Source organism: Camelus ferus, chromosome X, assembly GCF_009834535.1.
Source record: "Camelus ferus isolate YT-003-E chromosome X, BCGSAC_Cfer_1.0, whole genome shotgun sequence".
Classification (NCBI taxonomy): Eukaryota; Metazoa; Chordata; class Mammalia; order Artiodactyla; family Camelidae; genus Camelus; species Camelus ferus.
The window spans coordinates 23,994,067-24,282,424 of NC_045732.1; the positions used below are offsets into that span (position 1 = coordinate 23,994,067).

A 288,358-nucleotide genomic window follows, 5' to 3' on the forward strand; every position below is an offset into this window, starting at 1 on the left:
TCTTATCAAGGAAGAATCATGTAAGAAGTAGTGAACATGGTAATTTCACAGTGCTAGACATTTGCTGCTCTTGCTTAAAAAATGATTATGGGTATTTAAGCCAAATTTCCCAGGTCTCACCTTCCTGCAAGTAGAAACTGGACCACAAAAACAACAACAAACCATACATACTTGGCTTTACCCCACCCATAATTGTCACTCCTCTACACCTTAGGGGTCTCTCCTGAATGTGTAGACATTCACCCTTTTGGCTATGTCAACTGTCAAGTCTCTCCAAAAAACACTAGGGAAAAAAACAATGATCAAGGAAAGCAAAGTTTTCTAGACTTGCTGCAGCATAGGAGAACACTAATACAGTCTAAAGAGTATCTCAGAAGGGGGATATTAGGGACTGGTCTGGGTGATTTTAGGGCAAGAGAAATGGGTAGATCTTAGAGCATGACAGCTAAAGATCAGCAGGCACAGAGAGTTGAGAATACTGAAGCAAGTATTAATGGGGAATATGTTATTCTTGTTAAGTAAACTCTTTTAGTTGGCTCACAATTTTATCTTTCAGGAAAAAGTACTTCCTGGAACAAGTAGCTAAGTTTGCTTATTCTCAGGAGTTTTTAACATAGGAACAGAAAATTATCCCCTGTCCAATTACTGTTTTACATGGTGACAGGGAATTATGTTGGTTTCTTCTAGTCTGGTCTGTCTTGTTTGGGCGTTGATTCTTGGATACGCCAATGGTGAAAACACAACAATGCCCACAGAGCCACCAACGGCACCAGTGCCCACTAATGCCAAAGTCCCTGCTGCCCCAATAAAGAAACAATACTCACTGAAGGTGCTGCAAAGTCCAAGATGATAAATGGATTTCCCATTTCCTTCTCCTCTTTTCAGTCCCTCTATTACATGGCTACAAAGCACTTCAGATTAACACTCACCAGTGTGTTAAACAGATTTTTCTGAAACTGCCCTTTAAGTTTTTACTTGCTCATTATTGCCTTGTGAGGCAGTGCTAGCTCATGGCAGCTGGTTTAAACTTGAATATAAATTGGGAGTTTGATTCCACATATGAGCAATCTCATATGGTATTTCTCTTTCTCTTTCTGGCTTACTTCACTTAGAATGACATTCTCCAGGGACATCCATGTTGCTGCAAATGGCGTTATGTTGTCAGTTTTTATGGCTGAGTAGTATTCCCTTGTATAAATATACGACCACTTCTTTATCCAGTCATCTGTTGATGGACATTTAGGCTGTTTTCATGTCTTGGCTATTGTAGATAGTGCTGCTATGAACATTGGGGTGCAGGTGTGTTTTTGAAGTAGGGTTCCTTCTGGACATATGCCCAGGAGCAGGATTCCTGGGTCATATGGTAAGTCTACTCCTAGTCTTTTGAGGAATCTCCATACTGTTTTCCACAGTGGCGGCACCAAACTGCATTCCCACCAGCAGAGTAGGAGGGTTCCCCATTCTCCACAGCCTCTCCAGCATTTGTCATTTGTGGACTTTTGAATGATGGCCATTCTGACTGGTGAGGTGACTGGTATCATCTCATTGTAGTTTTGAAAAAAAATGAACATAAATACAAAACAGAAACAGACTCATAGACATAGAATACAAACTTGTGGTTGCCAAGGGGGCGGGGGGTGAGAAGGGACAGACTGGGATTTCAAAATGTAGAACAGATAAACAAGATTATACTGTATAGCACAGGGAAATATATACAAGATCTTGTGGTAGCTCACAGAGAAAAAAAAATTGTGACAATGAATATATGTATGTTCATGTGTAACTGAAAAATTGTGCTCTACACTGGAATTTGACACAACATTGTAAAATGACTATAACTTAAAAATGTTTTTAAAAAAGAGAAGAAAAAAATAAATTGGGAGTTTGAGATTTGCAGATACTAACTATGATATATAAAATAGATAAACAAGTTTCTTCTATAGAGCAGAGGGAACTATATTCAATACCTTGTAGTAACCTATAATGAAAAAGAATACAAAAACAAAATTGACACAACATTGTAAACTGACTTCAATTAAAAAAATAAAATAAACTTAAATATACAGTGCTACTCACTTGACACCCTCCCCTAGTTCAACCTTTTCAGTATTCCAGCAATGCTATCTTCTCTTAGGATTCATTCACTCCCAGGAGGCAATTTTATTCCTCAAGCAAAAGAAATTCCTTATGGGTCCATCTCCTGGAGTCTCCAAATATACCTAACTTGCCTGAACACTAAGGCCAGTACACTTTATTCTCTCAAACCAACTCTCTCAAATTAAATCTTGTTGATTTAAATTTTAGATAATTTGAAACTTCATTGGCTTTTTTTTTTTAAAGTACTTTTTAATAAGCCAAAGTGGTTCTTACAAAGCCATGAATGTTCTGCCCCTATTATAAACAGAATTCTAAGTAAAACCTAAAACTTACAGCTTTAAAGCCTGTGCAAATGTTCCTGTTTTACAATTACAGTTACTTGTTTCTAGGCTCTTTATGAAGGTTCAGGTTTTTTTTTTTTAGTGATATGCTTATAATTCAAAAACAATGAATACAAAGGGGGGAAAAGTCTGTCAAATAAAATGTCCATGACTTATTTTCTCTTTTTTCCTGGAACCAGTGTTTTTCTGTCTAAACTGAGACATTTCTCATATGACAGAACGTTGTCCTTACACATGACCCTGAGTGAAAAAAAGCCAGCTCTCTTTCTTAGTTGGCTAAATTTGCTTATGTTGCTCATTGGGTCTTCTTCAAATTATTTTAGAAATAAATTCTGAGTTTAGCTTTTGAGTCATGAAAGCATGCTTTACTATAGACAAGGCATGCTAACTTCGAGACACCCCCCACCCAGGAGCTGTTCTGGTTCAGCCGTACCAACAGCTCTGCTTGGAGTGTTTGCTGGTTTTTAGCTGAGAAGCCTGACCTGAAAGGCCTTAATAAATTTTCTTTTGGTGAAATTGTTGATAAGATAAAGCGTATTGGCCTTCCATTTATCCCCATCAGATTTAAGAAGCTATCTTGCCTCACTAGAAAAGCTGCCTTTACAAACTTATCATTATTTAGTACCTTTAAACAAAACATTAAATGGGCTTCCATTCAGCCACCTCCTTCAGGGCAAGGAGACTCTGTCCTACAAACTAATTTCTCTTACAAGTTGCTAGACTTACATTCCACTGACGAAAGAGAGATTTGGTGTCTGTCCACCTGTAACAACGACTGGATATAAAAAGGTTTGGGTTTGGAGACAAAAAAGAAAATTGGATCTTTTGAAATTGCTTTGATTCATGTAGGCCCGTTAGAATTCAGTTGCCTCCAAAGAAATCTCAATAGCACTGATGATGAAGAATTATGGACTGCACAATGAAGGAGGATCAATGTGCACAATTAATGCTAGGAAGCAGGTTGAGACATCTCGGTCTAAGCCACATGCCATCTGGCCCATGAGCAGTCATTCTACCAGAGTGACACCAAAGGTCGGCAGGAGTGAGAGCCGTATGTCCCGCTGCCAGGCTCCTGGATTTTATTTCTCATTTAAGGGAATCTGATCTGTCATTCCTCTGGCTCCCGAGGGCTTTAAATTCACATAATCAACATATCACTGCTAGAGACTTTGGAATAGCTGAGGCAGTTTAAAGGTGAGTGGAGAATAATCATGTTCCCAAGCTGGATGCCTTCAGTTCTGCAAAGAAATAAAAATTTCATCTTGGGTTCCAAAAAGTAAGGCAAATTGCCCAGTGTGAAAAAGACCTCAGCTCTCCTTCAACATATCTATTTTTTAACATCCTGGGAGGGCTGGCCATTTGCAAAAGCTTAGAGCAGTGCTTCTCAAAATGTGGTCCACAGATCCCTAGGGATTCTCCAGGCCCTTTCTGAGGGTTCTGGGGGTCAAAACCATTTCCATAATAGTTCTAAGAAGTTACTTGCCTTTTCCACCATTTGACATTTGTGATGATGGTGCAAAATCAATGGTGGATAAAACTGCTGGCTGCTTAGCACCAATCAAGGCAGTGGTACCAAACTATTCTAGTAGTCACTGGATCTTTTTACTGCCACGCAGTAAAGAGAAAATGTGTTTCACTTAAGAATGTACCTGATGAAGTTCTTAAAAATACTAATTTTATTAAATCTCAACCCTTGAGTACACATTTTTTTCATATTTTTTGTGACAAAATGGAAAAAAGTATATATAAAGCACTTTGGGGGCATACCGGTGTGATGCTGTCTCAAGGAAAAGTATGTATACCATCATTTGAGTTGGAAGGTGAACTCTGCTTTTTTTTGTGGAACATTATTTTCACTTGAAAGAACAACTGACAAGCTATGGGTATTCAAACTTGGGTATCTGGCAGACATTTTCTCAAAAATGAACAAAGTTAGCCAGTCACCTCAAGAAAAACAACTGACAGTATCTGTTTCCAATTACAAAATTTAAGCTTTTGAATGAAAATTATTATTTTGAAAATCTTGTATCTGCCACCATGACCCTGGCAGCTTCCCAGTACTAAAAGCTTATCTGATGAGATCAGTGGTAATTAATAATGAATGTAGTTTTTGAAACTGTATAATGAAATATGTCAACACTTGGAAATTCTGCATAACTCAGTGAATCAATATTTTCCAAATGACCAATGGTTGATGTTACACAATTATGCATGATTAAAAGGCCCATTTAAAATCAAGACAGCAGTGGATTTGAGTGTAACAGAGTATGAAAGCCTCACTGATATGTTTCAGATTCCATATTGCAACTAACCTTTAAGAAACTAATACTTGCTGAGTTTGGTTTAGTTTCCAAGAAGAATATCCACAATTACCTGAAAGGCTATCCTAATACTCCTCTCTTTTCCAACAATATATCTGTATGAACCTGGATTTTCTTCCTAAGTTTCACCAAAACCAAACATCCCAGAAGACTGAACTCAGAAGAAGATATGAGAACACAGTTGTCTTCTGTTAACCTAGACATTAAAAAGATTTGCAAAAATTTAAAATAGTGCCACTCTTTTTTCTTTTGTAAAATATATTTCTCATAAAAATGTGTAATTTATGTTAATATGTAATGGCTTGTTATTTTTTTAATGAAATAATAAATATTTTAAAGTTTCTTGATCTACTTCACATAAACAAAAGCTCTTTTGAGTCCTCACAACAGAGGTAGAAGAGTCATGCAAGTGAAATGTCTAAGAGCTGCTACAGCTGATCTTTAATGCTCTGTCACCTTCCCTCTCAGAGACACTGCCTTCCCCACATTCATTGCCCCAAACTCTGTTTCATCCAAATCAAATTGCCCAGAAGGTCCCAGACCGTCCCTATTTTCAAAATTAGCTGATGGTGGCATGGAGAAGGGAAAGAAAGATCAAGGTCACTTATACACTAAGCAGTGTGCCATGCACCTAATGTATGGTCTCTCATTTAATCCTCACAACAGCCCTATCAGATAACAATAATAATAATGATATATCCAAATAATGAGGCAGCAGGACCCATGGGGAGCCAACGCTACTGCAAAGGTCAGCAAAGCCCATGCCCCTAAGAATTACTTAGAGCACAAATAAAGACAAACGTTTTACAAATACCACACCACTTGTTTTCAAATACATGTGCATGTTGCTATACTTAAATAAAAGTTCACTGTAAAGCATTATCAAATTCACAAAAGTTCTATTATCACTATATTTTTTTTTAATTTCAATCAATGAATCACAACAAATAAATCCCACAAATGTGGGAGATGAAAAGTTTTTGACAATGAAAAGGGAACAAAGGGATCTTTATCTTTGAAAAAAACTGAGAAACACTGCAATGTAGTAGCGTAACTACACTGAATCCACAGCAAAATCAGAACCTTTGGGACAATGCTAAGCTGTTTAGAGTAATATCCTTCCCAAGAAAAGCCCACTTTTGCCATCAAAGTATTTAAAACTCAAGACAGGGGAGTCAATACACACATATGAAAGCCAACCAACGGCCCAGGATAGTACAGAGTTGGGTTAGGGACACAGACATGAAGTGCTATAAGAATTCGAGGGATGTAGAGAATTTCTGGTCAAGATGGTACTGGATGAACTAAGACTAGATCTGCATCTTTAAAGACAGAATTTAAATAGGCAGAGAAGATAGTGACTAGCCTTCCAAGTCAAGGGAATCATGTGGACAAAGATGTGGAAAGTAGATGTGTTCAAGGGCATTATGCTTCTCTCATATAAGGAAGTAATGAGAGATACAGTTGGGAAAGGCAGTTCAGGGACAAATGTTGAAGGATTTGGATGGACTAATGAGGAGTATAAACTTACCCCTCCAGGCAAGTCAAAATCATTGAAGAAAGATATAAAAGAAAGCGAGCAGAGCGTACTACAGACTGGCAAACTGGGACAGGAATCAGAACGTCCTATGAGGAAGCAATTTATAGCTCAGGACTGAGATTGTGCAGGTCTGGGTGAGAAATAGAAGCCAAAAGAAATGAGCATGTGGGAGACACCAAGAGGCCACGGTTGGTGACTAACTTAATGGGAGCAGGCAACCAAGGAGGGAAAGGGAGATGACTCCCAAGTTATTAAGCCCAAAAGACTATCACATGATCCAATCAGGAAGGAATCCTTCGGCCTGGGGCACATTTGCTTACTCAATACCCTGTAAGTTTGGCCCTGGTCCACCAGAGGCTATGAGACCTATATTTAAGTGACATGGAGGAATTTTGTCTGGGCCTAAAAAGGTTATTGGAGCAGTATCCTGAACTCACTACTCATCAATGGTTCAGCTGTTTGGGGGCTGCCTGCCTTCCTCTACTCCATGGCAGTTAGCCTTGAATTTTAAGGCTGCAGGTGTCCACTCACTACCCCAGCCCACGTCCAGGCTGCTCCAATTCTGCTGGATTCTCCCTGGGCTTTTGGACCAGCAATCCCTTTGGAGTTGGCTTTGTTTCTTTAAGGATACTACCTTGGATTGAGAGCCTTGATTCTGTACTGACATCTGGGCTCACTGACCCATGACTCAATTTTACTTGGCTTTACTCCATAGCTGTGGCTACCAGGCACCTGCCTTGACTCTCTGTTGCTCTCCCAGATCCTGTTAAACCCTCCCTTTTCCCCATCAATTGGAGAGAAGAACAACTGGGCTTTTCGTATAGTACTAGGTCCAGTTCTGAAAAGTGCCTGGCAACAGTTAAAAGGAAAGGGATCATAGACATGAAAAGGAGAAGGACAAGGGAAAAGCTAAAGATGAACATTTTCCATATGGCGAAGGGGAAGGAGGGTGACATGATGATGAGATCATCGTCCTCAGGTACAGAAAGGGCTCTGTTGGAGAAAGTCCTCCCATCCGGCCAAGGGCAGACCAAGGGCTTAGTTACAGCTCAGGGGATTTACGGAAGATAAAAGAATTCCCTGGACAAATGTGAAAATGGGTTTCAGAGGGGTTTTATGTAATTACCTTCATAGGGGATGGCTAAGAATAGCACAGCTTCTCTGGCAGCCGGGAGGTGAAGAGGTGTTATGTGGACAAGCAGAAGGTGAACTTAGGTCTTTTCCTGCCGCCCCTTCCATAACTTCTGCTCTTCTTAAGAGCTCTGAACCCTTCTCCGGAGCAAATGCTCTTGGCCAATTCTTGATATTTTTAGAATAAAATCAGCTAGTAAAGCTGTTGCCCCAGTGGTCACCAGAGCACTGCAGTGGGGATAATTCCAAAAGTCACAGAAGCAGTTTCTGACTAAATGATACTGTAGGCAGACTAAGAATTATTTCTTTAACTGAAAGGTTGCATGGCTGGTTTTTAATTAGAATGGATTAATACAGTGTTCCCATTTATAAAAACTTAAATTGAAAGGAAGGAGATGCAATGAGGTAATTAAAGTAAGGAAAATATCCTCCAGATCCTCTCCCACCCAAACATAGCCCTCAAAAAGAGAAGGAAAATTAAATAAAATTTTATGTTATTCTTTATATACTTAGGTAACTTCATGTACTTAGATAACCTCTGTATCTAACATCCCCAGGATATTACATAGCTGTAAGTTTCTAGTGTGTATATATGTGCACATGAATATATACACATGTGCATGGTTATTCGTACGTGCAGATACATACTTTTGTACCTATATCATCATATAAACACATGTGTGCATATTTTTGTTTACAATAGTATATGACAATGTATATAAATACCACTTCTATTTCCAGAACAGCATTAACACAGCGCTTCTCAGATTAATTACCATTTCCCTCTCAACTAACTGGTTTGGCAAAATCAAAAACTTTACGTGCTAGTGCACAAGATGACCTACCTGACTCTCCACTGAAAAACTGTGAAATGTGCCATTACATTTCCATTCTCAGAAGCAATGGTAAGTAGTTGGTAAGCTTCCTCTTGTTTGTCACAGCAACATCCTTTGAATGTAACTGTAGAAAGGTATCAAAGGGGGAAAGAAAGACATGAAGGCTATATATGTGCATATCAACTCCAAACCCACCAATGACAAAGTCCCATCAGAACAAGTCTGTCCCCTCAATAGCTCTCACATCTGTCCCCACCACTCCATCCCATGCCACCAGCATGTCCTATCTCCACAACGGCCTCTTAACTGGCCCCCTCAGGCTTCTGTCTTATCCCTCTCCAAGTGCGCTCCACACCATCACCAGCTTACTCTCCATTAAACAGAAATCTGATTGTGTCACTGGTTTGATTTCAGTTGTTCAGTGGCTCCCAGATGCCTACAGGATCAAGTCCAGACGCAGCAGCATAATTCTTCAAGGCTCTTCTCCCTCTGGCCTCTGCTAAATTAACTTGCTTAACACTAACCCCTCCTCAGCCACTCTTCAAGCTCCAGCTCTAGCGAGCCATTTCCAGCCCCTCCCAGCAGGTTTCCCCCACCACATCTGCATGCTTTCCAGCAGCCTGGCCTTTCTGCCTGGAACTCTCTGCTCTCTGCTTGCCCCTCCACAGCTGTCCCTGATGGATACTGCAAGACTCATGTCTGGCTTCATCTCTTCCAAGAGACCACACATCCAGTCCTGTCTCTTACATACATTCCTCTAACAGCTGCAGGATTAACCAAGAGCACCAGCAAAGCAACAGCTCAAAAAACAAGCACAGAAAAAACTTCCGAAAGACTCTGATATTTATTTCCCTCAAAAAGCATCAAAGTAGTTATCACGGCGGAAAAAAATCAGAACTTACGTGGACTTTGCTGTATTTATTTTACTGTTACTAAAAATTTTTATAGTGAAATAAATATATATACATATATATATATGTGTGTATATATATATACATACATATATATATATACACACACACAAATTGTTAATGTAAATACCTCCCAGATCAAAAAACCTAATATCACCAGTAGCTCAAAAGCCCCCTTGTGGGACCTTCCAGTCACCGACCCTCCAAGGGCAACCATTCTCCAGACTTCTGATAGTAGAGTTTAGTTTTGCATACTTTTATGTTTCATATAAATCCAGTCATAAAATGTGTTCTCTTTTGTGTTTGGTTTCTTTCATTTAATATCATGTTTGTGGTAAACATTCATATGTATGCAGCTGTGGTCTCTTCGTTGTTATTGTAGACTAATAGTCAAGTATTTACTTACTCTACTGTTGATGTGCATTTGGGTAGTTTCTAGTTTTGGACTATTACAAATAGTGCTTCCAAGAACATCTTCTACATGTCTTCTGGCAAGCATATGTGTGCATTTCTGCTGGGTAAACATTAGGTTGAAAAATATGAAACTGCCAATATTCAACTATTTTCGACTTACTAAGATGGCAACTGATACCTAGAGGTGGAATTGCTGGGTCATAGGTTACACGTAGATTTAGCTTTAGAAAATACTGGCCTACTAGTTTTCTAAAGTGGCCATAACAATTTATAATCACACCAGCAGTATATGAGAGTTCTGCTGTTCTAAGTCCTTTTGTATTTTAGCCATTCTGCAGGGAGGGATGTATAAATAAATCACGCTACGGTTTTCATGATTAGCGAAGTTAAGCACCTTTTCACATATTTGTTGGCAATTCACATATCCTCCTTGGTGAACAAGTTCAAGTCATCTGCCCAATTTCCTACTGAGTTGTCTGTCTGATTAATTTATTATTATTATTTTGACTTCATGGCTGAGGGCATTGTAATTCTTCCACTGCTTAGCTCTATAAACATTTTTATTCTCAAACAACTCTGTATTCACCTCTGTCCTATGATATATTACACTGTTGGAACTGTTATTTACAAATCTACTTTTCCTTATGAACCGACAAGTAATTTTAAAGTTATGAAATAATTGGGAGCTAGAACTCTTATTCATCATTGTATTCCCAGCCCTACAACAATATCTAGCAGGTGTTTCAAGAAATATTTGTTAAGTGATATGCATTTAACATACTATTCTTCCTAAATTGGAATTAAACTATTATTATATCCCATTGTATAAAGTTTATGTCAGAGCAAGGCAAACAAACTGTGAAGTAGAGCATTCTGCTTCTGTCTCCACTACTTTACAAAAGAACTCTAGTTGCAAAAGTACAAGAGACAATAATCAGAGCATAGCAACAGTATTTTTCTATTTAAATTATAATGACTACAAATAATTAGCAACAACAACCTCATATAATTAAAAAGAAAAAATCAAGATCTTAATAGCTTTATGGGCAAAAGGCACTGCTGTGTAGGTAATCTGCATCAAGAGAAGTAAAAACCAAAAAGCTAATTAGTAAAATTAAACAACCAGTCACACTTTTATATATTTAATAGGTGCAAAATATTAGCAAAGTTGGAATTAATAATACCTAGGACTGTTCAGGTTTTACTAAATGTGACACCTTCTTATATTGTTCTTCATGATGCTTGATATTATAGTTGTTGGCTTAGACACTGACTTCCCCCAGTATACTGTAACTTTCCTATGGGCAGGACCCTTTCCTGATCTAGTTCTATTGTAAAACGATGTATATGCCCTCATACATACAATCTTGTTAAAAAGCAGTTTGTCAGTAAGTATATTTCAAAAGCTTATACATGCCCCCTTTGATCAAGTGGATTCATTCTTAAATATTTATTCTAAAGAAAACAATCAAGAGGAAAGGAAAAAGTTCTACACATTAAGGTATTTAACTCTGTATTATTTACAACACTTTAAAAATGAAATCTGTAGTAAATTTCTAACAATAAAGAAATGATTGAATAAAATGTCACAGAAACACTAAAGAATATTATGTTGCCATTAAAATGGAAGATTATTTAACACCATGGATGCACGCCAATACTATTAAATGAAAAAAAATCATACAAATCATACTATGCTCTGACTAAAATTATACCATATAATTATGCAAGATCCAGGGAGCAACATGGGAGAAGACAAATAAAAAAGAAATAATTAGAAAATTTAAGGTTCTGGATTATAACAGAGTTTCCTTATTAAATGTTGCTCCTATGCATTCCTTCACTATGCCGCCCCCCGCCACTCCCCTAGACACAGCCACGATGATCTCTCACCTGGATGGCTGCCGCAGCCTCCTAAATGGTCTTCCTACATCTTCCCTGGTTCATCCACAATCTAGTCTCAGCATAGCCAGAATCATACTGGAAATCATCAGTCAGATCTTGGCACTTTTCTGCTCAAAAGTCTCCAATGTGCTTCCCATGAGAAGATAGGGGAAAGCTTAGTAAATCTGAGAAACAAAAAGAAGACCAGTGTAACTGGGGAAAAAGCAATGGAGACATGCCAATGGAAAAGGGAGCGCCAAGTCACATACAGCCTTTAGGTCTGGGTACAGTGTTGAGATATTACTGTAAATGCAATGGAAAGATCATTGAAGGATTTAAAACAGGAATGACAGTGCTGTTATCATAATATTGCATGTGAACTTTGGGGCTAAAGTCACTGAAGCCCTGGGCTAATCAAAATGCAGTATGACAGCTAGCACTCTGCCTCATGTGCTGGAGACGGATCTCAAATGATAGTCAATTTACTGTTCTTATTCTACAATAAGTATTACTTCATACATATTACCGACGGCCCTGGGTGAGGGAGTAGCTTCATTATTACTAGTGTTTGTAGAGTAGTTTTAATATGCTGAATGCTTTAGAGTGGTTTTTATTCGATGCTTACAATAAAATTGAGGCACTGAGGTTTCAGTTCCTAAAGAACCATTTATGCTTAAAAAGGCTTTTGATTGATTTCTTCCCAACAAGCTATGTGCATTAACTCAAACTCAATCTGCACCGGAGCCTATGTGTATGCAAGTGAGAGGTGAAATGTGAATCTCCAAGGACCCTTGTTGATAGGTAAAAATTTCCTCTGGAGCATTCATGACAAATCCACCCTAGCATTCTCCTAGATGCATTCCCAGGTAACTCTGAAAGGTGGGCAGAGAAGATTCTTTCACCTCAGATGAATTCTCCAAAGACTAAGTTATATGTCTTGAGGAGAAATGGAAAATACCAAATGCTTATGCATGCTTGTTGTATTAAAATAACTAAGAAAAAATAGGACTGGCTTCTATGTAAAATAAACTCTTCCAATAGTCAGCAGTTTAAAGGAAGCTTTAGACTCTTTAGTTACAGATATTGCTGGGTAAAGGCAATAATTCAGTAGAACTTTATCTAGAGCAGTATTTCTATCAAAATAAATTTTTGTTGTATTTTCCCATTAGAAAGCAAAACGTAGACCTCCGGTTCCTCAGATATGGATCTACTCTCCCGCTCACCAAAGGGATACTAAAAATACTAAAAAGGCCATGTGGGCAAAATAAGAGACCCCCTACTAGAAGCAAGCTGCGGTGGCCTGCGGATACCAAAAGGCCTTAGGCCTTGGAAGCTGTAGGAACAGTGGTCAGGATGCATGACTCGGTTACCAACAGGGTGATGGCTGGAGAGTCTCCAATTTTCTTAGGCCCTCAGCTACCCACAGGCAGGGTCACAAAGGTTTTGTTCTCTGGGGAAAATGACGTGGAGACATTTTGGTTTCAGAAGACTCAAAAGAGAGGGCGTGAGCAATCACAGGGCTGAACACAGGTAAACTTAGGGGGAGTCTACCAACTCAACTGGGCTATCCCAGCCCAGAGATCCAGGACTTGGGGTCACCACAGCTATACGTTTGCCTAAGGGAGTACATAGATAAAACCAGATTCAAATCTGGCCCTGTTGCTTCCTAGCTAAATAATGATAGGCAAGTTATTCACCCCTCCAAGCCTTGGTTCCCACCTATTAAATGGGGTAAGGTTCTGGAGAGCTTTCTGAAGGACTCAAGATGGAACTATCTTCAAGTACAAATACCTGTCAACTGACTCTTTCCTTCACATTTTTTTCCAACAGATGACTGTGGAGTATAGCCTGAAATCTTCAGTAAGTCATAAGTCAAAAGCTGGTTTGGAATGTTGCTCCAATTGCTCAGTAGAGCATTAGAGAATGGGCTTTGAAATCAAACAAAACTGACTTTATGCCTAGCTCCTCCAATTACTAATGTGGTCTTGGCAAGTCACACAACTATTCCTCAGCTGTTAAGTAGAAATTATAACAACCATTTGCAAGACTGTTGTGAGGACTGGCTATAATGCAGGGCAAGAACCTAGCAGAGTGGCTAGAACACGGTAGGTGTCAAGAAATGTTTGCTGTTTTCATCATGATTATTAAGCAAAAAAAAAAAAATCATTTACAAATGCCTGGCCAATCTCAGAATAAATTTGCTCTGGGCTAATTTCTTCATTCATCAAATGTCACTGGGGTGGAAGGGTTATGTGACTGTTACCAAGGTATGGATTCCACTGACTTCTCTTCAAAATCAGTTTGCAAATTGACAGAGTGCACTTCTAAAGGGTAAACTATACTGTTCTTTTCGCTCAGGACACCTGCAGATATTTCAGCCTAAGTGGCAGCATAAATGATACCCAATATTTTATCTAGCTTTTACAGTGGGAATTTTAACTGAATCACTTAGTTCTTCTTTCTCTGTAAAGTGGCATCTCAAGCCAGAATTAGTTCAAACAGTACTTTTGTGGCTTGTACATAGACAATTATCTTTGTTTCTTGGGCTCTGAGCCTCAATTCCTCTTTCAAGTGGAGAAAACATAAAACAAGAATATGATGAATAGCATTTCTCAGCTCTAATCAATGGAGAAAATAATTTTCATATAAATTCTCTAAAAATCCTAGAAGATCTAGCACTACATGTTATTTCATAGGATATTTTATTTACTGTTTCAATGGGATATATTTTAAAAGCTTAGAATGTATTATAAATCCATGGCATAGCCACAGAATCTTATATTCTGTTATCTTCCTAATTGAGACAGTAACAAAACAAAATACACATTCAAATGAAACATGTAGCTAAACCATTTAGAAATAATTAGAATTATAGATCAGGTTTTCTTTCACTGATCACAAATTATGGTAATGCTTTTGTGGTGCTCATTTCCGGGCTCACTTTGGTATGTTTATTAAAGCACAGTATTGTCAGATCACATGGAATATCTCATTTTCATTTTCCTATCTCCAATTCTAAAGGGGATTAAATTATCCAATTAAGCTGTTAATTAAAAAGATTCCTACAGAATAAACTGCAGGCTACCAATGGCATTTAACATTTTCATTATGCTGTGCTCAAAAGCAATTTCCTAAATTCAGAGGAGCTCAAAGTTACTGCCTGGTATTTCACTTTAGAAGGTGTCGTTGGTATTGCTAGCTGATAGCAAACCCATTTCCTCCTCTTTCTGGGCACACAGCTATACTATATATCCCAGACTCCCCTGCAGCTAGGCTAGGCCATATGGTTGAGCTCCAGCCAATGGAATATGAGCAGAAGTGACATAGATAAATTCTTGGACTAGACCAAACCTTCCATTCAATATCTTCCATGGTCTCTTCTCCTCCATCAGCTTCTTGAAGATGAACACGTATTCAATAGTGTTGAAAACAGGAGAATCACAATATGGAAGGGAACCCGGGTCCCTAAATCACCAATTGTAGGAGAGAAGCTCACTGATCATTAATACTCATTTTCTATGTAATGAAAACAAGAAATTACCTTAAATTGGGTTAAACCATTGAGGTGATCTGTTTCAACATCTAGGGTGATCTTACTTATAAAAGAAAGCAACTGAACTTGAGGGACATGCAAATATCTTAAACCTAATTGGAAACATCAGCCTCCTTCAAATTTTAATCAGGTCCACTTAGATAAGTATCTAAAAATTGAAGCAGACTCAATACCTCAAAACCTATGAAATAGACCACAGCAAGAGAGATTCTAGATTTCTTGCCTCCATTTCCCCAAAGCCCTTCCTTCCTGTCCATGCCCCAGAGATCACTCAGGAACTGTCATTTCTATGCATCTTCCTTCTGCCACTAGCCTACATACAACTCGTATTTCAAGGATCAGCTCAGAAGCCAGAGTAAACTCTCTACAAGGGGCACTAATAGGCCATACTCAGACATTTATTCCCCACCAGCTCTGCAGTCTGATCTCCATGTCCTGTACGTGGATGCAATGGCACCCCTACTATATAAACCAGGACTTTTCCAGATCTTAGAACATTTCAGTGTAAGAAAGATGCCTGAAATAGTCAAGCGGGGGCTCTAGCTGCACTGCAGCCTAATCCCAAAATGCCCAAGGGAAGAGTGAGTATGAATACCACAGTATGCCTCTGGATTTGTCTGGACTCAAGCAAGGCAGCCAGATGCTCATCGTCATCCTGCACCACTCAGTCTTCGTCCGAAGGTCGCCAGGGGATACGGGCTCCCGGGTACTTCCAGTTCTCCCAAAGTACTTGAGGCACAGAAGCTCCAGCAGCATGAAGACAGCCGTCCTCGAGAGCCAGAGCCAATGAGAAATAAAAGCACACAGAAGGTGAGGTTGGTGTGCCCCATCAAAGGGATGTGCTGGGGTCTGGGCAGAGGGAACACGGACCGCATCCACCGGAGAACTGAATAAGCCCTTCTCTGCGCACCAAACCTGATGTCCTTGTAGATCATCACCCTTGTCAAGAGACAGGGTGACTGTAACAGTTTACATATCTGTTTCCCATGTTAGACCAGACTGTTCATTGAGGCCCAGAGACTGCATGTGATCTGCTTAAATACAGCTAGTTAAGTGATTTAAATATAATGGCAGTCAGTTACTGTGAACTGAATGAGTGACTGTAAGTTGACTAGATTGTTAAATAAAGCTGATAGCATATAGAGAAATGTTCATTGTCACTTTTGCAAGACCAGTCTTACCATGGTTGATAATTTCCTCAGAAGCCTCTCTTTTCTTCAATAGGAGTATTATTGCAGAAGCAATAAACCACATCTGCTTATATTCTGGAAGAAAATACAATGACCACCTTGTAAAGGTCTCTCGTTGTCTACAGAGAAAATTAGTGCATTCAAATTTCACTTCCCTAAATCAAGAAACCTAGTCTACCGCAGTGCTTTGTGTACTTTGTAGGCAAATAATGTCTAAAACAGAACTGCATATGTTATAGATGTAATAAATGTTAATACATTTTTAAAAAGAGAGGAAACAGAAAGTCTTCAACTTTTTATTGTCCTTAAAATGATTACTCACACGGTTTCACAAGTAGGGGGAAAAAATACAACAACTATTTAAATGTAAAATGCAGAATTCAAGCACATCTTTCCTAAACCAGTGGGGCACTGCCACTGACAATGATAATGGTGTTACTTGAAATAATCATATATTCTTCCATAATTTAATATGCAACTGACACATTATGCTAAAAATATGAAGGAAGAAGCCTATCAAATGCTCGGTGATTAGAGAAACACTGATGGAATAAAAGTCCTCAGAAATGGGGTAACCTGAGGGATGAAGGTTAATGCAAATGTCAGCGGCCCAAGAAACAAAGCCTGCCTTTCCTGACTCTGGGATACTTGATAAGCAATTTCAAACCTCTCCACTGGTCTGGCACAAGCATAACCTGTGTGGCAAGGCATAGTTCCTGGTTGTTTCTTAGTGATGCTCCAGGGCTAAATAAGATAAAATTTATGTGCTGTGCTTTAAGCTCCATTGAGGAAAGGCACTGAATAAACTTCAAGATAATTTATGGATCCTGAGCTTGCATTAGTCATTTCCAAGTCCATCTCATAAAAGGAAAAAATGGAAATAGGAGGCCAACGCTGTGTGTTGGTGAAAAGCTCAACAAACTTTGGGCAATGATGAAAAGCCCAAACAAGACCATTTCATATACATCAGATCGTGGACTAATCCAGGAGAATTTCACACACACACACACACACACACACACACACAAACCCTAACTCCTTCCACTGCCCAGACAATCATTAACTGGCAAGACATCTGAGATATGAACAAGAGAAGTGTGTTACAGCAATCCTGGTCTGAGTTCCAATATCTAATTTCCTTTTAATTTACCGTAATTATTTTTGTAAAACTTCATGGCTCTACTCCAGTGGATGTGCTAGTAAGGAGTGCCAAAATCCTGTGTTCACTTCAGAGTCACATTCTTGGGCCAGCTTCTCCCTTCCAGCTGCATTTTACCTTCCTCCCTCTACCACTGAATCAGAGTCTGCTGCTTTTAGTAATCTGTACCGAAGAGAAGGGGCAAAAAGAATGTACTCTGAAAATTTAAATGTGAGCATGTATTTGGAAAGCTGATCTACTAGAAAACTGTTCCAGCTAGCAGTAGTGATGATTTTGGGCTGCTTTGGGTTTGTTTTAAAATGGCCATCCTATCTACAACTTTCAGTATAAATGAGTTACATCAAATGAAGTTAATCAGGATAAGGTAGCCACATCATTTAGAAACTGTGAGGGCCCCAACTGTTTACCAACCAATTTTTCTAAACCAGTAAGTGACTGAATGAGCCCCATTTCCAAAGTCATAATTCTATGCTTTTATCAAACACTTTCTCTGACCTGCAGGAATGTGTTTATTTGGAGTTTACAAAGCGAAATCTAGAAGGGAAATGCTATTCACATAAGCCTTAAAAAACCTCAGCTGATTTTAAATGTTCAAGTACTGGAATAAAACCGGGAGACTCTTATATGTCCAAACCAAATCAGAATGATTCCACCAGAGAAAAGGCACATAAGTTTCCAGCACCCCTAACTGCTTGCTTTTAAAATACAAACTAAGGTCACATGAAGCCATGGTTAAGAGGAGGAAAAGGCAGCTGCCCTTCAGGAGTTGATCCATTCGGAGAGGAAGAAGTCAAGGGGAAAATCACTCTCCTCTAAGGCAGAGTAACTGTTTTCCTCCTGATGGCGCCACTGCATGTTTATCCCTTTACAAGTTCCCATGGTTACAAGAGGACGTTGCATACAGTTATACTTCAAAAAAAAAAAAAAAAAGATGCCAAATCCCAAGGATGCAAAATGGCTTCCTATGGTCAGACTGAATTTGTCATTTTCTTTTCGAGACCTTCCCATTTGTCCACTTAACCCAGAACTCCATGTACCAGGAATAATGTGAAGAGGAGATGGCTCCTTTAAGAAATCAAAAATGCCAGGGAACCACTTTAAGGCTGTTACAATTTTATCCTACACACATTCTCCTAAAGATGGAGGAGTTCACTTGAAAGGATAAAGCTCTGAGGATCAAAAACATACTACTGTTCTGACAGACTCTTGAGAGGAAGACTTGAAGAATAAAAATTATGTTTGTTTGGACAACGCAGGGAATTTTAAATTCAATCAATAGTTTCTAAAATGTCTTCAATCAAGAAACTTTTTCAAAAAAGGTTTTTTTAAAGAGAGGTCACTTTAACAGAGCCAAAACAAAAGGGCACCTTCCTCAGTGTGGGGTTTGTCCCTCTGCGCTAAAGGGGAAGGAAAGCCACACGCTCCTAATGGGGAATCTGAAAATCATTTTCTCAGTAACAGGAGAATGCACATATATGAGGATAAGAAGACAAACAGAGAAGTGTCTGTCACTCGGACATCACCACCCAGGTTTGGATTTTGGAGGTTTCACCTCCTTCTCATGTCCCTGCTGTTGCGAGGCTAAGAGTTCTGGCTTCTTCTGGCACTTAACGATATACCCTCTTCTTTCTATTTGATAAACTCAAACCTTGGCCTTCTGCCCACTTTCTTCATGCAGATTTGAACAGGGTGATGGGCTACATCAGATACAAGCTGTGAGGCACGTATTCATCCCCCATAGACTCCAAAGCTGAAGGCAAGAACTTCATCAAAAATTGTAAAATGAAGATTCAACATATTTCCAACTTAACTACCTTACAGTTAATCAATGCTATGCTACAACGATCTATGAAATCTAGCACTGCATTCCACAGACCTCCCAGGTATCCATGCCCATGTCTACTTAACTGAGGGTTACAAGTTTAATAGACTGAATTTTTTTCTGGATACATTCTACTTAGGGCCCCTGCAAAGCAATAGATTAAAATGGTCCATACCACTTAGCTGTGGCTTACATACTAAAATGGACAATAGCTACAATTCAGCAGATAGTGTTTTAACAAAGTAGCCTAGGGATTTATTTGTGTTGGTTTGGTTTTCTAAAGAAACATACTTGGTTCACTTTTCATATTCCATTTTTTAAGCCTTACAACGTTGAATAGATATTATTTAGATCTAAGCAATACCCAAATAATAAAGATGCATGAAAAATAAACATCCTCGGGGGGACATAGGCCTAAAGCAGTAGGTGATGAGTGCTCGGAGCTGCCTCTGCTGGCACTGTACAGCTCTCTCAGGATGGCATAAACCAGCAGTCCAGCTACCAGAGTCGGCAGGAGTCTGTGCCTCTGTTCATCGTGGAATTGGATGGACAGTTAAAAGCTTTCTGGAATTCTTCAAAGTTGCTAACTGCACCATTGACCCTGAAAAAGATATGTCAATGTCCATGTCATTTAATTCTTACGTATCAGTAGGTTCTGGATAAAATTGCAGGAGCATATTCCTTGATGCGATGTGGCATTCATTTAATCTGTTTACAGGGAAATAACTGAAGCCCAAAATGGTTAAGTAAATTTCCAAAGAAATTAAGAGCTGAGACTAGAATCAGGCAAATGCTATTCATCTTCCAAATATCTTCAAATTCCTGGAAACTGTAGGATTTACATTTCCTATAAATTATATTTAGGGTTGTACATGCCTATAAATTTCAAATTTCTACAAACAATAAGATTTACCAATACTTAGCTTTTCTATTTTTTAATTCAACTTTTAATGGAAGATATAAGTGATATAGAGCACACACATTTTAAATATAAAGCTCACTGGTTTTTCCATATACATACATGTACATCCATGTTACTATCACCCAGACCAAGACATGTACTATTTCCACAACCAGAAGGCTCCCTTGTGCACCCTAACAGTTGCGCCCCCAAGGATAACTACCAGCCTGACTGCTATCGTCACAGATTAGCTTTGCCTGTTTTTGAACTTCATGAGTGGATCACACAGCATGCACTTTTTTGTCTCTGACTTCTTTCACTCAATATTATGTCTGTAAGATTCATCCATGTTGTTGCTGTCTTTAAATTATCTTTAAAGAACTCAATCTACAAAAACACTTTCTATAAATTCCTATTACATTTGAAGGCTCATATTTACCTAGAGTTTGGTTCATGCAACAATAAACTCATGAATGGTGCCTAGTTGTTACAGATGAGTAATGCTTTACTGGAGTTAGCTCCAAAGTCTGGTGTTCTTGCAAGTTTCCCGACTGCAGTAAAGACTGCGGATTCCTACTCAGCACTTTGATTGTAACTGCCTTTTGGAAGTGGTATTTCCATTGTGTGATTTCTGCTGCACTCAAAATCTGCAGTTACTGCAGACATCACTAACAGGCCAGCAAAAAACCTCCTCCCTCATCTATTTCTTACTCAACTGCATGTTCAAAAGGTTGACTGGAGACAGCATCCTCGGTCACTGACTGTTCTTTTCCCTAATGATTTTGTTCCCTATGGGCATTTGAATGAATATAATGGCCTGTATCCAAAAATCTCCACAACCTCTTGTGTTTTAGCTGGGATGTATGGGGAGAGATGTGTATTTCATAGTGTGATTCACCCTGGGCAAGTGTTAAGGATAGAATTTAGCTGACAATTTACAAGCATAGTCTGCAAATTATCAGCTAAAATCCAACATTACACGCAACTAGTTAGTAAAAGGAAATTAGTTTCTAAAAACTCATCTGTTGAGTAATTAATCTACTGTGTGGTTTCATCTGCACCATTTGTCAGTGGGATCACATTTTAGTCCATTAGAGACTGTCAGCATTCTTGACAGTTTAGCCCAGTGGGGGAGAATTTCCAACACAGTGATTAGATTTTTATGCTATCAGGTAATTTATAGTCAATTTCTGAAACATTTCTAAGGCAAGGTTTTAGGAATATGATTTTAAAATATAGGAGAAATTTTAGATGACTTTCTGGCAATATGCTAATGGATTCATTTAAATATTAAACATAAAGCTATCCAGATATAATAGGTTCTAAGCAAAGAACAAATAAATATAAATTATCATGATTTCTTGGACTTCCTATTATAATTCTCTGTCCCCTACTATAGAAAACTTCCCTCAAACTAAGCTAGAAACCTAGCAAGGGGCAAGTAATATTAACCTTAATTTTATTTTTACTTAATATTTTATACATTCTAACAATTAAATAAGACTAATTCATAATCCTTTCACCTTCATATATAAGCAACTATTTCAAAATATGACTTAAACTAAAAGCCAAAATGTAGAGCTTTTGCCTCTAGATATGAATTACAATAGCTAAATATCACCATATATCCTCCTTTGTGTTCAGAGCTATTCAAAAAGTGGGTAGTCCTTCATGTCTGTTGGTTGGCTGCATGAAAGAACAAGAGGCATTAAATAGGATATTCTACAACATAAAGTAAACCAGAGCTCTAGGTGTTTTGAGGCACAGTACATAAGATCTCATCCTTGTCTAAGAAAAGAGAACTTTTTGGCCCAGATTTAAAAAAAAAAAGAAGGTGGTTGGAGATATCAAATATGCCTGTTTACTGAGCACCCATGGTGCATCCATAGCACATGGATAGCTGCCTTTCAAAAGTTGTAAGATAATAAATGGGAATCAATACTCAAGCTATGTTCTGGACTCTAAACTACCTGTAAATTACCTGTGGCAATCTTCTACAATCTCATAGATCACTTGATACTAGAGATGTGTGCAAAAGCCTACTACAGATATGTAGGGGAGAGAATGCTGACTAAACCAGCTTCCTGCTAATTAGAGAAGATGCTTCATTTCTGTTTGGCCAGATTTTTTTTTTAATCTGTGAAATGGAGCTATCACTGTTCACAATGCAGGCTTTTGTTGAGATCACCTATTTGTAGAGCTCTGGGATGGCTGGGTAGTGGAGTCGTGGAGAGATGTACAGTTAAAAACTAGTGTCACCCATTTGCCTATTTACCTAAACTGAGGAGGGCTGTGAGCACCAACTTGGATTTGTTCTCGGGCAGCTTCTGGTCTGTAGGAATTGCACCTCACCTAGAAGAGAAAAGCATCCCAATAATTGTTTCCATTTCAATTACACATTTTCTACTGCCTTAACAGTTCCAAATTATACTGAAGAGTAATTTTAGACTCAGTGGATGACAGTTTTAGTAGATCAGATAAAACCTTCATCAGTAGTAACATCTATTACTCCAATCCCCAAAGTAGAAGGTTTTACCGATCGTGAATACTTCCACAATTTGAGTAAGTAGGAAGGTTTCCAGACAAATGCTTTAAATCAAGAGAATAGTGTATATGCCCAAGAATCAACCAATGTATTGATTCAATTAATATAATGTGTAGAATAACCCTTATCAAATTGAACCATACTTATTTGAGTTAATAAAATAAATCAGCACCCATTATTGAGCATGGTCACAAGAAGTTAGTATTTTGCATCCTGGGTGCCTTGCTTGCCTCATTGCAGTTCAGGCCCTGGATAGGAGGACATTGCTCCTGCTCCTGTGAAGTTAGGCAGGCTATGTGACTTGCTCTGACCAACAAAATGTGAGCAGAAGTGATAGGTGTCACTTCTTGGTGCAAGCTTTAAAAACCTGGCAAAAGTTTTAAGAATCTTAAGAACAGTTTAAGATGCCACATTAAGAGCCAGTGCACATTTCCTCATATTTCTTTCCTACTCCTGTGGTGACCATGGAAGCACATGTTGAGATAAAGACTCCACAACCCAGGTCCTTGAGTAGTGACTGTGAGCAGAGCCCCACTGCTGCCCCATGTTGGACATGGAGCATGAACAAGAAAAAAAGAAACTTTCCTTGTGCTGTTTGTTCAGTACCATAACCTACTTAATTCTAATTTGAACTGTGTCTTGAAATAAGATATAGCTTGAAGTAGGAAAAGAAGTAGGAAACAGGAATATGATGGGAGGAATTCCAAATGGAGGAGAAAATGGAAACAAAGACATATCTGAGAGGGGAAAAAAAAAAAGCAAGCCATTCAGCTTAGCTGGACAGGCAGCAATGGGAGAGCAGGGGAGGGCGAGGCCGGGGCTGGAGGTCTCAAGTCCTCAGCAAAAGGCTGAAGTCTTCAAACTATATTTAAACATTGTTTTTGAGCACAGATTTGATTTAAAAATCTACTTTTAAAAGATTTATTGGACATGGGTATAGTAGTAGGAGGAAATCAGTGACTAGTTAGAAGAACATTTATGGGCCCCAGGAAGATTCCCAATAAATGTCCACTAAGTAAGTAGCAGTGAGAACAGAGAGAAGTAGGAGGGGAAGAAGACTATATGAGGGGAGGATGGACAGGTCACTGAACCACAGGAAGCAGGGAAGGTGACACGATGCTATTGCTTTTGATGAAGATAAACCATCAGTCACTGTGGCTCTGAATTTGACTTTGAAGTTTTTGTAATGAGTCCTTCACTTCCTCCGAACTTGGCTAACATGAAGCCGTTTCTCACAATCAATTTGACCTCACTTTTTCTTATGTTATTTCTTCTTATATTCTTACATTATTATACAGCATTGTCTTTGCTTCATATATCATTTAAGAGATTTCTAAAACACACATTTTGGTTCTTACTGTTTTCCTAGTAACTTCTCAGGAGAGAAAATCATTTTACTCCTTTTATAAGTAGACTTATTCCAAAGTACAAAAGGTTGAAAATCTCCTCAATCTGTCAGTATGAAAAGCTCCAAGACAAATTTCTCATAAGTAATACTAAATAGCCTGCCATTTTTCCTTAATCTCTTTAGTTTAAAGTAAATTATATATAGTTTGAAATTTTATTTGGAGACATTTCAAAAGTATGACTGTAATGGTGACAGCAGTTAGTTTACTTCACATACTAAGATGGACCTTAGGTAAGTAAGAATCTAAATAAGAACTGATGGGCCTTGTACTTTGGCCTCTAGAGTAGGGGACAGCAAACGGTTTCTGTAAAAGGACAGACAATAAATATTTTAGGCTTTTCAGTCTTAAAGTTTCTGTTTAACTACTCAACTCTGCCACTGTAGCACAAAAACAGCCACAGACAATATGTAAAGAGCATGGCTGTTTTCCAATAAAACATTATTTACAAAAAAAAGATAGCAGGCCATATTTGGCCCAAGGGTTCTAGTTTGCCAACCCCTGCTGTGACTATATTTGTGTGCTTATTTTAGATACCTGATCCAGTACTGACCCAAAAGGAAGTCTCCTTAATTGAACTGTGTTAATCTTATCCTTTTCAAGAAATTCATCTAAAAACGTCAAGTGTCTTCAATACACCCACCAACTTTTCTGGATGCTACGGAGATAAATAAGAAGTGTAAGAATTCAGAAGATTAGCTACAGAGATAAAACTAAAAGTCTTCACCATTTTGGTAACAATTAAATATTCAACTGCATGGTAATGAAGGTAAGGGCAAAGGAGTTGGAGGTTTTTTGCTTTTTATTTTATTTTTTTAATGAGAAATGGAATCTTTGAGGAAGTTTGTGGAAGATGTGGAGGAGGTAGAATCAGGCATGGATCCTGAACGGTAAAGATGGAAGTGAATAGTCTGAGGAGGAGAAGTAGGAAGGGGACCACTTTATAGGAGGAAAATCAAAAGCAAAACCACAGAGACAACAGTGAGCATGACACTGTGGTGGGGAAGTGAGAACACCTGCCAGGCTCAGGGTGAGTCCAGTGGAGCAATGGGAATTTAGAGCTGGTTAGGAAGAGTTGGATAAGATGGAGGAGAACTTTGAAAAGTGTTTGGCCTTGATGTGGTAGACACGTGGGAGCCACTGCAGTTCCTTCAGCAGGTCAGTAATGAAATAAAAGAGGTATTTCAGTAGCATGTAAGACAGACACTGGTGGAAAGATGCCGAAGGCAGGAAAACATGCCATAAGGCTGTTGGGATAATCCAAAGGAGATGAGATGGAGGCCTAGTCAACAGATGACAAGACAGGGTAACGGGAAGAAAGAGGGGTCAAATCTGAAGAGCATTTAAAAGGATGAAACATCTAGCTGTGGGGACACATGCCAGAAAAATGAGGAGAGATAAATCATATAAGACCTAAGAATCCAGGTTTTATAAGCAAGAAGACCCAAAGACTGAGGGTGGGGGTGTGTTGACAGAAGTGAGATAATTAAAAAGGAAAGTCATTTGTTGCTGACTCTAGCTCTGCTGATATCAGGGTGATACATGATCATTTATTTACTGTTGTCACATCAGCCTTAAGAAATAAAAGACCCCATACAGGTGAGAATCCTTAAACCAGAGTCAACCAAAGAAGACATGGAAAGGAATGAGCTTACTGAGAAATGAATGAAAAGACTTAGGAACAAAAGGTTGTACTGGTGAAAACTTTTGTCTAGTTTTGAGCATATACAAACAGATATGCCCGTTGTGAGGTCACGCATCAGAACTTTCGTCGACCCATCCCAGACTTGTCTGAAAAGAAGGCCTACATATTTGTGACATAAACCAGTGCAATAACCGAATAACAAAGAACAACTGGGGAGAGGGTATAGCTCAATGGTAGAGCACATACTTAGCATGTACAAGGTCCTCGGTTCAATCCCCATTACCTCCATTAAAAAATAAATAAATAAAAAAACCTAATTGCCTCCCTCCCATCCCCCCATAAAAAAGCCAAAAAAAAAAAAAAAAAAACCCTTCAAAAACAAACAAACAACAACAACAAAAAGAACAACTGGCACTTGCTTCATTGGCCAGATACTCAGAACTGTGCCTTATTGAGGGCACGTCTTCTTTGAATTTCTGCTCAGAGAGCCCATTAAACTCACAAGCAAGTGACATGACTCTCCTGGCCTTTGTTGTTGTTTTTAGCTCTAGTCGTCTTCACATGTGCGTCTGGCAGTTGGGAACATAGCCTTGAGGGTCCCCCACAGGTTGAGAGTGGTGGGATAGGTCAGCAAATGAGGCGAAGGAGGAGAAATGCAGGAAAGGGCAGGGCCAATAAAGCCAAGTCACTAGAAATGGTTATAAACAGTATCAAATACATTAAGAAGTCAGGATATATTAAAGAAATAACAAGTGAGTTACCACAGGGTTGGTAACACACTTGATTAAAAAATACCAATAAACCTTGATTCAATCAGTTAACCGATTATGTTCCAAAGAACATTAAGAAGGTGACATTTATCCTGAAAATAAGCAGCAAGGTAAAAATTTCCACTGAAATCAAAGTTGTGCCATTAAACTCTGGTTCTAAACCTTTGATCTAGGGAGCAAGCCAAAGTCTCACATTTCATCTTTGACATTCCTTCCTTGGTCTTACTCACTTGAGCGTAACTCAGGAAGAAGAGCTGGTTGTTGGTGAATTCGATGCCGGGTAGGAGAGGCTCTTCAACTCCTTGCCTCTTGTCATTTATCCATTTCCTATAAGCCTGGTAAGAGAAGAATAGACGATCCTCTGGCAATAATAATGGCTTTTCTCTTTTCTCATCCATTGCAGAGATATTAAATATATCCTCCCCCATGTGCAAAATGCATACTGTCACATTTTCCTTTAAGAAAACAAACACCTGGAAATGCAAGTCAACGCTGTATTGCTTAACATGGAGGCAGGTTCACTTGCAAAAAGACCTTTCAGTCAACAGATAGCAAAGCAGCTGGCCAAAGTGGTCACATGTTAAATAACTCCCCCTCCCCTCAAAAAGTTGTTCTTTCTATGCCTGCCAGGGAACAGACAAATTTAACACAATGGCAAGCCCTATGGAAATAAATTCGGGGGCCAATCTGTTGACAACTTTTTATTTTGCCAAGTAAGAGGGAAAACTGTGATGTTCGATCATAATCATTTTATAAAATAAAGTGTATTTTAGGTAGAATAGAGGAAGATAACCTGAGGATAACAGCTTAGTCTTCATATTGAATGCACCTAGCTTTATGAAAATCTTTCTCAATCATCCTTATACGTCTTGCTTAAGCATGGACCACTGGATGATGAAAACATTATTATGGACTCTTACCTGGCCCACTGTATGAGAACTACTTGCCTCTGGCCATAATTAAGAAGTTTGATATTTTAAGAGAAAATTATACAGAGGGCTATAGAGAGTGTACTCAAAGAAACTCCTATAAACCTAGCCCCAAGGGGATTCTGTAGCATGTTTTAATGTTATTGTGAATGTATCTTCTGAAAACTATCTTTTAAATACATGATTCCTAATAACAAATATTATTCCTTCGGGTGACTTTACACCCCAAAAAGAAAAAAGGGAGAAATGCAGCCGTATTCATATAATAGACTATAATAGAGTCAATGGGGAAGTATAAATCAATTTACAGAAATTCACAGTTTACAGAAATCTAACTCCTCAAGAAAATGTCTGTGGTGTAAACTGAGGAGCACTCATATGGTATTTTATAGTTTAATTTTTAAAATCACAGCAAATGTTGCAGCGCATACCCTAAAAGCTTGCCGCAGACCTCCATTATCGGCAATATTTTCTCCCAGAGTCCTCTTCCCCTTCACCTAACAAAAAGAAAAAGATAAAAAAAAGTGTTTCACAGCCAACTATCATTCAGCAAGAGGCATAAATATGATAGCAAGAAAAAAAGCCATATTTTAAAGAGGAAATTGCATTCAATAAATCAGAGGTAATCATAGAATATACTGTGAGATGGCAAACTAACCCCAGAAAGGTGCTCCTGAATATCATTTCTATTTTATTATGCTACACATTTCCTTCTCACCCACTTCTCTATTCTCACCAATTTAGCCAACTCTAACAAAATGTTAACAGTATTCTGAGTGACTCTGGTTTAATGAGGAAAACATAGAAATGTCAACATACAGATTACTTTCTCTAATTAACTCACATAATTTGAGTATTCTTTTCAGTAGGCTTGTGTTTCCCAAAATCTACCACCCACACTGGACCAAAGTTTTAAGACCAACTATTACCATTTTACCTTCAGCAATTTCCATGAAATATTAAAGAGAGGTCCTCATGGGGAATCAAAATCAAATAGAAGTAGTGCAGACCACAAGGTCAAGGTCTGCAGTATGTGTGACAAAGAGCCAAGTATGAAGAAATTCTTCCAAACATCTGAAGATTGTTTCTTAAACCCTTAAATAGGCGAGGACAAAAATATTCTAAACCAAAATGGCCCAGAAGCCAAAATCCAACCTGCTGCTTGTTTTTGTACAGGCTGCAAGGTAAGACTAGATTTTATATTTTTCAATGGTTGCGGATAAAACATAAAGAAGTGTTAACATCTTGTGGCATGTGAAAATTATATGAAGTTCAAATTTCAGTGTCCATAATTCAAGATTTATTGGAACACAGGCACGTTAATTCAAGTGCATGTTGTCAGCGGCTGTTTTCCCACTACGGTGGCAGGGCTGAGCAGCTGGAACAGAGACTTTACAGCCCACAAAACCTAAATTATTTACTATCTGGCCCTTTACAGAAAAAGTCTGCCAACCCCTGCACTGGAGACAATATAATGTTCTATAATAATAAAGATGTCTATGTCCCAATCCCTGGAACCTGTGGAAATATCACCATACGTGGCAAAAGGGACTTTTAAACTATGATTAAATTAAGAATCTTGAAATGCAGACATTAGCCAACATTATCCAAGTGAGTCTAATGTAATTACAAGGGTCTGTATAAATAGAGGGAAAGAAAGCCAGGAGAGTGAATGTGTCAGTGATGCAATGTGAGGCAACCCAACTGGTCATGGCTGGCTTTGAAGAAAGAAGGGGCCAGGAGTCAAGGAATGTGGGTAGCCTCTAAAAGCTGTAAAAATAAAAGACAAGGAAACAGAGTCCCCCCTCTAGAGTAGCTAGGAAGGGAAACAGTCCTGCTGACACCTTGATTTTAGCCCACTGATACCTGAAATATAGAACTGTAAAATAATAAATTTGTATTGTTTCAAGTTTGTAGTGATTTGTTATAGCAGCAAAAGCAAACCAATACACACTGTTCTAAACTTTCAACCCATGGATCCTACCAATCCTTCATTCTCAAGCTAGCCCAAACACCCCAGGTACCAAGCAATACCAATGAATAAAAACAGTCTTCAAAAACATTAACCTCCGTAATCACCCAGGATCCTCCCAGCTTTGGTCCCTAAAAGTTACCACTCTGGCTTTACACACATTCTTTCTTCTACTACAATCCTAGAGGTAAGTACTATTATCACCATCCTTACTTAACAAATGAGGAATCTAAAACACAGAGTATGTGTTGCAGATGTCACTGGTGCTGTACCAGATCCCGTTTTCTACCAGGACTGTGCACCCATTCCTGCACCTCTCCTGCTTCCAGAAGATTAGGCTTAGCTTAGGGGACTCCTCTCACCTGGAGACTACTGGGAGGTGATACGCCACCTCTCAGTAACTGGCTGATGTGCAGTCAGAATAGCTCAGCCCCTTATTTCAGGCTGAATAATTTCTGTGGTGCAATTGATGCTCCAGAATCCTCTGTGGGATCAGACTGAGGCTAAACTTCTGAAACCAATTATGTTTTCCTCACCACCTTACAGGTTTCTCCTGAAACTACTTGTGCAATAAATCATTTATCTAAGAAACCCTTTTTGAGCTCTGCTTCTAATGGACTTGACCTAAGAGTAATTAAGTGAATTGCCCACATTTCACAGGGATTCAAACCCAAGCAGTCTCTCTTCAGAGCCTCTGCTTCATAATACGCTACCTTCTCAAGTCTTACCTCCTCTTGACTCGAGTACTTCTGTTTATAAACACTCATGCCCATATGTAATCTTCTTTGTTCCTCTAAGTCTTATCTAAATTAGAAGTTCAGGGAATAGCCTCACCCCTGTGAGGCTCCTCCCACTGTGGACCACCTCAGTAGACTATACAGCCCTAGTTCTGCCTCTCAGGACTCAACAGCTGCTAACAGTTTGCTCCTGGAGTGCTCCATCAGAGCTCCCCCTAGTTCAGAGCAGAGGATTCAGGCACAGAGGACTGGCCTCCACGAATGGAGCCATAAAAATAAAGCATGGCCCTTCATATCCACAATGGAAGCCACCCCTTCTCCTCAGAGAATGAGACTGAAGCTGTTTTCTGGCGGCTGAGTGGATTTATGCTGAGACAGGCATGTCCTTTCTATCGTCCTTGTTGCAAAGGTACACATTTGTCAGAATTCAGTTTCAGTCTCTGACACTTTGACCAAAATGGATGTTGTAGAATAGTCCCCTCAACACATCACCCAGGTATAAAATGAACTGAATATATGAGAACAAGAGCATGATATGGGGGGAAGAGTAGGGATTTTGGAGTCATATCAATCTAAACTCTAATGTAGATTCTACCATGGGTTTTAATCTCTTTGAGCCTCAGTTTCCTCATGTGTGAAACAGGCTGGTAATATGTACACCTCTCAGAACCAGTATGAGAATTGTTTGTTTCAATTAAGTGTAAAGTGCAACTCCCATGGCTGCATATAATAATCACCAGGAAAAATGCATTCCCTTCCTCCAAGAAAACTGCTCTTCTACTGTTTTTTTCTTTTTTTCACCCCCTACTGTTTTGTTCTCCCCTGGGATGGCATGCCTATGAGTATGTGATGAAGTATTAGGAATATTAACTACAATTTATGGAGCACTTACTGCATATAAAGCATCATGCTGGTGATTTACATTATCTCAGTCATTTAATTCTTACAAGTTAGTGAGCTCAGAAATAGTTACCCATTTCATAGATGAAGACTCTGAGATGCAGGAATGTTAAGGAACTTGTCCAAGTTCAAAAAAACTTGCCACCTGCAATTGGCCGAACCGAATTTTGGACCTGTGTCTGACTCTACAACCCCTCCCCATGCTTTTCTTGAAGCAACATATATTCTAGATGGATTTTCACAATGTGATAACCCCTGAAATGAAAACAGATACACAGAAGGGCCCATTTTAGCTCTTCCCATGACACAGTAGTAGATATTTTTAAAAATATGGGCAGAGAAATATGGGCTTTCCAGGACACTGATGAAGGAGCCAGAAGTACCCTTCAAGGATACAGACTTTGGTTTCTCCTCCTGGATAAGGAGTGGTCTCCCTTGTGCTGTGTATGATTTAAGAACCAGGAGAACCGACTCAGTGTTTATAAACATTCTCTTTAAAAGCACATGGATTTTTACCTGAATTCTGGAATGCTGAAATAAACCCTACTATGATAGACTTGAGGCAGGTGAATGTATAGCTCAGTGGTGGACTGCATGCTTAGCATGCACGAAGTCCTGGGTTCAATCCCCAGTACCTCCATCTAAATAAATAAATAAGTAAGTAAAAAACCTACTTACCTCCCCTACCCCACCCCACCAAAAATGGACTTGAGGCACAGCAACGTTTCGGGTGCCTTCCCAGCACCAGTAAGTTATCAGGATGGAGTACATGCCTGGCTAAAGGACCAAGAGGCTCTGGGAAAACCACATGAAGGTATACTGGTCTACTCCAGTTCTTTGTGGTGCCCTGCTTCTCTTACGTGCTGTGCCCTGAAATTTATCCCAGTTTATATGAGATTCTACCATTTGACAAACATCTAATTCAGTAAGGAAAAAATGCCTTGTAATCATGACTAAAGTGATGCTGGATCAACTGACTATCCTCTTGGAAGAAAATAAAAGTGAACTCTCATATTAAACTCCACAGCCAAATAAGTTTCACATGCATGAATATTTAAATGCAAAATAACCAAACAACAAAAACCTTCCCAGAAAAGCTAGGAGACTACATATATGATAGAGAATGGAAATGCAGAAACTTTTTTTTTAAAGAGATAGGTATCTTTGACCACATGGAAATATTTAAATTTTGTATGTCAAAAGATACCATATACAAAGTCTAAAGGATGAGAAATATATTGGGGGGAAAATACTATAATGTGAATAACAGACAAAATTATAACATCTATAGTATTTTTTAAAGTTCTCATAAATTGACAAGAAAATAACTCAATACATAAATGCTCTTTCATACATCACTGGTGGGAATATGAAATATTACAACTTGTTAGTGACAGTAGGAATCTATCGTACAGGGGAAAAAAAGAATATGTACATAATAAGAGTGTTCGGTCCAGCAGCATTTATTGTGAAGAAATAATTGGAGACAGAGCATAGCCCCTCAACAAGAGGGTAGATGAATATGTTACAGGACACTCACACTTTTTTTCAGTGGACTTTTAGGCAGCCACTGAAGACAATGAAACAAGGTGTGGGGGTGTGTGTGTATCTCTATGTGAGCATGGGGAAAAGTGTATCAGGGTTACTGAGAGGGATTATAGGTAGGGACGTTAATAGCGATGAGAGGGAAAGGGGAAGGAGATGAAGGTAAAGACAAAAAAGAAAGGAACAACATTTCACACAACAAGCAAGTATATAATTGTATTTGTGCCTTTATAAAAATGTATATATGTATATATACTAGAAAAGCAACATTTTAAAAGTCATTACTTTTGTTCAAACTTCTCTAAGAACTCTTAACCAATTCAGAGTCATTAGTTCAAATTAGTGAGTTTTTATTTCAATTAATTAAACCTAAGCAGCAGTCTGGAAGGAAATCTTTTTAATGATATGGAGATTTGTAAGAATTTTACTGCTTATCTTTGCTACAGAATTTTCTACATTAGTCTAAATCTAGGAGAACAGACTAAAGTTTAGGCCTGTGATTCCCAAACTTCAGCTTATATCAGAATCATCTGAGGGCTCATGGAACGACAGACTGCCAGACTACCTGGCCCCACCCCCTGAGATTCTGAGTCAGTAGGTCTGGAGTAAGTAAGACTAAAGAATCTGCATTTCTAACAAGTCCCCTAGGGAGGCTGATGCTGTTGGCCTGGGAACCACATGTTGAGAACCAATGGTCTAAAGCAAGCTCAGGTCCACATGAAGAAAGATGACTCACAAGATGCCCCCTTTACCATACTTGTACTCACATTTAAGCCAGCTTTCTTCCAATAATAGTTGCTATACTGGGTAATCATGCACTTTGTTTTTTCCTTAAACTTTTCTTCTGAGTCAACAGACCACCAAGGATCCAGGTTTCCATTTTTATCATATTTTCTACCTGGTAACAAGGAAAGTTAAAAGATAATTCGTATTAGTTGTGGAAACAAATTAATTGCTTCCTCTTTCCTTTGACAAGCTCTCTTCGACAAGCCTTGCAAAAGCAGTCCCAGCAGCAGGGACCAGGCCTGGAAGGAGCTCAGCCTTCTCTCCCGTGTCACAGGTTAACTGCAAAAAGTGAGGAAAGAAGAAAGAGGTCTGAGGAAGTTCTTTCCTTCTAAGCACCAAAGAAGATTTTAGAAATAAGATTTATCAATTTATGGCATGTACCATTCTTAACCAATCTTGGATCCTTTTTTCTCACCTGCCCTGATCCAAAATGTTCTCTAACTATGAATGAAATGGCCTCATTCAGAAAGTCCATGGAGCAAGTCAGAGCGCCACTACCACTGAAATTCCAAACACCCAGAGGAACAGCCCCGGTGAGTCACTCGCACCCTGTGACCACAGCCCCTGACTCAGCCCTAAAGGAACGTGTTTCCTCCAAGTTGCCAGGAGCCAAGAGACACATAAAACCTCTCTTATGAATCACTCCACAGCCACTAGTGTAGATGGAAGGCCCAGATGTCCTGCTTTGACAAGGAAGGTTGCTTTAAAAAGAGAACTTGGAACACGAATGGAAATCTCCAAAACACAATGGGAAAAAAGACTAGTCACACATGCTTTTTGCTATGGGCTCTCTCTTCATTTCCTCTACATCCTTCCAAAAAAAGGTTTGGGTGTATCTGGTGTATAGACCATCTTCTATACTCAAGGTCACTATAGGTTTAAATTTAATTATGCAGAGAGCTATTCATTGGGCTTAGAAAAAAGTCCCCGAAGCAAAGGTGTTAAGTGAAACAATCCAACACTCTTCAGAAAAGCTGGATGCCACCCACCCTCCCCGAGAGCGCACAGAGTCACTGTTCTCTACCCACTAACCAATCATTGAACAGTTACTACTGGCCATGTACTTATATGTGTAATGCAGTGTTCTAAGTATTGGTTACAGAATGAAATGCCATCTTCAGATTCTGTCCTTCAAGAGAGAATCCAGAAGCCTTCCAAAAGATTCTGAGGGAAAACTAAACTTAAATTTCCCAGGAAAAAAGCCCCAGAACCAAGAGACCACTACCGGCTTTTGTTTTGTAGCTAAGACTCTCCTCTCAGATAATACAAACATGCAAAGACAGAAAGTATAGCTCTGGGGATTCAGGTGACTACAAGGCAGCTACATTTCAAGCTGGGACAGGAGACCAGGGGAGCAAAAATCCTAGATGATTAAGGAAAGGCTTGTGTGAGTACAGGAAGAATCACTCAGAAGGAGAGGAACCAAAAGAGTCTCTGGTCGTGTTGTAGGCATCCAGGAAAGGATGCTGGAGACATCACAGACATGAAAGAAAAAGGTCCCTCTAGACAACGTTGCCTTGGGCCAAGGGGTTCATTGAGTCTGCCTGTAAGTCACTTTGTGGATGTGGATGTGATTGTAATTTGCTGCTAATTCATAAGTCTCAGAGATTTCATGTAGCTTTCCAATGATACTCAAGAGTTAAAGGAAAAAGGAGTGTTGATTAAAAATGATGACTCTACCATATGATCCAACAATTCCACTCCTGCGCATACAACCGGAGAAAATTTTAACTGGAAAAGACACATGCACCCCAATCTTCATAGCAGCACTGTTTACAATAGCCAAGACATGGAAGCAACCTAAATGTCCATCGACAGATGACTGATAAAGAAGATGGGGTATGGGGGGAGGGTATAGCTAAGTGGTAGAGGACATGCCTAACATGCACAAGGTCCTGGGTTCAATCCCTCCATTAAAATAACTAAATCAATGAATAAACCTAATTACCTGCCCCCACAAAAACGAAGCCATAATAAGAAGATGGGGTATATATACACAATGGAATACTACTCAGTCATAAAAAAGAATGACATAATGCCATTTCCAGCAACAGGATGGACTTAGGGATTATCATACTAAGTGAAGGAAGTCAGCCAGAGAAAGACAAATATCCTATGACATCATTTATATGTGGAATCCAAACAAACAATGCAAATGAATTTATTTACAAACCAGAAAGAGACTCACAGGCATAGAAAACAAATTTATGGTTACCAAAGGGGAAAGGCAGGGGGAGGGATAAATTAGGGGTTTGGGATTATCAGTTATTTACCACCATATATAAAATAGATAAACAACAAGGTCTTAATGTATAGCACAGGGAACTACATTCAATATCCTGTAATAACCTATGATGAAAAAGAATTTTAAAAGAATATATATATGTATAACTGAATCACTATACTGTACACCAGTGTTGTAACACAACGTTGTAAATCAACTAAACTCCATCAACAACAACAAAAAATGATGATTCTCAAAGGGCAATCATTTCTTTAGTTTATGCCATATTCTGCTCTTTCCTTTTGCTTAAATGTCATCAGGATACATAGCATATTCTATATTATACATCACTAGGAAAGCATAGCATTTCTTAAAAAATTCTGAATATATGCCAGCATAGAGAAAAACAGAGATTAAGCATTGCATAATTCTTGAAATGGTATAAAGGAACCAGTCAGCCAAGTCACAGACTCCTAACTCGCTGAGTCCTAACTTGGCAGCATGTATAATCATCTTCAGAGAAGAGCTCACACCTCCAGGCAGAGCATCTCAAAGTGGTGAATAAATAAGTGAAAGGAAGGGAAGCTATAAAGCAAATCCTATAACTACTGGTGAAGCTAGAGCAATCCGGATCTAAACGCGAAGCTAATTTCATTGAAATTACAAGGTCTTTTTTTCATTCTGCCCCATCACCGACGGGAGCAACTATTTATTTATTGCAAGCTATCACAGCAAGACATGGAGGAAAGCTTTCAATCAGCAATTATATGGCTTTGGATAATCTTCAATCTATGATGTTGCCACTATGCAAAGATAATAGCAACAATTAACATCCATATCGTCAACATGACCATAAAAGCATCAGCTTATACAATGAACCAATACTTACCATTATTATCAAATCCATGTGTAAATTCATGTCCAACAATTACTCCTATAGCGCCATAACTCAGAGATCTATGGCATAAATATATAATTGGGAGAAAATTACAAGCATGAACCTCAGAGCATAATCCTTTAATTTTTTGCAATGAAAAGTCAAGATATTGTTTTCTAGTAACCACGGTAATTAATAATCTACTAACCACAACCATGAAATTGTAAAGAAGTAAACAAATCTTTCTCACTGAAATAGACAAAGAAAATATAACTTCTAACATTGTCGTTGTGACCATGTATGAACCGTAGTTCCAACCCTCTGAAATTAGGGATGTGAAAGAGATGGTTTCTAAAGTCCCTTCCAGCCCTAAGGCTTCTATGGTTCTACATCCACCCTAGCTGCAGTTTATAAACACCCCGAGCAGCAGTGGGGTTTGAAAAGATCCTGTCAGCAAACATACCATTTATTTTTTATCTGAGAACCTGCTGAAAAATCACTATAGACTTAGACGTTAAATTGTTTTCCAAATGTAGTCATAAAACAGGAATAGAGCAGAGATTAAAAGGGATCACTCTGCTTTCAAAGGCAGTCACGTTCCTCTGCTTCTATGACAAATTCACAACTGAACAGCCAAGACTGTGAAGCCTTAACTAGGTTTGGAAAAATCATTATCTTATTTCTCTTCACCTCTGAAGAAGCATGTGGTCGATTACCTACAAAGGTGACCAACGACAACTCCACCCACCCTGAACACATGTGCCCCTCCTCCCACCAAGGGGCAATCTATTTCCTTCTCCTTGAATCTGGACAAGCCTTGGGGCTTGCTGTGACCAACAGAATGCAGTGGAAGGGCCAGGTGTGACTTCTGGGCTAAGGCCTTGTAGCTTCCTTTTTTTTTTTTTTCACCCCTGTGGAAGGCAGCTGCAATGCAAAAAAGTGGGAGTAATGAGCTAGAGAGAGAAGCCAAGTGAAGCAAGTGACAGATGCCAAAAGTTGAAAGACTCTAAAGGAAGAGAGGTCCAGCTAGGCCCCAGCCATTCAAGCCAGCCCAACTAGGGCACCAGACAGGTGCGTGAAGTCATCTTAGGTCCTATGGCCTTAGTTGAGCTGCCCCAACCAATGCCACATGGAGCAGACAGAGATAAGCTATCTCGACTGAGTCCTGCCCAAACTGCAGAATCATGAGCCAACAGTGGTGGTGCTTTGTTACACAGCAATAGATAACCGAAACAGAACACGTGAGTCACGTATGAGGAAATCAATAAGGGGGCTTCCATACATGTGTGTCTGGGATCTTCTCTCTCAACTAAAAGTTCCCTGAAGGCCAAACCCCTACCTACTTGATTGCAGCTAAATTCTCTGTACCTGGTACACAGTAAAAAAGTAACAATGATTTAACTAATTGATTAATTAACTTTATCATTTCATGCAAGTGATAGATCAATATGTAACTGATTTTAGTCATTTAACGTGTGCATGAGGATTGCAAACAACTTAAAATCCTCGTTACAAGGATTCTTCCTTGTATTTGTAATTATGCTAAAAATATTTCGCAGTTGGTTCCTGACATACAATGTCAAAGTCACCCAGGAAACAGACAGGACCTGTAAGTGGAAGGAATGAAAATTTTTACAGCAGTATGTTATTACAGGACATAATGATCCTTAACATGCTAATTGTTTGTCTCAACTATACCCAAGGAAGTGCTGTAAGATTTAATTTTTCCCCTTGGTGGCAATTCTTTCCTTTGTTATTTCTTTCCTGCAAGGTAATTTACATTTGAAAAAATGCTTTCCTACTGTTTTTCCATCATTGCAAACCTTCATTAAAGAAGTAAGAGTAAAATTATGCATTTCAATCATAGAGCTATCATAGCAGTGTGGGACAAACTTGTAATTTTACATAGTGCTAATTTTTGCAGCAGTAGCTATCACTATGCAGCCTGTAACATTTCGTTTTTCCAGGACTCTCAGCTCTGAGAACAGTACATGGTCCTCTGAAAGCCTTGGTCAATGCTGTTGACTGGATGAATTGAAGGGATGAATAACAGAAGCTTATAGGAACTGCTCTGCAATAAATGTCCCTTCAGAGGGACTGCTCCAATGGGCTTCCTATCTGCAAATGGTAACAGAGAATTCAGAAAATGATTGAATCACTGCAAGTTCCAATTCTCAGTTACATAATCACAATCCTTTGGACAAGAGACAAAGAAAAAGTAATTTTAGATGACTAAGCCTGACAGTGATAATGTTTCATAATACTAAATTCACATCTTCCATTTTATCAATGGGCATGATTTAAATTAGCATGGCATAAAAATAAGTAAATAAACTCAATTGCCTTTTAAAACGTGACTGGCTGGCCGGAAACAAGAAGACTCCTGCAGAGAAAATCTAGCTTTCCAAAAATAAAATGGGGAAGATGACAATTCTTCCACCTACTCAGTTTCTCTTTTGTTCTTACTACTCGATGAGTTTAACACATGCACAGGATCTGCTGTCAACAGGGAAACAATGGTACTGCTGTCTGGAGTGACCATGATCTCACGCTGTCATCAAGTAAAGGCTACTCTATGCCTGAAATGGAAATTCACAAAAGTCTCAGAGCTGCAAGCAGCTTTAAGGTCATCTAGCTCAAGCCCATGCCTCTGCTACAAAAGCCCATTCAAATGGTCGTAAGATTCTCCTTGGGCATTTCCAGTACCCCGTCTGAGGTGGCCCATTCCCTCTTCTCAGTTCTAAATAAAACAGCACTCGCTAATGTTGATCTAGAATTTCTTTCTTATTGATTCCTCAAGTGTAGTGGTCTAAAGTGTTCTAGCTGGACACCCGCTGAACCACTTTCCAAATACAGTAAATCATACCACCACCTTAACTTTCCTTCAAAAATGTTAAAAGACAGTTATGAGGTTCTCCCTCAAGTGTTCTCGAGTTCTTTCAACTCTTTTTCTTCAGTCATGAATTCCAGACCAGCATTTCCCAAAACATAGAGAAAGGGGGAGTTTAGGAATCTCTGGGTTAAACACATTTTAGATAGGTTTTTCTTGCAGAAATTCTTGGGAATTTTTATGCTGCTAAGTATTGTGGTTCTCCAGAACAAAGGGAAGGGGAGGATGACACTTTGGGATATGCTGTCTTAGGCCACTTACAATCCTGAGTCTTTACTCAGGAAACAATTCAGCTTGTTGATGTCCCCACAATTAGACCCAACACTCACGGGAGGGCTAAGCGGACCAGTGTGAGCAGAAAGGATACCCACTTGTTGGTTCTGGAGGATATCCATCCAGAATAGATGGATGTATGGGAACCTATCTCACTAGACTGTGATTCCCATCTCTCCAGCATCTCCATATTTCCAATGCAGAATGCCCAAAAGATGCTTAATAACTATTCAGTGAATGGGTATCTTAAGAGGATGAATGGCTTCAATACAAACACAGAACTCTTAGGGGAAAAAAAAACAAGTTTCTCTTCCACTCAGCATAAAGTTGAACTAACAGACACTAATATTGGCTAAGTGTCTATGATTTTGACTTCTGTATCAGGAAATCATCTCATGGACCCAATAAACAAATTCACTGAACCAATAACTTCAAAATCTAACCAGAATATGTCCAAGTCTCCAGATATATAACCACAGTAATAGAAGCTCAGTTAAATTGCTAATGATAATTAGAATCAAAGAATTCTAGGACTTTTTAGTGTGAAGCAAGCTTAGAGAATATTTAGCCTCAACCTTTAATTTTATGGAAATATATATATAAATTTCTAATCTTAACAATAGAGAAAATTGACTACAAATATCTGAACACTAATGAAAACTATGCAGCTGAAACCTAGTATGATATTAATGGATTTGGTGACTATAAACTGAGAATTTTCATTTAAGCTAATGATGGTGCTCCCCTATCTTAGGCTCTATCAGTGCCTGCTCCTGTCCCTCGGCACTCATCATTTTCAAGCACATCAATGCCAGCAACTGAAACTAGTTGCCTGAGGGCTTTTTTGGGCCACCAAAGCCCACTCAGCCTAGGTTGGTCAATGCCAGGGAGTTAATACACCTGGTGGCAGCCCTCAATGATGTAAAGTGAGTTGGAAGATAAATGTCCCAGCTCCATTGCCCCTGAGGCAGCATCACGCTGAAGCACGTTCTACAATCCCCCAGCAGGACTAAGCACCAGTGGCCAACAGTGATAACTGACTTTTAAAAGAAAATGTGGAGAAGAAGGCAGAAGACAAGAGTCAGAAGGAGATGTGACTAAGGATGAATGGTCAGAAAAACATAACTGCAAGTTTCGAAGATGAAGGAAGAGGGCCTTGAGCCATGGAATGTGGGTCACTTCTAGAAGCCAGAAAAGGCAAGGATGCTTCCCTACAGCTTCCAGAAAGAAAGGTATCCCTGCCAACACCCTGTGTTTAGCCCAGTGAGACCTAGGTTGGACTTCTGGCCTACAGAACTATAAGCTAATAAACTGACGTTGTTTTAAGCCACTAACTTTGTGCTAATTCATTATGGCAGTCACAGAAAATGTATACGACACAATTTAAGAGACGGTTTCCTCCTCTCCCCGTCTCACTTCCCAACTCCCCTACTGGCGTTTTCTGGTGTCTCCTCCCAAAAGAACTACTTGCATTTGAATCCTTGTTACAGTATCTACTTCTGGGGAAGCCCAAATCAAAACCCTGCCACCGTATCTCTCTTATTTATATATGTATGTGATCCTCTGTCTTTTTAACCCTCATAATCATACCGAAATTGTCATTTATACAAACCAAAACACAAGAGACTACTAAAATCAAGATTAAATTTTCTGTGCATTAAAGCACCAGAGCAAGCAAAGGCACATAATAAAAGTAATGATATTACTGAAAATGAACATTATCAGAATTCTCATTATATATAAATTCTGAACTACATAAGTCTATAATCTCTTGCTATTAATGGCCTTTAAACTGATATTCCTAAGTCCAGACACTGCCACTTTTTGACCTACTGTTACCCAGGTTATACTTCTACAGACAAATTTAACTATCTCCACTTACTCAAAAACTTCAGTGCTTTCTCCTGTCTGATGTCCAGGCTTCTTACCTGGCATCCAGAGCCCTCCAATATCAAACATCGACATTCTTTTCCAGACTTCTTTTCTACTACTTCCCTTCATATACTGCCTGGATCAGTCAAACTAGCTTCTTTGCTATTCTAAAAGCAATTTTCTTTCCTTTTCTCACATTGTTTCTTCCATCTGGACTGGCTTTAGACCCATCACCATCAACTCAAATCCCAATGATCCTTCAGGGTCCAAGTATTTGCAGTATGAGTCAATGCATAAATGAATAAATGCATAAAAAATGAAAGCTACCTGTGTATAAGTTGGCTCTCCTGTCTAGTCATACAGCCTGGTAACAAGACTCAGAAAATCGATACCTAAAACAGTCAGAGTGGGGCCAACCCCACTCCAGGTTCCATGCCCTCTTTCTGCTAAATAACCACTGGCTTTTTTTTTTTTTTTGACTTTATATTCTATATTCTACCGAAGTAGCATGTTCTTCCTTACTTGTTTCTTTATTAACTGGTTTCTTTATTAGTTTACTTACCGAGGATACTCTGTTCCCCAAAAGAAAGGCTTCTGGAGCTCTCCTGCTGGAAATCCTGGGAGAAAGACAAACAAAATTAGAAGGGATACAGAGATTTATTTGATGATAAGGGTCGGGTTCCAGCTTTAGCCTTGAAGTTTCAAAGGTCAATTTGAAAGGTAGTTCTCATGAAGCTGGGAGCCCTGTAAGAGATCCAACAGTCTCTAAGATGATATTAATTCAACTGAGTTTGAAATAAGTGCATTACATCAGTTTCAAGGATACCATTTTGCATGGATACACTATGGGCAGTGTCCAGCCTGCTGTGAACTGGGTTCCTTCATACACAGCACATGCAAGAGGCTTACAGCTGTCTAGCAGCTTCTCTGATGCAGAAAGGGCCAGCTTTATGGGCGTACAACCTGTGCAGTCACACAGGGCCCCCCAAGCAGAAGGACCCTGCACTTGATTTAATGGTCTGCTGTCACTGTCTCGAAACTCTTAATGATTTTATCTTTGAATGTGATTTTGGGAGTGGAGAACAAGGGGACAGGGAAGTACGAATGTGAGCAAAGGAGCCATGCACCACATTCCTGCCCTTGGTTCCTATTATACCCCATTCGCACACAGTGTCCACGATGCTCCCAGGAACACAAAACCCCAGTAGACCCCCAGTGTGCGTGAGTTCAGCAAGACTCAAGGAGAGTACGAGGTAAGCACGCTTCATCTAGGACTGAACAGATGACAGCCCCATGAGGACTCTTTCTGTCAGAGCCAGAATTTACTGTGATCACCAAAAGGCAGTAGTGGCATTCTAAGAAACATGAGTGACCAAGAAACTCTGTCATAGTCTTTCTTATTCCTATTATGTCCTTGTACTAGTCAACCACATATACTGAAAAGTATGACAAAGAAAGAAAGGGAAAGGTAGGGCTACCCAGAGTTTCTTCCCCTTTCTGTCCTTCCTTACTCATTATAGTAAGCCAAAAGTAGAGTGTTGGTAGAATGTACACATAGTAAGAAGTAGAATAAAAACAGCTGAATTCGTTTTATGCAGTGTTTCCCCTGTTATGGTTAGAACAAAGTACATATGCACATACAAGCCAGAAAATACAAACTATAATTTTGATGATTCCACATATAAGTTAAAAGTTCTTACGTTCATATTTAAAACTGGCATTGTACAATATCAAGATGAATGGTATAGCAGCACTACATACAACAGCCAAGACATGGAAGCAACCTAAATGTTCATCAACAGATAACTGGATAAAGAAGTTGCGGTATATTTCTACAATGGAATACCATTCAGCCATAAAAAAGAATAAAATAATGCCATTTGCAGCAACATGGACAGAACTGGAGAATGTCATTCTAAGTGAAGTAAGCCAAAAAGAGAAAGAAAAATACCATATGATATCATTCATATGTAGAATCCAAAAAAAGAAAGAAAGAGGACACTAATGAACTAATCTACAAAACAGAAAGACTCACAGAAATAATAAACAATCTTACGGTTACCGGGAAAAGGAGGGTGGGAAGGGATAAATTGGGAGTTTGAGATTTGCAAATGTTAACCACTATATATAAAAATAGATTAAAAAACAAATTTCTTATGTATAGCACAGGGAACTATATTCAATATCTTGAAAAAGAATATGAAAATGAATATATGTATGTATATGCATGACTAGGACATTATGCAGTACACCAGAGATTTACACGTTGTAACTGACTATACTTTAATTTAAAAAAAGATGAGTGGTAATATTGTGTCGATGATTCAAAATTGCAATTTTTCTTACAACTTAAAATAGTAGTGAATAGCAAATTAAAAATCCCATGACAAGTCTAGAGAAAGAGAGGTCATGGAACACAGAACAAAGCTTTATATTTTAGCCCCTTTACAGCACTTTTTCCTGCTTTCTGAATAAGGGGGTCCCCATATTTTCATTTTGCTCCTGGCCCTGCGAATTACATAGCTGGCCCTGAATACAGACAAGTGGAGAAATCCCTCGCTTTGCTTCATCACTGAATTCACCACTAAATTTTGTACCCTGGCATTGATCCAAGGATCAATACAAGAGATCACAACTGAGAATGCAAAGAATACTAAGAATACTACCCTCCAGGACAGGATACCACGAGAAGTGCAGGTAGAAAAGCATGTTCTTAATTCAGAAATGAAATATTAATTCTATGTAATTCATATATACATTCTTTACATTTTCTTAATAAAATCATAGTTTGAGATTTCAAGGTGCAAAAACCTAACTGCAAAACAGAGACAGGTCCAGCTAGCAGTGCTCTGTTCCTTCACACAAAGGAAGATGCATCTGCCTCTGAAGGGGCAATGTCATACTAATCTTCATAATTTCCACATTTTCTTAAATATCTTTGGCATCTTTATATCAATATTCCATCCTCTTTTTGGTAATTACTCTTAGTAAGTCATTCTGAATTGGATATATATGCAAATATATCTTACACATATATGCAAATCAGTGTTTATATGAAAACTCTCTCACACAATATTTTATCAAAAGCCATGATATTTCCTAATAAGAACAATGATCATAAACCAATGTGATTTAATTATTAAATCACTACGGCTTTCCTGCTTGGTTGTGCCCAGCTGGAAGCATTTATGCCCACTGCCAAGCCCTTTACAGGAAAACATCTGACACCTGCACGAGTCTCCATTTCTGCCGCTGCTGCTGTTGGAGACCCAGACTCGCTGGGCGCAGCCATCACACTCCCCGATCAGCTGTATCTTCACAGCTTGTCAGGGCCATGGAACCCAATACTGATCAACAGAAGAATCTGATGCCCTTAGGGCCGTTTTGCTGAAGTGAATGGATTAACAGTTTAAGCTGCATTTTTGGAGATGTCAACTGGCGAGAGTGATAGATCAAGTCCCAACAGGGCCAACTCAGTATCTTATCTCATAAAGCGGGTGAATTCTATTTGGCAAAGGCAGAAGAGCAAAATAATTAAATAAATGGAAAGGGGATTCTTTTTCTTTTTCTCTCCCTTTTTCATAGGCTTTTAAAAATCTTTTCTTGCATATCCATTTTATTTCCTTTTCTCTCCATTTCAGCACTGCCTCACTACCTGTTTCACACTTTTCAAGCCCCCTTTTCTTAGAATATTTATGGCAGGCATTCCTTACAGTGTAAATGTGTGTGTGTACATACACAGACACATCTGTAAGAATATGAGAGACAGGCAGGGAGAGGGAGGATAGAGAAATTTAACTATTGGATTGACCAAAATTAATAAATTTAATAATAGGTAATATTGACCAGGGTGTAGGAAGCCTGTTAGTGGGAGTGTAAACATTGCAGGCACTTTGGAGAGCCATTTAGTCATCTCTTAATGCTTTAAATGCCATTTAAAAAAATGAGTAAGTATGTGCTGATAATGAAAAGGCTCTAAGAGATTCTATTAAGCAAAAAAAAAAAGTTAAGTGAAAAAACAGCATTCAGTCGTGAATGGGTCCTTTTATGTGTACTAGATGTGTAAATGTATGTATAGGTACATAGAGCCAGTCTGCTATAACACTTGTACTGAAAAGGCAAATTTGTTCCAACGTGATTGATATATTAGAGAAAAGGATGGGACATAATGCCAATTTCACATTTGCATGTGCGCAATTTTGTCCATGAGAAATTCTAGATGAAAGCAAAAAACTGCACCCAAATAAACTGAGCCCCATAGGAATACACAAAACGCATACATTCCAACATGGACCGGCTACCTCTGTCCAAGTGTTAGAAGCCATACCCCGCAGCTTCTGGTGTTAAAATTTTCCTTCCAATTTCAGATAAACATACTTTCACCGCTGCAAAATAACTCACAAGCTATAAGACCTCAGACATCAACCTCCCCAAGCAAATTACAGGTCTTCTCAAGGGAAAGCACCATATTTACCGTAGCATTTATGTATTTACCAATTTAACATGGGTAAAACCATGCTATCGTTTTTATTAGGCTCCTAGCTTTTGTCTTCATAAAGTTTTTGATTGCTGTGTCCCTAACCCCATTTCTCCCATAAGCCTTGTGGCTTTTATTGCACAGTTTGGCATAGTGCTGTGATGTTTAGGAACACATATGTTATGTTATAGCAAAACTGACTATATATGTACACGTATGCATCTATGAGTACATAGACACACATACATTCCTGCCAGTGGTTCTCAAATTTTGTCATGCATCAGAATCACCTGGAGGACTTATTGAAATATAGATTGCTGGGTCTCACTGTCAGAATTTCTAAGTCAGTAGGTCCAGAGAGGTGGCTAAAAATTTGCACCTCTAGCAAGTTCCCTTGTGATGCTAATGCTGCTGGTCTGGGAACCACACTTTAAGAACCACTGTCCAATCACAGTCTCACACACACTGTGGACTCATGGTGAAATGTGTTTATTGCTGCATTGTTGTAACTGAGAAAAGTGTGCAACAATCTAGATGTCCAACAAGAGGAGAATGACTTAATGATGGTATAACCATATTATGGACTGCAGTGTAGCAAATGGAAAGAAAGAGGTAGGTCTTCATATTCTATCATGGGAAAACCTCCAAGAGATGCTGTTGGAATAAAGCAAGGTACAGACATAGATATATAAATACTATTTATATTTTTAAAATAAGTACCCTATCAGTGTGAGTATATGTATGAAAATTTACAGAAAAGGTCTGTAAAATATATATCAAAGTGATCATAGTGGTTACTTACCTCTTAGAGATTACTGGGATTTGGGGTGGTGGATGATTAAAGGGGTTTTGGACATTAATGTTTTAGATTTTGACTAATCAAAGGTAATCAACTCGTGTAATTAAAATGAACTCTTTTAGAAATAAACATGTGTATTGCAGAAAATTCTTCTAAAGGCTATCCAAAAATGGTTTACAGTTAACTAAGCTTTGATAGTAGTATTCTGCTTTTGCATCTGTCAACACCAGCAAACTTCATTCCTATTTTGAGCTAAAATACAGATTGTGGCTATGTAACCCTAAAGGCTAAAATTCTGACAAAAAAATAAATATTGGTATCTATATGTTATAAGAACCTCGTTATTTGTTAGTTAAGAATTCTCTTTCAAATCTGCACGTAGGAAAATCACAAGGCCTGCCTTTGGTTTTTTACTGGGGTCAGCCTTTAACTTTTATTGGAGTTTCTCTTAACTCTCGTATCAACGGCCATTGACTAACCTACTTGGATTCTCAGCAAAATGCTGACCATAAAAGACAGAGTGCTTTTATTAGGTGACAACTGTCAAAGAACTGATCACATTCAGTGGGTCAGGTTCAACTATTTGACCTTTAAAATCATAAAGTTATATCCTAACTGTAGCTACAACTTTTCAGAAAAAGTTGAATGCCTCAATGTACCTGAATTTCAGTATCCATTTTATTAGTGTAAAATCACACTAATTAGGCTTTTTGGTATAGTCAACTATAGAGAAATAAACAAAATTAGCCCATTATCCCACAGCTCAGACCTAATAAAGCAAACATAACCCTCAGGGATAGCAAATTCAAACTATGTAGAGACATGAACAAAAAGTAGTAATTTCCCCTTCTTCCTACCCCTCTCCCCCGAACTTGGAACTTTCCACTACAAGTTGCATAGCTAGCTTCAGAAATGTACCCAAATGTCGCCTTCCCTAGTGTTTTTTAAAGGAAAGAGGTGTTAGTCTACCCCCCCTTTCTTGCTTTATATCTCACCATAACACCACCATCTATGATATTCTACATTTTACTTATTCTTTATAAATTATTGCCTGTCTTTCCCTAACTGGAATGCAAGCTCCATGACAAAAGAACTTTTATTTATTTTTACTGTTCTTTCACTGCAGTATCTCCAGAGCTAGAACAATGCCTGGCATGTGGTAAGCACTCAATAAATATTTGTTGAGTGAATGGAATCTGCACTTTGTGAAACTCTAAGGGGTGACTGGGGTTAAGCATTACCTATAAATTATGAGTGTGTGCTGTTAGCCAAAGTCTAAAATATTACACGATACTATTAGTGCCACCAATGTGCTACTTCTTGAAGTTCCCACATTCAATACCAGAATGGAAATACATTCCATTACTCAAGTTCTGGTTTTCATTTTCCTTCTAGAGTAGGGACTCTGTTGGTTTCATTCCCTTGCATTCACGCAGAACTAGTACAGTTTTGAGGTTGGCACATTTTTTTTTCCAGTAAATTTTCAATCACAATGCAGGTATTAAGAAGATTAACAGCCCTGCCCAGCTCCCTGCAAGTTCCATCACCCCATGTCCTCTTAGCTCTGCTTACCATCAAGGAATAAAAGTAGGATGTTGCCCTTTTTATGGTTATGGCATATGCTAAAAAGAGAAAATCAGGCAAAGTACTGATTTAGATCAGAGTCCTTTGGTCCTAACAATATTAAACAAACATAATCTCTTTTCCCTACATTCTCTGTATGCTTCCATGTAATTGCCACATTAATTTTAAGTTCCATACACGTAAGTGTATGGTTCAGCAAAGTTATCACATGGCAAATATTCAGAAAGCATTACTTTCCAAAGTTTTGTTATTAGGAAGTTGGGTTGGGGGAGGGCTATACCGATGCTTACAAATGGTGATTATTTTAAGACAACTATAGTCAGCCTGGCACATCATTTTCTGTTGTTCCCACGCTTGGTCAGATTTAACAAAATGGGAGGCCTTCAACTTTCACTACAGGTCTTCCAAACCCAGACCACCTGCTTCTTCCCATTCTCCACATCAAACTTTTATAAATTTACTAATATCCTCCAGTTCAAACTTGGTTGGGTGAACTAGATACAAAGGGCTAACTGTAAAGTACAAGGCATCTTAAATTCCATCTAAATTTGGGAGCAGTTCATTCTTAAATTCAATCACTCTCTTGACTCCTTTGAATAAATTAGCATGATTGAATTTGTTCAGTTAGTATCCCTCCAGCAGCCTTGGGGGCAGAAGTGGCACAGCCAGAAGCAAATGACAAAGTAAACTCAGTCCAAAAGAGGGGAAATTCTAAAGGAGAATCCAATGGGCTTGAGAACGTAAAGACCAAAGTGCACACTCAACTGTTTAATTAAATCTGCTTCCATATCTGCTGTAGGTGCTTTCTCCAGAGATGCTTGAGTTTTCCACTGAGTATGTATCTGTGTTTTCTTTCACGGTGGGTATTTGTGATATTTTAATTCATGGGCTGACTATATCAATACACTGTATTGTATTATCAGCTTTGTCAGATAATACGACGTTCAGTCTTTCGCATGGATTTATTTATGTGGATTTATTTATTTATAAATGTGACTTTATTCTAGTAAATGTCATGACAGTTATTTTCAAGTCATAAGTGTATGCTTATATTACTGAACTAATCCATTTATCAAACCACATCCCAGGACTTAATGGTGATGCATCATCTTAGCATTATTACACTTCTTGTTGAGATTCACTTGTAGTTACTTCTGCTGACTTACTTGACTATCTTACTTGTCCTGTGCAATAGCTCCAAGTTCTGTAGTTCACTAAGTGAACATATTTTATGACCTTAATTTGGGAGATGTTAATATATTTAAATACCATTATAAAAACTACCGGAAATAGTTTGGTTTGGTTATGATGATGCAATTTCCATACATAACCACTGCCCAGTAACATTTACTGAGCACCCTGGTGTTCCAAGCCACACAGGTAAGCTTTGAACATACAAATGTCCTCAAAGAAACTACAATCCAGTGAGGGGAAAAGGATGTGACCAGAAAAATAAATTTGATTTTGCAAAATCTAAAGAGGAAGGTGAACTGATACCAAAGCTCTCTAAAATGTGTTTTTAATTGAAGTATGTCTTAAACTCAGTAAAGAAATACTAGATACATGGGAGTAGATGCATAGGCATGTTTTAGGAAAGGGGTTATCTACACACATGTCTATGCTAATGGGCAAAACATTTGTAAGGTCAGGGGGAGTCTAGAGTTTTCAACAAGCCTCCAGGTTATTCTGGTACATTCTAGTTGAGACCCACTGACTTAGATCAGGATAAGGAGTCTCAACCCCAACTGTACATTAGAATCCCTTGGGGAGCTTTTCTAAATTTTCCCATGTCCAAGCCCCTGCCTCAGACTTATCAAGCCACAATGCCCAGGATGGAGCCCTGAGCATCAGTATGTTTTAAAAGCTCCCCAGGTTACTCTAACATGCAAACAAGTTCAGTTGGTTTAGGAGAGATAAGAAACTGCTTATATTTAACTTAGCTGATGTATATAAATCAGCCCTCCTGTCTCATTCTCCTCTTTTTACTGCTCCTCAGCACTGTGCTTGTAACATATGATTAGATATTTTATTATAATTTTGTAGACAATTCTTTCAAAAGTGAAACTTCACATGGCTTATAAATTATGATTGTATAAAAAGACAAAAATAGTTTTAATTGCAACTGCTTTGGAAAATCCAAGATGAATGCTCACTCTAAGAGAGAATGAGTGTTACATCTTACTCAGGATTAGTTCTTATAATCAGATAAGCCGGATACCATTCTTCTAGAATCTAGGAGGCCATCAGTTGGGACATGGCAATTGCTGCAATTACAAAGCACTTTTGGTTATGTTTTTTGCTGTAAAGGGATTTCATTGTCAAAACTGCTAAGATTAATAGTGGCTTTTTTTTTCAATTTGGCATCTTGCAGTAGTTTGGTGAATGCCAACCCTCCCCTTTCCAGAAAATATCAAGTTCTAACAGCTGTGACTCATGTCAAGGGATTCAGCAAGATGCCTTAGCCATCTGCTGGTTTCCTGCAGGTAACCTCCTGCCACCGTATCTATCAGCCTAGAACTGACAAGCAGAAAGCAGCTTCTAAATTCTCCCCTCCGTTTTGAAACCTTCTCTTCTGGTCCTTCTATTTTTTTTTCCTGCCATAATTACCTCCAGGCTGCAACAAAGAAAGCCTCCTCTTCTTTACCATGGTGACCAACCACTCCTGCTCACCCGGGCCTGAGGGGGCTCCTGGGATATGAAGCTTTCAGTGCTAAAATCAGAACAGTCCCAGGCAAACCAGGAAGAGTTAGTCTCCTTACCTTTATCCAACCAAGCTTGACCTCTTTTGCATTTGCTGCATTTTCATAGCTCAGCAGTTCTCAAACTTCAGCATCAAGCAGAGGTTTGATGGTTAAAATCTTTCTAAAACATAAATTGTTGGGCTGACCCCCAGAGTTTCTGATTCCATAGATGAGGGGTGGGACCAGGTAATGCCCATTTATCACAAGTGATGCTGATGCTGCTGACCCAGGAGCCACACTTCGAGAACTACTGCTAAAGTTCAACATCTGACAAAGGAAACACGAACTTCCTCTAACTATGAAGCTCAGTATCTCATATTCTACTCATGTGCCAACAGGTCCTTTCATACATAAAACTGCTCTGCTAGGTATTTAAAACTGATACTAGAGGTAGTGATGTTCAGACCAGGCCTGGGAGAACAGCAGATGCTCAACCAATGCTTGCATGGGGTCACTGATTCAAATCTGGCTGTGAGATAATGGTTTCAAGAATGAAAATGTGACTCACGTGTTGCCCTTATCAACTAGACAAAAAAAAACAAAAACAAAAACAAAACACCTGAAGTCTCATATTCACCTCCTCCAAGAGTATCTTTATATTGCATAACTCAATAAAAGAAAACCATCTCATCTACTGTTACCAGAAATATAAACTGGATGATCACCTCAATAGATGCAGAAAAAACATTTGATAAAATTCAAGGTTCATCATGATAAAAACTGTTACCAAAGTGGGCATAGAGGGAACACAGCTCAACATTAAAAAAGCTACTTACAGCAAAGCCAAAGCCATCATAATACTCAATGGTGAAAAGTTTAAAGCCTTCCCATTAAAATCTGAAACAAGACAAGGATACTTACTCTCACCACTTCTATTCAACAAAGTACTAGAAGTCCTAGCCATAACTATCAGACATGAAAAAGAAAAGGGATCAAAACTGGAAGAGAAGTGGTAAAATTGTCATTATATGCACTATGTTACTATATATAGTATAGGATATATATTCTATATATAGTATCATTTATTATATATACATATACTATATATATATACATGATATATGTGTGTGTGTATATATATCTATATATATCTTTATCTATATCTATATATATATATCTCCTCCATAGTGGCTGCACCAATTTACATTCCCACCAGCAGTGTAGGAAGGGTCCTTTTTCTATATATATTCTACATATAGTATCATGTATGATACTATATATAGAAAACCCTAAAGACTCCACACAGAAACTACTAGGGTTGATAAACGAATTCCGCAGGGTAGCAGGATACAAGATTAACATACAGAAATCTTTTGCATTTCTTTATACTAACAAGGAAATATCAGAAAAGTAAAGTAAAAAAAAAATCCCTTTTAAAATTACAGCAAAAAAATAAAATACTCAGGAATAAATCTGACCAAGGAGGTGGAAGACTTATATACAGTGAACTACAAAACACTGATTAGGAAATTAAAGATGATTTAAAGAAATGGAAAGCTATTCCATGCTCTTGGATTGGAAAAATTAATATTGTTAAAACGGCCATGAGACCCAAACCAATGTACAGATTTAATGTGATCCCGATCAAATTACCCAGGACATTTTTCACAGAACTATAACAAATAATCCTAAAATTTAGATGGAATCACAAAAGCAATACTGAAGAAAAAGAACAAAGTTGGAGGAATAACCCTCCCAGACTTCAGACAATATTGCAGAGCTACAGTAATCAAAACAGCATGGTATTGGCATAAAAACAGATGTATGGATCAATGGAACAGAGAGTCCAGAAATAAACCCACAGACTTACGGTCAATAATCTTCAACAAAGGAGGCAAGAATATACAACGGAGAAAAAATAGTCTCTTCAATAGGTGGTGTTGGGAAAGCTGGACAGTCACATGTAAATCAATGAAGTTAGAACCCTCCCTCACACCATACACAAAAATAAACTCCAAACGGCTTAAAGACTTAAACATAAGACACCATAAACCTCCTATAATAGAACATAGGCAAAACACTCTCTGATATAAATTGCAGCAATGTTCCCTGAGGGCAGTCTACCAAGGCAATAGAAATAAAAGAAAAAATAAACACATGGAAACTAATTAAACTTACAAGCTTTTGCACAGCAAAGGAAACTATAAACAAAATGAAAAGACAACCTACGGACTGGGAGAAAGTCTTTGCAAATGATGAGACTGACAAGGGCTTAATTTCTAGAATACACAAACAGCTCATGCAACCTAATATGAAAAAACAAACAACCTAATCCAAAAATGGACAGAAGACCTAAACAAACATTTATCCAATGAAGACACAGATAAAATACTTAATATCACTAATTATCAGAGAAATGAAAATCAAAACTACAATAAGGCATCATCTCACACCAGTCAGAATGGTCATCATTAAAATGTCCACAAATGATAAATGCTGGAAAGGGTGTAGAGAAAAAGGAACCCTCCTAAACTGTTGGTAGGAATGTAAATTGGTGCAGCCACTATGGAGGACAGTACGGAGATTCCTCAAAAAACTAAAACAGACTTATCATATGACCCAGCAATCCCAATCCTCGACAGATATTTGGGGGAAAATATAATTTGAAAAGACATGCACCCCAGTGTTCACAGCAGGGCTATTTACAATAGCCAAGACATGGAAACAACCCAAATGGTCATTGACAGATGAGTGGATAAAGAAGATGTTACCTACATATATATACACACACACACACACTGGGATACTATTCAGCCATAAAAAATAATAAAATAATGCCATTTGCAGCAACATGGATTTACCTGGAGATTGTCATTCTAAGTGAAGCCAGAAAGAGAAAGGAAAATATCATATGATATTGCTTATATGTGGAATCTTAAAAAAAAAAAAAAAGGACACAAATGAACTTATCTACAAAACAGACATAGAAAACAAACTTATGGTTACCAGGAGGTAAAGGGGGTGGGAAGGGATAAATCGGGAATATGAAATTTGCACCTCTTGGGGAGTGATGGAAATGTTAGCTATCTTGATTGTGGTGGTGATTTTATTGGCATATACATCTATCAAAATTCATCAAATTGTACATCTCAAATATGTGTATTTCACTGTATAGGAATCATACCACAATAAAGGTGTTAAAAATAAATAAAATTTTAAAAAGAAAAAAAAGTCCTCAAATGACAAATGTTGGACAGGGTGCGGAGAAAAGGGAACCCTCCTATACTGCTGGTGGGAATGTAGTTTGGTGCAGCCATTATGGAAAACAGTGTGGAGATTCCTTTAAAAACTAAAAACAGACTTACCATATGATCCAGCAATCCCACTCCTGGCCATATATCCGAAGAAAACTCTAATTTGAAAAGATACGTGCACCCCAATGTTCAAAGTAACACTATTTACAAAAGCCAAGATGTGAAAGCAACCTAAATGTCCATCGACAGATGACTGGATAAAGAAGATGTGGTATATATACACACAGTGGAATACTAATCAGTCATAAAAAAAGAATGAAATAATGCCATTTGCAGCAAAATGGATGGACCTGGAGATCATCATACTAAGTGAAGTAAGCCAGAAAGAGAAAGAAAAATATCATATAGTATCACTTATATGTGGAATCTTAAAAAAAGACACAAATCAACTTATTTACAAAACAGATAGAGACTCACAAACATAGAAAAGAAACTTACAGTTATTGGGGTTGGGGGGAGAGGGGCAGAGGGATAAACTGGGTGTTCAGTGTTCAGGATTTGCAGATAATAAATACTATATTTAAAATACATAAACAACAAAGTTCTTCTGATTAGTACAGGGAGCTATATTCAATATCTTGTAATGGCCTGTAATGAAAAGGAATATGTATGTATAAATGAATCACTTTGCTATACACCAGAAATTAACACAACATTGTAAACCGACTATACTTCAATTTTAAAAATCACATTTATTAAAAAAAAAAAAAGACTAAGATCAAGGAAGCGAAACTGAAGTTTTTTGCCTCCCCAAAAAAACTATACTAGTTCCCTACAGCCTGTCCCTCCACGTGGCTAACAAGGCCCTCATCTACTACTTCTCCATCTCATCTCCCATCATGCCTTCTTCCCCTGCTCCACATGTGGTCTGTGCCCCAGCAACTGTGACCATCTCACTATCTGATCCTGCTCTATGCTCTGCTGTGTCTGTTGCCTTTGCACCAGGCAGTACTTCTGCATGTCTCAACCTATGTTCTTTGCCTACAGAATTTTTCCCTTTCCAAACCCACTCAAATGCCACTTTCACTGTGAAGCCAATGTTGACTCCCCCAGGTAATGACCCCTGCCCTGTGTCTTCCAGGATGCACTGCACACCCTTCTGTTGCACACTCACCATGATGTCTTAGAAATGACTGGTAACAAGTCTGTCTCTCCCCATTCCTCAAAAGCAAGACTCTTTACAGCAAAGATTTACTGACTACCTACTGCAAACCAGTCTCTCTTCCAGGCACTTTATATACATTATCACCTTTAATCTTCATGACAACCCTATAGGATAGCCATTACTATTATCTCTATTTTGTAGATAACTGAACTGAGGCTTAAATATGCTAAGTAACCCGCCCACGGTTGCAAGTCACTAGTCAGGATTCAAAATCAAAGTCCATACCCTAAACAACTACACCTTACCATATTATAAACCCTAGCACTGAACTCAGTACCTGGTAAGCTGCAATGTCTGCGTAACTCATCTCCTGCTATATGACAAAGTAGCCCAAAACATAGTGACTCAAAACAATAAACAATTACTATATCAGAGTTTCTCTGGGTCAGGAATTTGGAAACAGCTTATTCGGGTGGTCTGTCTCAGGGTCTGTTGTGAGGCTGCTGTCAAGCTATCAGCCTGCGCTGCAATCATCTGAAGGCTTGGCCGGACTGGAGGATCTCCTTCCAAGATGCCATGCTTGTATGGCGCTAGTCACGGGCAGGAGGCTCAGTTCCTCACATGTGGACCCCTCCACCAGCTTCCTGAGTGCCCTCCTGACACCGTTGCTGGCTTCCGCCAGAGTACACAACCCAAGAGAGCAAGGTTCTTCAGAAGCCACTATGTCTTTTATGACCTAGCCTCAGAAGTCATATTCCATCATGTCCACTGAATCCTACTAGTTACAGAAGTCAGCCTGATCCAGTGTTGGAGGGGGCTATACAGGGTGTAAACACCAGGAGGTGAGAATCACTGGGAACTCTATAAATATTAACTGAATAAGTAGAAAAAATAAGAATTGCTCTGAGTGTCAGGGTCTCTTCTAGATAATGAGAAGTTTGCAATTGGTGGCCACTGAAGTTTCCTTCCTTCCAGCTCCAAAACTATAGGAGACTTTTCAAACTGTCCCCAAAAGAGAATGTCAAGTGGATTCAGGGATTTAATTTCATTAAATTCCAGTAGAGGCCCCAGGCAAGTGAGTATTTGCCAACTCGGCTCCCACTTTATGGTTTTAGGCAGAGTCAGCAAACTATGAGAAATTCTCCTAGCCTGAAACACAGTTATTTCCTTAACAGCAAAACAAGTCTATGTTTGATTTCAGGATTAATTCTCTAGTTTCATGCCAGCATAAGCCCAGCCTCCGGACAAAGGCTTAACTTCTGTGGCAGAGTGTCTGTGATTAAACTGAGGCAACTAAATCCCTTGCATATAAGAGCAAAGACAATAAAATCATTGGTTTTAGCCCTTAGGCCTTGCTTGTTTTCAAGCCAAGGGTTTATTTGTTTAAAGTAATTCCTTAATATAATTTGAGACGTATGAAGATCAAAAAACTAATATGGAAATGAGGCATGAGGCAGCTACACTGCAACACTAAATACATGAAATCAATTTTATTCTAAAGACTAGTCCGTGTTAGTAGAAATGAAAACCAAACACGAGCCATGGCCGTCTTGCCCCCATGCCACCACCTGATTACATCCAAAGCAGTCTGGGAGCTGGGTCAGAACACATCCTCTCGGTGCTCTACACCAGGGACTGACAGACTACAGCCACGGAAACAGTTTTACTGGAGCACAGCCACGGTCATTTGTTTATGAACTGTCTATGGCCGCAATGACAAAGTTGAGAATTTGCAACAGAGACCGTACAGCTTGCAAAGCCAAAAACATTTACTATCTGGCTCTCTACAGAAAAGGTTTGCCAGTTCCTGGTCCACACCTCTGGCGGCTTCACCTGCGGCAACCTGCTGTAAGCCCAACCATCTATGCATGCTACATGCTATCCTAAAAATGTTACAGGGGGGAAAGGGGTGTTACTGTTTATGATGAGGTATTATATACATACAGTAAGGCACAATTTTTAATGCTAGAACACAATTAGTTTTTACACATGCATCACCAGCACGACCACCTCCCAGATCCAGACCATGTTTCCTGTGCCCCTTCCCAGTCAATATCCCCCAGCAAAGGTAGCCATGAGTTTAACCTCTATCACTGAGGTGACAGGTTAGCCTGCCTATTCCTGAACCGTCTATAAAAGGAACACGCGGTGCTCCACTGAGTACGGAGTCAGTGGCATTCTTACATACCGCGGCGTGGACCCGCATGCCCCTTTTCATTGCTGGGCAATATTTAGTTGTATGAATACACCACAATTCATCTACTGATTCTTCTGTTGATGGAAATGAGGTTCCTTGCAGATTTTTATGATCGTGAACAGAGCTGCTATGAAAATTTATGCCTGTGTCTTTTCTTGGGCATGAGGATCCATGAATCTTATCAAGAGTGGAATTTCTGGGTAACGGGAGACATCAACAAACTGCCAAATACTTTTCCAAATTAGTTGTTTCTTAATGTACAAAAATATTGTTTTAATGTACAAAATCTTTTGAGAGCAAAAGTTCAAAACACATCCCCTCCCCAATCTTCAGATTCTGCCATGCATTCTACGATGGACTGGCTCTCCAGGGACTATCGGTGGGCCAGTTTGAGATACACAAAACCCTGATCTTGGCAATGTGCCTGCAGTTTTCAAATTGATCTTGTTTAATATGACCAAAAACCCTATGGACTAAGTAACCTCAACATGTAGCAGATGAGGACAAGAGGGGTCAGGAAGGGGAAACGCCTTGATCAAGGTCATACAACTACATCACTGGCACTTAAGGTTTCCCATCAAGGTTCTCGTCATTTCCCTACTAAAAGCAGGAAGACCAGTTGTGCATTTATCACAGAGTTAGGGAAGCACACAAGCTTAGGCACCAGTTACCTCAGCTCCTTGTTTTCCTGTTTAACCACCTTATCAGTTCAAATATAATTAAATTCTGCAATCGCTTCTGAGTGTAACTCCCCATACAGCAGACTTACATCATTATTCTTTCACACTGTGTGTCTGAGGACAATGCAACCCAGCTTGACAAGGGTAGAAAAATAAAAAGCTATAACCACCCTGCAAAAATCTACCATTGAAAGATGGCCACAAATCATAGGCATGGATCTGCAAAAACAAAACAAAAAAACAAAAAAACCTACAGGTTTTTCTATTTTCTTTTCAAACCTCTACTGCATGCTAGCTTAAATGACATAAATCAGAAAATGATAATGGGAACTGAATGAAATTCTCATAAATCACGTTACTAAGTATAGTTACATCTTAGATGTGAAACCCAATTAAACAGATGGCCACATGCTGTCAGAATCCACCCTTAATCAATAAAGACGTTCATTTTAGAAAATCACCTCAATTTTTCACTTCTTCAGTGAAGCAGAAAAGAAGGCAGTTGGGGGCTGGGGGAAGCCCCAGGAAAGTCAGTCGGGAAATGTATAAGAAGGAACTCCACCTGTCTTAATTTGTAGTCCAGAAAATCAGAAAGAGGAGAGAGAAAAAGAAGTCACCCACAGGATTCCTTGTCATCTTGCCTGGGAATGTAATTTACAATGAGAGCAAGCACTGGTCATTATGAAAACAGAAACAGCTTGAATCTCTTAATTAAAATACTGCTTCAAATTGTTCATTCCAAACCCTCTCTGCTCATGAGATTTTGGGAAACAAGTGGATTACCCTGAAATGGCTGCTTCTTCAGTAAACCTCTGAGAGGATCAGCTCTTCCCAGATAAGAAAAAGGCTGACCCAGGGTAAATCCTGGAGGCAGAAATATTATTGGGCACACTTAAACCCCAAAAAAAACCAGTAAGTGTTCACTGACACGGGAAAGTGAGTGTGGAAACACTGGTCAAGAGTCTATCTCAATGCTTTTTCTTGCACAAAAAGTGATCTATTATATTCACTAGATTGGTGAAAATTGTCTACCAATGCCTGAAAATGATGAAAGTGAGAATTGATGAAAATATTTCCGTACCTTGGAACACTCATCCTGGAAAACATTTGGTGTTACCTGGTAAAGGTGAGTAGTTGCATACCCTACAAGCCAGTAATTCACTCCTAGTGTATACTCCAAACACTTGTTTCAAGGGACATGTACGAGAATATTCAGAGCAACATTGTTCATAACAGCAAAAATCTCAGGGGGAACACACAGGTCTGTAGAACAGGTAAGTAATCTGGGGTGCGGTCACACAGTGGAATACTACACAGCAGTGAAAATGAAAAACCTACTGCCCCATGCTACATGGATGAATCTTAAAAACATGTTGGTTGAAAAAACACAGCTGCTTAAGATTACATGCAATATAATACCATTTTTTATGCTAAAAATGAGTAAATAATAAACAATATACTGTTTAGGAATAAGTGGTTTAAAATTAATTTTTTTAAAAAACAAGAAAATGATAAACACAAAAATCAGAAGAGTGGTTACTGCTATGGTGAGCAAGAAGAAAGGGATGGGGAGTAGCACAGGCAGATGGAATGACATCAGGAATGTTCCAGTTCTTGGATGGGTGGTGGGTTGATAAACATATATTTTATTGTATGTCTTCTTATACACTTTATAACTTTATGGGTTCTAGCATGTTATATATATTCTTTTGCATGTACATAGTAAAATTTTAAAACAGAAAATCTAAAGAACTTTCTATCATCCAGTAAGTTACTCCAGGTGATATTATTCTAATTCATATTATATAAATAACTTATAGTATTATAAACAGCAGTTCTAATTAATATCTAGAATATCAGAAATTCCCATGTAGCACAGCTTAGTTCTCAACTTGGAGCTATAGCAAAACATCATGTTGTGCATTTTAAATATATAAAATGTTTACTTCTAAATAAAGATTAAATAATAAATATTATACCTCAATAAAGCTGGGGGGGAGAAAGCAATGGTATTTTCATGATAATAATATACCACCATCTGCTTGCTTTCCTTCAATTCACTACTCTCCCAGACTAGTCTTGCAGAGTCTGCCAGTCCTAAAAATGGCCACACGAGGGCGACTCTAAGGAGATGTGCCTGCTGGGAGTGGGCTGTCCTCTATGGCCAGGGAGTCCTGTCAGGATGAGGGCCAGCACAGAGGACCCATAGCAGGTGGGCAGACAGGAACCCTCACTGAGAAGGTGACATTCAAGCAAAGATTGGAAGGAAGTGGGAACACAAACCCTGCAAATCACTTGGGGAAGTTTTCCAAGGTAAAGAGAACCCCTAGTACAAATGCCCAGAGGGAAGAGTGTGTCATGCTCTGGGACAGAGAGGAGACAAAGGCAGCATGGTAAGAGGCCTCCAGGACATTTCAAGTAATTTGGCTTTTATTTTGTGGGGGGGGATGCTGATAACTGGTTGATTCTGAGCAAAGGAAGGACATGAGATGACTGTAAAACATCTCAAAATGGTTGCAGTACTATATTTAGAATAGGCTGCAGTACCTCCTCCAAATAGAAATAAATTAATAAACCTAATTACTTCCCCCTCATAAAGAATAGACTGAAGGGGGAACAAGTTCGAAAGCAGGGAGGCAAGTGAGAAGGCTGTGATCAGCATCCAGTGAGGAGACGGCAGGGGCGTGGTCAAGGGTACCAAGTCTTTATAAATTCCATGCCCCACATTCAACAAAGAGCACAGAGATATGCTTAAAACCACGAGGTTAGATGTGCTCCCCACGCACAGGAGGGAAGGTGGAGACCAGCAGGGGTGCAGGGGGATGGAAAGCCTGCAAGGGCCTGCACAAGGGAAGCCTGGCCTCCACCACACGTCGCTGCGACCTGAACTTGGTGTGTGTCATCCTCCTGACCGTCTTCATACTTTTCACTACATATGAATGGACCACCAGACAATACAAACTGTTCTGCTGGCTTTTCAACTTTATATGGTATCACACTCTATATATTTTCCCAAGTTGTTTTTCCCACACACACAACTTATTATTTGTGAACTTCACCCAAGTTAATACGTGTCACTCTGGCCACTCACTGTCCACTGCAGTATGGCATGCCCTTGTGTGAAAATGACACATGCGACTCATTTTGCTGCAGAGAGGCATGCTGGTTACGTTCCCTTTTCTGCTATTATAAGAAACACTGCAATGAGCATCCTCACATGGGCCTCCTCCTGAGACACTTCTCTAAGGCAGCAGGTCTCAAACTATGTTAGAGTCACCTAGAGGGCTTAATAAAACAGATTTCTGAGCCCCCCATTCAGGGTTTGTGAACAACTGCTCTAAGGTGGGGCCCGAGAATCTGCACTTCTAACAAGTCCCCTTGGGATGCTGTCACAGGACCACACTTTGAGAAACGGCATTTGGGCACATACCAAGAGGGCAAATGATATTCACAGATACGCATGCCCATCTTGGGCATTTCTAGGTGTTGCCAAATTGCTCTGCAAAGTGAGTGAATCAATTTACATTTCCACCAGGCACTATGTGTACGTGTTGCCAACACTCAGCGCTGTCAGAGTTTTAATTTGTGCCAGTCTGATCTTTAATAATTTTTCTACTTTATCAGGGTACTTGTAATTATATACCCAGTACATGTATATAAAAGAATTAAAGGCTTTAGATCCAAGAATTAATTAGAGTATTTCAAAGCTTCTCTTACAGATGGTTCCCTCAGCTTCTAAAATCTGCCCAGTTACCTGCTTGTTTTCCCTGTCAATCTTAAAAATAAATAAAACAGTATAGACAAAAATCAGTAAGACCATTAAGAAAGGAAAGTGGAAGCTTGTTCCTTTTCATGGCCAACATCACTTAGTGTTTATTGTAGCTATTTTTTTTAACTTAATGGTGATATAAAGCTTTTTTAAAAACTTACAATGTAAAGAGAATGAGGAAAATTGGGTATATGGCTAGGGAAGCAAACTTCCTTTGCCAACACACCTGGTCATTTTGGGGGGAAAATATAGTATGCCCTGCTCTTAAATCACAGTCATGGAAAAGGTCCTTCCATTCTGCACCACATTAACAAGGAGACAATGAGACGGTACTCACGGATCTGGTTGGTGGATGCACTGTAGAAGGCATTGACGGTTGTTGGATTTGTAAACCACCTGTAGAAAGAGGAACAAGTATCACCAAGCGATCATCATTACCCAGGCAGGAGAGCAGCAAGAACAAACATGGCAGGACTTATCAGCAAATCACCAGTGAACGAACAATGGGGAAGTGGGGCGCACAGGGAAATTACCACTTCAGTTTGGGGCTATTGGTCTGCCAGTGAACAATCTCATCCTAAATTGAACATGGTTTGATGAGACTATATTAACATGCCTGGTTATTCACTGTTATTAACCTAACGGGAAAAGCACCAGTGCTTCTGAAACGCTTTAATGAAAAATTCTAGGATCTAATGGACTCTCCTCCCCACAGATGGGAACGCAGCAAGAGGCTGATGTTTGGCAGGCTCTGTTCAATGGGTCCATGGGACAGCTGAGTTCTCCATGCTGCATCACCTCTGACCTGTCCATTAAAGGTTTGAGATTGGTGACAATCTCACGTAAAGAGAAATGAAGAAAGGTCTGCCTGCTCCCATAGAAAGCTGACTGGTTTAAGCACCAAAAGACCTAACAGCTCGCCCTGCCTCTATCCCTAAATTGCTGAGTTGTGGTGGAAAAGTCGCCTACCTTCCCGGGGTTCATTTTTAGCTCTAAAACTAGTACACTGCATTAAGAGACCTTGGGAGTACCTTCTAACTATGAAGAGTCTACACTCCATTTTAAACACACAGTAGGTTACTTAGATCAGGCTCAGCAAATTTTTTTCTGTAAACAGTCAGATCGTAAACATTTAGTCAGGCATTTCGTGGGCCAAGATGTAAAATCAAGGATGTTATATAGGTACTTTTATAGTGAAAGAAACTTTTCCACAGAATTTTATTGATGAAATTCAAAATATGATAATAACCGAGTACAATTTTTGGTGGCACAGGCCTATTCATGAGAAGAATGAAATTCTTTGGGGGCAGGAGAACATTTCACTTTGGTGTTCAAAGTTAGTGTGTCCTGCCATCAACTGCAAACATTTATCTTTAAAAATCATTCTGAGCTCATGGGCTGTACAAAACCAGGCAGAAGGCAAGACTCAGCCCTCAAGCCATAGTTTGCTGACCCATTGACTTAGATGCCTGTGAGTGAGGGGCACCGCCCTTTATGGTTAAACCCAAGCATTTGTCTTAAACTAAACTTCCCAAAAGAAACGTGTATAAATTCCTTTTCAGAATAATCATTTTACTAAATTATGTCTAATAGAATAATTATGTCAGACTAACAGGAAACTGGTAGAAAAAGCACGTGTTGGTTCTAGTTGGGCCACCTGTTCTCCTCATCACTGCAGATAAGGACAATGAGACTTACAAGCATTATATACTTGCACAAGGTCTAGTCTGACTTCAAACCAGTTCTTGTAAGCATTATATTATACTGGAGACATCACTGGAAATGAAGAAAGAGTGCTTCTTTCTGTCAGAGACGAAACCTATACTCACTTCCATAAAATGTATATTCTTTTCCTTGAAATTTAGGATTAGCATGTCAATAAACCCTAATGTTTAACACAAATTTACTGGCTGGCTTACTTCCCTGAGAAAACAAGTACAGGGGAAAGCACCTTTACTGACCTAATGGCACTACCCATGGTGGGTAGAATTATGGCCCCCACAAAAGATGTCCATGTCCTAATCCCTGGATCCAGTGAACACGTTATGTTACATAGCAGAAAGGACTTTGCAGATATAATTAAGGTCAAGGAGCTTAAAATAGGGAGATTATTCTGGATTATCCCAGATGGGCCCAATCTAATCACGAGTCCTTAAAAGCAGAGAACCTGCTCTTGCTGGAATCCCAGAGATGCAACGGAGGACAAAGTCAAAAGAGATGCTGCAGGATGTGAAGTCAGAGATTCAGGGGAGAGAAGGATTCAACATGCTGTTGCTGGCTCTGAGATGTAGGGGCCATGTGCAAGGACCAGAAAGAGTCCCCGAGGACCCAAGGAAGGAAATAGGGACCTCCGTTCTACAACCATAAGGAACTGGGCCAACATTTGAATGAGACTGGAAGAGGATTCTTCCCAGAGGCTACTGCTAAGAGTCCAGCCAGCTGACACCTGACACCTTGATCTCAGCCTTACGAAATCTGGAGCTCAGAAAACAGCCAAGCCATCCCATATTTGTGACCTACAGAATTGTGACAGAATACAATTGTGTTGTTTTGAGTTGCTAATAATGTTGTCGTAATTCATTACAGCAGCAACATAAAATTAATACACAATGAACCCAGAATTGGTTGTCTGCTCTTTGGGTCAAGAGGAGAGAATCCAGGTGCCTCTCAACTTGGCTTCTTAATGGCATTGGACTGAGCTACAATATGTACATAAGATGATGTGTATTCCTGGAGCTCATCCCATCTCTCCCAACTCCCCTCCCTTTAGCAAAGAATAAACTTTCATCTTTTTATTTTTTAATGGAGGCACTGGGGATTGAACCCAGGACCTCCTGCATGCTAAGCATGCACTATACCATTGAGCTCTATCCTCTTACAAAGAATAAACTTTCAAAACATTAGAGTAAGAGTCATGTAGGAACAATGTTTCTAACTGCTGATGGACAAAGACAGACAAAGAAATCAAAAAACCAGATGGGGCCTGATGGGGCCTCTGAAGCTTCAGCAAGAATTCCTAAAACATCTCCTATCAGACTCAGGATCTCACCTTTCCTGACTTCCCGGAGCTCCTGCTGACTCCAGGACATGCTTGGAGCCCTGATTACACCCTGATATTAAGTAATTGCACTAATGGAGCCTACCAGTTGTGGATGCTATTATTTCTTCTGATTGGTCAGTATCCACACCAAGCCAGCTGTTAAATATTTTGCATATCTCCCTGATTATATCCAAGTTTATTATATATTTAGTTTTACTATTCTCTAATGTAAGGCCACATGTACTGGTTTAGTAAGTGTTTGCAATTTCTTTTTTTTGCACTTGTTCCATTAAGAAGTAGACTCTAAATTCCTCCCTTCTCGATTATGGGCTAGCCTTGGTGACTCACTTCTAAAGCATGAAATGCAGTGGAAATGACACCACATGACTGCCAATGCTACGCAATGAAAGGCAATACAACCTCCCCCTGGTGCATACACACGTGCCTCCTTCCTTCTCTCTCTTTCAGGAAACTTGCCCTTTAAAGTTTCGTGCTCAATCAGCATGCCACAAAGAAGCCCAGTACACACGGGGAAGGGCCACAGGAGGCGCTCCAGCCAACAGGTAGCAATCGACCACTAGACGTAAGAGAGGAACCTTCCCACATGACTCCAGCCCCAGCCACTACCTGACCACAACATACACACACGGCCCATGAGCAAGAACCACCCAGCTGAGCCTAGTGACAAGCAGTCATGAGAGAGAAAAATGAATAATTATTGTCACTTTAACCCTCTAAATTTTGGGATGGTTCATTATATAGCAATAGTTAACTGCAGCTGGCTGTCCACAGACTAAGTCCTACCAATGGCTTGAATTTTCTCAGAAAAACGTTTTGTTTGTCCAACACAATGTTTTTTTAAAAGTACTGAAATGGAATTCCTTTAAATGAGGTGTGCAATCACTAGTTCTCCATGGTCTTCACCACGCCCTCTCATTTATACCTGTCCAGCTCATCATCTGTTAACTGATGGGCCCTGAAGGCCTTTGAGTTTGCACAACTGACCTCCCAACAAGATTTTAAGTTCCTTATGGGCTAAGAGAATTGCCCAAGTGGTATGTGCTGGGCACAGTCACTGAATCTATTTATTGCTATGTATACATGTACTTGAATAAATAAAGAGTGTCATTCAAGGGCTTTAAATTCTTTTTACTGTGTCTTCAGGGTGTTCCTGCAGTTTGTGTTTGGGGAAGTATTCAGTAGGAAGAGGTCTCATATAAATTTCAAATCCAAAAATATATGGAGATGTACTGGACAATGCGATACATAAAAGAACCGTATAAAATAGATATACATCAGGCTGAAGTTTTACATATTACTTATCAACTCAAAGATAGCCTAGGGATGGAATGGAAAAATCACAAGAGTATTTATTGCTTTATTTTGCATATTCTGTAAAGTATATCCATCCTATTCCATGCAGTAGATAATGCTTTTGCAAACAAAACTTCTGGGCAGGACCATAATTTGTACATTTGATGTATTTTTACATATTTTTCAAAAGATGGAGAAAAAATTCAGACATGTTTGTTCACAGCAGAATGATAGTGAGTTAATAGGGAGGCTGGCTTAAAATCATTTCTGTCAAAGAAAGAGGATCCTGAGGGAAAGAAATTAGTTTTGACTCAAGCTGAGCAGTGAAGTAAATACTCTATTTTTAAGCAAGCTGATGAAGTGACAATTCTGAGAACTAACCCCTAAATATGTACCTTCAGGGATGACCACCCAATTAATTTCATTCTTGCTGACATTTCCCATCATGTTAGAAACATCTTAATGCACATTAGTGCAGCTAAAATGGATTCCATGAGAATGAAAGATAAAGGGTGTTTATCTCCTATACCCACAAAGAAGCAAAATGTTATTTCAGGGCTTTGTGGAAATATAATCATGATGTGCTGTTCAAAGTAAACCAGTGTAGTGGAGCTACTCCAGGATCATCCTCACTTGATTAACTCATGAATTTTCAGACTTGAAAGATGTCAATTAAAGTTGATGTATATCATGAAGCTAAAATTCCCAACAATGTCTTAAAAGGGCCAGACAAAAATTTCTTCTAAAACAAATGACTATCATAATCACTTTATCTTGCAAAGAGGACCTTCAATTTCTTAATGCTGCTTTTCCTGAAATAGACACAGTCTGAGGAATTACTAGCATTGCACTGATTTTCATTCCTAGAGAACTTTTCCAGAAACATTATCCAATTTCATGTCCTTGTGAAAGAAGTATTTGTGTTCACTGACAGAAGAAAGCAACACAAATCACACAGTTTGCTTAAGCCCATAAAGTCAGCCAGCACTTTTCCAAGGCACAAATACTAGAAATAGTCAAGGCCATTAGACTTGTACAGCCCACGAGTATGTTAGGATGATAAAAATGACACATTCAGGAGTTTCTCAATTAGCAACCCAGGCCTTGCTACAAGCCCAAATGAGTAATGACAGGTTGAAGTTAAAGAATATCAACTTAGAAGCATCTCCAATATGGAAGGGTCCCTGAGAACACCCTGAAAATTCACAAAAATACTGGTGAGAACCTTGAATTTTTCACAAGTTGCTACAACAGAGTTTGAACTTACCTGACGTGGACCTGAAAGGGCAGGAGGATTTATGTACTACATGCAGATGCTCACCAAGAAACTGAAAACCACCTGAAGTCGTGTGATTTGAGAAGCTGGTTTTAGAACCCTAAATCCAAAATTTCTATTGAATAATTCTGGTTGAGAGTGAAACAGGAGAGATGGACTGAGAGATACTACTGTGGTAAGAGGAGAAAGTCAAGGACAGTGGAGCAGATGGGTTTATACAAGCTCTCTGTCATTTCCAAACAAGTTCTACAGTCTTCTGCTTTCTTCCTTTGTATTTTTGAGTGGAGTCAGGGATAGGTAAGAGGAGTGGTTCAGCTTTAGGCCTACTCCTTAGAGTCAAACACTTTTAACTAACTTTGGAGGTGCATACTGTAAGACAGTTTGAAGGGGAGAGGGCAGTATGGCTGGATGGGAGCCACGGCTCAAAGAGAGGCCATCATCATAGCTTAAGCCAAGGGAGGATACAGGGGCTAGAGTTTTTCCAGAGGCCAGAACAGAGCAGGGAGTTGGAAGACAGAGTAACAAGAGACCCAGGGACCATAAAAAGAGGCAGCTAAAGATCTGGAGACCAGAATATCAGCCAAGGTCAAAATGTGGATCGTAAAAAAAAAAAAAAAAAGCAGGCCGTGGAAGTCAGGCTTCCAGCTATGACGCTATGAAAAGGTCAACAAATCCTTTCCACAAAAACCAAGTATAAAAATGGACAAAACTGTCAACAAAAAACCACTTTAAGGCTCTGGGAACTGATCAAAGGCAAACAACAAATTGAAAAATGTTAATTTTGAAAAACTGCAATAACCTACAAGTAAGTGGAACAGGAGTCTGTGGCCTTCTTGCCCGGGACTGTTCCCATCCCTCCCAGCTCAGTAAGTGAGAACTTATTTTGTTAGGATAGGGCTGGCTAGAGAATCTGCCACTTTGCTGCCACAGGGGTGGACTCAGTTAGGTGTGGGGTGAAAACCTGCAACCCTGCCAGCTAAAAGTGATACACTTGGTAGAAAACAAATGAGGAAAACCCACAGCTTTCCTAGCGTGAAGTTACAGTTATCACTGAGGAGAGTGACAGACCAGCCAGAAATTTAAAAGAGAGCTCCTAGAGCTAAGAGAGTCACAGAAGAGTGAGATAAGTTCTCCATACCCCTCTGGCTGACTAGGAAACTAGGTATGTGCGCAGGGAGACCCAAGAGAGCCCAGTGGCAAGTAAACTCCAAGGGTGACTGAAAACTGCTTGTGACTTTGAATGCACTCCCAAGCCCCATGCAGATCAACTGGCAGAGGGCAAAAACCCTACAGGTCTGAGACGTTTGAGCACAAGCTCTGCCATGACCCCTGGCTGAGGACCCAGCTATGTAGACACAGGGACAATCTCTATGAAGAGAGGCTAAAAAATAAGAATTTAAAAAATAAGCAGAGACATCCATGGCCACATAGTGTAGGGGAGACAGATTCCACAGTGTAAGTCCAGGAAAGTTACTTTTTAAAAAGCCTCAGAAAAATAAATCAGAATCCACAGTTGCTGTATTATCTAAAATGCCATTTTCAAGAATGACAAAAAATGATGTTAGAAGAAAAAAATGTAAAAAAAAAAAAGCAACTGATAAAAACTGACTGAGTGACTGGATTTTCAGACAAAGACTTGAAAGCAGCTATTATAAATTAGTTTAAAGAATTAAAATAGACTATATTCAAACAATTAATGGAAAATATGATGACAATGACAACAAATAAAGAATTCTAACAGAGAAATAGAAACTATAAGAAAAATAAATGAAACTTCTAAAGCTGAAGAATACAGTAAGGTGAGGGTGGGTATAGCTCAGTGGTAGAGTGCATGCTTAGCATGCACGAGGTCCCAGGTTCAATTCCCAGTATCCCCACTGAAAAAATTAAAATAAAAATTTTTAAAAAGAAAAAGAAAAATACAATAAATCAAAATGAAAAATGTGTTAGACAGGTCAACTGTAAATCTGAGAATGCAGAAGAAAGAATCAGTGAATTTGAACACAGATCAATAGAAATTATGCACTCTGGAGAACAAAGAGAAAAAAACATGGAAAATTGGACCATAGCAGAACATAAAGTAATCTAAATCTGAGCTGAAGAATTTCTCAGTTGTAAGCCTCTTACTCATTTGTAAATGGGGCTAATAAATAGTACCTACACCTCACAGAATTGATGAGGATAAAATGAATTAAAAAATGTAAGGCACTTCCTGGCACACTGTAAATATGTAATAAATTTTAGTTGCCATCATCATCATCATCATTATCATACATGTTTTGCTATGGAAGAAAATCATGGCTGGCCCTAACTCCAAAAGTTCCTGAGGAAACTTCTCTAACCTGTAGAAAAAGTTACTACCAGCATGTGGGAAGAAGGCAATACATCATAACTGCTATTGAAGGAAAATAAAAGAGCTATCAATTCTCTGACACTCATTACCTCAACAAACATCCTCTAATTACTTCATAATCAAAGGCATACCTTAGAGATTGTGGGTTCAGTTCCAGACCACCATAATAATGTCAATACCACAATAAAGTGAGTCATAGGAATTTTTTTGGCTTCCTAGCACATATAAAAGTTACATTTACAGTATACTGTAATCTATTAAGTTTGCAATAGCATTATGTCTAAAAAACAATGTATATACCTTAATTGAAAAATATTTTATCACTAAAAAATGCTAACCATCATCTACAACACAGGGTTGCCACAAACCTTCATTTTGTAAAAAACACATCTGTGAAGTGCATTAAAACTGAGTGCAATAAAATGAGATGCACCTGTATGCAATTACTTCTACACTTGTAATCATACTTTATTTTTTAAATATTTGCTTTTTTTAAAAAAAATCTATCAGTTTCTGCCTGAGTGTGAAATTCTAAAGAAATTTGTTTCATATATATATAAATAACAAGATCTAGAAATGATTTGAACATTTGCATCTTAATAACCCTTGTTTTGCTATCTATTGATGCTAGGAGTGAGGGAGCCACAACTGGATTGAACAACTGATCCATTTAATATCAAAAATAAGAGTTGCCAAAACATAACAGATTTTGCCAAGCCAAGATAACTGGCAAGCCAGCTACTCTGACCTGAGGGGAATTGAAAAGTTTGATCTAAAGAGACTCTACTTCCCACCAAAATATTTATCTATTTCACCTATTTCACTTTTTCATTATTTCTTTCTTGATTTCTTTTTCTTTTCTACTCACTCTGTTTTTGGAACAGGTTTTCTCAGCCAGAAGAAATCAGTCTGTGCTAAATACTTGCGGGTTTGGAGGACGTTGCCAAAGTAGTCAGATTCTGAAAACTTGATCTGAATAAAACAAACCACAACCATCATTGTTCTAAGTGCAGATAAGAGATGGCTCTGAAAAAAGACTTAAGCACCCAAACGAGTGACCAGCGGAGAAGCTAGCACTCCTCACATCATCTCTCAGCCATCACCCGTTAACACAGTATTCACAAAGCCATGAAATTTAATCTCAGTGATTTTCTTTTAAAACAAAAAGCTCAAAAATCAATATGGTCATTTTTGGATCACAGTAAAAACAAAAAACCAAAAGAAGCTCCAGCAATTTGCAATATGCTTTATTTGCTTTGTAATTGAAAAAAAACCTACTTTAACCTTTTATAGAACATATTATCTTAAGTTTGAAATTAATTTGCCCACATGAGTCCTTGATCTTTTCTAAAAATGTATACTTTATTTGTCACATAGGTCCTTCTAATAACATTCAGCTTAGTTAGCTGAAACCTTGTTTAGTTTATAGATGATGATTTAGTCGAATGTTGAAATCCAATTTACTATAATCAGCATTTGTTCATGAAGGAAAAAATAAAAGTGATTCAGACTTATCTTCTACCCTAAGCACAATGGAGTCACTAGAATAATTTAATTATTAGTAGAAACTATCTGTTAACACTCAAAAAATGCTCTGGTCATTAAAATTAATGAAATTACAGAGGTAAATCAGATTATAGCTTGCATGGAAAAACAGGAAGTTGATGGCTCATGACAATGTTGTCTATTAAAATAGGGAAAAAGACAACTGATCCTTGAGTTTGCCTTTTTTTTTTTTTTTGGAGGGAGAATGGCAGACAGTTTTAACTCTATATGCACTCCGTGTACAAAACTAGCAGTACTTAACCTAAATATTGTAAATAATATCTGTGTAACAGTAAAAGCAATGGTTTGCAGTCATCCCTAATGCTTTGGTTTTAAAATATATTACTGTGGCAAATGAAATAAGAAAAATACACATTTGAATAAGCAAATAATGAAGAGTAATCAAATTCTTATTATCTACCATATTTTTATGAATTTAAGCCATGATCCTCTTTTAAAAGCAAAAATTACAGTGTGGCAAATGAGTGTATATGAAACCCACAGGCATCACATTATAGATATGAATGAATACATACAACATAACGATTACAGACTGGACGGTGGACTACGTGTTGGCCAATGTCTGGCTCAGACTGATCTCTTCCCTAACATATCACAGGTACTCACTTTGTCTGCAGAGTAACTTTTGTTAATGATTCATCTTAGCAATCTCTGGCCTGGGAGCCAAGCCAAAATATAAAGAAAGGAGTAAAATAAAGGCACAGGGAGAAAGGCAGGAATAAAAGTATCAATTCCGGACATCCTTGGTATTCTACTTAGCCAACAAGTTACAAAGATATGATTTATTGTTCCTCCCTCAGTCCTCTTGGGGCAGGGGGGATGGCTGATAAATAAATCGTGGTATAGTCACATAATGGAAAACCATACAGAAGTCTAAACAAATAGTCTGTATGTGTGAACATGAAATAATCTCAAAACCAAAGCTGAGTAAATAAGGCAAGTTGTATGTACGAGAGAATGTAAAGTTCTATAACATGTAAAACAATACTACATGTTGTTTATGGATACATAGCTCTGTAGCAGAAGCATAAAGAAATGCATAGGAATGAGAAACACTGAATTCAATAGAGTGTTCGTACCTAGGGAAGGACATAGGCAGGGAGGAAGGATGTTAGGTCAAGGAGGATTACACAAAGAATTTCCAATCTATCTGTTTATTCATCAAAAATGTATGTGTGCATGTACACAGCTAAGATGACAATATGTTTAATATTTCTTAAAGGCAGAGGTGTTCAAAATATAATTTTATATACTCTTCCAGTGTTTCAGATGGTTCATAATAAAAAGAAATACAGTCAATCGTATTTTGATAGATGTTTATACTCAGCCTCAGAAGAAACAGAGTAAGCTCCTTGTTTTAAGAGGCAATCGTAACTAGCAATCCTAAGGCATTCCCAGATCACATAGTTTAAAGAGGTGTCCACTGTTCAACCCTTTTTAGCTTTTGTTCCCAAGACAGCTCTGCCAGAACCTTCAGAATGTGACTGTAACTGAAAGAAAATTCAGATACGTTCTTGGGTTCAGAGCACTTTCCAGGAAACTCTCCCAAAGGAATTTCCTTCAAAAATACTAACTTTTTTTTGGTAATATCAATGGGGTCAAGCTGTTACTTTTAGAAGAGATTGCTAATGGTGATACTTTCCTGTTCCATTTGAAAAAAAAAAAAAAGAAGAATCTTGATATTCAGGTTGTTCTACAGGCACTAAATGGAAAACCATTCAAAAATTTCAAAGAAGAAGAGTTCCAATTTAAATAAATTTGGTTCCACCACAGCCACGGAAATAATCATGGGCAGTAAAACTCAGGGGCAAGTAATTTGACAACAGGTTATCTATGTTTAGAAGGATTAAGCTTTTAATTGTTTTAATTATTAAACTGAGAATATTTTGTATTTCTTAGCCTGGTAGAGCTGATGTAGTCCATTTATCTAATGTAAATCACAGGGACCAATTTTGACTTTCTCCTGTAAGACAGGAAGGGCCTGCCGCTGTTATTCTCGCATGACAGATGGGAAACAGAGACAGAGAGATTATGGAACATTGCAAAGTCGTACAGTCCAAATCATTAGGCTGCTACTTCAGTGTTATTTTCATTTGTCCCAATAAAAAAAAAGTAACAATTCAACAGAAAGAGTACAAGGAAGGAGCAGGAGAAGGTAAGAATTATGGGTGGGAAGAACTGCAGTGATTAAATAAGTCAGAGTACAGTTTACTTAATATCAGACAGCTGTTAAAATCCTAATGATGGCTGTGGAAGACAAGGCAAAACAATACATCACCTGTAGAGGTCAGTATGCAAAATTATACATAAGCATCAATTATAGCTTCCCCCAAATGGAAAATAATACACTAAAACAGAAGTATGTATTACTATGTTCAAGTACCAAACATTAAGGGTGCTTTTTCATTCCTTTTCTCTACTGCCCAAATTTTCCACCATGCAATAATACTTTGATAATTTCAAAAATTTCAACAGGGCCTTGAGTGAGAAAAAATGATGAAATGCAGCAATCACCGGGAAAGTTTTACTTGTTGTAGAGACAACAAGAATGAATGCACATGAATATTTTAGAACCACTTGTAATCTTCAAAAAAAAAAAAAGTTTAAGCTCTGAAAGGGACAATAATTGGCCCAAAAGTCTCTTGTCCTTTCAGTTACTGGTGAAAATCTAGGTCAAGTTGATAATGACTTTCAATCATTTCCATTGCCTGACTTTTCAATTGAGTGACTTTGGGGAATTAATTGGGGCTCTCATATCATTTCCTAAGAACAGCTGTCCAGATCATAAAATTTAGGGAATCGTTCTCTTCTTGGAAATCCTATCCTGGATGCCAAGCACCAAATGCCACAGACTAAATGGAAGAATAAAGCTATTATCCTCCCCACGGTGAGGAACACCATTATAATAAGGGCATAAGAAGGAAATGTGTTCAGCTTCTCTGTAGGATCAGTAAATACAAGTTGATAAGAATCTACATAAGCCAATAGGAAGTACAGATCTAGAACTCTTTTTAAGCTGAATCCACTTAAAGATACTCAGCTATATATCCAAATATCTCTAAGAACGATTTTATGTTAGGCACCCAGAGAATTCTCTGAATACTTAATGGAATCTGGATTTTAGATTCATGTTTTGCTTTATTTAAATAATGAAGTAATATGCAACACTGCCACGTTTAGGTGGCTATGCCTGTAAGTAGTATGTATGTATACATATATGCATGCCTACATACAGGTGTGATGTTCAAAATGTTTACCAACCTACATAGACAGTACACCATGGAAGATACACCTCACATAAGCAGACACAGAAAGGTCACTCTGAGGGAGCACCAGCTAGCACACCAACTCAGGAACCAGATGAAACCAGGTGCCCTGTCGCCAGCACCAGGAGTAAGGGGAGATCTTGGTCTGCTCTGGCCAGTGGAACACTCGAGATGGAGGCCGGTGTGAGAGGTAGGGAGACTGGCTAGAAGGTTGGTGGGCACCAGTGCACCTCCCTCCAGTGCCCACTCTTGTCTCTCCAGGGCTGTGGTGGCCAGAGATCACTAGAGAGAGCTGGGGGCAAAATTTCATTTTGGTAAAAAAAACCCAAAAAACCCACAGAATTATTTCAATATTTTAACAACCTGTTTTTCTGGAGCATTCCACCTAAATATCACCTTACTCTTGCACAGTGGCAGCAGCACTCCCTGTCAATTTATACACACACAAAACATACACACAGAAACACCCAAGTGTTCCACTGGCCAGAGCAGATCAAGACCCACCCCTGAGAATATTACATGGCTTCACATATTACCTATGTATCTCTATATGCATATTTATGTCTATATGTGTATGTGTATATCACTCACCAGAAACACTGATCTTCTCTGAAAAATTATCCATGTCTAATTCTCCTAAGTAAATGGAGGCCAGCTGTGATTCTGATTTCAGCTTCTACTGCAATTTTCCATTGGCCTTCACAAGAATGAGTGCCTAATGGTGTTGATTATTTACTGTTGTCTCTCAGACACATGGCCACCCTTATACTCTGCTCTATAATGCTGGGGCTGAGAATCTGAAAACCATTTCTTGGGCTCCATTGCCAGTTGGCTTCCTGTCAATAGGAGGCTCTGGGGGAAATCAGCAGGTGGCAGGAGGGGAAAGGATGCTGTGGTTGTCCCCTTTTATTTGCTCTCTCTCTCCTCTTTCTTCTGACAATGGCTCTCGAAGAATCTTCAGTCCCAGCTCTCCTCCAGAGTGGCAGTTCCTCCTCTGCTCTTCTAAGCAATGGTACCATGACCTCCTCCCTTCTGAGTCCCTATACACAGGAGTGGTAACTGCTTCCTAAAAAATTGATTAATCTCTGGTTTACCTCACCTTCATGATTTTCACCTTCCAATCTATTTCCTGTATTAAATCTCTCCTTGAAACATCTAGTGTGGTTTGGCTTTCCTGGCTGATACAGAAATCTTCCCACAATTGGTATCAACTTACTTGAGTCAATTTCCATCAAGGATCAGTAAAGGTACACTTTATACAGTTTATTTGAAAGTGATGTCTATCTTTTTAGGCTAACTAGTAGGCTTTCCTGCATGCTACCCGGGGGTCCACACAAAAGGCATTTCCTTTTTTCTTGTTCTTTTCAAAGACTACAGAAAGACTGCTGTTCAGAAACACTTCGCTGGGTATCGCAGTTTACCTTATCATCCTCAGAAGAGAAAAAAAAAATTCTAATTCTTTACATTTGCCTCTAAATTCTTTTCCATCTGCCCTTACGTACACATGAGCCCAATTTCAGTTTTCAGTCTTTCTCCTTGATCTTCTTCCAGCTCATTTCCCAACCTCTATCCTCTTTCCTTCTGCATCTGCGCCTGATGAATCACATCTTCACTTGCATCAAATAACGTAAGCTGTTTTTCATTTGTAGCAGCCTCTCATGCTCAGAGCTTGTATTACCAGAAATTTCTCATAGGCCCTACAGTAGTCCTTATCTACATGTTTCCCAAAACTGAAAACACAGTCCCATTGTGTATCAGCAATACTTCAGTCCTTCTGCTATTAACGTCAGTGACACTATTACTATCTATCGCATCAAGCATCCTTTACCTATTTTCAGGTTGGGTTTTATTAGTTTTCTCTATCAGTTTCTAAATAGAAATGTATCTTTCTTTCAAGTATTTGGATTTTTTTCACTGTCTTTTTTAAACTGTTAGAAACTCTTAGGGGTAATTGTGTCTGCTTTGGCAGTGAGTCAGAAGGAAGCCATTTCTTCACAAAAGTGCTTAAAAAGCTTGTTATCTAACAGCTTCAAGTTCAGGCCCTGGAGAAACTAGGAAATATACCCAACACTGCATTCTGTTGGGCACCTACTTTCTTTTCACAAAATACACTACAGTCATTGAATTCCTAAATTTCAGGCATTCACTTTTTTTTTTAATTTTTTTATTGAAGTATAGTTGATATATAATATTGCATTAGTTTCTGGTCTACAGCATAGTGACTCTGTTATACAGATACATATTCTTTTTCATTATAGGTTACTACAAGATACTGAATATAGTTTCCTGTGTTATACAGTAGAACCTTGTTGTTTATATTTTTTACATATAGTAGTTTGTATCTGTTAATCCCAAACTCCTAATTTTTCCCGCCCTCCCCTTTGATAACCATAAGTTTGTTTCCTATGTCTGTGAATATTTTGTTTTAGAAATAAGTTCATTTGTATCATTTTTTTTAGATTCCACATATAAGCGATATCATAGGATATTTCTCTCTTTCTGTCTGACTTATTTCACTTAGTATGATAATCTCTATGCCTATCCATGTTGCTGCTGCAGATGGCACGATTTCATTCTTTTTTATGGCTCAGTAGTACTCCATTTTGTGTGTGTGTGTGTGTGTGTGTGTGTGTGTGTGTGTGTGTGTGTGTATATATATATATATATATGTATATGTATATATATATATATATATATATATATATATATATATATATATATATATATATATATACACCCCCATCTTCTTTATCCAATCATCTGTTGATGGATATTTAGGTTGCTTCCATGTCTTGGCTACTGTAAATAGTGCTGCTATGAACACTGGGGTGCATGTACAAAGATCTGGCTTTCAGATGACAAACTCTAATTCAAAAAGATACATGCATCCCAATGTTCACAGCAGAGCTATTAAAAACAGCCAAGACATGGAAGAAACCTAAATGTCCATCAACAGATGATTGGATATACAATGGAATACTGCTCAGCCATAAAAATGAAATAATGCCATTTGCAGCAACATGGATGGACCTAGAAATTATCATACTAAGTGAAGTGAGCCGGAAAGAGAAAGAAAAATACCATGATATCACTTATATGTGGAATCTAAAAAAAAGTGACACAAATGAACTTATTTACAAACAGAAACAGACTCAAAGACATAGAAAACAAACTTACGGTTACCAGAGGGGAAAGCAGGTGGAGAGGGATAAATTGGGAGTTCAAGATTTACAGATACTAACTACTATATATAAAATAAACAAGGTCCTACTGTATAGCACAGGGAACTACATTCAATATCTTGTAACAATCTATATTGAAAAAGAATATGAAAAGGAATATATATAACTGAAACACTATCCTGTACATCAAAAACTCAGACAAAATTGTAAATCAACTATACTTCAATTTAAAAAAAAAGATAACGTGCATGAATATGGCAAGTGTGTCAGTATTTTTAATTATCATTGCAATAGTTAGATTTTTCAGTATGGAAACAATGTATACTAAGTTGGGCTGCATGAGCACTGGAATACTGTGAAGCGTAATTATTTTCCTCCATGGCAACTGGATCGATGCTTTGGAAGGCCATATCTTGGAGCCCAATGGAGAAACTGTCTAATTAAAGTTTTCACTCACTTTTGAATAATCTTGTAAAATTCCGATGTGCATGTACAAAGCTAGGATTGCTTTCAGATATGCAACTTGTTAAACCACAATTTCAGGAAAGAACTACACCTCAGAACCATAGTTATTTAATAAATTCCAAAAAAACTACTTTTTCAAGAAAATCTAGTGAATGGTAAAAACAGAGGTTTTTGTAAGGAAAAATAGTTCTTTATCAGAACTATTTGTAGGAAAGAAAATAACAGTGGTGATTAGAAAGACCTGTAATGAACGTATCTACTGGAAAATATATGCCCCAAAATATTGGAATAAAAAAGAATTACTATTCCTCCATCAGTAACTCACTGCAAATATACAGACCAACTCACAATAAATTATCATCATATGTATATGCATTTAATTTGCCAAAACACTCATAAAGTTTAATGCAGTTAACTTCCGACAGGCAGATTTATTACTGGTCATTTAACATGAACGAAGCACATAAAGATGGTTTAACAACAAACATCATTCAGTCAACATTAGATCATGCTCACTAACTGTAAAATACTCAGTTTGCTTAATTCTTTCCTTTATGATCAAATTAGACCAAATCCAAGTCCATTTGCTTTATAGCACCCACTCAGCTATACATTCTTTCTGACACTTCCTTTGTTTTGAATCTGCTCTAAACCTTGTGATTTGCCTGGCATAACGAGGCTCATACCTAGCCAAGGAATGAATCAAAAGTTGGTGCTTTTTGGCACCACCAGATTTAATTGCTGGACTTGAGTTAGGTGAAAGGCATGAGGCCAGTAAAACTTGCCAGAAAAAAACAATAGAGTAAATTTAGCACTTACTGCCTTGAGGTCTTCATTAATATGAGTATCATTCATTATAAACTCAGGATAACCAACTTTTGCCAAAACAGCTCTTGCCTACAAGGAGGAAAAAGAAAAATGAAGTCAGAGTTTCGGCACTTAAATCATTAATAATCACAGGATGTAGAAATGCAACCTTCATCTGAAAACTCAGTTTACTGAATATCTACTATATGGAGCCCACTGCGAAGGAAAAAAAAAATCTAAGTTAGTCCCTGCCCCCAGTATACTAAAAATATAGTGAATGTAGCAAATAACTATATAATACAAGATAAAATTTCATTTTTAGACAATATTATTTATAAGTAGACAATTTTTTATTTGTAGACAACAGTGTTATCAAAGTTGAGAGCAGAGACTACTTCCTCTTGGGGAAAAAAGCTTATTGGAGAAGCTGACCAAACTGAGTCTTTGAGAAGGGTTGGGATTTCAAAATGCAGAGCTAGGAAGGACATTCCCAGGAGAGCAAACGGCAGGGGCAAAGACAAGGAGATGGAAACAAAGAGCACGGCAGAGACAAGGTGAGTAGATTCCTGTAGCTGGACTAGAAAGCACGAGGGGTGGAGAACGGAAAACCAGCTTGGGCCAGATCACAGGGATTCCTGAACACCATGCTGTGAGTCTGTATTTTACTTTACAGACCAGAGAAAACAAAATATTTTTAGCAAGAGTAACATAAGATGAGTCACCTTCAGCAAGATTTACTGTACAACTCAATGAATGATGGCCAGGATGCCAGAAAAACTGGAGGTAAGGGGTCCAGACTAATTTAAGATGCGTCATTACCATCCTTGTGATAGACATACTAGTTATTCCCCATTTCACAGTATATAGGGAATGGATGAAGGAAAAATCACCTTAGGCACATACATGGAGCCTCCACATGAGGGACTGGCAAACTCCCGCCACTGGGCCAAATCCGGTCTCTGCCCCCTCCCCCCTCCATCTGTTTCTATAAAGTTTCACTGGCACTCAGCCATGCCCACTTATTTACATGGAATCCATGGCTGCTTCTGCGCTACAACAGCAGAACTGAGGAGTTGGGACAGAAACCCTGAGGCCCACGAAGCTCAAATATTTACTCTCTGGCCCTTTACAGAAAGGGTCTGCCGACCCTTGCTCTTGAGAAATGTTACAGTTTCAGGTGAAAATTTGTCTCTCTCCTCTCCGCAGATGCTGGGTTTCACAAAAACAAAAGAATAGCCTACTCAAAGGGTACAGGGACGGAGCTCTGCCCAGATCCCTGTTATCCCTCCCCAGCATCCCTGTTCTTTTTCTTTTCTAATGGCCAGCACTTGAGACTCTGAAGGCCTCCCCAGGGCTATAAGGATACCTTGCTGGCACTCCAAACAGTTACTTCCTGCGAGTCTATCCACCTTGGGCTCCCTCCCCACTGCCAACCCAGCATCCCTCAGCCAATGACTGACTGTAGCAGGAATATGAAAGTCCAGCTCCTTTGCTTCAATTCAGGACAAACTATGAGGTATAATTTGCACTCCAGACTTCCCCATGGGATCAGGCTAACTGAGACTTCCCCTGAAATGGCACCCTGGCCTGTCTCTCACCCTTCCCTCCCTGGCTTCCTCTATTCCTCCTTTGCTAGCTTCTCTTGGGAGCACTTGCTGAATAAATCACAAATCACTTGCACATGAATACTCATCTCTAGCTTTGCCTCCAGAAGACCAAACATAAGACACCAGGCAACCTCAAACACATTGCTTTCATTCTACCAAAGCAAAACCAGTGACCTTCGCACACTGCTCTTAATAATGGGGTTTTTTTCCCCTTTAGTCTCTTTCAACTTTCCTCACTCAAGAAACAAATAGAATAAGATGGTATGCTTTCCTTATCTTCCTTAAGATAATTCAAATATTAAATATCAGCAGACAGTTGAAACTCAAGACTCAGAGAGGATTTTACAAGTGCCGTATGACACAGTCATAATGGGTTTTGCTGTTCCACAGACTCAAATATAGAACAGATCAAATTCTGCCTTCCAACCCTGTGGATTACACTGAAAGCCTGATGTGACCCAGATAGCAGGTAACTAGAGGTTACAACTCTCCCCCAACAGCAAACAATACACCATGTGTCTATAGGTTACCTTGTTCTGAGACTGTTCTATTACTTCCCTCATAGTATTTAATTCCTCACTATACTTCCTCAGCTCAACACAAGTCATACACATAACTATAACAAGTAAAGAGATCCAGATAGTTTTAAAAAATGAAGAAATATGTAAGCTGAGTCATCCATAACTGTTTTCCGAACACTGTTCTTTCCAGGGCATGGTGGTAAATTATGCAATGTTTTTCAAACCTCACGCTCTGGGACCCCCACTGCACTGTGGAGCTTCACAGAATATATTACCTTCTGCACTATAGATGCAGGTCATTGAATCCTGTTTTATTATTGATTTAGCAACAACATGACTTGAAGAGAGCCAGAACAGAGGTACAAAGAATCTCTACTCACCTCCTAAAAACACACAGACAGAATAAGGTAATAATGCTAGTAGCAACATTGCCAACATCTGAAAAGAATGCTCTTCTTCCCCAAAAGTGTGCTGTGTACATACGTACACATGCCTGTGTTCCAACTCAAATGTTCCTTCTGCCAGACAGTCTGTTGTCACTTCACATCTCCCCACCCACCTCATTCTACATTCTTCCCTGAGAAGCTTCCGAACTACATCTCCCAAAACCCCACGGGACATAGCTCCAGGCTAGATTCTGCCCAGGAGAAGCGCCGCCAGGAGACTGGAAAGGTGGAAGAGGAGGAGACACCATGGACTCACTCGCTGTTGGAAGCTGTGGGCAGGCACCGAGGCGTCTGCTGAGCAGAGTGCTTTGGCAGCAGCTTCTCAGGTTCTCCTGAGAAGACTCCTTTTCTGTGGGAGCATTAGAGATCACTGGCAGGCTCTGCCCTTCACTCCCCAGCCCTCCTAATGATGCACAAGCCTCCACATCCCCACGTTAAACATCCATCTGCTTGACACACTGAGAAGGGTGACCATTTTCCTGAATGAACTCTGATATACCCTTTAAAGCACATAACGATCACACCACTTTTTAATTTTTTTCAGAATGGAAGAAATGAAGCACCAATAGTACGATGGCTTATGAAGGGCAGGCCTGAAATCAATTACTCCTTGGGTTACGTGACAAGAAGGCAAGGCACGTCCCACTGCAAATACTGAGAGAACAGTGGAATAAACGGATAAAAGACTGCACGTTATCTCCTGAAATATTTCCTAGGCTGCTTGTAGGTGATCAGTTTTCCATAACCAGTGTATGCATTTCTATCCCTTATTCACAAAGACCTCTAGAAAGGGCTGCACATGACAACTGGACATCCCTCCTCAACAGAGGAAGCTCAAATGATCTCAACTACTCGCGAGACCCTGAGCAAAATACTTAACCCCTCTGAAGTAAATACTGCCTATTATCTACCCAATATCCACCCTCCTTTCCCTCCCTTACTCTCAGACCCCAATCCTGCTCAGGATGACAACGGATCCAACAAAAAACAGCTGCATCCCCCAGCTTCCTTTACAGTTCGAGTTAGCTATGGGATGAGATTTCGGACAATGACATGTAACTCGAAGTCCTTGATGCACTCTCAGGAATCCATTTTAAAAGACGAAGACTCAGCAGGCACATGCTCTCTGCCTTCAGTCCAGGGTTTCTCAGCCTTAGTACTACTGACATTTTGGCCCAGATAATAATTGTTGTGGGAGCTGTCCTGTAGACTGTAGGATGTTTAGCAGCATCTTTGGCTTCTACACACTAAATGTCAGTAGCAATACCTCCCAGCAAGTCGTGACAACCAAAAATGTCTTCAGACATTGCCAAATGTCTCCTAGGGGCAAAATTGCCCACTGGGTAGGAACACTGCTTTAGCCTTTCCTCTTCCTTCCTGCAATGCTGATGCAATGCCAGAGGTAGGGAAGTCGTCCTGCAACCACAAGGCAACTAACAGGAAGAAGCAATCTACATGCTAAAGATGGTGGAATGAAGAGTCAGTGACATCTGGAGCCCACCGTATCAGGCATGAACTGCCTTCCCTCCCACTCCACGACATGAGGAAAATAAACCCCTATTTGTTTGAGGCCTTATATGTCATGTTTTCCACTAGCTGCAGCAGAATGTAATCCTAACATGCTCTTCTTTTCATCAGAAGTAGCTTGAGAAAAAAAAAAACAAAACAGTACCTACACTTCACTGAGTTGTCTGCAAGGATTCAGGATGACACTGCACACAAAGCACTTTTGTATGCCTTGGTCCAGAGTACATGATGAATGAATGTTGGCCATAGATTACCCAGAGAAAGTAGGAACATGACTTCTTCTAAGGATCTAGAATAACACTGTTGTGTACAAGTTTGGAGGGTCTTTCAGGGGAGCCGAGGCCAGGTTATATCCTTAACCAAATACTTGAACTCTCTTGGGGAATAATGTCACTCTCTTTAGTCACAGGTGCAGTTTCAGGGGGCCACACCGTGTGGTGAGGGAGAAAGGTGTTGAAGTAACCCTGTGATCAATGAAGAGACAGATATACCCATGAGATTCCTGAAGCATGGTGGAAGATTTCCCAAGTGAAGCCAGACTCTAAGCATGAGCGAGGAGAATTCAGGTTCTTCACATCTCCCTAAAAGTCTGAGGATTCTTTTGAGGGCCACTACTTGCACACCTCAGAAAATAAACACAAGAAACACTACGAAAGCTAATTCTAGAAAAGATCAAAGAAAAGGTTTCCTTCAGCACTCACCATCTTGGATTCTGTGTTTCCCTCCTTTCTCTTTCCTATATCCATTCCTCCCAACACCTAGCAGGCCTTGTGCGTTCACACCACTTGCTCTCTGATCATACTCAAACTGGCTTTCCTTGGTAATACACTGTGCTCCAAACTTATCTCCCTCTTCCCTCCTCACCCCATTAAAACTGTTATTCCCTCAAAGCAGCTAACCCATTAGCTGTCACTGGGACCTCAAACTAATTTATAATGAAATGTGAGTGACTAATAGCAATCTAATGTATTAACCTGGAGAGATATCTATATTTAAAAGAGTAGTTCATTAACCAAAGGGATAAATCACATTATAAAGGAGGTTTCTGTAGCTGAGAGAACCTTCTTTCTGATACTACTCAAATGAAGCTAATGATCTATTCCACTTAATCATCATTGTGTTCCCCACATGGAACACCCATGGTAAACCCATTCTGATCAATGTCAACAATACTAACAGAAAATATAAAAGGTTATAGTCTAACATACGACCAAGAACATCATTCAATTCTGCTCCCATCAAGGCACACATCCATATAAACCAATCTTACCAGAGGAGAAAAAAATGGGGGAGAAAAGAGATTTTGTGAGAACCTAGGGAACTTTTTGGAAAATGGAGCAATGTTTAAAATCCATTAGAACTGATTCTTGATGGCAACTAAAAAAAAAAAAAATACACACACACACACACATATATATATATATAATTTGTCTTCTGCTGTTGGATGGAATGCTCTATATACATCTATTAGGTCCATTTGGTCTAAAGTATGGTTCAAGTCCAATGTTTCCTCATTGATCTTCTGTCTAGATGATCTCTTTGTTGAAAGTGTTGCAGTCCCTACAATTATTGTATTGTTGCCTATTTTCCCCCTCAAACTATATTTTTAACATAAGTTATTTCAGTTAATGAATACTTATTGAGAATGCCCTCTAGGCTCAGAACTCCCCTCAGTGCAAAAGGAATATAAAAATATATAAGACAATCCATAGCCTCATTGTATCTGTACTAAAAAACTGAGGAAAAACATTCTACGACAACTTGCCATGATCGCTACTACAAAGTATCAGTGATACCTTAATTATCTGAACCTCTCTGTTCCTCAGTTTCCTCATCTGTAAAACGTGAATAAAATTGCTTCTAATACTAATTTAGTGAAATAGAGAGTTGAAAAAAGTATTTGGATAACAAAGGAATTGGGAAAACATAACTCGGATTACCTAGATCAGAGGTTAATAAACTTTTTCTGTAAAGGGCCAGATGGTAAATATTTCCAGCTTTGCAGGCCATATGGTCTCTGTCAAAAGTATTCAACTCTGCCTTGTACCTGGGAAAGCAGCCGTGGACAATGCATAAATGAATGGCTGTGTGCCAATAAAACTTTATTTATAGACACTACTGAAATTTGAATCTCCTGTCATTTTTATGTAACATGATATATTCTTCTTTTTTTTTTTTGACTTTTTAAAACCATTTAAAAATGTAAAATTCATTCTTACCTTTGTGGGCTGTACAAAAACAGGTGGCATGTTGAATATGGCCCAAGAGCCATAGTCTGCTGGGCTGAGGCAGATAATTCAATGAGGGTAGATTGTTCATTGAGTTGCCTCAATTAATGGCACAAGGCCTAGTACACAGTAAGTGCTCAACAATGCTTGTCAAATTGACCCACCCTGAATGGGATGGGGTGTGTGCGTGTGTGTGCATGGCTTAGCTATTAAGTTTTTTGTTTTTGTTTTGTTCTTTGCTATTACTAACATGTATATGTATACACAACAAATCTTAGTTGCTTGGGAGTTTATTCCTTGCCTTAAAGTCTTAGGGCTAGAACTTAAAAAAATCACAATTAATTTCTGTAGAGACAACAGACAGTTCATAAGGCAAAGATTATTACCAAGAGAGAGAAAGAGAGAGAGAAAGTGAGAGAGAGAAAGAGAGAAAAGCTATCACAAATGAAATCAGAAAAACAAAGAACACTGAAAACACAACGTGATTTAAACTCCCAAGTCACCCCTCCTTCCCAGAATTTTCCATAAGGTATACTACAACCTGATAGTTCTGGTGGGAAGAACAGAACCAACTATAGTTCTGCTTGATTTGGCTATGAGCACTTAAACAATGTATAATTTTTACACAGATGACCAAACTGATTTAAAGTTTGGTTAGGTTGACTGCTTTACTCCAGAATTTTCAAAGCCACTTTGTATTAAGCTGATCAGCAGAAATCGAGACAGAAAGCTCAGTTGTTTTAATCCCCACTGACTTGGCCACTTAGGAGAGTCAGGTAAATTCTCTAATGTTTTGCATTTATTACATCAAAGGGATCGCTTTAATCACTTAATTAAACTGCTTTGTGTTTCCTCTACATAGGTAAGTCACTTAGCATATTTTTTTCTTTTTTACCAGTTTAACATAAAAAAAATAGAACAATTGATGATCAACTGCTCTTTTACAAGAAATTTATAGCACAACTTTCTTACACTTGCAATGGCTTTGAAAGCTTCAGTCAGGCTTAACCACGCCAAGGTCTCATTTTCTCTGATGAGTTCTATAATAACTATTAAACATCAATCAAAATTTTGAGGTTTAAGCACCTGAAAGTTCAGGAGACTGTGCATGAATTACACTATCCTTCAAAACAATAGCAATTCCCATAATGCCAAATAAATGACTGACTAGTATAGATGCCCTGGCTGAAGATATTACCCTAAGCAGAGCTAATGGTATTGATGAAAATTAGCCTGGGGAACAGGCTTTAATATCTTTGGGGGCTTTCTGGATTCCACAAATAATAACAACACAGTTATCTGACAAATCACATTTTATCTGCTTGATAAGAATGGCAGTGATTTATTATGCGTCTTCAAAAACTTCAATTCTGTAAATTGCTTTTGGGTGTGGTTTGCAGGCTCATGCATCATGCTGGGGTGGAAAAGAGATAAGCGCCCCCATGAATCAGAGGGCTTTATACATGCAAGTCACAGTTCTGATTTTTCAAGAGCTGGAAGACAGGAATGCTCAGATTTCAGGTCTTCCATCCTTAACCCTGCATGAATAATGTCCCAGTATAGCAGACGATCCCCATTTCTCTCCCACACAGAGATATGAACAACATTCTAAAAAGGTACGTTCTGAATTATAAAGAAGCTCCATCCATCTATCCTCTTTCTTGAAAACACCTACTCCACGTATCTTGAAGGTAGGCAGTTTTTCCAGTCTGAAAAAGGAAACTCCTCCAGCACAGGTAAATCATAATTTAGCCATACCAGCACTAATTATTTCCCTGGTATCTTTGTGATAAGCCTCTCATTTGGGTGAACGCTCCACTCAACAAAGTTAAAAAAAAAAAAAAAAGCCAACATATGCGTCTTCTTTGTAGATAGATGGAGCAGGGAGTAGCAGACTTAAGAACCCAAAACCATCCTATGACTAATCCATAAAACAACACGTCTCTCTGAGGGTTACGGGCAGTATTATCTTAAAAATAATGGCAACTCTCATGTATTCCCTTTAAAGCTGAATAGGAGAGTAGCCAGATCATATAATTTTTTAAAAATCAATGTCTTTTTATTACTTTCAATTACATGTAGTAAACTGCTCACAAAATTTGCCCAAACAGAACAGCTGCTAGACCTGCTCAAATAAATATCCTAAGCCTCAATTAACCAAATCCATTTGTCCAGACACAGTCAAGATAATAAAAGCCCAAGAGCTGGAACAATCTTGTATTATAGTTAGGCTTTGATATGGGCCAAAGTAAATGGTATTTTCCTCTGTTCCACACAAGGGCTCTATATCAGGGGTCAGCAAGCAACAGCCCAGCCCACAGGCCAAAATCAGACTATCACCTGTTTTTGTAAAAAAAAAAAAAAAAAAACCAAAAAACAAAAAAACACTTTTTGGAACATGATAAAGGGATCCAGAATATCCCACTGCACCATGAGAATTACTTTGAGCTGAAGGCATTGGAAACTCAACAGATATACTCTGCACTCCCCTTATCTGCCTAAAAGCAGATTTTCTAAAAGAATTCCAGTCATAAATCCCTGTTAAGGGAGGCTTCCCATACCAGGGGAACATAGTGACTCCTATCACCAGAGATGAGAAGTCAGCGCCAGGATGAGAAATTGCATAAACAGACCTTACTAAAACAAATCTTACCTTCTGTTGGTTTCCCCCATATATTTCTCAGTCATTTCCCACCATGTACTGTCCCTGGAAATCCTAATTCCCTCCCCTTTTTAAGATGGTATATAAGTACTATGTATAAAATAAATAAGCTACAAGGATATACTGTACAGGGACTATAGCCAATATTTTATAATAACTATAGAGTATAATCTTTAAAAATTGTGAACCATTGTGTTGTACACCTGATATACAATATTGTGAATCAACTATTCTTCAATAAAGAAGAAAAATGTTTTTTAAAAAAACGATAGTATATGAGGCCCAAATTCTCAGTGCTTCTTTGAGCGGCATTTTCTTTGAGCTCCCACCTATCTAAGGGAATAAACTTTGTCTTTTCTCTTGCTAATCCATCTTCTGTCAGTCTCATTTGCAGACTCCCCGAACACTGAACCTCAAAGAGTAGTAGAGGAGAACTTTTTCCTCTCCAACAACAACCACATTCGTTCACCTATGTATTGTCTAGAGCCACTTCCACACTATAGCTGCAGAGTGGAGGAGCTGCAACAGACACCACAAGGCGCCCAAAGCCTCAAATATTTACCATTTGGCTCTTTGCAGAAAAAGTCTGCCAACATCTCTTCTACCTAACAAGTTTCCAAATTTTTCAAAACTAATAGTAAAGATGGCAAGGGAAAAATAAGGGACAAAGGCTAATCTTTTAGGGCAGTTTCATCAAAATATAAATGTGATTAAACGTGTAATCATGCTTCATGTTTTGTTGAGGTAAATACCTGAATTTTAAAGCAGAATCAGCATACAAATATTAACCAGAATGGGGAATTAATACCATGGAAAAATCAATGCACCTTTGGGGGAAAAAGAAAAAAAGCACACAAATTATTAAAAATCATTTTCAAATGTCAAGATTCAAAGGGTTTAGAAATGCACATTTTACACACAGTCCCCAGGGGGGTGGGTATATATAGCTCTGTGGTAGAGTGCATGCGTGCATGCACAAGGTCCTGTGTTCAATCATTTGGAGTTCAATCAACCCCCCCCCATCCCGACCAAAAATGAGGCTGCCTTTTTAACACCTACTCCCTAACACCTAACATTTCTCAGATGAATTTAATCAGCTATTTAATCCTCCTCTAATTGTTAAATTACTTACTTAAGCAGGAGGCAAGTTCGAGATTAACTTAAATAACATATCCCTTCTCTCATCAACAGTCCAACTGAACAAGAACTGTCCTCATTCTTTCCACTGAGGTCTACCTCTGACATGAACAATTCTTTACTAGACTAAAAAAACTTCAAACTACTTCCCTCATAACGTAGGAGAGAGATGAAACAATATAACTTCACTGAATTATTAAATTAGGTAAATGTAAAATGTCATAGTTTTCCTAAAAGGGGGATGCTGTAGAGCCAATTCCCACACATACTACTTGTTCCTTTGACACTGGAGTCTTCTAGTTCAAGACTTCTCAAAGCTCTGTCCTTGAACCAACAGCATCAGCATCACTTGGGAGCTCATTAAAAATGCAAATTCATGGACCCTCCGCACACCTACCAAATCAGAATGACTGCATTGCAATTGAGGAATGTGCACTGTAATAAACCTTACCATAAGGCAGGGTTTCTCAATCTCGGCACTACTGACATTTAGGCGGAATTCCTCTCATTTGTGAGGGATCTGTTCTGTGCAGCTCTAGGATGCACAGCAGCATCTTTGGCCTCTACCCACTAGATGCCAGTCTACTCTTCCCTCTTGCCAGTTGTGACCAAAAATGTCTCTAGACCCTGCCAAATATCCCCCTGGGGGTACAATATCACCCTGGGTTAAGAACCACTGCTGTAAGGATTCTCATGCATGCTCAAGTTTGAGACATTCTCTGATGTCGATTGTGGTACTTGTCAAGGTATCTGTACCCACTTCGGAGAACTCCTGACATTGTATTATCCATTCATAAGAAGAGGGCTCATCCACTGCTTCCATATTCCTTTGGCATTTCATTAATAGTCACCACTATTATGCCATTAGGGATACTTTATGGAGAAAACCCCATGATCTGCTCTCCCACCAATTGTTTAATGTGTCTCAGGTACTTGCAGTTCAACCTAATTTCTGGCTAATGCCACCTAAATCCCAGGAAGATAGAGACACAGAATTAACCAACAACAGCAAAGTGCTCTGGAACTATAAGCCATGATGCAAATATATCCCCGTATCTCAGAGATGTTTAGATTAAAAGTTCTAGTAACTTTTCTCTGAGTAATTTGGTAAAATCTATTTTTAAGTACTCTGAGGCATCTAAAAAGCCACGTTAATACAATTACAGTTCACTGAAAAATTAGCATGCAATCTAGTTTGAAAGCAAAAATCAGTCATCACAGGGTAATATTCCATTTAATTATAAAGATTAATTCAACCTTCATTTATTTGTTCATGTGTTTGGTCTTTTCATTTTTCACAGAACACCCGAGATTCAAATACCATCTGCTAGAATTGCCACACGAGTGTCGGCAGCATCTATGAGACTTGCAGATTTCATCCCAAAGCAAAATTCATAAAAGACAAAGGGAGGAGGGGAAAAGAGGAAGGTAGAAGCAATAGAGACTCAGTTAAAAATGACATTTTCCACCAATCTGATGGAACTGTATCCTTCTCTCTCCTTCGTTCCCTGCCATACCACCCGCATAAACAGTTCTAAACAACAAGTCCTGCCATCCCCATTTACTGAATTTTCTGAAACAGCCAGGTGAAGATTCCAGCAGTGTTGTGAATAACAGTGTGAACTCTAATTATGAACTATGTCCACCATGTTTTTCAAAATGTTTGTTACCTGTTCCTTAAAATTTGGCCTTAGTCACAGGGTGATCAAGATTGATCAGTTCCTTCACTGTAATATCTGCTCAATAGCCCATCTTAGTTTACTGAGTGATTACTAACTGCCAAAGAAGCACCACAGGCTGGAAAATCTCTTTAAAAATTTTTTTGAGTTACACACAAAGTACACAAATATTAAATGTACAAATCAAAGACTTGTTTTTAAACATACACAAACCTGTGCTAGTGGCTCTGAGATAAGATTTCAAACATTTCTAGTATACAGAAGGCTAGCTCGGGTGCCTTTCCAGTTAATAAGCCATCTTCCCGCAAGATAACCACTATTCTGACCTCTGAACCACAGATGAGTTTTGCCTGTTTTTGAACTTCAAAAAAAAGTGTGTACTTTTGGGTCTGGCTTCTCTCAGCATTACATCTATGAAATCCATCTGTGTCCTGTGTGTAGTAGGAGTTGAGATACACAGTTTAACAAACTGTATTCCTGTCATCAAGGAGTTCACAGTCAGTCACAGGTGGAGAATGGGATGCAAAAACAAAAACAGAAGAATGTAGAAGAAAAGATGGGATGGAAGGGAAGGGAAAGGACCTGGGAGAAAAGGTCGTCTTCAAAGAGGAGCACTCTGAGCTAAACAGAATCAGTAACAGTAGAAATAACAGCTTTAGCAGTAACAAAAGTACTGTTCTTCGTTAAACCTCTACTGTGGATCAGGTACTGGTCGTGAGGTTAGAAATGCAGGAATATACCGTAAGCAGCAGACCAGGAACCTTGGACCTTACTCAAAGCCCATGAGATGGAATATGGGCCTTCTGAGAGATGAGCTCTCAGTTTCAAATCCGGGTCCCCCCAAATTTTGGCAACTTGATCCTGCATTATCTGCTTGTAAGAATGTATTATTAGCAACATGTAACTTTCTGCTGCCATAGCAGACACACATATGGGTAGGACATACATCAGCGTGACCCACGTGGGTCCATGTACCTTGCTGCTGTCTACCTCTCAGACAGAGGACCAGCCTCCATCCCTTCAGACTAAACTCCAGAAGTGAGTGGTAGGAGACAGATAAGCCCTCATAATTCAGACCTGGTTATTTATTCTGGGATGCTCATGGGCCATATTTTGGAACAAATTTTAGCTCTATTTTGCTCTACCTCTGAAAAGGCAGTCTAGGGAAGCAAAACTGAAAGGCCACCTATACTCAAGTCAAAGCAATGAGAAACAGCTAAGGGACAATGTAGGCTGTTTGTCAACAGCAGCCTAAACGTCATCATCAATTATTCATCATTCAACAAGCCATCGAGTAACCTCTTACAAACCCACTCAATTCTTACTCAAGGTTTAGCCCAACAAGAGAAGAAAGCAGCTAGGTGTTGGTCAAAAACTTGAGACTAGAAAAGCTCTAGATCAGGTTGGCCAGCTATGGCCTGAAAGCCAAATTCCAGCTGCTGCCTGATTTTGTAAATAAAGTTTTATTGACACACACCCATGCCCATTTGTTCACATAATGTCTATGGTTGTGTTTGTGCTACAGCAGTAGGTTTGAATAGCTGCGGTAGAGACCACATGGCCTGCAAAGCCCCCAAATCTTTACTATCGGGTCCTTTAAGTGAGAAGTTTGCCAAGTCCTGCCCTACACTATCACTGCTCGAAGTGTGGTCCATGGTCCAGGGACACCAGCCTCACCTGGGAGCTTGCTAGAAATGCAAAATTACCAAGAATCTGCATTTTAACAAGGTCCCTGGGAGAGTGGTGTGCACATCCAAGTTTGAGCAGCAATACTCTAACAGGGCTCTGCTTCTCAAGCTAGGCTGCTTTTTGGAATCGCCTGAGGAGTTGTTTTGTTTGTTTTGATTTAATACTGATGGCCTGTGTCTGAGCTAACTCCAGGCTGGGAAGTCTGCAAGAGCTTCCAGCTCTTCCTCACAAGGTCATGTGGCAACCCCACATAGCTCTCACTTTCATTAGATGCTGATAGAGGACACTCAAATATAAGCATCCCTTGATCAGGGAGGGTTTGGGAAGTAGGGAGAGGAGAGAAGGGGAATGGACTTTCTCTTCTACTCTCTCAGGTTTCCTCATTTCCAAATCGCTCTCTCTGACAAGCTCTTTTTTTGTGAGTAATTTTTAATGGAAATCAGAAATGACTTAGGACAACTCATAGGACCTCATTAGAACACATCTTTTTACAGATCTATACAAGCCACTTTGCCAAAACTCAACTTTGATTTTCAAAAGCCTGGCAGAATAAGCCGAATTATTCCATATACTCATAAATGCATTTTATGACTTAACATCAGAATTAAGCAAAGGCTCTGTTCTGCAGCCCTAAAGGACACAACCTTGACTCTGCTCTGCTTTGGGACAGGTCCATTCGGCTCATTAGTTTAATCCTTACAAACCCCTGCAAAGAGGCTCTCGTTAGTCTGCACAGTGACTTCAGTGCTGGCAACACTGAAATATACCTAAGGCAGCAGATTTGTCCCCTTTACCTTAGGCCAGCAAGGACACAGAGTGAGGCATGGCCCTTTGCAATGCTGAGTCTTTGGCTATAAAGTTCAGGAAGCTGGTGTCAGGAGTATCTATACTGAAATTACGTTTATTTTCTAAGGAACTCAAATGTAAAATGGGGGAAAAATGAAGTGTCGACTGGGAGTGGGTTGGGACCCTTATGACTTAGTCTGGTGCTGGGGCCCTAACATCTAGTAGGTATTTCTTACACCTATGCAAAATTCAATTCAATTCAATAATTCAAACAGTTTTGTAAGTCAATATATTGACTTATTATTACTGGTGGTTTTACTTATTACTGGTTTTGAGCTAAGTAAAAAAAAATCCATCAACAATAGGAAATAATCTATCCAATCAAACAGAAAACAGGGGGGAAAGTTTAATGACACTCAGTGGTCAGGTGTTAAAGAGAGTGAGCAAAGGTAGTTCAAAGTTCTCTACTGTAAACAATGAAAAACTGAACACAGATGAGAGAGGCAAAGGACACAGATTGTAAGTAGGTAATTTGCAAAGATGGCTGCCAATAACATCTTCCCTGCCCATGTGCTCACACTGTTCCTCATAGAATATGGACTGGCCTTGTCCCTGGCTCTGACCAAAAGAATGCAGCATAAGAAACATTCTGGGACCTCTAAGCCCAGGCCTTAAGAACACTAGCGGCTTCTGCTTCCTCCCTCTTGGAGCCCTTAGCTCCCCCATAAGAGCACCATGCTGCCCTGCTGGAGAAAGAGGCCACATAAGGAACACTGAGGTGAAAAAGAGTGAAGAAGCCACCTCGGATGTCCAGCCATAGCCGCCATCTGATGGCAACTGCCTGACAGACTCCAGGTGAGACCAGTAGAAGAGCCACCCAGCTGAGCCCCAGGCAATCCTCAGAATGATGGGAAATAACAGAATACTTGCTGCTTTAAGCTCCCGCAGAAGATGAGTCATTCTACCCGCATGAAGAAAATTAAAATCTGCTCTCTTCCCTGTGGCAATGGATGGATTCAGAACCAAAACAGCACAAAACCCCCAAATCCTCTAAGAGGAGGAATCAATCCTTCCACAAAATCTTTTTCAGAAATGCATTTTGTTCATGTGAAATGCCAAGAATTATAATATTTTAAATCAAAATGAAATTTATTTTATAAAGCTGTCAGCACCTCTATCAGAACACTCTGATCATGCCATTTCTTCCTAGCACTGCTTCCTCCAGCGTTTCCAATCCCAAATCTTTACCTTTTCCCCAGTTTCTTTTATTCTTTCTTCTCTTGGTGTCACGGTGTTTCTCTGGCTCCTAAGTGAGATTCTGTCAGAAGTGGATTTGCTACCACGCCCTCTAGCCTGCCTTTACCCAGCTATGCTAGGGTCTAGAAAATGACAACTCTGAACACCAGGTTAAATGCAATTTCTCTCTCTTCGCCCATTTTCCACTATCTGCCTGTCCGGCCCCTGGGTTATTAATGGAACTGACATTCCCGTACAACTGACTGCGCAGGCCCAGCAGCCAGATAAGAAGGGAGCCACTGACAGCGGCAGGCGCAGGCCCGGAGATAGCAGATAAGCAGACACATCATGGCTATTAGTTTCATCTTGGGCCGAAAAAGAAAAGCAGCATCACAAAATATACACAGAGATCTCAAATATTCCTAATGGGCTCTTTTCCCATGAAATTAAAAATCAATATATCAAAACTGATTCTTCTTATCAAACCAAATATGTATTTGTAAGTGAATTCCTAACATATTCAATTTGGACTTGGACCAAAAAGGAATAAAGACAGGCCTTAAACCTCCCCTACCCATCCCTGAATAAAGGTAATAAATATTCTCCATAATTTTTTAAAAATCAGCTCTCTGCTCTGGGTCTCTGCAGTTTCACTCTGAGGCTATCATAGCATTTCCCAATTGCTTTCCAAGTCCTACAACCAACAAATCCCATAATCCAAAATAACCCCTAATATACACTTGAACACTAAACACTTTTACAGTACCACGTTTAAACTATTGCTGCTTGCTGATAGTAACATTTTTGAATATTCACTATTCTCAGTTTCATCTGTTAACATAGTTCTGTTACACATTGCTCAAATTAGTTCTACTCGACATTAGCATTAATTTTTAATGCATGGCATGGTCATACACCAGTTATATACTTATTTATATTCTTGATGATCAATGTTGAGAATGCAACACTGCAGAAACTTTCAAAAACCATCGAGTATATATTACATGTATACCCACTGACATGAGCTAGTGCCGCCTATAAATGAAAATTCACATAAATCTCTCACTCAAATTTCTGCAAATCTGCTTATTACTGAAACTCTGTATTTCAAGTTGGTAAGGAGTCTCTCTCCTCCCCCATAAGGACAACAAAAGATCAATATATTGCTCATAGGTAGAAAAACTAATTAAGGCACTGATTTATAAATTATTCCAAACAGTTTGTGACTAAATAGAAGTCAAACATTAAAGGATATCTTCTTTGCCAGGAAGCAAAGACACTGTCAGGAACAAATGGAGTCATGTCAGAAGTCCCTAAAGGAAGAGCCTCATGTTGGCCAAAATGGGACAATTTGTACTAAAAGAGAATAATGATTGCAATGAATCTAAACAAATCAACTATACAGAATTCCCTGAGTTGATCATGATATTAAAAAAAACAAACTGCTTTGGTAGCTTTGGAAGTACCAGGACACCAAGTCACTGTGAAAATTAATAAATTAAGACAAAGACACTTACACTGCCTTTCAGCAGTTTGTATCAGTATAAACTGTATGTCAGCATAATCAAGTGGTAGATGAGAGAAAATCCTTTTTTATAGAAAAATTCCAGCTAATAAATGCAGAAAGAATAATAGAACTGGAAAATCACCAGCTTCAATCCCTAATGAATTCATGTATCTATGCATTATATCAATAACCGCTTAAACGATTAAAACAGTGGTTTTCAAACCTGGCTACATATCTGCATCTCCTGGGAAACTTTGAATACTGATGCCTGGGTCCCACTCCCAGAGAATCTGATGTCATTAGTCTGGGGTGTGGCCTGAGCATTTGGATGTTTTAAGCTCCCCGGGGGTAATGTGAAAGCACAGTCAAAAAAAAAAAAAGACCACCGCCTGAGGGGAAAGGCTGATGTGGAAGTTAAAGAGGAAGGAGCAGTCCGACAACACCTGAACGCACTGATCAACCTATTCCGTGGAAGCCGGACAACACAGCATCCTGTGCCTCTTGGAGGTCACACAGGGAGCGCACAGCACTGCCCATCAAGACTTCTCGCCAAAAGAAAACTGATGAATCTAATCAAACCTCTAGATTTAAGTACCAATTTACAGGAAAAGCGAGGGACAGAAGAACATGATAAAAACAACAACAGGATATTAATCGGCCAAATCAACAGTGCTGAAAATTCTACCAATGACACCATTTGTCCAACAAATAAATTTCAGGGATAAAAGGGGAGGGGAGCTCTTAAAAATTTTAAAGCCTTAAAAGATGGACCTATTAACTGCAATATGTATACGTTGTTTAAATACAGATTTGAACCATTTAAAAAACAAAAACATCTGTAATTTGAGATAATTACAGAAAATTGTACACAGACAAGATACTAATTAATGAGGTATTGTTGTTAATATTGTTGGGTGTGTTTAGGGTACTGCAGTTAGTTTTTCTAAATCCTCATCTGTTGAAGATACATAATGAAATGTTTATAGTAAAGTGATACCTGAGATGAGCTTTAGAATTCTCAAGCACAAAAACAGATGGGGTGGGGAGAATATGAAGTCAAATAGCAAATACTGCTCACTGGTGAGGCTGGATGATGAGAACCTGGGGGTTTGTTATGTACAGCTTTGCGCACATTTAAAATTTCCATTAACAAAATGTTTAAAAATATTGAACAGAGCCAAAGTTAATAAAAGTCCATTCTGTACCTCCACCTCAAAGAAACCAATGTAACTGGCATCAGCTTTTCTTTCCCGATTTTAGGAGACTTTCATGGAGCATTACATTCTTTGGTGAGGAAGAAATAAAAGGAAACTTAGGAAAAAATGAACACGTCATCTTACTGAGTATTTCATCTTTGCTAGTCACTGTACATACATTATTTGTTTAAGTCTTCCCAAACACTCTGTGAATACAGTTCATTTATTCTCATTTCATGGGTGAGGAAACTGAGCCCCCAACCCCAATTGTGCATGTTGCCTATGTGTTTGGTGAAGCCGTGATTCTTACAAAGCTCTGCCCAGTGGCCAACAAAGGGAAGCCATGTTAGGTTCCGAGCATACAAGAATAAACCAGCCGGCCACAGTTCCTCCCCTTACAGGGGTCACTTCAATCCAGTAATCTATACTTTGAGGGGAGAGTTTTTCAGTTAAAAACACTCTGATGCTATTTTAAAAGTTCAGAGAAGACAGGTAAGATCTCACTATTAGAAATGCTAAAATGGTTTGTTATTCTCCTTCCAAGACCATACATGGGGAAGTGGACTAAAAAGGATGAGAGGATGTATGTTACAATTTGGGTGAATCTAGAAGACATTATGCTGAGCAAAAGAAGCCAGACACAAAAGGTCACATACTGTATGATTCTATTCATATGAAATATTTAGAAGAGGTGAATTCACAGACAGAAGGCAGATTAGTGGTAGCCTGGGACTGGTGGAAAGAAAGAATGAGGAGTGACTGACTGCTTAATGGGTATGAAGTTTCCTTTGAGGGTTATGACAATGATTTGGAACTAGATAGAGGTGGTAGTTTCACAACACTGTGATGGTACCAAATGCCACTGAACTGTACATTTTAAAATGCTTAATTTTATGTTACCTGAATTTTTACCTCAATAAAAAAGGAAAAATGGATGAGCCGCTAGGGAAGGAAAGAACTATGAAACAGAAATGGTAAAGATCAGAAAGCTGTTTGGAAGACTCAACAGGATTTGAGTGCTTCCACTTGGTTGGGAAGGGAAATTGAGATTTCTGGTTTGGGAGTCCCGTGGAATGATGTAATCTCCACCAAGGATAACAAAGGACCTTAAAAAGAATGGGAGCCCAATGAATGTTCAATTTCACCAAGCTCCCACTTTTTTAACAGAACAGTAAATTAGAAAATCAAGGAATACCCTAAATACAGTGTAACTGGATTCTATCAAGGCATTGCTAAATATCTCAAGATCTCTGCAGGCAAAATGGAGAAATCAGACAGTAGTTCCATGAAGTTGTTCAAAGTAGAACAACTGGACTAAAAAATCCACGGTTAATGAATTGATAGGCACCTAATAAAAGACCTGCCATTGAGTGGGTTTTCCATGAATCTGCTCAATAGATGAATCTGGAAGGAGTCTCCAGTGGATGAGCAAATAGGTAGGTTCCGGTTTCATTTTGTGAGCACACTTATTAGTAACCCAGAAAAAGAATCAACCCAGAAAAAGAATCAAACCAAAAAGTGGATTTATCAAATTATGAACAAGGTGGAGACAATAGCTGATATACTGAATGACAGATGAGATTTTTAAAGGTCTTTTGAGATGTGATTCTATGGAATTAGTCCTAAATTTGGGAGGAAAGCATTATACACAAGATGTTTATCACAGTAGTATCAATAATAATACAACCTAGATACCCAACTATGGAGAAATGTTTAAGTAATCTGCATAACCACTGGAAGAATATGCAATAACTGAAAATTCTTTTATAAAGACTATGTAGTAATAAGAGAAATATTTAAACTATAAAAAAGAAAAAACAAAGGAATCAAATTTATATATACAGCATTGTCCAAGTTTACACATAGGGAAAAAATAAAGTAAAACATCAAAATGTTAGCAGTGGTTATGCTTGGGTGCTAGGACTAGCAATGATTTTTTTTCTTTCTACTTTATCCTTTACCCTCCAGATTTTCTATAACGAGCAAAGATTTTTGTAGTAAAAATATTAAAACATATAGAAGATGCAGAAACACATACTTTTTAAAAATAAGAGCCATGACCAAAGCTAAATAGATTTTTAATAAGAATAAATGTGAAATTCTGGGATGAGGGTTTAAACAAAATGCCAAGTTTACGACTGGAGCAACAGGGCTTAACAACAGTTCCTGTGAGATTAAAAAAAAGATGTAGAAATTAACTGACTGTAAATTCGTTACGAGCCAACAGTGACACGGCTGAGGGGAAAAGATAGCCATGATATAAACTTCGGATTTCTAATATAATTTGTATGCAAAACAAAGGCAGTAATCATATTCCCATTGTGCTGTGTGAGTTGGACTATATCTAGAATATTGTGTTCAGCTCTGAACTTGAGCTTTAAAAAAAGATGTTGAAAATCTGGAGAGCAGCCAGCAGGATGAGGCATCAGAACCACAGCAGAGAACAGTGATTCCCACACTTTGGCTGCATCAGAATCACCCAGAGGGTTTATTAAAACACAGATTCTTGGGTACCCTCCTAGAGTTTCTGATTCTATAGCTCTGGAGTGGGGCCAGGAATCTGCATTTCTAGCTAATTCCTAGGTGATGCCAATGTGGCTGGTCTGAGGACCACACTTACAGACTGACTTGCACTATGGATAAAAGTACAGATTCTGAAACCAGACTGCCAGGGACTGAGTCCCAGCTCTTCTACCTACTGGCTGTGTGACCTTGAGCAAGCTTGCTTGCCCTCTCTGTGCTTCAGTTTTCTCATCTGTGAAATGAAATCATTTGACTGACCTCTGAAAGATATGGCATTGAGGTAGTTAATATTTCTAAGGCATTAGAACATCTAGCCTGGCATATAATGTTTGTTAATTTAATGAGGAACACTGGAGACATTTCATCTGAAATAGAAAAACATTTAAACATCTTCATCTACTGGAAAGGCTTTTCTGTGAAAGATATATTCCTCACAGTTCCTGGGGACAGACACGGAGTCAGGGGGTGGAATTGACCAAGATGGAGCCTTTGGATCTGTATCAAGAGGGCTTTGTAGCTCCTGGAGCAACAATGGAGTGGGTGGCCTGGTGGGGTTCTGAGTGTCTCAGGACTCACTAAGGGCACTCCCCAGGAGAGATGGTGAATGGGGCTTCCTGTAAGGAGCAAGACAAAGTAGTCACTTAATAAACATTACCTAGTTCTAGCAATACAGCCTTGGCGTAAGGGAACTTTCACCTGAAATCACCCGGAGCTCTCCAAGCGCTGGCCTCAGACCAATAGCATCACCAAGAACTTGTCAGATACGCAAATTCCCAGGCCCCACTTCAGAGCTACTGACTCAGAAACTCCGGGGGTAAGGCCTGGCAATCTCTGTTTTAACAAGCCCTCCAGATGGTGCCAGTGCACCTCAAGTGTGAGAACCAGTGACCTGTAATATTGCCCAAAACAGTATTTCCATGAGGCTCTACCTAGAACACTGAAACTTGATTAAGGTAAACTCACTCCAATAAGGTATCAGGTATAATAACATGCCTTTGATAAGTATACACAGCAAACTCCTCCTTATACCAAATATTTGCTTTCGTGTTTAAAATGTATATCACAAAGATAATACTGAATTTGTTCAAAACAAGAAAATCCAAAATCCACAGAGAAAAGCAATGTACCCCCCCCATCACCCTCTCAGCAGGCACTGCTCACTATGCAGTACCCTGCAGGGAGGCGGGGGGGGATGCGGTACCGAGAAGGACAGGGTTCCGACACGAAGCACCAAAGCACCTGAGGGGTGAGAAGAACCTCAGAGACTGGGGTCTTATGTCACCTACCTTCCCAACCCAGAGGAAAACACAATGACCCGGACACACGGAATCTCACTTCCCATCTCCCTCCCCTCCTGCACAGGACAGGGCTGGAAGAAACAGCTGAGCACACTTGGAAAGCCTTTCTCATGCTCCAGGCACTCTTATAAAGACTTTTGGTGTATTAACTCCTTGTAACAAATCTCTTAGGTAGGTACTAATCTTGTCATTTTACAGATGTGAAAACTGAGGGTCAGAAAGGCTAAGTAATTTCCAAAATGTAATACAGCTAATAAACGGGCAGTCATAGACTCTGAGTCTAGGCAGTCTTTCTCCAGGGTCTGGAAGCTTCTTTACTGTTTGGGTCAGGAAGGGAGGGGAGACACAAGTGTGAAGGCCACTACTCCAGCCTGTATGTATGTGTGAGAGAGACAGAGAGACATGGCAGGCCAGTGCCAGCCAGCCCAAAATGGCAGCAAGTGTGAACCAGAAATCCAGAGGGAGTGGGGCGAGCCCAAAGACGGTTTACATGCTGTTTTGTCATTCCCTGTGCCCATGGGTGAGCACTAGAGAGGATGCAGGAACTGGGGTGACTGCATTCTCAAACAGTGACGCCAACAGGCTTGAATCTGTCACAGGCAAGGGCATGAGACAGTTTGACAGAAGCCCTTCCCTTCCTTTCTTCTACAAAGCAATTTAAAAGGAATATGTGAGACGAAGCAGGAGTGAAGGTACCCAGGGAAAGTGACAGCTCGATGCAGAGTTGTTGGGATTACTAAGTAAGGAAGAGCCAGAAGCAGCCATGCCCACAGGCTGCATGGACAAGGGCAGTGACAAGGAAGAGAGAGGAGGCAGAAGGGGCACTCCCCAAGTCAGCTGTCCCCACACGGGGTGTGTGTGCTCCTTAGAGGCTTCCTCTAGACCCCCGTGACTACTTTGTGTCTCCACTGCATTAATTAACACTTCTCCCCATCTTCTTGGCATCCGTGTCACTGCTGTGCTCTCTGAGGAGTGTGAAAACCCCTGCAGAGAAAGGACCACAACTATCATCTCTGAACCTGCAGCTCCTAGTCCGGCACCTGGCATGCTGTAGGTTCTGGGAATGTTTGTGGAACTGAATTTGCTGAAATAGTGCTAGCATCCAGATGCAGTGAAATGTGTTGTCACCTTAAGGTGAGGAAGGATGGGAAAAGCGCACACCCCAAAGGCTGCATCCTAGTTAGGGAGCCCCCGGGGGTAGATCTTGGAACAAGGATTCAAGAGCAAGCAGTTCACTTAGGACAGGAAAGAAACACCAAACACCAACAGGGGACTGGGAATTGAGTGGAAAAAGACAGGTAGTCAACAAAGGGTATGTGATAAAGCCAACTGTCCATGTAAGTGGCTGGAGTTTACCCCACTGAGGACACCCCGGGAGCCTGTGGAGAAACACACTCAAGGGAGGAGGGGGCTGGGGCACATACACAGCAACTCCCATCAATCACTGGGTTGTACTCATTCCGCAGACCTTTGTGCCCTCTGTGTGGGCAGCGTAGTGGGCTCCAGTGGGAAGAGAAAGCTCTTGCGGAAAACACAGGTGCTGGCAGCTGAAGTCAGACAGGTGTGCAGTGAAATGGCAATGGCAAGGAAGTGGGTCCCCCACCCACACACCCCCAGCAGATCTGGGGTGGTCCTGAAAAATCTTCTTCTCTAAGAAGTCCCCAGGTGAGGCTGCTGCTGCTGCTGGTCTAGAAGCACACCCTGAAAACTACTGGGCTCGGATGTGGGCAGGACACCAACGTGGCTGGTACAGACTAGATACCAGGGCAAATCCAATGCCTATGGCTGGGCGGAGCATAAAGATAAAGGAAACTGGAATGACACCCCAAAATACACCTCTTTGATATAAAAATTATTTTGAGCTAAAGGCAATTGAGAAGAGGCAGATCCAAAAAAAAGCTCCTGCCCTCCTCCAACTTTCCTAAAAGCAGGACATAAATTTTCAAAGTTGTCCTTCCTCTGCTCTCTACCAGGAAGGACAAAAATGGAGTCACTGAGACAACTGTAAACCCTACAGGCCTGGAGACACTCACAGAGGAACCTACATAATGAACTCTGCTAATGAGCCTGCATCTACCATTAGTTTCCCACATACTTACATCCCCACCATCTGCCACCCTTGGAAGTCTAAAACCACTCTCCCTTTGCCTTGCCACTTCTCTACAAACTTATTGTTCTCTGTTGAAGATGGCATATAAGCCAGAGTTCTAAGCCACTTCTCTCAGTTACTCATTTCTCTGTGTTTCTCTCACATATGCATGAGATATGCATGTTAATGAACTTCTGATTTTCTTTTATTAATCTACCTTTTGTTACATGGACTCCAGTCAAAAACTTAGAAGGACAGAAGGTTTTATTTCCTCTCCAACAGAGACAAAGCCAAAGAGGTGAGCTAAACTTCTGTTTGGCCCTCTGAAGGAAAACTCTTCCCCACCTCACCTAAAGCCTGTGCCTGGGAGTCATATGCCAGTGGAGTTGGGACCATTAGGCTGACTTCCTAGGAACTCTCTGTATCTGCTGTGGCCAAGGTTAAGGCCACTCACAGCATCCTGAGGATGCTGCCTCCTTTAGAGTTCCATCAGGGTATTTTCCTCTGGGGCAACAAAGGTCCCAGGGGCAGAGAGCACAAATACTTTAGAAAAAATCCACCTTTTGGCTACAGAATCCAATCCAGCTGGGGACCAGCCGAGTTCAGGAAGCTGCTCCTCCGGATCTGACACAGCTCACCAGCACAAGCCCAGCTCCTGCCACAGGGCAGCCAAAGGCATTGCTGCATCCCTTCCTGCCAGGCCTCAGAATCATTACTAGTGTAGTGACCTTGAGATCCTTCTCCTCTGTTCTGGAAAAGGCAAATCTTCCAGAAGACATTCCCCGAAAATAATCTGTATCATCTGACACTCATTCAATAACCATGATAACCAGAAAAAATAACAGGCCTCCTGTCCTTTGCTGTTTGTTTACAATAAAAGCACATACTTGTAGGGAACACAGAATTCTAAACAAAAATTGGTGCTTATTTGACCATACTAAATTTCCAGTCGAAATCTATACTGTTGGTTTCACAACACAAAACCACTCATGACTTCCTGAGAAATGAGAGGGGAAAGACAGGGAGACAGAGATAACAAATTTATACTTTATTCACGGGAGCAGAGGCATCCTTGTTTATCTTTTACAGCGATCCCCCTTAGCAAAGAGCACGACAAAGCCACATCTCCACACTTCCATTCTGAGACCAGAGTAACCACCACAAAAGCCGAAGTGTTAGGACTTAGCCCACTTCAGGTATCTGGACCCTCTCCCCAGCCAGGAAGCAGGTCACTAGGAAATGCTGAGGTCAACACCCCTTAGAAGACACTGTAATTAACTGCAGTCCAGAGCTTGACGGTGAGGGAAAGGAAAGCTTCTCCCCCCCACAAATCGGAACATTTTTCCAGCTTTCCCAATGGGTTGCCAAGTGACTCAGCACTGGCCCGGTGTGGGCACTATTATTGATGAGAAATCTTCCGCCTGGGTGATATACTGCATACAACACATGCCCAAAGAACAGTGCCAAGTCATACCAGGAAGAGCAGGCGAATTATTCACCTCCACTTCGGATGCAGGCAAATCCTGTCTTAATGCAGGGGCTACTCAGCATCAGAAAGACAAAGCCTTCAGATTGTCAGAGATTTCCACCTAAGATTCAAGGAATTAATAGGCAGAACCTCTCCTTTTTTGTTGACTATTAAAAGGCAATCAAATAGAGAACAGCACAGAAAAAGGGTAAGAAAAAAATAATTTTTCAAAAACAACCCCATAGCAGAAAGCTGCATAACAGCCTTAAGCACCTTCAGTGTTGTCTTTATGAGTGCTACGAGCTCCACCCAGAGGTCATTTCCAGATCTGCATGTTCATTTAATTTGGAAAAAGAAAATCTGCATCTTCTGGGGTCCAGAGCACAACCAGCCTTGGAGAACTGCTGGAAATTCTTGGACATTCCCTCTTTCTTGCCTTTCACTAAAAGAACTGCTCTGAACTCTGAAATGCAAGATATACTCAGGGAACCTGGTGAAATCCAGCAGGACAACCACCTCTCATATTTGCACCTGTCGAGGAACTAGTTTGAGTTCCTGGCAGGTTGAACTCAGCTCAAAGACAGCAGAGTGTTCAAAGAGTACTTTTAGAAGAAAAAGCAAGGGCTCTCACTGAAATAAAATCTAAGACTGGAGAGAAACTCAGAGGGCAAATGAGAATGTGCCTAGTATTAGAAGGACAGAACAATCCTCCTTCAAGGACGCATGGCCACTTCCCTAGAAGGCCACATTTTAAGGCACCCATTCCCTTACGCAATGCAGAAGATCGCCCACTAAAGCAATCACCAGCCATACTCTCCAAAGAACTGATTGCAGTCCCCAGAACATTCCCCTTGTATCCATCCATTCATAACATGCTCACGGTCCTCACCACCCCACCCCCACATCAGTGGGCCCCAGTCAACAAGGCATCAGGCTCAGATCAAGCTCCCAGTGTGTTAGGCTCTCAACTGCCCAGTGCAAGACATGCTCTGTTCCAGATATCACAAGCTACCCCAACAAAGAAATGAAGCCTTCAAAAAACAAAAACAAAAACAAAAACAAAACCCCAATAATATGTTGGTGCAGAAAGTTTCATCTACCATCTGCAAAACTTCTCATCACAGTTCGCGTGCCCCTGCCTTCATCAGCTTGTGCCTTACATGACTTAAGACAGCTTTGACAGATTCTCAAGGAGGGAAAAAAATCAAACATACCCTTTGTCTTCCTCCAACACCCCCACCTCCCTACCACCCAAGTTCTTTCTTCACTATAAACACTGAACGGCCTTTTCGTGTCTATTGACAAAAATATCTATGACAATGTTTATCCACCTCGGGAGTATTAAAGCTCCAGAAAATATTTGTGCTAAACTTCTGCACATTCTTATTTCAACAAGACTAAGCATTCCCAGAATGTTACCCTCTTTTTTTTTTAATAGACTTTATTATTTAGAGTAGTTTTAGGTTCACAGCAAAGCTGAACAGAAAGTACAGTTCCTATATACCTCTGCTCCCACACATGCCAGCCTCCCCCATTATCAACATCCTCCCCCCGCCCAGAGTGGGACACTGGTTACAATCAAAGAAACTGCACTGACATATCATCACTATCCAGCGTCCATAGTTTACATCAGGGCTCACTCTTGGTGCTGCACATTCTATAGGTTTGGACAAATGTATAACGACATGTATCCACTATCATACAGAGAAGCCTCCCTGCTCTAAAACTCCTCTCCTTCTTCATTTCTTGACTATAACGCAAAAATTTCTGTGCTCAGCATGACTCAGTATGGTGGCTCTAAGCAGTGTTCCCAAGGCCTGTGTAGCGGTAAGAATCACTAAGGAGACTGGTTAAAATCACAGATGTTCAGACTGCACCCTCAATCCACTAAATCAGACCTTGCTAGGGAGGGGCCCAGAAAGCTATAGATCATCCAGGCACCCCAGGTGATTGCTATCATGAGAAAACGTTTCAAAAATACCTCTCTAAAGAAGAAATACTCCGAAGTTCAGTCTCCCAGCGGCAAAGCAGCATCCGTTAAGAATACAGGAGGTGTTTCCTACCCAAGTGAGCTCCAGCTCCATCAGAATACCTAGGCTTCAAGATGGGTCCCACTCTTTATTTTTAAACAGCAAGGCTCCTGATACTTTTCTTACTTTCTTCCCTTATCCTGTTGCAGAGCACCAGAAAGTTTTACAGGGCCTAGTAAGTGTCCATTTCTATTAGGAAATATTTTTGGATTCCTACACAATGGTCTACTATTGGTCTACAGTTTAAAAGCATGCCGTTTGGATCATTTGTGCAAAGTGATGGTTTAGAAAGTAGATCTGCTTGGTTACAGGAAAGGATTTGCCCGAGGACATCAGCACACATCATGCAAGGAGCAGAAGGACACACAGCCAATATGGGTTTTTCTTCTGTGTGCCTTGAGGGCTCCTCTGCCAGCTGCTCCCCCTGGCTCCCCACCGCTCTGCATTCTGCCACAGCCAATGAAGGTTTATGGCAAAATTCGCTGGGCCACAAGCCATGTGGCTCTTACAGACGGCAATTAGGAGAGAAGGAAAGGCCCAATTACAAGGTGTTTGAAAATACAGTTTGAAAAAGTCAGATCTTGTTTTCTTTTACCTCCTGGTAATAAAATCTATGTATTCATCTCAAAACAGACACGGAACTCTGGGGTCATTCAGAGTCAACAGCTCAGTCAATATAAAAATCCACTACATGGTCAATGTGGAACATGAAAACCCATTATGTCAGAAGTCATACTATTTTCATCAAAAGGAATCCTTACCTTTTCTTTGGCTTTCCATTTTGTCCCTGCATCCATCCACTCATTTTCTTTCTCCAGCATGTCAACAAAGGCCCATCGAACACCCTCAATCAATTCCTCCATCTACAAGGAAATATGCAAAGAAGCAGGTCAAAACCAAAAAGCTCCAGACAGGTTTTCTAGGCCATAAGAAACAGTTCAGTGCTAAACACGGTGGGGAAAAGGCTCCTTTCAGCTTGATTCCATGCTCTGGCCACATTTCTTTTCCTGAGAAAATGCCTTTTTTCCCCCCATTGCTAGAAGGAAACTAACCATTTCTTTCCTTGAGAACAATTTGATGGCTCAGTTTTAAAAAGATTATATGGGGAAAAGAATTTGCCATAGGTTATGACTAATAACTTAACTGCAGATACTATATTAGCCCAGTCTCATCAAGGTTGCAACTAATTTTAATAGTTTACTAAGGGTTTGAGAAAAACAAGCCAAGGCATGGGCTGTGTACTTCAGACAAGTACTGCAGAAGAAAGTGAACAGTTGAAAAAGACACTGTTAACAGAGAAACAGGCAGGGAGAGCCAGCACCCTAAAGGACACTTTTCTGACACAAATCAGACTTAGCACAGGACCCCAGTTCTCTCCAAATTAGAGCCAGTGCTTAAATCAAATGCTTGGCTGTTCTCTGTCATCTTCCTCCTCTCATCTCTCCTCCCTGACAGCTCAGAAAAGTCTTCAGTTATTTCCAATCTAAAATGGTAGGTCGAAAGGGGCTGCAACAGAAAGGCTATCTTCTGAAAGACCTGTTTCAAAGTCTTCCAACAGTGAGACCACACCCACACTGATGACCTGTTTGCCCTGGCTTTTCTTCGAGCATACATGGGTCAGCAGAGAGGACTGGGGGAGTGGAGCTGTGTAGAGATGCTCACATTTAACTTCACAGGTCCACACGGAGCAGTCTGGGGAGGACCTGCCTGTCTAGGGGTGCGAATCCCTGGAAATGCCATTCTCCTGCACAGATGCTTCAGTTTTCCTAATAGGACACTAAAGAAAGAATAAAATATTAGGTTTGGCACCAAAATTAAGTTTTCCATTTGAGTTTATGGGATTGTAAATCCTTTTTTGGCATTAATTCTGGAAGGAAAGAAGTTTAGATGTTTCCTTGGTTCTAGAATGAACTGTCGGCAGAAGTTTTTTTTTGTTTAATAAGTTTTCAGCTCTGTTTTCAGTTCAATAACAGTTGTAAGAGAGCTGTAAATCAGTGGGCTGGGTTCCATCATATGTAAATAAGAACAAACAGCAGATGGAAGGGGGAGGACTTCACAGTTATTTCTTCCCAACTTGGTAAAAATATTAAAAGAAAAGAAATCTGAACTTGGGATTGGGGCATGATAAAAACATGAGATGACAGAAGGGAAATCATTAAGTCACTGGCTCTTAACCCTGTCTGTACACTGGAGTCTTTGGGAGGAGCTTTAAACAAACCTGAGGCCTGAGCCTCAGGGTGCTGAATGACGTCACTGTTGCAATGTGAGGCCGGAGCACTAGGATTTTAAAGCCCCCCGGGTACTCTACTGCGCAGCCAGGATGAAGACTCACTGGGCTAAGGGAAGCCCTTATTTTACAGACAAGGAAATTAACAGCCAAGAGAGTCCACAATCTGTCCTAGCTCTTACAGGTATGGAGGGTCAGAGCCAGGACCTTATCACAAAGCTAAATGACAGTTGTGAGCTCAGAACTTCCAGGAGCAACAGAGGTGTTCCTCATAAATCAGAGGAAAATACTAAGAAAGTAGAAGAAAACCAAGAGATGCAGCAGTGACAATTTCAAACAGAAACCCCACAGAAGGAGGGTGCTAAACCAACCAGGAAATCTTCAGGGACTACATTTTTTGCCTGTGCAGCCACCAGCACCCGTTAAGTCTTTATGACATCACTGTAGGGGAGCAAAATTTGCCACTCTAAAATGTTTCTTTGGTATATCGTTTTAAGCTGATTATTTCCTGAGAAACAGCAGATATGGGAAGAGATCTGGGAACCAAGTAGGAGTCACTCTTTTATGAGAAACATCTATATCCGTGTCTCCCTCTCTGTACCCAGAAGAGGAAGATGACCAAATCTGGGGAAATTTATCAATGGGGAAGGCAGTGACCTGAATCTGCATCACAATCACCTTGCTTATTGTGCTTTTCCTGATAATCTCCCGTAGCTGATTCTCCTCACCCCCAACATCCTCTGTTTTTAGCTGAAGATGGTATATAAGGTGAGGGCTCGGGTCATTTTGATGAGTTACTCAGTTTTCCCAGGTCTCTCCCACATACACATGTTATTAAACTTTGTATGGTTTTCTCCTGTTAATATGTTTCATGTCAATGTAACTCTGAGGCCAGACAGAAGAACTCACAGAAGGGCAGAGGGAAATTTCTTCCTCCCTGACATCATCATGCAGCAACACACATCAGCCAGCCCATCACCTTCACATAAAAAGAGAAACAGTATCTTCCCAAACAAGGGAGGAGCAATAGGAATGGAAACAAATGGGTGTGTTCATTAATTCACCAACCAAATCAACAGAACCAGGTGATTGATTTTATGTGGGGAGGTGAGGAATAGGAGGGAACAGTCAGATTCATTTTCAGGCTTCAGGCATAGGCAACTAGGTGGATACTGCCACCATTTTCTTTTTCTTTCCTTTGTTTTTATTTTGTTTTGTTTTTGTGTGGTTTTTTTTTTTTTTTGCATTTAAAAAAATTGAGGTATAACTGACATACATTATATTAGTTTCAGATGTACAACATGATTCGCTATTTGTATATATTATGAAATGATCGCAACAATATATCTAGTTAACATTCATCACCACATATAGTTACAGAAATCTTTTTCCCTTGTGATAACTTTTTAGATCTACTCTCTTAGCAACTTTCAAACATGCAATTCAGCATTATAAACCACAGTCACTGGGAGAGAAAGAGGGCTGAGGACAGAGGCCAGACCTCAGGGGGAAGTGGAGACATCAAGTCTAGATGACCCAGTCGAGGAGGGCTGTCTAGGAAAGAGAGAAAGCAAAGACAGGGCACAAGGGGATATAGGGTTAAGAGAGGGTTCTGAGGGTGTTGTGTTTGGGTTGTGTGCATCTGTTTGTTGCTGCTGCAGTTGTGGTTGTTGATCATGTGAGAGATTTTACCATATTTAAATATTGATGGACATTCAACAAGAAGACAACTTGCTTTAAAAAACATGAGCCAAAAACCTTACCAGACATATCACTGAAGAAGACCTACAGATGGCAAATAAACATGAAAAGATGCTCCATATCACATGTTATCAGGGAAATGCAAACTAAAACAATGAGATATCACTACACACCGATTAGAATGGCCAAAGTCCACAACACTGACAATACCAAGTGCTGACGAGGATGTGGGCCACTCACTGCTGGTGGGAATGCTAAACAGTAGAGCCATTTTAGAAGACAGTTTGGTAGCTTTGTTACAAAACTAAACATACTTTTACCATACAATCCAGCCATCACATTCTTTGGTGTAAGGATTATCTCAAGCTTTGGTGTAAGGATTATCTCAAGCTGATTATTTTCAAGAAACAGCACACAGGAAAAGCTCTGAAAACCAAGAGGTTACCCTCTTGGAAGAGATAACTGCATTTATAAGGGAAATTTGCACCCGTAAGGGTGTCTCCCTCTCTGTACCAGGAAGAGGAAGTTGACTAAATCTCTAGAAACTTATCAGTGGAGAAGTCAAAACTTAAATCTGTGTACAACCAGAACCCTTGTTTATTGTGCTTTTCCTGATAACCTCCCTTAACTGCTCCCCCACCCCCAAACATCTTCTTTGTCTTTAGCTGGAGATGGTATTTAAGGTGTTTGGGCCATTTTAGGAAGCTACTCAGTTTTCCTGGGTCTCTCTCATGTATACAGGAGATACACATGTTATTAAACTTGTTTTTCTCCTCTTATTTGTCTTTTTATTACAGGAAGGTCTCAGCTAAGAACCTAGAAGGGGAGAGGGAATTTTTTTTCCTCCTCCTACATTGCAAACCTAAAACTGCTCTAAAAAAAATTAAGTCTTTAAAAAAAAAATAAAGTCTTTTGCAGGAAAGAAAAATTTTAAAAAAGGAAGAAAAACAATGGAAATGATCCAGTAAAGAGGAGGTGGTGAAAACACAGGAGAAAAAACAAAAGACACGTATGGTCCCTGAGAGGGCAAAGGGGGATGGGATTCAGGGAATATATGGAAGGATTCACCTGAGACATGAGACAGGATTATGAGAGGTGAGGATTATGAGAGGCGAGGAGCATAAAATGATGGACAGGAACGTAGAAGAATCTACAGATAAGACGGTGGAAAGGTGAGAGTCCTAGCAGAATGGCATGTCTTTTCTCTATGAAATAGGAGCAAGATCATCTGCTAAAAGGAAGGTCTCTCTAAAAAGTTCCATCTCCTCACACACAGCTATCTGCATCCTGGCAGCATGAACATGTGAAGGAAAAACGGGGCTGGTCTAACAAGATAACTCACAAATCTAAGTATTGGAATACTGATCTGAGTTCTGCTAGACTAACTTGTAAATCTAGGTTAATTAGTGTTGGTTTGCTGTTTATGTTTTTTGCTACCAGCTGGGTTTTCAAAGATACATATCTGGCTTTGGAATGTTGGTTTGCTGCCTCCCCGCCTCCACTTTTGTGATGACAATGCTGCTAAAGCTGTTCCATGCCTATTGGCCGAATACCCCAAGCTTGTACTTTACCCATAAAACCTCATGTGCACATCTTGAAGGTGCTCAGAGCTTCGGAGCAGAAGCCCCTCTGAGCCCACTGGCGTAATACATCTGAGTACTCCAACCCTCCGAGTGGTGCTTGTTTCTTGACTGCCCTGTCGTTTCTGTAACAAACATACTGGTAGGAAGAGGGGTATTCACAGATGAGGACAAAGAGGGCAATGAAAGGTTTCCTCTCAACACCCTATCCAAAATGTCACCATAATAGAAAGCCCCTAAAGAATATGTAAAAAGCTGAATATATCCAAGGAAAATATTTATATGAAGGAGTACAAAAGCTAATCTGCTTTCACAATGGTTGAAAATAAATTAGTTAATCAAATAAAACAAGCACTCTCCAAGCCAAAGAGATCTTGGCAAATGTGTATTTTGGAATTTGGGGATTTTCACAGTGAATCTTAAGGTCATTTTGCCTCTATTCTCTTTGGAGCATTTTTATGAAGTATGGATGATTATTAAAATAGGCTGACTGCTTCCAGATACCTCTCCCTAAGCACCTTGGTTTCTTAGGACTCTCCTTGGCCATTCCTGGGTGATAACAATGGCTTTTTAATTCATTAACATTTTAATCATTTTGCATAGTTTTCAAAGCTCTCTGTCTGTACCTTGCTGATTGGCATTCCAAATGGAAATATAGTGACAAAAACATTTCAGCCTATTGCTGGGATGAAGAATGACTAACAGTTGATTCATATGCAGCTCCCTTCCTCCTCTTCCTTTCCTTCTTGCACCCTTCCCTCCCCTTACTGAGACAGGAGGAAAGGGGACAGGGCACAACCACTGAAGGAATGACACAGCCATTGAGGACAGGACAACTGTTTAGAACCAAGATGGTGGAGGATTCTACTTCCAGTAGACTTTGAGCCTCATGGCACACCCACAGGCGCCATGACAATTTCCAGACCAAAGGTCAAAAACTGGGCGGGGGCCTGATTCCTGGAACTCTCCACCCCTTCCCCCAAAATAGGTGGAATAATCCTCCTACTTGTTAGCAATATGAAATTACTGAGCCCATGAAAACTAACAACCCCACTCACGGTCGCTCTCGCTCTCTCTTGCCATCTGAGACTCTGTCTATGGAGTACATATCTCCCAGAATAAACTTGCTTTTACTTTACTATGCCTCGCTCTTGAATTCTTTCCTGTGCGACAAAACAAGAACTTATATTCTCCAACATCATTACCACCTCTAACTTCCCTAAACCTGCACTTTGATAACTCAATCTTTTTGTGACCCTCTTACAGATGTAAAAATCGAAGCACAGTCAGCCCTCTGTATCTGCAGGTTCCACATCCATGGATTCAAACAAACACAAATTGAAAATATTTAGGGAAAAAAATTTCAGAAAGCTCCAAAAACCAGAACTCGAATTTGCAGCCTGCCAGCAACTATTGTTATAGCATTTGTATTGTACTAGATACTATAAGTAACACAGAGAGACGATTTAAAGTATATGGGAGGATATGTGTAGGTTATACACAAATATTACACCATTTTATATTAGGGACTTGAGCATCCACAGATTTTGGTATCCGCAGGGGGTCCTGGAATCAATCACCCACGAATGCAGAGGGATGGCTGTAATCGCTCTCCTTTTTTCTTTCCCTGTGAGCCTCGGCTGGTCTCTGCCCTAGTCCTCTGAGGCACCACCACTCCCCATCCCAGGCCCCATCACAGATTTTCAGTTTTTTCTTTTTGCACATGTTACAGATTTATTGTATAACATTTTCTGTGAAATGGTACTGAACTACCTCAGGAGACTTTAAGAACAAGGGAAATCTCTGAAGGTGATTAATGTCATTACTTGGCATGTCAATGCAAATAAGAGAAATAATGATTTTAGTATGCTGGATCTAGAAGATAAATTACCGAACACTTCTGATTTTTATCTTCAGAGTACTTTACACCATCACATAATAACATCACCTTCAGTCAAGTCATGTTCCCTGAGGCAGAAAAAGCCTGATATAATTTTTAAATAAGAAAAAAAGACAGAAATACTATTTCTTCACCAAAACTTGACCTAATGCCCCAACCAGCCAGCCTATAACATTAATAGAAATCACCTAAATTGGAAGTCATAAGGTGAAGTTATCCATAGAAAATATTTATTTAGAGTCAAAAATCAAAACATAACATATAAAAATTAACCCAAGTGTTATGGTAAAATTTGCCACATTCAGGATAAGAGTCCTCCAGGTAAAGCAGCATTTTGTTAAGCATCTACTTCTTTCAGATTTTACGAATCCACACTGAAAACAGAGCTCATTTGGTCAGCCTATGGGCAGTTGGTAATTGTTTTTCTCAATGTTATTTAAAAGTGGTTTTCCCTTTTCACTCTTTGCATCCAGGGTTTTGCCCATAGCATCCTACATCAGACACCAGACCCTGGTGAGTCCCAAATGCATATGCATACATCTGTTACCTTTCCAGCAAAGGTTTTTTTTTAAAAGAGATTCTTCTGAGTTAGTACATTAAAACTGTCTCAACTATTCCTCTTTTGACCCCTCTTTACCCCTTCTCCCCTCACTTAGACATCGGAACTTTGTGTTCTATACAAATGGATCAAGATGGGTTTATTAATGCATTTGAAGGGACATATGCCAATATTGCTTTGAGAATAAGTGAAACCAAGCTGGGCCTTGAAGGGCCTTCCTGGTGACAGACCCCTCTGTGTTCCTTGCTTCTTGTTTGAAGAAAAAGCTTTAGTCTCCCAGACCTTCCTCAAGTTCCAAACAGCAGACTCAAGCAGTTAATGATGAGAGAAATGAGGGAATGCATAAACAAAGGAAAATCAATCAAGCAAAAAGTAATGATAGTTTATGTAATAGTTCAGAAACAGAGTCACAGGACTCTTAGTTCCTGCTCAAGAGATATAAATAACAATCTGCCACATAACCTTGAGGTGGTTTATAGAAACCAAGACCCCACCAGATGGAAACCACTGACCACAAGCATGTAGACCCCAGACTATCTGGAACCAGAACACTGATGACTGAGATTCTTATAACATCACTGTTATCTCACCACCAACCAATCAGAAGAATGTCAATGAGCTGATCACACACTCTGCGACCCTCACTCCTAATGTTTCCTTTAAAACCTTTGTCCAAAATCCATCAAGGAGTATGGGTCTTGTGAGAATTACCTGCCTACTCTCTTTGCTTGGCACCCTGCAAATAAATGCTGTACTTTCATTCACCACAATCCAGCATCAGTAGACTGACTTTGCTGCACATCGGGGGAGCAAATTCAAGTTCAGTTCGATAACAGAAGAGGTCAGTTCACCTCACTGTCAGTTGTAGTTTCCTCCAAAGCTTTGTCTCTGGCAATAAAGAAATCCTACACGGCCAACTAAGATCCTACCTCATACCTATGAATCCAAAACACTTAAATCCACGCTTTCAGTCCCTTCTCTGAGTTCCTGTTAGTCTTATAATCAGAACAATATAGATGTGTGTTTAATTGCCATTATATTTATTTGGTCTCCCCAACAAATCCACAACCTGTGAGAACAGGAATCATGATTTAGATCAAATGAGATCATGGACATGTAAGCAAACTAAAAACTGTTGAAGGAGAGCAGAATTTGCCACCCCAAAACACACATTCTTGGCATGAGGATTATTTTACATTTTAGGCTGATTATTTTTAGGAAACAGCAGTCTAAGAGAAGCTCAGAAAATGAAAAAGTTGCCCTTTTATAAGGAGGATTTACATTTATAAGGGAAATCATCATTTGAAAGAGTATCTTCCTCTGTACTCTGAAGATGTCATGATTAAATCTCTAGATGCTCTTATCAACAGAGAAGGCAAGACTTAAATCTGTATAACAACCATACCCTTGTTTACTATTCTTTGCCCAGTAATCTCCCATAACTGGCTTCCCTCCTCCACAACATCTTTTGACTCTTGAGATGGTATTTCAGAAGATGGCGTGGGCCATTTGGGGGAGTTAGGTAGTCCTCCCAGGTCTCACCCACGTATACAGGAAGTATACATGCTATAAAACGTCTGTTTCCTGATAATCCGTCTTTTTTTTTTTTTCATTACAGAGGGGTCTCAGACAAGAACGTAGAAGGGTAAAGAGAAAAATGTTTCTTCCCCTACAGTGTTCTGCAAATTTTATGTTGTTAATTTTATGATTTCATATTTTTTTGTTATGATTTCATATCTTATACTGTTAGTTTTATGATTTCATATCTCACATGATACGACATTGCACATGATATGATTTCGTATCTCACATAATACATATATAGATGTGGGTATCTAGCAAAGAAGTAAAATTTAATCAAATATCATGTTAGTATACAACAGTTATTCCAGCAGTTATTCCAAATATAAACTTTAATGGAAATCAAATGACTCCGTAAGTTAGTCCAGTCCATCTGAGACTGATGATGACAATGTAGTACAGGACAGATAGTTAAGAATGGATTAAAAAACATATACACACACACACACACACGTGAGTGTGTGTATATCTGATAGAAATAGCTGTTGGCTGATAGAGTTCATAAAGAAAAAGAAAAAAATCTTCAAGTTTAATTATGTGTATTAATCTTAAAATAATGTAATTTTAATGAAATTCTTAAAAGGCCTAATGTTGAAGAGATTTTTCTCTTTAATATATTCAGAAATTATAAATAGTATCTTAATAAAACATAATATTAAAAAGTCTCCAATCTCCCCATTGGTCTAGAGCAGGACATGGCTCTTTAAGTTGTAACCACTTGATTAGTGAATGTGAGAAATGAAAATTATTATCAACAATTCATGTGACTAACTGAAGGAATAGGCTCTAATCTAGGGGAAGTTCCTAAAACTTTTCTTTGTGGCAACTGTCACTTTACTAGAAATACAGACATTAAATATATCAATGTACTAATAAATATTAACTGTCCACTGACTCATAATTTATACTGTAACTATTTATAAAAATGAGTTTGAATTGGTTCCTGATAAAAATATAATAAAGGCATTGACTTAACAAGTAAAGAAGAGATCCATATTAAGGTTGGGAAAGTAGTAGAGTCAGAAAAACTAAGAATAGTTAGAAAATGCTGAGGTTTCTGGCAGCCACGCGAGCTATAAAACAAATCATATCAATTTGTCAGGATTAACAAACTTGCAAAGCTATTAAAAATGCTGGCAAAAGGGAAAAAAAAGAATATCAGGTTATTTTGGCCCCAGATATGCTATAAAGCTATGTGCTAGTCTGGTGGTGCAGGAGTTTAGCATGTCCTTTTACCAAAAAGCATAAGGCTAGGGTTGAGGTAATAAAAGTAAATCATATTTACTGGGTATGAACAGATAGACTGTGTTCTAATTTTATAACTCATATTTTTCTATTTCCTACTTTCCCACTCTGAGATGAAATGGATCAGAGAGTAGAATAATATTTCGAAATCAACCAGTCTCAAAAAAAAAAAAAAAAAAAAAGAAGTCAACCAGTCTCACAATGGTCTAGTCCTTTGGCTATGGATAAACTCGCTCCAGCAAGGAATTCTGCTTGGTCACTTCCAAAACTCAGCTCTGTTGCAGGGTCCAAGTGCTTTCTTTCAGTTAATGAATTTCCAGTACAAGGTCTTCATGGCCCACAGGTCTGATCAGATCTGCTTGAAAAGACTGTGGCTGATAATATGTGACAAAGGCAACAGTGTCCAGCGTTACCCAGAGATGGAGATGACAAACAAGAACATTGGGCCAAATGTGTCATCACCGTGACAGCACAGTTGAGGACAAGGGTACAAGCAGTGTCCACACTTATTTCGAAAGAATTCCCAATGAGCTTTCTAAATTACTTGTTTTGCTGGATGTCATTTTACCAAAAGATGCTTAAAAAGAGCTGTCAGGATTGGGGTCTGATGACATCTGCTATAATAAGATTTAAGCCCACATAGAGTTGTGAAACCTGGATCTGTTATAGAAATTATATTTGGCTCCTTGTGTAGTTTCATGAGACTCTCCTATGAGACAGATTTAGCATTAAATGATAGGGCAGGTTCTGGAACGTGGCCAGGGCACTAGCATTAAAAGGACCTTTATCCCAACCGGAAGCTACTGCACTGGGCAGTATGGAGGAGTAGACCAGCCAACCCCTCAGGCAGCTCCCTCACCCTCACTCTGTTGAAGATAAATTAGAAAGAAGAGATTGCAGTGCAGGAGAGCTGCCACAGTTCTTTGACGGTGTGAATTCTCCCCTCAGGATTAGCCTTGGGCACGGAACACAGCACTAACAGTAGCTGACATCCCCAGGCACACATGGTGCTATGCCTTCTACATGGATTATCTCACGCAGGCCTCATCACAAACTAGCCAGGTAGGCACTGTTTGTATCCCTATCTACAACTCACTGCAGCAGCGGCTTTAACTCTATACCCCCTTGCCTCTAGCCACGGCCTCTGCTGTGAGATCTTTAGCTAAATACGCAGAGTCTGTTTCCCCCTCTGTCGATCTGGACTGGCCGCGTGGCTTGGTTTGGACAACAGAATGCAGAAATGACATTATGCCAGTTCTGAGCCTGGGCCTCAGGAAGCCTCATGTGCCTCAGCAGGCTCACCTGCACATCTGCCATGGCAGGGAGAACGTGCCCAGGCTAGCCGGCTAATGGAGGTAAAGCACATGGAGCAGAGCCGAGTCATCCTGATCCCCTCTGCCGAAGCCAGCTAAAACCAGCCAACCCCCAGACATTCAAGAAGTCTAGCCAAGATAAGCAGAGCTGCCCAGGGGACAACCAAGTGACTCCAGATGCATCAGCCATAACTGCTGATTGGTGAAGGCCACTGAAGCTTTGAGAGTGGTACCCAGCATTACTACTGTAGCAGCAGAAACTCATGTATCATCAGACAGAGACACAAAGAGGGTAATTTGCCCAAATTGAGAAGAGTATAGCTGGGCTATGAGACGCTAACTCAAGCTTTCAGAAAATCAGATGTAACTTCTCCATGAGGTCAATATTAAAGCCCTTTAAAACTCAAATCATTTGGTTTGCCTTAATTCAGACAGGTCTTCCGTAAAGACCCAGAGAAACTGATCCTGACATTATAGCTGATACCATTAACTAGGCAAACAGAAACAGGGACACTTGATAGCCGGGTAGAATACCCTTTCTTTGTAGGAGCTGTGTTGAAGGAAGCTTTATCTTTATCAGTACAATGGCTGGACTGAGAGCAACCCTTGAGAAGCAGCATCCTCAAGGAGTGAAGAACCCCTCAGTATAAGGGCATTGCTGTAATGCATGACACTGACTTTCATGTGACTTCTGCCACTAACGTTAGAGTTACATCTCATTTACTCAACCACTGAGAGAAACGGTGAGCAGGGGAATTGAAGAACTTGAATATTAATGGCAGTAAATCAATTCAATTATCTCAGCTAACTAATGAGGTGAACTCCTAGTGTAGGGAGGTTGCAAGTTCAAACTCCACCACTGCTATTGGACCCATGTGGGTACTTAAGTCTTTGGCACCAGCTGCAGCAGTATGGGGTGGGAGGAGAAAACTGTTCTTAGGGTAAGAATTACTACCAGAATTGCTCATGCAGAGCACTCAGAGAATTGGAAGATACTGCAGGTCATCTATGGCATTACTTGGGGACATGAACAATGTCCTTACCACAAAGGGAAAAAGGAATAAGACGCTAGAGTGCAGGAGAAATCAGTGAATTGTTTTACACACTAAGTAAAGTTTTAATTTTTCATTTAATAAAGTCTAAATCTGAAGGATAATGAAAGATTCATTCCTCTTTAACTAAATTAACCTTCTGCATACAGAATGTTTTAATGTATAATAAGAGACAGGTGACTTTACCTTTGATTTGAGGGTTGAGAAAGAGTCTCTCTTTAACCAAACTTCAGTCCAGTTCCTTTGAGCCCTTCTCGACCAGGCCTCAACCTTGGCCCCATCCTGTCCTCGCCAGGTTTGCATGGCCCAGTTTTAGCAAGAATTCTGGTAAGTCAATTCAGAGAGAATTCCCTCCACCCTTGATATGTGAGCACCCTCCATGCCTGGTCAAATTCTTTATATCCCACCCGTGACATCTCAGCACCCTGGCCTGCCTTCAGCAAAAGTCGCCTGACCCCTGAAGGTTTCCTCGTAGTAATTTCCCACCCACTGGCCCTCTCACTCTGCTCATTGGCCATAAATCCCCAGCTGTCCTTGTCATATTCAGAGTTGAGCCCAATCTCTCTCCCCTACTTTGAAAGTCTTAACACCCTTTGCAATAGTTGTGAATAAAGTCTTCCTTATCATTTTAACAGGTATCAGAATAATGTTTTCTTTAACAGGAGCCTATAACAAAAACAGAAAATATGAGGGATTAGCAACAAAATGCCTATTGGCAGAGTTGAGATATATGAATAAAGATAAGTAATTTGGGGACAGGTCTAAAGTGAAATGAAATCATGTGGTTTAATAACTTAGCTCAGCCAAAATGTTCAAATGGGAACTCCAATTTCCTTAAATTTTCTAGAACTACAATTAAAGCACAAAGCATAAAGATCTTTTTTTTCCCTTTTCATCATCAATACAAAAGAAAATCTTTCTTTGACACAGATGTTTACATCTGTGTCTGCCTTAGTAATTGAAAAAGGGTAAACATTTTTAAAAGATTGTTTTGATGAGAAATCCTACAGAGCCTTGGGTCACCATTCCAAACATCAGGGATCACTCCTCAGAATGATACATGTAGAAGATACTGGAAATTGAGCTCAGTGTATGGACTGAGTCAAAGATACACCTCAAATGTTGCTCTTAGATGCAATCTCTGATAATCAGCTTGCTTCTTATTGTTTCCCTCTTTCTTCTAAAAATTAAATGAACACAAAAAATGCAATGTCAGCTGGTTAAATGAATTAAGCTTTCACTCTATTTGTCTTTAAAATACTGACATACTAGAGGAAAAATCTATTCCAACTGTTCCTTACCTCTAAAATGCTAAGAAATAAGAAATATGTGCCTTTTATAAGATTGTAATACATGAATAAACAATTTCCTAATAAGAGCGAACTAACTGTAGGACAAGCACTAAGAAGTATCCTCATTATGACTGTTCTCATTCCAGTCATAAAAAATGGTGAAGACTCGAGTGTTTTTCTGAGAGAAGCAACGTAACAGAATACTGGCTTAAAGACAAATTATTTGGGTTTGAACTCCCACCTAAACCATTTTCAAGCTGTATGATGTTGCAGAATTAAACTCTGAGCCTCAGTGTCCTTATCTGGAAAATGGGGGCAATAATAGCAATTGTATGGCCATTGTGAGGATTAAATGAGTTAATACACCAGAAGCACTTAGAATGAGTATTAGACAGTCATCTAAATCTCAATGAAAATTAGCTACTTTATTATCATCACCAGATTTCATGAACATAATATATCCATCATTGCGATCTTCACATGGACATGGATACCTATCTGGGGCATTTACTCATACACTACAGATATAAACTATCATTAACAATAAAAAGGAAATGGAAGAGAAAAATAATAAGTAACAACTTTAGGCATCCCTGCCCACACACACATACCTCTAAATCCCCTCTCCTGTCATTTAGGTCATGAGCCTACAGATCAGGATTTGTCACAGTAGAACGAGAGCATCATCTCTGTTTATAGTGACAATCCAGTGTGAATTCTGAGAGTTCCACTTTCATATCTTGTATATAACTTTCCACAAAAGCAACTTGTTAAATGTTCAGTTAATATGCTGTGTTTTTTAAATATGTATTATCTTTTCTAAATAAGATTTTAAAATCAAAGAAGTTCTCTGACAGACAAGGTCCTGATTTTTGGTTCTGAGAACTGCGAGAAAATGCTAGTATAAAAGGCACAAAATGGTATCCCAAGGACATATTTAGTTTGGCTTCCAAAGTACTGACCAAGATTTAAAATGTGGGAGATTTCACATAAAAATCCGTATTTCTGACTTCTCTCAAAAAACAAAAAACAAACCCAGAAACCTAGCAAACCTCGATAGAGACCTTGCATAAATACAGCCTGCCGACTGCTGAACAGCACACTCATTCCTATTCACCACTACTGTGTCCCAGACACCGACGACCAGGGGCAACTGTCACTTATCACTGCTCTTGCCCTGGCTTCTGCTGACACCCAGCCAGCTTTACTACTGTACATTATTTGAAGTTCCTCATGGGCTGTGAGGGTATTTGAGCTTGGAACCCCTGGCTTTTGACTTGACCAAGTTCTCTGCACCTTTCAGGCACTAAACACCTTTAATTTGCCAAATCCATACCACCCAGTCCCTGAGCCAGTGAGAACCAAGCCTCCAAGGTGTTTAGGTCAGAGGAGAGTCTGGAATTTGCTTCTTCCTCTAAGCTGGTATCTCAGAGAACCTGAAACATCTTCACCAAGTAGCGGCTTGACTCCAATTCCCAACCCTGTTCCCAGATCATGAATCTCGTGTGATGCTGCTTGAGTCCTTCCCCTCTCATATTTGAGCCCTCCAAGAAACCCAGTTGGTCAGATACCAGCAACTCCACCTTCCCAGTCCTGGTTACTAGCACTCACTCACCCAGGGACTAAGCTCTGCCATGCTGAACTCAAGGGGTCCCTCTTCAATTCTTTAGACAGGCACTGTCCAATATGGTAACCACATGTCCAAAATGGTAGCCACACATGGGAACTGAACACCTGAGATGTGCTAGAAATATGAAATACACATGGGGAATAATGTTTTAGATATATTTGGTTAAACAAAATATATTATTAAACTTAATTTCACCTGCTTCCTTTTACATCTTAAATAAGGCTAGTAGAAGATGTAAAATTACGTAAGTGGCTTATACCAAGTTCTGTTGGATAGTGCTACTTTAGGCAACAAAGGTAACCACTGTCCGAAGAGTTCTGCGACTCCCTACTCTCACTCCAGGGACCTGTCCCTCTAAGACAGGTCAAGTCTGCGGGCAGTCCCACGTGGATTAAGGCCCTGTCTCACTATCTGAAATGTAGGAGATTTTTCCACATGGCCTCTTTACACAGTTTTCTGTGGAAAGATTCTCCTTTCTCTACATGTATTGATACTGAGCAGGACCCTGTGCAGTCCGCCCTGGTACAAATCTTTCCGTATCCCCCCCGCCCCCCCCCCCCCCCCCCCCCCCCCGTTTCTTGTTTGTAGGAAATAGGCTTCCTTGACTATCCCTGAGTTCCAAAGGGCAGATTCAAACAGTTGCTAATCTGGGAAGGGAGGGGATGCAGAAGGAAGGGCCAGGAAACAACAGCGCAGCCTTGGGGCAGAGTCCTGGTTCCTCCTCAGTATCTTCAGCTTCTGTAGGAACTATGGCCCCCCAACCCCTGCCTCTTGTTTATAGCTGATGAGAACCTTCAGAGACAGTTTTTTTCTGGGGGACACTGGGTCCACCAGGTTGCAGGCATTCTGATTAAAAGCAACTTTCCTTTTGTTACTAAGGCTGTGGCTCCTAGGATCATACCCCTGCCCCTCCCTCAAATAGAAACCAATTACTCTTATCTAAGTCTCAGGAGGCAGCTGCAAAGAGAAACAGTAAGAATTGCTTAGAACCTTCAAAGCCCAAGATGGTGGAAGATTTGACTTCCAGTGGACCTTGAGCCTCATTATATTAACATGCTAAATGACACACCCACCAGGGCCATGACAGCTCAAAACTGCATGACAGCAACCAGAAAAGCCCATACAAGGAGGGAAGACAAGGCGATTGGCCCGGAAGGAAGACATGATGGCAGAAATCTCCCATAAATGTCCGGAGGGCAGCTGACTGCTTGAGTGCCTTGCCTCCCCTCTCCCCCACCCCAACCCCAGCTCTGCCTCCCACTGCTCAAGCACTTTCTTTTGTTTTCCTCTTTTGAGAAATAAAGCGGCTTTTTTTCACTTTGTCCCTCTGCCTCTTCTGAGAATTCTTTCACAGCCAGCGGCAAGGATCCACACTTTGGTGGGCTTCCTAATTTAGGGGTCTTACTATCCACTAACACTATTCTTACCGTTTCTAATTAAATTTGTAAAACTCCCATAGTCATGAGTGAATGAATGAATATGAGTGTATATGTGTGCATGTGCAGACTTGCATACGGGAAGTCATAAGGAAACACTAATGTGAAATTGTGTGTTTTCCCCAATGAAAAGGAAGAGAACCCTGGTAAGTTGGGAGAGTGGGGGCGGATGCTTTCTCCTCTAGAAAGGAAACAAAGTGAACCGCCCTCCCTATAAGGGTGCCAACCAGAGGCAGTTGGGCCAACCCACCATTAAGAGGCTATGGAAACAGGTACCTAGGTACCAGTTTTTAAAGGAAAACTAAATAGCTCAGTGAAAACAACAGCAACAACAAGCCTGGAGGCCCTCACAGGGTTTGGCCCAGTCCATTTAAACCAATCTAAATCAGGGAAATTCTCAAAGATCTGAAAATCAGAGCGGTCACTTGCACTAATGCAATAGGTTTTAGTAAACCAAGTACTGCTGTCCCGAGTCAAATGCCTGCCCTACTCACATGACGTAAATGCAAGGCTGCATTTAGTATCGGCTTGCAAACCAATGAAAGATGCAAAGACCCTGCTACTCCAAGTGTGATCCCTGGACCTGCAGCATCAGCATCATCTGGGAGTTAGTTATGCAAATTTTTGGGTCCTAACCCAGACCCAGTTAAAAGATCCTTATTAAAATAAAACGAGATTTTGCATTTTAACGGGAAGATCCTCCTGTGATTCCTGAACACATTAAAGTTTGAGAAGTACCTGAAGTTTAACCTTCTAACTGTATTCATTTGCCTAACAACTGTTTTTGAAAATAAAACAATGGCAGCCCTCCATCTGAGTTAGTATCTCTGAAATCTGTCCCACTGGGGATCTTTCTGTTTTTCTCTTTGGATTGTAGCTAATAATACGGAATGTTTTTCAAGTAAATCAGTGGTTCCAGGTGGTTCTTGGATGGGAGCCCTGTAACATGGCTATAAAAAGCCAGATATTTCTCTTATAAGTTTCCAACTTAAGTATTCCCTCAGGCAAATAGCTTCTGCTTAAAGGAGCAAAATACTTTGTGTAAAACAGATGAGTATCTGCGTAACTATCATACTACCTCCGTGTCCCATGTACCTCAAAATAAGGGGGGAACTGCCAAAATCAACTTAATTTTAGAGTGTCACACCCTGACACATGATAAAGGGTCTTTCACACCAAAACTGAGAAAAACAAATCAATCCACATACCTTTCATATTACTTAAAATTCTTCTACCGCCAAAAAAAATCCTGCTATATAAAAAAAAAAAACACCTCCATTATCCCTTAATTGTTTTTATATCCTTCCCAGAGCTTATAATGTAACCACTGTGATTATCTGATAAATTCTCAATCCCTTTACTCTGACCAAAGAGTGAAAAAAAAAAAAACACACAAAGGGAATACTGAGTATTTTGAAATAAGACATTAATTCTTCAGTGGAATTATTTGCAAGAAGAGGACTTTCAGGTTCAAATATAAAGTATCAAACTTGGCAGAAAATTCTCCGAAGTACAAAAATCAGAAAGATCCAAATAAATGCACTTAGATGTATGGTGTTCCAAAGCAAACTTTAGTACATAGTTATGTAATACATAGCAACACATGATACCAACCAGTTGAATTACTGTGACTTAACAGATTTTTTGTGTCTCTGCCTTTAAATTCAGTGTTTAATGACCACCTGTATCCTAGCTGCTTACATATTTGTCTCTGACTGACCACAGTGGATTGCTATGGGTGAATGGGTGCAAAATACATCACCCCAAAATATCCCCCTTTGGCATACTGATTATTTGGGGCTGATTATTTTTGAGAGGCTGCAGACACAGGACAATCTTTGGAAACAGAGTTGAAGTTACCCTTTTGTGAGAGAAATTAACATTTATAAGGGAAATCTCCATTGTAAGGGTATGTCCCTCTCTGTACCAAGAAGAGGAAGAGAGCTAAATCTCCAGAAATTCTTACCAATGGAGAAGGCCAGGACTTAAATCTGTATAACACTCGTACCCTTATTTACTGTGGTTTGTCTGGTAAAACCCATAACTGGCTTCCCCCACCCCTCAACATCTTCTTTCATCTTTAGCTAGACTTGGAATTTAAGGTGGTGGCTTGGGCTATTTCTGGAATTTACTCAGTTTTCCTGGGTCTCTCCCAGGTATACAGGAAGTATGCATGTTATTGTACTTGTTTTTTTATCTCCTACTAATCTTTTATTACAAGGGGGTGTCAGCCAAGAACCTAGAACAACATGGGAAAAATTATTTTTCCTCCCGTATATTAGTTAATCATGCCTGAATATTTTGTTTCATGTCATTTGTAAAATATAATTCTTCACAAAGAAAATGCATACCAAAAAAAAAACCTTACTAAATTCAAACGTCTAATTCAAAATAGACCATCTCCTCCAACACAGCTGAAACAGACAGAAAAGAACACACAGCCAAGATGAGAAATTCTTCCCTCTCCTCCACCTTCGAACTCAACCTCTGTCCTCAAGACTCACACCCTAATGTCTCCTCGACATCTCCACTTGGGTAACATCTCAAATTCATCATGGCCAAAACTGAACTCGATCTTTCTTTCCAAGCCTGATCCTCCCCACAGTACTCACCTTCTCAGTTAACAGGCCTCTCATCAAATCTGTCAGCAAATGTGCTGGTTCTACTCTCCAGAATGTATCCAGAATACCACCCTGTCTCACAACGTCCACTGCTACCACCTGGTCCAAGACACCATCCTCTCTTGCCTGGTCCCTCCCATAGTCTCCTAATTGGCCTCCCTGCTTCTATTCTTTTTTTTAAATTGAAGTTCAGTTGATTTACAATGCTGTGTTCGTTTCTGGTATGCAGCACAGGGATTCTATTCTTGACCTGCTACAATCTCTTCTCAACACAGCAGCCAGGATGATTCTCTCAACGTAATCAAGTTGCATCAGGCGTCTACTCGAAAACCTGCATTATTTCCCCACTTCACTAAAGGTAAAAGCCAACATTCTTACAATGTCCTGCAGGTCTTATAAAATGCCACCATCCCTGTTACTGCTCTGACCTCAGTGCCTATTTCTCTCGCCCTCACTCACCCTGCTCCAGCCACGTGGAACTCCTTGCTCTTCCTTGAGGCCTCCAGGCACACCCCTGCCTTAGAGCTGTTTCATGGACTTAGAACACTCTTTCCCCAGATGGCTGCCATATCTAATTCTTTCACCTCCTTCAAATCTTTGCCAAATGTCATCTTCACAGTGGGGCTCTCCTTGACCATCCTATTCAGTCCTACAACCCACTCCACACAACCATACCCTCCAGCACTCCTTACTTGTCTTTATCCTGATCTTCTCTTTTCCAGAGTCCTTATCATCTTCTAATACACTTGTTAACATATGCATTATGTTGATTTTTAGTCTTTCCCCCACAATAGAATGTCAGCTCAGGGATCTTTGTTCTCTGCTGCATCCCAAATGCCAAGAACAGTGCCTGGTCTATAACAGGTGTTCAATAAATATTAGTTGAATAAATGAATGGCATTAAAGCTCAGCTTTTATTAGTAGGTGTATCTGGTTGGGCCATTAATGCCACTATAGCAACTACAAATAGCCACGGATAGTGGGTACCTGGAAGTGTATTACAATGCTCTTTCCATTTTCATATAAGTTTAGAAATTTACAAAATAAAAGGATTTACAAAATAAAAGGATTTCTTACTTTTATGAAGGTCTGACAGTGTTTTCTGTGAGATGAATGTCACACTTCTATACTTTTGAGAAGACAATGTCAGGAAAGGGGAAAAAAACCCTGCATTTTATTTCTATTTCTAAATCACTTAAGAGGTGTTAAATATATTACAAATCAGTTCATCACTGGGTCTCCAGTTTCCTCAACTCTAAAACATGGAAGTCTGACTGGAAAAATCTCTATTTTTTGTAATTACAACAGTTCAAATATCCAATCATAAAATTATCTAGGCCCTCTCTTTTCCTAAGTATTGACCTAACACGTTTAATTTCTACAGGAAAGGGGGGAGGGTAGAGCTCAAGGGGTAGAGCGCATGCTTAGCATGCACGAGGTCTTGGATTTGGCACTGGGGGTACCTCCTCTAAAAAGTAAATAAATAAATAAACCTAATTACCTTCTCCCACAAAAAAGTAAAATAATTTCTACAGGAGAAATTCTGGCTCTATGTGGCATGATTTCACCCTACTGACTCACTTCTAAATTTTCTTAATTTTCGTAACATTCTACATTTGAATCTGAGTTTTTAGATAATATGGTACTGCAGGAATTCCTCTTTGAAGGAAAACTGTTAACAAGATTCATCACTCTAAGAGCTTGAAAGCTGACACTGGCCTGTTGACCTTATTCATGCCAGATCTGGTTGACCAGCATTGCTTTTATCAGCTACAGAATAGCACTTACCATCTCCTTCTTGTCTTCCTGGAAGTGTACATCCACAAACATTTTTCCAACAACATAAGGGAGGGTACTTTCAATAAAGTTTACACATTTGTCCCACTGAGGCAACAAAGTTGTGGTCCCCTGGATTACCTGTGGGAGATAATTTATCCAGATTGAGCTTCACTTAGATAAAACCCATGGCTGAAAAAATGCAAACAATCTGAAGAAAACAGTGTACAAAACACTGCATACTCCAACCAATAAACATGTGTCCGAGAGTAAAGTGAAAGATAAAATCAATCAAAGAAAACTACTGTTTGTCCCAGTTATATTTAAAACTAAATGAAAATATTTTGAGAATGGAAATTAATACAGTCCTTCTTTCCTTCCAATTTTCCCCATTAAACAAAGGATTTGGACAACAGCATAGCTTGTCTGCAGTTAGCAGGGACATGAGGGATGCTGTCCAAGTGCCCAGATAGTATTTATTATCTATTGAGAACTGAAGTTCCACCACAAAAGGTCTAAAATCAATACATGATCAAAGTTCCTGCCCAGCTCTGGGAAGTACACTCACAAGGCAGACCAGGAGAACACGCCCACCATCAACCACCCAGGAAGTGTATTTACATTGTGTCGTAATAGAACATACTGATGACCAAGTAAAAAACACATGTAAATGCTTTTCCCATCTGTCCCAATCAAATAGCTTTAAGAAAACATTTACAAACAAATAAAGAGGTTCCAAAGCAGGACTTGGAAGGCTCAAAGGTTTACTCTTGGGGATGATAGCAAAGAAAAAAATCTCATTTAAACTGCCCTTGTAGGTCGGGAGTTTGGCGCACTCAAAATGCAAAAGTGAAGGCAGACAGCAAGGAAGCGAGGCCCTGAGAATGGTGGCTGGAGGTGTCCCTTGAACGCTGTTAGACACAGGCTGTTGGTACAGGGCAGATGGGGTTAACACTGAAGTACATATATACTTCCTCTATTTTCTGATAACACAACCCCTCTCAGAGGTAAGAAATGAATCTATTTTTAAAACCTCTAGAGAAAGAGATCCTACAATCTTCTCTGGCAATTCAGTATTATATTTAGCACTTTACACTCAAGAAACATCCCCTCATACCAAACCTCAAATTTTCACACACTACTTCTGACACCTCTCCCTCTTATTCTCTTCCCAGTGGGGGTGGAAAGCAGCTGGGTACCATCTTTTATGTGATCCATGGGAGTTAAAAAGACAGACACACACATATATATAATCTACTTGTTTTGTAGCTTAACCCTTTGATGTGACCTCAGTATATATAGTTGTTTTATGATGTGCTCTATAAAGCTCAATATTCTAGTGACTTGAAGGGCCACAATATATCCAAAATAATTGCTATTCCTCAAGAGTAATGACCCATTAAGAAGTTCTCTACCTATCACTTTCTCTAATAACTAAAATGTCTGTTAAATGAAATTACAGCTTATAAACTTTGTCATTACTTAATTCCAGAATGGGAGAAAAATGAACTTAAAGTATTTTTTAAGTCACAAAATTTTTTAAACGTAAAAAAACCCCACAAAATTCTTAAGTCTTGAATTAGAAGAATTACATACACAAAAGCCTCCGAAACAAAGAGTAACACGTATATAAGTTCAGAGGAGACCAAGAGTGGGAGAGAAGGTCTCAGAGCCTGGAGAAGAAGAGGAGAAAAAAAGTGTTTTGGGCAGCTGAGTCACATCTCACAGGAGACTAAATTTAGGCCTCTTGGGCCTAGCAGAATTAGAATGAATGAAAAACTGAAGATCAGGGTAAGGTTCAAGACAAAACTCTATCCTGAAGATGAAACTTTATCATCTAATACATGTATCATGCATATTTTGAATGTTCAGAATACTGGAAATGAAAGATAGTTACAAATATATCACTAAGAAATATTACAATTATAATTACAGTGACCCAGTTAAAAACACTGGGGCAAAAAGGTAATAAATTGGTAAGAATAGTAAAGTCAAAACAATGTGGTGGTCCTAAGTATTGCCCTAAATATCCTTATATAGCCTCATCAACATAGAGCTTGAGTATACTTTACTGTATGTAAGGTTTACCTCAACAAAAAGAAATAAAGAAAAAAAAAAGTAGAGCTTGAGCTGCAAAACTCCCTCTGCCCAATCCCTAAAGATGATTTTTACTGGATTAGTTAATATATAGACTGTTCCGGCATGTAAAGTTATCCAGTGATGTAACACTGCAATGTTCTCAAAACTTACCCGTGAGAATTCCAGCCACCTATACTGAAAGCGCCTGCTAAGGTTTGGAATTCTGGAATAAACCATCCTCCACACCAAATAGTTGGCAATGGTCCTGTTAACAGAGATAGATGCACATTTACTGTCTTGAGGTTGATAGCTGATGCTCTGCAGAACACCTTGGGAAATGTGTTGGAAAAACTCCATGGAGGGACCTCTTACTCATACAAAACTACAGAACTTTTTTCACTTGAGAAATGACATAAAATGATACAATGTCAATAAACTCAAACCAAAATTGGCTTGCTTTTCACCACCTAATACAGATAGAGGATATGAGGATTCCAGGCCCAGGCCTGAGCACAAACATCCTGGTTTCCCTCTCAGGATACGGAGTCCACTGTTGCCCTACCTTTCACATCTAGAAATTGTCAATACCTTTGAATTATTAGATGACTTGATAAAATGCAGACGAATTCTTACCTTTGGAAACAAACAGCAATATACTGGCTAATACCAATTATCTAGATATGCGCCCTGGTTCCATATGCACTAGATGTGTGAGCTTCGGCAAGTCACTTAAGCTCATTGATTTTATCTTCCTTTGTCATACAAAGAGGATGACCCCTCCCATATAGGGTTATTATGAAGTTAAAATAAATAACAAAGTGCTTAAGAGTAAATTTCGGATTTTTTTTTATCATTGTTCACTTCCAAACATATGAACAACCCCATACACTATGCAATGTCCATAACACGTATTTTTTAAAATCTATTATTTTGTTAAGTGTTGCCTTTTTTCTAAGCAAAAAATGCCCTGACCTCAGAAGGATGTGTGATCTGAGTTAATTTCTATCTCAATAGTGATGATGAATTTTTAATGACCTATCCCCTCCCAGCTGTGCCATTTCCATGGTGACTAATAACACATATTCCTGAGATGGCTCTCGGGTCAGCCAGCCGTGTGGGAGCAGTGTGACATGATGATGGTAACTGGCCCATCTAGAACAACCCACACTCTCATTTGCATAGTATGTTTTATATGAACGTCAAACTGAAGACAGGAAAGATCACAGAGACTTGTTTTAGCCCAGATAGCTAAAAGAAAGTTCTGTTGCAGATGACCACCACTAGGCCAGACCTTGCCGGGAAGAACATCCCAAGTCAAATCTCTCTAACCCATCCTTCCTCAGACTCTCCCCACTGCCATTCGTGCTCCTCAGACCAAATTAATGGTGAGTATGTGAGGCAGCCTCAAGAACTGGGGGGAGAGCTGAGGGAGGCAGAGAGGGAGGGGAGTCTGCAGCGCCCCTCAAGCAACAACGTGCTGGCACACGGTTCACAGCCGACTTGCCAAGGGGAAAAACATGATTCATAGCATGTGTCAATTTCCCTGGTGTGAATATTCCCACCAGAGGTGATTTCAAACTACGCACATGAGATCATTCAACATGAAGTTGGAAAGAGATGCTCGTCACTCAAGGGACCCATCACATCACCCTCTTTCCACCCTGAACACCAACTTCTTTTCCCCACTGGCAGCCTCCAGCTCGTGCCTCCAAATGGCCCTGCCTGGTCACGTACTCCCTTGAACCACAAGGGCCAACAGTCTCTGGCACCACGTCTGGGGGAATGTCATTACACAATTTCTGTGCCACACACTACCTGCCAGAGCCAGTGCCACCACCCCCATAGCCAGTCAGTCAGAAGGCGGGGGGCCTAATCCCACCAGCTGGCAGGGGCATGATAAAGGAGGGGGGCAGCAGTTAAGAAATGCAGCTGACACCACCGCAGGACAGCTCGGTAACCCTGAAAGTGGCAGGAGTGTTGTCTATCTTCAAAACTAGCAGTTAAGTATCTGAAAAGCATCTCTTTTCTACCCAGGGACATGTATGGAAAAGAGAAAGGATGCAGAAATGGGAAGGTTTAGAATTTCAATTCTGCCTCCTCTTAGAGATGTGTCCTTGGGCACATTGCTTAACCTCAGCTTCTTCATCTGTAAAATGGGAACACAGAATTATTTTAAGGGTCAAAGATAACTGTTAACCATAATGGTGGTTAACATCATCATAACCCACATGTGATTTTCATAGGCAGATTCTCAGGACAGAGGCATGGAAGACACACCCAACTTGAGGAAGATAGGTTGACTCTCTCTTCAATGGTGCCTCCAGGGGAAAGGCAGAAGGATGCTGGAAACCAGAAGCTGATGCCTTTCCTCTACACATCCTGAGCCTGAACCAGCCCCTTGAAGCTTCCCCCAGCTTTCCAGACTCCTGCTTCAAAGGCAACATCTAGGTTAACGCCAGTTGCATCACCCAACATGCTCAACATCCTCTTTTCCCACTCTCCCCTACCTGGCCCCTAGTTTTCCCCTAAGAAAAACCCCTCCTTATCCTTTCAGCTTCTGCTCCTGTCACCTCCTGTATAGTGGTGTTTGAGGTATCTGGTTTACTTCTAGAAATTTTTAGGAAGTATCTTCTATATGAAAAGTACCATGCTAGGCCTTGAAGTTACAAAGGCAAATACAAGAGTGCCCACCATCAGGTGCTCACTGTGTCATGGGGGTGGGGATGGGGGGGACTAAATAATAAAACTGGATAACTTTTTTGATATTTTGCCAGACTCTATTTCCCAGCTTCTCTTGCAGTTAAATGGGTTATGTGGCTGAGTTCTGGCCAAAGCAGTATGGGTAGAAGTGACACACACCACTCCTAGGCCTTCCCACAAAACCTCCTGTGCAATCCTCCACTCTCTTTCCCCATCCACCAGCTGAATGGGGAGGATTCCAAAATTCCTGAGGAAGGCAAAGACACAAGATGAAAGGAGCCTGGGTTCCCGAGTCCCTACCTGGAGGAAAGCTGCCTTACAGGGACACCCACGTTGTACTTTCCATGAGCACAGAGTACATTTTTTATTGTACGAGCCAACAAGAGTTTAGAGGGGCTTATTACAGTGTCTGGCTTGTCCTGACTAACATGCTAACAACAGGAAGGAAGCCTAGGGGACATCTCCTTCATCACTCTCGTGATGCAACACTAGTGAGACTCCAAGATGATTAGCAGTCTAAAACACTTACTGTGCTATGCAAATGAAGTGTTATCAAACTTCTCATACAGCGTTTTGAAATCACATAAAAAATACACAGAACATAAGTTGTTTTTGATGAACTGGTTGCTGAAGAGTAAACTATGTGAAAGAGACTTGGTTTTTATCTTTAATTAAAAATGAAGTTTCTTAACATCTGAGGGTTTTTTGTTACGTATATAATGTTCTGCAGGTAATTTTTCTATTTACATTTTCTTCTATTGTAGTTCATTATGTTTACACCTGTCCAAGTTATGATTTTGACAAGAAGCAGATTAAAATCCCCCTCCAATCATGGTCTTTCTTGGTCCTTTTTGTCATGACAGGTCCTGCAGTTCTAAAGTATCATTGTCACCATAAGATTATTTTTCTAATACAGTAAACCAGGGCCTATCTAACCCCTAGTTATAAATTAGGCTTTTGTGGGAATAAAACTAATTATAAGATTCCTGAGGTGCCTGTTAAAATACAGACTCCTAGGCCTCACCCCAGATCTACTGTGTTGGTCTCTCTGGAGGGAAGGCCTTGGAATCTGTATTTTTACCAAAGGCCCAAGGTGATGCTGCTGGTATTACTGGTCCATGGAGCACACTTTGAAGAGTAAGGCTCTAGTCCACACGTATACTTACCTACCTCTAGATTCGATTGTCACTTAGAAATTTTTTTAAAGAATCACTATTTATCTCTAGGTGGTAGAATCTAAATATTGTTTCTAATCTCCCTTTTCTGTATGTTTACTTTTCTATATGCTTTCCTCAATGAACACATATTGCTTTCATCATAAAAAAAAATCATCTTAAAACAAACAGCTCTTCAAAGGTGTCTAAGTGTTTTCATAGGTGGGGTGGATGCTAAATTTTATTCTGAGGACTTCTGCAGGTGCCTTTTTTAATATAATTCCTGGCAATGATGATTCCCAGCAACACAGCCTTGTCTAAGTCCAAATAAGAAAGTATAATTTTTAATCATGGCCAGGCAATTAGCCTAGTAAACTGTCTTTGTAAACTAGTTGACCTTCCTGTGCTTCATTTTCTGTAGTCAAATCTGAATGGCTCCATGAAGATATAAAATTCTCTTTCCTGGATATTTTCAGAATTTCCTTGTTTCATAGTGCTAAAAAGAAGAAAGCAACAAATTCTAAAACATTCTTTAAAATAAGAAAAACCTGACAGTTCTGACATTGTTTCATCAGTTTAACTTTTCTACGGTTCTCAGAGTGGTCTTACATCTTTTCAGTATAGGTACTTTGGTTTATTGCCACAAAGTGACTTACTGGCTAAACAGAAATAAGGGGAAAAAAAAAAAAACCAGCAGCAAAAGACCAAGAATGAACCAGGGGGGAGAAAAGATTTTCATATAGAAATCTCAGAAAATAACATCATTACATAACTAGTTCCCCAAACTAATAAACAATTTAGTCTTTCAGAGAGAAAAGTATGAAGAACAGAAATAAGGGGCAAAAACATTATGTATTTGTTGTCATCAGAGCAAGTAAATCACACCGGACGATGGTTTTGGCCAATTTGTCACAAAGGGCACCACTATTTTTCCTAAGACTCTTGTGAGGTAACTTTCTTTAAAAACAGTTTTCAAAGGACATGAGAGGGAAGGCCTTATAATTTAAAAGGAAAAATAAAAGTCATGGTAAAATGCACAAGAAAGCTCTTACTTCTTCCTCTCAGAGCTTAATATCCTAAACAAATCCTTAAAGTACTGAGGGACACGGACCACCACGTTCTCTGAGGGGCCAATGTCCTTTAGCTCAGGGTAGAGTCTGGTATCGATGACCTTCTTGATGTAGCCCAGCCAGTCAAACTGAGGAGAGAAAAAAAAAAAAAAAACCAAGTGAGTGAACTTCTGCGGGGCAACAAGCCATAAGAAAGGAAAATAGAGTCCAGCGAACATAATCCACAGTTTGTGATGTCAGACCAAATAATTAAAGATGCAACTGCTCAAATCTAAAACATGAATGCCTGATCACTGCCACCCAGACAAGACCTATCGCTGGAATCATAAATGGAGCACGTGTTCAGAACCACCTGCAATATGGACCCCACGAGCGCACATCACCCACTCCCCTGACCCCTCCAGCGCTCTCCTCCCTGCTCTTCCACCCCCTCCACTCTCCCTCCTCGTCTTCCCTCTCCCCCTTCCTCCCCTCCTCTCCTGTGTGCTCCCTCCTTCCTTCTGGCACTCTCCCTCCCCTCCCTCCCCCTGTACTTCCCCCCCCCACCATACTTATTCCACAGACACAGATGCCTCAGCACACCTCTGGTCTTCTCTCTGGCATGGTCTTTCTTACACACGGGGACACAAACAGCAACAAAAAGGTGTCCCCTCTCACAGCACCACTATCTTGGTGTTTTTACCTGGCTAATCCAAAAGTCATTTCCACTCTTTTTCTCTTCTTTTCCTCCCTTGTCTGCCTCTACTTTGAAATGGAAAACCAATTACTCACTCGCCTAGCCTACCTTGTAGGTAGGGATGGCCACTTGCCCCAATCCTACTCAGTGAGAAATAAAGGGAAGACATCTGGGAATATTCTAGAAGGCTCTGGTTTTTTCTGGTATAAGAGATAGACATGGCCCTCACTGGCCCTTCCTCCTTCTTCCTGCCCTGATGGCAGATGTGACATATGCAGCTGTGGCAGCCACCTTACAACTGTGAGTTATCTAACACAACATCAAAAAGCCAACACACTAAGAAGAGTAGAGTGGAAAGAAAGAAGCTGGCTCTTTGACAACACTGGGCAACAGCAAAACCAGTACAGCCACCTGTGTCTAGACTTTTGTCAAATAAGAAAATGGGCTTTAAGTTTTTAAGCCACTCTTGGAAAGGTTTTCTGAAACCTTTAAAAGAAGGCATTCTGATGCACAGATAAGAGGTATTTTACGTGATGACTGACAAAGAGGATGATGACCCAAGAGACCAATGGTAGGTTTTACGAGTCAAAAATTTACAAAGAGGTGAAAAAGAATTGCTTGTCAAATGACCAGTTAAGATAAAATCTCCTCGATCATTTTCACCAACCTGGGGGATCATAGCGCTCAGCTGGGAAATGTTCATTTTGTTGTACATGGCCTCACTGGTTCGGTTTTCATGTGGAATCATTATCTGTTGGAAAGAGACTTTGGTTATTTTTTCAAATGAACCATTTCTTACTGCATGACTACTTTCTACATGTGCCAAAACATCTGCATAGTATCATAAACTTTTTTAAGATTTTGGTGTGCTGCCAAATCTGAGAGATAGAAAAAAAGATACCACTTTAGGCAAGATTAAGAAAATAAAAAGAAATTTTCCAGTCCTGTTCAGTGTGAAACACTGTCCTTGGTACAAAAATAACTACTCAAAGCCCTCCCTAACCTATAATGTGGATGGACAAAATCTATTACTGGCTCAGGTTTGACAGCCAAACTAAGGTTGGGCAATTGAGACAAACATCCCGCCGTCACCTGTGGTGTCCCGGTAATGACCTCAGTAGTTCATGGACTACAGACCACCCCTTCATCCCTAGAGGAACAGTGTCACTGAAGAGCACTACACTGTTTGAACAGCACTGCCACCCGTGACCATTCTGTCAACAGCTCGTTTCCTCACGTCTCCTATTCCCTCTGGTTTCTCTGGCCTTAAGACTCCCCTGGCCCCACTGCTAGGGGTGTGGGTTCAGCCACCAGTCAGACACACTTCCAAGTCTCCATCTCCAGCCCTGGCTCTTTCCATTCCCAGTACTTATGCTCTTGGCCAACTTGCCAATGCCAAATCTAAGCTTCTGGCCTCTGCCATGTTTAATCTAAGAAGAGCAGCAATGATGACCTTCCTCAAGGGCCATCTTAATCACTTCCATGGACAGGTAGCAGCTCCCCATGCCCCTGAGCCACACTATGATTTTGCCTTAAGGCCCTCCATCACCTGAGTCCCTTACATTAAACTTGCCACCTTCCAACTCACACAGGACTCTCCTTACCCTTGCATCCCTATCCACCATCACCACCTTCATGGTTTGAACTATAATTCAAGACTGCCTGTGATTCATTTTCTCTTTCAAGTCTTTCCAATTAGCCTCCACTTGGCTCTAATCTCAAGGGACACGCCATCAACAAGACCTCCCTTTATATACACCTCTCTAGCTGGGATCAGTTAAATGCAAACTTCCATGGCTGTATTTACATTTTTTGTGTTTAGCTAGGTTTTCCTGTCTCCCCAGCTTCAGAAGTTTCCCTAGGACTACGTGCCCCACTAATTTTCAATGTCCCTAGTGACCTGGGACTTAAGAGACAAAGGTGAGCATTACTGGCGGGCCAAAAATCCTCAAATCACAAATTTTTCAAGACAAAATCACAGAGGGCTGAGTGGCAGACATCTGCCCCTCTTTTCTAAATGCTTCAGTGCCCTCAGCTTCTCCCTCCTCGCCCTCAACTGGAGAGACTTCATGTAACTCATAAACAGCTTCCTGGCTCTAGGTGAGGCACTGCCTCCGAGAACATCCACACTCCCCCTCCCTCTACTCAGGCTCACAGGCCCAGGTTGGAGCCCTCTGGCCTCAGAGCTGTTTTCAGCTATCTGCCAGCTACATTGTCCCACCCCATGGATCTGTCACTTCATTTAGCCTCTTGACAATTCCCAGTCTTGCCTCAGCCCAGCTGTTTTTAGTTCCCTTTTTGGTCCAAATCCCTGGCTCATGGCAAGGCCTTTCCCGCTGTTCAGAGCTTCAGTCCAAATTGGATCTCTGGGTCTCCAATTAGCCTGGGAAGGGAACCCAGATGGCCTCTAGACATGGCTTAGAGGCAGTGTGTGACTCCAGGACATCTGCAGCGGTCCTTGCACAGTCTTCAAAGGTGACTTGCAGGAATGAACTTTTTGCGCTGCAAGGAGTCATCTGGAGAAAGATCCACACACACCGCTGCCGCCGAGAGAACAATTCCTCCTGACCCTGCCCATCACCCCACTCTTCACCGTGGCGCCCCCCCCCCACCACCTCGCCAAACACAAACCCAGCAACTCTCAGACTCACATGCACTTCAGGGTTTTGGCCAACTTCTGTTATAAAACACTACCAACCAATATGCAACAGTTTCTTGACAAAAGGATCATTTTTTTTTTCACTACCAGGTATCTCCACAAGCAGATTTCACCATATTTGTTCCCTCTGGTCCTGGGAATGTATACAGACTTTATACTTTGCTTCTTCTAGAAAAAGTTATTCTTTTAGGATTTCTCATGATTCTCCCATAAGTTTTTTCTTATATCTTTTTGTCTCCACCATGAGCCTGAACGAATTTAAAAGGTGACCTATACAGAACACGGCATATGACACAATGACATTCGTTAAACTGGGGCAAGAAAAGAATGAAAAACAGGCCTGGGGACAAAGCAGCAATAGAAAGGCAGCTAAAAAATGCTTACCAACATGCTTGAATACACTTTCTATATCAAATTATGTATCCACTATGGGTGCATATAGACTTTCCAAAGTTCCAATCTTAGATCAGACTGACTCTGAGTAGGAATGGTGTATAGAGTGAACTAGACTAAAAATAACCTTCTACTCAAGCCAAATCACTAAGGATGTATTAAATATATATTCTTCAGTTGAAGCCAAATAGGAGTTTCTCTAGGGAAATAAGCGTCTCTCCCTGCTGCTGTCCTTTGGCCACAGCTGAGCAGCATGTGGTCACTGAATGGGCTTCAAACAGGAGGAATGAAGAGCTCTTCTTTCTGTCATGGTTTTTCTTCCTGTTACTTCCCGGGGAGGAGGGGTGGGGATGATATTAGTTCTACCTTAGACCCAAAGGACAATGTCACAGAACACTTTTTTATTCATATTTTCATTCAGGGTATACTGCCTTTAAAATAAGGAAAAGGAAAAAAAAAGATTTTAGATTAAGACTTACCTCAGCTATCTTAATTTCCAATCTAAGCACCGACTTCATGTCATGCTCTGCTCGGGAACTATTAGCTCCCAAAAGCACGGCAGTATCCACCATGAACTTGTAAAGGGCATCCCGATACTGTAAGAGATAAAAAAGCAAGTGACCATGACAACAGCTTATTAGGAAGTATGTTTCAGGGACACGGAAGAGCAGAAACAGCGGGTGGAAATAAATGCCCTTTATTTTCACTCTGTTCTCAAAGTGTGGTATAGGCATTATGCACTACCAACTACCCACCTGCCACCTTGGGACAAAGAAGAGTGATGGCTCCTTGAGTACTGCTTCCAAGAGAGACAGAGATGTCCAGCCACCAGAGAACTGGTTTTCTGGCAACCAGAGATATTATGGATACATGAAACATCTCCAAATGAGCCCAGAATAGTTAAAAATCAGACTCCTCTTTCCAGGCAAGTAAGGCTCTAAAAAATTAATGGGGAAGAACTATTGCTAAAAGCAGGAGGCATGATCCATGAAGACTGGTGAGAACTATGATTCATTCTCTTCCAGCTCAATTTACCCACCTTCACACTAAGAAACAAAGGACAAGCGATCACAGCCCTATGTCTTTTCAGTTTTGTATGGTTTGTACAAAGTCCTCCTCACTAACTCAGGGTAAAAAGGGAGAGAAGAGAGGAATGATGAAGAGAAACCTAGCAAATATAGAATTTCTTCCCTGCATGTTCATAAACCCATTTTTAAGCTATTCATATGTTATTGGAGTGGGGGACCTTACTTTATGGGAAATGAGGAATCTTGTTGGAGGTCACCTCCCCTTTCAGATATATTTGTGAGAACTCAATACACCAGGTGTTAAACTGTTTCATACTTATGCTATGAGAATAAGATTTCCTAACAAACACCTTGATTCTGTAGAGCTGTTCTTACAATGTTTATGACTTTGAGACCTATACAGTGCTTGGCATATAGCAGGCCCTTAATAAATATTTGTTGAATCAGTAAGCAAGCTTTGCAAATAATTATAATTAGAAATGTTTTGCAATTCCCAGTTCAATTCCAAAAATATTTATTCAGTCAGTACACATGCAAGATGTATTGCTAGTCCTTCTGTGCGCATGAGGTGTACAGATGAAAAATTAAATAATACTCGAGTCTGGTCCTCAGTGTGGGATCCTGTGAGGGAGATAAACAGGTCATTATTAACTGTAACACTAGCAAGACCAAAATAAGTTTCTTAATAAAGTTGCTAAGTGCTTGGAAACTCAAGAACAGGACAATTTCAGCCTTGGGAAACCACGGACATAGTATTTAAAGGAGACAAGTTCAGGAGCAGTGAGGAGTCCTGTAAGGTGGGTGAGCTGCCTTTGTTGGGGGGAAGAATAAAAATAGATGAGACAGCAAAGGTGGTTTAGGACCAGGTCTTGAAGAGGCCTTGAACTCCCCCTCAGGAACTGAGAGCCTAGCTTATGAGCAGAAGCATGCTGGGAGCTATGCTTTGAGAAGAGAACTTGTCAAGTGGGGCTAAGAAGGCAAAGAAATGAAAGGGAGGAGGAAAGAGTTAAAAACGCTACTGGCTATCGTCAAGTCAGGGTTAACAAGGCTCTAACCTAAGGTAGTAAGTACGGAAAGCAGGGACCAGGTGGAAGAGATATTTTGAAGGCAGAATCTACAAGACCTGACTGACTGATTATAGGGTGGGGAGAATATATCAAGCCTGGTTGTTTAAAAGGTGGTGACCCCAGCAGAAACAGAGATGCCAAAAGTTCAAACAGATTGGCAAAAGTTCACTCTGTCCACTATCGAGAAGAAAAACTTGCCAACTTTCTCGGGTGAGTGCCCTCAGCCAGAAAGTTGCCTAGGATCTTGGCTAGCTTTCTGCCTGCCAGACCCTTCTAGATACAGGGTTTCCTATCAGCAAAGAAACAGGGAATTCCACTGCAAGCCTGCACTTCCCAGTCTAAGTTCCTGCATTCTTAGGCTGAGCCAGAAACCTGAGAGCTCCCTGGTTAAGGGTCTCCTGGGTCTAAGGCTCCTTTGGAAGTTTAATAAAGTTTCCAAAATGAATTCAAAGTGTCAGGAATAAACCAGCTCTAATCCAATCTCCAGGAAACTACTAGGTTTCCAAGCCAACCCAAGAAGTCGAACCAGATTGATCCCATCTGTTTCTGATTAACCTTACATTAACCTGGAGCACCAGTTAAGAAAACAGATTCCTGAGCCCCACTTCAAGTCTACTAAATCGGACTCTCCATGGCTGAGGCCGAAAAACCAACATTGAATAGAAATTTCTCAGGTGATGAATTTGGGAACCACTGTCGACTGGGTATCCATCCCCACACTTCTACAATACATTGTGAGCTCTCTGCACTTCTGAGGAATGGCTGCAAGCTCATTCCTTCATTACTCCATTTTTGGGTGTCTTCCCAGCTCAACCATGAGGGCACTGAGCACAGTGACTTGTACAGCCTTCATTCCCAGACTTTGAGGAAACAGGGAGTGTCATTTATCGGCCTGAATAAAAGGCCTTTGCTTCCTACATTGGGAAGATGGTCATCAAACACCCACAATGCTCAATTCCCTCAATTCTAGTAAAGAGTCAGGGATCTGAGAACAACTTACAAACCCAACAATGCCCAACAAGGTGCAGTCAAACTTACAGACTTGGCTTCTGTGCTATTATCAAGGTAGTCTTCCCTCACGGCTAGAGAGAGAGCTGCTTGGTCCAGCTGTTGAAACAAAATACAAAGCATTTTGCTTGCAGCATAAATTCTCAAGTACCATGGTAACAAAAGTCAAGAGATCTACACCCCAGCCATATTTTGAGCATGTGTCACCATTAGAAAAACAATTAACTACGCTCAGAGCTACTTGCAAACAGGCACTTCAGCAATGAAAGATACTATATCAGAGACCTGCCCCTGCTTCATGATTTCTAACCCTTTTGAGGTTCTATCAATATTGAATAGCATCAAAGCTATCTGAGTTGGAATAGGTCTTAGAGATTATCTGATTCTCCCCCTTATTTGATGGGTGGAGAAACAAAATCCAGGGCAGTGATGTGACTTCCCCAAGTTAACAGTAACACACCTAGGCAGAGCTCAGAGAATCATTGTCTCTTGTCACCAGACCCACCCTTCTTCTCTACAGATTATCATACTCAGTGAAGTCAGACACAGATAGACAAATACCATATGGTATCTCTTATATGTGGAATCTTAAAAAAAAAGATACAAAAGAACTTATTTATAAAACAGAAATAGACTCACAAACATAGAAAACTTATGGTTACCAAAAGGGGGGGGGGAGATAAATTAGGAGTTTGGGATTAACACATACACACTACTGTATATAAAACAGATAAGCAACAAGGACCTACTGTATAGCACAGGGAACTATATTCAGTATCTTGTAATAACCTATAACGGAAAAGAATCTGAAAAACAATATACATATATAACTGATTCAGTCTGCTGTATACCTGAAACTAACACAACACTGTAAGTCAACTATACTTCAATTTTTCAAAATGTGCTACAATTGGACATCCATTTGCCAAAAAAATTAATCTCAACCCATACCTCAAAACTTGTACAAAAATTAATTCAAGATGAATCACAGACCCACATGTAAAACCTAACACTATAAAACTTCTATAAGAAAACATAGAGGAAAATCTTTTTCCCATAAGGTGACTTTTCTTTACTCCCAGTGCCCCAAACTCTTTCTAGACAGAGTTCTTAGAAACAACACAAAAATCAGAGCCATAAGAGAAAAAATAAATTGGACTTCATCATCATTAAAATTTTTTGTTCTGTAAAAGACATTGTTAAGAGAATGAAAAAGACAAGCTACAGACAGGGAGAAAATATTTGAAAATCACATGACAAAGGACTTGTATCCAGAGTATACAAAGAGCCCTCACAACTCAGTAAGAAAACAAACCCAATTTAAAACTGGACAAAAGATCTGAACAGACACTTCACCACAAAAAATATTCAGATGGAAAATAAATTCATGAAAAGATGCTGAACATCACTAGTTATTAGCAAAAAGTAAATTAAACCCACATAAAACACCACTACACAGCTACTAGATTGGCGAAAAAAAAACCCCAAAAAAACCCAAAACCTGGTAATACCAACTGCTGACAAGGATGTGGAAAAATTGGATCACTCATACACTGCTAGTGGGAATGAAACATGGCAGAGCCACTTTGGAAACCAGTTTGACAGTTTTTTATGAAATTAAACATACACCTATGTATGACCTCTCACTTCCTAGCTATTTACCCAAGATAAATAAAAAGTATGCTCACAAAAAACCTACATGTAACATTATTCATTATCACCAAAAAATGGAAACAACCCAAATGTTCCTTAACTTGCAAATGGATAAACTCTGATACACGATGGACTGCTACTCAGTCCTAAAAAGGAATGAACTACTGATACATGCAACAACATGGGCAAATTTTAATCACATTCCAAAAAAAGGCAAAACTACAGGGACAGAAAATAGGGTTTGGGGATGGGGAAAGTGGATGACTACAAAAGGGCAACATGAGGTAAATCTGGGGCAAGTGATGGAACTATTCTCTTCCCTGGTTATGGTGGTGATTACATGACTCCATGCATTTGTAAAAACTTAAAAGGCTTGTGCATCACAAAAAGTGAATTTAACTGTATGTAAATTCTAAAATAAGTAAAATTTTTTAAAGGTCCAGAAACTTCTCTAAATCTATGGCTGTTCTTTCTTGAATATTAGTAACTGCCCAAGGACTGAGTAAAACTGATCCCAACAGCAGATTTTCTAACTTAAATCTTACTCACATATAAAAAAAAGTTAAGCCACATTAATAAAATACAAAATCTAAATGATAAATCTAAAGTTAGTGGCACCTGAATAAAAACTGGATCCTACATGCATGCCCCTATCATAAGTTTATATGTCTTTACGTTGTTTTGATCTATCTCCTCTAATTTCATCTTTCTCTTACTGTAATCTCAAAAAATTTTTAATACATAAACTCTGTATAGGATCATCATTTTTTATGAAAATCCCCTTCATACACAAGAAATTCCACAAAGGCCAAGTTAAGAGTTAGTTACGAAAAATTCAAGGAAACATATTGCTCTTGTTTCAAGGAGGAAGAAGATGTTTTCATAACATCCATCATGCCTGTATGTATTGTTAAAAACCTCAAATTATTGTGTTCGATCTTCTCTAATTGACCTCAAACAATCAAGTCACAAGCCGGCCTGGCTTCACTGTATTCCAATTCCCAGTATACCACCATTTCTTCCAAAAATTTAGTAAGCCAGGAAGATGAAACACAATATTATGATTAAGATGCTTTGGCTTTCAATTAGATTTGGACCACTTGGAGAATTTTTTGAGCTTTAGTCTCAAAGGAAAGGAAACTGTGTAGACAATATCAAGAAAGCCAAAGCTTCCCTCTGATGAAATGAAGTTAAATTCCCTTATTATAAAAGTTTAGACGATCCAAGTGAAGTTACCAGACATTTTTTAAACCTTCAGATTGCTATGGTTTCTAGGGAACATCTTAAATATACCAAACAGATTGAATAAAGTCAGTTAACCAAATCTCATTAGACACATACAAACTCTTGAGGCAAAAGGCTTTCTCAAGAGGCCAGTATTAGGACACTATGCTACCTGAGGTTTTTTAATCCCTGCATTTATAACTAATATGAATATTGCAAGTAGGAAATACGTGCTTAGGAAATACAATATTTTGAACTCAAATATGAATTTTTTTTTTTGCCAACTGCAATAAACCACAGATTAGGAAACAAAGTAGTAATACAAAAAGAAACATCACACAAATTGTGATGTAGGAAAAAGGACAAAGAAGTTAGAAAAAGTTCGTTTCCAAGGAAATCTCTCCTTGTCATCCTTATGGATTTTGCAGGCCACTGGGTGATGATGACTTTAAGTCACTGTTTCAGTAACAAATACTGAGACAACTCTGTATCCTTCCAAACACTCCTTCAGGATCACATATATTCAAGCCTTTTATTGTTCCTTAAATCCTTATTCTTGCTATCTCCTTACACAAAATAAACCCAAACATATGTAGCAAAATATGTTTTGAGGCATTAACTTCTGTTGTTTCCTGCATTTTTATACTTCCTTTCTCCCATTTAAGCCTGCGGCCAATTCTGCGCCATCTTGCCACAGGGGGAACTTCACAGAGGACCACTGTGTGCATCTGAGCAACCCTTGTTGCCAAACTGCATGTCCTGGGTGTGAGAGTACATCTGCCCATTGGAAAGGTGCCTTTTTTCTTTACCCAAAGGCGCCACCTGCTCACCCAATAGTATGCCCACAGTGCTGTGTCTTCCCGAAGGAGTCCTTTTTCTTATTTCCATGGGTTTGTAGGATTAGAAAAGCTAGGAACATTGAGTAAAGTAGAACATGACAGAAAAGGAAGTCTAAGTACAATGAGGGAGGAGAGTCTGGGGTAAGAGAGAGTTCTCCCAGAGCAAAAAGAGGATCTCCTTGACAACCAAAGAAGTCAGAGTTTCTCGTGAGCAGAGAGACCAGTCAGTGCCCCTAGAAAATGGCAGGATTCGAGAGGGGGTGGGAGGTCCAGGGCCCCAGCAGCAGAGAGGCACACTTGAAGGGGCCACGTGGGCTGGGATGGCAGGTTTCTTTTCAGAAACAGGTAACTGATGATCGGAGGGTACTCCTCCCAGTGCCCTTGGAGAAACCTGAGAAATGGGGTAGATGGGAGGTGCGGAAGGGCCGAGACTGGTTCTGTTTCCAACTAAAAGGTGAGGTGGAAGCTCAGAGTCAGAGATGAGATTGACTAAAGAAAATGCCTATTTCTCACACATCTGAACTTGAGATCTGAGAGGTGGGTTTGGCACAAAAAATGAAGAGAAACATTCCCCAAATGGTTCTGACCAGTTGCCTGGTCATGCTTTAAGGGAAAGGTACCTTTGTCATGTGCCACTGTATACTAGTATCTCTCCTGTAAACTGTCACCAAATTCAGCTCATTTAAATCTCACAGCAACAGTGAAAAGTAAATTCTAATTCTCTCTTCATTACACACAGGGAAAAAGACTGGGAGACGTAAAACAATTTGCACAAAGACATTCCATGAATAAATCACAAAGCCAAACCATGAACCTAATCTCTTTAACTCCAAAGCCTACTCTTTTTTACATTACAGCAGTGGTTTTCAAACTATGTTCCACAAAACCTAAAAGGTGCTTCAAAGGCTCCAAATATGCTGTTAGCTTTTTTAAAGTCTTAACTATTTCTAATAAAAGCAACTACATGGGCAGCCATCAATACACTAGTTTTTTTTTTTTGTCAGGTTCACTGGGTTTTATGCCGTTCTCAGAAGAAAGCTTTTCCTACCAGTTTATCTAGAAACATGCTTGAACTTCTTGCAGCTGTGTCATCATTAGGATGACTGCAGTTTTATTTTGTTAATGCAGGTGTCTGAATATTCACACATATAAAACAGTACCCACACGGAAGAACAGGAATATAACTAAAGCAAATGTGCCCTGCACTCAAATGCCAGGCCACACTCAAACATCAGTTTGGAAGAAGCTGCCATCTTGGCAGAGGAGAGCAGCAGTAAGCACATGAGTGCCTCTTTACGTTTTGAGAGTGTTCCACCATTGACAGTTCAGTGTTTCTAGGATCAGTTTAATTGAATATTAAGCGTGCAAGGCAAGCTGTTAAAAACTGATTACCATGTTCCTCTATTTCCCACGCTTCCTATAAGCTGATAGTAAAACTAGAGGCTTGATTAGATCCGAGTTCATTTTTTTCTTTTCTTTTGGCATCACTGGTGATAGTGTATGCTTCCCACCACGTGGTATCAGGAGGCATACAAAATCTGGTTGCCCCACTTTTAGCAATGCTACCATTTGATACATGAGTTCTTCTGATGTCAGTCTGATCTCCTTGTCCTGAATTTCCCCATCAACCATTCATCTAATAGTTTCAGCAGCTATTGGTGATAGCGGCTTTGATCCTTTATTTCATTAGGGATCTTTAAAAATGGTAACTTTTTATTCCTATTATTACTCCTGCATTTTTAAAACTGATTCTCCTACAAAAAAAGAATTTTCCCTCATTAGCTATTAGGTTACCCTGAAATCAGTCAAATCCAGTATGTTGTAAATTAAAATAGACATATCAACCAAATACACAACGTGATTCTTTTTTGAAACCTGAATCAAGGACCAACAGTTTAATTTTTTTTTAAAGGATATATTTGAGACAATTAGGAAAACTGAGAATTAACTGAGTATTAGATGCTAATTATGGAATTATAATTACTTTTTTGGTTGTGATAATAGTCCTTTCCATCAGATAAACACTGATGCATTTACTAGTGTAATAATCTCATACCTTGGATTTGCTATAACATGCTCCAGCCTCCCCTCCAAAAGGAGGAGTTTAGACAAAACAGGAAGAGCCAAAAGTTGCTGGCTGTTGAAGTTGGGTTGATGAGTACATGGGAGTTTGTTGTACTATTCTTTTTACTTTTATTTGTATTATTTTCAATAAATAAATTCAATCGTTAGACTAGGTCCAGAAATCGGCAAAAAATGAAATGGTTATCATTTGCCTGTGTGTGAATCAAGATCTTCCATCATGCAACAGAGTGCATAAACTTAGGTTTGAAAGAGTCTCCAGCTTACTTCAAAACACCACTTAAGGAGTTTAGAAAGGATATCATACTAGTTCTGGAATTAAGCATGACAGTCTTAAAACCTGGTGTTTGTTTAAGTGAGCAATCTATCAACATGGGACAGCGGTCGCCTGGACCATCACCATCATGTAGACCACTGAAGAGCAGGTCTCATCTGGATAGTATTAGAATATGTCTCAGTGCCATGCAGTTGTTCCATCACCCAACGTGGAAATACAGCTGTCTCTGTAACTAAGAAATTTGCTCTTGAGTAGATGGGAATTCGTTCAGTGACTAAAGATTTTTTTTATTGAGACTCCTACTGCCTAAACTAGAGATGACAAACCGCAGCCCGCAGGCTAGCCCGCCGTACACCACACGCACTTATGTTCACGCTGCCTACAGCTGCTTCACCGGGGACAACAGCAGAGTCGTCGCATGGCCCACACAGCCTAAAATATTTACTATCTGGTCCTTTACAGAAAAACATTTGAATGCCCCTTGGTATAAATCAAAAAATAAACTCCAGGGTGTCAATTTTTAAAAGTTGACTTGTAGCCAGAGAGGATAATACAGTCTAAAGGTTTTATACTTCAATGATTTAAATATCAATATATCATTATTTTCTGGTTCAACAAAGAACAGAATTGGGAGGGAAAATCACTGACTTGACAAAATTTTCATTACCAAAGTAACTGTGGAGCCAAAAAAAAAAAAAAAAAAAAAAAAAACAAGATCAAAACACAAAGCAATTTGAGAAGTGTTATTTGTATTCCTGCCAAGCTCTTTCATTGATGAATTTCATTGTTGGCAGTTTTCCGACAGTCTCCTGATTTGACCAATGTAATACTCCACCTCGCAGTATGTCCTCATGGCCAATTCCTTTATGGAAGAGATGTTTACTCTCCCAACCAAAAATGCACCCAACCACTTAGACCAGAGCAAGCTCTCTTATCTTTTGAAAGGAAGGACAAGAGACTCAAGACTAAACTTGACAATGAAATCTTAGGCATGTACACAAGATGTTAGCGAAAGGAAAACAAGGACTCATAGCACGGGTTCACTCCTCCATCAGGGGAGGGAGGAGATCAGAGGAAGAGTAGTTCAGAAAGTCTCTGCAGGTCTGTCCCCCCTGGAATTTAGGGGCCCCACACATACTCAGGGTAGATATTTGAGGGCCAGATCACAGATCACTTGAAATTCACTCACTGGCTTCCTGAAAGACTGACAAAACCAGTTTGTTCCTGATTTACATTCTGTAAATGTGGGGGAGGGAGAGGGGATAGTCTAGATCCTAGCGGTTAACAGAATTTTTAACCCTATCATTTCACTAAGGTGGTAAGAGTCTCTTTCCCTGGGAAGGCAACCCAAAAGGTCAACCTTGGACTGAACAGAGAACATGAACAAGTCCTCACTATACCTTCAAGATGTGTTTGCTGGACACCTTGTCATCAGAAGACACATACAAACGGATGAACACAGAATTACTGTACTGGCCACGAAACGTTGCAAGCGTCTGCAGGAGGCTGAACTTTCTCTCTGACCAAACCCCTTCAGGACCAATATTAGATTCAAGCACAGGCCAGCGGAAAGGTGAGTGCCGCAGGATATGTAGCAGTGGCTTGGCATCTGCTTTTTCAATCGCTTCTGAAAGGGAGCAAATATGAAGGGAGAGTTAGAATTGCAAAGAACTGGATCACCAAACTAGAAAACAAGTATATCTTCTCAAGAGAAAATTCCAGTAAGGCCCCAACCTAACTTTTTGGGAGAGGTGCAGTGGATTGAGCATGACCACAGAGACAGAACTACCCATGACTCACACTTCAACATGACTGTCTAAACCTAGTGTTCTTGTCAGGAGAACTGACTAGGGAACCTGCCCAACATTTCCAATAAAAGGCAGGCTCACTATATTGACCCAAGCCAATAAGCATTGTGAAGCTGATAACACTCTGCAAGACTACAGAATAGTCCTAACTAAAGGAAACTGCTCGATAAAACTAATCATTCCCCAATAAAAATGAATCACTGCCTCAGACTCTTTCATCATCTTTGACTGCCCTCTTCTAGCTCACCAAATAATGCCCCAAAACCTAAACAAGTTAACATGCTTCCCAGAGGTACTGGCTTCTTCCTGCAATGGTCTTGACAAAACAAACCAGGTAAAACGTCAAGTGTCTCCTTTAACTCTAATCAGACCCAGGATGCTGAGACCAGCCTACAGCACCCAACAAAGATGCCTGTTAGGCTGATAGAGAAGCAGAAGGAGCCTGGCCCACCTGGGAATCTGGGTTTCTCTAGGCCCCAGGAGGTTCCATGGGACATAGCAACACTCCCAAGTGCCCTCCCTCCCAGGCTCCTCCTCAAATCAGACGTAGCCTCCAGATTCCGGTTTCTGTACCACATGCAGTAGGGTTTGCCCTTCTGACCCTGCCCAAGTTTCTCATGGACCAACTAACCCAAAGAATTCAAACCACCCACAGAAATAAAATTTTCTTATTTTCGCCATCAAGCCAGGAACAGGACATTAAGACCAGGCTAGTCAAAATTCAGTCTCGGAGAATTGCTCCTTCCTTAAACAACATTTTAATAGAAATCTTAGTAGTTATCTTTTTACTTAAACAATATCTATAACCATTAATAGAAGTCTGAAGAATAAGGGTGGTAAATATTTTATTTATTTTCTTTATTACTCACTCTCATTCATGCAAGATGAATAAAGGATTTTGGCTTTCTGTATGGCTTCAGTGTCCCTCCTTCTACTGACTGATTTCTCCAAAAGCACTAGAAAGGGTAAAAAGGGATTCATTAGTATCCACCTACACATGGTGCTGAGTTGGAGGTCATCTGATAATCACAGTCATAGTCTCCAGAAAGTTAAATGTAAAGACAGACAACTCTGCAAAAGACACATCTATAAAAGACACTCAGACAGAAGAACCTATTCCATGTTGCTTGAGGTTCAAATAAAAAATATTTAACATTCTCTTCTCCAAGGTTCTCCTAATTCAAAGAAACCAAAAGTTCAATTTCCAACTGAGACTGGACCTTCCACAGGGGTTAATGTTTTCTCCCACCTACACAAAAAGAAACAGAATTCATTTATTTAAGAACCAAAAACAACTGAACTCCATTTCTTGTTTCTGCACCGAGTAATATTCTCAACGGAGGCAATTTCATCAGGGTCGAGTTTCTTAAGATTTTTTGACAGCCCGGCCCCTCAGGGAGGTCACCTGGAAGAAATTTCCTATTAGAAGTTTTATTCAATGTTGCATAAACACACTGAGGACACGAAAGACGTTGTTTAGACAGGAAATGGAGAAGCAAGAATGGAAAGCCTACCCAGATTGCCTGAAAACTTGCCCATTTACACATTCAAAGTCCTGGCCATTTAAAATGAGGCCATGTATATAAAATGGTTGCCAGTATGGACATAAGCCCACCTGAAGAATGACTTTCTATTTATAAAATCACTGATGCTATTGTTTGAAGGTAGAAAATGATACCTGTCACTATTTCATGAAATAAGGAACTAGGAAAGCCAAGACTCAATAAAAACTACCCTCCGCCCCAAAAATACCATCTTAGATGTATAAGAGAGTATCAATTTACTGACATGAAGCCAAGACAAAGAATCCCCACACAGCACCACGGCAATCCCTTCATCGAGCTATGTCAAACTGCAATTGTCAAGGCATTTACCTCTGAAACACCCTAGCAGCTTCCAAATGATGGTACAACAGATGCTCCTACAATACTTGGAATAGCTTTCAAGATACAACGTACAGTGGTAATCAAGTTAAATAATTACATATTCCCTAAAGAGGGATCTACTTCTAAACTAGAAGTTCTACATTTCAAAAACAATGCAACCCAGAGCTTCTGTCCAGTTTTCTGTAAGCACCTGTACATCAAACAAGTTCATATAACTAGATAGATTCAATTAAAGTTGAACTGGATATGGGCCTATCAATTATTTCAACTTGTTCATTTCTTATGTATTATCATAGCAATAAAAGTGGGATAACTAGCCCCAAGGATAAAGGAAGGAGACTTTTTTTAATAAACAGAAATCTCTAAAACCATAGCCACATATATTTCTATTCAAATTAGATCATGTGCCTTTCCACCATATTGCTTCCACAGTCACTGGATTGCTGGGGGGAGACATTTGAAAGTAATCCAAATTTCATTTCATTTAGGGATGTAACATTATTCTGATACTATAAACACTCCACAGGCTGCAAGCATGAATACCTTGAGGACCAAAAACAAGCCATAGAACAAAAGAACTTAAAGTATTAAGTACGTACCTGAGTGTGCACCCAAGGCACTGTGTCTCACGAGAAGAGGGAAGACATGTATATACAAAATAGGGCAATCCCCAAACCCTGGCCATGCACAACCATCAATAATTTGTATGCATCAGAATTCTGGTTTCTGTGCCAGAATTTGGCTTTTAAAACAAATTTAGCTATCACAGGTTTCTTGTTATACCCTTCCCCTTCTCCTCACCTCCTCTTCATACCCAAGCAGGCAGGAGAGCACTGATATGCACATAGTGTTGTGACAATCAGTTGGCAGCATCCATTTTATCTATCTCTGTATTTGAATTAGTGGCAAGAAGAATTCAATCTAGCCTGGAGAGTCATTAATGAGCAGAAAATAAAGCCTCTCAAAGGCAATTACTCAGGTTATTAAAATGTCCCTAAAGCACTGAGACGGGCTCATGGGTCACCCATATAAGGGCTTTCCCATCATAATCTGTATTGTTTCTTGGAAGATTTCTCAGTCTCCCCTCACCCCCATGCAGGTATTCTAACCAAGTGACAAAGAAAAGGGAAACTCCAGTTCATAATAACCTATAGTGCAACAAACCTCAGATTCTAAAATCAGTTTCAAGTGTCTCTGATCATCAAAATTTGATATATATATATGTATGTATGTGTATGCGTGTATATGTATATATCTGTGTATACATAATGTAAGTATGTTTTTTCTCACTATGCTCAAATAAAATTTTTTTACCAAAAAAAAAAAAAGGCAAAATAATAGACATAGTCAAGGGGGTGAGCTCTCACTCACAAAGACCCGGGTTCCAGATGCAGCTTGCTGCTATTGTCTACCTGGAACTTCAGCAAGTTACTTAATCTCTCTAAGCCTCAGTTTCTTCATCTGTAAATCTGGATAAATACTGGTGCCTACCTCCCAGGGCTGTGGTGAGGAGTGAACACTTTGATGCACAGAAAGTCCCTATCTCAATGCCATAACACATGGCAAGTGATCAGTCAATCAATGGGGGCTTAAACCAGCTTCCAGGCTGAGTCAGCCATACACAAAATTGTCATCAAGCTTGTTTCTAGTGCTTCCTCCGTAAATGTTTTCTCCTCCCTTCTCAGGATACTGGTCTCCAAAGGCCTTCTGCTAACCTAAGACATTGGTACTCCTTGTGCAGGACTCTTTCATCAACTGGACCTGCCCTAAGAGCCAAGCAAAACCCCATGCTCTCAGCATCTCTGCTGCTTCCATAGTAGTGGTAATGCTCCGGCAAGAGAGAAACTCTGAAAATATCTGGCTCCATTCCTCAACCCAGACAACAAAGTCTTTTCCTTCTGTAAACTTTTTTCAGTGCAATTATAACATACACAGAGAAAAGTGCACCTGTCATAAATCTGAAGGACTTTCACAAAGTTAACGTATGCATGTAATCAACATTATGACCAGAACCCCAGGAGCTCCTGTGCTTCCCTCCAGTCACTATCTCCAATCAAGAAAACCAACATTCTCTTTTGTGAAGTGCTTCCTCAACTATTTCCCACATTTTTATTGGGAATCTACCTTTTTCGTATTGATTTATAGAAGTTCTTTATATATTCTACACACAAGTCCTGTATTGAATATTTGTATTACAAAATCTTCTTCCATTCCACAGACTTCATTTTTTCTTAGCGGTATCACGTGATGAACTGAACTTAGTTTAATGTAGTCCAGTGTGACCATTTGTTCCATCTATGGCAAGCATATTTTGTGTCCTATTTAAGAAATCTTTGCCTACCCTGAGGTCATGAAGATCCTGCCTAATGTCTTCCTCTAGAATCTTTACTGTTTCACATTTAGATCCACAGTCCATATAGAAATTGGTTTTGCACACCCACTGTGGACAGCCATGCCATTGTAACATAAACCTGGCCTCAAAGGGGACGAATCATGTGAAAATTTTAGTAAAGAAGGTGTTTTTGGTCACTGGGTCTCACATTCATCTGTGAACATCCAGGGCTTAGTGCTTGGCATGGCTGGTGTTCAATGTTTGTGCAGCTGAATTCCTGGCAAACAAAGTCTGAGAGTTTTTCACCCAAATGAAAAGGAAATGTGAGAAGTTGGACTAACTTCTTTTATTATTTCTTTTTATAATCAGCAGTGTCCTGATAGCATAAACATCCATGATCTCCTTTTCTCACATTCCAGTCCCTGTAGCAACCATACAATGACATCCAAGATCGTGTCTGTTTCTGAAAATACCAGTTTTTATGCTACCCAAGTCTTATTTCACCAGTGGTCTCAGGTTAATCAGCCACTTCCACTTTCCTGCTCTTCTGTGGAGGGGGGTGCCGAATACTTAGTTGGCATTCAACCTCCTTTAAGCTCAGAAGCCAGGTGAGATTACTAATTCTACTCACTCATCCCATTTCTCCTGCTCAGACAGGGCCTTTACTGAGAGCTCTGGAACAGGAAGAAGAAATTCCAAAGGAAGAAGGACAATACTCCCGAGGACTGAGAAGTCCCCTGGTAAGGCAAGAGCTCACAACAGTCACGAGCAGCTCAGGCCAGTCAAGTGGAGTTTGGGAAATATTCAGGACTTTCCTAACTAACACTGTTTTCAAAAACTCCACACGCACAAACTTTCAGGCCCGTGAGCAAACACCTACCAAGAACCTCAGCACTGAGCTGATGCCATCTGAAGGAGAGAGCTCCCAGAGCACAGGAACTCTTTCAAAACACCCTCCTTTCTGTTCTTTCTCCAGACCCTGTAATCTCTCTATGTGCCTATTCTAAAGGGGATCCTCTGGCTACGTGCTAAGAGATCAATGAATGCTGGAGCTGTTTGCCTGATTTGCTTAATAGAAACAACAACTGCATTCTAGAACCTCCAGTCAAACATCATCCAGGTGCATTCTCAATTTCATGTAGATTATGCCAACGTTTCCCTTAGAAATCAGGGGGAGCGTCCTTTTAATTCTAGTGAGAGAAAGAACATGAAAAATCAACTCTGGAAAACCAAATCTACATTTTAAGGGAAGGTGTGTCCTTCCACACCTACATAAGAAACAGAATGCTCTCTAGACATATATTTTTTTAAAAATCTATCATATCATAGCCTGCCTGGTTTCTCCTTTGGTGGTACTTTAAAGCTACTTTCAGATGGTCCATGGCTCTAATGTCACCTCTAATCTTACTATTTTTAGTCTCTGTTGATTTTCCAGGCTGCAGACTTCAATCTGGTTTCCAGGCTCCTCAGTTTATTTACCGTACTGAGAAATTTCATTTTTCTAACTCACACTGCATGGATATTAAATTCTTATGCAGTTAGACCTGGAGACTCTAAATCAGCTTGCAAAGGCCGTTGTTATTCTCATTAAAAAATAAAATTCCAGTTAACTAAGTCATGGTCTGTGGATCCCGTAACCCTCATGTTTTCACACGGATTGTGTGACACTCGACTTTGCAGTTCTTCAGCCACATAGCCGGTCAAGCATGGGATTAACTGAGTCTGTTTGACATACTGAAAAGACAATAAGAGCTGATATTTCTCATTCTTCTGGAAAACTCCCATCTAAATATAGGGAGAGAAGCTGTCAGAATGCTTTTCTCTGTTCATTTTTTATGATCACCTCATAAATGATCATTGTTGGCTGGCATTAGCTTAAGAAAAAGGGACAGAGATTACTTTAAAGGCATTAAAAACCTCTAAGTCATCGATCTAAATCACGGGTTACCAAATAACATAAAAATATCCCCCTTTTAACACAAAAGACCTCTTTGTCCATAATGAAATCAATTTTATACAACTGCCAGACACTACAAAAGTCTAACAGAAGGCAACTCTTTTATTATGTTGACTTATAAGTGAATTTTTAAGGATTACACTTACCAAGGTCACACTTCAAAATAATTTAACTTAAATTTTAAGATTACTCTTTGATAGTATATCATTACAATGATTCTGCCAACATGATATTTTAACTCATAAAAACAGTTTCTCTGTTTAGATAATTTGTATCATAACAGATAATTTAATGTAAGGAAGGCCTGTGCTGAACTCAATGTCATTAAAATTCATCTTCAGTTTTTTTCCTATAATAAGAACCTTAATATCACCTGCTTATTTCTACCATCTTAACATTACAAGGAAAAGTCCGTGTATGGCTATATGGTCCCTGCAGTGGTCCTTCCTGAGCAGTCCCAAGACATCCAAGGATCCTAGTGACAGTGTTCATTTATTAAGCACCTGCTCTGAACAAGGTGTACTATATTAATGACCCCAATTAATCCCCCACCAACCCTAAACAGCATGAACCGTTAACCCTATTCTACAAGCAAGATAACTGTAAAAACTTGTCCAACGAAACTCAGCTAGTAAAGGTTAGAGCTTGGATCTGGACCCAAGTCTCTGATTCCTGCTCGGATGACCATTAGGTACCCACCAGTAAAATTCTGCAGGGCACTTTCCTGCACGAGAACAAGGCCCCCAGGTGGCTAAATCAGAGGCAGCAACGTGCTCAGGGACTTTCTTGACAGATCTCTCCATTGTAACTGGAAGAAAGGCCTTCCCTGGTTTTACCAAGACTTGTTTTTCACTGCAGTGGAGTGACTCTGTGCTAAGCCATCTTCACCCTTTGCCCTGTCACCCTATTTGTGACCAGGGACACACACTCCTGAGGCACCTACCCAGAGGCAGGAGCCCTGGTGAGGTTAGATCAAAACAAAATGAGCTGGTCCCTAAGGCATGACTTTACATAATGTCCTAGACTAAACCAGGGGTTTCTAAACTTGAGCATGCATCAGTATCATCAGAGGGGCTTGTTAAAACACAGAGTATTGGGTCCTTCTGCCAGAGCATCTGATTCAGCAGGTCTGGGGTGGGGCCCAGACATTTGCATTTCAAACAAATGCTGATGATACAGGAAGAGGATCATACTTTGAGAACCAGTACTTTCAACCAACAGCACTCACCAGCCATCCCTTTCCCCCAAACTTTACTGAAGTATAGTTGACAGTTATTAGCAGTCCTTTGATGTCTGTGAGCCCAGGACATCACTAGCCCAGATTCCTTCCTCCCCCATTCCCTAGTGGCCCAGTCAAATCAGGAGTTTTAGCCTTTCTTTGCTGATTTCCTCACTCTGCAGCTCCATTTTAATTCAGTGTCAACATTCTTTACAGAGAGCATTACTTTCTCTTGTCCTGGAAACACTCTCCTTGCATTGGCCCATTTAGGTCTAAGTTAGTCCTCAGTTCTGCAAAACTCAGCTTTAAAAAGTTCCTTTCTTAAAGGTGAAATGCAACAGGGTTTTGAGGTGAGAGTCGATTCACTGGTTTAAGAGAGAAAAAAAATCAGCACTATGCCGGAAAGACTTCCAAAATGAAAAAACAATACAGGATAGCTATTTTCAACTCCTGCTTATACCACACCCTACGAAGAGGAAGAAATACTGAATCCCCGGATCCTAAAAAATCTGAGCTCCAGACTTCATGATTCCTCTCTCATCTACGACAGCGGCATCAAAACACTGTAAACATAGGTTTAAAAAGCCACTTCCCAACTAACCCCTGTTTTCACTCCCACCTTCCCTGAGGAGGTGAGAGCAGCAGAGGTTCTATTCTTGGCTGTTCAAACCACAGTGTGCGGTTGAGGGAGGCTATCCTCTAAAAGTGGGTTTCTGACAGTGAGGGGTTCGGAGCTGGGCTCTCTTTCCTTCTCTATCCAGAATCCTCTCCTGCAAAAGATGGGAAGCAACAGCACCCTTGGCAGGAGCAGAGGACCCAAAGGGCCAAAGGACCAAAGGGCTGGGGTGGGGGGGACCAGAATTAACCTCACTGCCCATTGGCTGTGGCTTCGGCTCCCCTCACTGATTCTGCCCAGTGCCTGGGGGTGTTTCAAAAAAAACAGGGGCCACAAAGAAGAGAAAATGACCCTTCATGCTGAACTGAGAATAAAAGAGAGAAAAGGATGCCGAATAATACTTGAGGTTTTCTGTAACAAGGAAGACAAACTCTACCTTCATCTGGGTCCCAAGCTAGAAAACAGAACAGCATGCCAGGGCCTTCTGAACTATCTTCATACATCAATCCCCTCCTCTGAGCCATCCCCCACATGCAGTCCGTGTGCTCCGGCAAAATGCATCACTCATTGCCCCCTTGACATGACATTTACAAATGGCTTCCTGTTGCCGGAGGATAAAAGCTGAAATCTTTACACTGCCTACAAGGCCTGTGAGCTTCAGCCCCTCCTCTCCCTTCAGTTCTATCTTGTGTCCCCTTTCCCCTCCAGCTCTGAGCTCCAATCACACCGGGCTTCTTGGGTTTCCTCAAAGGCACCAGCTGGACAGAGGCTCTGCTCATGCAACTCTTTCCGCGTGGGTTAAAATTGGAGACATTTGAAATGTTAGACCCATAATCTGTGGGGGACAAATTATATGGCTGGATTGGTTTGGGCAAGTCACATAATTTTCTTGACCTTCGCTTCCTCAGATGTAGGGCAAAGACAGAAATAAACAATGAGGGCCAACATCACAGAATTAGAATGAGGAACCATAGAGAAAACAAATGATTCACTAAAGGAATAAAATTAGTAACAAGAAATGCACGGGCCTTGAGGAAGTGAATTTATGAATTCAGAATAGACAGCAGGTAGGAGAAGCAGTTCAATTTGGAACTCAGTCTAAAAGGCCACTACAGGAAATCTCTGTTTAGTGCCACAGGCAGACCTGTGAGTATACTAGCGCATGTATGTGAGTGTGTATGTTTCTCTTCCAGAAACGTAAGTTCCCACACGTATTTCAACTGTTGTTGAAAATAAAATTCCCCTCTCGTTTTATAAGTTAAAAGGTCCACGCATGTCTTAGAAAGTATCTGTCACTGCAGAAATATCAACACCGATGAGGCTTTCCAAACAAACATATCTTGTTTGTGACAAGCTATTATCCAACCAGCCTACAATTAATTTTCCTGTTATGGGTAGTGCCTTTTTACATGGAATGTTCTCTTGACACTTTAAAGCAAATAGTCCGTCATTACTAATTCATTTAGTATACACACAGATGATATTAATCACAATGAACTAATGTGGTATTAATGGGTGGGTTATTAATCTGCAATTACATGCAGATTTCCTAATAAATTCCAGTTGTCCAAGTTTTCTGAGGAGGAAGGCAAAGGAAAACAAAATGAACAAATCTTTCAGAAAACAAATTAAAGGGAAGAAATACCTCTCCCTGTACCATAAGAGAGGACACACAAAATTCTTGTTTTCTTTTTATCCTAAGAAATCTTTGCTCTTACCCAATACAATGACATTTGCAATATATAGGGTTTCATCAAAATAGTAATATGAACGGAAGAAAAACAAACCACCCCTGCACCCTGGAGAGGTGCTGCTTTACTGATATACCACGTCCTCAAATATAGCAAAGTCTGGCTGCTCAATGTTTGGTCCCTGGAATAGTAGTGGGGCATCACCTGAGAACTTGCCAGAAATGTAGACTCAGGTCCCTTCTCAGACCTACTGAAACATGATCTGCTTTTTAACAAGATTCCCATGTTATCCACATACACATTCAAGGTTGAGAATGGTATCAAAGTACAGCTTTGCAGCTACAAACTAGCATATAAGAAGGAAGAGGGGGAGTGTTGCTTATACGTCACTGAACATTAAAGCCTAGGTGTGCTGAGGAGGGAAATCATGCAAATCTCATTGAAACTGTTCAAGGTACACAAACAAGGTGGATATGACAGAAGTTGGGGAACCTGGATTATGAGAAATACAATTTACATATCATATTTCATGAAATCTAAGAAGCTTTTTTTTTTTCACATCTTAACATCTCTGAAATTGGAATCCATCTTAAAACTGTCAGCTAGGCACAGTCACGACGTAGATGCCATTGCCTGCCCACGCGTGACCTTGACCTAGCAGCTCTCATCATTGGCACTTCAAATGAGTTGGTTGCATGGCTAGCAAGTTGTCACTTAACGTTTCTTCAGGAAGATTCACTACAATTTGGCAATGAAATTAAAACTTACTACATATTCAAAAAGGCAGTCTTGGAGGAAAATCCCTGAGATGATTGAGAGCATGTTTTAGAGAAATGCTGAATCACTGCCATTATTGATGGAAAGAGAATAATATTTTGTGAGAAAACAAAAGTATTGATGATTTCAAATCAAAAAATACTATGAGGAAGTTTTTGGAATAACTTAGCCCATTTCTTTTGCTTGCATATTCTATTTTAATTAATGCAAAAGAGTAATATATGATAAAAATTAATGTCTAAGTCTAAAAGAACCTGCAATGAATATGAAATAAAAAGTTATAAGAAGCCAATGTGTAATAGCTTAGTCTTGTTTCATATACATGAAACAACAGGGCATCTTACAGTTGACAGTCTTTTTGATTCAATGAAATATGGTATTAATTTACTTGAGGCTATGAAAAACTCAGCAGTGTTTGTGTGCTCTCTTGCTTAATTTTAAGTCAATAAATATAACCAACAAAATTGCATGTCACTATAGCATTACCACTACAGAAGACTCAGTATTTTTCATTCTGGGAAATAATAAATGTGTCCAGAATATTCAAGCTGTGTTTGGATTTGAATAAAAGAAAGCAATAAAAAATTACTCCAAATGAGTCCAAGAGCATTTTAAGGACAAGTGAACCTCCGGGTGAGATGAGACATTTTAATTCCTGAATATTGGGTTTCACATCCAGGTCTCAGGGGCAAAAATACAAGCTTGGCCGAGCGGAAAGGCAGGCGTGAGGCCTCTGGCAAGAGCAGCCCCGTGGGCGTCCCGCCACCCCGTGGGCTGTGCAGCCTTCAGACCTCAGCCAGAGCCACAATCGCCTCCTTTCCTCACCCAGCACTTCCCGCGTGGTCCCCACTAGACATGCCTCCTTCTGGCAATGACCTGCAGTTTTCAAACCCCAACTTCCTCTTCCCCACAGCTCAAAGCTTCCAGACTGGCACCAACACTTCTGACCTCAATTAAAATAATAGAATTTGTACGTCTTAATTAACTTGCACTGGTGTGTATCAAGGGAGGAAAAAGAAATCTCTTTTCTTACATTATCCAGGACTTCGCCAAAATGTTGGGAAACGCAAATTGAGAGAAATTAATAAAACAGTTGGGGTACTGCCCGACATTCTTTAATGTCAACTAGCAAAGCATATTGCCAGACTGGTTATTTTGAATGGATCTCATTTCACAAAACTCACAGAATATTCTCTAATGGACAGCAGCTACAGTTCTCTACTAGGTTAGTTTGGACATTGCCCTTGAGTAGGTTCTCAAACTTGGCTGCATGTTAGAATCACCTGTGGGGGAGGGGTGGTTAAAAATCCGGAAGCCCAGGCTGCACCCCCAGACCAATTACATCAGAACCTGTGAGGATGGGCCCCGGGCACCTGTGTCTTTATTTTGGGGGGGGGGGTAATTAGGTTTATTTATTTATTTATTCTTAGAGGAGGTACTGGGGATTGAACCCAGGACGCCATGCAGGCTAAACATGTGCTCTACCACTTGAGCTATACCCTTCCCCCATCTGCGTCTTTTAAGCTCCCCAGTGATTTCAGCGTGCAGCCAGGCTTGAGAAGCACTGGTCTAGAACTGCTCTGTCCGACACAAAAGCAGTAGTCACAAGGGGGTCTTGAGTGCCTGAAATGTGTCTGGTCCACACAGACACGTGCTGCAAGTGTAAGATGCGAGCTGGATTTCAAAGACTTAATAGGTAAGAAAGAATATAAAATGTCTTGAAAATAAGGTTTTTATATTGATTCCATGAAATGACAGTATTTTGGATATACTGGGTTAGATAAAATATAACTTCACCTGTTTACTTTAATGTAGCTATTAGAAAATGTAAACTGACTATAACTCAATAAAAGAAAAAAAAGAAAATGTAAAATTGAGGTGGGGTATGGCTCAGTGGCAGAGTGCGTACTGAGAGTGCACTAGGGCCTGGGTTCAATCCCTCTATTTAAAAAAAAAAAAAAAGAAAAAATGTAAAATTTCATGTGAGTTGCATTTGTGGTGACTTAACATTTCTTTTGGACATCACTGCTCTGGAAGGTACCTTTATAGGTCATTAGCTGTGAATATGAATGAATTACTTAACCTCTCCAAGCCTCAACTTTCACAGCTGTAAAGTGGGATAATACCATCTTACCGGTTTTCAGAGGTTTTATCAGGTACTAAGAGTCAAACCATCGGAATTCTAATCCTAGCTCCATCGCCTATTAGCTGTGTGACCTTGGGCTGGTTATTGTCCTGCTGGGCTGCTTTTGTTTTCTTATTTGCAAAATGCGGATAAACCTTCCATCTTATAGGCTTGTTGAGAGTTCAGGTTAGAGTTCAACAAATGGTAACAAGGGTATTTATTAAATAAAGTCACCTCTAACACGTGCCTGGACTGTTAGGCCCTTCTCTATGTGATGTACTCTTACAAATTTGTGAACGTTTTTTTCTTTTTGGCATGTTAAAGGGTCATTTCACAGTAATGAGTAGAAATACCCCCATTAGTAGTAAATCGGGAAAATGGGAATTTTTCCACTTCGTAAAAATGCTCAACCCATCCACACCTTCAAGTTGCCATTAAAAAGTTTTCAGAATTGAGGGTGAGCACACAGCTGAAGCCATCTCATCAGGGAGTTTGGAAATGTGAGGATCAAATTTTCAACTCTGTTGGAGCATGCATTTGTGTGCAACCAACTTTTTAATTTTTCTGGTGCCTGAGTTTTGTCACTGACCAGTTAGGAGTGTAGTAAAACCAAGGGGTGGCTATAGCTCAGTGGTAGAGCACATGCTTAGCATGCACGAGGTCCTGGGTTCAATCCCCAGTATCTCCACAAAAAAAAAAAAAAAAAAGGAGTGTAGTAAAAGTAAGTGATCATTCCATTTCTCAAAGACACAGGTTTCAATGCCCAAGAAATCTGAGTCATCTGCTTCTGCAGTGAAATCTGGATGACCCCTGGAAGTTCCTGCAAAAATCCTGTATTCTCAGCTCCATTTTTATTCTGGCTTCTGGCAATGAACAGCAGGAATACATGAGGACTTGGGGGAGCATCAGGAATCGCTACCACCAAAGCTCACGTGAGCACGCCTCCGAATTGTAACCACTAAAGCCAGCTAGGATTTTTCTTCCCTTTTCAGTCATCCTCTTTCAGGAAGTGGCTTTTCAAAAATACGCAACCCTTCTGAACAACTACAAAGTAAAATACGTTATACACGCCAACCATGCAAAACAGGGCATGGGTGTGGGCAGGTTGAGAAGTGGCGTCGTAGGTGTATATGTCTTTCTCAGGATGTGCATATTGTGCCAAAAAACTTATATTTAGTCCAAAGAACTTAAATTTAGTTGACAGTCTTCTACAGTAAAATGTTTTTAATCTTCCTACAACATTCAAGCTAACTAGCAGGAAACTTTTCATAATGTGTTGCAATATTTATGCTACAAAAATGCCCCCTCATCTGTTTTTCCACTCCTTTTTTTTCAGTCAAGAGTCCCACGCATAGCATTTCCAGGCTGTCGCTCCACTTCTCAGTAACCTCAGCATCTCCTGCCACAAGTCAAAAATCTCACAAATGGATTCTGACATCCTTCATCTGCCCATCTCACTCCTGTCAGTTCTCACCAACAGCCCTGCTCATTCCTTCCTCCCCACAGAGCCAAGTTATACTGATTTGGTCTCCTCCTTGGAACTTCACCCCAGCACCTCCAGTTCCCCTTTACCCCGTCCTTCCAAGTTCAAACAAGAGCACCTGTCTTCAAGATCAGACAACAAGCGAGCTCTTTCATACACCACATAACATGTGCTTCTGAAGACACTACTTTGTGTATTAGTATTTTCAATTATTTGCACTGTTTATAAATATTTTTAACTACACCATGGCAAAAGCTGTATCATCTTTAGTTGGGCATTGACCTTTAACTCTCTGCTTTCATAATAGGTATGTAGGAACAGACTAATTTCATCCATAAATGTATCTGTTTCATGACACAGGCAACCCCATAAAGCTCGTACTTAATCAGTGCAAGCTTTGGCATTGGCACAAATCTCCAAACACATACCTCTGTTTTCACCTAATATCCTTATAAATAAATAAAATATAATGTGCTCATTATCCAGGGATTCTAGACAGTGGACTGTTCAAAGATTTGGGTACAAGTGGACTCATGGAGCCATGTAATAGTCATCTCCAGTAGAAACACCTGAATTAAGATGCACTGAAAGGCTGGAGTGAAATAAAACTATACCTTCTTGAGGCCTGCCCCAGCAATCTTTACATAGGCAGGGGTTCTTCATCTTTTTTATGCCATATATCCCCTGGACAGGTTCTCAAAACCTATGGGCCATTCTCAAAATAATGTTTATAAGAACATAAGAAATATAGATTTACAATGGGAATCAGTTATTTCACAACACAGTTAACAAAACAGTTGTTTTACTGTTTGACTTCGTGATATATGTGTCACTTCATTAACTCACTAAATAAGACCTAGCATCAAGTCGAGCCACTACTATGGTTTTCAATTGGTGATGTATGTAGATAATATTTCAAGATACCTGCAACATCTGTATTAAAATTTTTAAAAGTGATTCCCATTGGTAACAAAGTCAAAGCTAATAATACCAGAGATTGTAGCCTACATTTATAATTAAAGAAGATGCTAAAGTTCCACCAGAGGTTTGCAAAAATAAAGGTGCATTTTTCCCCCCTATTCAAGTCCCTGAATTTTATCAACAGCTCTCTTGAGAAGACATGGGTCCAAGTTAAAGATCCCCTAGGGATGAGGAAAAGAGAGAGAAAGGAAATTGGTGTAAACAAAAACGACAACAACAACAAAAAAATAGTGGTATCTGAAGAGGATTTACAACAGCCTAAGATGACATTTTTTCTTCTACCAATTCCTCTTTCCTCTTCTCTCTTCCCCTGTAGGAGAGATTTAAAACTCATGTACACCAATGAGTGTGTTGTCTGACCAATAGATTATTATCGAGAACTTCCAAGGTTTCATGACCAAGGTTCGGCAATAAACGTTGGGAATACACACAAATACCCTAACCTATTTATTGTTTTCATGCCCGGGCTTGCTTCTTTCAGGATTAGCTGCTCATTTACAGGCATAATGAGACTTCTGGAAAAAACTAGATCACAATATTTCACTCGATAATAATGTTGCTAAATTTTTCTTATCTATTAAAGTTCTATTTTTTTTAATTGAAGTACAGTCAATTACAATCTATCTCTGGTGTACAGCATAATATCCCAGTCATGAATGTACATATATTTGTTTTCATATTTTAAAGTTCTAATTTTATTTGACTAGGAAACTAACCTTTCTTAAGCACCTAGAGTCCTGAACCAAGTGTACCAAGTGCTTTTAAAATGTCAATTTAATCCTCATGAAATTAACAATAATAACAGATGCCACTTTTTGAACCCTGTAAGACTTCCAATGCATTTCATTGAATTCATTCAACAGCATTGCCAGATAAGAAAAGGAGGCTCAGAAGGAAGTGGTTTGCCTGTGATCATATAGCCAATAAGTGGCAGAGTCCCAATTTCTTTTCAGAGCCCAAACCTGAACACCATCCTGTGAGTTCTTATTTTTCTTGCTGTAACTTACACAAGATCACACCGCCAGGGAGTCTTGGAGTCCCGGGAAGGGCTCTAGCCTATCTCACTATCCACTCCCCTGTCCTGCCTTCCTGATACCTAAAACACAAATGAAGAACTGACAATTAGCCTTCACCTCCAATCAGGGGCAAGCTCTGGTTGCAATTCAGGGCTCTTTTAGGACAGCATGCCAGCCCCAGGCACAGAAGGAGGGGAGAAAGAGAAGAGAAAGCCACCCAACCCAGCCAGCCTCTCACCCCGACACTGCACTCAGCCACTCACAGAGGGCACGATCTTTCTCTTTCTTCAACAAGTATTACTAAGCAACAACTATGTGCCAAGCACCATGCTGGGTGCTGAGTTACAGTGAAGCCTAAAATGGACAAGATTCTGGCTCTCAGGAAATATACCATGGGAGAAGTGGGGACGGCAGCAAGCAGAGATGAGAAAAACAAGTAAACAAGTGTAGAGACAAGATAATTTCAGACAGTTATAAGTATCACAGAGGACACTGATAGGGTAACAGGAAAGAGAGGAACTGGAGACGGGAGGAGAGAGCTATTTTTAATAAAGGTGTTCTCTGATCCTTCTCTATCAGTGTAAAAAATTTGAGTTTCTTCCCAGATAGCTTACCTTTCTAATGGCCTGTTCAGGACACTAGAACAGCACTGTCTGACAGAAGTATTATCTGAGCCACATATGTAATAGTTATTTTTATTTTAACTGTATTTGAATAAGTAAAACAAACAGGTGAGATTATGTCTAATAACAGATTTTATTTAACTCAATGTATCTTAAAATATCACTTCATTATGGAATTGATGAAATAAATCATCAGTTTATTAGTGAGATATTTTATATGTTTTCTAAACGAAGTCCCTGAAATTTGGATGTATTTTACACTTATAGCACATCTCAATTCCGAGTAGCCATATTTCAAAGGCTCAAAAGCCACATGTGGCTAGTTGCTACCATATTGAACAGTGGCTCTAGAGTCTTGATTACAATACCTATTGAGATAGTTTGTGATGTGCAGATTTTTAATTTCCACATGGTAGTCTTGGGGGTCTCATTAACTTCTGCAACCTCCTGTGCCCAACACAATGCCTCTTGCTAGATGCAAATGAGGAAGTCTAAATTCTGGTTGCTACTGGCAACAATCGTATTACCAAGCAGACTTAGAAAGAAGCATGAGACAGTGGATGTACACACAAAGAAAGGAATGTAATCCTTAATGGCATAGTTCAGCTGCTGGATCAACTCTTACCTGAAGGCCACACTATTACTAGCCATTTTGGTTACATGAGCCAAAAAATTTTCTTTCTTAAGTTGGTGTTTCTGTTACCTGTGACTAAAAGAAACTGGTGCCAGGAAAAAAGTAAAAGCTCAGTAAAGAGTCCTGTGTTCACAGATAAATGAATACAATCAAAATGCTGTGTAGTTCAATCTATTTGAAGTGAGCACATTTCCCTCATATTAAAGAACATACAACTCAGAATGAATGTAATTGAATAGGTCTGGTTCTTATCAACCGTACCCAACTTATTTGTAATATAAACCACTATGAAAGAAAAGCTACATTAAAGCCACAAGGGAAAAGATTAGATCTTAAAATAAAAGGCTTGGAATAGGAGAGAGTCAAAAAGTAAGACAAGGACATGCATGGGGGGTGGAATGTATACACAAGAAGAGAATCTAAAATGCTGACTGTCGGAACTACCAGAACACAAGCTTTTACATGTAGTGGCCATTCTCATGGCCTCTTTACTTCCTTAATCTATTTAGAAAGAGGTCATACCCTAGAGCTAAATGCACATTTTTCACAGAGCCTTCCAGAAGAAATTCATTTCTTTTTAAATTTTTTTTGGTTTGGGGGGTGGGTAATTAAGTTTGTTTATTTGTTTATTTATCTTTAATAAAAGTACCAGAGATTGAACCCAGGACCTCTTGCATGCTAGGCACGCACTCTACCACTGAGCTACACCTCCCACCCATTTCTGTATTTGAAGTGAATGTCTCCCAACAGGAAATTGCAAAAGTTTTAAAAATTTGACAACTTCTTTCCCCTTCCTCACACTCCCACCCTACTCATGCTGAAATGGGGTACTGCAATTAGGAAAAATGGAAGCAACAACAACAACAGACTTTTCAAGTAAAATCATTTCATTTCATATCCTACAAGTCTTCGATACAAGCCCACATCTTTACACAGCACCCCTCTGTGCATGCAGGACCAATGACGACATACGTAGACTCTAGCAATGTGTTGCTCCCTGTATGGCCACACGACAACAAACCAGCATGGTCAGAAAAACAGGAATCTGCTCTGAGTGGGCACACTCACTCCAAACAGCAGACTCACTGAGACTGACAGGAGCCAAGTTTTCACCAGCAATAAAAAGTGCACCACAGTGGCTGACTGCTCCTTAGCACTTCCCCACCACATCCCTGTTTTGTTTTTCCCAGTCTGAAATCGTTTGTTTCAAAAAGCTTAACGATGTCAAGGCTCAATTTGGTACATCATTATAGTGACTAAAATGACACAATTCACAATGTTTCCAGTAATAGGAACTTTCTAATTATCAAATGACTTCACAGGAGATGAACTGAAGTCTTCAGCTTTTTATTATCTGCAAAAGATGATTGGGCTAAGATCAGTAATAGGAAAAACAAGATTATGAGGGGCAGGTATTTAATTATGAGAATCATCTGAATCTCAGCCAGCAGGTATTAACAAATAAATAACCAACCTATGAATCACAATCATCTTTCTCTGCTCATTAATGCACAGATCCTAGTTCATCTTACTGTTCTGCTGGTGCTGTCTGTGCTTGAACATAATAATGTACTGCATTTCTTTATAAAATATTGGCAAAGATCGCTATTCCATAATAGAGATGAGCTGGCCCTAAGCTGACTCATCTGTCTTCTGTTTGACACAAGTGTTCTATCTCACTCGTTGCCTCATGTTTCATAAGGGCTCATTTGCAAAATTTTCATCTGCTCGTTCATAAGCAATGCATGCTGTGTCATCTTCATAGTCACATGAAGACAAATTTGGGAGGTTTTATAGGAAGCAAATTCTAATACATTGAAACACATGACTGCATTCAGCCTTTTTTAAAAAAAACAAAAAACAAATCTTGGAGCAAACAAGAAATAATTTTATTTTCCAAGTAGAAATCTGAGCCTTATATGCCATTTAAAGAAAAAATTCATGAAGCCAGATTACTGACTTCAATAGAGGGCAATTTTTCATCAGCAAGGTCTGTCAAATCCATTTTCTTCCACAAATTGGACAGCCGTATCTGTGTATTCTCTATCAGCCCTAAGAAAATGGTATTCTCTTGATTGGTAGTATTGGGTTTTATTTTTGGATGTTCTCTCTTTTTATGAAGGGTGAGGAAAAATATCTAGACAGTATTCAATATTTTCGAAAGCACATGATATTTGTGGAGGATAAGACCAGAAAAAAAAGTTAAAGCACTTGAGAGACACTACTTCATGAGCCTTAGAGCTATCTTTGAGACAAAATGGAGGAGCAAAAGGACAAACATTAATTGAGGGCCTGCTGTATGGCAGAACCTGGCCTGTGTACTTTATGTAGGTCATCTCCATTATCCTCACAAATCCTATGAAATGAGTATTCTTCTCTCCATTTGAAACACAAGAAAGCTGAGCTTGGTAAGCTAAATAACTGACCAAAAGTGACACAGAAGAGGAATGAAAGTGAACCAGGATTCAAATCTAGCTCTGTGGCTTCAAAACTCATGCTATGACTGGCTTACAATGAGAAAAAAATCTGGAAACAACCTAAATGGCAACACAGGAATTGATTAAACAAATTATAATATATCTGTATAAAGCAGTCATGGCAAATGATGGTATAGGTCTATTTTATTGACCTGAAAAGACATTAACATGTCAAGGAAAAAGATCAGCTCATAAAAATAGAGTACATGATCCTTTTTGAGATCTATATATATAATTTTTCCTGTATACTTCCATTTGAAAAGTTATCACGGGGTACTGGGATCTGATGTTTCTTCTTGTTAGTCATTTATAGTTGGTCTACAATGAGCTTATGTTACCTGGATGGTTAGATGGGTGAGTAGACAGACTGAGAGATACACAGATACACACAGAATAAAGAGATACAGATAGAGTCTAAAGATCTAGTGTTTAATTCTTGGATTGGCTTTTCTTCCCTTCCCTCTTTCACTCTTTCCAGTCCCCCACCTCTATTTCCCGGGATCACTTCCCAAAATAAACAACTTGCATGCAAAATAAGTAAATAAATAAAAATCTAGTGTTTAAAAAAAAATAAGACTGTCAGTATATCTGATATTTGAAAAGCTCTATTTATACACTTTAAGAATATCTAATTATCTGCAACATACTTGAAGAGTTCAGAAAAATATGTATCTATAAATCTCTGTATCAATAATACCATCTGTACATTTATATAGTACTTCTATCTGTATAAATGTACAGATACAGAGAATGAGACAATATCTATACATTTATAGACAGAGAAAATGAAAGAATATGATAAAGCAAATAAAGCAAAACAATAACAATCAGGGAATCTAGGTAAAGGGCATATGGGAGTTCCTTGTGCTATTGTTTCAACTTTCTCTAAGTCTGAATTACCTCAAAATTTAAATGTTTAAAGAACTAATACATATTTTATATTTCAAACACATACAACTGGTACAAGATGATGCTAATTTAAAGAGACCCTACTCCACCATTTGCTCTCCTTCTTGGCACTTGAAGCAAGAGCCCCATAGTTGATTTTTGAATGCATCCTACACAGTGCTTGTCACAGAATAAACTTGGAGTTTATTTGGGTTGTGTCTTTCCCAGAGCATAGAAATATATGGGAAGCCTCCCATTTTGTTTCACAAGGCCATACAACCTTGATAACAGGAGTTGACAAACCTAGCATACAAAAATCCATGGATCAATTCAAACCATAAATATAGACACAAATGTAAGAAACGATACTAGCTTATTCAATTTTAGCAATGTCTTAAAATAATAAGCTATTCATAAGTAAGATCTATTTCAAGATTATATGGTTAATTCAGCATGAGGAAAGCTAGACAAGTCAAAAAAAGATACTCCATGTAAAGATACCCCCTTGATAGTGAAGAGACATTTTTCTTGAGCAATACCTTTTTCCATAGTAGGAATAATAGAACACAATTAAAAAAAATATTAGAAACAAAGGAAAAATATATTGGAGAGAAATACTAGAGGCATTACCACCCAAACTAGGAATAAGAAAATTATACCCATTATCATTGCTATTATTCAACATTGATCTGAGGCTCCAGTCAATACAGTAAAAGGAAAGGGAGAGACAAAAATTATAATTACTTCTAATTTTACGATTACCTATCAAAAAAATCCCAAAGAAGCCACCAAAAAGCTATTAATTAATAAAATAGTTCTAATAGGATCCAATATAGATATATCAAAGGTTTGTAACAGGCATCAAGAGTTGGCAAACTTTTTCCATTAAGGTCAGAGAGTAAATATTTTAGGCTTTGCAGGCCATATGGTCTCTGTAGCAAATACTCAACTCTCTCTGCCATTGTGGTGCAAAAGCAGCCATCGATAAAGCACAAACAAAGGGATATGGCAGTCTTCAACAAAACTTTATTTACAAAACCAGGCTGGATTTTGGCCCACAGGCCACAGCTTGCAGACCCTTACTTCATACCCCTTCCCCGAACAAAAAAATTTGATAAAGAAAAGTTACCATTTACAACAGCAAGAAACTATATAAAGCCTAGAAATCACTTTCTAAAGGGCAATTCCGCTTTATGCAACAAAAATGAAACAGTGAATACTCTTTCAACACAACAATTTCATTTCTGGGAATTTATCCTAAGGATACATTTAGATAAGGCCATAAAGATGTGTAAACTTGGCTATTTATTATAGTGTTATTTATAATAGAAGATATCTACTGACATAACCAATGTCTATGAGGAATGCATCGTTTGTTAGAGTAGGTGACAGAGCAGCATGCATAATCAGCTAATTTTTTAAAATATAGGGGCTTGCATACGAGATTATGCACATGTGCACACACAGGAAAAAAAAACTGTTAAGATATATACCCAATTGCTTTATTAGCAGTTATTTCTAGAGGTGGATTTATGTACCACTTTCTTCTTATTTTTTGCATGCTATTCTTGTTTTTTATTTTCACTTGGACATATAATTTTTCACTTTTAAAAGTAGCAAGCAAAAAAAAACAAAAAAAAACTTGCGCTGCTCTGAATAATTTACTCTTATTTTTATGAATTTTAGCCCATATACAGAATCTTCCTCAAAGTTCATCGATACTGATTGTAGTTTTTACATTAAGACATTTTCAGAAAGTTCTTTAAATTACTATAACTGCTTCATGCAGTTATATATGAAGATAGAAATCTTTGGGCTATAACTAATATAAAAGGATCACCTATCTGAAAAGCTTGACTTTTTCTTATCCTTCAGTGATATTTCGGTTTGTGTGACTGTGTGTGTGTGAGTGCGCATGCACCATGTCTCTGTCTAGGAAGAAAAGAGCTAGAGAAGGGAAAAAGGAAATATGCAAGAATGGTAGGTAAAGGACCAACACAAGATGGTCCTACAGGGAAATAAATCTTAGTAAATTCTTTCCTTAAGGTCCTATTTAGTTTTGCAGTACAGAAACCTCACCTGTGGGGTTATGGGCAAACTCTGACATTCTTGTGAATTCTCATTTATAACTTATGAAGACTAAGTTTGAGCCTCCTACTAGAAAATCTAAGTCCATATGATTGACAGCCAGTTGTGAAATTTAAGCACATTTTCCCTTACAGTTGACAACAGGTATTTTGCCAGTGGTTTCAGTTGCTATACATATATAAATTGATACATATTTAACTTTCATACACTTAAAGTCTTGGTGAAAAGGATATGGGGAAGAAACAAAAATAATGATTCTCAAAAATTCTTTGCAGATGTGTTACTGAATGCAAGTTACACGGCAACAATTCACAGCTACCAGAAAGAGGACAAAAAAAATACTATTTTTGCCTTCTCAAAACAATACCTTACCTGGCCTTGAAATCTCCCTACTTCCAACCCGAAGTGGTTTTCTCCAACAGCTCAGCATAAAAAAATAGATCAATTGTGAGCAGAAGATCCTCTGGCAAAAGACATTTCCAACTTTTGAAAAGTGTGTGTGCACGCACGCATATGTGAGTATGTGTGTGTGAGCTTGTCGTTGCTAGAGAGGCCACACGAGAAAGGAAAGTCTCCCCAGAGCCAACTTAGAAGTTAAGAGGAACAATATGACAAATACAAGGTCATCCAGAGTTCTCAAAAGTAATGTCAAAAAACAATGAAGTGTAAAGTACATTTTGCGAACTATGAAAATCCAGTACACAATCAGCAAGTGATGAAGTTTGTTCTGAACACAACAGACAAATAAGTATACTGATATAACATGACTTTCATTAACTATCCCTTTGCTCCTAACCTCAGTCAAATGCTATTTATCCTTCAGCAGCAGAACTTACTATTATCAAACTTGAACATAACGAGCTACACTAGGCTTGCATTGAAATCTGGGAGACTGGAATTCCACAATTTTCCTTTCAATCTCCCACTTTAAAAAATCTTAGAAATGAATTTAGTATAGTTAAAAAGTGAGCAGTCATGCTTCAAACCCAAAACTATGTTTTTCGTGTCAAATACTGCTCTCTGTAAAGAGCATCACTAAACCCCACCAGAAGCTTACCCTTCAACTTGAGGTCGACATTACGTCTCAGCCAAGGATAAATCCCATAGCTTGGCATATCTTCAGGAATTGGATTACTGTTTATCCAGCCATCACAAGCAAACCGGAAGAAATTATCACAAGGGTCCACAGACAGATTTACTTTACTCAAGATGGAAGCAGCTATTTAAAAAGAAAATCATAGGATTAATGACAAGCACTGAACATTGTGTACTGGCCTCGTCCAAATTAAACAACAATTTCATATCAACCAGTTCCCAAGTCTTGGCTTTTACATTTCCCCAGTTTTGGCTTTTACATTTCCCCTCAAATGACTCCCTGAGTCAACCTGACTACATTCAATTATTATATTCAGAGTGAGCGGATAAAAGTTTGGTGGTATTATTGCTTCTGGCTTCTGCAAGACTGCTCCTAACATCTGTGGGGCCCGGGACAGGAATACAAATGGAGTGTATGTTAGATTGTTTGCAAGGATGTGTGTGACATTTCCTTCCATCCTCTCGTCCTTCTGCAAGGTGACTTTGCCCCTCTTCCCACCAAGCAGAAGGATCTATTTCTCCTGCCTTGAATCTGGGCTGGCCTTGTGACTTGATGTGGCCAAGAGAGTGTGGCAGAGAAACTTTTCATGAGTTTCGAAGCCAGGCCTTAAGAAGCCTTTCACTTTCCATGTTAACTCCCTTTGAACGGAGCCCCAAGGGCATCCTTTAAAGAAGCCTCCTGGAGGAGGTGAGGCCACATAAAGAACCAAGCCACCATGAACTACCAGACACATGACTGAGGCAATCATGGACATTCCAGGCCATGATCCAGCTAAATGCAGCTGTAAGAACCCAGGCAATCTCAGCAGAAGAACCCTCACCAAACTCAAGGCATCAAGAGAAACATTAAATCACTCTCGTTTCAGGTCTCTAAGGTTTGGGGTGGTTGGTCCACAACAAAGGCTGACACAGAGGCCCACATGTCATTTCTAAGTATTGAACCGATCTATCTACAACATACCTTCATAAAGACCTGCAGAGCCAGGTCTGAATTCTTGAGGCCCTTGACATATAGTGCAGCTCATGGAGGAATGACTCCCTGGAAGGGACCCAAACAGGCCCTGAAAGGAGGCTTGGGGCCATGCGGCAGGGAATGTCAGGTTGTAGAAGGAAAGGGCTGCTGCCCTGGCCTCACAGACTCCTCGACCAGGGAGAGGTATGGCCAGAGCAGGGCAAAGTGGAACATTCTAAATGAAGGGCCCAGGTCTAGGGGCAGAACTGAGTATTTGTGTAACTTAACAGAAAGACACAAGAGACTGATCTACCATTCTTTCCTCTTAAGCCCACAACTGATTACATATGTAAGACAGTCAATTCGTAGGAAGTTTGTGCATAATTAAATTTATATCCATGAGCTTTAGAAAAAGTCTTTCATTACTAAATAAGACCCCAAAATTCCTCATAAAGCATAAAGATATGCACCAAATGATTTTTTTTAAAGGCAGCCAATATTTTAATGGCATTAGAAAGATGACATCCTGGGTAATTTTCATACTCTAATGCCAGAATACATCTGTTTGAAGTAATGAAAACCCAATGAGTTTTCAGCTAAATATGAATGACTTGCCGAAAAAGTATAATCTGCATAAATTTAGATACACATATTACAATTCGGTTATATGTGTGGCTCCTCCAGGTTTAAGAGTAAGGCTACATAGTTTTCTAGCCTAGTCTTTCTATGAAAATTTCAAACAGCTTTTTGTCTTTGATGAAGTGAATAGTACAGACGTCCTAATCTCTACAGAACTTCAAAATCCCCACCATTCCCAATCCTTCCCCACCTCACCCCAAAAAACAAAAATTGGTTTGGAATCTAAGTTTGATAAATTTAAAACTGTCTTAATATTTCCATCTTTCACAATTAATTCAACTGTCTCCGATTTTTACTTACTGCTACAATTTTATCATTACTATTTAATAAGCAAACATGCTAGAATACATAAAATCTTCATTTCAGTTTGTATTTGTAGTTACTCTGGCTCTGCAACCACAGAATGAATCTGCTATGTGACACCTCAGGGACATGGATCAGACAAGCTGCGATCCCACACAATATTTAGAGTCACACAGAGGCGCCCTCCCACACATTTTTATTCACATAAGGACACTGTTATCTGGCCACCTTCCCAAACTTCCCCCTGCCCCCAACCTTCCAATGTAACCTCTCCATCTTCTCAGTGTTCTTGCAGGTACCTAAACTGCAAGATCAGCTCTGACCTCAACCCTGATACAAAGTGGGAGAATACATCACTCACAGGGAATTTGGAGCTGAGCCCACTAAGTGGAAAAACTCTAGCTTCAGCCTCTAAATTCATCACTCACAATCCACAGCTGGGCACAAGGCTACACTTTCTGCAGGGGAACTGTGAATTCTAATTGCAAGGGACCATAGTTGTCAAGACCCCAAAACTCCTTTCCCCCCACTCAGCTCCATGGAGAAAAAAACCCCAGAGAGTCTTGTTTTAATAAAAGAAATATGATGATGAAGGAAGTCTGTGAAAGGCCAGACTGTGTATTCCCTCAAGTCACTGTATGTAAGGTAAATTGTTATGCAGTCTCCAACTAGGTTTATGCAGTACAGGTGGAGGCATTGCCCCATATACCAGCCTGACTTCTTAAGTTTAATCAGGGCTCAGGGAGAGGGTGATGGTGGTAACAATAAAAATTAGAAATATTGAGCATTTCCTCTGTGCCAGGAACTATGCTAAGCCCTCTCCCGGCAGTACAGACTTCTCACAGACTCTGGAGCCAGACCACCTGGGTTTGAATGTCAACAACACCCTACAATAACCCTGTAACCTTAGGTAGGTTACTTGGCCTCTCAGTTTCCTCATCTGTAAAATGTGGATAATATTAGCACCACACAGGATCTTCTTGAAAATTAAATGAATAAATATGTGTAAAGTGCTTCCAACTGCATCAGGTACATTGCCAAATAAATACGGTTGCCAGATAAAATACAGAATGCCTAGTGAAATTTGCATTTCAGATAGATGACTACTTTTATGGCATAAGTACTACCAAATATTGCATGGGACATGTTTATGAAAAAAATTGTTGCTGTATATCTGCAATTGAAATTTAACTGAGCATCCTGAATGTATGCATGTAGCTAAATCTGGCAACCATACATATAAATTTGCTATTATAATTCCACACTTAATCTGAAACTCTTGAGGCCAGATGTTTCAGAGCTCATAGATTCTAGAAAAGCAATACAATGAATATACTATAGATTATACAATACCTCCAGCAATGTCTGGAGCTGCACTCCTGAAGCAAGCACATTAATGACCACATAGGGAATAAATGCATATATAAAGTGGGATGAACAAAGCCTAGAACAGCCTCACATGAGTTAAGACCCAGTTTTGCCATCACAAGAATTGAAGTTGGGTCCAGTCTTGACAAGTAAGAGTCACAATGCTCTCTGGGTTTGGGGTGAAGGATTGGGCATTGTGGACCTTGACTGCCAGTACTACCACCATCACTATTTTTTTCTATTCTCACGACCAGTAAGACAAGTAAAAACTGTTACTTCCACTTTACAGACGGTCAAACTGAGGCTTAGGATGCTTTATGGATTTAGCCCAGGATATGTGGCTTGTAAGAGGCCAGCTCATGCTTCCAACCCAAGTCAGCCTGTCTGCTGCTATCCACTATCATTAGCATGCCCTTGTTTCCTTGTTTCTTTGTTTTCTTTCTCCACCTTTTATTCTGAAAGAGGGACTAGGATAGATGGAAACAAGAGACAAGGAAGAAAGAGTTAAAGGAATGAGGCACCTCAGAAAAGATTGGCACCTGCTCAGAAAGGATTGATACCTGGTCAGAAAAGGTCCAGAACATACCTCTCCCGAAATTCATCCTGAAGAGACGCAGCGCGGCGCCTAAGCACACATCAGCCGCGCACCAAGCACACGGCACGAGGCACCGCGCTCGCACGCAGCGCGCCGCCCACGCACGTGCACGCACGCGGCGCAACGCCCACGCACGTGCACGCACGCGGCGCACCGCCCACGCACGCACCGCCCACGCACACGCACAGCGAGCCTCACGCTGCACGAAAGAAGACTAGCCCTAGTGAGCCATTCGCTACAGAAACAGCAAAAGTATCCTTTTCAATATTAGAAAGCCATTCACCAAGGTGAAAATTAAAAACAGGACAGCAAGGCAAAAAGCTAGCTGGCAGGAGGCAACATTATCAGTGTCATTCTTTAAATTTTACTCGGCGTTATTATGATTCTAATAAAAACACAAAACTCATGAAATGCATGGCTCTGTGTAAAAAAAAGTTGACTCAACGCAAATTGAAAATTTGAGCTCAAAAATTTCAGTTTCACACATCTGCAAGAAGCATTCCACAACAAAAGCACAAGGTGCTATCACCTCTAAGACCTGTCCTCTGATAGTCCCACACCCGACTCCACATCACCCTCGCTCCGCTGGAGAAAACCCTAGGGCAGCTAGCTGCTCAAGCTGGGAAAAGCAAAGGGCCTGGGAATTCCCACATCTTTCTCACATTTTCAGGGACAAGATCAAAAAGCTGAAATGGCTGTCTAGTCACTAGACTAGTAGTTCTAATACGATGAAAAAGCAAGACAGGACCAGGGTCAAAGAGAGTCACCTGGCATGGCCTCTAGCACCAAGGCACAGCTGGAGAGGAGCCAGACGGGAACTTGAAGCCCAGCCCGCCGTTAATTCAAGCTATGACCCTGGGCAGGTTTTAGCTTCTAGAAGCCTAAATCTAAGCGTCACCTTTTCTCACAGCCCACATCCAACCCTTCAGGAAGCTCTCTATCTCCTACTAAACCCTCCAGTCTCGCTTCCCATCTCTTGAATTCAAACCACTATCACCTCTCACCTAGCTTACGGAAGTGACCACCTGCCTGAGCGACCTTCTTCCATTCTTGCTCCCTGTGGACGGTCCTCCACCCAGAAAGACCCCACTGAGTCTGGCTATCCATAGAGATCTTTTTAAATGCTAATAAGATAATGCCTCTGAAAACCCTCCAGGGTCTTCTGAACACACTTAGGAAAGACTCAAACTCCCTGGCACCTGGGTTCCCCACTGATCCTCATCACCTGCACTCTGCTCCTTACCCAGACGCTCTTCCTACTCAAGTCCACCAAGCTCTTTCCTCTACCGGGTTCTTCCCCCAGCCCCCCACCCCAGAAAGCCTTTTCCTCCATCTTCACACAGCATTCCCGTCATTATTCAAGGGCCAATTCAACATCATTATTTTTTTAGACTTTTCAATCTCGCCATCCTATCACTTGCCCCCACATTATTCTATTTTAATAATTTTCTGTCTAATATGTACTATCAGCTAATATTTTTCTTGTGCATTAATTGCCTTGTGTGTTTGTCTCTTTCTTCCCTTACCTGACCATTCTGTCTCACTGCTGAATTTCTAAAACTTAACTCGGTGTCTGGAGTGCAATAAATATTTGGTGAATTAATTCATTAATCTCTTCTGTTAAAGCCAAGACGAAAGTGAGAGGGCCGTGTGCTTAACTTATCCTATCACTTTCCCTTTGGAAAACACACTAGTGTCCCTGGCCACTTTAAAAATGGGGGTGGGGCTGGAATCCAGGTCTTGCAACTCTTGGCCCTAACCCTGGTTTATGGAGGGTATCTAATAGAGGTGGCAAAACTGAGGCAACTTTAACCACTCATCTTCACTTTGGGGTACCCACTGATACACAGCCTGTCACTTTAGGAAAAATTTAACTTGTAATGTGTAATGAAAGACCCAAAGGGATTCCAGGTGACAGTGAAAGGGTGGATTTACAGAGGGTCCCTGCTTAGATGCAGGCAAGTGAGACCCACTGATACAGAAAGACTGCTTAAGATAAATAGGAATCTATATCCAGCTAAAGTGATAGGAAGGTTGATGATCTCTGTCTTCAGGTCTCAAGAGAAGCCATTCAGCCTTCCAAGCCCCTTCCTGATTTCCTTCTAATGACTTGGAATGCTGCACAGCTGTTTTATTGCAAGAAAAAAAAGAAAACTTACATTCCACGACTTCACACCAAGACTTGCAAGTAAACTTAAAATTTCATCAGAATTGCATTTCATACTTGGTAAACCTCAAGCAAACAGAATACTAAAAATACCACCTGTTTTCTCTTCCATTCCCCAAGGTACTATAATTATAACTTGACACAGGATGGAAAACTGACTTACCAGCTTCAATGCATTCTGGCTTCAGGCAGTACTCCGGTTTAGCTTGGAGACTTAAGAAACCTTGACTCACTGAAAAAAAAACAGGCCAAAATAAAGAAATGACTAGCTCGCAGCAGACCACCAGCAGGTAACCCACTGTAGTCAGGCACATATGCGACACATTTGATATCAGTTCATCCTTCTCAGTGTTCACACAGAATTCAAAAATCCAGTTGGCTCAGTATCACAGAACCAGACTCTGGTCACTAGCTAAATAACTTTGGTGAGACTCTCAGTTGTTTTCAAACTTAGTTCTCTCGACAAGTGGGCACAACTAGACCAGTGCTTCTTAAGAGTGGGGTCGTCCCTGGGGCAGGGGCAGGGCAGCAGCAGCAACATCACCTGGGAGCTAATTAGAAATGAACCCTAACGCAGACCTGCTGAATCAGAAACTGTTGGGTGGGGCCCAGCCATCAGTGTTTTAACAAGCCCTCCAGGTCATTCTGATGCACTCAAGTTTGAGAACCACTGGGCTAAATGATCCCTAATCTCTTCTATCTTTGATTATCTGTGGCTTAAGTCTCATAATTTCACTCTTTTTGTTTATAACTACATTCTCATTTTAGTGATGGGAAAATTGACACAGACTATGTCATTTGGACCAAATATAGAGTTGAAGGTGAAAGCAAGCAGGTGTGGCATTTAAAGTTCTGCATCTTATTTAAACCATCTATACAGATGCGGCCCATAAAAGGGGGGGAGACTAAAAATATACTATATATAATTCAGTCATCTACCTGCTCCATATCCCACACACCCTCCTCCCACCAAACCCCGTCTAGCTACCAGACAGATGCAGCTTTGTGGACCAAGCTTCCAACTACTTGCACCAAAACAAAACCAAACAAAAACCCTGCAAGATGGTGGCTCAATTTCCCCCCAATCTGGCTGGTAATATCATCTAAATGGATTTCTGCAGAAGTATAGAAGGGTGTCCTATTTGTAAACTTCAGGTATCACCTGGGTGTTAGCAGATGTGAGTTTAGATTTCAAAAGTATTTTTGGTAACCAAGGAAATTGTGGAGATTCATTATTGCTGTACTCTGGGAGCAGAAATAAGGAATCATTTGGAGATGTGGCCATGGGGAGATGGATGGTGGTGGGTGAAGGGGGGGCCAAGGCTTTTCATGGTATCCTCAGCAGAGAAACAGGATCAGAAAGCATGGGGGTACCTGTATTTCTGCTGGAGATGGAAGACCTGTACATCACTTGCCAGTGTGGCAATTTGTATTATTTATTAACCCACATTCTAAGAGGAGCCTGCTTTTCCTTTGTTCTTTTCTCTGTTGCCATCCTCCAAACAGCCTTTTTTTCTGTGTTACATTAGAGATTAAAGAAAACTGCCTATGGAACATCTCAGGCCTATTTTTAAGAAAAGAAGTATCTTAGCGTAAAGTTACATTTTGATTTCTTTAGAAAGCAAAAAAATTAAAAAGGTGAAAAAATATATGTGCAGCATAAAGATTAGTACGGAATACTTCAATATGCCTTGGCCGTGGAACCATGGGGTAAAGTTTCCCTTCAGTCTCCTTCTATATGTTTACCAAATGTTCTTTAATGAGCATGTGGGGTTTTTTTTTATAATGAGAAAACAAACTTTACTGTAAATAATAATAGTTTTAAGATTCTGGGCAATACCTTCTTGATAGTAGCCTTATTCTATTTTAGAAAAAAGATAATATAATGGTTAATCTAAATTTATTCCTTTCAAGATCAAAACTTCCAGTTATAAAATAAAGAGGTCATGCGGATATAATGTACAGCATGGTGACTATGGTTAATAATACTATATTATATATTTGGAAGTTGATAAGACAGTATAGATCTTAAATGTTCTTATCACAAGAAAAAAATATGTATGTGTGGTGATGGATGTTAACTTGACTTATGGTGATCTTTTCACAATATATACAAATATCGAATCATTATGTTGTACATCTGAAACCAATATAATAATGTTATATATAAGTTATATCTCATTTTTAAAAGTTTTAAAGATTTATTTCATGGAAAATAATTATTGACCCAAAACCTCTAGTGAAGCAGAACTAAAATATCTTTACCTGATGATGAGTTAAAGGAAAGTTTAAGCTAAATTAATTGAGACACAGACAAACCCAATCCCTCAAGGAAGAGCATTATATCCAGGAGTAATTATCTTAAGATCCTGCAAATGAAGAAGGGTCAACAAGCCCAGATAATGTGAAGGTTTAAGTCAATGAAACAGTGACAACAAAGAAAACATTTTTAATATAAAAATGAAAATATTACTATTGACTGGTTAGGAACTTTAAAAAAACTTAAAGAGCAGTTTGGTTTCTTATTTTGGATTGCTCTATAACCAGCAGAAATGACCTCCGAATGCAGTGCGGTCATCTATAGGTGGAGAGCATGGGAATGACCGTAAGAATGTTTCAAGACATGTGAAAATGATCTGAAATCTACATTTCAATGTCCAGAAATCCAAGTGTACCAGAATACAGCCAAGCCTATTTGTGTATCTATTGTCTGCGGTTGCTTTTGTGCTATAACACAGTCGCGTACCCACAACAGAGACAATATGGCCCAGAAAGCCAAAAATAATTGTACATGTGAAATTTATATAATGTTATACACCAATGTTACCTCAATAAAAAATAAATCTAAGAGAAAAAGTGAAATACAATAAAAATTGATTATAGGCGTATTGGTATGCCTGACGTCTTAAATCCTAGTGCTGTCCATTCTCTGAGACCACCCCAAGGCCAGTAGCAATCACGTTTACTGTAAAAACACTGAAGTTTAAAAACAGAGATTACTCCAGAGCCTGAAATACAAAAAAGTGGTAGGAAGGAATGCTAGAAATTACAATCATGTGGCTGAACTTGCATAGGCAGAAAAATACACCAGAAGTTTACCTGGAAGCTCTTGGAAGAGAAGAGGACCTTAACCAGAATATTGTCATAAAGAGCACTGCCTGGCAGGTCTCAGGAGATTTGCAGACAAGGACTTTGCTAGGTGCACAGTGGAGGTGGGCAGCAGAGCCTGTGGGACTGGGCAGTGAAAAGGGGTGGAGGGAAGGGAGGGAGTCAGAAATAGTGCAGAGACATTTGCCAAAAATACCATTTATTTTTTAATTTGAGAGTGTGCATTTATTTTAAAGCAAATGTCTCTGAATGTATACATCCAAATGGACGTGGTCCCCTGAAGCAGTGCTTCTCAAACTTTAATTTGCAAATGAATCACCTGCGGATCTTGTGACAATGCAGATTCTGAATTGGTAGGTCTTGGGTGGAGCTCAGGCTCCCAAGTGATGCTGATGCTGCTGGTCTGTGGACCACACTTTGAGTCGCAAAGGCAGAGAGAGGCCACATCCTTATTGTCTAGTACTGTTAGAGCTCCTCTTAAAGATGTGAGGTGAGAGTCAAGTTACTGGGCACACTGGAAAGTTACTTTTTCAATTTTATGCAGGCCTCCTTATCCGTATTGCCTGACTTGATGAATTTTACTGTGCTCTAAAACCTTTAGAGCTGATCCCAAAGAATCATCTTCTCTCAAAGATTTGCTGTCCTCAAGAATATTCTGCCTAGTATCCTACAGCCTCGGAATGTAATCATAACAGTGGGATTTTGAAAAAGTTTCAAGCAGCAGTAACATCATTAAAAAGAGCACATATTTTTACATCAACAATAATCATTTGGATTTTTAAGTTTGGAAGTATTTGCAGAACACAAATAGTCTAACTTTGTAGTCACTTCTCACATAGTACGTAGTCCCTTGGCATGCCCATAGTATTTTTCCTCCAGTTTTGAATTTCAGGATAAGACACTTGCTTAAACCCAAAGTGCCAAGAAATCTCACAACAGTTTTTGAAAGCCTCAAATCCAGTTGCAGGAGTAGGAGATTTAGCTGTACCAGAAAGCAAGAAACCCATCTAATTTCCTAAATCTTCAGCCACAGAAAACATGGAAAGATGGTTTGCTCGTTTTAGCAGAGTTTTCAACCACACAGCCCGAACTCTTTGAAAGTTTAATTACTGGTTTTTCCCTGCCAAGATAAACATAGCCTCCTGCGTCCTGTACATGCCAAGGTATGTTTCCAGGCTTGCTGCATTTCAAACTGCACCAAGAATCTCCTAAGTACAGGGCTTGGTCCTATATAACTTTCAAGCTAATGAAATAGTATGGGCTGGATGAGAAAAATAAAGGAGAATAGTCAAGGGTTCAAAATGCCCAAAATTTTAGAACATCCCTCTCCCCTTTCTAAGACACTTCATTCTCCTCATAAGAATATGCTTTTATCATCATATATACTCCCTAGGTACTTCATTAAAATAAATGAATCACAATACCTTTCAAATCTTGGGAGGAAAACCTCTGTTTTCCTTCCTACTAATTTTTAAATCTAATAGAAAGGCAGAGTTAAATTTTTATTCCACCAGACTCACTGGATTAGAAATGAATTGAATATCATTAAAGGTGCATTTTTAAAGACTTTGTGTTTTGTGAGTTAAATTTCATGACTGACTCAGGCAAACATTGACAGAAATCAAACGGAAAGAAATTCCAACATGGTCTGATCACGATATAAAGTCTTTCCTCACAAAATAAATGAAAGTATCTGACTATGAATTCATAAATACTCCTTTTGCTAAATGTAATGCATAAAAAACATGTCTGCCCAGTGCCACCAGATCCTCCAGCCACTCAAAGCCACTTTATACCCACTTCACATCCTGGACTATGCATTTGGTACTTGGGTGTATTTCTTCATTTACCCTCCTAAAGAAACAGCTTCTTTTCATTTGCACACTCAAGAGAAACTAAGGATGCACCACCTACTAACACAAGCAAACAGCCCTCCACCTGCATCCTGACAAGGTCTGCCAGAATAAAGCACAAGGAAACGTCACTGCACTCACCCAGTTCCCTGGCCTCCAGCGCCCCCACTTACCCAGAAAGAGGACCGTGCCCAGCACCAGGGTGCCACCGACGAACACGATCAGGGCGATTTGAGTACCTCTGTTGGCCGTCTTTCCACTCTCCATGCTGCTCCCCGTTTCTGCCTCCATCAAGAGAGATGTAGAGGCCAGGCAAGAAGAAAGTTGCTTTCTGTGGTTTGGTGACTGGTCTCAAGAGCCTGTTAGGTGTTGACATCCAAGGTTCTCGTGCTCTTCTACTAATAGACAGGTTAAAAAAGATCCCGTCAGGAAATGTCCTCTCGCCACCCCTTCTCAAATAGTTCTTCACAAATGAAAGAAAAGAAACCCAAAATATTGGTTGCCTTGGCTTTCCCCCTGACCAGACAAAACAAACAGCGGTTGCTTTATCTTGGTGCTCTCCCCCCAGCAAAGTCCCTCTCAACCAATTGTTTGGCAGCCTCTTCTCTCAGGCGTTCCGAGTATACATGTTTTACTAGGTTGCTGAACAGATGTTTTAGCGATTTAAATGTATAGTCACTTGGGGAGGAAAAAACAATTGTCTTTATCAAAACTGGATTCTCGTCAAAATACCCCAAACCATGATAAGTTAGGTGGCAAGGATGCTCCGGACCCACTTCAAGATCAATGAATCACATCATTCTTTTGCCATAATCATTCTGCTCGCCTGAACTGTCCTCATCAAAGATATTCTTTCAGTGTGTGAGTCCCTTTTTAAAGCCTTCTAAGAGTTCCTGGGATATCCTGGAGCATTTTATTTTAGGAACTTTGTGTATGACAGCATGTGCCAAAAATCAGAGTCACAGCCCAGTGCAGTGCAAAGTAGCAATTAAGACAACCTACAGAGGCTGATGGTTTGGACTGGAACTTTTTTTTAAGGAAGAAGGAAAAGCACTTCCTTTCTGTGGTGCTAAGAATTGTACAAAAGGCAGGGAAGTGTTCAAATTAAGCTCATTAGCAACCACAAAAGTTACAGTAAAAGGTTTTTCTCTGCACGTTTTGATGAAAAGTGCACCCATGTATTTCGTCCTCCAGTCCCACCACTGGTTAGTATGTTTTTGTTTTTATCAAGCGCCGATTTCAGCAGATTCCCCATGATGAATTCAAAGGTGACTTGTTTCACCGAAAAGACTGATTAATAACTGGGTCTTTGATTTCTTTGATTATATTAATGATTTAATTATGAAAATCTGCTCTCTCCATGGGGCAGGGCAACCAATATTGCAATGCTGTTGAAATGAAATAGACTTTATTATCCAATCCTACAGATACTAATTCACAAAACAATTACCACCTCCCTGTTTTTGTTTTGCTGGAGGTCATAGGACAGTAGGAGTGGAGCTGGAGGCTCTGGCTCCTCTAGAAACCAGCAGAGCACTTTTCTCATGCAAAACTTCCGCCGGAGGCCCGGGGGTGGGAGGGTGGTGGTCACACCAAAGCTCAGGGACACTGATGAGTCCAGTATGACGTGGCCCTGTAACCCACCCTACTTCACTTTCTGCTCATTTCATATTGCCCCCAAGTCAGAAAAGCATAGCCTGTGTCCAAACTACGACGTCATGGTGTCCCGTAGGACACTTATTAGCTGCTGATGTTATTTGGTGATTGTTCCATAACACAGCCCAGCAGGCCTTTGGCTCCTAGGATGGGATCCTCCCAGGAGTTTTTGGACTTGACTCTGTAATACTTAGACTGTGAGCTCCATGAGGTCAGGAATCATGTCCATCAAATTCAGTGCTGCAGCCCCATCACCTACAGTTTGTGGCCCATAACAGTGAAGGGAGAAAGCTGAGAAATGAACATTATACGAGTTAGCCCCAGCCACTGACTCCTAAACGGCAGCTTCACGACCCTCAGATGCTAGTGTCTGGGGTCTGTCAGCCTCCTAATTCCTTCTAAATGCTTAAACGATAGTGATACTTCACATGGGTATAGCACTTTCATATCCTATTTTAACCTCCTGGTAAACCTACATACTTGCTAGCAAAGGTATTTCTATCTCTGTTTTACCCCTGAGAACACTGCGACCCCAGGCCTGGCCTCAGGTGACAGAGGAAAACCAGGAAATGGAAAGATAGCAAAGAGCATCTGCCAGACACAGCACGTCTCCCTGTGCACAAGGGAGACGACATCCACATAAGCATGACACCAGGGCCCGCTTCTTCCCTCTTTCCTTCCTTCTCCACATCTCCTCACACCTTTCCCGGTCCAGATTGCTATGCAGTGGTGACCATGAGTTGCCCGCTGGAGTCACCTTCACCCACCTTTAACTGGCGGTTTCCCCAGAGGTGAGGGCAATTGGGTCTTACTCTGAAGTACACCTATCCATCACTTAACCACATGAATTCATTCCTGAATACTCAACTGCTAAGTGAAAAGCCATTAAACCAAAAAATACTTCCATGAATTAATAGGAAATTATGATGCATTCTATCCCAAACTAAGATATGCAAATGCAGACAGAAAAAAGTAGTAACTGAACAGTGAAAATAGTCTATTTTAAGATGCTGAAAATAAATACAGTTTGTTGATATCATATAATCTAATGAAGGTTTGTTTTACTCACCAAAGGACTAAAGGAAGACTTGAGAGTGGGTGGGGCTTGGCAGAAAAAAGGCTGCAGGTGAGTCATTCATCATCAGGCACATTCTTCATTCTCTGCCATTTTCTGCATTAATTTTTCAACCTTTTGGGAGATGATGATTATTTTGCACTCAAACTGCACTTAAAAACAAAGTCATTTAACACAGAAAAACCCTTTTAGAGCCAAATAAAGAAGTTCCAAGTACAGAGAAATAACGAGCACTCACAAAGGACAAAAGCACACATCTGCAAACGAGGGCATGTGGCCCACTGCCTGTTTTTATAAATAAAGTTTTATTAGAACAAAGTCATGTCCATTTGTTTATGTATGATCTATGATTGCTTTCAGGCTCCGAAGTCAAAGTTGAGTAGTCTCCTGATACAGATATTATGCAAAACTTAGAATATTTTCCCTCTGGCCCTTTACAGAAGTTCACCAACCCCTGGACTAACAAGCAATACAAGATGCTGCCTCTTCATCCCACAGACATGAAGCAAAACGTTCATCCACACTCGACCTGCTTCTCAAAATCATTCCATTCAATGTTCTCTAAATACAAGCTGGTGTGTCAGGGAAATTCATCCACATGTCTTTGCCTGAAACTGCAATATTCAAACTACAGCATATTATTTAGTGTGTTTTGAGGTGAAAAGTCATTATTGTGGTATAAAGAGGGGAGGGGTTGTCGAAAATTTTTAAATACTTTTTCAAGAGCTGTAAAAAGTTATGTGAAAAGTCACTGGGCACATAAGCCTATTCAGTCTGTTGTGCACCCACTCAACTGTTTCAATTAAGAAGCTCCAGGACAATCATGAACCTTGACTGGACTCAATGAATGAGTCAACAAAAGCTTCTTGAACTTTGCTCGGATGCCTGGCCCTGTGCAAGGCCTGAGGGAAGACGAAGAAGCTCTGTGCCTGAGATGCGGGACTGGTGAACTGGGCTTGGACAGGAAACTATGCAAAGCCCTTGGCCACTTAGTGAAATACTAAAAGCCAGTAAGTGTCCAGAGAAAGAGAAATCCCTGGGTGGTAGATTTGTTGGGAAGACTTCCAGAAGGAGGACCTGCAAGAATGGATAGCTTGTGGGAAAAAAAGGGAAGGGTTCTGGACAGGTCAAACCCAGCCTCGAGATGGGGCCTGCCTGGGCATGTACGTCTCCACCTGCAGGACTCATCAGTGAGATGACTGATCCAAAACAAGTGAATCCTGCCACCTCAGCCCAACTCCAGGACAGGGGGGACAACTGAAGGCGAGCCTTTGTGCTAGACACGAGTGCATCTGGTCATTACTTGGATGTTCGGGGGCTTCTGTTTCTGGCAATAAAATCCCACATGGGCCACAATTTCAGTAAGAAAGAAGGAAATGATTCAAATCCTGAAAAATGTATTCATCCGTCCCCTGGAAGAAGGACAGAGAGAGTGAAGGGAAGCAATGGAGAGAGACGCTAAACGCTGACAAGTCAGAGCTGGGAGCTGTGGTGGGGCTCTGTTACCTGTTGACTGGTCTTTCAGCCTCTGGAGGGTTCGAGTCTCGGCCCTTCCACTAATGAGACTCATCACTTACACTATATCTGATCTGTTCAAATATCTTTCTTAGCTAGGTGTTCTCTCTCCTTATACAGATGAGGATACTGAAGTTTGGCGCTGTTAAGTGATTTGGCCAAGGTCACAGAGCAGGTATTTGTCTTAAGGCCTGATGAGTTTCAAATTCAACCCCCTTTTCTCTGTGCCATGTTACTTGATAAATTTGTTTATCTACCTCAGGTAATTAGCAGAGGTAGGTATAGCATGTCAAAATTACACCTGAACAGAGAAAAAGCGATAAACTATGCTTCCTCTAATTCTCTTGTTGAAAAGACTAATTATCAGGTTTTATCTCCTTAACAGGAACAGCAGCCATCATTTAATATGGGGGGGAAAAAGTTTTTTCAGTTTGGAGACAAAAATAGCAATACATAAAATATCTCCCAAGTTGCTTCTGCTAGTACTAAGCATTAAGAAAGATGTAAACATTTGAAAGGTTATCTATCCACAATTGTACTTGTTTACTTCTGAGCCTAGAGGGGAATTCTACCCCCGAGTTTTCTCACCGCCTGGGCCAGACAGCTACTATGCCTTCAGTATGGCCTCCCCTTAGTGTATTATCACCAATCCTTACAGCAGTTCTATGATAAGAATCTTTTGCCATGTTTTAAACAGATATGATGACAGAGGGACAGGCTTTGAAAGAAGGGTTCATTGCTCACAGTTTTCAAGAGGCAGGGGCACGCCATGTCACACAGGGCCACATGGGAAGCACCAGGGATGGTCAGGTGGCAGAAGGAGTGAGGGGAAAGTACAGGCAAAAGCTTTCATTGTAGTTTTCAAGAGAAGTGGGCAAGGCAGGGTAAGCAACTGGGCAGGCTTAGGATCGGAATCATGTCAGCAGGCTCTGGTCTATAAGAGTGGTCTCTAGTTGTCCAGTACCTGGCCCTGGGGTGATTAGGGCAGGGGGGATAGTGTCCTGGACTGCCCGAGCCTGATAAAAGGACGCAGGTGCGGGACATGGACTTGGGATTGGTTGGTCTGCATTTCAGAGGCACTGTGGAAGGCAAGTCACTCATTCTCTCTAGGAATTAGCAACCCTTGGAGGGGCAGTCCCTCCCTGGGTCCAAAAGGCCTCAAGATGTCAAAAACTCATAAAATAAAAAACACAATTACCAGCTGCAAAACCCATAAGCTCTTTTCCAAAGCATACTTCTATTAGAATGTAATAACTATTCCTGTAAGCTAGTGCTTACAGGCTACATCCTCAAACTGATCAGACCCACCCTGACCCCTCAGTTAGACTACTAACCTACAGAAGTCACAGCCAACTGTTCAAGGATGGCTTATGCAGATGTTTATGAAGGGAAGGGGCATATAGAAAAGTGATCTCAAATGTGAGTGGTCAGGCACCAGAATCTTCGAGAGGGCTGGTTAAACACAGACCACTGGGTTCTAACCCTCGGGTGTCTGATCCAGTAGGTCTGGGTTGGTCGGAAATTTGCATTTCTAAAAAACTCCCAGGTGATGCTAACACCACTGGCCTGAGGACCACATTTTAAGAACCACTGGCTTAGAGAAACTATTGACTATAGCGTAGCAAGGTAAACTCAAGACCTAACAAATCTAAACATTAAACGTATGTAGTGAAACCAGGGATGACATTCAAAATATTTAACCAAAAAAAAAAAAAGCCAATAAAGTATTTTTAAAATGTGGGTAGGGTAATAGCTCAGTGGTTGAATGCATGCTTAGCATACACAAGGTCCTGGGTTCAATCCCCAGCACCTCCATTAAAAAAATAATAAAATAAAATAAATTTTATATATATTTAGAGGGGAGGGTACAGCTCAATGGTCGAGTGCATGCTTAGTATGCATGAGGTCCTAGGTTCAATCCCCAGTACCTCCATAAAAAAAATGTAATAATAATAAATTAAGAAACCTAATCCCCCCCCAAACAATAAATATTTATATATTTAACAATCAGTATGGCATGGTACTGACCAGGGTACTGGGACTAGTCTCAGGGACCCCTGCTGTGGCAAGGCGGTTACAACTATGTTAAATTCACACTTGTGAAGTGGAGCTCAGGGTGCCAGATGGTGAGCCTGGTTCAACAAAAGACTGCAAGAGAAATGGAAACGGAGTTTATTCCTCACAGGTCCTGGAGGACGTGCACGGCACACCTCGAGGGGCCACCTGGGGAGGTGAATGCAGAGAGGCAGGACCTGGTGCACGTACCTTTCTTAGGACCCTCAGGTGGAGTGCTCTGGAGTTACTGAGCTAAGGCCAGAGTGGTCAATTCCATCCAAAAGGAGCAGGGCTGGTAAGCTCCACAAGGGTCTTATCTAAGGGGCGCACCAGGGGCCGGCCCTGGGAGGCGGGGAGACTGTTCATCGCAAGGGCTGCCCTTGGAGGGGCAGTTGCATCAGGAACTCCCATTTGCTTGTGCAGAGTGCGGGCTGTTACCTAGGGCGCATGCCTGCACGAGGGGTGGCTGTCAGTTTCAGGCCCCCACAGGCTGCCTGGCCAAACAAAAGCGCAGCGCCATGGAGTAGCTCAGCTAAGCACTCGCCGCCAGCACTACGTCGTATGTTTTGTTACCCATAGATATACCTGTACATGCTTTCTATTTTTTTTAAATTCTCATTCAGGGCTGTCTATGCCCGTGGGAGGTATTCGGTGCAAATTTGCTAGAGGAGAGGAGGAATGGGATAGAAAAGAAAGGAAAAGGAGGGGTAAGAGGAAGGGAGTGGAGGAGAGGGGAGGGAAGGGGAAGGGAGAGAAGAGGAGAAGGGAAGGGGAGAGGGCCAATGCAATGGAAGGGATTGAGGGCTAGGGGAGCAGCTACTTTCTAAGCAGCATAGAATTATTTCATTATTTTAAGACTCAGCATAGCCACACACTTGCTTACCAACAGAACATGAGCCTGGTGGCTCCCTTCCTCATCCGTGATCTTCAAGTCACATCAACTCCCACTCTTCTCCAACACCAGATGCAGAGATTAAATCTGCCAAAGCCAATCCTAATGGTTTTCTCTCTGCCCAAAGGGTTTATCAAAATGGTGCCTGTCCTTCATATCCGGAATACAGAAAGAACATGTACAAAGCAGTAAAACAGGTCACCTAATGGAAAAAGTGGACCAAAGACTTGAAAAGACACTTCAAAAAGAAGTTATCCAAGTGACCAATAAACATACAAAGAGATGCTCAAACTCATTAGTCACTGAGGAAACGCAAATTAAACAACGTCCCCTCTTCTCTGGTCTCTTCACCACAGACTCGGTCGTCCTCCAATCCTAGTTGGGTGTGTTCCCAATTGGTAGTAAAGTGTGAATATATACCTGTCTGCTTCCTCTCATCTTTGAGCTGCTTGGCTGAGATCACAATCTGGATACTTTTTTTACCCCTGGGACTGGAGGAAGAAAGCATTTAACACTGCAGGATGAATGCAGCTGAAATCCCAATGAGATGACAGAAGTCAGCCTGAAAGGCTAGGTTTGGAATGTGATTTTGCAGCCAGAAAAAGAGCAAGGAATTGAGAGGAGCAATAACGGACCCTTTCTCTGAAGTTACTAGACATGATCAAGGACAAAAGAGATCATTTCTTTCAAGATAGTGGCCGACGTAACTTGTTCACATCTCTTCTACCATAACTCGCCATTGGATTTCTTAATATCAAGTGCTCTCTGGGTGCACAGAGCCTGTTTTTTTTTTTTTTTTAATCAAATGAAGACACAGCCCTGTTCTCTAGAATTTCTGTCAATAGAATACTCATTGGAAAAGAAGAAGAAGAAAAAGGATGGGTGCACATTAAATAGGGTATCTTCTAAAAATGGAGGAAGGGAACTAAGATTTTCAGATTTCAACTGATTCTTTTCACTTTCATAATGCATTTGAAAGGTTTGTACTCTAAAAGGAGCTCCGTTTGACACAACATAATATTTGCCATTATCTTTCCAAACACGAGTACTTACTGTTCATATTTTTAAAAAATTACAATACAGTTCCTCAAGCTCATTTTTACATGGTGAGAACAGAGTACCAATGCAGGTCTATCCACATATCATCTCAAGCTGGAAACCATGCTTATAAACTGCTAAACACACTCTAACCCCCTAATTTGTAAATACACTTCTTACCCACCTGGAAGGCCAGGTTCCAATTCAAAGTTCTCAGACTCTGTGAAGTTCCATGCAAAACCATGTCAGCATCCCCTTTTCTCCACTCACACCCCCACCACCAGCAGCCCCTCAGCGTGGGCAGTAGGCAGTGGGCAGTCTTCCAACAGGCTGTGGTTTGTTAAACTGAGAAAGAGACCCCCAGGAGCCCTGGAAGTGGGCGCTGAGCAGTTGAACAGGAAGTTTCCAGTCTTAGGAATACAAACTGTGTTCTGGGAGGGACACAGGCACATCCCCTTGGCACCTCGGACCCCTCCCTGGTGGTGAGGGGCACGGCTGGAGGAGAGCCTGAGTGAAGCCCTCCTGAACCCAGGCCCCAGGGCAGGATCCTCCTTGACCACTTCTCAGGGCAAAACTGTAGCCCTAGTCGCACAGCTTACAATTTAAAGCCTTTCACATTCAACCTATCCAAATAGATTTAAACTATGAGAAGTTTTTTAAAAGAGAAATACAGACCTCAGGTGTTGGGGATGAGCTCCACTGCAACTAAGGGCTGTGACAGCTCAAACCAAAAGGAAAAGATCCCAGGCGTTCTTAAATAATCCACACAAGTTCATTTGTTTAAGGAGACAATGTTCTTCAAAGTGTCGAATTCCAGGAACATTTTGTCATATTAGTATTGTATACAATTCATCAGGTGATATATGAATTTTAAAAATCTAATACATTATCCAAACAGTAAAGACCATTTGTCTTCCTAAGGAGGTGATAAATACTACATTACACAACAGACTGCCTCACTGATATTATTAGCCATGAATTCCATTTGGAGTTTACTGCTCATCTCAAAGGCTTAGCATTATTTAACTGAAATAACCCCCAATCGTAACTACTCAGACAATCGATCCCGTTGAATCACTGATGTTCCTGTAATGGTGAAAAGGCTGGATTATTTTTGTTAGAAGCTGGCACACCACGTCCTGTGGCATGGTATAATTAAGAACAACTGTTTACTTTTTCTTAAATTCAACACCCCTCACCCCCACCTCAAAAGCTAGACATTAAAGTACTAAATATAATGATCTCGGTAAACCAAATTGCTATGTTCCTGGCAGCCCTTCCCTGCTGTTTCCCTTAAACATTTCTATCTGAAATGATGAAGGAAGAAAAAAAAACAGAAACCTGGAAAATATACAGCTAACCCTTCACTGTATCGTCCACCTAACCATCAGAGTTTCCGCTCCAGTGCTGAAAAAGACTCCCTCCCTCCTTCCTCTGTCCCTCGTTGGCCATTTTAGATTGTTACTTGCACTGTTTCAAATGTCCATGGAGCACACCATGCAGGATCATGAGACACCAGCCCATTATTTTATGTCTATGAGTTAGTCCCCCAAGTAGACTGGGGGACATTTCTGAGGGCCTGCAGTCATCTTGGTTTGCTTGGTACCTTGCCAGGGCCTGACACATGGAAGCATCTGTAATGTCATTGAAGAAACACATGATCACCTTGTGGCCTTCATGAACTATGTAGTGTTGAGACTTATTCTGGCATAAAGAATATCAGAATCAGTTCCCCACAGAAGTGAATGAACCCAGTGCACGACCCCTGAAGTGTAGACTCTAAAAATTAGAAAGTCTAGATAGAAGATCCTGGTTGATTTCATTCAAATCCCACCAGATAGGGAATGACATACAGAGAACTCCCAGAACTTAGTGGCAAAGACAGGACTGACGAGGCATGCCCTTGTGAGATCTTTTTTAAGATGCACTTTGTTTTAATTACATTTTACAACCATCAGGAGACTAGCTTTGGCTATGATTTGAGAAACTGTACAACGTTGCACTTAATCCAAGGTTATTTTTTAGAGGTGAAATTGAAAAGACATCAGATTCTGGAAATGCTTCAAAGGGAATCACTCTGGCACTGGAATAAGTAACCAACACAATATAGCAGCTGACGCCTTTCCTCTCCTCTCCGTTCAGCTCTCCTCTTCTAAGTGTCTTAACACTGTGCGAGGCCTCTGATCACTTTGGGGAATAGAAGGGTTATAAAGCATGAATAAAGACAGATAACCATGTGGGTTTTGTGCTCAGCTAAGCAGAATTTTGTGATCATTACTAACCAAGTCATGTTTCTTTGTTAAGGTGGGTCCTGGCTTAGTACATTTTACTAGCATCTGAATTGTTCCCAAGATACAGTTTTACTATTATTTTTTTTTGGTGGATTTCATATGCTGAAGTGTTTTGTCCACAAACTTAATAATCTCAGGTATAACTACCACATTTGGTAAAATATTTTATTCAGAGCACCTTCGGTAATTTGTTACAATGCAGTTAGTTAGCCTATGAGAACCAATCGTACATAACTTAGCTGTTAAATGTTTAAATTTAATGTTTAAAAATAAATTATATAGTGGGCCATCAGGAAAAATTTCATCTAGACTGTGATCAACATATTTTTCCTTTCTGTAATATTCTAGAATAAAATATAATCCATTGGCATTCTATGGCCATCTGTGTATCTTTTTAAAGAACATTTTTGGCATAGCCCCAACTATCACTTTCTCAAAGTCCAAAAACACCGTTAGACCCAGAAACAGGCCCATGAATAAATGAATAACTTAATGTAGGACAACAAATGCATTTCAAATCATTGGGGAATGAATGGACAATTTGATCAAGGGTATTGGGACAAGTGATGATCACCACGGAAATAAATACCCTCACAATTCATAGCACACCAAAAACAAAGACAAAAAATCCTCCTCACAGCCTACCAAAAAAAGGAGTGGGATCATGAAATGCCAGATCATGAAAGACCTAGCTATGAAGAGACAGACTGGGATTTCAAAATTGTAGAATAGATAAACAAGATTATACTGTATAGCACAGGGAAATATACACAAGATCTTATGGTAGCCCATGGAGAAAAAAATGTGACAATGAATATATACATGTTCATGTATAACTGAAAAATTGTGCTCTACACTGGAATTTGACACAACATTGTAAAATGATTATAAATCAATAAAAAAAGTTAAAAAAAAAAAAGACAGACCTAGTTATGAAAAGCACAAGTGTAAAATACTGGGCGGGGGGGCAGGAATTGTGTCTGTGTGTGTGTGTGAAAATCAGGCCAGGGAAAGGTTTCTAAAATAAAACACAATAAACAGAAATCATAAAGGAAGCAGACTGACAAATCTGACTACATTAAAATAAAAAATTCCTGTGCATCAAAAATATCATTAATAAATGAAAAGACAAAGCATAGCCAAAACTAGTCTCCTGATGAGTATAAAATGTAATTAAAACAATGTGCAGGGGGTGGGTATAGATCAGTGGTAGAGTGTGTGCCTAGCATGCGCAAGGTCCTGGGTTCAATCCCCAGTACCTCCATTAAAATAAATAAAAATCTAATTACCTCCCACCAAAAAATTAAAAAAAAAAAAAACAAAAAAAAACGAAGTGCATCTTAAAAAGATTTCACAAGCGTAGATTGGGAGTAGATACTTGTAACTATATAAGCAGCACAGGACTATTATCCTGAAGATGTAAATACAGTATATCAATAAGAAAATAAAAGCCCAAAAGCCAAATGGACAGAAGACAGGCATTTTTCCAAAGAGGAACATTGGCTGACCAATGAACTTATAAAAATGGGCCCAACCTCATTAATAATCAGCTGAATAAAAATTTAAACCACAAGAAATTACCATTTCACACCTCCAGATTGGCAAACATTTCAAAGTCTAACAAGGCCCAGTGTTAGCAATGCAGCAACTTCAACTCTCATGCCCTGATCATAACTGGTATCCCAGTTTAGAAGCAATTTGGTGACATCTAAAAAAGTTGAAGCCTGGAGAAGCAAACATGTGGGAAGATTCCACCACTTAATTTCTTTTAAAAGCAGCAGTAGCTTAACACAGCAGGACGTTTGACTGCATTAGTATAAATTCTGATTTTGTATAACTCATTGTTGAAAGCTGATACTTGCTGGTAAATAATAAGAGTTAACATTTGATGCTGAACACTGGAATTTGACACAACATTGTAAAATGATTATAAATCAATAAAAAATGTTAAAAAAAAAAAAGTTAACATTTGAGCATTTACTCTGCCAGGCACAGCTCTAAGCATAGATTTTTTTCATTTGATCCTGACACGATCCAGAAGGAGGTTGCTACAAATTGAATGTTTACGTGGCCACCAAGTTTGTATGTTGAAATCCTAACCCCCGATGAGACCATATTGGCAGGTGGGGCCCCTAGGAGGTGACGAGGTCATGAGGGTGAAGCCCGCATGAATAGGATTAGTGCCCTTAGAAAAGAGACTCTAGAGAGCCCCCTTGACCCATCTGCCATTGAGGGCCCAGAAAGAAGACAGCTGTCAGATGCCAAATCTGCTGGTGTAACATCTTGGACTTCCCAGACCCTTGAAGTATGAGAAAGAAATTTCTATTTATAAGCCACCCAGTCTATGGTATTATTATGGCAGCCCAAAGGAGTAAGACAGAGGAGCCATTATCATCCCTATTGTACAGATGTACAGAGGGCCAAGGCCCTAGAGCCAGGATACGAATGAATCCAGTGGTCTGGGCCCACTTTTACATCCTGCATATCCCATGAGTAAATTGTTTTTGCAGGAGTCGGCACTGCTTGTCCTAAATGTGATGAGTAAACTGTAACAACACTTAATACGTGTGAAGCACTACTGACTTTCTCTTTGGAAATTCAGGGTGGTTTCTCAAGCCAGTCTTTTTTTTTTTTTTTTTTAACATTTTTCATTGATTTATAATCATTTTACAATGTTGTGTCAAATTCCAGTGTTCAGCACAATTTTTCAGTCATTCATGGACATATACACACTCATTGTCACATTTTTTTCTCTGTGAGTTACCATAACATTTTGTGTATATTTCCCTGTGCTATACAGTGTAATCTTGTTTATCTATTCTACAATTTTGAAATCCCAGTCTATCCCTCCCCACCCTCCACCCCCCTGGTAACCACAAGTCTGTATTCTCTGTCTGTGAGTCTATTTCTGTCCTTTATTTACGCTTTGTTTTTGTTTGTTTGTTTGTTTTTGTTTTTTAGATTCCACATATCAGCAATCTCATATGGTATTTTTCTTTCTCTTTCTGGCTTACTTCACTTAGAACGACATTCTCCAGGGGCATCCATGTTGCTGCAAATGGCATTATGTTGTCGGTTTTTATGGCTGAGTAGTATTCCATTGTATAAATATACCACCTCTTCTTTATCCAGTCACCTGTTGATGGACATTTAGGCTGTTTCCATGTTTTGGCTATTGTAAATAGTGCTGCTATGAACATTGGGGTGCAGGTGTCATCCTGAAGTAGATTTCCTTCTGGATACAAGCCCAGGAGTGGGATTCCTGGGTCATAGGGTAAGTCTATTCCTAGTCTTTTGAGGAATCTCCACACTGTTTTCCATAGTGGCTGCACCAAACTGCATTCCCACCAGCAGTGTAGGAGGGTTCCCCTTTCTCCACAGCCTCTCCAGCATTTGTCATTTGTGGATTTTTGAATGACGGCCATTCTGACTGGTGTGAGGTGATACCTCACTGTAGTTTTGATTTGCATTTCTCTGACAATTAGTGATATTGAGCATTTTTTCATGTGCTTTTTGATCATTTGTATGTCTTCTTTGGAGAATTGCTTGTTTAGGTCTTCTGCCCATTTTTGGATTGGGTTGTTTATTTTTTTCTTATTGAGTCGTATGAGCTGCTTATATATTCTGGAGATCAAGCCTTTGTCGGTTTCACTTGCAAAAATTTTCTCCCATTCCTCTCAAGCCAGTCTTGATGTTACTAAAAGTAAGGAGTGGAGAGAAGAATGCTTGGAACTCGTGACTTCCATGTCCAAGGAGCAAATACAATTCAGTCTTGTGTTTCGGGCTCCCTAATTACTAAGAAAATATGTTCACCAAATGGCACCTTTCCTAAGTTTCCAGAACAATGTTCCTTCCAGGAAGCCACAGACTTTGGCACCTCACACCAATGTAGGGTGTCTGTGAAATTCATGGTATTATTTTACTCATGATGTACCTGTTAGTGCTTTTGGTTATTTCCTTCAAAGATTTTACTATCTCTTTGCTAATAAGAGGTCATCTGTTGCCTGCTTCCCTCAAAGTGCCGTCCAGAGCTGTAAGATTCAGTCTTCACATGTTTGTCAGAGTCAAGGTGGACCATCTGTGCTATGGCTGAATAAGACATTTTCCCCTTTCCTTCAACACCATGAATTCTGAACAGGGGGCATTACCACTCCTTGGATTTTACGTTACATTCAGAAGTCAAATATGGTAGATTGAGTTACTGTTCTCAATTTTTCACTCCCTTGTCATTCATTTCGTGGTCATGGCTTTGGGGTTGACAGAGCAGACTTCCTTGCCTCTCAGCCTTGGCCTTGGCCATGCAATGTGCTTTGACCAATGGGACAGTGACAGATGTGGTACAGAGGTGGAAAAGTTGCCTGCATCATCGTGCTTGCCCTCCTGCACTTCCGTCTTTCACCAGAACATGTCTCAGGTAGGTACTGGTCCAAGGAGGAGGAGAGACAGGTGGAATAGACTTGACTCAACTCACAGCTGACAGCAGAGCCCAGGCTAGATCAGCTGAACCCTAGCCAACCCACAGATGGGTTAGAGAGAAATCCACACTTGCTGCTGTAAGCTGTTGAAATTTCAAGTTTGCTTGTTATGCACTGTTATTGCAGTAATAGCTGACTAATACATAAGCCCTCCTCCATCTGCCATATTTTGAAGACCATCTGTATTAGTTTCCCAGGGCTAACGTAACAAAGTACTACAAACTGGGTGACCTAAACAATGTACTGTCTCACAGTTCTAGAGGCCAGATGTCAGAAATTAAGAGCTTGGCAGGTTCGGTTCCTTCTGAGGGCAGTGGGGAGAACTGGTTCCATGCCTTTCTCCTTAGGCATTCCTTGGCCTGTAGAATGGTGTTCTCCCTGTGTCTTCACATCATACGTGTTTCTAGGTCCAAATTTCCCTTTTATAAGGATACCAGTCATTTGGATAAGGGCCTACCCTAATGACCTCATCCTGATCATCTGCAAAGACCCTATTTCCAAATAAGGCCACATTTACAAGTACTGAAGGTTAGGACTTCAACATCTTTTGTGGGGGACACAATTCAACCCATAACACCATCCCAGATGTCTTTCTGGTGGGGGAGAAATAAGACTGGATGGGCCTGATGGCCTTTAGGTTAATGGAAAACCTAAGAGTTTATCTCTAGATAGCTGTAGAGCAGAGAAATAGAACAGCTGACTCTGGAACAACATCTTTGAACTCCCTGGGTCCACTTACCAGCAGAATTTTTTCAGTGGTAAATACCACATTATCCACCAGGGTTAGCTGAATCCGAGGATGTGGAGCTGCAGATACTGAGGGCGGAGTGTAAAGTCATACTTGGATTTTCAACTGTGTGGGAGGTCAGCACCCCTAACCCCAGGGTTATTCAAGGGTCAACCATATTAGGTGTTGCTATCTTCTCATAAATGTTTAAAGCACTTGCAGTAAATCACCTTCATCTCTACTCCTCCCTTAAATGACACATGTGTACTTTCTTCATAGCCTTTATCTTAGTACATCTACACTGACTCGCCTTCATGCTTCTATTTCCAGCAGCTCTCACAGTGTCCTGTTGCTCTGGGCCGGTGTTTTCTGCTTATTTTTCTTTGCTGCATAAGAGGCCGCCCACGTGTTCTTTGCTCTACACATTGCCCTGAATACCCAACACTGTCTTCTAGGACCCTCTAAGCAGAGGCTGCGGCAAAAGTGGCCAAGATATGCTACTGAGAGCTGTTCTAATACAACGTCAGGACTGAATCATGTGACCTCTACTCCTTCCTCCTTATTCTTCTTTGTATTTTGAATAAACTTGCAAAAGACCCAAGCACGAATTAAAATTTGTTCTGGTTCTACTCTCCACAAAAATAAACAAACTTACCTAAACCCATAAAATCAAAGCACAATCCAGGCTTCAGGAAGTTGAATGTTTAGTTGAATAAAAAGGAGAATCCTTTATCCTTGTGTTCAGAACCTCCTAGCTGTCAGGGCAATGTCTGCACACTGAACCGGGTAAACATGCTTTCAGAATTATGAGGACAACTTACTGTCTGCACAGGGTCTCCACTAATTGGCCTCCATCCACTGCCAGTTTTGTAATTTTTCAAATGCTGGGGGTATAAATGCCCTTTGGGGAGTACTGAGAGGTTAAAATCGAGCCCTAGATGGTTTATCTAATTGCCTTTGTAACAAAATACATGAGAACAACCCTAACCCTCGGAAGTCAAACAGGAACTCACTGTAGCAATTACTGTGGCAACACCTATTGCTCTCAGGCCACCTGTAACAATGCTGATATTTAAAAACATTTCAGTTCCCAGTGGTTCATGCAATGGCTTTCTGTGGTTTTTTTCTGCAAAGCCACCTACCTGACCTTCCTCTTACCAGCCTTCTAGCCCAGAGACGCTCAAAGTGTGGTCCGCAGACCGGCAGCATCTGCTGATTAGACTGTGAGAAATGCAGACTCCGGACCCTGCCCCAGACCTCCTGAATCAGACTGTATTTTAAGGAGACCCTCTGGTACTCCTTATACGCACTCAAGTTTGAGAAGCACTGCCCTAGTTTTTCTATTCCTATTTCTAAATAGCAGGACAACTACTGTTCCAGATGAATCTTTTAAGCCTTCAGCAAGTTTTCTCCTAAAACTAATTGAATAGCTTTTTAACGTGACCCCGTTTTCAAATTTAACATGTTACAAAACAGGGCTTTTTGCCGTAAGTAAAAAGAAGGCTTCAGACCAACTCTCACTCTGCATTCTCCTCTTCTGCCATATACACGGGGAAAGAAAAACAGAAAACCCTTCAGCCCTGCAGTGTCTTAGCAGAAGCTCAGGAACATTTAACAGCAAAGAAACAGTGGGGGGTCTTTGGAGCAAGATCTTTGCCAGGGGGCCTTTTGTCTCTAAGTCAGTGGGACCCGCAAGAACTCGAGTGCAGACAGGGAGCCAACAGCCACATCGTCCTCCATTCTCACCAGCATCTCCATTTAGACGGACCCACGGTAGACAATACGACCGCCGGCACACCACTGCCCTTGGCCTTAGGGATCTCCGGTGGGAGACCTCACAGGTATGGTTTTTTCTTTGTGTGGCCATCAGAAAGCCCACAAGATATCATTTAGCCAAGAGAACTGCTGCTGCCTCAGGAGCATCACACTTATTGTGTCCTAAACTAGATCTTAAAAGCAGCATGTGCTCATGCGGGCACTTCCCTGGCCCCTTGAGCCTCATTACTCTTAGGTTTCTGATCCTATGTCCACAAATCTTGCTCTCATGTCCCACAGGCAGAGGCGAGCCCAACTGTGCCATGAGAATTCCTCCCTTATTTTTTCTTACTGTTTAACGTTTTACTTGGAAATAGTTCCAAGCGTAGAGAAAAGCTGCAATAAGAACTTGCTAATATTGATACAGTACTTTATCAAAACTACCATGCATATAGCAATTTGTTTTTCTATGCAATAATGCCCTTTAAAGGATCTGTCCTCCAATATGGGAGCCAGTGTGGGGTCAGATACTGCATTTAGTTGTCTTGTCTCTTTAGCCTCCTTTAATCTGGAAACCTCTTCACAGCCTTTTTTTTGACATTAGTACTTTCAAAGAATACAGACCTTTTAAAAATAGTATGTTTCTCATTTTGGGTCTAATGTTCCCTCATGCTCATTCAGGTAACAGCCTCAGCCTAGCACTGCACAGGTGGCTACGGACCCTGGTTGATTTTCATCACTTTGTCAAAGTGTTGTTCCATTTCTCCACAGAAGCAACACGTGGTAAGCTGAATAATGACCCCTACAGATGCTGACATCCTAATCCAAGAAATTTATGTTACCTTATGTTGCAAAAGGGACTTTGCCTTGACAGGGATGCAGAGAGAGTCAGAAAGAGAAGGTAACGTGACAAGAGAAAGAGATCTGAAGGTGCTATGCTGCCGACTGTGAGACTGAAGGGCCCAGACGCCAAAGAATGCCTCTAGAAACTAGAAAAGGCAAGAAACAGATTCTCCCCTAGAGCCTCCAGAAGGAACCAGCCCTGCCAACACCCTGACCTGAGCCCTGGAAGACTTATTTCAGACTTGTGGCCTGGTAAATTCGTGTTTTTTTCAAGAACTAAGTTTTTGCTAATTTGTTCAAGTGGAAACAGGAATCTGCTATATAACTCATAAGCAATGTGTTGGTGACACTTGAAAAACCACACAAAGATGCTCCTTGACAATTTACCCCAAGATTTTATTTACATCAGTGGATGACTCTTGCCTGATTCAGTCTCCACTGTGATTACAAAATGCTAGTTTTTCAGCTCCCTCCCCTTAACTGGTTGGCACTGAGCTTTCTATAGTAAGGGTCTCACCTATTTGTATATTCGTGTCCTCCGCTTACTTATGTATTTATTTCCCATACAATCTCATGACTTCCAATTTTTTGATGGTTTATAATTTGTTATCCTTTTCTTTTAGGGCACAAACCCTTCTGGATTTACCCAGTGGGAACCAAGGGCTGGTTCAAACTAAGCACAAGCGGACAGGATCAGTGTCGTGGCCTTGCCGCCTGGCCTCCAGGAACTGGCACCGTAACCCAAGACACAGCCCCCCGTAGGCTGATCCAGACCAAAGTGGAGGTCGGTGTAAGGATTCCAGCCAGTGGGTAGGGCGTCACCAAGGGCAGAGAAGTTCAAGAATGACAGTTATCCCCCGTGCCTCCGTTAAAAAAATAAGTAAATAAACCTAATTACCTCCCTCCCCCCACCAAAAAAAGACATAGTTGACAGTGGGGCACAAACAAACATGAAGAAGACTCACAGCAATGGCTGACACCCAAATGGCCGCAGATCCCACACACCATTTCGGTTTTCCAGGCTGAATGCTGCACACCTTCCTGAGTTTCTGCTCCTCTTCAGCCTTTGGGGGTACCCAGAAAGAGCCCGTAAGACAAGGCCCTGGTGAAAGGACCCCCTTCACCAGCACAGCGCTCTCACCTGCGCAGCAGGACAGGGCAGGGCGGGTGGACTCGCTCCCTCGATGCCTGAAGCCCCAGCGGCTTCTCCCTTTAGCATCCCATGGCTTCTCCCTTTAGCATCCCATCGTTGGCTGCTTTTCTTCTTTTGTGATGTAAAAAAATGCTCTTTAATTTTTGGGGGGAGGGTGATAATTAAGTTTTTATTTATTTACTTTTTAACAGAGGCACTGAGGACTGAACCCAGGCCTCATGCCCACTAAGCAGGTCCTCTGCCACTGAGCTCTGCCCTCCCCCACTGCTTTTCTTCTTGAACATTCCCAACCCTGCATCATTTCCTCACACTGGCCTGTTTCTTTTAGGTTCCACCTGGCAAATTCAAAGAGTTCCCTTTTACTACAGAAAGAGTGCACTTTAACTACGTGCACAGAGCACCAGACCAGCCTGAGCAAGAGATACCGAGTGACAGCCCTTGGAGCTTCCATTCCAGCCATCAGTCAACTGAACTTGGGCTGAAGGGCTGGCTTCCCCACCCCCATACTTCCGTAAAAGGCCTCCAGCTCTCACATGGCAGAGCCAGAAACCACACTCACATGTCCTCTCCCAGCAGGACACACTGTCTCTTCAGACATGAAACATTTAACCATCTATGGCCAATAGATAAGGGATAAAGACTAATAAGACTAAGAAGAAAAAAAACAGAAACACTGAGTGTGAAGGGACCACAGGATGAACACACAGGATCTGAAGCTCCCTAAGCCCTAGGAGGAAGGACAGACGGGTAATTTTATGTATAATATTCAACTTAGACAACTGGAAGCAGGCAAGGCAGGGTTGTCTGAAAGCAGAGGACACAGCATGGAGTCTAAGGAGCATATCTGTCCCTTTGCAATGAACTTAGAGCTGTCAGAATCACTTACTGAGAACCTGAGTTACCAGCATCATCATCTACCACTAAGTGAAGAGTATTTCAGAACTAGGACAAGAAAAAAGGATTTTCCAATAGGCGGAACCAGGAATGATCTCTACCAAGTTAACTCCAGTAACACGACCCACATCTACAGAAAACAGCACCTCGCCATGTGCAGTCCTGGCCTTTCATCTCTAGGCAACGGGGGGGGGGGGGGGGAGCATCCCCCCAGTCCTCCCTCTGGATCTTGGAGGGCTTCTGTCAAAACAGACCTGGCTTGTTTGGCTTGCTTCACCCAGGAGAGCTCCTGACTCTTTTATTCTATTACCATGCATTGTTGCACAGAGAGGGCCTTGTTCCCTAAAACTTCACCTTAAAGGAAGCACTCACTGAAATGACCACCATGTGATTGGCTGCCACCCACAGATGAGGTCTTTATTAATTAGCTGGCCAGGGCATCGCTGGGACCCCCAAATACAGGGATACGCATACCTGTCCAGCCACATTTATCATCTGATTTCCCAGGGAAATCACATCCGAGAGTATTCAAATAGCTTTCCAAAAGTACTGGGCTATTTCTCACCCATGTTCTATTTCTCATTTTTGAAATAACAAGTAAAGCCTGAAATCAGTGGAATGACTGCGCTAGGTAACTGAGATTTTAAATGGTTCTGGCCGAGTAGAACTGATCTGCCAGTAATGGTTTGAGATTGACAGCAGAGTGAAGGGACCCAGCCTCCCTTCCCCACCATCTAAATACAATGAAACGATGGAAGCAAAAACTGTAGGTCAGGGGTCCGTAACCTGACATCTATGGACAGAATTCTTTGTGGCCCTAAACTTGGATAGGAAAAACCTATGTAGCTTTATTTTCACTAGCCTCTAACTGAAATCCAGCATTTCCTTTAAGCATGAGTGTAGGTGACAAACCATGTTAGCACTGGCAGTACCTATGACTTTGTTAACGAGAAGTCACATGCATTCTTGCCATATTTCAGTTGCTACAGATCTTGTTTATACTCATTATGCTTCAGAATTGTATTTGACCCACAACTAGATCCAGTTGTATAGCAAGTTATTAAAGCACAAATATTAAACCTGAAGTCTTTGAAAAACAATGTAACTTGTTACGTAAAGCAGATATGATTATAAGGTATTTAAAAACATGTTTCTGAGGAGGGGCTCACAGGTTTCACCAGGCGGCCAAAGGAGTCCATGGTACTAAAAAGGTTAAGGACCCGGACAGGGGCTTTCTTACAGCAAATTCAGATTGTTATTAGCCACGAGATCCCTGGGCACATTTCAGATTTTGACAGCTGGCCTACTCAGTGATGTTAACCTCCAATTCACAAAGCTATTTTAAGACTAAGCAAGAGAATGTAAAGGCAAGTTGTGTATTAACCCAAAGCACAGCGATGTAAAAGATGACGTGGTATAAAGGCACGCAGCAACAGGGTGAAATAGAAGGAGCTTAAGTGTTTCTTTGGGGCCTCATAGCAGCTCATGTCAAATAATGCTGCCCAACCAGCCTGGAGAACAGTGCTACTCACATGGTGCTGTTCCAAGACAGGTAAGGAGTGCGTGCTGCAGTGTAGACCAACATACTGCTTCCTTCACTGAGGGAGTCTTGCTGGGGATGAAAAGCTTCAGCCAAAGCAAACAGAACAAAGTGCTTAGAAAATAAAGAGCTGGTTGAAGGACTTCGAGTAGCACTGCTCTAGTCTTGGGCAAAGGCCAAGGATACATCACATCACGCCCTACACACACACTTCCTTCGCCCTATCCCAGGAGTCATGGTAAAAGAATGAAATTGATCAATTGAGATGAACACACACTCTGACATAAGCAATAGTTAAGCAAGGGACTATTCAACTGCACAGGAAGTAGCAGCATTTTAATTTTGCCCAACAGAAACAGCGTGAGCCCAGCCTCCTCCAGCCCAGGCAGATCACCATCAATCAATGTTTTTAAATATTCAATCACATTTTCAGGAGAAAGCAGCATTTCTTTCTTTCTTTTTTTAAATAAATGAATACTTGATACCTGCTGATGTGAATAGAATTTAAACTACAGCCACATTTGTCTTGTCTTTAATTAAAAAGCAGCTATATACTACAGTATATTCTATTTTAGATTATAAAGGAGAATACAACACTAAATAACACTACAGCCATTAAAGTAATATAACAGTGCTTAGATCTTATAACATTTCCTTAAAATGCAGCAAAAGTAGAGGTTGGTTTTAGTTATCAAGGGTTCAATTTGCATGCTTTTAAAACAATTACAAAGATGTTTAAAACAATCAGACATCCTTTCTCCAATACAAAGAAATGAACTGGGTCAGAATTCACCATTATCACTCAAAGTCAAAAATGTGTTTCTTTCCCTTCTTCCTCACATACTACATACCTTATTGTCTCCTGGAGATGTCTTCCACCGCCTGGCCCAATCTGATACATTTCATTTCTAACCCTCAGCTTTTGGCAGGACCTGTGTGTCACCAAATTCACCAGCAGATTTAGCCTCAGACTCAAGCTAGCCTTCAAATATAGTTATGCCACATATTAACAACAACATATCCAGATAGCAGATATACTTGGTTTATTTTCTAAAATGGAAAAAAAAAAAAACAATTCTATTTACCTAAAACTGTGTTCTAACATTACAACAGTACCATCATTTTTAATCTTACACAGTATAGAGAGACTTTAAAAAGCATTCTAGAGGAGTCTGAGGGGGTGAGTAGGACTTCCAATGCTGTTTTTAACACCTCTATGTGCAAGAAAAATATTTGCTGAAAGCCAATCTAGTTCCGACATGACTCTCCTTTTATTAGTTATTGTTTCTTCTCCCGTGCCAAACCAATAAAGAAGAAAAAGCAGGCATACATCTATTTTTTAAAGAATGTTACACACCATGAACCTCTCTCAGGAGGAAGTGCTCCAGGCTGACACTAATTTTATCTCAAAACAGACATTGGCTATTTCATTTTTCATGTTTTGCTCACTGCAAATTCACCATAAATGAAATCATTCCATTGATAAAGCATAAACCTTTTATAAAATAACAGCATAACCCAGTGATTTCTAACAATCCAAGTCAATATAACCTCACCTTTGATGTGGACTGTGCACCCAGAAACACACCACCAAGCTGTTACATGCGCCTCCTTAGGTGAGTTTAAGTTGCCCTTGTGGTTGTGGGCCTCTCCACACATGAACATCTATCATCCAAAAAACTTCTCAAAAAAATTTCACAGCAGCAGCTCAAAGCAATCTTTATCTTTACATCTAATACGCCGGTAAGAGTGGGAAGAGAAATAAGCTTTTGATTTTCAAGTTTACAGTAAGGCCAAATCCTTTCCTATCCTCAGGTCCATTCTATAATGAAGAGCTGGTAGATGCAATAGGTTGTTTATCATTTACCACAGTGCTAAATGAAGGCATTACTACAGTTCAAAAAAGGCCCCAAGGCCATCCTATTATAAAGAGATAAATGGCACCGAGTGATAGAACTAAAAAAAGACCAGGAGACACTTTTATTTTGTGAGATCAGAAGTGAGAAAGAGGGGACCTGGCCGAAATAAAACAACAGACACACAAAATTTCTCATTTTAATTTTAATCGAAGCATTGCTATTCATTTTTTTAAGTCTTTTCTTATAAGCACCAGATTTTAATATCTGTATCAATTTGGGGGGGGGGGAGAAACTCCATCAAGAACTTCCCTCCAGAAGAAAACAATGTTTATCCCTCCAAACAACCCAATTCAAAGTCTACCAAAACAAAAAAAGCCCACACAGAAAAAAAATAACAAAAATCACATTCTAGGGGTTCAGTGCATTTAGCAGCCTTCACTGTGCTGTCTAATCATCCTTCAGCTGACTTTCAAAAAAATAACACCCTAGTTCATCAAAATATACATTTTCCATTTGATTTTTAAATTAAAAAAATAATTAAAAAAGAAACTTGAAGGAATTCATAATCAATTGCCTGACTCGTTTCGATGTCACATATGAAGGTCAGGAAGGCTATTTGCAGCACACACGATTAGGGGAAATTGATTTTCAAGGTTTAGCTTTCTTCCAAACAGTGTAAAATACCCACCTGGCCAGGGAGTCAAGGAATAAGAGGTAATTCAAGGAAGAACAGGCATCACTTAAAATTTGTTTACTGACCTACAAATTGGAAGATGGATGAAAGCTTCAGTGCTTACAGCACTGTGGTAATGAGAACGAAGGCCCCTTAAACAAGGCCACTTTGCAGCCAGGCCGCCTACCACCTGTGACACTGGGTGAGGGGGGGAGAGCAGAGAAAAGGTTAAAGGGACAGAAATATTCTCTCAGGTCACACGACTGCTTCCAAGGACTCTAAAATGGTTTCAGGAATCATATTGGTTGGGGAGTGGGGAGACAAAGACAAGAGGGAGGCGAAAGGTAGGGTGTAGGGGGGATGGGAGGAAAAGAGAAAAGGGGGATGTGGGAGAAGGCAAGGGAGTGAGGAGGAGGAAAAAAAGGGGGAAGCATGGAGAGTAAGAGGAGGGGAGCCGGAGGGTGGAAGCCTTTTCTCCAAATGCTATCACCTGATTTCTAAAGACTTTCAACATTGTTATCAACCAAGACCTGGCTGTAACAAGCGCTCTGGGGAGGAACCCTGACGAAGGTGGAGGTCCACAGGCCGCGAGGAGCCTGGCCAGCTGCCACCCACCCCCCAGCCTCGGTCACAGAGCTCAGGCTCCCAGGTTGGGGCCTCACTGGCAGCCAGCAGCAGTCACAGGGTCTCCCTGGAGAATGAAAGCTGCTGTCACAGGAAGCTGGACCCTGCCACCTCCAGTAAGGAGGCTTTGGTCTACAGACTCCGGTCCATTTTTTAGGAGGAAATGCACTATAAATTTCCAATGACAATGCTCTCATTTGGTTCTTCTCTGGGTTCTTCCCTTATCTCTCTGGACCTACTTTACTAAGTGAACTAATGGAGAACCTCAACATTAACTTGGCGATCCTCAGCATTATTTTTAGCTCTGTCTCTACCGCAAGCCAGAATCAAGTGAAGTGTAGAAACGAATATTAAAGTAGGATAATTTTCATATGAAAGCAGAATGAGCTTCTCCAGTCAGCCTGCTACAGCCAGGGTGGTGTTTTAGGGCTGAACCTCACACATCAATCCCTGGGCAGGCTGCTGGAGACAGGTCCCAGCCCCGCCCTCCAGTGTTTCTAACTGGGCAGCAGCCTAGGGTAGGGCTGGAGAATTTGCAGGTCTCAACAGTTCCCAGGTGATGCCGTAGTTCTGGGGACTGCCTGTGAGAACCTGTGGGGCCAGATCGTTAAAACGACCTGGGAAGTTGTGGCAGGCCGCTCTCCACAATCTGAGGGTGGGACCAGGAATCAGTATTTTTTTTAAAGCTTCCAGGGATTCCAATGTGCAGCCAAGTCTGAAAACCAGGGTCTTATATACTACAGAACTAATTCTGTTTGTTTAAAATGTTAAATAGGCATGGGATTTATATGGATGTTCTGATTTGGCAACAGAATGATATGGTCAAAGGATATAATTCCAAGTATGAAGGGACACAGACAGTCTCCTTCGAGAATTCCACAGGACAATACAGGCGCCCCAGCTGTTCTTCATAGAGTGACAGGGCTTCCGTCAAATTGACACAGTTCCCCTAAATCAGAGAGAGAGAAGCAAACAATAGGATTCGTAAGTCCTTCTGAGGGTCCCACTCATTTTAAGGTCTCCAATAAATGAGAACAATTATAGCTTTAGATAAAAGTTCATCTCTGAAAATGAGATAAGGCTTTAGTACTTTCACAAATTGCACTGAGTTCTATTTATAGATCCATTAGGTCATTATCTTTCTACCTCATTTACCGAGCCATTTTCAAATTATTAGAGTATGAAGCAATAGAAAGCAGTGAGACCAATTTCTCATTAGTGACACAGTCATTATATCAACACCATGCAATTAGCAAAGATTCATACACATAACCCATTCAAAATAAGTTTTCCCAATAGTCACCACTGTGTTGAGAATGAAGTATCAAAAAGATAATGTTCTGGATTTCCAGAATGGCTTAAACTATGACCCTCCTAAGAGTCTAAGACATTGACACAGAACTATATTCATACCCCCTGTGCTTTCCCCTAAACCTGTGATTTATTTTAAGGTATAAGAGAACAAAAGTCTGTTCAGGATATATACACTAAGGATATTCCCCAGTTCTAGTCTTTGTCAAACATTTTCTCTTGACTTCATGGTTCTTTTTTCCCTTTCTTGTCAGTTTTTTTGTTTGTTTGTTTTTGCCTCCCCAGCACCTAAGGGTGGTCAATGAGACAGTGGAATTCTGCCAGCAAAGTTTTTTTTTTAAGCTGAAGTATACTTGATTTACAGTATTGTGTTAGTTTCAGGTGTACAGCGAAGTGATTCAATTATATACATATTTTTCAGATTATTTTCCATTATAGGTTATTATAAAAATTGAATATATTTCCCTGCACTGTACAGTAAATCCTTGTTGCTTATCTATTTTATGTATAGTTTGTCTCTGTTAATCCAATACTCCTAATTTATCCTTCCCCTTCTCTCTTCTCCTTTGGTAACCATAATTTTATGTCTATGAGTCTGCTTCTGTTTTGTATATAAATTCATTTGTATTATTTTTTAGGTTCCACATAAGTGATATTTGGTTCAGGACAATCAAGTATAAACAGAGTGACCCTGCTCCTTCAACTTTCTTCCAGCCTATAACTTAGATGTGTTATTTGGAGCTGCAAAAGCCACTATGACCATAAAAAAATAAAAATAAAAGATGAAGAGAATCAGATGCTGACCAAGACACAGTAGAGCTGCTGAACAAACACAGTATCTGCCTAGGTCTAGAGCAGTGATTCCCAATCTTTAATGTGCATATGAATCATAGCGGGGGCTTTGTTAAAATGCAGATTTTCATTCAGTAGGTCTGGGCTAGGGCTTATCATTTGAGCACAATTTTCCCCCAAGGGCTTTTCATAATGGATTTAGAAAACATGATGGGTATTTTAATATTACCTATTTCCTTTTAACCTCTGAAGTTAACATTTGGAAGAATACTGAATATATGTGCTGATCCCATTCCTTCATAAGACCTTCACTATCAGTATGCCTCAAAATAACCAAGTACAATGTGTAAGATGAAAATTATTCACAAATAAAGTAGCCTGTGATGTAAGCATTCCTCAGGATGGCATTTCCAAACCAACCAGCCAGCCAGCCACGGGCAAGTGGGTAGACAGAACTATTCCGAGAGCTGGCCTTGGCGGTTTTAACTTAGCACATTCGCTCAGCATGTTGTCATCCTTCAGTGCCAGCCTGTTTAGTAACCCATCATCTAGGGTCCTGCAGTGGGATTTGGCCAAAGTGCCCTTCACCAGCATATAATTTGGTTTCAACATCAAGTTCACCACGAGAGTATATAAACACCACATGTGTAATTTAAGATTCACAAATAGAAAACACTGCCTGGTTGTTTTTAGAACACCTCACTCCTAGGGAAGCTATAGAATGGGAATGCCACCAAGGTTCACAGTTTAAGATTTTCCTTGCCATCTTAAAGTTGACACCACGCTCTCTCTTTACAGAAGGTATATGGGAAGACTGCCTAATAAAGAATGTGGTAAGGAAATAGGTTAGTTTCAATTTGTTTTTCCCCAACACTGTCATAAAGCAGTTTAAAAAAGAAAAAGAAAAAACACAGATACCTATCCAAAAAAAGTGACATGATATATTTCACTGTCCTGGGTATTTAAATGAAACTACATTGTTCTTAAGGCACATGGGAGATGCAGAACAAAAATCTAATAGAAAATAATTAATCTATTAAGGATGAGAGGAAGGGAATAATGTGGCAAGATACGGGCACCCCTAGTGGGTAAATCCCAATACAGTAGTTTCTGTCCTAGAAGGTTCTCCTTGCCCCAAGTTACCTGTGGGTGACATTTGCTTTTTTACTTTATAGATTTCAGTATTGTACCTTTTAAACAGCTTGTGTGATTTCTGTAATATTAAAGAAAACAAAAACAAAAAAAACAGCACAGCTCTGGAAGAATATATCCTTAGTAACACCATCTTTATCAAGTTCAAAAGCAAGCAAAATTAAATACTACGATGAGTTAGTAAACCACACATACGTGAAACATCTATGAAGAACAGCACAGAACAATAGAAAAAAAAATAACACTAAAGATGAGTTACTCCCGAAGGTGGTCAAGAGATCGGGGGGGAGGTAGACATGTCAGGGGTACTGGTACTGTCCAGGTCTGCAGGGGGTGAGCGGTTAGTATTTTTGTATCATAAGTTACATGAATGTCACATGAATGTCACATACATATTTTTGTACTTTCAAATAACTTAGTTTTGGTTTTGTTTTTAATGGGGAGTAGGGTAAAAGGCGGAGGGAGGCCAAGCCACAGGATCTGCCTCCTCATCCCTAAAAGCAATTCTTCCCCAGATTCAAATTGCCTTGGCCAACCTGCCAGAGGTGGCTGCACCCCCACACTCCAGGACACTTTTCCTAGTTTTGTGGCCCCTTGACAAGGCTGTCTGCAGGTAGCCACAGTGACACCAGCGACACCAGGAATTCACCACTGTAATGCAAGCAATTTTAGGCAGGAACATTTAGCTTTTGTCTGTCACCAAGTAAGAGGTCCAACATTTTCATCCCATCTTTAACCTTATTCCATTCTTAAGCTACAGGCTCAGGGAAGAGGTTGGTTGTGAATCCAGGCCATCTCCTGAGCATACCATGTGGCAGCATAAGAAAACATTACACTGTGGCAATGACATCAGTACATCCCAAGTCAAACCACACTGTGCTCCTGACTTGACTACTGCTTCTTCAAAGGCCTACGCCCCCAGTCTGCATGACACATTCAACAACCCAAGGTCCAGTGGGATTCCTGGGTATCATAAAATAGGATCGCCTTGAGTTTCCAAGTGTTATGAACAGAGGGACAGGAAACAAGTCCTAATACATCTTTTGGACAATTCTTAGAAACCAGCACAGCCCTGAGTATTTAATGGCATTTTTGGTAAAAGTTGGTTGGCAAGGGGAAGTTATCAAAACCTCGATCATTATAATTACAAATGGGCAGCGGTCAATTGTCAAGCAAGCATTTCCATGACTAGTCCATACTGAGAAAGCCAATCCCCCAGGAAAGCAGTCTACCAGGCAAATAGTCACAACAAAAGATAATAGTCACACTTTCTTCCTAATTGCACCTGTTGTCTTCTACAAACTGACTGGTCTGCAGTAGATCCCAACTTTTTCAGCCTTTTTGGATTAAAGACCCCAGAGCCTCATTCTCCCTCCAGTTAAGTTCCTTGAGATGTCTTTCTATTGGCAGGAACATAAAAAGAACTAAATTCTGTCAATATATGCTCTGACTGAGAAATATCCACTCATGAAAAACCTAATTCACTGAATTTGGGTTGCTTTTACAAGAATAAGACGACTTTGAACAGGTTTCACTGTAGATTTCCTGTAAAGCAGGGGTCAGCAAACTTTTGTCAAGGACCAGACAGAAAACATTTTAGGCTTTGCAGGTCCTGTTGTTCATCACAGGTTTTCCAAGCTGCTGCTGGAGCGCGAATGCAGCCAGAGCTGCTGTGACGAACAGACGTGGCTGTGTGCCAAGAAAACTGCAAAAACAAGCAGCAGGTGAGATGTAGCCCATGCTTCACAGATACCTGCTTTTAAACAGTCAGTTCTAGAATGTGTTTCAAATTTCAAAACATCAGGGGTTTAAAAAAAAAAATCCGTTCATAGACAGTTGCCTCTTCTCAAAGCTTCCCAACACTGTCACCAAGTGTGAGGTCTATGAAAATCTGCCACGTGTTGGGGGGGCTTACGTGCAGGGGGAGGAGGAAGAAAACAGGCTGGGCTAGACATTAAATCAAGGTGTCTCTCAGAGTTGCCAAGTTGCTTTCGGGATTATCTTAGATCTCATCAGCTGTCGAGGGTCTGCTTAAAAATGCCTCCTCAAGAGAATAAGGTTAGGCTCTCTCTAGCAGTTCTTGACTTTTAAATATACCAGTGCTTTAAAAAAAAAAAAAAAAAAGGCGGGGGGGATGTAGGAGTCTCCTGAAAATGCTTAAGAATTACAGGGACCAGAGGGCAATACTAAGTAAATGCTTCTCTTCTGCTTATGGATCAAGGGGTCTTTGTACCCAGTAAAGAGAATGAATCATCAATTAGCTGCTTTTGCTGTCCTTTTCAAAATGTTAAGGACTTCAGTAGGAGATACACTAACTTCAGTAGGAGAAACACTAACTTCAACCTTTCTTTTAAAGTTAAGAATCCTGTAGAAAATGACGAAAACACAATCTGCTTCCATCTGGTGGCAGCAGCTCATACTACAGCCAAAGCAGTTAACGAAATTTTTGTTGATGGCTTTTCCATTAAGAATGTCCTAGAGGATGGGGGGGGGGGGGGAACACACAATCTCTGTCTCCATCTGGTGGCAGCAGCTCATACTACAGCCCAAGCCCAAGGCTGATAAATCGGGGCAGCTGCGTAACAGGACACAACAGAACCCATTAATTCCCGAAAGATAACATGTCAGCGATTTACAAACTCAGTGCTTGAGAGAATATAATCCAATTATGCTGTTCTATCCTTAACAAACCTAAATTTCAACAATACGCATTCAAATTTCAAAATACAAAATCTCTTTTTCCCCCCCGGTACAATAGGGCTTTATTTATCCACTTCTATACTACATCTTCAACTACCTTCTTTCATATTGAGAATGCTGGGCATGATGGAATTAAAATATTGCATAACTGCTCAATTGCTGTATGCCACATGACAAATACAACCACCTCTGAATAACAATACTAATACCATCACCTCCAATATGATTACTGAAAATGCATACAGATGTTTGCATATGCTTGTCCCATTCTCTCCCGCCCACCGTTATTTGTAGTAGTTGAGCCACCTCTACATTGTCAGAGCACATAGCCGTCACATACTGTACCTCCTTCCTTTTAACCTTCATCTCCAAGTTAACTAGAGTTAGTGCTACCACTTAGTCTTCATGTCAATGTCTCTCTAGGTATTTTGGTTGTCTGAAACACAAAATACAAAATTATCTTTGAGTTTGGGGGAAAAACAGTTAAGTAGTCTTTACCTGTGTAAAATATTTCCCATTCTGTTTCAATACTTTCATTGAGAGGTCAAGAATCAGTCTGAGAAACTCCCATGTAGAATCTGGATGTTAAAAAAAAAAATTTGTTTTATAAACGTAGGTTTTTCATGCCTCAGAAACATCTAAAGTCCAACATTCACATGAATACTCAACAATACAAAAAAATAGTCATGCACTTAAGATCTAATATTCGAGAGCTTATTCGTGGATGGTAAGGTACCGTCATATATTCTGTGTTCTGCACACACGTGCACATACATGCATGTACAGGCAAAGTCAAAAGCAAACGTGCGTGTACGTGGCACTGTTCTCACAATACCCAGCAAGATTTGACACAAAGGCAGTGGTTGAAATCTGAAAGACAACAGCTTTAAGTAAGGGGGAAAGCAGCAGCATCCTGAGAGAGAAATCCCAAGGGTCAGCAAGGGTCACGAGGTGTGGACCCAAGTCTGGCAACTCAGCAGGCAGACCAGGTAATAAAAAAACATTAACATGGAAATCCTAAGCATGCAGTGATTTCGAGTGTATGGCTTGAGAAGGGGAATTGTGCCTGGTGTTGCTTAGAAAGGTCACCAGATTGTCCCAGTATAAGGTAAAAAAAATCAGATTATGTAAATCAACGATCAAACAAGCTAATGCCTCAATGGTATGATTATGAATCATTTTATTTCATGTTTGCTTTAAATGACTAAGTTAATTTTGTTCATTTAGTGGCAGAACAGGATTTGACCAAAGCCACATCCAGTTATCTTTCCACACTGGGCCTCAGTTTAACTACCTTTAATAAATGAAGGAACTTCACTAGATAATCTCTTAAGATCCTTTCCTTCTCATATGGTGCCAAGAAAAACATTTCCATCAACGTTACCTTGGTTGAAAACAAAAAAAAACCAAAACAGAATCTACCTTCTTCTGGAGATGTGGAGATTGGAACAGCTGTCAAATCATTAATCACATAATCAAACTCTCTCCCTTCTTTGGCGTACCTCTTCAGGACTGGAATACAGTCTTCTATTAGAACCTTCCAGAGAGAACAGGAAGAGAGATGGGTGAGCCAACACATGTGGAAGTAGTTAAACCCGTGTAGAAGGAAGGGGGAGATGCACACTGGGGCTGAGATCCACAGCACCTGCCATCCGAACAGAAATGGCTTCCATTCACGCCTGCTACTGGCTGAAATTCAGGGCTCAGCGCTGGCTTTAAGTGCTTCTCATTTACCCTGAACTCATTTCAGGTTCTGTGATCATCCCCATTTTACAAATGGAGAAGAAACACACGAGAAAGGTCACAAAGTTTGCTCAAAGGCACCCAATCAGAAATGGAGCCAAGAAGTACACCTAGATCTGAACACCAAGTTCATAGTCATCTATGCTGCCTCTTCTACTGTACGTACGTTCTTCTACTTTTAGTTGTCCTTTTATACTAAGCACTGAGTGATTTTGTTGTCTATGGATTTATTTTTGCATCTTACCTTGAACTATTAAAAAAAATTTATTTCCTCTAACACTCCAAGTACAGCAGGTACTAAAGCCATGTAATAAATGGTGGCTGCCACAGTCCCCCGTCAGAGCGCAGGTGAGCAGTCAGAAGTGGAAATTGTCATAGGACATCAGTTTGGGGTTTGCTGTGTCTTTGAAGTACTGAAGCTATATGCTGGAGACCCACCCAACTGTACGCAACTTCCTCACCTGGACAGGAGTTGTTCTCCTAGTCTTTTGATTTTTCTGGCTACAAACTACATGTTTTAATCAAGTTTGATCCAATCCCCTAAAGTAGTCCATTCTAGATTTTTTCCTAGAAATTTTCTTACAAATGTCCTCAAAAATCACAAATTTTTTAAAGAAACATAATCTTAGCATCCTATTGTTTTTATAACTTGCTTCATTCAATTTCATCAAGTGCAACCATGCATAGAAGGCAGCAACACCCCAGCTGCCTTCAATCTATGTATCAGACCTATTTAATATGCTGTTTTTTCCTGTGCTCATATAGACTCTTGTGAACACTCACCTGCACATAAGCACAAATGCTTGTACTCTTTTGTAAGAACGAGGATCACACACATTGTAAACTCGGAAATTTTCACCCAATACCATTCCAAGTATGATTTTTTTTAAGGGTATCATTCCACTAAAAATGTACCCTTCAAGCCTTGGTTCCTAAACACAGTCAAAACAAAACTCCTTGTATAGATGGCTGCTGCCTGGATGCTCAAACACTGGGTGGCCAAGACAAAGGCATGTGTACTTTCATTTTTAATTGAAGGCTATTTTTGCTCCAACCAGCAATGCAGGCGAGCACCTGTGTCTTTGCATCCTTCCCGGTACTGGAGGTTGTCCCTCTTCTCATATTTTTGTCAAGTTCCTTACAAAAATTTTCACAAGAACTTCGTGGGCCACCAACGGGAGTGAGCATTTTGTCCTAAGTTTGCAGGCTATTTGACTTTTATCTTCTGAGAACTAACAGTGAGATCAAGTCCCCCTAGAGCCGAATCCCTCTGCCGAGTTTATGATTAACCTATCGAAAATTTTATTCCATTTTTGTCCCTCATCTCTTCCCATCAAGATTCATAAATATCAAAGAAAAGGAGTAAGTGAAAGTGAGCAGGGCTCTATAGGTCTCCCTCCCGGGTACAAAAGCCCTTCTGTGTCCCTATACATAACAACCTGCTATGTAACCCTGAGCTCTTCCACGGGAATGAAGGCCCCACCCAGGTGGAGGCCGGTAACTTCTGGCTGAGCACAAGCACAAGGACCTGAGACCCACTGGAACCAGAAGGCTGATGACTGAGATTTTGGAAACACCACCGTGTTACTGCACCACCAACCAGAGGAAGGTCACACACCCTACAGGCCTTCCCCCAAATTTCGCCTATAAAAACGCTTTCCCAAAACCATCAGGGAGTTCAGATTTTCAGAACATGAGCTGCCTGTTCTCCTCGCTTGGCCCTGAAATAAACCTTTCTCTGCTCCAAAGTCTGATGTTTTGGTTTGTCCTCACTGGGCACACAAACTTGGCTTCACCACCACCAGTTCCTATTCTTTACACCTTTAACTTCTTAAACATTTTAAGTACTAGGGGGCTCTTTGCATTAATAAAGGGATTAACTCCCTGTCATGTTTGTTGCCAGTATTCTTCTCAGTCTGTCTTTTGGCTGTTTATGGTATTAACTTGGCATTAGTTTCTGGATTTCTTGGCTTTCTTTAAAAAGTTTCCCAATTGCAAGGTTAAATACTCTAAATTTTCCTAAATGTATCAGTGTTTGTATCTAGAGCTTAAGCCATCTGAAATTAGTTTTCCTCTGCCTTCTACAGTTAAGTTTGTTCTCATGCAGATGGACGGCCCAGTGTGTCGACATCACTTATTAAATCTCCTTTTCCCAAACTGAAGACACCTTAGGCTGTATATTAGCTTTGCGTGTACAAATACACACTCAGACATCGTCAAGTCTCCATGCCATCCCTCTTTCTTTTTCATCATACCTCTTGTCTACTATGCTTCACAGTAAATAAAAGGGCCAATCTCCCTTCACTATGATTATTCAAAAAAAATTTTTTTGGCTATTCTTAGATATTTATGGTTATAAATGAACTTCAAAATGATTTGCTCTAATTCTAAAAACCCCCTTGGAATTCTGATTTTCATCCAAGAAATAACATCTCTCTCCACATACTCACACTTCAGTTGCTGTCTTTCAACAAGATCTTAATTCTTATCAGCCTCACAATACCATTCTTGTTAAATTTATTCCTCCATACTCAACAATTGGTCATTATTTTGAATTGGATTTCCGGCCCACCCTCCATGCTCAATTTCCATTTAAGCTTTTGCATTTAGAATAAGGAAAAAAGTTTGTCTGCCTTTATCCAATCACACCACCACATTCTGATGAATTCATCTTGTTTTCTAGGTGAGTTTCCTTTATTTTCTGAGCATTCATCCTCTGCAAGTAATCTGATTTTTTCTATATTCATACTATTTTCCTTCCTTACTGCATTAATGACTCAAAGAAAACATTAAATAAAACAATCCTCCTCTTGTTCCTAATTTTAGTGGAAATGCCTTATATCAAATGGCAAAATATGTAACATTTTTACATTTGATTCTATTATGTTTAGGTAGTTTCCCTTCTATTGCAATTTTATCTTACCAAACAAGTCCTTATTAAGACTGCTAAATATTCCCAAGTGCTTTGTCATCTGTAAATACCAATGTTACTATTTATATACCAAATTGCGTTAAAATTCTTATCTTTACATTTATTAACTAAATCTTTTTTGGACATAATATGTAAGTCTTTAAATTGCTAGATTTAACCTACTGCTCTTTTACTTGGAAATCTTGTGCATATATAAAAAATCTTTAGTTTTCTTTCTGTACTGCCTTAATGATTTTAGTATTAAAATCTATCATTATAAAAGGAATAGGAGTGCTTTGAAACATTTTTTATTTTCTAGAAAAGGTTAACACAGTAATTAACTATTTTTTCAATGATAAACAGCTGCAAGGACCTGGTTTGTTTTAATAGCAGTATTTTAATGGCTAAGGGGTTTGTCTACTGCTGCCCAACAGAGCAGGAATACCCACCCTTCGAGAGCTCCAGGAACTCTTCCGCCTCAGAAGGATTTTCCAGGCTCCCCCTGGTGGTGGTTTTGTTCCAGAAAGGTGGGGACGCGGTGCGGTTTAAAATATTTTGTGTTCTCTAAAATGCCCCTCTGTTTATGTCACTATCTGCCTTTGGTACTCTACCTTCAGATGCAGCCACAAGGTGAGAAGTTATTTTCTGGGGCCATTTGTAAATCTTCCCACTTATATCTGTATCTGGCCTCTAATTACAGCAGTCTACAACACAGTACTGCAGCTTTGGGTTTGTGGTCCTAGTTAGTTTTTTCTTAGTCCATATAAGGAAGCCACAGAAGGAGCCAGGAAGACATGAATTTGAATCACTCCTCTAAAGTTACCCCACAACCCTGAATCAATGTCCTTCAAAACTCTCCACTTACTGTCTTCTTCCATAAGACTAGAAACATTTGGTACAGGTGTGAGGTTTAAACGTTTAAACACTTCAGGCAGGGTAATTTTTAGCTCACAGTCAAACAAGTCTACCATGCTCTAAAGACCCTAATTTCTCCTTTTGTTCTTTCACGTGTACATTATATTTTGACTTCTGTGTACACTACAGCCTTCTCACCCACCCAGCACCATACAGCTGATCCTCTTTACCCATTTCACCCTCCCCACCCCCCCACCTCCACCCCACCGCCTTCTCAGAAGCAATACTCTATTCTCTGTACCTATGTATTTTTGTTTGGTTTGGTTTGTTCATTTATTTTTTTAAAATCTTTTTATATTCCATGTGAGTGAAATCATACATTATTTTTCTTTCTCTGGCTATTTCACTTAGTATAATTCCCTCAAGGTCTATCCATGTTGTCACAAATGGCAGGATTTCTTTTTTTTTTTTTAAATGGCTGAATAGAATTCCATTGCATATATATACCACACCATGATCTTTATCCAGTCATGTGTTGATGGACACTCGGGTTGCTTCCATATCTCAGCTACTGTCAATAGTGCTGCTATGAATGGGGTGGGGGGGTGTAAGTATCTTTTCTAGTGCTTCTGTTTTCTTCAGATAAATAACCAGGAGTGGAATTGCTGGATCCTCCCTCCCTTTTTAACCTTTCAAATAGTGAAAGTGAAATATGTATCTTTCTTTCCCTTTTCCCCATAAAACCATCTCAACTGCATTTTAACGTAGACATAATTCCTCTCTCAGCTTAAAAAATTAACGTGATATGAAAAAATTACTATGAAATGAAATTTGGAGGCACACACAGAAGATGCCATAGGGTAAGTTAGTTATTTATATAACAAATTAAAGCACTCATCGAGATTGTTTATAAAACTGGAGATACACATTTAAGATTTCGGTCAAATAAAATATGTATTTGCTTAGCTATCTTGCTCTACCAAGCACTGTAGGTATGAGCACTGAACATATGCATCCTGCAAGTACAATACAAGAGCTATCCTACAAACTGTAATGATTGGATAACTTGCAAGCACAGCAGAATTTAGGACAGAAACTAACTTGCTGTGCAAGAAGCAGTGATTTCAACATCAAACATTTTAATCATCTACGCCTTCCAATTAAATCTCTGAATTCTCTCTGAAAGACTCACAGAGAGCATCAGGCTAGAGGGACAAGGGTGGTGGAATGCCAGGTCATAAAAAGGTACATGACATCTTTTATAAAAGAATGAATTAATGTTATTAAATTCAGAGAATCTGGAGTTGGTAATTTCCTTTTTTAATGATAGGTACACACCTTCCCTGAATACAAATGTATAGAGAACTCAGAGAGAATGAAGGATGATGGCAGAACAGGCCACCTCAAAATACGAAGCTTTGGCATATTGACTATTTTGAGCTGTAAGCACTTGGGAAAAAGCAAATGTAGCCAGAGACTTTCTCTGAACTCTTTATCTGAAGACAGAGCCTCCAAAAGCAACTCAATTGTCATAGATCCCCTTCCTGAGAGATTCATCCAGGGTAGCTGGCCTCTTATCACAGAAGAGGAGACCGACACCACACCCAGACAAACTTTGTCACAAACTATCACACCTCCTTATCTACTCTTCTAAGGGCACTGTTCATTTTTCCTAAGTCATTTACTCCCCCCAAGACACCTACGCCCCCTTTTCCCTATTAAGATGACATTTAAGCTAAATTCAAAAGCTACTTCTAAGTTATTTTTCTCTGCCTATTTTCCATATATACATGAGTTAAACATGTTAATAAACTTGTTTTTCCTCTTGTTAATCTTTATTACAGGGGTTCTCAGGCAAGAACCAGAAGAGTAGAGGGAAATTTTTTCTCCCCTACAAGATGATCTATCACCTTGATGATTTACATTCTTAGCCAATCATACTTAAAGCACTTTTAAGAAAGCACAGTTCTGATCAATAATCTTATCAGTTCACTTAATAAAACCATTATTTGGTGAACATTACCTGATAGCAGTCTCCTTTAAGATTGTCTAAGACATCGCCACATGTTTTTCGCATGTATTTCTTACATCCGTCAATCACCATTTGGTCAATGTTCAAAAGAGGTTAAGGATAGAAATTTCCCCTGTAATTGGATTTATGAAAGAATTCTGAAATATAACACCTTAAAAAAAAGATTAAGATGAACACAACACTAATGTGGGTATCACAAGTTTAAAAAAAAAAAAAGATGAATGAGATGATTTCACTTGTGCATCAAGAACACTCAAAAGGAATTGAATTTTCTTCTAATGAAGAAGCCATTTCAGCAAGTGCTGAGAGGCAGACATGGTACAAAGGTTACTTTTTAATTCTCAACTCTGTTTCTTAGTTGGTGGCCACATAAAAAGGCTATTGATACTAAGTTGAAATGTTTGTTCAAGGTAGTCTTAATAACACATTTGCCTCGTAACATTAACTGGAGTCTTAAGACAAAAAAAGAGAAAGAAAATGAAGCCCACTTAACTGGATCTCTTATATAACAAAGGATATCTCTACCATAGTGACCATCTTTGGTTTCAGTTTGACTATTTCACATAATATGCCCCCATCTCCACCTCCCAGAATGAGTACATCTTTGCCGGTGTAATCTTCCTTGCCACTGCCCATGATGGCCCGGGTATACGCCAAGTCACTTTCTGCCAAATCTAGGGAGGAGAAACAGATCCAAAATGGTGACTCTACCCAAACGTACACACCACCCTACTTACCATACTACAAAGTGCTGGAATCTAGCCTAAAATGCAAAATTTTTCATTTTCAATGTTTAAAAACTATCAACAATGTACAGAGGTATTTTTAATTTTTTGGATTGTGGACCTTTCATTAACCCTGCTCATCTAACACCCAATATGTTACATAGATTATACACATACATAGTTTAGTCAGTGGGAAGAAAATTCAGTCTCAAGATTCTTCTGATATGATGAATAATTAAAAGCAATTATATGTTTCTAGATGAAATAAGATGTCAGAGTTGCTTTAAAATAATGAGAGGGAGAGAAAGTGGACTAGAGTTTAGGAGAAACAAGACTGGCCAGGAGTTGATGATTGTTGACACTCAGTGGTGAGTATATGTGGGTTCATGATATTATTTGGTCTACTTAGGTTCGAAATTGTCCATAACATAGACTTCTTAAAAGGAGGGCGAGGGTACAGCTCAAGAGGTAGAGCACATGCTTAGCATGCACAAGGTCCTGGGTTCAATCCCCAGTACCTCCTCTGAAAACAAAGAAGTAAGTAAACCTCATTACCTACCCACTCAAAAAAAAAACAAAAAAGTAATTACATTCCTTTGAAATACTCATCACCAAGAAACTAAGAAAAAAAAAAGATTATCAAGACAAAGTTTCCATGGCTCTGCTATAAAACATGAAAGCCCAGACAATGAAAGCCCAGGTTAATCCGATGCAAATGTTCATTGCAAACAAAAAAGCAGGGCCAAGGACAAACCTGGACAAATCCACAACAGTGGTATTTGTCAGGAAAGCACCCTAATCTAACACACGGTCGCTCTGTTACATGATTGGGGTAGCTAGGGATGGAATACTTACTAACATCCCCACTAAGGATGAGAATGTTTCCAAATTGTTTCGAGTGTAAAATTTTAATGTTCTGGTAAGGTGAGTCTTCATCATACACCACTTCATCTATGTCGTACTCAACCAGACGGCCATCAGCAGTGGGCCAGTATCTGTCAATGGCCCCTCCTCGAACTATGGGTGGTAAGCTGTAAAATAAGGGAAACAGAAATGAGTCTTACAACAAATGCTACTCTTATGGTGAGGCTGCCTTAAAAGAGGACCTGGGAGCCAGAGTACGCAGGAGCCACACGACCCCAGGCAGACTTCTAAAGAGTACACAACAAATCTAAAGCTTGGGGTTTTTAGGTTATACAAACATGGCTACTGACAAAGTTCAACACCGTTGTACAGTAAGAGTTTACTTTTTAAAAAGCCTTTCTGACAAGCTGTAAATTTTCCCTAATAAAAAGTTAAAGGAGAAAATGACCATGGCAGACATCACACTTCACTCCCAAACACTGCAGCAAGGATCTCTTAAGATTGTGTACACTGCCACTCCAACATCCATGCAAGTGCACACAGATGGAATACCGTCACCTAGCACAGAATCCATGTTCAAGTGTCCCCAACTGCCCCAATAATCCCCTTCATAGCTCTTCTACTTTTGAAGAATCGTACACTGTATTTTCCCTTTTTCTTTCTTTTTTTTTTAACCCTCACTTAAACTAGAACAGTCTGACACTCTCCCCCTGCCATGTCTTGCATAACATTCACATCTCAGGAAAGTCCAGACCAGGTGCTCTACAGACAATCCCTCAAGTAGGTTTGCCTGAGGATCTCTTCATTATTGTCAGGTTGGCACATATTATAACAAGCATCACATCAGGGGCATGAGATGTTTGCCTGTCCTATTAGTGATGATGCTAAGAGTGATCATGCAGTTATAGGCGATGCCAACCAGATACCTCCATTTGCAAAGGTACCTTTTTTTCCCTTTGAAATTACTGAGTAGGCAGTCCTCTGAAACTGGGTGAAGGTCCTGATCTCCCAATAAACCTTCACCAGTAGCTCTGGCATCTAGAAGATTCTTGCCTGAACCAATAATTTACTAGAGTGGCTGCCAACCGATGATTTCTCATTCCATTCTTTTGTAAATACTCAGTGCTTTAGATAGGGTGAATGTACTAGAAACTACCAGCAGAGGACACTACATGACGGGAAAACCAGACCTGGAAAAGGGGCTTAGCAACTCTAACAGGAACTAACAATACGAGAACTCAGCACACACACAACACAACCACATGCAAGTCCTGTGTTCTCAAGTACAGTGGGATTCACAGGAAGACAGCCACAGGCACCTAAAACGCTGGGATCAGCTACCTCTGACTTGCTCAGATGAGTCTTTGCTCTCTCTGCTCACCTGTTTCCAAGAGTACAGTCTGAACCTGTCACAGGTGCTTGAGGCCTTCTGTGAGGAAATACTAGTATCTGTAAAAAGCACTGAATTTACAAAGCAAATTCCCATAAATTCTCATTTAATCCAAACAACTCACGGTTTAACTACTTCATCTTTCAAGCCAACAAATTCAGCTGTTGGAATGAAGAAGACCAGAGGTTTTTCTCGTAAAACATGGAGCCCCCATCAGGCAAACAGGACTTGGGGGAAGCCTCTTCTACCCCTGGCTGATGGGTGGAATGAGGTGGGAGAGTGAGCCACCTGTGACACTGGATGACGGTGACAAATAACAAGTCACAGGCTTTCAAGGGAGGGAACCCACCCCTTGGTTGACAGACAGCCAGCTACAGGCAATTACTGAACCAAACCCACTGAAAACAAACATTGCCCATTGTCAATTGTGTCAACAGTGCCTTGGCTCAGGTGCAGAACTCTTTCCTCCAATACAACACAATGGTTTTTGAAAGACATGCAAAGAAGCAATGATCTTTGAGAATGAGGAAGCATCACCTTGATGAAGTACTCATGCTACCAGGAAGTGTATCTCCCTGAAATGGGCTTTGGGAGATATTCTGGAGTCCTACACAGCTCTTGTTTCAATCTTCACTGCTGAAAATTGAAACTGGACCATAGAGAAGAAGTCAGAATATGCCCTAGGCTTCAGGTACACTGTGTAAATTATGAGAATTTGTCTTTTCAACAGAACAACTGATGTGGGCTCGTTTTCCTGTTCCTTTTCTTGTGAAAAGTAGAAAACAAAAAATTTTTTTCTCATAAAAGTCATGGGTTCTAAGTTGAAAATTTAGATGTAATTCATTGATCACAGGGGAGTAATCATTTTAGCTAGTGTTACTGAGTCATTTAATGATTCCATCTCTAAAAAGGTTATTCCCCAGGTAGAAAAGTGGCACCATTCTTGTCCTTTTGAGGCCAAAAACAAAGCGCCTACAACTTTCTGTTCTCTCCACCCTAATTTTATGAAAAAATGTAAAAACAGCAACAAGGAGAAACAAGGCCTATGCTGTGTTTTGAAATGAAAATCTGCAGTGTACCTCCACTCACTTCGAAAACTCCCAAACCAACACCACCAAGGAACTAGACTTGTCATGAATGCTGAAGACAATAAATGCATTCCATCTATTTACTCACTCCTAGAAGTAACCCTGAGAAAAATCAGACCAATAAAGAAAAAAAGAAAATCAGGCATTTTGATGTTGGCCAATTCATTATCACCGCCCCGAAGACACAGTGGGAACCCATTCAATTCAAATGAATGCAGATTAGGAAAATTTCGTAAGCAGAAAAAGAAACTCCTGAAAGAAGTACGGGTGTGAATAAGTTCTTCAAGGATGGGGAAGGGCCTGAGGAAACCTAAACTGAACTTGGGTGGGGTCAACAAGTCACGGTGCTCTGAAAGATTTCAACAAAGGGGACAAGTTTCTTGCAGTTTCCAGGCTTTCTATCCAACTTTCCAGTCATCTTACATCTGCCCCGGGGCTTTCCTCCAGGCTAATCTAACTTAGCAATATGAGTCATTAAGGACAAACATCCTAGCTCCAGCCACCAAAGATACCTTCCTTCTGGAGTGTGCCCTGAATTGGAGAAGTCTGTATTCTGGTCATTTCCATCAGTGATGGCCTGACCTTGGTCAAGACTCCCCGTGTCTCTGCATGTATGTATTTGTCTTTAGGAGCAAGGGATGGGTCTACTTTGGGGGGCCTGACAAGGATCCACCCAGGTAGTGCAAGAGAACACTGCTCAGAATTACTTGCTGGGCATCCATGTTGACTTCAAATTCTCAGTTCCCAGGACCTACCAGACTCTATCCTTCCCCATAAAGGTCAAAACTGTTACTTCTATCAAAGCTCTTTTCACATCTGTCACAACAGAAATGTTCTGTATATGTGCTATCCAATATGCCAGGCACTGGCCATTAGCTATCCGCAGGAGGTGAGGCTGAGGAAGGAACTGTTTTTATTAACTTAGTTTTAAATAGTCACATGTGGCAAAGTGGCTTCACTCCGAAACAAAAGCTTAATTGTCTTAATTATCATTTGAAAAGAACCTACCAGCAGCTGCTCAAGGTGGGTGGCCTCAGAGATTCTTAGTACCCTGAAATGTTATCTCAGCCTGAAAGCACTGAGGCAAATGTTCTGTCACCCCATCCTGTCAAAGTCTCTTAACACTGCTTAATTCCACTCTGGGGCCCAGAACTCTGAGAAAAGGCAGAAGATCCTTTCTCTTTTACTGGGCAGAGTCGGGGAAGAGTTTTCTGGCTCCCCTTTGAGGTTCCAGGCCCATGTGGTCCTCTGCTTTTATACAGTTCCAGCTCCTTGGAATCACTCCATTTCTGCCTCTGCAATCATCTCCTTTCAGCACCTCTCCCTGTGTGTCTCTGTGTCTGTGTCTCTCTCGTACACACTTGGTCTCCTTTGGGGGTGAGGCACCCACTCTCTCCGTCTACCTTGCTGCCAGAGCAGTAGTTGACTTTGATCTTCTCCATGTCTTAAGCAGACACTGCTCACCATTCTGATTCTTTTATCGATTAACCAAATATAAAAGGACATTCAGGAATGGACTTACCGCTTCACCCGCTCAGTACTGTCCTGACTCAATTCTTTCATTCTTTCTTCTACTTTGTTCAAAAGCTACAATTATAAGAAAAGAAATTAATGGGCTTATAGAATAAGCCGAGTGGAACAGCTAACTTACAGACCAAGAGGTTGAGACCGCGCTGACAGCTGTGATACTGGCAGACACCCAAACACACTTGTCCTCCCCCGGCCCTACACAGAGCGGCCTGCAGCCCTGGCCCAATTCCACACTCCCACACAGTCAGCCCTCGTGGTGCCAGCCTAACTTCAGCCTAAAGTACCAACAGAATAACGGGAAAGGGGAAGGCTCAAAGATATTGCAGACATAACATCCTGGTTAAAGGCTTACATTCCGTTCAGTGGAAGGTGAAATCATTACTCAGTACTCAAAGCAGTCGAGGGAAACTTGATAGCTAGATTCCTAAAAACTACTGGAAAACAACTGTTTTTCATCTAAAACCACTTATCTGAAGAGAGGCGAGTTTAAAATTCAGTGAACTGGGAAGTCAGCAATTAGATGAAATTAATTTTAACGTCATTAAACCGAGCAGTTTTGTGATCCTCAAATACTTGAGTAAATGAAAGTGAACAACTGACACTGTCAACTTCTTTGCCTTGCGCATCCCCGTCATAACTCTGAAGGTCCAGCAACACCAGTCCATGTGGGTAAATTCTCAAATTGGCAAAGCTGCAGAGGAAAGCATAATTTTAGGGGGTAAGAATTGATATCATCGCACTCAAAAGGAAAGACGCCCACCCAGTTAACAGGGAAAGCCACTGCTCTTTTCCCCTTAATTACATAAACCCTGCTGCTTTCTTGTTAGAGCCTCTTCATGGGGGCAGTGAAGGCAATCATTTAGGGAAAGTTTTAGGGTCACTGAATGGTAGGGTTTTCAGAATAGGTTCTTGGGCCCAAAAAGTGATTCAGCAGCAAGTTCTATGACGCTGATTTTTCTGAAGGCCCCCCAGCAGGGACTCGCCAGCCTTAGTAAACTCTCTTTGAAAGGAAGGGAGGGTGGGGAAGAGCAATTTGGGATTTCCCAATACCCTCCAGAGTTCAAAACCATGTTTTTCTGAAGGCCCCCCAGCAGGGACTCGCCAGCCTTAGTAAACTCTCTTTGAAAGGAAGGGAGGGTGGGGAAGAGCAATTTGGGATTTCCCAATACCCTCCAGAGTTCAAAACCATGTTTTTCTGACTGCAAGCAGGTGGTGGCTAAAATCCAATGAGTTTGGACCCTCCAAGCCAAATCCAGCCCGCAGTACGTTTTGTGGAGCCTGCAAACGAAGTATGGTTTTTACATTTTTAAAGAGTTGTTTTAAAAAAAAAAAAAGAAGAATGTGACAGGGACCTTATGTGGCTCCTTACAGAAAAGGCTCTAACCCCTAATTTAGTGGATCTAAGCAGCTTTTTTTTTTTAATGAAGTAAAAAAAGAGTGTCACATGCTTAAGAACTATCTTAAACTTGTTTCGATTAAACATATATATTTTGTATTGCACATATGCAGATGTGTGTGCAGGGCTATGATATGAACATCTGAAAAATACTAAATTAAGATGAAGAATTCTGTTCAGAGAATACAGGTAGTGTGCCTGGATTAAAAAATAAATACAACTAGTTAATTTTCACCTTCAGCCCTTAGATAGCCTCAAAATCAAGTTCAGGGCCCAGGGCCCCACAGACATCTACTACACCTGAATGAGCTGATCATCCCCCCCACCCCTCCTCCAAAAAGAGGAGCCAGGGGTGAAGGATAGAGAAATGCCAGCCCTTAACCACCTAGCTGCTTCTAGCAGAGTCCTATGCCTGAGAACCGCAGAACATGGAGAACACTGGAAGTGTTAATCATGAGATTAAAACCAGATTTAAAACAAAAATTAAGAAACAGGAAAAGCTGCCGGGGTGTGGAGCTGCAGGCCCTCCCCAGGGCCAGTGCCTGGGCGTGGAAAAGAAAAGTGAGGATTCAGACAGGCAACATGGAGATGGGGCCCAGATGGCCAAGTGAGAGAAGAGAAAGGCCAACGTTGAAAACAACTTTTTGTTAACTAAGCATGTTAACTTTTTTTTCTGCTTTCAGAAGCAATTTCCAAACCCCTCTTGTCACTCAGAAACTCCCTTCCAGGAAGAATTCTAAGCCTTCTGGAAGGCTGGGATTGGTGCTAGGGTAGAAGACTCAGGAAGTGACGTAGAGAGGTTGGCCTCGCCAGGTTGCAAAGGCCATTAGGAGGTGGTAAGAGAGGAAAAGTCCCAAAGGATGGACCACAACAAAGACAGCGAGATGGCAGGGAGGGTGAAGAGGACCAAACAGAAGGGCTGCGGAGCTGGATGGCTTAAGGCCAGCTGCAGACCTCTGCTTCCAGAAGACTCGCCTTAACTGGGCCAGAGCCCGAGGACGGAGGCAGTGGAGGGTCTGCGGTGGTACTGATTTGGGGTCACCCTTGAGAAGACATCTTTCTAGATACCTCTGAGATAGCTGCTACTCACACTGAGGACGGCTATGTCACCAGAAATATAAATCTGGTCTTAGAGGAGAGGGGTTAGGATGTCTCTGAGACATTGGGGTAGGAAACACCAGTCGTTGCCACAGGGGTGGACCGTATGTAGACTTATAAAGAGAACAATGGAAAGGGAAGGGTGAGTTCAAAAGTGCAAGTTTCCTTCATCTCACAGCACTGTCTTCTGGGCCTCTGTAAGAAGAGGGTAGAGGGTGTTTTCTTTTAATTAGAAAAACAAGGGAGAGAATGTGGCACATTAATGAAGCCATGAGGAATTCTAGTACTTAGTATCCATTGGGGGAATGGAATAAAAGCCATCAAAAACATCCAAGAATTCACATTTTAAAGTTAATAGTGTGAATTACTAAGAATCTTAATAGTTTTGTACAGCAAACAGTCCAGATGATACAAACCTAGACTTAGGGAAATACAAAATGCTCGAGGCACCAGTGTCTTCTGGTGTCAATCTTCTCCTTTCCTACTCTCACGGTGACTTTCATTTACATATTGATTAGGTATAAAGTCTTAAGGGCAAAAAAAAAAAAAATTGTTAACTGTTGGATCCCCCCTCAGTTTCCTATCAAGCTACTTGCAGACTCCTATCCCACACTTGACTGCAGTCTGCATTAACTGATGATCAGTTATTACAGTGCTACTCACGGCAGGGCCAGCTGACTGGCAGCTGGGAGCTTGTCAGAAATGCTATTTGGGGTGCTCCCCCGACCTGTGGCATCAGCAACTTCTGGAGCACAGCACGGCAAGCTGTGTTTTAAACAGCTCTGATCACTGCCTGCGGGCTCACGCTGCTTATGCTGCCCAAGGGTTTTGGGTCTTGGCCACACAGCAGAATCACCTGGGGGGCTCTGGAGAAACAGTGGTGCCCAGAGACCTCAACCTCTGCAGGGAGCGCTTGGGCCTGGGATTTTGTGAAAGCACTCCAGGCAACTCTGCTGTGCAGCCAGAGCTGAGAAGCACTGAATTCCAGCCCCCTCCCTAATGATGTCAAAAGAGGAAAGGAAAAAAAACTGGACGCCACCCCACCACCACCCTTTGTGCACACACACACAACCCCCACACACCCTCACACCGCTGAAGTGCTGAGATCTGAAGACGAGCACTCAACCGCCACCTCACCTGCCATTTTTGTTTATGTAGGTCGCTAAATAGCCATGGTCCTGCCAGGTGTGCACCGACTCCGTCATCCCCTGCTCCTGGAAAATGGACTGGAGGCCTTTCAGAATGGTCTCACCATCAGCTGGAGAACAAGGAGAAGGCAAGATGGTCAGGGTGAGCCGCTGAGAAGCAAAGTCAGTGAGGCAGTCTGACGGCTTAACTTTTTAAGGAAACCTGAACAAAGTAGCCAGCATCATTCATCCCCTTCATCGTGAGCTACGAACATTCTCAGTCCTGCAAGGATAGGCTGCAGATTACCAGGTAACACAATAAGCACACAAACACCAACCACAAAACAGCTGTGCCAGAAATGCAGACAGATATTCAGCCAACCAGAAATAGCCTTACAAAATATTCCTCCTAGCCAGCAATCAGAAATACAAACACAGTAAATGACATTCCACTTCAGTTTAAATAAATTAATGAGGATATACAGTACTAGAAAAGAGATTCCATCCACCACTAATGGGTATCATAAATGACTTCAAAATGTTTGGCTTTATGTTCCAGGTGTTTTACAGTAAGGATGGCTTGCTTTTATAACTGGAAAAAAAATAACTGGTACCACTCAGTAACCTATTTCTAAATGGTGGAAACTGAGCAACAATTCAGTAAGGGACAAGCTGCTAGGTGTGTGACCCCCTCTCCCACCCAAATGGAGCTCAGTGATCACAGGTAGGACTAGTCAAGGTTATTGATAATGCATTAACCTCTGCAGGTTTACATGAAGCCTTCATCTTCCAGAACATCCAACATTACGACACTTAGATGGAAGGCAAAATACAATGTATCCTTCTCTAGTTGTATCTGCCAAAGTATTCATTTCCTGAGAAGGGTAAGATAAAGAACCAAGATGAGACAAAAATAATGATTCTGTACTGTCCCATAAGCCCTCCACAGGCTGGTACTTTTTCCACATGAAAGAAAAAATAGCGTAGGCTGCAAAGCCTCGTATTGAAGCATCCCTGTGAACTGAACTGAGAGCAGAAGAAAAAAAACAAGAATATCCACACTTGACCGCAGTGTGGTTTCACAAGAAAATTACACTAGAATGCTTTCCATAAACTAAGGAGTGCCAAAACTTAGACTCTGGGTAGATTGAAAAATTCCATCCAGTCCATCTCCAGTGACACGTGGAACTATGCTCCCAAGACCTTCCAGCACAAACTGGGTTCAGAGTCCAAACTGGGCAGCAGAGATGTGTTATTCTGGCCTGCACAAACTTTTTTTTTTTTAAATGTAAGTTAATTGCCATTTAAAAAACAGATTTCATCACCCCCATGGCAGGGGGTGGAGTAGTTCCCCCCCCAAAAAAGATACATCCATATCCTCACCCCCAGAATTTAGGAGTGTGACCTTATCTGGAAAAGGGTTTTTTTTTTTTTTTACAGACGTGGGTAATTTAAGGATCTAGAGAGGTAGATCATTTTAGATCATCCAGGTGGGTCCTAAATCCAGTAAGTATCCTTATCAGAGACTAAAGACTGAAAGACATAGGGAGACTGAGGAGCAGGCGAGATGAAGACAAAGGTAGAGACTGGCATGGAACAACACGTGGGGCTACGAGAAGCTGGAAAAGGCAAGCAAGGACTCTGCCCTGGAGCCTAGAGCCCTGAGAGGGAGGGGCGCTCTGTGGATACTTTGTTTTCAGAACTGCGGCCTCCAGAACAGGGAGAGCAAGTTTCTGTAGTTTCAAACCACTCAGTTTGTAGTTATTTTGTTACAACAGCCCTAGCCTGGCTAATACATTCACCAAAATGCGGAGTTAGCTTTGCTTAATGAACAATAGCAAATGGAGTGGCATCAATGGCAGTGAAGGAGTGATATTTTTTTAATCTCAATTTCCAGAGAGAAATTAGGATACCACAACCAAACCTCACAGACAACATTCAGATCAAAATTTCAAAATTAAATGACACTGTATTCCCTAACAGCACGAAAGGAGTAGGTGGAGACAAGCAGCTCAGCCCAGGGACTGCTGTGCTACCAGCAACTCTGACAGCAGTCAGTGAGCAGAGCAGAGGGACTGCAACCCCCTGTGATAATGTCAACAAGGGTTCACCGGCGAGGAAGGTGCCTCCACTGAGTAGGAGGCAGAGCCCAGCAGGCCACACAAGTGAGAATGGGGACCTGGGTAGGGAGGGGCAGTGTCGGGGTAGCGCAGCCCTGTGAACGGCCAAAAGGAATGGAGGCCTCTTGCAGGAAAAAGCCGCCCATCAGAAAGGGACCACTGGAGCTGCATCCACGCAGCCCCATCAGAACACAAGCATCACCCAAGACGAGCAGTGACCTCAGGTCTCATTCAAGTATCACTCGGTCCCAGCAAACCATGCCTTTGGGAAACTAATTTGGCAAAAAATAATCTAGCTGGCTTCACTATTCTGAAATTGCTTTCAGGAAATTAAAAGAGGGAGACCTGAATTATATCCCCCAGAACTGTGGTTTTAAGACTGAATTCTGTCCCCCTAAAAAAAATTTCCATTTCAAACTCAATGCAAAGAACTGATCTTATTCCGTTAGTGTTTGTCAATGAAGCCCAGTGGAGTCAGGCCACCGTGGAAGTGACCGAGCTGCAGGGCGGTGACGACCAGCGCACCCAGCATGCCGGCGTGCCACACGTCCCAGCAGTACTTAAACCGTGAACAGGAAAGCCACTATGCAATTATTCAATCCCTCCTTGGCCAGAACAGATGTTTTCTGTTTTGAAAGTGTATAAAACAAATCATCACTCCCGGTAAACGGCCTCAAGATCGGGTAGTGTTGGCACACTGCAAAACAACAACCCGCCCCGCCCCACCCCGCGCGTGCTGGTGAAGGGGCTGTCCAGGCGGGGGCCACCCTGCATGTCACTGGCCAGGCTGTGTGGTGAACAAAGGCCCCGGGGCTGAGCTGGGGCAAACTCAGTCCCTTGGGCAGGGAAAGGGGTGTCTTTGCTGGCCAAGCCCAGCATGGCGGCTGTCCCTGTTTTCCAACTGGCACCATCAGCAGAGAGGCACCGACTGGGATAATGGAGGCCCTCCGGCCAGGTTTCAAGTGGAAAACAACAACAACACGTAACAAAAGAGATGCAATTTAGAGGTTTACTTTATTTCTATTCTGTGGTCTCCCCACCCCCAACCCCACGGTTCAGTAGAAATACACTGGGTCTAAACGTTATTTCTGGCTGTTGTCACTGTCCAGTGCCTGTGGCCATTGTGTGCATTGGCCCAGCCAGGGGTAGGGAGACCACGTTCTGTCTACTGTTCCCCTCACCTCATAGTCACCTTCCTCCTGACCTGGGGGTTCCCGTCACCCACACTACTCCCAGCCCTTGGGGAAGACTCCAGAAAGGGGAGCTGGAGCTGAAACAACTGCTTAGCAGCTCTCTGCCAGAATCAAAGTTTTAAAATGAAAACTGGAAGCCAAAGACATGGGCTCCACTAGCCTTAACAAGGTGGCTTCCTTGGTCATCTTGATCTTAAGTGCTCAGTAAGTGTTTCGGGGTAATGGAAAATTTCGTTTGGCTAAATCAGTCATCCTTATTTGACACAACACTGTAAAATGACTATAACTCAATAAAAAACATTAAAAAAAAAAAGTCATCCTTATTACTGTATCTCTGCAGGGTTTCTAGAACACCTAGACCAGTGGTTTTCAATCCGAGTTGTGCATTATAATCACCTGGGAAGTTTTTAAAATTCTGATGCCACATCCTAGACCAATTAAATAAAAATCTGGGGGTGGGACCCAGGCATCATGATTTTTTTAAAGTTCCCTGGGAAATTCCAATGTGCAGTTACGGTTAAGAACCACTGATCTAAACCACTCGATACAAAGAAGAAAAAGAAACCCTCACTATCTCCAAACTACACGGAAGTCACCAAAAGGTTATAGAAATATTCAATGAAACAGAAGGTCTGAGGCAAGTCCAAACTCCCTACTAGCTACAGCCACAGGTAACTGATGACAGGCCCCAGAAAATGTTTTTGCAACTATTACACAGTTTCAACCTTCATGCCTGTCTAGCAAGGAGCATGTAACATGACCAAACAAAATGTGCTTGCTCTATCAGGGTTCTTAAACAGGGGATGGCAATACGGTGTGTATGAGTGTCCTACCTTTCACATGACTTTAGATAATCCCAGCCATACCCACTAAATATGAGGAGTGCCCCTCCTTGTGGAAAAAAAAATGACCCATACCCCAATTTTCCAGGGGCAGAAGGGACACGAGTAATGCAATCCCTTGAGAACTATTAGACGCTCTACACATGAGTGAACACAAGTGAGATCAGAGCATATCCAGATTTGGGAAGACAAGATAGTGATGTCATAAATGCCAACAAATCAGAAAATGTGAAATAGATTCAATGCTAAAAGAGATAAGTACACCGCTTTCAGGTAGACATGCTAATTCAAACTAGGCTAATAAAATGTTTGGCACAAGTTCTTAGAAAGCTCTGGCCAGGCAAGAATGATGGAATGATGTGTAACTAGTCAACCACTCAGACAGCCTTTCAAGTGCTCAGAAACACAGTGACCTGTCCCAGGGCAACATGTGTCCTTTGTCCAATGGGCAACTCAGTGTCCTTATTTCCAGACCACTGCCCACTTTGGGTGTGTTTATTCAACAACAACTCAAGGAAAATCAACTTGGTGGTCAACAAATTTAACACGCCACTACCGAAAGAAGGCAAGGAAAGACAAAGTTTTATCCCCCTGCCTCAATTTCTCCCCTAGACCCATTTACAGGGCTCTCTTGGATAATGAACCTCATTCCTCGGACCCTGACCATAAGCTCCAGATGCCACATCCTAGACCAATCACAAATTTGGGGCCAAATCCCAAATTTCTACATCCAGCTGGAATCTGCCTCCCACAAATGCTCACCACACTGTCCCAATCTCAAATCTAGAATCAAAATCCGGCTCAGACTTCCCTACTCCTTCCCATCAATGGACAATGCCCCTGCCGCTTAAGATCCTCCTTCATGGCCCCAGACGTTTCCCCAAAGGCCCTCCACCACAGCCTAAGACACCAGGCACCATGGCAAAAAGACAGGAAAACATGCTTCCATTAAATTCCCACTTCTTTGGTTTTAAGAAGCTAAATACTATAACCTTCGTAACAAAGTGAATTCCATTAGAGAGGATGCCCTCAACAAATAAGCAATTTTCACACCTCCAGAAAAACTCTGGACTCTTCACCCCTGATCTTGACTTGTGCCTTTTAAGTCTTTCTCAACTGCAGAAGCTTCAACTACGAGAACTCTGGACAGAAGGTGAGAGGGCTTTAAGCTCCACAAGGCCAAGTCTCAGGGCCTGCGGGGCCATCACCATGCCAGCTGTGGGCCCGGGCCGCACCGCCTCCTCTGCGGGGTCAGGCTGCTGCGGGCCTTCCTGCTTCCTCACGTTCAAGCAGCAAGCACCTGGTTTATGAAATTAGGAGATGAATTCCTATGCTTGCCAAGAATATCTTTAATTACATGGGCTGGAAATTCCACACCTCACCACCAAGCGCACCCCCCACCCCAGTTATGTTGTCTTCTAGGTCTCCCTCCCACAAAGCTCAAACAACTGAAGTTCCCAGGGGTGGTTAGTTACTCCCATGGCTGCACCATGCCCAAGTGGTGAGGCCCAAAGCCCAGCGTCCATCCAGCCCACTTTCCACTCCCCAGACCCACTCCATGCCCTAACTTGTCCGCGCCTCTCGGCTCCCTCTGATCTGCCTCTCCATGCACTTTCCATTTACCATCCAAGTCAGGGAGCCCAGCCACCTCCTTTCAGAGATCTGTGCTCTTAGTGGGAGAATGGCCCTGAAACTGGTGGCAGATCCGTTTGCTCCTCCCTCCAAGGGGCAGCATAAATGCAGGCCTCCTTCCCCAAACCCGAGACTCTGATGTCAGAGAACCGAAGAGTTGGACTTAGGTTGTGCCCATTTTACCAGCTTTCTGGTCTTCTTGATAGAACCTCAAATCTAAAAGAAGGGAAACTGGACTCCAATAGTTTGGAATCATTCAAGTATCTGCTTTAAAAAATCCTCTCAGATGTCCTCATCTTGACAGCGTTATGTCTTGATCAAAACGCAGAACTGTACACTAAATTTACTCTATGTAAAATATATCAAGGTAAAAAAATCTGTTCCACAGCTACCACCACCACTGGCACAACCACTCCTGAGAACAAATGAGCATAACGTTTGTTCCTCATGGGCCCCTCTCACCCACACCAGTTGCTCACAACAGCCTGAGTTCCAGAACATCTTTTGAACTCATTCTGAATATGCTAGGTACAACAACAACAACAAAAAAAATTAATGTTGAGAGGCAACAAATCTAGATTACTGAAATCAAATGATATACAGAAATAGACTTCGTATTTCACAATCAAAAACAGCTTAACACTTAAATTTAAAATTATATTTTATTATCTTTTTAAATTTTAGCAAAGAGTCTGTGCCTCAGGAGATTTCTCAGACATTCAAAAGCCTAATGAATTTCCAAGGATTAAAGTGGAGATCAAGCAGGTGCTTCCTCGGCCTGTCTTAGGTACAACAGCTTGGTCTTATATTCTACATCCAGTCCTTTTTACAACAGCTGCAGGATGATTAATCTCATCACACAAAACCCAAGCCAACAGGAATGTCCAAAGCAGCATGACTCATAATACTCAAAAAGTGAAAACACCCCAATTGTCCATCAGGGTGTAAGTGGAAAAGGGAAATGTGGTCATATCCATACCATGGACTATTATTTAACCAAAGAAGGAATGAAGTGTACCAACACATACTACAACATGGGTGAATCTTGAAGACACGATGCCAAAGAAGCCAGTCACAAAAGACCACATATTGTGATTCTATTTATATGAAATGGTCAGAAAAAGCAAGTCCCTAGAGACATAAAGCAAATTAAGTGGTTGCCAGGACCTGGGAGGAATGGAGGTGATAGCTAAGGGGTACAGAGTTTCTTCCCGGAGTGATGAAAATGTTCTCCCGGAGTGATGAAAATGTTCTAAAATTGTGGTGATGGTCGCACAACTCTGAATATACCAAAACCATTGAATTGTATACTTTAGATAGGCAAATTGTGTGAAACGTCAGTTATAGCTCAATAAACCTGTCCCAAAACACCCAAACAAGGGGCACTTTTAGATTCTCAGTTACTGTGAGGTAATCAAGGCAACAGAAAGTTCCAGAAGCCAGTTTCTACCCTCAATCAACCATAAGACAGGCTCCAGGCACGAGGTTAAAGGGGCTGCAAGAGGCAGTCTTCTCTGTCCGTCCCCACCCATCCCTGAATAGCTTGTCTCTGATCCGTCGCTCTGTGTGGGCGCTATCCCAGGGCTGGAGCCAGTAAAGCGTGCCTGCGGCCAGCGCCGATGCCTCAGGCTCCATCACAGCAGCCGCGGCCATCGTGGTGACTGATGTTATTAATACTGAATTGTATCCTTGAAAGCTGCTGGGAGAGTGGATCTGAAAAGTTCTCATCACAAGGAAAATAATCTGCAACTATGTGTGGTGATAGATGTTAAGCAGACATTGCAGAGACCATTTTCCAGCACGTATTGAATCATTATGTTGTACACCTGAAATAGGTTATAGGTCAATTATATTTCAATTAAAAATAATTAACAGCAGAAGTGGGGCTGCAAAATACTGAAAGGTTCAACAACATAAACAACATGGAGGGCTTATTTTCATAGCAGTTTTTGGTATTCAGAAAGAAGAGAAACCCAACCAGGAAAAGTTAATTACAGAAAAGAAGAAAAAAGACCTACCAAAGTTGGATTGACAGCCACACAACACAGAAATGACACCCCAGCTCTTTTCATGCAATCATGCTTTAAGGAAAACCATATGGGACTGTTTACAGTACCAGCCACAATGACTATTTCTTAAAACTCACACTGCGGTACGCTTGGTATACTGTAAACATGCTGCCAATTATCTCACTGCCCTGCCTTCCCTTTCCCACTGCAGGAGAGAGCAGTTAAAGGGGTATTTCCCACAGACACGTGGGCCCCCAACACCTACTGGAAAGGGGGCAGGAGCCTCACTCTACTTTAAAATAACACCAACCCAGAGCCAATCTCCTTAAAGAAATTAAAGTGCTTATTAAAGAAAGATCTATGAGACAATGCTAATCCCTCTGTAGTCTGGAATCAGAACACTAATACAATATTGGATCTTCTTCCTGGTAAGCCAGTTTCCCCCACAGGACTAGGAGAGTCTTAAAAGTAGCCACAAGCAACAGGTGGCACTGTAGGGTCTACCTCCACGGAGCTGTCACGTGGCTCCAACTCTCCTGTCCTCACATTCTAAGCCCACCCGGAAGGCTAACCAAGAGTTTTAAAATAAGGCACAGGAAAGAGAGATCAGGCAAAAGCCTGGCTTTCATCTGGGGGAAAGCTGACATGTTAGTTTGTGGCCACAACACACTGAACACCAGGCCACTTGCCCTCTCCCAGAAGGAGTCACTGGAGGAACATCTGGTGGACAACGACCCCATGGAACGTGGGAAGGAGTCAACTTGGCTGGAGCTGGGGAAGAGAGCCGGGCAGAGGACACAGGAAGAGGTCACGCCACAGTGAACCCTCTTGTGGGCCGGGCTCAACTTGACAGGAAGTGGGAGTTAAAGGAAGCGAAACCAGGCCCAGCAGCATCATAAAAGGGACAGGCAGGTGGCAAGAGGGGACTTGCAGGGTTTGAGGATACAGGACAGAAGACTTAAGACATCTGGCCCAGGAAACAGGACAAGCCCTTACCTTTAGTTCAAAACTGCTGTCCACAGTCCACTGAGAAGCATGGAAAGGGTCCCCGCCACCACATGCCACCTCCCCTCAATTCACAGAGCAGCAGGATGAGAACAGGGGACAGGCGGGCCCCAAGTGGGCTGGCAATGGTTTCCTTCAGCTCCACCCAGAAGGAGAACAAGATTTCTTTCCCAAAGTAGAAATGGCAGGACTTTTTTTTTTAATCCAGGAAGGATGAAGTATGTTTTCTGAGCACTTAAACACTGAATCTCCAGCTTTCCTGCCACTAACTTTAGGTGGGCAGAACCCTCACAGGTCAGACCTCTTAGCAGTTGTATTTCTATACAAAAAATTCTAGGGTTTCTGCCAGAGCTGCTATGCCAGGCTGCAAATCAACAATGAAAATAGTATTTCCAGAGATAAAGCAGTTTGGACTTTGTGAATCTGTGATGTCAAAAATCACATTTGTATCAGAGCAGTCCCTTGCTCTGGCTTTGGCCAGGGCAGACTCAACCAGGTCAGCACTGAGGTCTGTGCCCCTCAGAAGGGCCCTCCAAGGAGACTGCTTTGCACCCAGGAGGCGCTGGGCAGGCGAGCGTGACTGGAGAACGGTACGGAAAAGGACCCAAACTCCCCAGACACTGGGACGCGGCCTGTGCTACAGAAGATTCCAGATGATGCAAAGGCCACAAGGCCGTGTGAGGGGCCTGTGCTCTGTACTTGTACACTTTTCCAGGTGGCTCTGAGGCAAGCCACGGGACTCAGATGGTCTAAAGGCAGAGGTGGGCAGGCTCGCTCTGCAAAGGGCCACACAGGACAGATGCCAGGCTTGGCAGGCCACGTCAGGTCCTGTCACCAATGTGTGTTTGTGTTTTACTGCCCTTTAAAAAGGCAAAAATCATTCTTAGCTGGAGGGCTGTACAGAAAGAAGCCAGAAGAGCAGGATTTAGCCCAAGGGCCTTAGTTTGTTGACCCCTGGTCTGAAGTCTTTTCCAGCTCTAAATTCTTAACAGGGACACTCAGCTGTAATTCTACAACCTGGATTTCCAGAAGTGACATTCTAGAATTTCAGACGAGAATAATCTGAGAACATTTCCTACATTTAACTGAGCAACTTAGTAAATGTGGGAAAAATTACAGCTAATAAGCTATGTAACCAGGACCTCTGTGTCTTAAGAACTACAGAGAACTAACGCTAGCAGCTAATGGGAACTCCCTCACGCCAGAGAACAAGAATGTGTAGGAGTACCAGCCTCCATGTAAGTCTCAAATCACTCATCTATGCTCCCACTTCAAGAACTTAGAAAAAAAATTAACCCAAAGCAAGCAGAGGAAGGGAATAAGGATAACAGCAGAAATCAATGAAATTGAAAAACAAAACAAAAAACTATAGAGAAATCAATGAAACTAAAAGCTATTACTCTGAAAAGGTCAATAAATTGAAAAACTAGAGCAAGAATGACAAAGAAAAAAAAAAGACAAAATATAGATTGCCAGTATTAGGAATCAAATTAGAGATATCATTACAGATGCTGCAGACACCAAAAGGATAATAAAGGAATCCTACAAACAACTCTAGACAGAAATTTGATAATTTAAGGAAATGAGCAAATTTCTCAAAAAACAAACTACCACAACTCACCAATATGAAAGGTAATTTCAACAGCCCTATAACCACACTAAGGTAATTAAATGTGTAATTTTACAACACCGCCAAAAAACAAACAAACAAACAAACAAAAACAACCTTGAGGCCCAGATGGTTTCACTGGAGAATTCTACCAAGCATTTAAAGAATTAACACCAATTCTATATAATCTCTTTCATAAAATAAAAAAGGAGGGAATACCTCCAAATTCATTTTGTTTTATAAAGCCATTTATCCTAACACCAAAACCACAGAAAATCCAAAAAGAGAAACCTACAGACCAGACCAACATCCCTCATGAACAGAAACAAAACTCATTAACAAATCCTTAAAATCCTTAATAAGAATTTATCGATATGAAAATAATTATATAACATGACCAAGTGGGATTTATTCCAGGTATGCAAGGCTGGTTCAGTTTTTTTAAAAAGCAATGTGGTCCACCATATTAATAGGCTAAAGAAGAAAAAATCACGTGGTATTGGTCAATGCAGAAAAAGTATTTGACAAAATTCAACACCCATTCAAAATAAAAGCACACAGAAAATAGGAACAGAGGGGCATGTCCACAACTTGATAGGGAGCATCTACAAAAAACTGACAGCCAGCACCGTCCTCAATGACAATAGACTGAGTGCTATCAGGAATAAGGCAAGGACGTCCGCTCTCACTGCTGCTACTCAACCAAGTAACGAAAGTGTAGTCAGCTCAATAAGGCCAAGAGGCCAAGACGTGTCCAAGGTTACACAGCCAGTAGGTGGTAGAGCTAGGTCCAAACTCAAAGCAGCCGGGCTCCAAAATCCAGTGCTTTTAACCATGACATTGTGTTGCTTCCCTTAGTTATAGATGGGACAAGAATAAGCCACTTGTCCCATACACAAAACATCAACAGTGGTTATCTACGTGTGCCAAGATTAGAGATCTGGCTTTCCCCCTTTCTATTTCTCTACACCCTGTACTCGTCTAAAAGCAGCACATGACCTAAACGACAACAGCAACAAGAATGTAGAAAGACAAATGCATAAACCATTACTTGAACAGCTTCTGCAGTTTCTTCAAGTAAAGCCATATCCTTTGTTCAAAGGGGATAAAAAAGCACACACAGGGGCTCTATTAATAATTTAACATTCACCAAAAAAAAATTTTTAAGACCTATCCTATTCCAAAGGGACCAAGTTGGTGGTAAGCACTTTTTCTCTCCAACCTAGACAAATTCCACTTAGGAACATCAAACGCTTGGACAGACAGGCCCATGACCCTCTTCCTCAAAACCCCAGAACCGACTGGGCCACTTAGTTGCAGCACTCAACAGTTCAAAGATTCAGTGTTAAACCATTTATAAAACCTACACCATTACTGTTTCCCAAAGCGTGACCCATGGCTCCAGTTCTAAGAAAAAGGGTCCCATAGATAAGTCATGGGATGTAATGTACAGCACGGTGACTATAGCTAATAATACTGTATTGTGTATTTGAAAATTGCTAAATAGATGTTAAAAGTTCTCATCATAAAAAAATAATTTTGAAACTACATATGGTGATGGATGTTAACTTGTGATCATTTTGCAATGTATACAACTATTGAATTGTGATGTTGTACACCTGCAACTAATGCAATGTTACGTGTCAATAACCTCAATTAAAAAGAAGGGCCCCATGTTGAACCCAATTTGAGACATCTCCTAATATTCACGTCTAGAAACTCAGAATGCCCGTTAGCCTATCAGTTTTGCTTGACCACTATGACCTAGTCCTTCAGAAGAAACAATTTGGTTATTAACAATATCCTAGAAATTGCTCAGGAGTCTCATTGGAGAAATATCTATTCCAGGGAAAATGGAGTCGTGCAACACAAACCCATGGAAGTGCTATCTTAAAAATCAGCATCTTTTTAAAATTCTGCTTTAATAACTTAGTGAGGTCTTTTAAATAAAGTAGATCAACCTTCAAATCACATGCCAACCCATTATATTCTGCGTCTTCTTTTGCCAGAAGAACTTTCCTTATCTTTCAGTAAGTTAAATTTACACCTCTTTATAGCTGAGCATCTTTATCCACTGGCACCATTTCAAAGTACTCAGCGCTAAGTATTGCAATTGGTGTTAAGTGTTTTATGTATCATTTGACACTCTTCCAAACATTTTATTGGACATCCCACCCAACAACACAGTGTGTGGGATTTTGGTATCATTAGCACCTTCAAGCAAAGGGTGAAATTAAGGTGCATGGGAAACTACCCAGAGGGTCAACTCAGCTCAGGAACCTAGAATGCTCTACTGGCTCTTACCAGCTCCTTTTGACTTTGTGACTTAGCATATAAATGCCTTTGATCATAAGCATGGCCACTAGCTCAGCAGCTCTTTCCATGACACAGGTGACATTATCTGTTTACCAAAATGCAGGCGGACCACAACTCAGGGCTCCAGAATTCTTTTTCATGGGGTCTGGAAAAGTGCCTAGTTATAAGGGTTTCAAAGAGCATTTGTGCAATGGTTTACATACTTGGTTTGCAGAATTCAATTGAGGAGGTTTCCCAACTTTTCAAAAGAACTGAGCCTGTAATTAAACTACCATGAAATGGTGGTTGGAGCCGCAGCGCACACCAGCAAGCTTGGGTTACAACTGCAGTGAAATGGTGGATTAAAATGCCCAGAATGTGTGTGACTCCAAAAACTAAACTCAATAATAGCTTTACTGAACATGGTTTTAAACAGACGCCCAACCACAACTCAGTCACTTTCTAACTAATCCTTACCTGCCAAGGGTTAGTATAACCACAGTGGTCTCAATTCAAACTATAAAGCCCGTAATTCCAAATCTTACCAGGGTCCCAAGTCCAACACCAAAAGCTCTAGCTTTTCACAGCTATGGGAGACCACAGGACTTCAGTCTATCTCCCAAGAAGGAGGCAAAGGCCTGCAAGTGCTGATTCAAATACGGCCAATTTCATTATATACAAGTAAGAGGCTACAAAGAAGATTCCAAATTGGTAACTCCTCCACTGCCAAACAAAACCAGCTTTCCTCCACAGAACAAAAATCACAAGACAAATCATCTACCAGTTCATTATTAAACTGAAAAATGCTCTTTTTTAAGAAAAACCACATGCAGAGCTTTGGATTACTTGAAAAAAATATCTCTCTCTTGTTGGGGTGGGGATTGTTCCTAGTGCCTGGATTATGAAATCAATTTCTTAAACAGCTGTTATCCCTTCCAAAGCATTTTAAACCAATAGAAAATTACTAAGTGAAAACTAGAGGTAGCTTTTTGATATAAAGCACAAAATAATTTTACCATACACTACCTCTACAGGTTTAAAGACATGGCTATGACTTTGGAACTATACTCTAAAAACCCATTAAGGTTTACACAATTTTTTAATGGCAATCTCACAAAATGAATTCCCAGCAATGTGCAATTATTCAGCCTGTAGTCAAATAGTGCACGATCAGCGCAATTAAGAATCTTTTGCAGAGTTGGGGGAAAGGGAGGGTTTTTTAAATCCCAACAAAGCAAAAGAACATGTCAAACAAAGGTGAACTCCAACAAGCGACCTCCCCCAAGCAGTCCAGAAAACATCGTCAAAGACAATAAAGGTAGCTACATAATGGACAAAAAACACATTCTCCAAAGCTGTTAGGAAATTCTGAGTGCAGGTGCCTCCTGACTCCTTGGAAGCAAAAGAAGTATGAGACTCAAGTGTGTTGGGTGAAGAGGGAGAATTGGACCATCATGGACCTTGTGAATGCTGTTAATGAGTTTCAACCCACGGGAGGGTTTTTAAATGGAGAAAGGGACAGGCATCTGTTGAGCTCCTGTTGATTGAGCCCTTCCCAAAAATGGAGACAAAGAGGGAGATTATGGCTAAGAACTGTAGCCGAGGGAGCAAGGAATTTGAGAGGGTAGCAGGTAGAACCCACAGGACTTAATGACATGAATGGGTGCCTCAAAGGTTTCTGGTACAAGGGGTTTTTTGTTTTTAATGAAGATCCAATTGCAGTGGTTCTCATATTTAATCAGCATCAGAATTACTGGGAGGAAGCTGGTTAAAAATGCAAACTCCAGGTACTACTCTCCCCTCAAACACTGTTATTCAAGCCAGTCTAGAGTGTGGCCCACGCATCCATTTTCCCACTCCCAGTCACCAGCTGCCCAAGGTTTCCCTGCTAAGGCGGCTGCGTGGGTGTGCTGCTGTCTATCAAAATGATGGGTAAAGTGTGGTGGGACAAGGGACAGTGATAAGAGGGTAGGGAGAAAGTTTTTTTCTATTCTTAAACAAAAGAACAAAAAAGCTAGATGCAATCAAACCTGGATTGTTTTAGGTTTTATGCTTAAAGTTACAGCTATTTTTAAATACACAAAGACGATATGCTTCCACCAGAAAGCAGCTCAATAAGTACGTGGGGGAGAGGGAGCTTGGTGGAGACGTACAGGAATTCAGGGAGGAAGGGTCACCTGAAGCCACAGGCCTCGGCTGGGTAGGAAGTGCTAACCAACTCCAGCGCAAACCTCGGAGGAAGGTCTGGCCCATCCTCCCTCCCCGCAGCGCAGACTTCGAAAAGAACCAGAGAAATTTTGCTGATGATTTGTCATCCAGATCACTCCAAACTGGTTAGAACTTACACTGGGGATCCTCCAGTGCTCTTTTGAGCTGTCAATGCTGTGCACTGCTGGATGTTCAGCAGCATCCCTGGCCTACTAGATGTTAGTCCCCAAGCTGAGACTACCAAAAATGCCTCCAAATAGTATCAAATGGGGGGGGGGGGGACGGGACGGAAGAGGGAAACAGGGGCATAGAGACTCTCTGCCTTTACTGAAAGGCTTTGCAGTAGTGTAATTACCAAAGGCCTTGAAATAAAATAGACATGGCTTTGAATCAGATATCCCACTTAAAAGGTGAAAAGCTTCAACAGGCCTATTTATTCAATTTCAAAATGGAAATAACAGGACTTACCATAGGGATGTTATGAGGATTATATAAAATGTGTTATGCGCTTAGGGCAATGGCTAGCCCAGGAGGCACTTAGTAAATATTGGCCTTTTTTGTTTTCAAAAAGATGTTCTGAAGAGAAACAAGGGGTATTTGCTTATAGCTTTGGCCTGAATGGAAACCGACTCCCAAAAGGAACAATAAACAGAAATGATAGTCCCAGTTATCTCTCCAGCTCCTGGTGGGGGGTGGTCTGAACCTGGGGTCCAAGGGCTCCGAAGGGGCCAGTGGACACAATTCAGGGGGTCTGCGAACTTGGATGGGAAAACATACATCTTCATTTTCACTAACTGAAATTTAACATTTTCTTCAGTTATGCTTGTAAAACCACACATCAACTATATCTGGCCATTGTCACCAATGATCACACAACAGCTGAAATACTGACTTTCTCAGCACTACTGCAAAATTATGAAAGTCATGAAGGCCTGCAGCTAGACCGCATTTTAATGTCTTACTAAAGAAGCACCTATTATTATTTACTATGTCACCTATTTGGGGCTTATTTTGAAAATTTTAATTTAAATAATTGAGTTATTTTATGCATTTAAAATTCTTCCTGAGAAGTGCTCCACAGACTTCCCCAATGAGGGTCAAAGGCACACAACTTAAGAACCCCTATGCTAAACCTTTTTCAGCTAAGCCTGTAATTCCCAAGCAGCCTTCTGTTCTTAATGTTTTAAACACGATTATTGTTATAAAACTAATTTGTTGATTTGAACGGTACAAGTCACTTTATTTCCCTAAACTATAGATCAGTGATCCAAAAGACCCTCAGCATCAGCCAGGTTTCCCCCACTCACTATCTTCTTAATTCTAAAGGTAAATAAATGTGTGCTTTGTTTTCACCTAGTGGACTTGAACTAGCTTTCCACCTTTACCATAGCACCCACCGGGTTCATTTAACCAGGACTTCTCAAACATCTCTGATGTATCAGAACTGTGTTTAGGATAGACCCTGAAGGTATGCCTTCAAGGACACTCCCAGCCCAGAAGTGGACATGGAAAGGAGGACTGCTACCTTTCCAGGGCAGGCAGAGGCCGGGCATACCTCACTCACCGCCGTCCATGCAGCACGCTTGCTCACTGCTGCGCATAAACAAACCATGTATCCTCCACCAGCCCAGAGATGCTTCAACTATACAAATGTAGGACGTGTTTATTCTTGTTTGCCTCAGGCTGAGAAATCACAAAATGTTTTCTGGGCTCGAGAGTCCTCGAGTCCAATACTTCACTTACATGATCAAAGATGAGATTTTTTTTCAGCAGAAATTAAGATTCACTGAGTTACCTCATCAGCCTAAACCAAACAGGTACCGCCAGCCCAACCTATAATTGCCCTCAGTGGCCCAGTGGCTGCTGGATACTAGCTGGCTTGCACTGGTAACTAAGTTATACAGAATCGCAACATAATAACGTAACAAAGTGGTTCAAGTTTAATTCCTCTAAAATCACATCATGGAACTGGAGCATTAGGAAGGATTACTGACAAATGGGAAAAAGAACATGATCCCAGGCTCCACGGGCATTTGACTCACCCTTGAGTCACATCCAATACTCACATGCCAAGAGTAATGCCTTTTGACTCATTATCATCAATTAAAATAAATGTTTTGGGAGACCTCACAGGTGGTAGATTTCTCACCAAGCGTCCCTTAATGAAAACCAAAGCCTTAGATTCTCGTTTAGCCAGACCCCTTTACAACTGTAGATACCTATGGACAGCAAAACCAAGTGATTGGGGGAAATGCAGTAAGAATCAGCTTTGTTACTTCCCAGTTTTGTAGGGACTCAAGCTCTCACACAGATGCATACCTACACGTCCCCCTTAATATGGTTTCTTTCTAGAATGTTTTTCATCTTGCCATCTTTAAAATTAATCTGGGAATTAAGAATAACTAGCAGGGAATTCTCTCTCTTATTTTAACTTTCACTTGGCACAACTAAATTATTTAGATGCCACTTCCACACTTTGCCCGCTAGAACCTGCCAGTTTCCCCTGCTCCCTTCCAAACAGTCCATGCGTGGTTCTTTCTCCCTCTCTAGCCAGTGTCCGCCCAAAATGTTCACGTTCTCTCGTTTTTTCTTCATACAGTTAAGTGAAGGTTTTTCCCGCTTTTACAGCAAAGCACAAAAGCCCAGTGTGGGCAACCATTTCAACAGACAACACCTGAATTAAGCTAAAAACTGTTTAAGGCTTCAGGCAAGGACACTCAGACTGAGGGAAGTGCCAGAAGCTTCTGGCCTCATCCTGAGATTACCTTCTTCAGAGCCTAGAAAACCCACGCTCAACAAGCAGAGGTGAGTGCTCACACGTGTTTGCCACCAGAGAGACTTCCTAGAGTCAACTCTTAGCACCTGGGTGACCCTGAACCACGGTTTCTTCCTCAAGCCTCACCCTCCTCACCTCTACATTCAGTATGCTAGCACCTTCACTAAGCCCTAAAGCTGGCAGGATAACTAGTCAACAAAAGCTTTTAGCTAGCTCCAATCACCATTTTATCTCCTGATTCTCCCCAGTCGCTTTCCTCCCCTGCAGCCGCACCTAAGAAAGGAGGAAACTAAGAAATGCTTTGTCTTCTCCTCGTCACCTCCCCCCACCCAAATACGCAGATATTACTTAACAAACCGTGGTGTTTTAAAGCAACTCCCTTAATATTAAAAGCCCTATGAAGTGTGCACCACCCTTCCCTTTTTTACCACAGAGAAAATGAGGCTCAGAAAGGTTGAGAAATAAAGCCGAAGTCCCAAGCAGACCCCATCAAGACAGGACGCAAACCTACGTCTTTCTCCAAATCCTCAAAGCCTTTTTCCTTTTTCTCATTTTATGCCTTCGGAAATCCTTTCAGTTTGGGGGAGAAAAACGCAAAGTGAGTACTCAGAAGTTAAAAAAAAAAAAAAAAAGGGAAAGTGTGACAGTAATGTTTTCAATGCTAACAGAAAAGGTGGCTCCAGCCAATTGAAAAAGCAAAACCTGGACGCAACGCTCCAAGTGGGAGGTACGGGAAGCAGATTCAAGTCTGCGGCAGTCACAGGTTTAAAAGCCACCAGAAAGTCCTACCCCTCCCCCCCCCACCGTGTTAGACGCACCCACAAAAAAGCGTGCAAAATACCCTCCTTCCTCGCCACAATTCCTGCCGTCAGTCCCAACTTTCCCAGCCCTCTGTTCTGGTCGCCTATCAGCTCTTCCGAGCCTCCCTGACTCGGGGAGTTTACAGTTCCCGCGCTCCGACCTCACCAACCCCCCCAATAATAATATGATCATCGTTTCCTTTTCCCGTGCCCCGTCCCTTTCCGGGGAATCTGTCTCCTACGCAGTCAGCTAAGAATTCTGCGAGCACCGCGCGGTCCTGCCCCAGCCTCGGCTCCCACGAGGGGAGCCCCCGCCCCCGGGGGGGAATTACCCGCCTCGAGGAACGGGAAAAGGTCCCGCGGGCGGCCCTGCATGCCCCCCGCCCCTGTGCCCCTGCCCCCGGGGGGGGGCCGCGGACCCCGGGAGTCTTCTTCCAGCGCGGGGGGCAGCCAAGCCCGCGGGGGTCGCGGGTGGGCGACCCGGGCCCCAAAGGGCGGCTCGGTCGGGGTCGGGGAGGGACCTGGCGGGCCCCTCCAGGCCCCGCGCCGCCGCCGCCGGCGGGACGGAGCGCAGTGCGAGCAGGAGCGCGGCCTCCGCGCGGGCGCCGGTGCACGCGGCAGCCCCGGAGACGCCCGCGCCGGAGCCGGGGCCGCGCGGCCGTCCGCATTGTTCGGCCCGCGGCGCGCGCCCCGCCCGGCCCCGCCGGCGCCGGCCCTAGCAGGGCAGGTGGCGAGCGCGCACCCTCACCTTTGGCGCCGAGCATGAAGTCGAGGGTGCTGTGCCGTGCTGCTGCCATAGTGAGGCGAGGCCCTGTGCCATGCCTAGGGCAGGCGGCCGGGGAGACAGGGGGCCGCGAGGCGTGTCAGGCTGCGGCCAGCGGGGAGTGCGCCGCGCCGGGGAGGCCGAGGGTAGGAGGTGGGAGGGACCGCCGGGAGCCACCCGGGGCGCGGGGGCGGGGTCGGGCCCGCCTCCGGGAGGGAGGACGCGAGGACGCCCGCCGCCCCGAACTCCGAGCGCCGGGTGTGAGGCCGCGCTAAGGCAATGGTGGAAACGTGGGCGCTGTGCTCCCTGGCGTGCGTCACCAATGGCCGCGCCCTGCGCCGAGGATCGGGCGGGCGCTCCCGCCATCCGTTAGGTCACCTTAGCTTTAAACCGCGCCGCATGACTTCCGGGGGGCCCACCCCTGCACTTCCCCAGACTGGCCCCCGAGCCCAGGCCCCTCTGATTTCCTGGCCAAGCCCAGAAAATAAAATGCTGGGATCCACCCTAGAGCCTAAAAGTACTGCCGCCTTTTTCTTAACTCTTCTAAGGCTGCAGTTTAATCCATTAGAATTGTCATGTCCATTATCAGGAGCCAGGGCCGGCTTTGCATTTCAGCACCGAAGAGAAAGCTCGTGGATTTTCAAGTTTGTTACCTACTTTTTCGCGAAATTGGGAATGGGGAAGAAGCAAGTGAGAGGAAAACGGTGTAAACGTTGATTTGGGAAATGACAGCTTCTGAAGTTGCTTCTCCATCACTGATGTCTCCATTGGTGGCACTGAACCTCGGCCGTGGGCTCGTCTGACTTCAGGGTTATGCCTGGTGTTCCACAAGATGTGACAAAGGAGAGAACATCAGTGTCTGCACTAAAGCCCTCCTTTATTACACTGACAGTGTCACTGGGCAAATGCCTCCATCATCCCATCAGTCCTCAGTGCCTCGGCGTTCAGAAGCTCCGTACGAACTGCTGTAATGGCTGGAAAGAATTGACATCACTGAACTCTTGTATTTCCACAAGCGCAGGAGGAACCTAGATATTAAACTCATCTCTCCCGTAAACACTCCCTAGTGGCCTTTTTGCCCCAGTCCTTTCTACAAGGACTGCGCAATGTCTTCACAACTGTTCTTCAACAGATCATCCTGTTAAGAACTGCATTCCCTTTTATGTCCCCTACATTAATTTTCTCCTGCCCAGGCCACCTGTTTGTTGCCCTGCCTCTTTTCTTTTCTTTGGATCCCAGGGTTTTCTATTTCCATAGCTGTTCCACTATCTCAGCCTTGAGTCTCTGTTCATCAGACTGCAGCTCCTGCTTGCTTCCTGGGCTGTTCTCCAGTTCATGCCATTCCTCCGGAGTCAGGTCCCTGGGAAAGCAGTTGTTGTCCTCTGCCACGTTGCAGGGGCCCAGGTCTCCAGTGTGCCTCTCTTATCCGCAGCATGGAACCTGTGCAGTGACACAGGGCCTCATACTCCGAAGGGCTCTGCACTTGCTTTAACTCTCCGCTCTTGCTGTCTTGAAATTGTTAATAATTTGTGAACGAGGGCCCTGTGTTTTCATTTTGTGCTGGGCCTGCAAATTATGTAGCCAGTCCTGCTCAGCAGCTTGTGTCCTGCAGGACAGGTGGCAGCAGCCAGCAGCCAGTGCTAGTGCCCCGCCTCGCTTCTGCAGGTGCGAAATAGGTGGAAATGAAAGTCCTTGAGATGCTCTGCCATTAACTAATCAGACAGCCACAACCAAAGTGGAGTTTAACAAAAACACTTCATCAAGTTAGTATAGCATCAGAGATAAAGGGGCCTTGAAAAGGAGGCAACATTGTTGGGGTGATTTTAGGAGTTACTGTAAGGATGTATCACCTACCATAGTGCATGTACCGCCTACCAGTGACACAGTCTTGGCAAGATTGTTAAAGGTGGGACATGGACAGGAATCAAGGGCTTGAGGCCTTTTTAAATACCTCCCACTGAGCTGTGAGTACGTATTCGGATTCTGGAATGTGTCCTCATTGCCTGAGTTTTATAGTCTAGCCCCCTGGCTTCAAGGCCTGTTAGAGGACAAGTAATCACTTTGTTGTGAGAATCGTTTGTGTTACAGTTGACCAGTATATCCTGTGCGATTTTTGTCACATCAGAGAATTCAGCAACATATCCTGCAACAAAAAAGGAGAGACTTACCCAACTCCAGCCTGCATTCTCAAAACAGCCTCCTAATCAACAAAATCTTGGCAATGATGAAAATGTGGCTTATCATGGATTAATGTCCTCTTGCCTGCCTTTGTGTGCCCTGGGCCAAAAGGAGGCCTGAAGCAGAGAAAAGCAGCCCCTGGCATCCGTCAGGAGTTGGCCGGGTGCTCTCCTGTTGAGCATAAACAATTCTCCAGAACCCCAACATCAGACCAGGCCACTCTGTGAGCAGGATGGGCCAGGACAAAAACAAGACCGCTCCGGAATCATGTTAGAACCCGGACAAAGCAGGAACTTGTCCAAACCACAAAAGTCACCCAACGGCCCTGGCTTCTGACTCATCTGAGAGACTGCAGCTTCTTCACTAACCCCAGCCTGGTTGTCTGCTCTTCCCGCTTCTCGGGAAGATTACTAAGAACCTGATCATGGAATCACCCCTGCTTCCTGACAGCATCCAACCCAGGGCAGTGCCCGGCTTCCTTAAATGCTCCCCGAAGCACCTGACACAGGCCCCTGCCCCACTCCTAGTGTGGTCCTTCCTGACAGCCTGTTGCTGGGATGCCCCACAGTTCCCCATGGAGTATGGCTGTTCCACTGCAGGTGTTCCTGGGAGGGGCGGGGTGGCGGAGGAGTGGCTGGAGGGCAGTGACAATAAGATGAAGTCAATACTTAGAATAGAAAAACTGTAGGTGACCCTCTCAGCAAAATGCTACTTAGCGTTAGATATTACTCTTATCCAAAACTGACGTTCACACGGGGCTGTCTGCTTATTGGCAGTCTGGCCAACTTGCACATCTGCAATGTCTGCAACAGTTTTTAAAAACTCTGAGGAAGAGCCACACTATCCTGCATAGTTAGCAACAGTCACTGCCTCCTGGGAAGAAGAAAATCAACAACAGAAAAGAACTCTCTGTTAAAAAAGAAGGCAGTGGTGGTGGCAGGGAAATGGGGGTGCTAACTGGAAACCGCCCCAGGTTGCAAGAACCCACAGGCCACCTATTGGGCTGGTGGCCCAAACCTTCCTTGTGAAGGAAGGGTGGGGGACACTACCCAGTAGCCTGTTGTTTTATTGTTTGGTTGTTTTGCTTTTGTACCAGTTCACTTGGGACCCTGGGAGACATTCTGCCTCCCTGCCCTGTGTGTGCAGCTGTGGTGAAATCACTTCCTCTAAAACAACAACAACAACAACAACAACAACAACAACAACAACAACAACAAAAACTGGCTTTAGCTATTAGGGTTGCAATGGCTGACAGAAATCTGGATCACTCCCTTGCCATTTTTCAGATGAATGTGGGCCTCACCCAGCTGGTCAAACACAATTTAAATTTCTGATTAAAACAAATGTATAACTGAGAGGGGCCTACAATCTTTTGATACTGTGATTCTCAGCTTTGGCTGCACATTGGAATCACCTAGGGAGCTTTAAAAACTACTGCTGCTGCCTGGGCCCTGACCCAGGTACAGCCCAGATAACAGGTTGTTAAAATAAATAAGTAAAAACCCAGGAGATTCCAATGCAAAGTGCAGCGTGAACCCCAATCGATACACCCACGAGGATGGCTCTGACACAAGTAAATACATACATTTTGAAAGCCAAAAAATAACAAGTGTTGGCGAGGATGCAGAGGAATTGCTGGTGGGAATGTAAAATGGTGCAGCCACTGTGGAAAACAGTTTGGCGGTTCCCTAAAACATTCAACATACAGTTACCATGAGACCCAGCAATTCCATTCTTGGGTATGTACCCGAAAGGAAGGAAAACAGGTGTGCAAACAAAAACTGGTACACAAATGGTTATAGCAGCACTATTTACAATGGCCCAAATTTCCATCAACAGATGAATGGCTAAACAAACGATTATTCAGCCATTAAAAGGAGTAAGTCCTGACACATGGCACAGCAGAGGTGAACCTCGAAAACACTATGCCAAATGGAAGAAGCCAGTCACAAAAGGACAAATACTGTATGATTCCACTTGAAATGTCCAGAATAGGTAAATCTTGGAGACAAAAGTTGGGTTAGTACATGACAGGGGCTGAGGGGAGGAGAAAGGTGAAATGACTGCTTAATGGTATGGGATTTCCTTTTAGGGGATGAAAATGCCTTGGAATTAGATACAAGTGGTAGTTGCACCAAACTGTAAATGTACTAAATGGCAGTGCATTTTTCACCGTGAAATGGCTAATTCTATGTTATATACATTGTACCTCAATTAAAAAAAGAAAAAAGACCTGTAGCCAAACCAAGTTGGTAAGGCAAAACAGGTAGAACTGTATAGAAATTTTTAATGAAGTGAACCTCATCACCTGAAGCAAATTTCAAGTAAATGCCTGATGGGGTGGCATTGAAGTTAGGCATTTGCAAAAAAGTGCAGAAACCAGCTTCCTGGCTGTAGTTTTCCCACAGAAAAGCATTCTCCAGCTTCAAATGCTAACTTATTTAAACCTTACCACAGCCCTAAGAGGTAGGAGCAATGATCCCCATTTTATAAATGGATTAACTGAGGCACAAAGAGGTTCGGTAGTTAGAAAGTGGCAGAGCCAGTACTCAAACCCAAGCAGGTGGCTCCAGAGTCTGGCTATTCATCCGTTCATGGTGCTGCCTGATTTTCCTGCCTGTTGTGTCAAAGTGCCCCCCTTTTCTTACAAATCCTCAAAGCCAAGGTGCGAGTCAGCCTCCCTCCCACAAGCAGGTGCCCTCTCCCCAACAGAGAGTGTGACTGGAGAGGGTGTCTGGCTTCCCTCCTCTCTGGAGCGATTGCCTATCTCCACCAAACAATTTCTGGGGTGAATTCCTACTCGACCTCTTACTAGCTGTGTGACAGTGGACAGGTTCATCAACCTCTCTGTGCCTCCTTCCTCCCCTCTGAAAAAATGGAGCTAATAACAGTACCCACATCATAGAGCTGTTGTGAGGATGAAATGAATAAATATATGACAAGCACAGAGGGCGGTATCTGACACATGACAAGTATTCAATAAATGGCTACGGGGACGAGGATGCTGATATTATTACTAAGGCACACCCTACTCTAGGCAATAAGCTCCTTCAGGACTCCTGACTTTTCATCCTTGGGTTCCCAGTGCTTATCACTGTGCCTGGCACACAGTAGGCCCTCAATATCTGTCCTCTGAAATGAACTGAGGACTAGAGCATCGTGCTTAATACCCCAGTGGACCCCAAGCAGAGACCACATTCTCTGGGTCGGGGAAGCAAAGTGACAGCCAGCGAACTCTGTTCCCCCTCTGGACTTCCCCACTTTCTTCCCCATCATTCGACTCATGCAGTCTGCCCTCTGTATCCGTGAGGTCCGCGTCTGCAGAGTCCGCGTCTGCAGATTCAACCAACCTCAAGTTGAAAGTGTTCAAAAAACAAATTCCAGAAAGTCCCCAAAAGTGAAACTTGAATTTGCCCATGTACTGGCAACTATCTACATAGCATTTACATTAAATTTATAACTATTTACATAGAATTTATATTGTATTAGGTATTACAGGTAACCTAGAGATTGTTGTAAGATACTAGAGGATGTGCTTAGGTTGGTTAAATGCAAACACTATGCTATTTGATATAACTTGAGCCTCCTCAGATTTTGGTATCTTAGGGGGATCTTAGAACTGATCCCCTACAGATGCTGTGGGACAACTGTATTCCTGACCCTCAGGGTGCCAGTCAGTCCACGGCTCATTCAGAAGCCCCTTAAGAGTTCACTGGTGGAACTCTCTGGATGATTCTTTAAGAAAAGTAAATGACAAAATAGGTTTTCCTCAAGACATTTTGAGCCAGTACCCCGAGTGCCAGTCATAATCCTCATTCGTGTCCCCGCTGACCCTTGTCACAAAAGGATGAGAAGTTGGTTCCTGCTATTACCCCACAGCCACTTTCCTCACCCCTGCAGACTCTAAGTGCCCTGAGATGTGTCCACGCCTGCCCTCCTTTTTCCAAGTGAAATACTGTCTAACCCACCCACCCCACTTCCTCCTCTCCTCTCATTTCCAGCAAAGAATGGTGCGGTACGGGGAGGGGAGACTGAATGGCTGTAATGCACTACCTAAGTGCCCATGCTCAAATAATGACACAATCAAAATTATTACCAAAGCAAATAACAGAGCATGTTTTGATCCAAAATGTAATGTTCTGACCTCTTATCTGACTGAAGCATTTACCACAGCTATACTCAAAGATATGACTAAATTTTCAACTGTTAGTGCTATTAAATACATACTTTTCTGTAAGATGGAGTCCTTACTTCCTCGGTCTCTAGAGGCAGTTTGCAGAATGGTTAGGATCAGGGCCTTTGTCAGCCAGCCTGGATCGTAATCTTGATTCCTCCACTTGCTTGCAGGTGATCTTTGACAAATGATCTAATCTTTCTAAGTTTCTTCAGCTATGAAGGAGGTATCACAACAGCATCTCTTTCACAGAGGATAAAATAAATGAGAATTAAATATATTAGGATTAAATAAATGAGGATTAAATAAATTAATAGAAGTACTGCACTTAGAAAAGTGCCTGGCACATAGAACATAGAATGATTAGTTATTATTAATGAGTTAAGACTGCTGTTTAGCTGGTAGTTTCCTTTTCCCCAGCCCAAATGGTGAGTACCCTGGGGTTTACAGGGCTTCCCGTGTTTCAGTTAACATTTCCTAGAGTAGAGCTAAAAGATTTCCAAAGCCCACAGAGTCCTCTTATCTTAAATGTATTTCATACAACAGTCAGAGGTAGTCCCAGAAGCTGATTGCAGTGAGTTGGGTATGAGCCGCCATTCTGCAGCACCGTGCCCTTTCTCCTGCCCGACACGGGTTTTATCCTCACCTGAAACACCTTCTTTCCCCAGTGGGAAAGCCCACATGTGAGCGTTCAAGGCCCAGCTCAGGTGTCACTCCTAATCCAGGCAGAGCTGATTGCTTGTTTGCTTGCTCATCCGTGCTCCCACAGCACAGTGGCCAGCACTCCAGTGAAGAACCTTCCACCTTGCATTAGTGGTAGCATGCTAGTGCTCGTCCAACTAGACCTGTGCTTCTCTCCAGCCAACTGTCCTTCCCTCATGGGACAAAAATCCAGAAAGTGTGAGGGACCAGCCCAAGGTTAGATGCTTGTTAGTAAAATGAAGTCTCAGGGATCACGACTGTAAGCAGAAAGGGTAAGGGGTCCCTGGAGAAAGAGAACCAGGCGTGGCTTTCTTGACATAAGAGAAACCATTTTGGCCTGAGTCATTTTGTGATCTAAGCCTGGCCACGATGCTGTACTTGAACAGACCTCAGCAATTCCTGATCTTAAGGGAAGTGAGGGAATGCAGGAACAAAGGAAAAGCAGTCAAGAAACAAGTTCAGCAATAAAACAGAGTCCAAGTTCCTCCTCAAGGGATTTTACGTAACAACCTGACACTTTCAGTTCTGGAGGAACTAAGGCCCCCGCCCAGGTGGAGGATGGAAGGAGGATGTTGACCTTTTCTGACCCTCATGACTCCAATCCACTAAAACTTGGACTTTCTCAACCTTTGCCCAAGTTCTATGCTGAACTTTCCTCTGCTCAAGCCCCTTCATGAATATTCACATGCCCTTACCTTCAAATTTCCCGTTTTGCTGCTGCGGAGACACTGCTTTGGGAACGATCCCCAGTGTTCTCCTTACTTGCTGCCAGTAACGACTCCTCCCTTCTTCTGATCTTTGGCCTGGTTGTGTCTTTTGGCTCGACAGCCACCAAGGGGCAAACCCAGTTTTTCAGGTAACAGGACCCGGGTGCCCCAGTTCTCAGGCCAGGGCTCTTTTCTTTAACCTACGTTGTCCTTATGTCCAGCTTCCATTACCAAATGTCCACCATGGGCCACAGTATTTGTAAAGCACTGTGAGTTCTTTAAACATGTCATTTCTAATCCTCCCAACCCAGCAAGATTTATTCCTTATTTAAAGACATAGACACTGAGGCCAAGTGACCTGCTTAAGGCCACATGCCAGTATGGGACAGAGCGAGGCTTTCAGTGTGGGTCAGTCTGACTCCAAAGTCAGGAGAATTTCTAGTCTATCAGGTTGCCGCTCAGGGCTGGAAATGAGAGCAGAAAAAAAGCGCTGAATGGTTCATTTAGAACACACTCATTTTACATGCAGACAATTGTTGTTTTAAGGAAAGGGTAGAAGAAAAAGAGAGATTAGATTTTGGCATGCAAAGGCAAAACAATAAATATTCTTTTTTCCTGTTCCTGGATCCCATTGCAGCTTCTTCAAAGCAAGTGAATTTATGCATGTTGACACAGCTCTTATTTTAAAATCTTCTTTGGCTCAGTTTTCAGCTTCTTCCCCTTGGCACAACCAGATGCATGACTCCCCTCTGAGAATCTGCCTAAAATCATTATGCAGCAGTTACTATTAAGATCCACGCTGCAAAAATAATTCACTTCTCTCCACTCAGCCACAGGTTTCTTCTGGTTTTATAGTATATTTCCTGGCATATCACCATGTTAATCATAAAGGTCTTGTACTTTAAGGATACATTAATATTAATATTGAAAAAGTAGGTTCATTCCATCAGGAAGTTTATCCTTTTTTCTAAATTATTTACAAGTATATAGTTTTCTCATTTTTGTTTGAAATAGTAGATCTTGTTTCAATCTAAGTATACCTGTTGACATTACAACTCCACAAGTAAAAATGAATAGATATTATTTTATACTTGCTTCCTTAGAAAAACACCAGGTTATTGTACTTCAGTTATTTGCAATTAATCAAAACTGATTTAGAAACTTCACATTATCATGCTAGTGCAAAAAAGAAAAACATACTGCAACGTGAGATGCCTGCCAAATGGGAAAAATAAAGCTCAGAGAACATTCCATTGCTGTTATAAAGCAATGGCAAGATCTTCAATTAGGCCAAACTGACATCATGTGCCTCCTGCTGGAATGTACTGAGAAGGACTCAACATCCCTTCTGTGGTCTTTTTGCCAAAAATGCACGACTTGAATCTAATCATGAAGAAACATCAGACAAACTCAAACTAAGGGACTTTCCACAAAATGAATGGCCTGTATTCTTCAAAAAAAAGTCAAGGTCAAGAAATACAAAGTAAAGTTGAGGAACAGTTCCACATGAAAAGAAACTAAGAAGACAGGACAACTAAATCACAGTGTGTGAGTCTGGATTGGATCCTGGACTGGGAAAGAAAAATAGCCATAGGAGACATTATTGGGACAATTGACAAAAGTGGAACATGGACTATGGATTGAAGAATAGCTTTGTAGCAATGTTAAATTTCCTGACTTTGATCAGTGTACTGTGTGGTTGCATAAGAGAAAGTCCTTGTTCTTAGGAATTACAGCCTGAAGCATTTTGGGTAAAGGGGTATAACATCTCCAACTAACTAGTGGTTTGGGGAAAAAAATATGCATGTAAGAATAAAGAGAAAGAGAAAGAGACAGAGACAGAGAGACTGACGAAGCAAAATATCAACAATGTTTGAATCTGGATCAAAGGTATAAAAGAGTTCCTTGTGCTCCTTTTACAGCTTTTCTGTGCATGTATTTAAAATTATGTCAAAATGTAAAATTATCCAAAACAGTGAACATACAGAAAATATAAGCATATAAGAAGGGAAAACAGAAAAGCAATGCTCCTGAACTGTGTACGGCGTCTAAGACAGGTCTAAATCTCTTGCTAACAGGCAAGCTTGACTTAAGGGAAAACACCCTGACTTTTAAAGTGCAGGATTGAGGAAAACAGGAAGGTGGCCTTTTTGATACTTTCAGCCCATTGTTCACAGACTTAATTAAAAAAACCACAGGAGGTACATGCCTCATCCAGCCCAGTCACTCTCTACCGGGCCTCCAGGTCACAGCTCACCTTCACCGACAACTTTGACACCTGCGTGACCTCAATTCAATGCCTGCCTCATCGTGGGTGGAGTTTCGGCTTCTGGGTAGAAGATTCAGCCAGCGCCCTGTCTCAGTTTCTTAATCTCCTCAACTCCAGTAGTTCTGGATATTTGGGATGGGTTGGGCGGTGGGAAGAGGAGGCAGCTTCATGTAGAGGCCCCGGGCTGCTCAGAGTACGTGTGCTGTGCTTGTTCTTTGATCATATCAAGACCTTCAGTCCCCGGACTACCCTATTTCCCCTTTGCTTTCAGTTACCTCTTTTCCGTTGCCTCCCCACGGTTAGTTATCAACCATTTAAACCCTTGTCCTTTGTCCCTGCAAACTCCCAACCCTGGATCAATCCAGCCATTTGCCTCTTCCTGTCCTTCCCACTTGTTGCTCAGAATAATGGGAAAAACCTCACGTTGGTGCTGACTGGTATGTGTGTGCACGTGTGAGCGTGTGTGTGTGTGTGTCCCACTCCCCAGCATGACTGGGCTTTCATCTTATTTGGCAATCTTTGTTCACCTTTTCTCGATTCTTTTATCACTTCGACTTACTTTAAGTTGTTGAAACCTCCTTTTCCCGTGCCCTCCATGACTGTCTTTGGGTTCCCGCTGCTTCTTTGCCTTGACAGCTTCACAAACTTCATCGATTCCACTCTCTGTTGTCTCTCCAAATGTTGAGCTGCTGCAGGTTTCCATCCTTGGTGTGTCTTCTTTCCTTACCCTGAACCAGTGGTTCTGAAATCTGGCTGCATATTAGAATCACCTGGGAAATTTTAAAAATTAGCATGCCTGGTTCCCATCCCTGATTTGATTGGTTGGTGGTACGGCCTGGAGGGCATTGGGGTTTTTCAATCCCTCCAAGTGATTGGAAGGTGCAGCCAAGGTGAAGTTCTTCCTCCAGCTGATCCCATTTACTCCTACAATTCTAGCTACCTGTATGTAGAAGATTCCTAAATCTTCATCCCTAGCTCCCACTTCCTGCCTTGAGCTTTTGGACCTATCTATTGGTTAGGTTCACTCTCTGCAGAGTCAAAGTCAAATGAACAAACTGAAGGTCTTTACCTTCCTCCTTAACTTGATCTTTCTCAAGTAATCTCACACTTGAGATATTTTCATGTTAGTAAACAGTGAACAGAAACAGATTGTGTCCCACCATCATTCACTGAGGTGACCACATCAGAAACTTCAGACTCATTCTTGACTCTTTCTCTTCACTACCCACACTCCACCAATCCCCAAATCTTTCTTAAATCCATCTTATTATTTCCCTCACCCCCTATTTCCCATTACCTAAATTTGGGCCTTTATTCTTTCTATCCTGCATAGTAATAACTGGCTTCCTGCAATTCATGCCTCTCAGACTTCAATATTTACCTTTCCAGAACCCAAATCTAATGATGCAAATCCCCCCTGGCTAAAACTCTTCAATGGCTGCCAGTTGCCTACAGAATAAAGATCAAATGCTTAAAGACTTTTCACAATCTGGCCTTGGACTTCCTTTTCTGACTTAACAGCACTTACTCTTCCAAAGACACAGGCTCTAAACCTGTTAAGTTACTGCGAGCCTCACACATATCATGGTCTTTCATGAGCCAATAATGTTAAGAAAAATTATCCAAAATTTGGGAATAAGATTACTTATCAAATAATAAAAAGACTATTCTGTGCTCTGTCAATGTTGTACTAGAGAATTGTCAAATAAGGACCACTATGTCACCTGATGCACAGCAGTGCTGTCCAATGGAGCCACATATGCAATTTAACATTTTCTAACTACCATACAAAAAAGGAAGTAAAAAGAAACTGGAGAAATTGATATTAGTAATACATATCATTTTATCTAATATATCCAAAATATTATCCTTTCGATATGTTTAAAAAAGTACCAAAAATCAGTTTCCTTTAGTATTTGCCTCCACATTGATGAAACTAGTTTATTTTTTAAGAAGAATTGATTTGACTTGTAGTTAAAGCATGATAGTTTCAAAACCATGTCTATCCGAGTTAAGTAAATAGACTAACTCAGCATTCTTAACATTAAATCCAAAGGGGTATTGTGCTATTTGAGAAGCAATTCTAAATTTATCAACATTCTTCAAAATTTTCTGCCAGTATTTATAGCTAATTTACCTAATGCTATTATAATTAAAATCTTCTATATATTGATTCATGTTAGAAAAATGTATAAAATCATAATTTAAAAAAGTCATAAATATTGACTTAAATCATGAAAAATTTCAATTTTAACATAAATTCTTAGACCTGTCTAGCTCAGTTACAAGCTTTTCTCTCCCTGGAGTTTCAAAATTTATCTTGTTCATATGCCATGTGAAATCTGTGAGAAAACATGCACATCACCTTGCCTTTTTTTTGGTTAATGCACATTTGGCAAGCATTACTTTTGTTTCAAGGAAATCTTGAATTGGAGTTAACAGCACAGTAAATCTTTGTAAAACTCTTTGTGGCTCAACCAACAAGTGTTGGCAATGAATACAAGATCTTTAAATTTATTGCTTCTTTCAGCATTTCCATAAATTGGTGATGAGTCACAGCATTTGCACGTATATGCTGAACAGTTTTCACAACTGTATCCATGATGCTTTTCATAGGGTCTGTTTCAGAGGACTGAGCACAAATATTTTCAGTGTGTATCATACAGAGATATGAAGTCACCAGAAAAACATCAGTCTCTTGTTTTTAAAATTCCAACAGATCCAGAATTTTGACCTAACAGCTGAAGCACCATCCGTTGTGATATATTTTTTCATATCTCACTGAATTTCTTCTTTGACAGATGTAAAAGATTTAAGAATATCTATGTCACAGTTTTTTAGGCTATGAATTGGTACTTTTTGCAAATATGGCAGTCCTTTGAGACAAAACTTACCCAAAATATCAACTAGGCAGTGTCTTGTATTACATGAATCACCTAAAGCTATAGAAAAGTACTTGCACTTTTTCCAATTTTTGAATCAATTAATCTTGGATACTGTTAGAAAGGTCTTGTATTCTACAGGCAAGTATTTTATGGTTTAATTGAAGATCTTTCTTTTTTTTTGGTAAAATATCATTTTTAGCCTTTTCTTCACATTTTTTAAATAGCATTTCCATAACTGAAATAATTTCTTTTACTATCACCATCTAAAACATGTTTTTTTATGTGCAAGAATCCAAGCCATTATAAAGCTGGCCAAAGTTACAAGTTCAGAGCCTGTTACCATTTTTTAAAACAATTTTCATTGGACATTTCATTTTGAATGTAGGCAACTAATTTTATTGATTCTTTTTTGACTGTTCTCATCAAATTCACTCCATGCTTGCTGAAAATGTTCCTTACTGTTATCAACTTTATTATCTTTAAACAATTTTTACACAACAAACAGCTTTTTAAATTTTGGTCTGCTGCAGCAGATTACATGAAAGTACAACATATGTCCTTCCAATCTCTGTTTTTTCCTCTTCTGGTATAGTGCTAGTATCCACATCTCCACTCAATTCTGCCTCAGTAGTATGCTTTCATTTTAAATTTAAAAGTTAGTCCATACTTATTTATTTAAAAATAGTTTAATTATAATTTAAAGCATAAGAAGTATTTCAATTTAGTTACCAATTACAATGCACATAGGTATCACTGTAAATGGTGCTGTCTGTATAAAGTGTTCAAATAAACACTTTTCAGTGTTAAATTAATGCATAGAAAAAAATTTGAATTGATTCAACTGGTTGACACTAACTAGACAGATGATGAGTTTACATGTAATATTGGAGACAACTCACAAATTATACTATAGCAACATCCACAAGATACAACAGTTAAAGTGAAATGTAGTCCTAACAAAACAATAAAGTTGAATTTAATGGAAAAATATTTTACGCTGCTCAGTTTTAAGTTAAAATTGAGTAAAATTAAATAAAACCAAAATTTCAGTTCCTAAGTCATACTAGCCTTTCAAGTGCTCAGTGGTCACTTATGGCTAGTGGCTACCATATTGGATAGTGTGGCTCTAGAGAAGGGTAACTTAAACTTACTAATTACTATTGATAAGGGTCCAGACTCTATGAAGTCACATACTTACATGTTAACTGGTAGAAAAGACCGATAAGGTTGTGAATGTTTTATATATATATATTTAGTCCAGTAGAATTGCAAATGATTTCTGCCTGGTAAAAATGATAACACTAACAGTTGCATTTGTATCTAACTTTGTAGCTTAGTCAACAATTTTATTCCAACATTCTCTCTTTTCATATTGTGCTACCCTTACATTTTATATCCTAGGAGAATATCTGATGGTGTAGAAAGATATTCAGAATGTATTAAGTGAGAAAAAATAGGTCACAAAAGAAAATATAGATCAGTCTACTTTCATATATTTTAAAGTATGTATGTTCTAGAAAAATAGGGTATAAACAAAGATGCTTACCATCACCTATGGGTGGACTTATACATGATACTAAAATATTTTTCTCTTTTTGACTGTCTTCATTCTTAAAACTACAGTTGACACTAAGAGAAATCTCATTAAAGTATTTTATAATTTTAACTCAGGTTAACTGCAGAAGACCTTTTCTCACCCTAGTTTAGCAAGACTGGTAATCCTAGCTACTTGACAGCTAATTCAAATTGTACTTTTAAAAAATGATGGTGATGACATTGAGACCGTGGGGTTCTCTACGTGTCTTTTCTATAACTATGCTAGGTTCTTTTGCCTGCTTACTGAGATACTGTGCTTTTTTTGACCTTCCTTGTGAACAATATTTTGATGTGCCTAAATTGTGAATTAATTGACAATGCCTTATAAATACAACAACAAACCCAGTGCATACTTATATCGGTGCCTGGACTGAAGGTTTAGGATCCATTGTTTATGTGTCTCTCTTCCTCTCTAGCCTGTGAGCCTTTGAAGCAGGGGCTGCGTTTTATTAACCTTGTGGCTCAGTGCCTAGGAAAACTTAGGGCATGTAACAGGAGAGTGGGCATGCTGTAAATCTGTGAGTAATGAATGAAAAAAAGGGAATCCCCATGTATTCATTTATCCGTGCGTGTACACACTCTGCCCCTACTATGTGCCATCCTTGGCATGAGGGATATAGCCATGAACATTTATAAGTCTGGAATATAAGAGGAGCATACTTGAATATGATCAAATCATATACTTAAAAGCAGAAGTTAAAAGACATGAAACCAAGCAGGCAACATAAGCCTGAGTAGCTTTATACAGTGGGATATTCCTCCTAACCAGGAAACAATTGCATTGCTGTGAAAGAGAGAAGCAGTGTCCTTAATAGACTTCTTTCTCAGCAGGCATGTGCTCCTAACTCCACAGGAAAAGCTTAAAATAAAAAGATGGCTCTTTGCTCCTTTCCTTTCTCCAAGTCTCATGATTTGGGATCAGAATTTCAAGTTGGCAAACTACACAGAGTTTGTAGCATTCTGTTTCATTCTGTTTTAAGTACAGACTCTGTTGAACTACAAATAGAATCAAATATTTTCATCACAGCTGGATGTCCACCTTTTTACACCAGCTCTGGAGTCCGCTAGCTGGATAATCTGTCAGTGGTGCTCACCTTCTGTCTGTGTTCCCATGGCATTAAGGCAGGTATTTCCACAGAGAAAGACTTAACTCTGACACCCATTTATGATAAAAACTCTTGCCAAAGTGGGTATAGAGGGAACATATCTCAACATAATAAAAGCTATATATGACAAACCTACAGCCAGCATAGTACTCAACGGTGAAAAACTCAAAATCTTCCCACTAAAATCTGGGACAAGACAAGGATGCCCACTATCACCACTCCTATTCAACATAGTCCTGGAAGTCCTGGCCACAGCAATCAGGCAAGAGAGAGAAATAAAAGGGATCAAAATTGGAAAAGAAGAGGTAAAAGTGTCATTATATGCTGATGACATGTTACTATATATAGAAAACCCTAAAAGGTCCACACAAAAGCTACTAGAGCTGATTGAAGAATTCAGCAAGGTAGCAGGTTACAAAATTAACGTTCAAAAATCAGTTGCATTTCTTTACACTAATGATAAATCAACAGAAGAAGAAAGTAAAGAAACAATCCCCTTTAAAATAGCACCCAAAGTAATAAAATATCTGGGAATAAATCTAACCAAGGAGGTGAAAGAATTATACACAGAAATCTATAAACCATTGATGAAGGAAATTAAAGAAGACTTTAAAAAATGGAAAGATATTCCATGCTCTTGGATTGGAAGAATCAATATTGTTAAAATGGTCACACTGCCCAAGTCAATCTACAGATTTAATGCAATCCCTATCCAATTACCCAGGACATATTTCACAGAACTAGAAAAAATCATAATAAAATTCATATGGAACCATCAAAGACCTAGAATTGCCAAAGCATTACTGAAGAGAAAGAAAGAGGCTGGAGGAATAACTCTCCCAGACTTCAGACAATACTATAGAGCTACAGTCAGCAAGACAGCATGGTATTGGTACCAAAACAGACATATAGACCAATGGAACAGAATAGAGAGCCCAGAAATGAACCCACAAACTTTTGGTCAACTCATCTTTGACAAAGGAGGCAAGAATATACATTGGAATAAAGACAGTCTCTTCAGCAAATGGTGTTGGGAAAACTGGACAGCAGCATGTAAAACAATGAAGCTAGAACACTCCCTTACACTATATACAAAAATCAACTCAAAATGGATTAAAGACTTAAACATAAGACAAGATACAATAAACCTCCTAGAGGAAAACATAGGCAAAACATTATCTGACATACATTTCAAAAATTTTCTCCTAGAAGAAATAAAAGCAAGAATAAACAAATGGGACCTAATGAAACTTACAAGCTTCTGCACAGCAAAGGAAACCAGAAGTAAAACAAGAAGAAAACCTACGGAATGGGAGAAAATTTTTGCAAGTGAAACCGACAAAGGCTTGATCTCCAGAATATATAAGCAGCTCATACGACTCAATAAGAAAAAAATAAACAACCCAATCCAAAAATGGGCAGAAGACCTAAACAAGCAATTCTCCAAGGAAGACATACAAATGATCAAAAAGCACATGAAAAAATGCTCAATATCACTAATTATCAGAGAAACGCAAATCAAAACTACAATGAGGTATCACCTCACACCAGTCAGAATGGCCGTCATTCAAAAATCCACAAATGACAAATGCTGGAGAGGCTGTGGAGAAAGGGGAACCCTCCTACACTGCTGGTGGGAATGCAGTTTGGTGCAGCCACTATGGAAAACAGTGTGGAGATTCCTCAAAAGACTGGGAATAGACTTACCCTATGACCCAGGAATCCCACTCCTGGGCTTGTATCCAGAAGGAAATCTACTTCAGGATGACACCTGCATCCCAATGTTCATAGCAGCACTATTTACAATAGCCAAAACATGGAAACAGCCTAAATGTCCATCAACAGGTGACTGGATAAAGAAGAGGTGGTATATTTATACAATGGAATACTACTCAGCCATAAAAACCGACAACATAATGCCATTTGCAGCAACATGGATGCCCCTGGAGAATGTCGTTCTAAGTGAAGTAAGCCAGAAAGAGAAAGAAAAATACCATATGAGATCGCTGATATGTGGAATCTAAAAAACAAAAACAAAAACAAACAAACAAACAAAAACAAAGCGTAAATAAAGGACAGAAATAGACTCACAGACAGAGAATACAGACTGGTGGTTACCAGGGGGGTGGAGGGTGGGAAGGGATAGACTGGGATTTCAAAATTGTAGAATAGACTACACTGTATAGCACAGGGAAATATACACAAAATGTTATGATAACTCACAGAGAAAAAAATGTGACAATGAGTGTGTATATGTCCATGAATAACTGAAAAATTGTGCTGAACACTGGAATTTGACACAACATTGTAAAATGATTATAAATCAATAAAAAATGTTAAAAAAAAAAGACAACTCTGAAGTAGAGTCCTTTGATTGTTGTTGTTATGGTGCTCTTAAATCTGTGTAGCAAACGTTATTAAAGAAAGTAGACACTGCTCAGATTACTTGTTAATTATAATGAAGTAATCTGGTAAACAAGCCTTTAACCAAATGACACAACTTTTCATCACTGATAATGGGACAAACTAACATCATGTGCCTTGTGATACGATGCCATGGTGTCTGGGTTATCCATTGCTGCCAGATAAAGCAACTCAGAAATTAGTGGCTTAAAATAATAATTGAGGGGATCTTAAAGTTGAATACAAACAGAAACAAATGAACTAAAGCATTTTTCAAATAAATAACATAGTAACATTGGGGAGGGAGTATTGATCCAAGTCACTCTGATACACAGAATTTGTACCACATGCCCTCAGGCTAAAGAGAAAAAGAACTCTAAACAAATATTGAACTCTCTAGTAGGAAAGCTTCTTTTGGATAGGCAAGGATTCACAATTTTAAAACTACTTTCTATGCATTCTAGGATTAAGCAAATAAGTAAATATATTGTGCGTAATGGGATCCAGGTTTTTCTGTTTTGGAGAAGGTAGTCACACTTATGGAAAGAAGGAGGAACAGATCAAACACTACTGTGTTGGATTGGAACTAGAGGTATCAGTTTATTTATATATATTATATATATATATACATATACATATATATATATAATATAGAGAGAGAGAGAGAGAAAGAGAGAGGGAGAGAGAGAGGGAGACATGGATATAGATATGTGTGCTGTGTATGTGTATTCAATATGTATCTATTTCCCACTATTTCCCAGCTCTGTCTGCTGAGAGGGTCTAGAAAGAACGACACTCCAGTAACAATGCAAATTATAGTTTCTAAATTAACATTCTCCACTAAAAGGAACCAGGGATTCTTGGAGAAATGAAAGCTGACCCTGGATCATCTTGTGCTAGAAAGTAAGGGAGAGCTCAAACAATGATGGGGGCATGTTAAAAGTTCACAGAAGCCAGCTTGAAGAACTCCCACTGGCTACAATTTGAGCATAAAAGTAAATAATAACATTAAGGGTTATAATCTATTGAATAAAATAAGACTCCATGAGTCCGCACTTAAATGAGCGAACAAACAAACAAGTAAATAAATAAGATGAGAAAGATCTTTCGTACAGTAGAAAACCAAATAATAAATAAAGAAGGAATAATGGAAATATAAAAATCAGCATTTGGCTGCTATCATAATAATAGGTGTTTCAGACAAGAATCATCAATGTGTGTTAAAACAAGTAGGTGAAAGTTGAGGTAGTAGCAGGATAGTTACAGAGTCTCAAAGCATCTCTCCAGAAGAAATTTATTTATTATAAAGAGGAAAGCAGTAACTTTATAGTTACTTGCAGATGTCAGCTTCACCAAACGATCAAAATTAACATTCTTGAAGGGTATAGCTCAGTGATACAGCATGTGCTTAGTATGCTATGAGGTTTTGGGTTCAATCCCCAGTACCTCCGTTAAAAATAAATAACAAACCTAATTCCCTCTCCCCAAATACATAAATAAAATAAAAATAAATTGTACTAAAAATAAAATAAATGTTCTAAAAATTTTTTTTAAGTATCTCCAAAATTAACATCCTCAGTAACAGGTCTACTCGACAGGATGTGCCTACTGGTAGGACACAGTGAGAAGAACTCAACATCACTCCTAGGGATTCATGCCCTAAATACATGATCTGAATCTAATTACGAGGAACAGCAGACGACCTGCAACTGAAGGACAATCTACAAAATAATTGATCTGCGCTTATTAAAAAATGTCAGTTTTATGAAATACAGAGAAAGACTTAGAAAGTCTTCCAGATTAAAGGAGAGTAAACAGACATGATGACTGAAGGCAACATGTATCTTGGAATTTTCTGGTTTTCTGGTTTTTTGCTATAAAAGACATCACTGAGACAACTGGTGACATCGTAATCAGGTATATAGACCAGGCTATAGTATTGTATCAGTGTTAGTTAACTGTTTTTTATAATTCTATGTAATTACACAGAGAATTTATTTTTAGGAAATACAAACTGAAATATTTAAGGGTAAAGGAGCATCGTACTACCACTTACTCTTACATAGTTCAGAAAAAAGCTAGAGAGAGAAATACAGATAGAGATAGATGATGGAAATTGAGAGAGGAATAGACCACAGATAGTAAAGCACTTGGGGACTTGACAGCTGGAAATTCATTGCACTATTTGGGCAATTTTTCTATAAGTCTGAAATTATGTCAATAAAATGTTTTAAAATACATTATTACCTCTTGTTTTGTAAGTTGACTGGGCTCTGTTGAGGAGTTCTTTCTTAAGGTCTCATATGGAAGAGTCACTGCATGGTCCTTGACTGGATCCTGGGTTGGGAGAAAAATAGCTGTAAGTGACATCTGGGGGACAGTTGGGGAAATGTGAATGTGGTCTGTACACGAGACAATATTGTTGCATTAATGTTAAATTTGTTGGATATGGTAATATTGTAACTTTGAAGAAGAATATCCCTATTCTCAAGAGATACAGGATAAAGTACTGTATTTCTGGACCTTGTATCAGAATGTCTGCAACTTTTTTCAAATGGTTCAGCAAAAGTAACAAAAGTAAACTTAGTTGGGGGAGGGACAAATTAGGAGTACAAGATTAACAGATACAAACTGCTACATATAAAATAGGTAAGCAACAAGGATTTACTACATAGCACAAAGAATTGTACCCAATATCTTGTAATAACCTATAATGGGATATAATCTGCCCCCAACCCCCCCCAAAACCAAACCAAACCACTATGCTGTGTACCTTAAACTAACACAATATCATAAATCAACTATAATTCAATAAAAAAGAATAAATTTTAATGTATGTGTGTGTGTTTAGAGAGAGAGAGAAAGAGAGATGCAAATGTGGTAAAAATCATTGCCAATCTTGGTGAATGGTATAGGGCATTTATTGTGCTTTTCTCTCAACTTTTCAGTAGTTTTGAAATTTTCCAAAATAAAGAGTTGGAGATAAACACAAGAGCATTTTTTTGAAAACATTTGCCCTCTCTAACACTGTACTTATTTCTATGATCCACATATACATTACAGAATCTCAAAATTTGACAGTCCTCGGAGTTCATCTGGTTCAGTGTTTGTCAAACTATGGGTTGTGACTCAAACCTTGGTCATAAATACCAGGTCACTGGCCAGCATTTCTTTGAAAGGAATGGAATGGCATAGGACAAGAAATACCAGTGGGCCCCATCACTTAAGAGAAGTTTGGGGAAACTTTTGCTTGAATTGCATATGTGTGTACGCATGCATGCTTGTGATGAATTCCAATGGGAAAAAAAAATCTATTTCTTACCCTGAGTTGTGCTCAAAAAGGTTTGAAAGATTCAGCTGCTCAAGACCTCTAGACAATATCAGTTCAGTTCAAGGCTGGGCATTCTGTTCTTTAACAGGGCATTTTAAAATACTTCTTTTTTGGATGATGATGATGATTTTCTTATTATTATTATTGTTCAAATGCCCAAAATTTCAGAGGTGTAATTAAGTGACTCAGTGTAGCACATGAGTGGAGTGGCACAAGAATTAAAGAATTATATACTCAATTTTGATAGAGGTTGCACTGGATCTGTGGATTGCTTTGGTAAAGGTTGCACTGGATCTGTGGATTGCTTTGAGTAGTATGGCCATTTTGGTAATGTTGATTCTTTCAATCTAAGAGCACAAGATATCTTTCCATTTCTTTGTATCATCTTCAATTTCCTACATCAACGTTTTACAGTTTTCAGAGTATAGGTAATCTCCTTGGTTAAGTTTATTTCTAGGTATTTTGTTCTTTTTGATGCAATGGAAATGTTTATGCTGGTTATAAAATTCTGGTTTTTGAAGTGGAAAAAAAAGTGAATGAAGGGCTGCAAATGGCAAAATATCCTTCTTTCTTATGGGTGAGTTGTATTCCATTTTTTATGCTGTATCTTCTTTGTCCATTCATCTACTGATGTGCACTTATGATGTTTCCATATCTTGGCAATTATAAATAATGTTGCTGTTAATAGCAGCATGTATGTATCTTTTTGAATTGTTATTTTGTAGTTGGCTTTATTCCTTTGATAACTATGTAAGTTTAAAAAGCTAAAGCTCTAAATGTTCTTAGAAACAATGAACAGTACATGTATGTAAATTTTTAAAAATATGTGAAGTATATTGTGTATATGGATTTATATGCAATACATTACATATGTGCAGTCAAATTGTAACAATTCTATCTAATAAAACTGAAAAATGAAAAAAATAACATAAAAAGGCAAAAAAAAGCAAAAAAGGAATTATATACTCAAGAATCAGATACTAGTACATTTAATAATCTAATACATGATAAAGGAGGCATCAATAGTAGAGACAGGAATTCAGTGAATTTTTGCCATATTTAGTCAATTATTTGGTTTAAATATTAATATTAAATATTTTAGAGCCTTATTCCACATCCTGTAAAATGTATATTTTTTAAAAAGCCAAATTAAAAACAACCAGTAGACAATTCAGATTGATTTGTATCCCAAACAATAGTCACATTCTTCTTTTTTTTTCTTTCTAGTATTGAGGTATGATTGACATCTTAATATTATATTCATTTCAGGTGTACAATATAATGATTCCATATTTGTATATATTGCTTGGATATTTCTTATTGTTGGAATTTATTCAAAACTTGTCTCATTTTTCTTCTGGTTCTTAGCACAGTGGCAGGATCATTTACTGAGGTACTAATATGAATTTGGTTCTTACATCTCCCCTCCCCAAGAGCCTTTGCACCAAGCAGGCTTTAGGGACCAGGAACATGGAGCAGAAAGCAGAAGTGGTTTAAAAGCAACCTCCCTTTTCCAAGTCTGTTTTTAAACCCTAGCTCCTTGAAGGAGATATGCTGAGTAGAGAGATGCCAATTGCACAGACTCCATCGATGGTTCTCTTTGAATTGATTTTATTTGAACTCGTTTTACATATTTCATATAAAAGATTCCTCACCTTTAAAGTGAAGACACTGTACTAATCCAGGCATCTTCAACCTGGAGTTTAGCAGACCAGTGAACTTGAGAGAAAAACATTTCCTCTTTACTTTCACTGATCTCTAACAAAAGCTAAGTGCTTCCTTCAACTGTGAATGTAAGTATCAAAGTATAGTTGTATTTAGAAGGACCTGTGACTTGTCACCTATAGAAATCACAAATATTTTCATATCACATGACAGTTGCTGCAGATATCTTGAAATATCATTTACACTCACTGTCACTTCAAAATCTGTACTTTGACTAACACATCATAAATCAATTATACTTCAATGAAAAGTTTTACAAATAAAAAAGTACATCACACATTTATAATTTTTAATATTTTGATAATCACATTTTCAAACTAATTGGTTTCCTTTGTATTCCTATGTATGACATTTTACACATTCAAAAACAGTATTCTGAGAAGCCAGATTGAAAGGGCTCCTGGGTCAAAATACATGTAAAGCCTCTGGACTGGATGCTTTCTGGTTTTCAAAGTGCACATAGGTACACACACAAGATCTCTATCAGTCCCTCTTGGAAAATGACTCACAACTTAGATAATCATCTCTGTGACAAGGTTACAGCAACATTTTGATCATTCCATATATGACTTGAAATACAACTTCAGACTGAAACATCCACAGTATGAAACTTTTAAACTCAACCTTCCAGACAAACCCTTCTATTAAAATTATCCTCTAGTACTTTCATAGTAAAATATAGGAAAGCAGCACCAGAAACTGAACCAGAAAACCCATGTCTTACTCCCAATTTTGCTCTCTGATCCTGGGAAAGTCACTTAACTTCTTTGAACCTCATCTATAAACACATTTAGATGATTTTTTTAAATCTATAAATTCCTTTTACTGTATGTACAGAATATAGTACAATTCTAGACTTCTGAATTTTTCTGCTTTTCTGCTGGGTGTGTTCTTTGGGATTTGGTTCTTAGAATTTTGTCTTTAATTAATTAATTGATCAAGTATTGAGGTGAGAATAACTCAGCAACTAAGCTAGAGAATTCTGGGAAAATATTCCTATGAGTCATATTTAAGCTGGGATATGAAGGCTGAGTAGGAGTCTGTTAAGTGAAGAGAGGATGAGGACATTCCAGGCAGAGAGGACACTGCCAATGCCCAGTGTGCTCAGGGCCCACAGCACACTGAGGGGCTTGGCTGGGTTTCAAGGGAGATCAGTTGTGTACTGATTCTGGGCTCCTTGGCTTATAAGAAATGGGAGGGAAGTGTACAAACAGGTGAAGTGTCATGTTCAGGTTTCTGTTTTGGAAGAACAGCCCTGAGAGGAATGTGAAGCATGGGGGAAACTGAAATCAGACAGATCAATTTGAAAGCAGGACACTGCCACATTTGAGTTAAGAGGTCGTGGAGAACCGAATCAAGGCACTGGCCATGGGCATAGAGAAACGAACACACAAGAATGGAAGTAGGAGATCTTTATGAGAAACTGTGTGTGGAGATGAAGGAGAAATCAAGGGCAACCCTAGTTTCTAGTGAGGACAACTGGGTGAAGGGTGATATTCAAAGGTGCAGTTCTTAACCAGAACAGGGGCTACAAGAGGAGGAAAAAGTTCTCTGGGGAAGAAAGCTAAGCTTTGAAATGTTAAGTTAGTGGAGACTGACTTCCAGAGAGAAACTCTGACCAGCCTTTGGAAATAGGGGCATGGAATTCTTGGGAAAGGTAACACCTGGAGATACAGAATTATAAGCATCATATGAAGTAGCTGAAGCCATTTCATCTGCTCCCCTCTTGCCACCAGTGGCACCACCATCTGCCTGGTCTCTCTGCAGGGCTTCACCTTTCCAAGCCCTTCCGAATGCTGACTCCTGAGCTTGCTATTACAGCTCAAAACAACTGCTTCTTCCTCACTCCCACATTTCCAACTCATCTCTGTTACTCCATAACACATCTCTGAATTAGTTAGGGTACAGGGAAAGTTGCTATAGCAAAGGAACCCCAGAGTACAATAGCTTGTATATGATAGGAGTTTCTTTCTTATGTAACAGTCCAGGGCCTGCAGGGCAGCTGCGTTTCATGAGGACAGACAGGAACATAGGCTGGCGGGCAGCTCTACCACCCTCAGCATCCCTCTTAGCACCCAAGCGATTGTTTCTATCATTGCCATTTCCCAATGGGTGGGGGAAAAATTCAGGGCAAGCAGCTTCATCTTTATGGAGATAAATACACATCGCTTCTGCTCACATTCCATTGGCCCAAACTTGGTCACACGACCACACTTACCTTTGAGGGAGATGGGAAATGTAGTATCTTGCTGGGTGGTCGTGTGGTAAGCTCAGACTCAGAGGCTCTGTTACTGAAACATAGAAAGGGAAAATTGACACAGGACAACCAGCAAACTCTGACACATCTAAACCCCTGGCCATTGAAATGTCCATGCACACTTTATTTGCAAGCATAGAATACATTCGTCCCTCCCCTCAGGAGATAACCAAAGCACAATCCATTTACTGAGTACAAAGTCAAGTCTAACATCTCTGGGTAGTGTGCAGTCCTCTCCATCAAGTCTAGTTCCAGAATGTTATTACCCCACCACTACTCAACTTTCAGTATGCAATGTGGAGCAGAAACAGGATATCTACAGTGAAAACTCCATTTGGAAAAGGGAGAATGGAAAGCGCTTAGCAATCACTGGTACATAGCAAAAATGAACTATGTTGGACAAGAATTGCAAATTCCCTGCCCTGGAGTAAAGACGTTCTCATGTCAGGCCTTGGTTCTGCCCTTTGGGAGGAATGTTCTGAACCTGGTCCTCTCTGCACTTTGGCTTTCTCCTTGTCCACTATTCTCCATGGTCATACCTGAAGTGGGATGTAGAGAGTACCCTGGTGATATTAACATAGGTATATATCAGCTTTCTTTTCATTAGCAATTGTGGTGTAAATGTCATTATTTTCTACCTTTCTTTATTCTTATATTTTAAATGTATCTCTTTATAAAACAAATAGTTGGGTTTTGTTTGTTTTCCATCTCATAATCTTTGTTTTTCCACTGGAAAATTTAGTTCACTTATACTCGGTGTAATGACTGATACATTTATATTTAAATCTACTATCTAATTATGTATGTCTCTTTTCCTGTCTATTTTGTGTTCCTTTTCTTTTTTTCCCTTGCCTTCTTTTGGATTGCTCATTTTTATCATTCATTTTTAAAAATCTTTTTAGTTTAGAGATCATGCACTCTTCTTTTATTCTTTTGGTGGTTATCCTAGAATTACAATGTGTACCCTTCACTTATAAATATCTAATGTTAATTGGTATCTTTCCTCTCCTCTAAATGTGAGAAATTTAGAACATTTAACTCCATTTAACCTCCTCCCAAACTGTTATGGTATTATTGTCATGCATTTTAAGTAACTATCTAATCCTCCCAGGACATTATAATAATTGTTTCACATAGTCGATGTCTTTTAGATTTACCCAGTGGAGCCTCTTTGCATCTGTTTTGGTGCTCATTTTTCCTAGTGGTTCTTGCTCATGGTTTTCTGTTTTCTATTAGGGCTTAGTCATTGACTTTGTACAAATTATTTGTAGAAATAATTTGATGTCCAGGTTGATGTTATCTTCCTCTAGAGAGGATGTTCATTTGTTTTTTCCAGGCTTGCCTTAGTTCAAGTTCAAGATTTGAGATTCTCTAAGCAAGTCATTTCCAGTTCACCCTTACTTCTAGAGGGTGTGTGCATATGGGACAGGGAACAGTTTACCAGGTTTCCACCTGGATGGGTCCTGATCCGACTTTTGTCCCCCTTGTCCCACAAGGTTGTTATAAAGACAGCTCACACTCTCAGTTGTCTCTTCAAAATCAGCTAATAACCCTAAGGCAAAAAAGTCCAAAATTAAGTAGGCTCTCTGAATGTCTATTCTCCTCTGGATCTCATCCCAGTAATTTATCAGTATTTTGTTAGCTTTTTGATGATTTAAAAAATGTTTAATAAATTATGTTCAGCAAGGAGATTGATCTGAATTAGCTAGTGTGCCATTACTGAAATTGGAAGTGTTACTTCTTTAGAGCTCCTAGAACAATGGTTCTCAAGATTGGGGGTGAGGGGGGTCCATGGACCATGTGCATCAGCATTACATTATACTCCCTAAAAATTGAGATTCCAGTGCTGCCCTCTCAGACGTCATTCACAACCTATGACACTAAAACCTAGATATCTGCTCTTTTGATAGGTTCTCAGGCTGTAATTATGAAGGCTTAAGTTTGAAAATTTTTGCCTCAAAGCTTAGTAACAGGTGTTCAAGGAATTGAGTTGATTCTCGTTTAAAGGTGAGGTAGGGCAGAAGAAAGCTTAATACATGCTCTAGTCAGAATTTGGTCAATGTTTAAATCTCCTATCTCCCCATCTTTTGAAAATATCCTCCGTAAAGCAAGAGGATCCTAAAGAAAAGCTCTCAAGAACCTAAACATTATCTGGAGCCAGAGTCTAATCCTGTCACATTCACCTGTCTCATTTTGATCACTTTGAGTAGCATTCGTTTTGATCAGTCATGAATGACAGGTACTTCAATATGCCTGTTAGTCACTAATGAAAGGTTTGAGAAAGAAGCTACCTAAAGATATCTTGATCCCAAATCTGCTGGTGAATCCAATGATGAACTAGTCTCAAAAAAATAGTCTGTGAAACCCTATCTTTTATGAACTGATGGCAATTATAAAAAGTAAAGATTTCCCCCCAGCATTATTATTTGGCAAAATAAGAAGTTAACACCATGTTGGTTTTCAATATTATTTTGAAATTTTACTGGTCCAAGAAATCTGTAGATTTCAGATCACTGACTTATAATTCCTCAAACCACCCCTGGTTCCAGTATTCAAGAAAGCTCTCAGCCTGCCTGCTAAAGTCTCTGCAAATAGCAGGCGAATCTGCATTCCACACTGTCAGAAACATGATTGATTATCTATTTGCATTAGCCAACAGAATCTATGTTTTCATGTGTCTGAGACACAGTTACTTAAATTTCTTAGCTTTGGTCATGCTTTGGAGTTCCACTGCTTTTCCAAATGTTTGTCTTTGCTTTGTTGCAGAAAACAAAGCAAAAACAAACCAAAAAAAAAAAAAAAAAAAACAAACAAAAAAAACAAAAACAAAAAAAACCACACAAAAAAACCCAATAAAAAAACAGCCAAGGAGCAACACCTTTAGATTTTTCATTTCTGTACCAACATGCAGTGTCTTAGATTTGTTCAACTGTTAAAGGAAAAGCTTTATATGAGTTTTTCACAGGTGAATAACTTTAATATGGAAACATGCTCACGTTACACACTGTAGACTTCAGCAGGTTTCAGAAAATTTGAGCTTTTTAATCAGATAATCTTGCTCTCTACTCAGAAAATGAAATTCCACTGGGAAACTGCTACTCAGAGCAGGATTTGTTCTTTTATACTATTCTTCTTCTTCTATTTCTCGTTAGCCAAGAGCATACTTCAAGAACTATCTGAATAGGGAGGACAGTGTTACAAATGAGCTGTTATGAGTTCTTTAAAAATCAGAACTATCTTGGAAACTATTATCAATTGGAGAGTGGTTTATACCTGAACTGTGCTCAACTCCTTAAAGTTAAGCCAACTCTGATATGTCTTATCAATGAAATAATGTTTGTCACTTCAGTAACGTAATAGGCTAGCATACATTTCATAGGCCATGGTAACCTGAGTAACTAAAGATGATTGAAAATTATCATATGTGTTTATGGTTTCATTTAACCAGATTAATCTGCTTTGGTAATGGAATCATTTAGGCCTAATTAAATCTATCTAGATTAAGAATCTAAAAAAGGAAAGGGCAATTTGTGAGTCATAAAATATCTGTAAAAATTTAGGTTTGGAGCAACATCACAATTAGGTTTTTAAAGATACCTAGTCACTCGAGTCTCAGAGACCTGGACTTGCTTTAAAAGCCCATCTTTTATTTCTGTAGGCTCCTTATAAATTCATTCATGGCTCTTTGTTTCATCAGCTCTCACCAGACTGGGTTTGTGTCTGTTAAGGTAGCTGAGAGGTATGCAGTGTTTGACTATGTTAAGAAAAATTACCTAACACTTGGAAATAAGGCAAAAGGATGAGTGCTTGTCTTTTCAATGTGAGACTGAAGCTTTATTTAAAGGCCTTTATCTAACAGGCCCACCCAAGGATTCAGTTCTCCATGGGGATGCCCTGTGGCTTGATTAAAGCTCAGACTTGTTAACTTGTAGGTTTTCTTCCCAGTAGAGATGTAAAAGATTTCTGTGCAGAAGTGATAGCCCCAAAGGTTAGTTTTATTGCCCTGTTTTGCTTCTAATTTAGCAAAGTTATTTCAACATATTTTTCCTTTTCAAACATATAAATCTCTGTCTTTTGAATTCCCTTTGTACCGGATTCACCATCCTGCTGGCTCCCTTATTAATAGATAAAACCTGTGACAAATATGCACTCTATATTTTCATTAGGGTCATGTTTTTGAAAATTATACTTTGTCTCCATGAAGAAAAGAGATGAATCTCACAAGACACCAAGAAAATGAATCTCATTACTTTAGTTCATCCAATTTCACCTCTCTGGGGAACACATTTTTAAGAATTAAACCAATGCATTTTGATTCTCTCCTTTAAATCCTATTTCCTGGTAGCCTTCTGACAGAGTCATCAAGCTTATTGTCCCAGGAAAGAAAGGACAGACAGGTGCTGCCCAGAACAGAGAGGCCATTCATCAGTTGTGAATTTCAAAGCTGATTTTCTTGACCTCTTTTTAGTAAGACAATGTACATAAAACCCAGGCTTTTTGGAGAAAGGGATTTCTAAATAACAAAGCTTCCTTTTTAATGCATAGACTCTGTGTGCAGAATAGAAGGAAGGCCCCCCAGGCAGCAACGAAGAGGGGGGAAAATCACCCCCCTTCCCCATCATTCTGGACTCAGTTGTGGGGAAAAGAGGGGGGAGTAGAATCCAGGAGGGCGATCACAGGATGCAATTGTCCTGCTCTCCCCCTTCCAGGTTGAAGTACAAGGGCAGGAAGTATGGTCATTGAGTTGCTGGGTAAGCAGAGGATGGGAAGGAGGTGCCGGGTCTGGATCCTGCTTTTCTTTGGCAGGATTAACATCTGCCCTTTGCCACTTTGAGATCAAGGAAGCCACATCCCTCCCTCACACTCCCAGATGCCTTCTTGGAGAAGAGAAGAGGGAGGGGCAGAATGCTTACCCTTTGAGCACTTAACTGACCCATCCAAGTAGACTGTTTACCTACAAAAACATTTTAAATTATGGGATTGAATTGAGGTGAAGAACTTGGATTCAATCTTGTTCCCCCTCCCTGCTTCTGCCTAGAAGAGGGAAGCTTGTAAGGTCAATCAGAGCAGACTTAGGAAAGTAAGAAAGCTACATTTTTAACCCTGCTAAATGATGGTGCATAAATCTGAAAGGTTGCCACCTATGTATCTGTGGCCTGCTCTTCTGTCCTCTTTCTGCCATACACAATTAACAAATGCATTGCTACCTTTTGATTTCACGAAGAGCATGTGCTATTTTTTTGTGACTTCTGGTCTCTACCTGACACACCTCTGCACTTTCTACAATGCTTATATCTAACAAGAGCAAGTCAGCCACAGACTCCAGTAGCAGGTGCCAGAAGTATAACCACTGTGATTATAGATTTACTATAGGAATATGAAAAATACATATAAGCATAATTTTTTTAAAAACTCACCCTATAATCCCACTCGAAGTGAGTAGCTATCTTTGAGGAGAATATTCTTTCAGACTTATATTTATGCATATAAACATTCTTATCTCTTCCTATTCTTTTAAGGGATTTTTTAATATTTGGACTCTTCTTAACCTGCATTTTTTTCACTTAATATATTGTGAACATATTGTCAAGTCAATAAACATTTTTCTACATCATTTTATTGACTGCTCATTTTTATATTGTATATTTGTACCATAATTGATTTCACTAATCTCTTGTGCATGAGTTATTGGACATTTTAGTTGTTTCCACCTTTTTATCAAAAAAACCATTGAAGTTGTTTCTATTCTTTTTTGCATTGTGATTAATTTCCTTATAACCAATCATTTCCCTAGGATCATCTCTTAGAAGTGGAATTTCTGGGTAAACAGCTTTGATTATACCAGTTTATAGGATTTTGCTTGACTTCTTTTCTTTTCTTTTCTTTTCTTTTCTTTTCTTTTCTTTTCTTTTCTTTTCTTTTCTTTCTTTTTTTGACTTCTTTTCTTCTACTATTATAATCATGCAGGGAAAAAAGTTTTATATCCTGTTTCCTTTTTTAATGAAAATATTTCCCCATGTTATCACGTATGTTCTGTAAAAACAACTTTTAATAGCTTTATGTGAACATAAAGATAAATCAAGTTAATCATTTTAATCTAACCATTCCACTATTTTGGTTGCCAGTTAGGTAGTTTCCAGCTATTCACTGGGGTAAATTACACTTTTAGGAACATCCCTTTGTAGAAAGCCTAGTGTATACTTAGGATAAATTCCCAGAAAAGGAATTACTGCCTCAAAGGCCATAGACATTTTTGAGGTTAGTTGATAAATATTGTAAATTGCTTTCCAAACTAGTTATAACAATCTACACTGTAATACGTCATGTCTTATCATGACAAATTGTAGGCTAGATATTAAAACAGCCTGATAGACTGCAGAACAATCTTCCTCAGAGATCTTTAAAAAGAGTTTTTCTTCCCTGTGTTCCAGGTCAGACTATCAAAGACATAAAGGGTTGCCAGCTCTTAATTAAAAAAAGACATTTAAACTATAAACACCAGGAAGGTTAACATGAACTTGGTGTTCTTTGTTTTCTCTCTTATCATCTCTTCTGATGATCTTAGATTTGGATGGTAACTTTCTTTCCAAGTGAAATGTTTTCACATTATCGCTATAAGCAAAGTAGGCGCCTATTCTATGGATAGGGAAATACTGAGGCACAAAGAGTTTTTAAGTGACTTTCCTATAGCCATATAATTTACATTGAACTCGCATCTATGGTGCACACCTTGGGGAACACACTTTGCGATGTTAGTCAAGTTCAGGTTCACCTCCAGAAAGACTAGATAAACAAATATTTTTTAAAGAGGGAGGTCCAGGAAGGAAGGCTTCATCTAAGTTCTGTTAAAAAAACCAAAATTCAACCAAGTAAATTTGAAGATCTAATTGTTTACTCAATGATTCATGAATCAGGAAGCATCCCATCTAATAAAGAGAAGAGCACTCTGAGGGGTTGTACAAAATGGAAGGTTTTTATAGGCGGAGGGAGGGTGGGGCAAGAAGGTACTAGCAAAAGAAAAGAAAGGATTGTTTCAGGCCAGGGGATCTTCTTTCAGGGGAAGGGAATGGCTGGGATCTTTGTCATGCAGATTACCTCACTAAAGTTGATCAAGAAATTTCAGATTGTCTGTTTAAAGGTCATATTCTTGGGAGAGGTTGAAATTGCCAGTAGGTCTTGGTTTGCTGTTGTGGAGGAGCAAATGGCTCTATTCTGGGACTGTTATTTCTTTTTGACAGTTCTATCTTTGCACGAAATGAAATATTATAACATCAAAAGAAATTTCTCATACAGAAAAGTCAATATATAGAAGTTAGATTTCAACCTAACGTTTTACAGTTTATAAGAATCCAGCCTTCCCCTGAGAAACTGTTGAGATGACTTTAAAATGATAATAACCTACTTTTTCCTCTGTAGGAATTCTAATAAACAAAGAACTGTTGTCGAACCCATGTTCGTGTGCCCAATGCACAGTGAGGCCAAACTTGAAATATCAGAGTTTGGAGCAGGGAAAGGATTACTGCAGGGCCAATCAAGGAGAACTGGCAGATTGTGCTCAAAAGATCTGAACTTCCTGATGGTTTTCAGGGAAGAGTTTTTAAAGGCAAAATCTGAGGTGAGGGCTCTAAGGTCTGACTTTCTTCTGATTGGTGGTGAGTTAACAGGGTGGTGCTAAGCCTGAAGTTACCATTCTCCACCTGGGTGAGGGCCTTAGTTCCTGTAGAACAACTCAAAGATATGTATCAGATTGCTATGTATATCTCTTGAGTAGGAACTACACTCTGCACTTTTGTTTCTTGCTTTTCCTTTGTTTCTGCATTCTCTCACTTCCCTAATTAGTAACTGTTTGAATCTGCCCTTTGGATCTCAGGGAAGGCTGAAAACTTTCTCCTACAAACAAGAAACAGGGGACACGACACGGAAAGGCTTTGTACCTAGGAGGGCCCCTGCCAAGTCCTGCTTGGTTTCACTCACCCTCCTTTTTTTGATACTCCTTAATCTTGAGGAGAATAGGTCTGGGACAAAAAAGGGAATAATGTTTTTGGATAGATAGGTTATTCATAAACTCAGCAGAGGAACTCAGTTTTAGGGGAACTTGGTTTCAGAACCAGTTTGTGTTATGTTTTAAATCAGAATTTCTCAACCCTGGAACCACGGACATTTTGGCACGGATCATTCTTTATTTTGAGGGACTGTCCTGTGCATTGTGGGATGTTTAGCAGGATACCTGGCCTCTACCCACTAGATGCCAGTGGCACCTTGCCAGTTCCCCAGTTGTGATATTCAAAAGTGTCCAGACATTGCCAAATGTCCCCTGGGGGACACAATCATCCCACTTGAGAACCACTGGTGTGGTGCATATGGTATATTAATTGTATTTAAATGAATTGTATTTAATAAGCTCTTGTTATGTCCAGATGAATGACAGGTGCAAAAAGATGGAGAGCTTGGACACTAACATCCTTTAACAGATGTTTCCATACTAATTTCATTTTTCAACTTGACACATTTTGAGAAAAATATATGTCTTAGCAAATAAATGGAAAAGTAAAATGGACATCAATTGTTAAGTATAAAGTGTTCCAAATCTGCAAATCAAATTTGTGTGTTCCATATAAATTACAGTAAAATCTTAAATGTTAATGCAGATAGCTTTCTAGCAAAATGCTGGGTAAAAATAATGAATTTGTTCATTTTGTAATTACCTGTGAATAACAATGCTTTATTAGTAAATACTTTTTTTTTTAAAGAAAAATACAAGTTCAGGTATCTAGGTGTTTTTTTTTTTTAAGTATTACAGAAACAACTTCAAAGCTGCTTCATTTATGAATTCTACTTTAAATCTGGAGAATTTATATGGTATTTCAAATTGGACAATTTAAAACCCTCATTACAATCAGAATAAATGACACATTTGAATTGGGATCCTTAAAAAAAGCCTTGACTAATTAAGATTGGCAGCCTTATCTTTGCCCTTAAAATTGAAACCAATTAATTTTGGAGTGTGTTCTAATAATTGTGCCAATAAATTTAGCCCCAATTTTTTCCCAATATACATTTCCACTGTAGTAGTATGTCTTTCCTCATACATTATGATCAACTCTTTCTCATGGTACAATGCCTGAAACATCACAAGGGTAACCCTTGGGCTGTATCCTGGGATCCTCCATGTATTCCCAGTCTTATAAAGATTTTCTCGTGTATTTATGTTCAGTAATATGCCCTCCTAATATCTGAGGGAAAATTAGTAATATTGGGTATAAAATAGTTTCTTCCTGGACTGTACTTAAAATATCCTTGGATCAGTTAAGAAGTTTTCAGCTGTGAATAACTATATCCAACTAAAAGTGGCATAAGGAACAGAAAGTTTTATTGTCTTACCTACAAGAAATTGAGAGGTAGATAGATGGTTGTCCCAGCGTAAACAGTGTCATCAGTGACCCAGACTCTTTCCATCCTTGTATGTTGACATCCTCAGTGGTTCACTTTTATCTACTGTTTAATGGCTATAGTATGGCCTCCTCAGCTCTCATGGCCTAAGAAACGACAGAAAGGAAGAGGTAGGAAAGAAAGTTCTTGAATATCTTGCTTTCATCAGGATGGAAAATCTTTTTAAACTTTTTAGAAGGCTCTAAACGGATTGTTGCTGAAATGCTCATTGACCAGACGTGGGCCATATGGTCAGCCCTCCCTGCAATGAGGGTGGAAGAGACAGTATCTGGCATTTTTGGCCTCTCTTATGGGAAGCACGCCCTGCCAGAAGGAAAAAGAGGGCAATGGCTTTTGGGTAGGCAACCAAATGTGTACGCCAACTCATATTTTGGGAGAATGCTCCTCAATTAAAAAATCTGTGATATTACAAACGTTCTATGAGCATTCTGAATAGGTACCTCTTCCCTATATTTCCTGTTTCGATTTGAAAATGAAAAATGTAACCCAATTCAGTATGAGAAATATTTTATACTATATAAAACAACTGCAAGTAGGTGAAGGTTATAGTAAGTTCCTAAAATAGAAGCCTGCTGATTTCCCTTTGGTAAGGGAGATCCTTTGAAATCCTGGGTGTTGCCTTATTTCCACAGAGCTTGCATGTTCAAAAAATGTGCTAATGGTGTTTTCAAAGACATACAAAGGGAAATCATTTCGTATGTTCAACCCCTTTACTTTTCAGGTTGCATCCAGTTACTTCATACTAACCACTCTTCAAAGTGTGCTGGAGGTCCTGGTTCAAAACACGTGAGTCAATCTCTCAGGTTGCATCTCTTCTGAGTTCCCTTGCCTGAAGTAGATTTAGGCTGGTTGAAGCATAGCCTTTCTTCCTGGAAGCAGGTGCCTTCTGATTTTCGGACATACTCCTTGAACATCTTCCTTCAGGAATGAGATTGGCGGACTGTGGTCCAGCAGAAGCTCCTGCCAGACAAAGAGATGAAGACCTTTGAGTTTCCTGGGGCTGCCCCTGACCTGGCCACATTCCCCACTGGGCTCTGAAGCCAGGTTTGTCCTTGAAGCTCTGCTG

General features: G+C 40.4%; 2 protein-coding genes across 2 annotated transcripts; both read right to left on the reverse strand.

Annotated features, from left to right (window-relative positions):
* Positions 1–18,073: 18,073 nt before the first annotated feature.
* Positions 18,074–204,967, reverse strand: PHEX (phosphate regulating endopeptidase homolog X-linked). The gene is made up of 24 exons (XM_006192807.2): positions 204,766–204,967; positions 188,204–188,323; positions 185,652–185,876; positions 180,681–180,749; positions 174,456–174,617; positions 151,475–151,561; positions 150,198–150,424; positions 142,753–142,821; positions 140,099–140,215; positions 137,235–137,318; positions 135,874–136,019; positions 131,139–131,232; positions 128,901–129,029; positions 107,737–107,838; positions 79,359–79,436; positions 70,929–71,032; positions 62,415–62,473; positions 42,034–42,088; positions 36,449–36,516; positions 33,317–33,447; positions 27,827–27,892; positions 26,697–26,801; positions 22,376–22,452; positions 18,074–19,800 (listed from the first exon to the last, which is right to left on the reverse strand). The coding sequence occupies exons 3-24, from the start codon at positions 185,767–185,769 to the stop codon at positions 19,698–19,700; spliced, it is 2,250 nt and encodes a 749-aa protein (XP_006192869.1). The 5' UTR covers positions 185,770–185,876; positions 188,204–188,323; positions 204,766–204,967; the 3' UTR covers positions 18,074–19,697.
* Positions 204,968–209,433: 4,466 nt separating this feature from the next.
* SMS (spermine synthase) lies at positions 209,434–252,774 on the reverse strand. Its single transcript, XM_032475973.1, has 11 exons — positions 252,495–252,774; positions 233,268–233,388; positions 230,237–230,327; positions 229,629–229,693; positions 225,620–225,795; positions 224,559–224,713; positions 224,031–224,120; positions 217,921–218,035; positions 216,997–217,076; positions 211,377–211,492; positions 209,434–209,934 (listed from the first exon to the last, which is right to left on the reverse strand). Exons 1-11 carry the CDS (start codon positions 252,541–252,543, stop codon positions 209,895–209,897), a joined length of 1,098 nt encoding a protein of 365 aa, XP_032331864.1. The 5' UTR covers positions 252,544–252,774; the 3' UTR covers positions 209,434–209,894.
* Positions 252,775–288,358: the final 35,584 nt, after the last annotated feature.

Excerpts from the sequence above, each read along its gene's own strand:
- PHEX (XM_006192807.2), bottom strand. The coding sequence starts at position 185,769 with ATGGAGGCAGAAACGGGGAGCAGCATGGAGAGTGGAAAGACGGCCAAC. Across the intron at positions 36,517-42,033 it reads TGGGGAACAGAGTATCCTCG|ATCTCTGAGTTATGGCGCTA; the intron begins GTAAGTAAACTA and ends TTTATGCCATAG. Across the intron at positions 27,893-33,316 it reads GGAAGAAAGCTGGCTTAAAT|GTGAAGGGGAAGAGGACTCT; the intron begins GTGAGTACAAGT and ends TCTTTTTGTTAG.
- SMS (XM_032475973.1), bottom strand. The coding sequence starts at position 252,543 with ATGGCAGCAGCACGGCACAGCACCCTCGACTTCATGCTCGGCGCCAAA. Across the intron at positions 230,328-233,267 it reads TACATAAACAAAAATGGCAG|CTTTGCCAATTTGAGAATTT; the intron begins GTGAGGTGGCGG and ends TTTCCTCTGCAG. Across the intron at positions 209,935-211,376 it reads GTCCCTTCATACTTGGAATT|GTGGGTATTTTACACTGTTT; the intron begins ATATCCTTTGAC and ends CTCCCTGGCCAG.